The 288,358-nt window shown below is 37.1% G+C and overlaps 1 protein-coding gene across 1 annotated transcript; it reads right to left on the reverse strand.

The window, feature by feature from the left end:
• Positions 1-3,969: 3,969 nt before the first annotated feature.
• SEMA5A (semaphorin 5A) lies at positions 3,970-220,189 on the reverse strand (the record flags this gene model as incomplete). Its single annotated transcript, XM_079533089.1, has 21 exons — positions 3,970-4,089; positions 5,453-5,664; positions 7,884-7,931; positions 11,436-11,591; positions 16,521-16,691; positions 25,134-25,352; positions 31,300-31,525; positions 66,360-66,507; positions 74,517-74,660; positions 76,373-76,554; positions 82,359-82,476; positions 91,521-91,728; positions 112,821-113,025; positions 116,648-116,783; positions 120,109-120,394; positions 132,391-132,604; positions 133,747-133,845; positions 140,033-140,095; positions 184,470-184,515; positions 196,430-196,529; positions 220,060-220,189. The coding sequence occupies 21 exons, from the start codon at positions 220,187-220,189 to the stop codon at positions 3,970-3,972; spliced, it is 3,231 nt and encodes a 1,076-aa protein (XP_079389215.1).
• Positions 220,190-288,358: the final 68,169 nt, after the last annotated feature.

The raw sequence follows: 288,358 nt of genomic DNA on the forward strand, positions 1-288,358 counted from the left end.
TGGTTTGAACAGTTATATCTTCAGATGCTCTGAGAACTTTCTTCACTTAACGTAAGTGCTTTGGTGGCTCTTGATTTGTACACTGCATGGTATTTTTCCAGAGGTTATAGTGGGATTCTGATAAAGCTAACTGAATTCAAAGTTCTACACCCATCTGAGACTTTAATCAGTACTGCTTAATAGCCTGGAAATCAAAGCCATTTAAACCCCACTCTCTCTTCCTCTCTTAAGAAAACCCTAATTCCAGTTAGAAATCTCCTGATTAGTTTTGGCCTAACCACACTGCTCCAACAGCAGGCGACTGCAAATGGCTGACAAAGCTTCCACCTGAAGTAATTTAAGTGGCCGTAAAGGTCATCAGACTCAAATCAAATCTGCAAGCACAGGAGTCCATTTTCTAAGCAATTGAAGAATGTGCTCTATGCATCAGACACTAAGTCCAAAACATGTACTGCAGCACAGTTCTAACTTGGAATACCTAATAATAGTATTTACCATGTAGGATCAGACTACTAGTCCTGCTTCCTCCTCACCTCATCTGGCAGTGCTACACAGAAAAGAAAATTACAGATTTACTCAGAGGATTGCGATCTCCCTACTCAAATGTTTGTGTTCAAACCAGAACATTTTACAAGTTATGCAATCAGTGTAAAAATGGCTTAGTAATATTAATTACCAACATTAGAGGTGATATTTATTTATCCAGAAAAGGTCACTTTATCCATGTGAAAAGACATGGGGTATTTTAAAGGAGTTGCTTTTCCCTTTCCAAGAACAGAACAATGCTATAAGAATCAAATTCTTCCCTCGTACAAGTCTGAGATCTCAGACTTGTCAGCTTAAATAAGTTTGGCATGCAAGTATCCACTTTGTTCCATTTTTTACAAAACAGCATTAGAGCCTTCATGTGGAAATCTGCTTTCCACCAAAGTGTGTAGCCTATTTTCTAAAAATATGTTAAATGAAGTAAATTGAAATTTAATAGAAACCTCACTTTGCTCTATATAGTAGACGAGGATGTATTAAAAACCATGTAGGCAACTGTGCAGAACTCAGAAGGTGAAAATACTGATGAAGTTGGCCCACCCCTGGGGTCCTCTAAAAATGACCTAAGACACAAAAGTCTAATGGCTTTACAACCTGTTCTCTCAGAGTCTAGATTGATGAGGAGACCTTGCAATCATATTTTTCTCATTGAAGTGATTTAAAATTTTCATTTAAATGCTGCATTTACCCTGGAGGAATGTGAAAATCAGACTTTAAATTGCTTTAGGTAGAATTCTGAATATACCTCTGCATGAGATTTAAAATAATGTAACTTAAGAAGCTAAATGACAAAAAAATTTTTAGAAGGAACACTTTTCTGTCAAGTTGGCGTGATTTTTAGATTACATTACATCGGAGTTGGTCAGAGATCTGAATGTCTGAAGAACTCCTCTGGGAGACGGAAGTGTGAGCAGACCGAGCATCTGCTACATGCACTTCTACCTATGATTATGCAGTCTTAACCTAGATTATTATCATTGCATATATAACACATCTAACATACTTATCTATTCATGAAAGGAATGGAAGACAAATCACTGTAAAGATAAGCGTGCCTTAATCTACTAAAGATTTTTTAATCTTATTTCAGATAGATTTTATTAAAAAGGTTAAAATAAAAATACATACATCAAATATTTTTTAAGATATTGGATTCATAACTAATAGTCTAAATACAAAATCCACAAGCCAGACTAATGTGCTCTTAGTACAGGGGCAGAGAAGAAGAGTTGTGCATGCGTGTATGTGCATGTGCTTCTTCTTTTTGAAATTGGCAGCAATATAGATCTTACTTTTAAAATGTAGTGAAATGTAAAAATTTATCTTTTGGCATGAACAGATTGATGCCAATACTGGACACGCTTGTGTTTTGGAGAGCCTTTCCCCATCTGTTTGTTTCATGAAATATTCTTGCAGAGAAAATTTCCCCTTACTCAAAGGCAGTCCAGTAATTTCTTCATGGAAAATCAAATCTAATGAACTATAAAACAATAATAAAATACGGAAAATGGGTGTTATCAACCCTTCTAAAGATAAACGAGTGCAATGGTGGGAGAACTTTCTTTTAACAACGGGGAGAATGATTCATCTGGAGAAAAAAGGCAGCTCATCCCAATTATTTTTATAGATGGTAAATGTGTGTTCATTTTACAGTACAGCTTTTCAAAGACCACTCGCTTTGCATTTTCTCATTTTATGCAGAACAGAGATAGGAAGCATATTGCTACATTCAGACCTATCCACATTCAAGAATGTTGCTCATTGACATGGATACATATGGTGTGGCTGGACCACCAAGGTGGTGCTTAAGTGCAGTCTCACAGTCTCGATGTTCTGGGTACTTTGTGCAGTTTGTGTTTTTTTTGCACGCAATTCTTAATCATTTTAATCTGCACATTTTCTTCTCTGTCTGCCTACTGTAGCATATCCTAATGATCAAGGGCTCTGAATAAGGAATGGAAATATTTCCACTCTACCTCTCTGCATACCTTCCTGGCATTCTGGTAGGATATCTTTGCATCTAGTATGCCCAAGAAAGCCATTAGTCCTTAATGTTTGTTTTAAAGTTCTTCTCACAAGCTTCTGAGAATAGCAAATGCTGTCTTGCTGCTAAGAATTTTGGAAAATCTGGCCCAAACCCCTGCCCTTTTAATTTCTACATCTGGAATTTCAGCTTGAAAAATGACATTGTCATGAATGTGAGTGAAGACAGACAGAACAAAGAAAAAACGGTATAAAAATCCTTTGTGTTTCTTCACCTACCACTACAAGAGGAACTAAAACTGATAATTTAAAACTCAAATGAGATTTTAAATATTTACATCAATGATGTCCAACAAGATACTCACTTAAAACACCATAAGAAGGTTCCTTTAGGGGCTGGTTAGTATGGGCCAAACGCGACAATAAGATGAGACTATGCTTTGCAAATACATCTGCATTTTCTGATGATGCTTTGTTTTGTCAAAGATGTGCATATAAAATAAAAGCTGGATAGAGGAAAGCAGCTCTACAGATTATGCCAATGTGCCACCAGTGCTTGAGACAGCACACAAATGGTGGTGCAGATGCATCATCCCATACCTGGCCTGACTGTAGGCCACCACCACCCTGGCAGTTGAGCAGGCCTTCCCATTTGCATTTCCCATTTGCCCTCCTGTCTTGGCCTCCCAGCAGGACGTGCCCTTCTACCACCCTCATAATTCAGCCAAACAGTGTGAAGGCTTTCTCTGACCAAGCTTGGCTCACATGCGGAAACCATCTACCCTGAAGCTCTCCAGTTTCATTACAAGATCATATCCGTCAGTACAACTTGAGTCTCCTCCCTCTGAACAGCTGAACTATAGCTTGAGTGATCTGCAGCCCTGGAAGATCAGCCCTACAGAGCCTAGTGCTGCTGCAGAGCATTGCTAAGCCACCATGCTTCTTCTCGCTGTTCTTCTCAACACCCTGCAAGATGTCTGTGGTGATGTGAGCCTCAGGAGGCTGCAGAGAGGGCTCTGTGGCTAACAGCTCCCTTGTCAGACCCCATGGAAATAAAGGACAATGCCTAAAAAGAAAATTGCATTTGTACTCCGGGAGCAGTTTTAAGGGGTACCAGGAATTGCTCAGTCCCTTGTCAGAGAAATCTGACTGAATGCTTATGAAACAGCGAAGCAACATGTTCCTCATGAGCGGTTCAGCAACACCAAGGGGCTACAGCTGCGCCCGACACCAAAGGCCAACAACCTTTCACTCCGCAGAGAAAACAGCATGTCACAAACAGGTGTTCTGGGCATTTGGCAGCAATGGGACATTGACGGCTTGGATCGTGCTTGAAATGTCTCTGAACTTCATCTCTGAAGCCTCAATCACATGAGCAGTCATGTAGCACAGGCCTTGGGGATTGGGGAGTTACAGGAGGCCAGAAAATACACAAGCCCATTAGTATTCATCATAATTATTGAAATCTGTAAAATAAGTATTAGAGTAAGTCTTTGCAGTGAGATGTGGATTGAAGTATTTGTTTCTCTCCTCCAGAATCAGGTTGTTTTTGTTAAATGCCTGGGGAAAAATAAGAAAGAAAAGAAGAAAATGAGAGGATTAGAATGAAAGGAGCCCCTACATGCTATTTCACTCAGACAATTTTTGCGGCAAACGTTCATGAAATGTCAGTCAGTCAAAAAAGCATTTAGAAGTATCTACTTGCATTTGCATAATCATGCTTGTAGAGAAAACAATTCTACTATAAAAAAGTAATAGACATTTCCCCCAATATTATAACTTTTTTTTTGATAAAGAATTCTTTCTAATCATACATATTCAGCAATTATTAGAATTATTCTCTCATCATACTTTCACTGAATAAGAATTATTTTCTTTTTACTATGTTAATCACTTGATTTTCCAAGGCAACATAGAGAAAAAATTTCTGGAAGTATTAGAAGTGCATCTCATTTTTTTTTTAAAGTGATTTTTCAAGATTTTTCAAGATTTTGCTGCCCAGTAACAATCCAGAGAGTTATTTAGGAGGATTTGAAAAAGCCTTAACATATAACCCTACATATAAACTGATTTCACTGATCACAACATCTGGACTTTTCTTGAATTTTTAAGACAATTTCTTAAAATATCTTTAATTAGAAATAAAAATGCAGAAATTAAAAATGAGATTTTCTGGGTAGGATTTAAGAAATATAATCATTTATAAAAAGCTTCACAGCTGCATTAATAAATTGTAGAAGATACCGTGCTAAGTACTTCCAGAATGCTCATGCTTCCTTAAGTCAGTGGATCTAAACAGCAGAGTTTTTCTATAAGGTCATAAAAAAAGGCATTTGGAAGCAAAGGTCTTATGATATAGATACCATGCCAGATTCTCATCTAATGTAAATCAATACTACTCATTCATCAAATATTTGAGGTATGAATACTAGCTGAAAGTCTGGCCCACTATGTATTAACTGGATACATCTCCTGTATAAAGACGTAGTGCAGGAAGATCAATAGTGCTCTTGATGCCACATCATTGGCACTAGAGGATTATCTTCAATATATATTATGATGATTGTCAATAGCTATATTTACTTCTTCAGCAAGCAACTGTGGAACACAATGAAGAAAAAAAAAACATACAAGAACAATAACCTTGAGTAGTCGCCTGGAATCTTACAGGAAAAGTTGCTGCTGTATAAATTCTGCCTACACACAAATCTAGACAGCTACGTAATAGGGATTGACAAAGGAAAGAATCCGTAATTACAACATTTTAAGTGGAATCTATCTTCATCATTAACAATCAGCACAATTTGAGTGCAAATGCCAGTGCAGAAAACTAGCAATTAAAATTTTTCAGACACAGAATAACAGAATAACGGTTGTAAGGATTATATGATGTACAATAGAGAGCTCCCAGCCCACTTCTCACCTTGATGGCTTCTACAGAATCATACTTGTCGAGTTTGTTGATATGGTTGGTGATGCTGGTATTTAGAGGAGCTGGTGACACTGGATGGATGACAGTTGCATCATGGGACTGTTGTTGATATCGTTGGCAATAAGTGTAAATAAGCAGAGTAAGAAGGCAACCAAGTATTGAGCTACTTAATCCCACAGCGATCATGTGAAACATGTTGAACTCTGCATAGTAGACAGAAGAAAACAATCTTATTGCAAGGTAATAGCAATAAAAGCTTAAGTTTGAGGAAGCAGATAGAAAAGTACTCGATTCAAATAATGATAAGGGAAATTTCATGTGTTTCCCACAAACATCTTTGCAATGGTTTATCGCTACAGTAGCAAATTCATTGTACTTCCCTGAAGGGATCATTAAGAGAATCATACATATCCATAAATCTCTGTAAGTGTTAAGACTGGGATTTCTGAAAAATGCTTAGTCAAGGTGAAAACCCAAGCAACAGAAGAATGAATTGCTTTTTTTAAATGTTTGAAAAATCCAGCTAATTTTCTTTCTGCATACTCTATGGCAAAACATTTTTATATATAAATTATGTATATAATGGACATGGCTTATTTCCAATGAACGACATTATCATTTCCTCTGTTTGCTCTTCTGGTTCTTTGTCATATATGTAGTGACTTGAGGCAGAACAAATAAAATCTTATTATCTTTAGATTGCAGACCTGCTTCCCTTAAAATGTTTTCAGTATACCCCTTATTTGGTGTCTGTCCCTGACATTGTGGCATACTCCTTTCAAATCCCCTTCCTTGTTGGTTCGCACTGTTTCTGCATCTTTGATACACAGCCAATTTAGTCCCTTCCCCAGCCTTCAGAATTTTTTCTCTGTGCAAGGGGGAAATGAGGGAAAAACAGTAGAACTTCAGGGGAGAACGTCCTGGAGAAGAGAAAGAAAGTCTTTAAAGATCAGCATGCTGTTTAACCATAGCAGCCAGAGTGTGCTGCCAGAATATAGTACTGTTCACCCAGGCCTTCCCTGTCCGCTCTGCCCTTCAAAGATACTGTGGGATCACAATATGGGAAACCCACCCTACCTACAGCTCAGAAATAAAAACATAGAGAAGGCTCACTGCTGCATGAAACTTTAGAAGAAAATCTAAAACACAAGTGCCCCCTATTGTTACTGGGCAGAGATATTGGGTCAGATGTGGCACAAGTAAGATTAGCTGGAAATAAATTACAGTGCTTTTCACTGTCATTTCCAACTGGAGATGTGTTTTTTGATTAAAAAAGAAACAATTTTGAAATTTCATCTTAACATTACTATAAGTTTGTTTGTGGCAGTGCACATGAAGCTGATTTTAAATTGAAATATTGGCACTAGTCTAAAAGTCATTAGATCTTTTTCATTGTAAAACAGAGAAGTAGGCCAGCATGTGGGTCCTTTTTTTGGCAAATCCCTAAGGTAGAATCTTTACGTGCCTACTGGGAACAAAGGAACACAATCTAATATTTAGGTGACTACGTTGACTGCCCCAATATGTAAATTATTACTGAAATATCCTTCTACACTTGTGTCAGGGTTTCCCATTGTTTTAGAACTTAGCGGAATGTTTTCAGAGTTCCATTGCTGATTAAGAAAAAATCAAATTGCATTACCCAGACTCCCATAACACACTGCCATGCACACTAGTGCTTCTGCATAACCCTTGTGTTTTCATTGTCCCTTACTAGGTTAAAAATACATCTTATCTATGCATGGAAGAATATTAAAACTGGCCACAGCTACTACCCTGACAACACAGACTAAGTGTGATAGCTCAGCACACAAAAAAAGGATCATTTTTCTTTTTCTTCTTCTCACTTAGTTTTTTTTTTTTTCCTCAGCAATTTAGTTTTCTCTTTCAAGATTTGTTTTGCTAGCATCAGGCTTTCTGGGATGGAAAATTTTTTTTTACTCTTTAGTTATGTCTTTGGCAGCAAAGCTGAATATGAGTCCCAGATAGTCTGAGCTATTAAAGCGGTTAGCAGGCTGGCTCTCTGCTATTCATTTGGAGCCCAAAAGAGAAAGTATTACATGAAATTACTGTTCTGCAAAAGATGCAGCAACTTTACAAATTTCGACCTAATGAAAACTAGCTTAAAATGGGAACTTCTTTTTGGGACAAGAAGGGTGAGTGACATAAAGGAACAGGAGAAAAGTAAAAAAAGAAGTCCAATAATACATACTCTCATCTCAAAGGTCAGAAATGACATTTGGGTATTCAGTGAGCAATCCTGTAGTAACTATGTCCCTATCACCTCTATTTCTGGACCAAGTGTAAATAATGAGAACGTGGCATTTAGAAGTTGGAATAAAACTAGTGCAATATGTGAAACAAGTAGAAAAATGAGTTAATATTTCAGCATTTAATACACAGATAGAATTGAAAAGCTTACCGCCACATCGTTTTTCTTCTATGCTGCTGGATCGTGCCACTGATATTTCTAGAAAAACAAATACACTGCTTATTCCGTTGAGGAAAAAAAATAACAGAGATCTATTAATTTGATTGATACAGTAAGGCTTTAAGAAACACATTCTGCTACATTCACTCCAAATCCAAAGTCAAAAAGACTTTGACTATGATATTGAGGAACTGAGAAAAAAGTTCCCTGACATCTTCAGATTCTTTAGTTCATCAAGCAAAAGAAGTAGCATATTTTTAATTCCTGATTCGGAGCATTCCTTGAATTGAAAAGATGAAGTGTAGATTAAAACATTCTTTGTGGAGTTAAACTACATTGATAAAATATTGAACTTCTAAATAGTGCATTTAATGAGGATTTCATTATCTTGTGTTCAAATAGGCTCATTATTTCTAGAAGTCACATCTAGCACAAATGTGAAAAGAGGGAATTTGCAAATGTGCAAAAATTTTACTGCCAATTTTATGAGTCTCAATTGCAAAATAATCAAATGTGATTCCATCCAGTGTCCTTATCATTTTGTCTTTGGAAGCATTCTGAATAAATATTGAATAAAAATGGGTTGGCAACCAAGTTTTCCCACTTTTTACTTCAAGGACGATGGATTTGGTGAAAGGAAGTTGTCCTGCTTTAGAAACCTCTCTGTCATGTGATCATGCAGATATGGGTCAGGCAGGAAACATAACTGGATTTAAGATATGTTTTTAAATCCCTTGTCAAAGACTACTTAAGAAACAAAGAAGCTATAGGATATAAGGGAGAGGATAGAAAATAGAGTAGTTCTTACAATGGAGAAAAGTTACCTACCACTTCTGCAGCAATATGACACATGAATCAGAATGTAGATCAGTGTAGAGTAGAAAACAATTCTAGCTTCACATACAAAATTATAGTTGTGAGCTGACCATTACCACCCATGAGTGAGTTCAGATTGTTTCATGAAATATCAGCTTAGTGTTCAGAAGCAATCAAAAAGGCAAACAAAATACTAGGTACAGCCAAGTAAAGCAGGAAATTAGAATTATGGGTCTCTACAAATCCACGTGCTGTCCACAATCCGAGCACAGCATGCAACTCTGTTTTTCCCATCTCAGAATGCCTTTAGTAGCAGTAGAAACAGTTGACAGAAGGGTGGCAATGATGACCACTGAAATGCAATTGCTTCTGCTTGAGGAGTAATAAAGTATGCTCTCCACCTTGCCACCACACAATGATCCAATATGCAATATATGTGAGAAACCCAGTTAACTTTTTGGAGACAAAATTATTTCAAGGCATCAAACAGACCAATCACATCAGGTTTAAAAACTCTCCTGAAATGAAGATAGTTGAAGACTGGTAAACTACAAGGAGACAGGAGGGGAATGATATATTCTTGTTCTGTTTCACTTCTTTCCTAGACATTATAGCTACCGCTGAAGTCAGGAACTGGCAAGATGGACTTCTGCTCTGAATTTGTGTGGCCATTCTGATATTCTTCTGTGAATATTAAAAATGCTTGATAATGGAAAGGACTGATAAACGAGACAGACATAATGACATCTTCAGGAATGCATGGAAAGTGAGTTTCTCAATTTTCTGTTCAATTCTGTTAAAGCAAGTTTAAAATTTGAATCTGTTCAGATTCAGAACAGTGAAAGAAGCCCTTGTAGTATGATTCTGGGGAAAAAAGATTAGAAACGCTAAGGCAGGCCTGATGGAAAAAGAGGAGAGAAGCAAATACTATATTAATGGTTCTGATTTTAAAATTAATCTCTTCTCCAGCTGGAGGTTTCTGCCAAAAGATACTTCAGCTTATTATGAGATGTGAAACAAAGTGTTATGACTTCCACATACCTAACATAACACAGGCTTCTACTAAAGTGGATCACAATTTTTTTAAATTTTTTTACCTTTTTACGCCTGTTATATCAACATTCTTTTCAAAAGTAATAAACCTGACAGAGCAGTATTCTCACAGCTAGTTAAAGGCTGGTAATGTACTCTGTCTGGTCAGGGCTATTGATTCACAATCCAACCAAAAAGCAGAAAAAAAATGCCAGAAATCCATAAGGCTCCGTAAAACGATGTTGATAACGATTAACTCTGAAAACATAGTAGCAGCAGTGACAAGGAGCAGCCATTTTTGCACTATGCCAGAATCATTCTGTATGTGTACGTTTCGTAGAGCAGAGTTAAGGTAAGCAGATGAGGAGGAAACAACGTGAGGGTAGATATGCCAGTCTAATAGCTGGGAGAGGACTGAGGAGAATTAGAAAAGGAAACAGAAGTTAGGAGAGCGAGAACTCTGAGTATAAGGATCTTGAGAAGCGAAAGCAAGATGTGAGGTCCCAAGAAAGCAAGCAAGCATGCATAAGGTGAATGTAAAGGCCACGACTTCATCCCCTGGGTAATTTGAGGGGGAATGGAAAAAAAAACAACAGAGTGCTTGAGAAGAGATGGCTACTTATTTGTCTGACATCCTTCACTTCACATACTCTGAAAATGCGTATTTCCCAAAACAATATGTAGAGCTTATGCGGGATTAAGTGGGGGATTCACGAAAACGAAAATTAACTGAGCTGCTTCAAGACGATGAGAAAAAGGGGAAAACAAAATGTGGGAGGTTTTGCTTTCACACTGACATTTTTCACATTGGTTTTGGAAGGAAAAAATAGCATTTGTGAGTTAAAGAATATATTCCTCAAGTTTATGCATCAGCCATTAGTAATGTTTACATTTGTTTACTTCTTTATAACATTGTAATACATTACATAGTCAAACAGAAAAGGTTGCTGCACTGAATAAACAAAATGACATCACAAACAATACATGAAAACATAAATTTCCGTTCATGAATAGACTGCTGACTTCATTATGTACTCAGATAGATGACTGTAAACGTGACCATCCATATTGTTGTGATTTAAATCACTGCTATGATTAATTCATTTTTTAAGAGTATGTTTGTAAGTTTCAATAAATGCTATAGAATAAAAACCGACATGATTGCCCATGGTCATAGGGGAGTTAAGTACCTGAGACACAGCAAGCAGCATGCAACTTTCTAAGTTGTTACTCACTGAAGGGATTTCACGAAATGATCTCTGGATTAACTACCCCAGCACCCACTCTTGCATGCACAAATCACAAAACCTAGAGAAACATTTCTCTAGCAACCCCCAAAGTTTAAAGAACACCTTAAAATGAAAAGCAAACCAGTTCTTCAAAATATCTGTACTCATTCCTGTACTTTGTTAACAAATAGGATGTAAAGACCTGCAGAATGGTGAGACAATGAATAACAGCAATGCTCGGTGGTGACAATAAAGACAGCTCAACATCATATAGTGGCGTGAGGCAGATTTTCATGAGAACACCAGGTCCAGCAACGTAAGCCCTACACTATAGACCTGCTCACTCTTCGGATGAAAAAAGGCAAATTCTTTTCTTCTACAAAGTTCTGTGTAGGGACAGTGTTATGCTTTGTTCTTGAAAAGCTGGGAAATTTCATTTATCCTTCCAGAAGAACACAGATCTTACCTGGTATAAAGTTGGAGTCAAAAGCACAGGCTCGGCTCTCTGTGGTGTTACCCATGCACTGGCTGCCCACTGGAAACAAAAGAATGCACTGACGAACACGGAGCTGCATGCCAGATGAGTCGCACTCGGACCACTCCGACCACTCTGACCAGCTGTCTGCAATGGGCATAAAGGGACACACACACACTGTTGCAATTAAATGCTTTGAGTGCACCAAAATATCTCATCTTCCTGAATAACAACAGAGAGCCTGGTCTCCAGCTCATACAAACGATCACAGGATAGCTCATGTAATACCATAAAGCAAAGCCTGTTTGGACATGCTGGAAAACATCTCCAAAATACAGTTTGATGGTAAAATTGTCACCTAAGTATTATGGTTTTGGCTTCTGCCACTGTCTTTGTGTGTGGAAGGGAGAAGCCTTAAGGATTCTGCAGTGACCCCAGAGGAGGGACTGAAAGAGTTATTCTTGTGGGGCCTATTTCAGTCTTCAGGGTGGATGATGACTGCCTTTTTGTGTACCTCACAAGTAGCAATGATAAGTACAGAGGTATATATTCCAGGTCTGAAAAGGTTGTTTACTTAAATGGCAAAATAGAAGTACCTTGCTTTTTTTTTTCTTTGTTTTTTGTTTCTTTGTTTTAATTTCAGGATCATTGCCTTGCTGTAGATAGAAGAGATCTCATAAATTATTTGCAGCCTCAGCTTTGCGTAAAAGTCGTAAGAATGGAAAAGAAAAGGCGGACTGAAGAGGTGTGTAATCTGAAGCTGATTTTCACCTCTAACGTGGCAAGGTTTACTCAGTTGTCTTGTCTTCTTCCTACAGTTTTAGCTGGCATTTGCAACAAGGTTAAATCCAAGTAGTACCTAAAAGATCTCTGGGTAAAGAAGCCAGCCCAGAATGATGAGGCCACCAGTCCATGAAATCATAAATCTCTCCTATGCATAACTACATCATTACTTCTAAATGCTCAATTCTTTATCCATTATTTGCATGTGTGAGTTAGAAGTTCAAGAAGTTCAAAATATTTTCTGTTCTTACAGCATCTGTGAATACTTTACACATAAAATACTGCTTTATTCAATACATTACAGACATCCTTGCAACTGATTACACATAGAGACAAGCAGCCTATAAAACAGTAAGGATCAATAGTACAGCACTTCCTCTCATATTTGTGCGACTGCATTTAGATAAATTAAAAGAAAAAGAAAATGTGGTGATACAGCTTTCAAAATGAAGCATGAGAAAACAATTCATTTTGCAGACACAAAACTGCTGTGTTTTTACTGCACACTTTTATATTTTCAGTCAGATTTGCAATTAACCTTCCATATCCTTAAAAAAATCTTTGGTATCAAGGTTCAGAAAATCTCAATTTTCTACAAGTTTTCTTTTGCCAAAAAAATCCTATTTCAAATGCCAATAAATCTTTTCTTTTTTCATAACCTAAGAAACATTATAAATAATTTCCATATACATTTCTGCGTGGGTTGGTGGTTTCTAGACACCAAGTAGCATTATACTAAACATGTCACTCCAGCAGCAAATGCTATCAAAGGTATTACCAGATCTGCTCTAGCAGCAATTACTGGCCTTATGATCTTCACCACAGCAAAATGGCTGTGCAGGAATGCAAGAGTCTGCCCAAACTTGACAAGGGGTGTAGCACTGGGGTCATTTTTGTACCAATATGAAATAAGAACAGTAAAAAAAATGTGAAATGTACAGTATGCACATGAGGCAAAGGCCATTCCCTCATATAATTGCTTTCAAAATCTATGGCAAATTTTCAGTGAGACTGAAATAAAGTAATAAGAATCACAGTAATTTGAGATATATGCTTTGAACTCCGAAATTTTACTGCTTTATAAAAATTTTCACTTTCCTGAACCAAACTGAAACCAACGTCCTTCACCCACTATCTATTCCAAATCTTGAGTAACAGTCAGTCAAAAACAAGATGAAGAGATTATTTATAAACATTTGAAAACTGTCATTTCTAGAAAAATGTCACTAGAAAATAAATGCAAGAGAAATAGCTACAATAATAGCACAATGAACACTCTAGTTATGACCTTTAAAAGATGCCTTAAGGATCCCAATACAAATATATGATATTTGTCTTGAAAAATAAAATAATCAACTGCTTTCTGTGTATTTTTTAAAACCCAATAGAGTGTTTCACTTTCTTTAAGTTTGACGAAGTATGCATTTCTATTCAACTTCAGGACATGCAGTGCCTGGGAAAGGAAATCAACTGAAAGTGTGGTTCAGCACAGGTAATAAGATCTATACATTCATATTCATGGGGCCTATGTCTTCAGTTATACAACCTCATCGTATAAGTCAAAAACATTGCCATGAAATCTAGGAGTCGTCAGTAAACCAAAGATAGAAACTGGCACTGACGCCAGTTCCTTGAAGCTATTTATTTCCTTTTACTATTGCCTATAATCCATTAAACAACTGTAAATGAAAACAAACTCTCCTACTGTGTTTTCACTCTTTATCTGCTCTTCTGCAATTTTACTCTCTTCTTCTGACTTACGTTTCACTAAAAATTCAGGTTCCTTTAGTATAGTTCAAAAAGCAGAGTTAAGGAAAAGGTCATGATCCATAATATTATACAACCACCAGGAGTGCTGAGACATTTCATTTACCAGGTACTTTGCAGTGATCTAAAAATATGAAGTCTCTGCCCCTTAACATCCAAAGATGAAGTATTTATTTTACAAAGAGCATTAAAGCTTGCTTTCCATTTTATACAAAAAAAAGTCTTAAACAAAGGTTAATATAAAGCATTATGTACTTGAAAGACCTTGTAATATGCATGCTATTGAATATGCAATCTCAGCAATCTGATTGATGTGAACATTTAGTATTATAACAAAGGCACTTATTTAGGATAGCGCTATTAGAAGTCTACCAATCGGTTGCAAGAACCACTTCAAATATTACAATATTTTAGCTCATTCAGAACCAGAAGATGATAATTTAAATTGTAATTCTTGTGTAATTTTCAAACAAGGAAGGAAGAGATGGTCTCCTGTAGTATATTATTTAGAATCATAGAATCCTTAGAGTTGGAAGGGACTTCTGAGGGCCATCTAGTCTAAATCCCCAGCAGTGAACAGGGACAACTACAGCTGGATCAGGTTGCCCAGGGCCTGATCTATCCTCGCCTTGAAGGTCTTCAGGGATAGGGCATCAACCACACTAAGTAACCTGTTTCAGTGCCTCACTACCCTCACTATAAAAGATTTTTTCCTTATAGATATAAGGAACTTATACCCACCTTCCCTTATGACCCATATAAGGAACTTAAACCCACCTTCTCTGAGCTTGAAGCCATTTCCCCTTGTTCTATCACCACAGACCTTGCTAAAGAGTCTGTCCCCTTCTTTCCTGTAGCTCCTTTTTAGATTCTGAAAGGCCACTATCAGGGCACCTTGCAGCCTTCTCTTCTCCAGGCTGAACAGCCTCAGCTCTCTCTGCCTGTCCTCATAGGAGAGGTGTTCCATTCCATGGATCATTTTCGTGGTTCTTCTCTGACATGCTCCAACAGATCTGTATCTCTCCTGCACTCCAAATCTGGATGCTGTACTCCAGATGAGGTGTCACCAGCGCAGTGTAGAGGGGCAGGATCACCTCCCTCACCCTGCTGGCCACATCTTTTGATGCAGCCCAGCATACAGTTGGCTTTCTGAGCTGTGAGAGCACATTTCTGGCTCATGTTCAGCTTCCCATTCAACAGTACCCTCAGGTCTCTTTTGGCAGGAGCTGTTCTCAATCCTTTAATCCCCCAATTTGTATTGGTAATGAGGGTTGCCTCACCCCAGGAGCAAGACCTTGCACTTGGATTTGTTGAACCTCATGAGGTTCACTGGTCCACTGCTCAAGCCTGTCTAGATCCCTCTAAATGGCATCTGCTCCCTCAGCTGTGTCAACCACACCCACAGCTTGGGGTGATCAGCTGTGGGAAACTTATTGAGGGCGCACTTGACCTCACTGTCACTGCTGAGGATATTAGAGTATTGGGAGTATTGGCCCCAGCACTGACCTCTGAGGAGCACCACTTATCACCAATCTCTATCTAGACACTGAGCCATTAACCACCTCTCTCCGGACTCAATCCTGTGGCCAGTTCTCTGTCCTTCAAACAGTCTACCCACCAAATCCATATCTTTCCAATTTGGAGAGAAGGACGTTGTGGGGTACCATGTCAAAGGCCTTACTGAAGTCAAGACAGATGACATTAGTGGCTCTTCCCTTGTCCACTATTGCAGTGACACCATCATAAAAGGCCACCATGTTGGTCAAATATAATTTGCTCTTGGTGAAGCTATTCTGGTTCTCCCCTGTCACCTCCCTGTCTTCTATGCGCCTTAGCATAGCTTCCAGGAGGATCTATTCTATGATCTTCTCCAGCACAGAGGTGAGACTGACAAGTCGGTAGCCACCAGGCTCATCTCTTTTACCCTTTTTAAAAATGGGTATGATGTTTCCTTTTTTTCCAGTCACCAGAGATTTCACCTAATTGCTACGACTTTTGAAATACCATAGAGTCTCTTGGTAACCACATCAGCCAATTTCCTTAGGACTCCGGGATGCATCTCATTGGGACCCATAGACTTGCGGATGTTCAGTTTCCTCCAGTGGTCAAGAGCCTGATTTTCGCTTAAAGTGGGAGGGATGTTGATTTCCCAATCCCCTCCTATCAAACCAAATGTCTGAGGGCTGTGCAGTGAGCAGTTATCAGAGAAGATGGAGGCAAAAAAAGAGTTAAGTACCTCAGCATTCTCCTCATCAGTTGTTACCAGCCTGCTTGTGTCACTCAATAGGAGGGGTATGCCTTCCTGGACGTTTCTTTTCTGATTGAGGTACTTATAGAAGCCTTTCATGTTCTTTTTGGCATACCTACATTTAATTTACTGTGAACATAGCATGTAAAAGCTGACTGTGCACTTAATAAAGGAGAGAAAAGATTTGCTCCTAAATAATAGATCAAGGAACACTATGTTACTCAACTATAAATGATGTGCTGTGGCATACATAAGCTGCCTGTGCTTATTTGCTGTACCTGGACACGGCTGCGTGTTGCAGAGGGCTTCTTCAGTGTGCAGGCCAAGACAAATATCTCCTCCGTATGCTGGTGCAGGATTGGTGCAGGAGCGGGTTCTCATGTAATGTCCTCCTCCACACGTTGCTGAGCACTTTGACCAAGACGACCAGCAAGACCAGCCTCCATCCACTGCAAAGACACAAAATATGATATTATGCAATATTATTATTATATTATATAATCCAGTCTGTCCTTTTCATGTTTTGTGAATCTAATTTCTAGCTAATGAATTAGTGGACATTTTTAGTTCCTACTGAATGTAAGCCAATGAAGTGAATCCATATTGTATCATGATACCATATCACAAAATGACTAAATTCACATATTTAAAAATCCAGCGGTATACTGGGAAGTCTAACGTTATTACTCATTCACATAATACGCCTTCAGAGAGTAGCATAATAGTTCTAAGGTAAAACTAATTTCATTTTTTCCTTCAAAAAAGAAGACTGCAGAATCCAGATTTTCTTTCATAACCCAAGTAAGACTTGTTTAGCTGTACAATCCATTTCAGTTGATCAAACAGTTTTAGGGTTTGATGGGCCGCTACAGTATTTCTATAGCTCTAGCACAGATAGCAGTGGCAGAATGATGCCAGTAGTTTCAAAAAGCAACAGAAGAATGTCAAAAAGGAGTTGCTGCTTTAAATTTCAAAGACATGTTTTTGGAAACATTTTAAAAATAATAAAATCCATTAATATTTACTGATTTAGGTATATCAAATTCTTCTTCATCTACAGACACAGTTTTCAAAAGGTTAGGCTGGATGTCATAGAAGCCCCATTGCTGTCTGAGAAGACAACTTTCAAAACATAGTCACTGGACAAGTCTTAATTAAAGTTGACCTAATTGCCTTCACCAAACTTTGTCCAGCCACTGTCCTTAAAGTTGTTGTTCCAGGATGTATTTCTGTTACTTATAGCCATATTTGGCCCATTTGCCAAAGTCTTTCTATCTGTAGTCGCATGACAAAGTCACACATACATTTTCCTTTGCAAATAGCATCAGTATTTTCTTTACCTCTCTTTTAATTTTTGGAAAAAAGAAGAAAAATAAACTTCCAAAATATTCACATCTTGCAAAAATGAATTTCTTTTCAAACTACTATAAGAAGGTTTAGATTTGCCTTCTTATTATTAAGTAAGGAATTTATTTGACATGTCTCCACCCAATCAAAGGAAACACACTGTGTGTAATTTAACTGACATAAATAGAAGAAACCTTATGTGTAGCAATGGCAATTTACAAGTAAAGTATTTTTTATTACAGGACCCTGAAGTGCACATAGCATTTGCATTTGTTTCCTTCCATCACTCAGAGCAGCAGTTGGCATTTTACCAAAGGAGAGAAAAATTTAATATTGACCTCTTTTAAGGATACAAAGTAAGCACACATTTTTTGTTCACAATTTTTGCAGTGTACTCATTTAGGACATTCCTGGTAAGACTTGATTTTGTGCTTCATTGAAAGATTGCTACTAGAGTCTTCAAGACACTTATAAAACATTTCGCAGGGACTAGTTTTTATTCTTTCCATTCAGTTAATCAAAGAGCTTTTTAAGGATTAAAATCATTTTCACTGGTTTATTGAAAAGCTATTTCATAATTATCTTCTACAAGCACAGAGGAAGTTCCAAATCTAATCTTAAGATACAGAGAGTGTAAAATGTTAAAAAAAGACTCAGTTTGATTGCACTGTATACCAGAAATGCAGCTGGTGAGTCAGACACAATGATTTCCAAGCAAAGACTGCAAAATAGACTAAAACGAGCTAGGAGAATGTAGTCATTTTGATATTGAAACATATATGCGCATTTGTGAACTTAAGTTCAGATACAGCAAACCCTCAGGTTTTCATGTGCTATCAAACTAATTCACTAGTGCATACCTAAGACTGTTAGCATCCTAACCCTGTAAACAAAGTTGTTGAATATAAATCACTTTATTCTCTCAATCAATCAAGAAAGGAAAGAGATGGCACTCTCTCTGTGAGTAAAAGTAAAAACTCTTGCAAGTAATGTATCTAGTCTCTGGCTGGTCAGACTGGATTTGGGAAATCTGGGGCTATAATGCAGAGAGCATTATTTTTATTATTAAGGAATTCAATGACTGCTACATTTTTTCTTCCAGGATATTTTCATAAGCCAAATAATCTAGCTATAGAGATGTATGAGAGAGTTTTAAGCTACCTATAATGTATAAATACCACATCTCAGTAGAGTGCCTGACTTATTTTCTCACTCATATATCTTTTTTCGCCTGTGATAACTCTGGTAATGTGGTATTATGCAAGCTCATCCTAACCAAGCTGCAGGTTATTAGTCCTCGGTGCTGTTGAAATATACTGTGCAATTGTTTAACAATTTCAAGACAAGACATGATATCTTTTAATCAGAACTTGCCCTCTTTTCTTTTTTTTTTTTTTTTAAATAATGCCAAATAAAAGAAGAAGCTGTTATCCAGCAACTCATTTCATAAGATATCAAGCTTTATCTTTCCAGATATTCCTTCTTTTATTCTTTTTTTTTTTTAATTTTTAAACTTAAAATGATCCTCTACTAGCTCAAATAAACAATCAGATGGATTCCCACTGCACTGTATAGAGCTTTACGAAATCAAATGTCAGACACAAGTTGCCTACATAGAAGATAAATTGTCTGCAAACATTCCCTATCTTGTCCAGTATAATAGAGGCAGTGATCCCCAACATTTTCTACATAATTTTCAAGAGCAAGAATGAAAATTACAAAATGTGCATGCATTTGAAACTGCTGCCTGTTGTCTATCCGTAGGTGAACAATAATAAAGATACTAATGTGACATCCAGGAATGTCACCACGCTCCACAGCTATGGTGGTCCAGCTACACCACAAGCCTCGGGATGTAACGGGAGAAGCAAGACTGAGGAAGATGGAAAAGAGCAGACACAATATAGCAGAGAATGTTAATCATGGTTAAGCTGGACAGTGTAATTACAACTGCTTTTCTTAGCAACTACTTACTGACAGTTTACCCTCCTAAATTTCTAAGCCTTTCAAGGACTATCATAACTACCTCTTTTGTTTGTCTTCAGGACTTGTCTTTCTCAGCAACAGAGGATGATAAAGCATCATCCTTGCTAAATAAGATCAAAGGGATGGGTATTTAGTTCTTCAGTTTTTACAAGACTTAAATAGAGTTCTGTGGTTTCTTTCATCTTTTGTTAAAGTCGCTTAGCAACACAGCACCATTTGGTTTTTTTTTCCCTTTTGTCATGGAGTCTTTAATGTTATTTTTGCTTCTTATAGGAGGAAAAATACACAGCTGCAAGGAAAGTTCCAGCCACTGCAGTCACTACACACACTTACAAAGCAGATTGTGGAGCTGTTGGACTAAAGAAAGTAGTTAAAGAAGTTCCACAATAAAAGACACAAACTGTCTGCATTTCCTGACAATTACTGAGGTTGGTCCCTCTTAGAAATGGGCCTCTTCAGCTAGCAGGGAGCTCTAAACAATGTTGTTTTTTCCTTTAAGTAAGAACTTTTTTTCCTACTGACTGTGTCGTGGTTAATAAATATTTCTTCACTATAATGAAAAGAAGTCGGGGGAGGAGGTTGTTCCAGGGAAAAACAGTGTATAGAAACATGACCTCTTGGGGACATGATAAAAAATTCACATTACTGGAGAACTTCCAAGAGACTATTAAACTGGATATCCTGCTATGCACTCGGGTTTTATAAGAATGACAAAGGAAGTGGAGATGACACAATGGCCTCACCTTCTTTCAAGAGAGCACAAATAGGATTGCAGGCTTGTTCATATACTGTCTGGTTTAATTTCAAATTTAAATAGCCAATAACATTATTCTTTAGGGTTTGTGGTTAAGGTTTATAACATTTTATGTTCATCTTTTTGAAAGCACAACAAAAGAGAATAAATAAAGCTGAGAAAGGTCAATCTTTTCTATGAAGGAATATAAATATAGGCGCAGTACTTTCCACTGAAATGCAAGTGACGTGTTTCACAACAGCTGAGTGAAAAATAAATATAGGGACACTGGCTGCTGTGCAGTTAACAGACCTAACAGAGTACTGCTCCCATCCAGGCACCCAGAGATCATCCCATTCCATATCACCCAGTCTTTTTCCTGTGAGATACAGCTGCGTGTGTTTTACTGTGGAAAAGAGAAATTCTGACATCAAAGTTTGCAAAGACAAAGTCTTGATTCTGCGATGCTAGTTACCTTTCATTCATAAAAGCAGAGCTGGATGAAACAGTCTTTTTAATGCAGGGCAAAACACAGAAGACAAACTAATGCTTCTAGGAAAGGCATAACAACAACAAAACCCAAGGATCAAATTGGGTTTAAGCCTGCAGCTGAGACTTGTAGGTTAGAAGAACTGTGGTTGCTTCCAAACAGCAGTTCTTTCCACAGTGGAAACAGAAGCTTAGAGAGATCAGAGTGTATGGCAAGATAGGCATTAGCAGCCTCAGAGACAAGCTTTATTGCCACAGGACTAATTTTTTTCCTGTGGTTTAGGAATTTACTGTGGTGCACTTTTGCCTGTTTCTTTAAATAAGCCTTTGTTTCCTCGTGGCCTATTTGTAGGTTTAAAAAAGGGAAAAAATAATTAAAGCAATAAAGAAGAAAAAAGCAGTGATCAATAATTGGCTAGGGGATGCATATGTACCTTAGGTGGTATTTCAGGAAGTCATATATGTATGAAACTATTTTATTAGCACATTTACAGATGCATGAATTACATGAATGCTTGCAGTTAATTTATTCAGTAATTCTCAAACAGAACATCATCTCTAAAACAAACTAAAACTGCTGTGATAACAAAGGTAAACTGTTGAAATCCCAAATTACTGGCAAGGAGGTCAGAGTTCCAAATCACAGACAATAAACATCCTTTTCCTTGATCCACCAATATGATTTTAGTAGTAGAGGGAATAAAACTCCCTCAAAGAGCTCAGATGGCATGTCTTTACACTCCTTATTAATGGCACTTTGGTCTCTATGTGCAAAAGAAGGAAAGAGAAGGCAGCAAGAAGCAAAGAAAAACAAAGATGAAGAAAAAAATTATTTTTTCCTACAATAATAAGTGGACACATATGTAATGTTGTGAGCTACACAAAGACAAAATGTCTTACATTAGTTATTATTTCCAGGAAAATATGTAATTTAGTTAATAAATTCCTGTAATGTTTGTAAATCTGCTGAATTTACCATGTAAAAAATGTTCTTCGTCACCCATTTCTCTTCATGATGTGAATATCTTACAAACAGTGAAGATTAACAAAATCCTAATATGCGTGAGTATAGTTTCCTTCTTTCTATAGTGACCACATATCAGTAATAAAAAGAAAGCAGAAATACATTCACGGTTTCTTTCTATAGTTATTGAGACTGTTCTTTGCTTGCCAGCTCAACTCGATTCAGCATATCTCTGAGCCCTAAAAAAGGAGATGAGGCACAGGGCCAAAACACAATTTGCTAGTGCAAGTTTTCCTGCCTCTCAAAACTGGCTGCTTGGAAACTAACTAGTACAAATAGGCCTTACTATACACTAACTTACAGATTATTTCCACAGCTTATTTCAGACCAATCTAGTTAGTTGAAGCCAAAATTGTATGAGGGAACATTCTAAAACTTGCACAATGTAGACAAATTGTATTCCTGGGCTTGGGTACAATTAATTTCTGGTAAATTTCTGGCACTGTTCAATTTACCATTATATATTTAGCCTTTGAGTACGATCAACAAAAACTGATCTGCCCAGTAACTCCTAACAATCCACACTTCAGCACGTATTATTTCCCTGGCTACAAACTGGGAGAAACTTAATAGTATTTTCTTTCTTCCCTCAAGAACAATTTAGGAGTGAGTTGAGTTGCTGAAGGCAGCTTCTAGTTGGCTTCAGTATTTTTTTTTTTTTTTTTTAGAGTTATAGGATCCTGTTGCACATCTAATAATAAATTGTTGGCTATTATTATGTATATTTAAAATTGTGCTACAGGACACTTAACTAGACAAGAGAGCCCTGTGCACTTTGTGACTGCTCCATGGGCTTTTTCATTGTGTTAGTCCTCCAGAATGTCACTGACCCAACTTAAATGATTTAGGTGCATGAAGTCCTACTAAGCAGGACTTAAACATTATTCAGTATACCTCTCTATCACTCATCTTTTTCATCAATTCTCATTTTAAGCATTTCATCCTGTCTGTAATAAGCAAAATAGGTAGAAAAATAGAACCTAAGCCAGAATTTACAGGAATGCTTCTTTTTGACAGCCAATTCGCTCCTTCCTACTATCTTATATATTTCTGAGCAGTTAATGACTGGATTATAAATAAATAGATGGGTTCTATTAAGGAACACATGAAGTGGTCCTTACCTTGAAGGAACTCATGTTCCTTTCACAGTATCAAATTCTTCTGTATTGCACTTGAATTTCTATTAGTATGGCCAGTTCTCTAGCATCATGGTCAGAACAAAATTCCTTCATGTTCCTTTTCTGTCTGCATCTCTTTACTGCACAGACAAGACTGAATCATGCAGAGTTCTTATTTTATTCCTCTGTGACAAGAGAGGCACGACATATCTACTCTCGCTCAGTCCCTGCATCTCTAGCTATAGCCTACTGAATGTGAGAAATTAATACCATGATGAGATCTGAATCCACATCAATCTTTCCCATGATCATCAGCAAGGACTGTATGATCAAAGCCTAAAAAGAATGTTTTAGAAACTTGCATAGATAGCTTGGGTAAGAATACTTTATATATTAGTCCTGAATACAGGCATCCAGGAAATAAGAACTAGTCACCTAGGGCAATGGTTAATAAGTTAAAAAGAGATCCACCAACAAGTTTTTCTGCTGCCTGATTTCTTCTGTGCCCCTTCTGTGGAGTCTGCCAGGTTTGTATGCACAGGCTGGATGAAAGGCTCTTCACCTATGTATTGTTTATTTCTTGACTTGTTGAGGTTACATGATGTGCCATAGCAGATATTCATGTTTACCAGAATTTATTTTTATCAATACAGTTTTCCAATTAAAAAAATCACCTTCTACAAATTAATAAACAAGTATGAGTTATGAACAAGCCTTATTCAGCAATCATTTTTTTTCTTCCAAGTCATCTGGAAAAATTATGTCTGCCACTTAGAACGTTTTGCCTTCAAATTTATCTGAGACCTAACTGAGGCCCTTATATTTCTTTTTAATTATAGATAACAACTTCATTGTTGAGGACCTTCATGATTCCTTGTAGGCTATCATACATCTAAATACTTCATTCAAGCTGTGCATTTTTGTTCAAATCTTCTTTGCACTAAAAGTACAAATGAAATTTGTCTCTGAAGAAATAAACTAAATACAAGGACATCCCTTCTTCCTTCAGAAAGGCAGAGTTACACATAATTAATCAATTACAGATGTAGGAAAGTTTATTTCTAAATTTTTGTATTGATAAGGGGAAAACAAGACCTTCTCACTCATTATCCTTCTTTCTCTCTATAACTTTCTGTACCTGGAATTGCTTCCTCCTATTCAAATTACACTTTCTTATCTTCATATATTCTCAACTATGTTCTTCTTTCTTTCTTTTCCCCACAAAAGCCTTTGAATTTGGATGTCTGTTTTATAACAGTTGGGAGGTCACTAGAACCAAAATGCCTTTTTCTTTGTAAATCTCTGAGATACACAAATGATTTATAACCCCAAGTAGTTTCTTGAAAACATGTATTGCACTTGCAGTCCTTTTTACAGAATTATAAAAAAAACTTCAGTGAAGGAGAATCTCAAAATTCCTTGAATAATCCAAGGCCTGATTGAGATACCAGCAATTATGGTGACCAGTGCTGAACTCTATTTGCTGGAGGCTCTATTCTCAAAAGCCAACAATCTCAAAATTCTAGCAATCACTGTAATGAAAATGGTATTTTTGAATTTAAGACTATACCAGCATTCCCATAATGAATTTCTTCTCTTAAAAGATTACTTATTGAAATTATGCTTTTACAGTCAAAGTCTCAAAAGTGAAAGATGACATAGATGTTAATATTGTTAATGGTAAACTGACATTACTGGGGAATCTTACTCAAATTCACTTTAATATAACTATTTTTGGGGGTTCTATTGGGTATGAAGACATTACTGAGCAAACTTGTGAAAATCTCTTGCCAGAGGCAAATAAAAATAATTTCCTGAAAAGCAACAGAAGAAAAAGACTTCTCCACATGGAATTTATCCATCAGTCATGTCTTAGATAAGAATTCACCTTATTTAAAGATATTCCCGCATTGTAAAATACAGTGGGTTTTACTTTCATAGGCAGTTACCATGAATGTGCATCCTAAAAGAGAACATAATCACTGAAATTTCCATGTAAACTTTTGGCAAGCTAAACTGGACTGAACTAATTAGTTTCCTCAGAAATAAAATAGGCTTACAGATAAACTATTTGTGCCATAATTTACTTAAAACAAAACCTGATTTAACCATCTGAAACAAATAAACAACCAAAATCACGCCACGAAGAAAAGTTATATTTTCAAATACTTCTCTTGTTCTAGTTGACTCTTACCTGGACAAGGCAAAATGTTGCATTCCTGGTACTCTAGAGATGGACCAAGGCAAGGAAGGCCACCATACTTGGGCTCAGGATTGCTGCAGACCCGTTTGCGATTCCTTATACCCCTACTGCAGTCACGACTACACTGAGACCATGCAGACCATGGTGACCAGGCACCATTGATGGTGTGAGCAGAATATCGTCCAGAACGCAAGAAATCTCCTGATAATCCTAATAAAGGTAGAAAAATAACACAGAATTAAAAGAGTAACTCATCTCAAACCATCTTATCTTTCTCATGTTTACTTGTATAACTAGGAATTTCTCATCCTTTAATCTTAAAAATCAACCCTAGGTTCATCTAGCTTAGATATTAGGAGGAAGTTTTTCACTCAGAGGGTGGTGATACATTAGAGCAGGTTACCCAAGGAGGTTGTGGATGTCCTGTCCCTGGATGCATTCAAGGCCAGGCAGGATATGGTTCTGGGCAGTCTGGTCTAGTGGTTGGCAACCCTGCATGTAGCAGGGGGACTGAAACTAGATAATCTTTGAAGCCCTTTTCAACCCAGGCTGTTCTGTGATTGTATGATTCAATGTTCTAAAGAATTTCTTCCCCTGTAGAAATTTCATAATCACTTACTTGCACAGAACTGCAGTGAAGACCTGAATCCAGCTCCTAACTACTATTGCCTCTGTTTTAGAGCAACAGGCTGGCACAGAAGACAGAACTGAACTGCCTGTGGCAACTCACTGAGCTACACTGAGCTACTTCTGGTCTGACTGCTGAGCTTTGCCCACTTCCTCCATCCAGCCAGTCCCACTAGCATTTGCTGTACTAAGAGGTTCATGGGTCTTCTGGAAAGCAGTGCATGATCTCGGTCAGAAACATAGATTTTAAACAGTATACAGATATAAGTGTACAAAGACTAGTGAAACTGCTGCTCTGTGGAGAAAAACGTTTTGTCAGTTCACAAAACATTTTTTTCCCATGTGTTTTAATTCACATACAAACCATAGAAATTAACATTTTGGAGACATACACGATAAAATACTTCCCAGTGAACATAATTGTCTGGAAAGTGGAAAACAAATTTTCTAAGATATTTTAATACTAAGAAAAGTCATTAGATTATATGGGATGGAAACAGAACTCCATTATTTATTAATAAAAGGGAATACACAGCATTGTATTCACAGGATATGACCAATATCACAGAATCACAGAATTGTAGAGGTTGGAAGGGACCTCCAGAGATCATCGAGTATGCTTGGATATAGCCCCAAATGAAATTGTTCTAATAAGGTGCAGTTAACTGGTGTTTTTGTCAATTGCAGGCTTGATCCTGCACAGAAAGAGACTCCTTCAGCTATACTCGGAACACTGGACTCACTCGAGCTGTAGAATTGTTGCTAAGCATCACCAATAAGCATCTCTGGGATTTTCTACTGTGCCAAAGCAGTTCATTTTCCCCATTGCTGGCAACAGTGGAGATTCTATGATCAGTGGACCACTAACTGGTGCTTTTATTATAAGCACTTATTTCACAGAAGTGAAACAACTATGCCCCATTCCTACCAGTGCAAAAGGCATTACTAAGTTCTGCCCTGTAAAGTACATTCACAATCAGCTCAAAATGGATAAGTTTTGCATAGTCTTCTTCAACACTTGATAACAATTGGCAGTATTGGAATGATACATAAATATATGTAATAAGCAACTGTTGACATTAGTTAAAAAACAACAACAACAAAAGATGAGCAATATAAAATGACTAAAAATGGATAAAACCTTTCAGTGATTATAGAGGGTAACAATTTCTCTCCTGCTGAGTCAGATTCTATTACACAAAGATATTAAAAGCAGCATTTCAGGAAACATGACACAGATTCAAATCCAAAATGAGAGCAAGTAGAGAGAAACAGTGCAGGAATAATGAACACAGGCCAGCTATCTATAAAAGATAAACAACCCCATCTCCATTAAAAAAAAAAATCAACAAAAAAAAAAACCACAAAAACTTTGTATCACTGAAATGTCCAGACTAAACACACAATGAGCTGCGAGAATAAAATGATAGTATTTTTTCAATATCAGGACTTCAAATGAGGGTTGTTGGGGTTTCAGCTATTACATTAACAGCAGCATAAACAATGGCAGAGGTGTTCTTATTCAGACTAGGTTGCCTGTTATTTTCTTCATAAAACACTGCAGCATGTACCACTTCATACCATTACTAGTATATTCTGAAGACATTTTCAGGGTAGATGTATATTTTTCAGACCCACAGAGAATATGCAAATTTATTTGGCATAATTATATCAAATTTATTGCAATTTAGACTGGGAGGTGAGAGAGAGAGAGGGATCATCTACTCTGATGAAATTTAGCTCTGAAGCAGAAGAATATTCTAACAAATCTTTTCAGTATGTGATTTGGTCTGCAGTGAGTGTTACCATGTGTTTTCCTCTTTACAACGCATTTTTCTACAGATTTACAGTAGTATATATAGTAACCATATAGGGGTTTTAGAACTTTCTCTTCTGACAGAAAATGCACACTAAAAATTACCTTTATGACACTAATGACATTAAAAATAACAAGATCAATTTAACTTCTGGAAATACTCTACTACATATTATTTGAATGACCTTATGACCTTCCACAATGGCGTTCCTAGGTTTGTAGATAAAGGGAGAACAGCAGATGCTAATTATCTCAACTTAAGTAAGAACTTTGACACTTTTCCCTATAGCATCCTCACAGACAAGTCTACAGAATATGGGCGTGATAAGTGGACAGTGATGTAGACTGAAAACTATCTGAACAGTCATGCTAATAGGTTTGTGATCACCAGCACAAAGACCAGGTGGAGGCAAATCAGTAGTGTTGTATGCGACGGCTCAATACCAGATCCAACTCTCTTTAACTTCTTTGGTGACCTGGACAATGGGCCAAAGGGCACACTCAGCAACTTTGGTAATGATACAAAACTGGGTGGAATGGCTGATACATCAGATGGTTATACTGCATCTCCATTGGGCAGTGAGAAACCTCATGAAGTTCAACAAGGGGAAATGGAAAGTCTTGCGTTGCACCAGTGCACCAGAAAGCACTGAAGCTGACCAGCTGGAAAGTAGCTCTGCAGAGAAAGGGCTGAGTGTGCTGGTGGGCAGCAAAAGGAGCCAGTAACGGGGTCTTGTGGCAAAGAGGGCCAACAGTAGCTAGGGCTGCATTAGGAAGAGAGTTGCCAGGTTAAAGAAGGTGATACTTCTATACTCAGCACCCTAAAGAGAAGGTAACTTCTGTCCACTTTATCATGCACTTATCTTCAGATGGATCCCTCATTCTTCAGTTGCTAGCTGTATTTGCAGTCTAGAATGGAATCTACAGTTAGATGAAATAAATTCAATGTGGAAAAATCAAGTAACCTCATACCTTGTGAAATTTTTAACCCTAGAATAAATGCTTAAGTTTTCAATACTATTGATAGTGTTTTTGTACTGAGAACAAAACAAAACAAGACAAAACTGTGCAGAGCATAAATTAGTATATTTAACAGATATTTAATATACTTCACAAGCACACACTGAAACCTGAAGTGAGGCAATTTTTTAGACTGTTTTAATGCTGGACTGTATAGACATTTTCCTTAAGCCATGCAAATATGTGTGAAACTTCTAGTGGTTTATTTCTAATACCTGTCTGCCCTCTATATGTGACAACTATATGAAAACCCAAAGGCAAAGAACAAACAGCATTTATTTCTTAATCAAACTTGTCAGAAAAGCATGAATACAGGATGCAAATGCCATGCTTGGTTGATTTAGACAGAAGTCTTACAACATTCAGGAAGAGTCCATATGCCAGGTATCCCTGGCAAGAAGTTCTACCTCTATGCTCACACTCCAAAGAAAATTTGCTTTGCTAGCATCTGATGGTGAAACATAATTCCATTTAATGTGGTATTTCTACAGTTATGCAGCAGGAGATTATAGGCAATAAGAAAAATTCTAATTAATGGCTCTCTGCACATAACAGAGAACTCATCTTTGTAGAACAAAACTTTGGTAATAAGGTATGCAAGCATGCTGTGTATTAATCTTTCCACAGAAGCCAGCAAATTGGTATAGCTCAACTTAAAGATAACTAAAGCAGTGTTTAAAAGAATCTGGGATATGGTCATATCTGATGATGCTTCCTTGCTATATTTCCAGATGTCGTGAAAGCATCTGCCAAAATTAATGGGCTCCCACTCCCATGAGATCCTTCTGTTCCTAAAGTGATAGCTGTTTTACAGAAATCTCATTCACATGTCTTCTTCCCATGAAATCAAGGATCACTAGAGGGGCACTGTGTTGCCTCAGACCCAAACCTGGGAGCAGGGAAATGTCACTGGATTCTGTGCTTTAGAGGCAGTCAGTAAATTTTATCACAGTCATAATACATGTCCCCTGCAAATATTTCACTCCATACTGTTCTGATAATCATAATCAGAAAGTGCCTAACCAAGCAGGTTCAAAATAAGATGTGGCTAAAGGAGCCATAATGCCATTCCTTTTCTCCAGAAGCATATTGGTTAATGTAGCCACTTTGAAAGTCAGATGGTTGGGCTTGATCTTTCATTACAGAACAATTAAAGATTCACTGGCTGAAAAAGTCAAAGAATGAGCATGAATTAATGATGAACTTGTGAGGGAGCTCATTAGGAAGAAAGGACAGATGTATTCTAGCTCCTGCCCTGATGACAACTCAATATTAAGTATTTAAATATTCAAAAGTATTAACATTAATCAGCAAAGAACCTTCTCTCTGATGATGTTACTGTGCAACAGGATCATTCCCTGCCATAGTTTTGGCTGGGATAGAGGGGATAGAGGTTTTTTTTGTTTTGTTTTGGTTTGTGTTTTTTTTTTTTTTGCAGAGGCTTGTAGGCTTGTATGGTACTGTGTTTTGGATTTTTTGATGAAAAAATACATTGATCCAAGGATTAATAATTTCCAAATGAATCAAAGCAGCAGCTGCAGCAAAATGCAAATTAAGTGACAGTATCAGTACATTCAGGAGTCTGACATTCAGAAGTGAAAAAAATCTTCAAGCTAGTCAGGCTAAGAAGGCATTTGACCCCACACTTCTGGTTTCTTGCTCTCCTCCTGAAAGCTGTATTTAACAAAATGAAGGCTGTCTGAAAATAATACTGAGAATCAGAAAGCCGAAAGACTCAGCAACTATTCTGTTTGTGGCCTCAGATAAAACAAATGCTTCCATTTGTAACTTTTTTTCAGCTGAACCAGGTATTGCAGATACAAAAAGGCCACATATGTGGAAAGCAGATGTATTAACTATAATTTTAAATATCAATATTTCCTTCTGTAACTATAATATTTAGAAAGAAATGCTGACATATAATTATATAAGAAAATGAAATCAAAGACTGTCATTTAATGAAACACATTAATAAACCTACAGTGCCTGTTCAATTTCTATATATATGTAATTATTTATATAAATATATATACACAATATTTATTCTAAACTACATGCTGCTGGCAGACATAAAACAGTTCCAACTCAGAGGCAACTAGATTTGAAAAGAGTTTTGCAGGAGTTCAGTTTTCCATCTCAGATATAAAGGAACTTTAAACTGCTGGCAATAGTATAACATAAACTTTTAGAACAGAAATTATCCACTTCATAAATTCCTTATTATTTCTTATTTAGTTAAACACCTGTGAGAAGTCTAACACATTACTTTAGCAGTAGCGAGCAAAAAGTTATTCTCAGCATTAATACTATTCATTCTAGGTAAACATTTATCAAATACTTATTAAATATTGCACAAACTCTTCCCCAGCAAAATGCCAGGGCAGTATAAGGAAGTGAGAGAACACTCCAAGCATTAAGCTACCTTGTAATTACCTGTGGATTGCTGCAAAATATTAAAATAAACTAAAAAAATTCATAGTTAGTGGTAAAATAAACTTGATTATTATGAAAAATGAATCTGCATCTGGAAAAATACAAGCTACATTCACTGCTGTTGATACTGTGTCCTCCTTTTCATTATCAATTCTGTTACACAAAACACCAGTCAGCAAAAACTCCTGCTTGGTGCTGAAAATGGAATAGCAGACACCTCACTAACATGAAGCACTGTGCAGCCACTCTATCTTTGCTTACCATCTGTCGAGCACCCGCTGGTGCCGTCGCTGGAACAATACCGCATTTCAATCCTTTGCCTTCCCACCTCCAGCAAATTTGGGTCAGGCAAGCGCGCTTTGCAGGTGTATCGGAATCGTTGTTCGTAGTGACCACCATTGTCTGAAATATTAACTGGAGTCCAAGGTGTCCAAGGAGTTGTCTTTTTTAACTCTGGACAGGCATTGGTGTTACAAGGTTGATATTCCTGAAAGAAAATGGTCATGAATTAGACATGACTTAAAAAAATAAAAATGATCTTGTAACAAATGAAAGTCAACTAACAAAAAAAGTCTCTGATGTTTTTCCACTGTAACTAATGGCAGTGTTCATCAATGGAATTTTAAATCAAATCTCAAAAGGAAGTATTTTATTCTCTTTCCTGCCAATCACAGAATTACACCGACAGAAGATAAAATATACCTGTACAAATTAGTTATGTAAGATCTCTGTCAAATCTATTAGATCTACAAAAACAGTAAGCTAAAAAATGAGAGTATTCTTTATAAACCAATTGCCCAAATAAGATGTAGCCGATATGCTAACGCATTTAAGAGGAATTATCATCAATTGCAAGTAAAAAGAATCCAAACTGGTAAAAATGTAGTGGAATATAAATAAGCAAACCACTATCCACATTGTGCATTACTTTCATATTACAAAGGAAAAATTGACAAAATGTGTCTCCCTTTGGTGCATATTTTATCCACAACTCCTAGCACTGCTAAACCTATCAGCAGAATAAAATTCTGTGTAAGCTGATGTGCACCAAAGGGAGCAGATCTTACATAAGAAACAAACACAGTTTCTAATATTCTTGAACCTCATGACATACACACTTTTAGGAGGTTTGTCAAAATCTGTTGCTTGAAAAGTAATGCCTCCTATTTATTTCCATGGAAATTACAACACAAACACAGAGCATGATATTTGGTAGAGAAAATTCTCAGATGGGAAACACTAGTTTTCAATGTAGTCACCATTCATTGCCAGCCTTTTTGCTGGCAATGAAGTAGAACCTGCCTGGCACACTCAAAGGTGGACCTCCTGTTTCACAGCTGCTATGGCAGCTGTTACTAGGAAAATGTTGCACACGCAGTCCACCTTTCATTGGTCTAAACAGACCAAAGTCAGATGATGCCAAATCTGGACTATATGGTGGGTGTGATAGGACAGGCCAGCCAAGATTGGCAGTGTGCTCCATGGTACCCAGACTAGTATGGGGCCAGGAGTTATGCTGCAAGAGAAAGGTTGTCTTCTTTTCTGGGCTGGCTCTGGAAGTTCGAGCCTTCAGCTTAGCCAGTGATGTGATGTAGCAGCTAGAGCTGATGTTTTGTCCAGGTTCCAGGAAATCCAGAAGGATCACTCTTTTCATATCCCAAAAGACAGCACACATAACTTCACTCGCTAAAGGCTGAGCTTTTTCTTCTATGAGGAATTCACGTCCTCACTCTATGGACTGCTGTTTTCGCTCCAGATGATAGTGGAGATACTATCATCTCATCACTAGCAATCACAGAATTGCTCATGTTGGAAATGATCTTCAAGATTATCAAGTTAACCCTCAGTGACAGGATCCAGGAAACTGTTATCTTCAGCCTCTTTATGGCTTCAACAGATCCTGAAAAACTTGCATACGGTGTTCATTCCGTTCCTGGGTGAGCACGTGAGGGACTCAGTTGGCGCAAACTTTGTGATATTCCAATGCTTCCATCACTTTTTCCAATGAATCAAAGCTAATATCCAGACCAAACAGCCCCCCTTGCTGTAAACCACCAATTTGTACAGACAAGCTGATCGAGACACTTGATTACTTTTTGTAGTGTGACAGCTTTGCATGGCCATCCAGAACATGGCTTATGTTTCATGTAGCTGTCACCATGGCTGAAATGCATCACTCATCACCTCACTGTGCTCACATCCACTGTTTGGTCTCCATAAATGTTCAGCAGGTGTCGATGGGTGCCATTTTTTTTGCATGGAGAAATTCAATGACAGGTCTTTGCTTCATCCGCGCTTCCATGTCATATGATAGTCTGTCAGAGTCTCCCTCTGCTGTCATTTGTCACACAGCAACAAAATGCAACAGGATATTGGTCAGAAGGTTGAACTTCTACTACCATACCATGAACACCCACCTCTGATGTTGTGAGCCAACATCATAGAATAGGAAGCAGTCCTACTCCACCCTATTTCAGAACAGTCCTCTTCTGTTGCTATTTCAGATTTAAAATAAAATTGTTTGCCTGAAAGTTTTTGATTTTTCCATCTATAATAGTTGGAATAAGAATTACTCCTCAGAAACTCCTACCCCACTAAGGCATCAAGGCCTTGGAGCACTAAGCACAGCATTCAAGACTACCATGTTACAAGGCAAGGAGGACCTTTATTTTGCGACAACTTCATGGTTTCATAGTTTTGTAGTACTTCAGGCAAGAAAGCATTCTTAGATTGTCACCATTAAAAATCAGCTAAATATTCCAGCTTATGTCCAAAATCTTCTTCAGAATGCTTCTGTTCAATCCTTGAGGCTGTACAAAGTCCCTTCCCAGCTTAAGGCCTAATGAATAATGTGTATTTAACATATCATGCATATTTTTGCCTTAATGCAACAACTGAGAACAGAACATGTAGGACTGGTCTCCTTATAGCACGTGAACTGTAAAAAAAGAAAACAACTAATAAAGCAAACAGATCCCAGAACAGCCAATACCACTCAGCTTGCCATCCTAGCTGCCTATTCACCTCCATCAGCCATGTTACTGTGCAGATTTAGTGATGGTGACTTGCTCACTTTCTCTAATTTTTAAAGCTGTTTAGCACTGATGAGTCTATCACCTTCCCATATCAGCTGTTCCACTATTTAGTAAGCCTCAGAGATAACTCGCAAGTTAATTCAAGACTGCATTTTCTCCTTAATTAAAGGGAGAAAGGAACAGCAAAGGACACCATTAATTTTGCTCTGCCTTTATCTGCCTAATAATACTGAAAGTGTTCCTTTTCTTGTACCTACAAACATATTTTTCACGCCAACGTACCTGTACATAATAAAGAACTGAAGTGAAATTCTTAAAGCTTTGTAAGGTTAAAACCCCAATCTGAGGTTCTGTGCAACCTTATGTCTCATTTTGGAGCTCTTTCCTTATACCTCTTAAGACTGGGCACCAAAACCTGAACTGTCACTCCAGAAGCAGTCTTATCAGGACAGTAAGTAGAGGCAGGAGCAAAACTGTTCCACATGCGAGTCTGACTTTAATGCATACATTATTATATTAGAGCTTTTTTTTTTTTCCCCACAGTGTTGTACAAAGAGCTTAAGTAGACCCAATTATCTTTGATAACCTGTCCTTCTCTAAATCACAGCTTTACAATTTCACGTAGTTTCCTATCCTGCACAAAAAGATGGTGTTTGGCAGTACTAAAATATGTTTTATTACCTTCTGCAATTATCTAGCATGTTATATACTACCTCAAGAATCTTTGTTATGATCAAGCTTTACTGGAGGTGTCTTATATCACTGTCTAGACTGCTGATAAAAATGTTAAGTACTATTGACCCAAGAGATGATTCCAGACAGATCCTGCTAGAAAGATCCCTAGTCATTTACATCTGTCCATTAACACTAAATTTTTCAATTTGTCAGGGAGCCAGTTTTTACTTCATTTAATATTTGCCATATATTTCGGTTTTCCTAATCAAAGTATCTCCTGTTGTGAAGGCAAATACCTTGGAAAAGTTCACTGACAACTTAGAAATGCTGTATTATGTTCAAATATCCTGAAATTCAAGCTTTTGATCTGGTATCACATAAGCAAGAACAATTCCATCAGTACAGTAGATTCTGCAAGGTTAGTTTCAATATAGTAATTTCATAGTGCTCTAAAATTTTCAGTTTTTTGTTTGCTGTTGATTTTTGTATTGATACCTTTCAATAAAAAAATAAAGTTTATAGAAATGATTAAGTCTTTCTGAAATTGACACAGTGTAGACAGGTGAGCCATAAAAACAACGTGAAATAGGCAAGTAAACACCTCTCAGTTAAAAGTAATCAGTAGAGAACACAGTTCGTTTAGTGCCAACGTTCTGAATGCTGCCAATGCATTTCTAGATGCCCTCTGTACAGCCTCTTTTCTCAAAATTTTCAATAATTTTCTATTCTAACTTCTACCCACACCATGAGTTTGATTTTATTCATGTCCTTATGAAACCAGACTAAATTCTTCCTATATTCGAACTTTTGCTCTTTAAATAAAAAACGGAATTGAGATGGAGCTTTCTATCTCTACCTGTATTACACATTATGAGAGGTTCTTCTTACAGGCTCTTATTCCTTTGATGCAAATAGTATGTCTATGTTGAAAACACTTCTTTTGTTCATTGCTGTTTTTCCTTTTCACCTGTTCACGCGAGAGACATGGCAGCTTAAATCAACATTAAAAGCCCATTCAAATACACTCAGCCCAACAGTTAATTTTTATGATATGTTTTAATACATAGCATTAATTCTCAAATATTCTTTTGGGACAACTGAACAGTCTATTAGTTAAAAATGCTTATAAAACTTTTGCTCTTTGTTCCATCTTGCCAAACTTCAGTTTTCCTGTTCCAAATATTCATTTCTTTTTTCACAAGATAAAACACTAATAGAAAAGAATGTTTCTGATTTACATGTTGAATGGCCACCAGGGACAAGATAGGGCTGTAAGATAAAACAACCTGGTTCTTAAAGCAAATACCTTAGCTATACCTTACTTTATTACCATTTTTCTGTTGGAATACTATATCAAAAACATGAACTGAAAGAACAGAAACCCCATTAAATTCTCATCTATAGACAAAACATCTTCTACATTTCACATTGTACATTTCACAGCAAAACTTAAAAATGAAAACCTAAAAAAAACTGCTAAGATTGTCATTGTGTTTTCATCATACAAAAACTAATCTATTTCCTAGTTTATAGGCAATGCTTCAGCTTCAGTTTACATCAGTGGGAAAAGCTCTATTGATTTCAGTGGATCCAGGTCTTCAGAGACTATCACTGCATGCAGAAAGAATCCTGTATTGTTGTAAAGTAGGGGGAGGCAAATTGTTTTCATAATAAATTTTTTAAAGTATTTTGATAAATAGAAGGAGGAAAATCATTTTACCCTACGCAGAAGAAATATGCATCTTCTGAAGGGAACAAATTTCTTTTTTTGGCTGCAAATAGTGACTGACTACAATCTTTTGCTTCTATTTTATATATTTTAATCAGAAGAATTGGAAGTTTTTCCATTGATGGAAAGGGAAATTGAAAATGAATTTAAAGCTGGATTTGTAACTAGTAAAGTCATCACACTAGGAGAATTCAGTACTCACATCCTTCCTATTTTCAATATTGACTTCATTTTGCTAAGGAAAGTTCTTGCAATCATAATTTCCTCATAAAACAACTAAACTTAATACAAAAACCTGAGGTACTTATGCTCTAACTATCAGATTTTTGAGTGAAGAAAGTCACCACTTTCCCTTTTTTTCTTTTGCATTTGTTAAATTCTGTACTTGACTGCTACATTTTATGTCAAACTAGTCAAGTTTTTACAAAGAAAATTTTCATGAAAATGAAAATCAATCATGAGCAGCTCAACTGAATGTCTCAATGGAGACATAGCTGGTAGGAGCATCTTCAGCTCCATATCTGCCATGAAACTGCTCAGCTGCATTGAGGAATTGCCATTTCCATTTTTAACTCTTGCTGCTTGGATGCTTATGTTCACATTGGCAGCGGGAAACCATTTAGAGTGATAAAAGTTCATTTAAGTGATAACAGTCCATTTTAAAGCATGATATTTTAAATTAACTCATACTCAAAATAAAACTACAATGGCTGGAGAAAAAATGTTTCTTTATTCTGATAGATACCTCAAGACAATATGGAAAGTGGCATAGTTGTTAATTTGGATTCTTTCAAACCTAACACATTTATGCACCTGCATTACAATTAACCATCCTATCCAAATGCACGTAGTAAATGAAATTGTTATGTGATAAAGAACAGGGTACATTTTTTAATGCATATACCTTTTTTATTTTTTTTTCCCCAAAGAACTGAGCACATCAAGAATTTGTACAAATTTTTGCACACTGCTTGTGGAGAAATGAAAAGTAGTAAAGCCCCTGTAAATCCAGAACAGCAAGCCTGCCCGCTGACAGCTTAATTTGTACCAATCTTACAAGTGTCCCTGATGCAATCCCAGTGCTACTTCTGCACAGCACATGAAGCACAGTCTGCTATCAAAGCACGCCTCCTGTCCTCTCCATACCTTTCTAACACTTGCATGGGACATGCCACTAAAAATCAAAGATACTGAAGAGGTCATTTAGACCTCTGCAAAGCCTGCAGAAAGGAAATATAAGATATAACTGAGATTTAATGACAATAAATAATGAAGGTTATAAGGCTGAAGGGCTTGACCATGTATAAATGATTGCATGGATTAGTGAAACTGATTCAAAAGAGATTTCAGTTAAGCAGGCACTGTATTGCTATGTAGTGAAGGTCCTCACTGCAGTAAGAAAGAAATGACCTCCAAATGTGAGTGACAACATGACAAGTAGATGGTGAAATGTAAATATCATTAAAGGTAAATGATGCGTAACTTGCACATGAATCAAAATGAGTCTTTCTAGCATTTGAATCAGTGCTCAGAAGTAGTGAGCAAACATCAGCTTTGAAAGGCATACTTATACATCTACGAAGACAGAAAATTCAACGTTATCTTTACAATTAAGAAAGCACAATTTGCAAGTTGAAAAGTATCAGGAAAGGAACGTAGCCTCCTGCAAGCTGCGGTGTTGCTTACCTGACAATCAGTACTTAACAACTGGAGAGAAGGGAATTGTTCAAAATTCCATTTGAGGGAGCTTGCTCAGCTTATTTAGTGCAATGAAAAAGCTGCAGCTTAGTGCATTAGCACTCTGCTGGGCCATACAAACAATCTGTACGCGTGGCTTTATCCATTACAAATGCAAATACGGAAGAAGGTGGATTAAATTAGACAGATAAGGGGCGACTTACCATGCTGTAATAACTCTATTGTTTGCAATTAGCTTCACACAGACTTACTGAGAAGCTTAATGTTGTCACATGGGCCCTGCAATTCCTGAAAAAAAAATCTCTCATGTTGCTGAAATAGTTATTAACTTGAAACATAATTTTTTAATTGCTGGAAAGCATGGCTATCCAAATATTTATTAACTGGAAGTAAGAAAGTTAGACCATAATAAAAAAAGCACCACCAAAAAGTTGATAACACCTCACTTACAGAGACCGCTGTTTTGCAAAAAGTGCAAATCTGTTATCTTAAATAAATTACCTTGATTTCTGTTCTATGGAGTAGCTTCTCCTTCCTGCAGCCCTCTCAAAAGATAATGCAAGTTCTGCCCTTGTTCTAAAATGAAATCCTATACAAGAATCTAGATTATCTAAAGTGGAAGTAAATTGGGAAATTTAATATAGTTTTCACAGGCTTCACTACGTTGTGACCTGCAAAGAATTGGACCCTGAAATCCCAGTTTCTTGGATTCATCCATTTCTATCTAGTCAATGTGACTTTTCCTGAATTTAGCAATGGGAAATATCTGCAAACAAATATTATTTTGCTTTGTCTGCTCCCATGGAACAAGAACTCCACAGGTTGCTAAATGTGTAATTGTGAAACAAGAAGAGGAGAAAAAAGTAAAAGCTGCAGAACCTGTAATCATGAGATTGAGGATTAAGCAGCAAGATGTACTCCTACAGGGGGAAATGGCTCCTGCCCTTCATAGGGCGATTTCAAATTGAGCACAGTGATAGAGTAGCTCTAGAAATAAATAAATAAGTAAAGCAGAAAAAAAATTGTATTTTTCGATCCACATTATTTAGAACCAAGTTTTTAAGATTCTTATTCATTTGTTCATAGACATTTATTATATGATTAGTACAGCAGAAGTTACTGCTTATACCCTCCTATGGGCAATCATTATTTTTATTTCCTGCAACTACACAATCTTTAGGTTCAGTTGAAATTTCCTATTTTAAGCTGGAGGCAAAAATTCACCTACCAGTAACTGATACATCAAAACAGATTTGAGAACATGAAATTATTAACTTCCTCTGAATTCAAACAGATCTCAAACTGCAGCTTCTCTCAATTATCTGCTGTTTTCTTTTATTCTTCCCCCCCCTCCTCTCCCCTTTAAAGATTTATAAAGTGTTTCATACAAAAAATGGAATCAAAATTTGAGAGCTAATGTTAGAAAGAGTTGAAGTCTGGTTTTACTCTGCTTACTTTCATATTCTTACTTTATCTTTCATTCCAAATAATTATTTAAATGGTATATAAATTGCTAGAAAAAAAATCCTATAATGTCACCACTCCTGAGGTAACACTACAAATGTTAGAGCAGCTGCTAAATTACAAATGCTGTGAACTTTGGCTCAGAGTTGCAAGCCAAAACCCAGGAGCCGCAGCAAAACCCAGAACTGCTTGTTGAAATGAATTAAACTGTGCAAATATTTAAATCCACCAAAATTGGATTCTGTCACACAAATGAAACACTGGAAGATTTTGATCATCTACACCTTATCACGAAGGCAGCAGAAAATGAATTTTCAGCACTTTTGAAAATGAAGCTACTTAGTAGGTAAACTGAATATGGACTTGGAAGCCTGTAGAAGGTATAATTTTAGCAAAGTATGGCTACCAGATCTCTCTCCAGCACTTGATGGATTGTTTTTATCTCCAGAAACTCCAGATATTATCAATATCCAATTAGGAGTTAAGACAAGAAATATACATCGGTGTGCCTATGAACATCCATGTCTTTGTAGCTCAAAGGCCAACGCCACTCTTCTATAAATGAGTAAAAGGGAAAACACAAACATAAACCGCTCATTCTCCTTTCAAGCAAAATTATTCTCTTTCTAGATGATGATGGAATACAACAGCACCTGTGGAAAATGGTTAGAGCAGGTAGGTTTAAAAAATATATATGCTATAAATCTCATTTTCAGGCCTTGACCCAGGCAAACTGAAGCAAACAGTAGCATAACTGAACTTAAAGTGCACTTAAGTGCAATTTAATACTTTATCACACTGCAGATACCTGCCTCTCCCCAGGGCAGAAGCTGCAACAAAGCTGCCAGAAGTGATGTCTGTCATTGCCTCTGCAGCCAAATGTACAAACACAAACCCATCTTCAGTCATAGCTTGTAATCACTTGGACAGGGAAGCACAGCAACTGTGATGCAGACACGTTTGCTTCTGTCAACTGGGAAAGTGTGACCTCTAGCAAAGGGGGGCAGCTGAACCGTGAGCTGCTTGAATTGCACCCACACCTGCCAGAGCCGCTGGCTACCTGAGCAAAAAGTAAGAAAGGAGAAGGCAATCCAGATGACAGCATAACATTTTACAGGTTGCTTGGTGGAAAAAAAAGAAACACAGGTACGCATATATGAAAAATGTCTCTAATTGTGATAATAAATGTAAGCTTGGACTACCTACAACATTCACAAGTTCGTACTTTCCTGGTCAGTAATTGCAATCACACAGACAAACAAACAATTCTCCATCCTTCTCTTTCATTTTACCAGTGTTGCAGAATCTATATCCTTAATGTCAGATACATATCTTCTACTTTCATGCAGATGTTTCAGATCCCCTGCGGCTCCTCAAAAAGCAACACGTATCCCTGTTTGTCCCTGTTTAGTCAAATATGAATCTGGCCCTTGATTTCCCCAGTGCAGATTGCAATAAAACCCTGTGCCAGCAGGCACACACAGACAGCAGCAATCTGTCCTGGGCAGAGCATGGGACCCCACCTCCCAGGGATGCATGCAAAGCACATCTCCACCTTCTGTGAGACTTACACGCTATGATGGATTTCCTCTGGAAAGAAACCAGGACTCTGAAAAGACAGGGATGCGCAGAAACCAAGCAACAGTGTATGAACTGAGCGGGCATGCATTTTTTGCAGGCATGTCAGCACTGAATCTCTTGTTGATTTATATAACTGCCTCATGCTTTCCGTTTAATTTGCAGAAATCTAAGAATCACCGCCTAAATCAAGCCCTTTTGCACAACAATCTATTTTTAGCTTATTTAATATTTTCAGTTTTATGTAGAGTTTGTTTACAAAGCGCTTAATTTGTCCATGTTGTATTTTTGGAACTCTGCGGTTGCAAATAAAATACTTCTTTTGATCTACAGCCAATTCCTGGTAAGACAGATGTTTCCAAAAAAGAAACACAACCCAACAACCCAGTACTAATTGGTTGTTGACTTCATACTATTCTGTTTCCAGTATGAGGAAGTAAAAGGCAAGAATAGCTGTGTGCTTCCTTTGCATCTCCTCACATATGAGCTGTTGTACTGCTGGCATCACCCTACCATAAGCCAGATGAGGCTTTAATTGACAGTCTGTATGTTTCTGGTCAGAATATAGCATAGCCTGTGCTCTGCTGCTCTGGGGAAATTACTTAGGTGAGGACTGAAGCTGTTTTATTTTACACCTTGTCTGAAGTCTCAGAAAAAAGGCTGAGCTCTCTGCAGGGGAAAGGTGGCATTGCTAAAGGCAATCCACCGAGAAGGTTAATCAAGAAAACAAAAGGAGGAAGTGATTATAGATTGTACAAACATAGGAATGAAAACACTGTGGCAATGAAAATAAACAGAGTAGTATGGCTCCCCAGTAAAATTAAATCAAAGTGTGCTTCAGATAGAGCATTGTATGGGTTTCAGCATACTGACTGCATAACAGCAATATTCTCTCTTCACAAAAAACTCATGGGAGATCTTAAAGAAAAACATAACCGCTTAATGCACACACAGGATTCTTCACTTCTCCTCATTCTCAGTGATGCTCATCTCAAGCCTTGACCCAAAACAAATTCCCAATTTCTATCTCAAAAATCACCTAAATTCATTTATGAGGAATTAAAAAAAATAAAATAAAATAAAAATGAGAAAGGATTGATTTACACTATAGTGATCAAACTGGGGGAAAAAAACCTCAATGAATGTCACATACAGAAATTCTTCAACAGACTAGAAAGGAGGCACAAATAGATACAAGTTATGAGAGCTGGCTTAAATGCCAAAGACTAAACGATTTAACAGTGATGGATAGCTTCAGGATAATGAAGCTGCAGACTACTACTGAGTAGTAGTGTTGTGTTTGTTTATTAAAGCAGTATGTAGACCCACATTAAATTACTGGAAAAGCAAGGACATTTTATGCCTTTTTCTGTAATTCCTAGCAATGTGGAGAGGACTGACTGCCAGTAACAGTGTAAACATGGCTGGAATACACAAATCAAACTCTCAAGACTGAATTTTCGGTCAGAATGAGCACTCTGAATATAAACTGTAGACTTTGCAACACGGGTTTTGTTAGACATCTCAGTAAGCATACCATCAACTCTTTGGCATTTTCAAGCCAATGACATTAGTAACTGAAAAGAAAAAGTGTTAGCTAGCCTGCAAGTTGTTTTTTTTTTTTTTTATAGGAAAATAATAAGTATTTTATATTCACATTGTGCTCCTAAGTTAGGAATGTCAGGCCTTTCACATAGAGTTCTGGCTTATCATACAGAGCCCTGAATACAGTTTGCTGGGCACAGCACTGGAACTAGTCTATGTAAGACCTTCATGCTGTGCAGTGAATGGAAAGAGATGGAAATTCACCCATGAAATTCCATTTAGGGAAGGATGCAAAAGGCAGCTCCACATTGTCCTTTCGGAAAATTGTAGCAACGTACTGTTGTCTATTTGTTTTCCTCAGAAAAGCTAGTTAGAGATGCTTTGTTTTTCCGCTGATATAAGATCCACAGTCAAATTCTTCGTCATAATGCAAAGTTCAGAGAAAGAAATCTTTCTTGCACATACCTAGCAACAAGGTAATGCCAATAGAAGCAGTAATGGTAGAAAGCAGGAGAATATCAAGGCAATTGTCTAGAGTGAGTAGGATGGGTAACCTGCTTTGTTTTTTTTCCCATAAGAATCTTAATAGAAGAATTCTGAAGGGGGAAAAAGATTAACCTGAAGATTCATGTGTTTGGCAAGAGTTTGAGGATAAAAGTGTAAAGACAGAAGCAGCCTGCAGGATCTCAGGCAGATGGAAGAACAGAGATGACAGAATGTCATTTTCAATAAATTCTTTGAAACACAGAAGAAAATTATCACCAGCCTTAAAGGGAAGACTCAAATGCTTTCTTTTTTATTTCATTTTTTTTTTTTTTTTAAATGCCAACTAATTTATCTATTTATAGTGTTGCAGTTTTTAAAAGACATACAAAATGGTTCTAAAGCTTTTATTTTTTCAGTTTGGTAATTAAAAAATGCATGTAATGTGGAACTTGGTTTTGGTCACAGTGTAGAAACTCTTAAAATATTTTTCTCCTCAGCAAGACTTAAGCATTTTAGTAAACACTTATTAGCAATGATGAAGTACAGAAGGTGAAACCTGTATCATGTGCAGATAATTCTTGGTTATAAAAGCAATCACTGAATGACCTACAAGCTCTGTGTGTTAATGGTTTCAAATATAATATGAAATCTAACAGAAGTATTATTGTACCAGTAGAGAGGCATAAGAACAATACCAAAAGGATTTCAGCAAGGAGAAATAATACATGTAAGTTTACTAGACATTCAAAAGTGTAAAAAAAAAAAAAAAAAAAAAAAAAGCACAGAAAAAAAAAGCACATCAACATGCTACTTTCTTATTCTTAAGATCTAGTATTGCTTAGATGCATTATCTCAGTACAGATGTTTTGACACAAAACCCCCTTTAGTGTGGTGAGGTTTTGTGATTGTTGTTTCTTTTGTTTTTGCGTTTAACTTTTCATACAAACAAAATAATTTTGTAATTGTTTTTCCACCTAAGATTGCATCAGTGTCTCTCCAGATTTGGATGAGTCTGCGGGAAGTCATAGCTTTGAAGCTGCTCTTCCTTGAACTGCAGCTGATTCAGGCAAGACATTTCTAAAGTTATGAAATTGCTTTTTTAAAGCCATATGACAAAGAAAAATGCTAATATGACTACATTATGGGATGACAAGAGTCTCTGATTTGAAAATTGGAAAGTTCATTACCTTCTTGCTTTGGAAGAATCTGTGGTGGGTGAATAATTGTTTTATTTCTGGAGTCCTTGCTTAAAAACCAAAAGAACTACAATCTGACACAGCACGGCTTTATCATACTCAAGAGGGAACAGACATTTCATTTTGTGCATGGAAACGTTTCAAAGAGCTTTTAGGTAACACTTGGCCCCAGGAGCTATAATCATATGCCTGTTCACATCTCAAACATGAATTATGGAAAATGCAACTTATTTTTTTATAGGATTCAATGATATTAAACCTCAAAGAAATGAAATCACACAGTATTTCAAGTCAAATGAGAACGCCTTCAGATACTTCACATTCCCATCATTCCTTTTAGCAGTTTAGCCTCAGAAAACACGTTGTAACATGAGAGAAAGCTGAGATACAGAGCAAATCTTGTGCTATGATAGTAACAGATTTGATAATTACTCACATCTTAATGTTGTATATTTATTATACATGCTTGTGTGAAAAAGTCTCCAGTTTTCTATTTTTTCCTACCAAGAACAGGAAGGACAAGCGGGTGCAGAGATTGGATGCATTTCTAACAAAACAAAGCAGCTCTTCGCTGGGGGTCACACAGATTTTCCACAGAGGCCAAGTTAGGAATTCTTTTAATGAGGTCCCATGTGTCCCTTTTATACACTGGAGATTATTCATTTAAAAAAAAAAATTATGCACAGGAGTTTAAGAGAAGCAGTAAGAAGGAGAGCAGTGTATTTCAACTGTATTTTAATAGAGTGATAAACATAAGAATCTAGCTTAGGGGAGTTTTTGGTTAGAACACCATGTTAAGATGATGCAGTCTTATCAATACAGTGTATTTTATTTCTGGTAAAAGAAAAAGTAGATGTGCACCTGTGTCTGTAATCAAACACAGTGAGATAGGAAATCTATGATGACTGTATTTGATCAGGGGACTAATCTACTCAACAATTAAATAAGAACCACAGAATAGTCAGGGTTGGAAGGGAACTTAAAGACCATCTGGTTTCAACCCCCTGCTGCAGGCAGGGTTGCCACCAAGTAGACCAGGTGTGGCATCCACAGCTTCTTTGGACAAACTGCTCTAGTACAGTCCACTTCCTCTTCATGAGGTATTTCCTCTTACATACAGTCTGAATCTACTGTCTCAGTTTAAAATAATTTCCCCTTGTCCTTTTACTGCACTCCCTGATAAAGAGTCTCTCCAGCAACCACTCTTCTCCTACAAGGACCAAAAATAGCATATGTATCTTTATTTGCCTGTGGGACAAACATCAAGAATGAGAAGCTCATAACATAAGTGTTTAATTTATTCAAGTGGAAATGAAGTGTACCGCATACATTCCAGAAGCAGGGGACTATTTCAAACCAAGGTCCTATCACAATCACTATTTGAAATAGGATTTCTGAAATGGTGTTGTAAACACTGAGGAAATCATAATATTTAATTGAAATTAACTCATTACATTGAAAATCCGGTGTGTTTTGTTTTCTTTTCCCCTGAACAAAATGCACAATCTAGCATTCCAGCATAATCCATTTGAAATCTAGTTACTAGTTAATCACTAGCTTGTTTCCTAGCTTTGTAACTCAATAAATATGAAGCCACCATTATTTGTAACAGGCCACAGGATTTAACAACTTTGGCTTACCGACCTGTTGGGCTTTTTCTGTGCATTTCTTGGTCTGCCTGGAGATTCATTTTTTTGTATGCAATAACAGTTATCTAATGACAAGATCTCTACTATCTACTTTGCATTAAATGCTCATGAGTTTTGTATAATTGCATAATGTCTACAGTAATATATGTTTTGTAACTAATAGGTATTCATAACAGGTAGTTACAGTGGCAGGATGAACTAAACTCTGTAATAAAATGGCACAGAGGATCATCAGAAGCTTGGAAAGAACAGGCCCAGGACAAGAATTTGCAGCCCAGAGGCTGATAGCAGCAACTCACCAATGCTTAATTACTGGTCATTAAAGAATGCAACCTTCAGGGCAAGGCAAGCCTAGTTACTCCTGCCAAACTTTAGAAATAGCAAAGATAGCAAGAAGCAAGATAACATGGAACAAGCATCCAATGTAAGTTAAACGCAATATATAAAGTAAACTCAGATTCAATATGGGCTTGCAGAGTAACAAGTAATAAGCAAAGTATAAAGCCTGTCAGCAAGCACCAGAATGATCCCAGCTAGATACTAAAGTCTATCAACATTACACTTCTTTTAAAGAACTTGAGTACTAACCTGCTGCCATTTATCCATCTACAGACTGAAACTGGCGTCCTTAACACCTACAGGGGCAGCGGAGGGCAACAGAGAAAGGGAAAGAGACTAAACAAGTTCGTATATATCTTGTTTGTATATAATTTAAAGTATTTGTTTTGGCTGCTTTGATTTATGAATATTAAGAGTGCAATCAGATGAACAATAAGTTATTGGCTTTCCATGAGCGGTGCACTCCTTTTTGCCTGTCACAGGATCATGAATGCAACAAACTGGTGGTGGTTCAAACAACCTATTCTCTTCTGTTCAGTTACTATATTACGATATTCTAAAAATAACAATAAAATGAGCCAATAACAACAACAACAAAAAAAAACAAACAAGCAAACCCCACACTGTGTGTACTGCTGAAATTTCATGGTAAGAGATGTTAGTAAAAATGTTCTTTCAGTACTATTTTATAATGTACAGTCTTTTCTATTTTCCTGTTTATAAATTTTTCATTTTCCTCCCTCAGCACGTAGTATAACAGTTGTCTTGCTGTGAAAATAACATTTTCCTCTTGTAGCTGCTTTCTGAATTTTATTTCTTTTTGTCTTACACTGATAGTATCAAATGGTTTTGAATTTTTGAGGATATGAATACTTCATAATCAACTGCGAGTAACTTTAAATCCCATTGCATAAAGCCACACTCTACTATGATGTTGCTCAGCTTTCTGACTATGATTTGCCAGCTTTCTGACTAGATCTTAATTTTTCTCCGCAGAGCTTTTTGTAACATTTAGACCAGGTCAGAAGTGCTTAACAGATGTGAAACATCAGATATTAATCACACTTGCTTGAAAAAAGACTTGAAGAATGTCCCCAAGCAAAAAACTAAGTTCAGAGCACCTTTTAATGAGTATTTTATCCTCCTTGTTATCCAATTTTGATATTATCATCAGTGCAGGAGGGCACCTCTATCAAGGCATTATTTTCACTGTTGGCCCAGAATTAACTCTATCCTTACACCATAGAACCTCTTCCCCCTTGTCTGCTTTACAAATGCAACGACACTGCCAGAGCAATAAAATATGGGCTTGTAAGAACTAGGAAGATAAGCAGTTTAAATTATAAGAAACTCAAGTGTAAGTAAGAAAGGCCCCCGTGATAAGTCTTGTATTTGTGAAGCATTCATTGGCGCCCTTTCACAAAGTTCCTTTATGTAGGCAATGGTACACATCATTTTAAAGTGGGAAAGTTCAGCAATCAGTCTGGATGTTCTGGACCTCAGCCTTTTTGTGCCCCCATTCCTAAATTGTAAGATGGGAACTAAGGAACTTTTCAACGTCATAGGATATATATATTTATTTTTAAAATTTCAGCTGTTCACTTGAAACAGTGCTTTGGCTTTCTGATGAAAATTAGGATCCTTTATGCCTGAAATAAACATAGAGACATAAAGATGCTGACACAAATGCTTTGATAAATAAATAAAGTTACAAAATATTAAATGTTTCTTAAAAGTATTAATTGATGCACTGATGCTTAAATTTTTACACAGATGTAGTTTGCTTTCTTATCAGTAAATTAATTAAAAGCATTTGCTGATATTTGGTCTAAAAATTAACACTTTTATGAATAAGCATAAGAAACTTCCAATAACATTTTGTGAAGCACTACTAACATTGGGTTTTTTCCTTCATTTTTTAAGAACAGAATTCACTCTTTCTGAAGGTCACCACAGTGAAATACTTTCCGAGTACAATGAGAGACATATTACCATTACCTGAATGTTAATCGCCATGGATAACTCAAAAGAAAAAATAAACATTAAAAAAAAAAAAAAAAAAAAAGTTAAAACATTGGTACACGAGGTCTCTCATGAAATACTATATAGTTAAGTTTTAAATTTGCATGGATCACATTTATACTGTTATTGTCCTTAGAACAAGTATTGGAATCCTTAGTTTGAAACTTCACAGAAGAGAGCTACTCAAAAAGATCAGATTTTGTTTCTCAGTATTTGAATACGTTTATTAAAGTCTGAGACTGCTGTAAATCAGAGAATGCACCTGACCTCACCGCCAATGTAATTAATGAAAATATTAAAGAGTATCAGTCCCAGCACTGATCTCCCCGTGAAACAGCATTCATCGCTGATCTCCATCCAGACATTCAGCCATTAAACACACCACCACTCTCTAGACTTGATCCTGCAGCCTAGTACAGATTAAACTACATCAGATGCTATCATTTGTTTCATCTGCTTCCTCTTTACCAGAACACATTCTCCAGGCTTATTTTTTATTTCCAAGTCACTACAAAAAAAAGCAATTTTAAAATGCATTGAGAATTTCTTCCCTTAAATCTAATTTTTTTCAAAAATAATTGAATCTTTGAACGTGCACTGCTTTCACTTAGACACAGCTTAAGGGCAAAAAAATGGGAATATCATAATTCAGAGAACAAGAAAATGCTCTTTCAGTAAAACAGGGGTTACAGTTTGTAATAATTAGAAAGATTAGCACAGATAGGATGGTGCTACAATTGGAAAGATTGAAGCAGATGAGAGGGTATTACTAAAGGAAAGGTGCTCACCCATCTCCAAAGATCTAGGCTTGCAGGAAGAACTCATCAAGGGAGGGATCTCCAACCAGAGATCCTTTCCCGCTGCCAGCCAGCCCTTAAATGGGGTCTTAGAGAAGTGCAGCCAGGCTCCACCCCTTCTGGTCACACAGCTGAATTGCCTTCACCTGTGCTCCCATGGCTGACCTGGTCCTTTCCCCAGGTGATCAATCAGTGGTTCAGTCTGTGACTCCACAGTTCCCATACACAGTTAATGTTACTTAGTTGGTGATCTGAAAATAATGTCATTGTTGTTGAATAAGTTTTTTGAAATAAACCTTTAAGTTTTCTGATTTATATTTTTGTTTCCTTGTTTTGGTCTAATATGCATACGCAACCTGGAATGTTGCCATTATGATTCAAAATCGTGTTATGCAAGGCTTCTGGTTATAGTTGGGCTGTACAGGACTTTCAGTAACTGAAATGCAAGTTCTATTTGCAGTAATTCATAGCAGTCTTTTTTACTTTGCTACTTTTGATGAATTAAATGATCCCAAGCTCATGCAATGATGAACACTGTTCAAAAATAACAGAAGAACAATACCATAAACTAAGCAACTAACTGATGCAGGTAAAGTCATTCTTTCTATAAATCACCTTTCTACTACAAAATGGCTTTCAAGAACACAAGATGAATGTGAATTCTCTAAGGAAGATCCTGACTTCAGCATGAGTTATAGGGATATTCTATTCAGTCAAGTTAAAGCTTAAAAATTCTTTTAAACATTCGACAATCAGTTTTGTGGCCTCTTCTTCAGTCTCCTTTACCTCTGGCAGCCATCCAGGCAAACCTGGATTAAGCTAATCCCCAGCATTTAGGTCTCTCCATATGGCTCTGCTCTCAGTTCTCCCTGAAAGCTCAGAATATGCTCAACTATCAGGTACTTCCTGAGAATATACACAGTTAAGAAATATATATTTTCAAATGTGCATTTAAAACCAAGAATATGTCACAGATTTATCTGCATTTATATGGATATATAACTTGCCTGTCTAGCTTCAATAGTAACAGAAAGTTGGACTCCACCATTAGATTTGAATTGAAAAGTTTTAGAGGTGGTCTTTAAAGGCCAGTCTGCTTTTATGAGGTTAAAAAAAAAGTCTTCTGACATAGTATAAACTCTACAGAGTTAAACTTTTAAGGGTTTTCTACCACAGCATAACTGTACCACTTCCTCATCTGCATTTCAAAATTCACATCCAGAAAACCCTGAACACTAAGCTTAACTACATTTAAAAATATACGGACATATGGTTTGTTAACTTTAATTAATGGAATCAAAAAAGCATGCATTCATTTATGAAAAAAAGGCCTTTCTTCATGAACTTGTATAATCTCTCCACCACTTTAAAAAAACCAACAAACAAACCACAGAGCACTTAAATTCTTTCCAAGGAAAATGTAGGGAAGGAATCAATTGGAACAGCTTTGTATTCAAAATCATCTGTGAAGCATCAAAGTTATGTTTGTTGGCATCTGTGCTCCAGCTGTGGGGTTTGGAGCTTTTTATTTTTTTAATCACATTCCTTATTCCAATGAGTAAATACTTGATTTTGTGCACTTACAGAGTTGGAAAGTGAATTCACTGGGGATTCTTCATACTACCACAGCCTCTAATGGCATCTAACTAAAAGAATATGGCAACTTGAAATCTTCATGGGACATCTATTTAACTGATCTTTGTAAGTGAAAATTGTACAGTATGAAGTTGGAATTGAAAAAAAAAAAAAAAAAGTCTTGGTTATACTCATTAAACTGTGTAGAGAGAAAAAGATGTCAGTCAACAAACAAAAGCCCCTAACATCCAAATAATAAAAAAGTTATCTGATGATTATGTTAACTACTTCTTTGATTGCTAGGATTCCATTTATGAGCAAGTCCTTATCTTTACTAAAGAGCAGTCAGAAATACAAAGTCAGAGGCCAGATATCCCTTAAATCAAAGGAAAACTATGTTGCCTTTTGGATTAGGCCCTGTTTTAGAAGAGACAAACAAACACTAAAACACTTTATGACTCCATATGGAGTATAATATCATTCTGAAGAACGACAAAAACTAAAAGGTTTATTTGCTTCATTGCTTTAAAAAAATATGGGCTCTGAGTTCTCATGCTTGACCTTCTTTTAGCCAGCATAAGCTTATCAGGCCAGAAATGTAGTTGGAGCTTTTGGTTTTATGTGTTTTTGAAGTGTAATATAATTATTGCCCAGTTTAGAGGTTCCAAAATGTCTCCCCACAAGAATACGCTGCCTTTGACAATGCAGTTTAGGTTCCTGCTTTAAGTGTCCATGCTTAAGAAATACAAATACTGTGAAAAAAACACATTATTTTGGACAACTAGCTCTTCCCAGATGAACAAAAAAAGATTTTATCTTTGCTGCTTTCTGCTTAAGAGATTCTACTCAATAAAAATATTAAGGGACTAGTTCCTGACTTTTTCTGTGTAGTACAGAAGAACTAAGAAGACAGCTGCGAGTTCGGTACATCTACTGATGAGGGACCTGAACCAAGGTCATGAACTAGTGCGACAGGGCCATCATAGGCACTGCATTAAAGCAGAGAGCAAATATTTACTGTCTATGAAAAAAATCTCAGAAAGCACAAAAAAAACCAGCAGAGCTAAATAGCAGGGAAACAAAGGTCTTTAAAAGTATGAAGTCACTCTTCAAAAAGCTTCATTTGTGTACAAATGAAAAATGAACGCAAAGAATATTGAAATCTGCACATTCTATGTAAAAACTCAATTAGAGAGGCCAGAAAAGAATTTAAGGAGGAACTTGAAAAGTCATAAAAGATAAAATTCAATGCTATTGGAAATATATTAAGAACAGAAAAATTGCTAAAGAATCTATGAGCCCTATATGTTATAAAAGCATACAAAGGGCATTTCGAAAAGGCAAGATCACAACAAAGATTATTCATAATTTTTATATGTTGAAGATGTTATGGAATCAACACACACACCAAAAAAAAAGAAACAAAAATATCACTGAAGAATATAATTAAGGAAACAGTAGTAACTAAACTAGTGGCACAAAGTCTTTTGCTTAGAAGTCCCTTCTCAGCTGAGGCCAGGAAGGTGATCAATGTGGCATCATTTTTGAAAGACCGCAGAAAAGATCAAGAGAACTGTAAAAGAACAAGAATGACAACTTGATTTGGCAAATTATGGGAAATTATAATAAACCATGAAATTAGTGGACATATGGACAAATATAGAATAGAATCTTTTGAGTTGGAAGGAACCCTTAATGGTCATCTAGTCCAACTCCCCTACAGTGAACAGAGACATCTATGGCTAAATCAGAATGCTCATAAACCCATCCAGCCTGACCTTGAATGCCTCTAGGGATGGGGCATCCATCAGATCGCTGGGTAACCTGTTCCAGTGCCTCACCACCCATGTTATAAAAAACTGATTCCTTATACCCAATCCATGTTTCCTCTCTTTTAGTTTGGAAACATTTGCCTTGTCCTGTCACCACACACCCTGCTAAAGAGTACGTCCCCTTCTTTCTTACAGCCCCCACTGAGATACTGGAAGGCTGCTATCAGGTCTCCCCCAAGCCTTCTCTTCTCCAGTCCCATCTCTCTCAGCCTGTCCTCATAGGGGAGGTATTCTATCCCTTGGATCATCTACTGGAGAACAAAATGAAATGATACACACTGCTTTTTATGGAAGGAAGTCATGAACTTATCAATCCAAAGGAGTCAGTTAATATAGACAAAGGAGGTAAGATGATACAGTGCTCTGAGATTTCCAGAAGAAATTTCACAGTGCTTCTCAAAGCCTCTTAAGGAAACATAGCAGTCACAAGCTAAGAGAAACTTGATTATCTTTTCATGGATAATAAACTGGTTGAAAGATAGGAAAAGGAAGAGAGGGATACGTGGTCAGTTTTCCCCAGGGAAGCTGTCTACTAAGTATCTACTACACAGCTGTCTGTGTTGGGACCTGTGTGGTTAAAAATATTCAACAGCACTGGAAGCACTTTAGTACCTGAAATGCCATCTACTTTCAGGCATATTGTAGTGAAAAGGAGAAAGTACATAATTAATGAAGTACATATGCTGTATCAGTTTTGTAGTGTAGGCAAAATGCAGCTCTAAAAAGTAAACATGTCAAGAAATATCCCCCCAAACAGTGAATAGTGCCTACCTTATCAAACACAGAAGATTGACAATTCATCTTTATCTCTCCTTATCTGAGTAGCTTTTGCAAAGTCCTTCTATGACTTTGGCAAAGACAAATATATATTTTTTAAGTCTTGCACTTTTGTGATTTAATTTTCCTTTCTTCTCCACAGTTTGCTCCATTTGCCTCTCACAACACAGGAAATTGTGCTTGTACCAACTATTCTTCCAATAGAACTTATAGTAACATAATTTATTCTTTTCTTGACATCTTGGAATGTCAAGAATATCATGGAAGACAGACGTGACTTTACGTTATACTACTTCAGTTATATCAAATTTTATTAAAACTACGTGGTAAATAAAATGTCAGTCTTTCTGGAAAATGAAAGAGGTGCAAGATTTTTCCTACTAATGACTCTCAAAATTATGTTTGCATGACCTACAGCCAGTTTTTTGATGGATTAATTCCTATAATCCAACACTCGGTTTTTCCTTGCATTCTATGTCTTGCATCATTTTCATACTCCACTGCAAATTGCTAATGCTAGATTTCACTGTATGTCCAATATTCCTCTTAGCTCTCCACTGCAGAAGCAGATTATATGCACTGATATTAATTCTTTTTGTAAATACTTTAAATCCTTTTTAACAAAATATTCATTCTGCCAACCCATTTCACACAAAGGCTTCAATATGTGAACAGGGATTCTGGATCAGCTTTTCAAGAAGGAATAGGACACAAATTAACTGTTTTTAATAGAGAGCTTAGTGAATTTGTGAAGAGGGTTATTTGTGAAGAGGGCTCTTACATTAATGAATATGCTATATCTCTAGTTTTGTGAGCAATATCCTGAAAACTTGAAACTTCTGACTGAATGTCTTTCATACTTCAATCAGAGTGAATACATTTCATTTCATATTAAAAAAGGATTATGTGTTTTCTACATAGAGCAATAATAAGCAGTTACACCCTCTGGACTTCAGCTGGCCTGTGTCATCCAAGCCTGTCAAAAGACTTAACTGAGTCAGGCAAGGCTGAGAGTAGATTGGCCAACTGTGGTGCTTTTTTTTTTACATAGTTTGTATTGTCTGCTATGGGATCTGAATAAGATCAGTGATGGGAAACGAAAAATTTCCTATCAAGAAGTACATCCGCACTATTATTACATTACCAGAACAGCATAAGAGCAGAGCCACACATCAGATCTCCCATGATGCACATTTGGGCATTATACAAAGTCCTCACATGCACTAACATACAAATTGCCTTTAATGAAGAATCTCAGAATCTGCCACTGCTTTCATGAAAGGATCTTCGTGTACAAAAAAACCCAACATAAACCAATCAACAAAACTGTGTTGTTATTTGTAAGTAAAAGAGCAATCGCACAGAAGAGTCTTGTGATGAGTATGGCAAGGGGGGTTGTACTATATGATCTTTAAAGATCCCTGCCAAGCCAAACCGTTTTATGGCTCTGTGTTGGCTATGCAGCAGTCTTGTGCTTGACCTGGCATCCAGCAAATCCAGCTTGCACAATGGCCAAAACAGTTGTACTACCACAGGATCTAGGGAGAGATTTACGTTTTCCTTGTCCTGTCAAATCATGAAGAAAATGAGTGGCTCAAGATGACACAGCCTGCTTTTGACACATTAGCTCTTGTGCAGCCTCCAAGCTGTCATGATGTGGAAGAAATACTCAGTCACCTGCACAGCAAAATGGACTGCACAAATTGTAGTCTGGGTTAAGGACCAGGATGAAGTTGTTTAGGATCTCTAGTACTGCAGAACTAATCAAAATTTTGAGATTAACAGCCAAACTATAATTCGCAAGTTCTCTCATGCATCCTGGAGGGAATCAACAGTGTCATAAACTGTTACTAACTGAAGATCTAGCCAATTTTCCATTTTAAATGTTAGAAAGTTGTTAACAGAGCCAACACATCAACTCTAAGGTTTCTTTTTCATTTTTCCTTGAGTAGACTATGTCAAAATCCAAAGAGATGAAAGTGAATCAGTCCCTTGTTCTGAATCAACTAGTTGAAAAATAAAGTTATAATCTGAAAAATAAAGTTTCATCCTTTCTCTCTCTCTCTCAAAAAAAAAAAAAAAAAAAAAAGAAAAAAAGAAGAAAAAAAAAAGGCAAACAAGAATTGCATTTTGGGACTGACCTTCTTCTGGACCACTACCAATCTGCAGAGGAGTTTCACCAATTTCAAAGGAAACATAGATCAACTTCTTAATCTTTACAGGGTCATAAACACCTCTCTGTTCTCTCTCATGTTAGAAATCACTGTGAGTAACAAAGTTAAAGATTCTTGTACCATAAACTGAAAGAGCTGTTCTCATGTCTTCAAATCCATTCACCTTTCAGATGTTCAAATGATGTAATAAGTACTGCCTTGTGAAAAAAAATCTTCCCCTGAATCTGCAGGATTAATCATTTTACTTTCTGCTGCACTACTCAGGCATAAAAATATATGCTATGTGATGCTGCTTGTAGTACCATTATGGGTACTGCTTGTGAGATTGTGAAACTTTATCCTGTCCATTAAGCTGTACAGACAGATCAGTATATATACTTGCAGAAGAGCTCACTGTCTATATGAACTTAGATTTTCAGACATGAAGGATACAATCTCATCTACTGGGGTATTTGGGCCTAAATATAGTTTCAGTATGCTACAGTAGATTCAGAGTCACAACATTCTGAAGATACAGAAGAAGTTATGAATAGGCACAAGGAACATTTTTGCTTTTTTCTAAGGTTAGTATGTTTGTTCAGGATGAATATCAGAGGCTTTGAATAACTTAATACCTTGCATGTGCTTGGTATAGTTTTAGCACAGAAACCTTCTAAGCCAACAACTGAACACGAAAAGGATAAGGGAATAAATCCATGAAAACAAAAACTGGTACTTTTATTAACTCTATCAGTAAATATTCCCAGTATCATATAAAATGATGCCTCAATCTGATACAATCTTGATCAGAATAGAGCTGTCAATATGTGAATGCACTTCTTGGTGTATTAAGTAAGTTCACACTGTAGCATTTTAACTACAGAAGGCTAAGGCTAAAAGAACCAAAATAAATTAGAGGAACTTTTTTTTTTTTTATACACTGTCTCAATACTCCCTTAAAAAAGAACATTGGAAATGCCATTCTTGATCAGACGCATTGTTTCTACTGTCATAGGGCAGCACGGAAGTGGAATGCTCGAAGCAAAGTTGGACTCTTCATGTGCAGAAAAAGATTTAAAATTTTAAAATGTGATTTAATATGCTATTTTTCTTCAAATCTACTGTAAATGTAGTACATCCTGATATTACGCCCACTGTTGTTTAGGGTTTTTCGATTCTTAAGATTTAAGCCTCAAAAATTTCTTGCAACAAGTTGCATCATGTAACAATGCCCTAAATAGAAATTAATAGCCTTAACTGGCTTCACATTTCCCTAAAATTCACCATATTACAGTATTGAAATCCCTGTATTTGCTCTCCAGACTTGCCATTACTTTACATATTAGTACTTCATACATGAGAACCCTGTAAATTCTAATTTATCAAAATCCCAGCCTTTGGCTTTCTCTGGGATGTTTTCTAGGCCCAAGATCACTTCTACCACTTTTCCTTAAGAAAAGTAACTGTTGTTACAGAACAGATTTATATAACAGTTCTATTGAACCTCCAGTACATTTTAAAATGGCTGTCATGCACTCTTTTCCCCCCTTTTTGATTGCAATTGCACACTGACCTAAAGTGAGCTATCTGGAGTAAAACAATGGTTTTTGCATGCTTACAAAGACATAGCTTTGTGATAGAGGAGACTTCTAAAATCTGTAGATGAAATAATAACTTGATCCAATCACTTCAGACTTCAATCCAAAGGAGTCAGATACGTTCAGCTTCAAAATAAGCTTCACTTTGAAGACAAGTCAACAGCAGCTATGGAGAAAACAGCATGACCTCCAATCTGATTTCAACTAGCTCCAGTCTGGACAGTTATAGTCCTCCATTCCAGGATTAGTTTATGGAAATCTCTAGAGTACCCTTTTTTGTGTACTGGAAATACCTTGCTAAAGCTTCCTAAATGCTGAAATCAAATCTGTATTTTCCATAGCCACATATTTTTTTCTGGCTTTTAGTATTGTAAACATCCCATGCACAAGGGTTATTCTCTGGGCTTTTTCTTCAGTATATTTCAAGGTGACAGCAGAAGTTTTGTTTAAACTGCATTAATTCGGAATTATTATACAACTCATTTCTTTACTCTTACTTCAGCCCTCAGAGATATCTAACAACTCCAGTGTAACATGCAAATCCAGCTTTGTGCTGATGATGACGACTTTCAATTTCAGGACACCTGCAAATGTAATCCAAATTTATCTGCTAATATTACTAAGAAAACAAATAATTACAATCTGTCCCAAGTTTGTTCCTTTAAGAGATAAACAGTAATCTCTAATTAATCTGACATTTCTTCTGCCATGACAACCTATGTCCAGCTGGATACACCTTTTAGCTTCTACACCTGCTTGCTAGCAGTATATCACTTCAATGATCATCCTTCTTTGTAACACAACAAATCTGAAACCATATATATTGTAGCTGATGCATATTGATTGTAAAAAAAAAAAAAACAAACAACCAAACCACAAAACAGTTATCCTCTTGGAGAATAATGTTAGTAAAATATGCAGTGCTCTACGTTAGTATTATTGTAAGGAATTGATCTCCGCTTTTCATTCTACATCTTAATTCTTTTATTCTCTGAAGCTATTTGGTAATTTGAAAACCACAGATGAAGTGAAATAGCCTCTCTCCACCTGCAACACCATTTTCTTCTTTCTGAATGTAGATACATTTTTTCTATGGGCTTTGTTATCCTTTTCTTTCTTAAACAAGCAAAGAAATAGAATTAAACAAACAAACAAACAAATAAACATATTAAATACAGCTCTAGTCTTTCCAGTACTCCAATATGGGGTTATTTTGTTCTTCTTTCTTCACTGTAAATAACACGACATAGAAATCGATATTGCACTCAGTTTACTACATATAAATTGCTGCATTTCTATAGCACAGTAATTAGTATGACTGATGCTAATATTTTGAATTTTATCCAGGTGTTTATAGTAATCAAGAAAAGTTATTCTGTATAACCACACTGTCTGCATAGTTCTTATCACCTCCTTATTGTCTTTGTGGCACTTGATACTGATTGCAACTGAAGAAAGGACGCTCAGTGGAGTTAAGGCAGTACTCTGACACGGTACAGAAAATACCAGATGTGCTACTAGATTGCTATCTGGTGTGCACTGCTCTTGTGACTGCTAGACAGAGGATAGGAAGAAACTTTCTCCTTGCAGATATTGGTAGAAACACAGTCACACCTGTTGTTCTTTTTTGGTCTTAAATTTCCTCAAAATTCATTTCAGTTGCCACATATCTTCCCCTTTGCCTGAGACTGCTGAAATCTATTTATTTATTTATTTTGCAGTCCTCTCTGCTATGTCAGTTTTCATTTCATGGAAATACTTTCTACATATCAAAGAAAACTATAGTTATGGAACTAGTAAGTAGTTCCATAAGCACTGGAACTAATGACACTTGATTTCCTGCAAGTTTACCTTTCAGGACTTGGAAACTTTTCCTTGAGAGCCTCATTTCCTCTCCCCATATCTTCTGTCATTAGGCTTTAGTGGTCCTACAGTTGAAATTAAGAGACATGCAGTGGCTAACATGCACACTCACTATCACATGATGCAACCTGGTACACATATGGGACTCAGTGGTGGCCCTGCCTCTGAAGGTGGGAATGAATTTAATTTTTTGTCCTATAATGAATATTTTTCATGCAACTTTTTGCAATTTCATATTGTAACATAAGATGACTCTCCAAATCAAACAGTTACTTACTTACGGATAGAGGAGTTCTCACTGAACAGACCGCAATACGGTCTTGTAAGCCTTATTCCTTGATGAAACTAAGCTAAAACCATGTCACCTACCTTTTGACTTTTAGCCTGTAATGACGGAGTTTTGGGACACTTCCCAGAGATAACTGAATGTTTGTAGCTCCATAGTAATGAAAAATCTCAGGCTGGATGAAGCATGAGTCACCAGAAATTATCCTCAAGCTTCAGAATTACTTATTAATTCATTCTATCAGCATCTATAGTGCAGCACAAAACCTCAGCACCCAATGTCCCTTATTCCTTAATAACTGTATTTTTCTTTCCTATTCATATTCACAAATGAGCTTACCTAAGGGGAAACTGAACTTTATTTCTTGTAACGCTGAGCCTTTGGAGTGCTGTGCAGAGATTGAAGGAGCTTTCAAACACTTTTGCCTTGTGTGGTTATCAGACACACTAATGATCACAATTCAAACAGAGCCTGTAATAGCCAGGTGCAATGCATTACATCTAAGTTACAATAACAAAAACTGTACCTTCATCATGGGAGCTGCTGAAAAAAAGATAGCAATAATTATTACAGGACACAGGCTTTTAGGAAACAGAAATTCCGGATGTACTAAATAAGGCCTCCTTTCACTGATCAATAAGAGTCTCCATGTGGATGAAAGAACCTGGCTATTACCCGACTTTCAGGAATGCACAGACCATTCCCTACATCCAAAGCCTTGAGAAGGCTTACGCTCTGTTACATTATGATTTGTTTCCTATGGCACTTTAAATGAGACTTGGCCTTCTGAATCCAACATACATCATCTATATCACAGACACTCATTGGTTCAAGGGCAAAGCTCTTGAATGTGAGAACACTCATAAAGGACAACAGATCTAACTAGGTTTGAAAAAGAAATCTAAAATCAATTAGAATTGTTCCATAAAAGAAAATATCACAGGTGAGTAAGAAAGAAGACTCTGAAAGATTTTGTCATGGATGCAGGACAGAACTGCAGACATTGCCTATCATCATAGTTTGTACCAAACTGGATGCATTGCGTTAATACTGAATTAAGTGGAGTTTTGACAGTTTTTCAGAGATGAAAAAATTTTCAGCTTTAAATAGCTTCTAAAGTTACATGTGTCTCAAAAAAGAGATGCTTTATGCTGCTTTACTTTAAGCAAGAAAGTAAACAATGTGAATTTTAGCCTCATCAAACAGCAAAATGACTGTTGGAAATGTAGTTAAAGGCTATTTCGAATGCCTCACATTTGGATATATGTAGGGTGCTCTGAAACTAATGATCCCTATTTATTTCCGTGGAAACTACAACAGATGAAAAGAATGGCACAATTTGATAGAACAAGTTCTCAGCTACAAAACAACTGTTTTTCAACAGTTACCATGATTAGTATGCATTTTTGCCAGCTATGAACAAGAGCTTGCATGCTGCACTCACAAAAATCTGGACCAGTGGAGGTGACCAGCAGCCTCTGCCACCACTGCTGAAATGCACCATCCACCACCTCACCATGCTCACGTTGGTCTCCAGAAATGTTCATCAAGCATCAGTGAATGTCAGTGGGTGCACGTTTTTCCATATGGAAGAATTCCATATTTTGTTCATCCACACCTTTTTGTCAGATTGTCCCTCTGGTGCCATCTGTTACATGGCAACAGAATATAATGGAATATTATCAGGAATATTCAACTGCCATAACACCAACATCTGTTTCTGACTTCCTGGGTCAACATCATAAAATAAGAGGCATTACTATCGGAGCAGCCCTTGTGCATACACATCTTTTCATCAGCTTCTGTTTACTTTAAGTATGCATGGCTGATAATTCTCTTAACTGACATAGTTGGGCTTCTCAACTACCACAACTCTATGTGTCTGTGTTTTCCAAACATATATCTTGTGATTTCTTTGTGTTTTGCTTTTCCCCCTTATAATTACTCTACACTGCTTATAATTGCAATCGTATTTACATCATCAGAAGAAAGTAAGTTGTTCTTTGCTAAACATTTAAGACATATAAGAAGCAGCTAATGCTCACTGAAGTTTGCATAATAGACAGAAAAAGAATGAACACAAAATTGCCAAATGCCATAGAAAAAGAATAATCTTTGTGCTTCATACTTGTGAGAGTGTATTTTTCCGGTTTTGCAATAGAACATGAATTATTTGTCTTCAGTCTGAGAGGTCAAAGAGAGACTTTAAAAACAACAACAACAACAAAAAAAACCATTAAAAAGCATAATAAAAATCTTTTCTGTTTTTGTGAGACTGGGTATTTGGAGTTTATTTTGGGATATAGAAAATATTTTAAAGGCAGTTTGGTGCCCTTTCTGGTGGACAAAGTACTTCTGAAAACCTTCCATCTTCAAATTCTCTTTAAAAACTTAATGAAAGAAAACATTTCTGACATTTGCTTTTCCAAGACATCTTTTTTCTTCTTGTGTCATAACTGAAACTTTAGAACCAGAGAGTTTTTCTTCCCCAAGTTTTGTTTGTCTGGAACATTAAAATAATAATAAAAATATAATAATAAAAATATAATAATAATAATAATAATAATAATGATTTAAAAGATATGAATGCAACACTAGCAAATTTGTCTAAAAAATAAATGAAATTCTGTCATTCCTTTATTTCACAGAAACCTCTAACATGCTTTGTTTTACTGTATGGAATCATTAGTTACCAGACTTCCATTACAACAATAAAATTAATGCATGCTTTAGCATAACTGAAATGACAAGTACACATAAAGTATGTCACCCAAGTTGATCCTCAGATTAGATTTCTTATTCCAATAATTCTCAAAGCAAGTTATTTTTAATACTGACCTGGGGCCAATTCAAGTGAGATTATGCTACTCACAGGAAAAGAAGCTTTTTCTGAAACAAACGTACAATTTACCCGAGTATGCTGTAAAATCTAAAGAGATTTGTCCTCTGAGTCACATTAATTCAGTCCACAGAATTCCATGGTGCTTTCTCTAGCACGTGTATCACCTGAATACATTAGAGTAATACTTGTTTTCTCATCTACTTTATTATCCTATTACCCAATTCTGGCTGCTCTTAAATTTGGCCATGACAGCCTTTTCTCTTATTAGACAATTTCCAGCATTTTGTACTGACCTTGATTAACATAAAAATCTTGATGCAATCTTTGTGGCTCCATATTTTGATTTCAAGCTTCATTTGACCTTTAGGATTCTCTGTGGTCTTGTTCTCTGATACTATAAAAAGTTATGGTCTATATTCAGTGTAAACGCTTTTGATCCTGAGTCTTTGGTCAGCTATTTTCACGTACTAAGTAAACCTCAGAGAGAGATGCATCTTGAATACATCATCATGCTTTTCTATCTTTGGATTATTTGTTCATGATTATTTTATAAGATGCTAAGTTTGCAATAGCTGCAAGGAACTTTATCAAGTTCTAACAAAAGATATCCAATTGTCTTGGTTCATTTCTGCTATAAGAGATAAAGCCAAGGAACCAGCTGATGAGAAACATGCATAAAGCAAAACACAAGCAGTAGCCACCTGCTGTGCTATTACAGGCTAACAGTAATACAACAAAGCTGAAAGGGAGGAAAATGCTGAGTAAAAATTATGTGGTAGAAATCTGTGGACACAGACAGTAGCCATGGATATGGAAAAAGCAGCAAAATGAGAACAGCTAAATAGATTACGGCTGGCTGTACTGCAGATGCACAGACTGGTTTCACATTGGAAAACAGAAGACGTACGTACTCCTGCAACATAAAATCTGGTCTCCTGATAGTGCTGGCAAACAAGCTGTAGGCTTTCTTTTTTAAGGAAACAGTATTTCCTTTTGACTCCTGCCCTGCCACTGAAAAACTATTCTAAAACGAAGAATCATCATAGTTGAGTCCCAAGACAGCATTTAGTCCTCCCTACACCTCTGATGCATCATAAATTTCATTTCAAGATGAAATGAAATCTAATGTTGTTATTATCATCTTAAATGATATGCTCTCATCTACATGCTTCTTTCCTGCTTTTTATGAATATGAGTCTTGACTATACAGACAGCAGGCTCTGAGCAATACAGCTGCAGAAGATATATGACAACCCATGCTATTTGAGAACTCATACTTAATGAAAGAAAATAAGAAACCAGGAGTGCTTTCTTTTATATTAGAGCTATCACCTGATCACTGAAAAGAACTGGGTATTTTAAGTCCTTGGTTCTATTTTCACATATGCCTTTAATTCACATGGTGAAATCCTGGCTCATAGCATCACTGTTATAGAACCATATAGTAGAATCACAGAATGGCCTGGGTTGAAAAGGACCTCAAGTATCATCTAGTTTCAACCCCTCTGCCATGGGCAGGGTCACCAACCACTGGACCAGGCTGCGCAGAGCCACATCCAGCCTGGCCTTGAATGTCTCCAAGGGTGGGGCATCCACAACCTCCTTGGGCAACCTGTTCCACTGTGTCACCACCCTCTTTTACTCCAGATCTGATAGATATCCAGTAAGCACTGTACAAAACTACTATCACTTTCACTGTCTTTCTGAGGTTACTTAGGGTTCCAAGTTCTGAGATACTGAAAAAAAAAAAGGGGGGGGGTTTAAAAACAAATGGAACTCAGAAAATATCTTTCACCACTTAAGTTTGTAGCCTTATTACATCTTTCACCAAATAAGTGTGTAGCATTATTACACCTATTAAAGATGTGAAATTGGTAATAAGAGGGCAAGATAATTTCTACTTTATTAACTATGGTAGAAACCCATAATTTTACTTCTTTCAGAGGACACATACTATTACCAAACAAAATGGTTGAAGTAAAAGAAACTAATGAATAAATAGGTTTTAATTTTAGTGCTCTTATTAGAATTTTATTAAAATGAATATTTGATTAACTGAACAATTATAAAAAAAGTCATAAAAATATTTCAGATTGCTTTTTCCTACATTAATGAAAAAAAGCAACTTCTTAGGAATAATAAAGAAATAATGAAGTAGTTCTCAAGATTCATCTATCCACAAAGTCCTACAACAGCTACAAAACCTTTGACTCAAGACAGGCTTACTTCCAGGTCCGAATTCACTGAGACTTAAACAAAAGACAGATTTGACAAGCAGAATTCCTTGTCTCACAAAAACATCAGGACCTATCAAGGGCTTCTACTTGAGGTTGGTTTCCATTGGTACCTAAGTCATACGGACTGCTTTTCTGAACAACTGAACATCCACAAATGCACTGGTAACTGTTTTGTTACACCAAACATGTAAACTATTAATCCTAGTAACAATGATCTCAAATCAGTGATAATTATAACATTTTTACAAGATTTTATATTTTCTTTGTGCAATTTCTGAAGAAAATCAGTAACATATTTTTCATTACAGTCCATGAGAAAATTGCGTGCGGAACAAAATAATTCTTTCTTGCATGCGAACTAAGATGGGATAAACAGGGATGACTGACACAGAATACTTTCAAACTGTGTTCTTTTATTTGTTATCCATTAAGGTTTAGCAACAGATCTAATCCATATGTTTGATTTTTTTGTGAACATCAGGGAGAGACAAATATTTTTTGAAAAATACGTAGAAGTTATTAGGTTGATTCTTATAGTTTAGCTAAAACACATGAGCAAACCTGCTGAATGTTTTCAATCTATTGAAAATTCAATTTTTACACCAGGATGAATATTAAAGAGAGAACAAACTCTGGGAAAATACACACAAAAAATATTTGAAAGGTTTAATACTGAATTACTGCCAGGCTAACAAGTTGTCCATGACAAACCTCAGAATTAACTGACACTTTGAAATTAAAGCACACAAAAATTGGTTTAATATATGGGAAAAAAAATCTTTCTTTTCCGTATTTAGATTTCTGGAACAAAGTTCAGTACATATTTCTCAGCGTGCAACATTAGATCTGGCTACAAAACACTACAACTTTAAACAGAACTGCCAGCTTCTGTCTAAGCTGTGCCTGTTTTCAGTCACTGGGGAGATTAACAATACCTTCTGTCATTCAGCAGCAGAATCCATCTTCTTCAGTTTCAACCACTTCAAATTTTCACCCAGGTTATGCTTTCTACATAATATTCTCTTCACTGACAATCCATTACTGGAATTCAATTTAGATGCAACATGAAATAGCACCACAAGGTTCATCTTCTGATATTCACCTATATATGCTAAGATTTTCCTTCAGCTTCTAATGGTCCAGCAACAAAATCCCTTCCTTTACCTTTGACAGTATTATCCATTCAGCAACATCCACACCAAGGTTATTTTCCAGCTGTACTGCAGTGAATATGCCACCCTGCTCACTGTGTATTGCTGCTGGTTTCCCTTACCCATTCTCTCCTACATACCGCCTCATCATCTTCAAGAAAGCAATGTTCCATTTTGATGTGCTCATTTCATGAAATGTAATACCTATGCTCATTCAGATATAAGAAGAAAACCCTATACACTTTTCCATATGTTTGTCTTCATAAATGGGTCAACCACAATATATTTCTATCCATTCATAATTGTCCTACAGTAGCCTTGAAACTTGGCAGCTGTTAGGCTACTGTCATGCTAAGATCACCGTCACTACTCGAGTTTACTTCAGCACTTGCTGGTGGTTTCATGTAATTTGTATTCACTTCCTGTCTTATTACTTCTTTAGATTTTAAACTTATCCCTTCTGTACTGCACAGGACATGTGATACCAGAATCTTGGGTTCATACCAAGAGTTCCTATATACTCTGGTGATAAAAATAAAAAATGCTATATACCTGCCAAGGACACAGCCCTTATCCGCACCAATCTTGCCTCAGGAAGCCCATATTCTAGATGATATTGTATAAAAACTGAATGATATATATTTCTCTGATAAATTTCAAAACATTTGAGCAACACAGGGACAAATTCTAGTGACAGAGACATCTAGAGACAGAGACATTCTAGTGACTCATGTTAGAGCTACAGTGTATGGGCACACACACATCTGCTGAAGAACAAGCTGAGATTTACTTACCACACTGCAGCCAGGACAGTCAGGACCATTTTCACAAGTCCTACGCCGAGCCTGAATCCCCCCTCCGCATTGAGCCGTGCAGCGTTCCCATGGACCCCAGCCTGTCCAAAACACATGAGGGGGGCACAACAAATGCTCATTGCAGTACCTGTGAGAGAAGGCAAACAAGGCAAAGAATCTGTTTAGTACCAAGACAACACCTTTTCCAAGTTGCTCATTTGATTATTCAGATAGATGTTTTCACTAGGAAATATTTTATATAACGAGTCCCTCTCCATTCATGAAACATTGAGCTAACAATTGTCACACTGCACAGAGTTTAAACATTTGTTGAAGCATTTGTTTACTCTATTCAGTGCCTTTATGCAATCTGTGTGAAACAAGCATGCCACTGCACTGTGAGCACATAAGCAATATTTGCAACTACTTTAATAATAACAGATGTGTCTCTGTGTCCAGAGAAGTGAGTCAACCAAATGAAAGGCAACCGTTTATGCAGGCAGTATTTTATCTGACTAGACAAGCAATGATTAGGACTCATTTCTCTCCTCTTCATAGAGCACTAAACTTCCTTTTGTTTTCTACTGGGTCTCTGCTTTTACGGGTAAAATAAAATCTGAAACACTGACTCTAGGCATACAGAACTATGCTGTTTTGATAGTGTTATTACTTTAGCTTTTAAAGGGTTTTAAAAAAAGGGTTTTTAAAAAAGGGTTTAAAAGGCTTTTAGCTACTATGATCCTTGAAGGATTTTCCAGTGGGCTATAAACTGATTTAGTTTAGAGGGATACCAGATATTCAAGAGAAGGAGGAACATTTAACTATGGAGCTTTGTTACTATAACCAGACGTTCAGATAATACCAACTATCTCAAGTTTTAGTGACTTAAAAAAACAAAACCCTAAAATTCTGCTTATTTATTTATTTATTTATTTATTTTACTCGTGTTGCTAGAGTATAGGTAGAGTATTCCATGTGCTGCTTGGTAAAGACTCTCTGTGTATGACCAAGGGATTTAGGATACCAGAAAGCATGCGTAGGTTTCTAACATGGGCCAAGGTCATAGAGTCATAGTATCATCAATATTGAAAAAGATCTCCAAGATTATCAAGTCCAAATTTTAGGTCTTATCTGAAATGAAGTAAAGCCTTGACAGTGTTCAGAAAACAGCTGATCCCCAAAGTGTTCAAGTCTTGTGGATGCCACTGTATCGCTCTTGTTGCTACTGCTTCTGATTGTCTTGAATGAACAAATCCATCATTACAATATATCCTCATTTCTTACACCAGCTATTCCATATACACTGTTCTCTTACCTTTAGTCATATTGCTCTCTCCTGCCATGAAAACTGTACTTAATACTTCAGTAATTCACTTTCTACATAAAGGGAAACAATGACAGCATAAACTGTTGTCATTTTCAACAAGAATAACCATAGCAACAATTTTTTTTATAGAAAGCCCTAGGATTCTCAAGCTCTAATTCTCCATTGCCAAAGAATTTGCATGTTCAGAATTCTGTAGGAAAAAAAACCAAAAACAACAAAACAAAAAAATACTGTTGTCTATTTTATATATATATTTGTATATATATATACACACCAGTAGGTTTATCCCAAACGCTGGAGTTAATCACTCAAAATTTGTCTACAGGTCTGAGAAACCCCACTAAAATTTAAAAGGTTGGGAATGGGATAAATGGGGTAGGGATGTTTAGTTTTGTCTTTCTGTATTATTAAATTAACTACTAACAGCTCGTATTGACCCTGTCTATTCTTCTCCAGAAAACTGAGGAAAAACAAAAAAACCTCAGTGCTTATGAATCTGCTATCTCAGAAATCTTCTACATATGATTTGGGTAAATTTTTTTTCAATCTTTGTTTCAATCTTTCGTTTTCTCCTATATGTTCATTATTTGCAATTTTCAGTTTATGTCACCCAAGTTGATCCTCAGATTAGATTTCTTATTCTAATAATGTTCATTATTAAATGATCATTATTTGCAATTTACAGTTCTCATTATGCTATTCATTCCTAAAGATGCAGATGAATGTTCTGTGACTGGATATTCCTCCCCCGAAACTCAGATAGCTGCACGTATATCATCACATGCACTCATTTATGGGAATATTTGTGATAGCTCATCTCTTGATCATTTGTTGAGAATGTGTACCCAATTAAGTATACATGCAACATCACCATTTATTCATTCAAATGAGTACATATTTTGCATAATTTAATTAGTTTTTAATGGAGATGTGTTAAATTAATTTGGGATACACAAACAGGATTAAGCAAGTCCGCCATGAAATGTACAATTACTGATATTCAGCCACACAAAAATTGAGACTAAGGGTGGGATTCATCTCACCATAAAATAGACACATGCTATGTAGCTCTCTAGAAATGAAGTAGCAATTATTTTAAAAGTAGTAATCATTTTAAAAACATGATTTATGGCACTGTAATGTAAAGGTCACAGAAATACAGTACTCGGTGTATTGATTTCTCTCCACTAACTGTAACGGCTGTGTGGGAGATGAATATCTATGCTTCCACACAGTCAATGGAAATTTTGTTGATACAAACTACAGAGCTAGAATGATTCATTTGATCAAATTTAGGAATATAAACTAGAATGAAACAAATTACTCTGTTCTCCACTACTCGTATTGACTAGATTTCCACAGACCATAGATGAAGCACAGCATAAACACATTGAAGGCACTTGAAGTCAGGTATGACAGATCTCACTTAAATGAGATTCCTGACACTATGCAGTGACTCCTGTAATGCCATTGTGCTGTACCACCTGCTCTCAAGTGGGAGACAGAAATTAAGTCTAACAAATGACACAGTAAACAGCTCAAAAGCCAGCAGTTCTGCTAACCAAAGCTACTTAAGTATGCAGCTGAAAGTACAAAATGAAACTGAAAAAAGCCCTAACGTGCCCATACAACTACTTAACTTCAATTCATGAAAAAGAAATAAAATCAACAGAATTGATTGTTAATTTTACATTTTTTTCAGAAAAGGAAAAAAAAAAAACAACACTTCAAGCAAACAAACAATGAAACCACAGTGTACAAGTTAAATTTACTTTCCTTTTAGAAAGCCAACCTCTAAAAACATCAGGTATGCTTTCAAAATTAGAGACATCCCTGCAATTGAACTTTGAGCACTGTCCTACAGCAAGAAGCTTTGAGCCAAGCTTCATTTTATTTCTTTTTGGCTGCATTTCAAGTCACTCAGTAACCCTTTTTCCCTTTTGCTCTTTCTTCCCCTCTTAATTTTGTTCTCAGGACCCACAGGGCTAACATTTTAAAGTAATTCAACAAAAGATCTGTGAAACCACTGCCCTCTCCCCTAATCCCATCTCTAACTGCAATGAGGTCAGAAGGAAGAACAGCCTAGAGAAATGTGAGTTTTGTATAGTGACCTTTCCCATTTTCTCTTAGAGTGAAACCAAGTTTTAATTTTCTAATAAATGAACTGTCATAATGGGGGGAAAAAGAGCATCCCCTGTCTAGATATGCCCAGAACCATTAGGTACTAGAGTAACTTGTGATTTTTACTCCAGATAATTCTCGTAAAATTTGAATTTATTTCAATATTTTGACCCAGTGTCAAATTGCCACAGTGTCAGATTGCCATGCATCACTGACTAAAACAGGTTAACTATACAATAGTTATGTGCTTTTTTTTTATTCAATCAATAAATTCTATTTAGACACATAATAATTCTTAATTTTGAACAGTATCATGTTATTACGTATTTAAGAAAAACAAACTAATCACAATCATTGTCATACACAATACTGTTACATGGTGGGTACTCCCAGTTACAAGCTGCTCACTTAACAGGAAGTATGGACTGTGCTGAAATTGATGGGAATGCTTTAATTGAAGGCAGATATATGACACATGCACATGCCTTTCTGGAAGGAGATTGTTGAATCAACAGAAATCCCCTCCCAGGAGGCTGCTGAAGGCAGTGGAAGCTGAGGCATGTGCTCTCAGGGAATTCTGTGGAGGAGGAGTGAACGGAGAAACTGAGAAGCATGGGAGCAGACACTTCCCAGTAGGAAGAGCAACCATGGGGGCAGTGGAAAGCCCAAGACCTCTTGTGTTTGATTTGCTCTGCTAAAGGAGATCAAACTTGTTTGTACTGCTGTACAGAAATACGTAGAACTATAGTCAAGAAACAATTGACACTCAGTTATTCCTCCTTCTGAAAACAAGTCTGAGAGATCTGACTATTGGCTAACGATTGTGTTCAAAGAAAAAGGTGACTGCTTCTAATCTTGCACATAAGAAAGCTGCATTTTCAAACGTTTACTCCTTAACTGAAACTAATCCATTTTTCTAATCCTGATTTGTGTTGCTTTTTTCTTTTTTCCTTTGTAATGGAAGAAGACTACGCTCACTAAAAGCAATGGATTCTCATTCTAATATCTCTCATTTCTGCAGAGAGAGACCAAAGGACTTAATGAGTCTGTACCTACTGCGTCTTCCTCACAGAGGAAAAATATTTTCACTCAATTACAAAGTCAAGAAAGGACACTACAGACCTTATAAACTAAAATCTTGAGAATTTTCCAGTAGCTTCAGTGAATATTCCACACACAGAAAAAGAACAACAAAACGAAAGAAATTTTTAAGATCCTAGTGAATTCATCTGAACGTCTTCAATGTTGATTCTTAAATACAACATTATCTTATCTGTTAAAATCCTATTTTTACTCCCTCTCCATATTCTGTCCAAACACAGCAGCTGAACTTCTGACCTATTTCTACAAGGTGAATTGGCTTTCTAATCTAAGTATTTGCTGCTATCTTTTAACTGTTTTCTACTCCTTCACCCTTAAGCAACAGAACTAGCAACAACTTAACCTATTTGCAGAATTTAAAATTGGTAAATATTTCCACTGATTTCAAGGGAAAGATCAGCAAACACAGATCTGTCTGATATATTAGGTATTGTAGGATCTCAACTTTCATGAGGTAAAACAAGCATAGCCTAGACAAATATTTACTGCTTAATGCATGAACAAATATTATAAAACTGAATATTCATTCACGTCAGTAGGAGAATTAACCTCAACAATGCACTGCCTTTTCTGTGTTTCGTTTTTATGGAATTCTGTGCTGGATTTCTGCTGGGAACTGTGTTTGTTGAAAAGCAGTTGCAAAGTTTGCCATAATATCAGTTGTGGAAACTGAATCTCATATTTAAGCTCCTTGAACATGTGAAGGTGGCATGAATATGTACTTTAACAAAGACGAAAGCACAAAATTTGTAAACCACCTAATACTAATTTTTACTAAGTCCACACATTTATTCACTTTACTCGTGGGTTGAAGCCCCTAAGAAAGTAAAATGTTAGGCTGCTTATAAACATTCATTAATTTCCATGAGAAAATCAGAGAGGCTGCCAATTGGTACATCCTAGATGCCAAAAACAAACTGAACATTTCTTATGAACTACCAAACCTGGAGTATTTTCTCAGTCTGCCTAAATGTTTTGGACCCAGTTCTCAAGTACTCAGCATCCATGCAGCGCAGAGGCACTAGAGGCAAGCAGCAAATTAAGACTATTATCAATACTGGTACTCCATCGCCTTCAGCTCAAAAAACAGCTTCTCCACAAGATGTTAGAACCTCGAAGGCATCAAAAAGCCTTAATGGCCCCAGTCAACCTCACCTGAGGCCTCTGTCTACACCTAACAAGCCCAGGAGTTATATTGTCTCAACAGCTCCTCCAGCACTATTGGAGGAGTACTTTGCTCATTCCCTAGCCCAACGTGGAGCTCCCTTCTTCAGACCTCAACACATGGACTGATTTCTGGCTCTGGCACTACAGACCTGCCTGGTAACCACCAGATGTGGCCTGTGGTTTGGATTCGCATCTCAGACCTGCCTCAGCACCATGACATCACCCATAATCTAGAAACTGGCCTCCATCTCCAGGTTTGCTGTGGGTGGTGGGATGGATTCTGGCTGGGAAGTTTCCCAGGACTCTGCTTTTTACAGCTTTGAAGACTGATCCAAGTGCTTGGCTTGACACTGTCATAATCATGAGAAACAAGCATTTTAGGGACCCTTGTTCCTCTGGAAAAGTTGCTTTAGAAATGATATAACAGAATGTCCTAACATAACAAACCTTCTTAAAATAAAATACGTATAAAAGTATCAGCATACTGAAGCATCATGGATAGCCTAAACAAAATCAGAGTCAAGGCAGGAAAGTTAGCTGTGAGCAAACTAGTGAATGAAAGAAGGGCGGATATGGTGATGCAGGGCTGGTGAGTGGGAAGAGTTTCAAGGAGAAAATAAACAGTGACAGAGGAACTGTGAGAGAAAAAGGCACCCTGTGGGACATCCAAGATTACTGCTGAACTACATGACAGGGAAAGGACAAGTAAATCTCAGACTACAAAAGCAGAGCAACGGTAAGATCTCTATTTCTTTAGAACAACAACACACCAAATTTTAGCCCATCGGAGTTATTATTTAACTCATCTGAAGTATCACTTCCCATTTTGTAACTGCGTTTTTAATGCATTCAAGCCATTGTTTTAATACTGGACATTTATTTTATAATCAGATAATTATTGTATCTTTCTGTATTTCTCTGAAACACCTGATTGGACTTTTATTCAGTGCAAAAATTAGATGAACAGTGACTACTAACACTCATGTCCATCAGCAAAAAGTCTATTCAAATTAAACTCTTTTCTTCTGCACTCACTCTTATTGTGTCCTGCTCTGGACTGAACACTCAGTTCAAGAAAATCTGTTATTCATGCTGGGACAAAGCCACATAACAGCAGACGTAATTTTACATTTGGTGAACAGCTTTTAGGTTCAGCAACCTTTTTTCAGAAAGCAATTTCCAAAACAACGAAATGCTCTCCTCTGTGATGAAATGGTAAATATTCATGGTTTTGAAAAAGCAAGTGTTCACGTGTTCTACAATACTGGCCTTTTACATTCAGAATTAGAAAGACCAGGCCCCTGATCTTCTGTTAATACATAAATGTGTGATGCAATTTCACTTCACTGCAATCTCTTCATCTTCAGCAATGCCAGAACCGGTGCTTAATTAAATCTCCCCTACTGAAACTCACCGTAGAGGTTACTGAATCTGACTTTGATCTAACATCAGTATAGGATACAAAACCATACCTTCTCCCTTGGTTATGTGAAAGTATTTTACAAAAACACTGAAGTAAGTTGCAACTGCATACTGAGGGCAAATGTATCTACATACATCTATTGGAATGGATGTCTAGAGTACTCCAAACTCTTACGCCAGCACCAGTATTCTGACTTCTGTGCTTTTTGACATGCCTCAGGAAACATGATAATAAACGCATCTAAGAGTTGTAGATTATCTGAACTCTAGTTTGATTTAAATAAATATTTAATTTCTGTTAAAATTACTAGCATATAAATTGCAAGTTAGAGACTTCAGAGGAGGGCATGTGTAATGCAACCAGAGGCCTGAACTTCACATTCTGAGCTATTACACAGTGCTCAGTCTGGTAAAAAAGCAGCTAGATAGGGAAATCAATGTTTAAGCTGACTTGATCCGCTCAGGGGTTAACATACATGCAAACAAGTTAAAAAAAACCCCAACATCTGAAAGCTTAGTAAAAGATATTTGAGTCCAGGTGTATTGTATTTATTGAATATGAGACAGAGCCCTTGAAACTTCCCTTCATGTTATATAGAAGCTTAATTCATTTAAGACACAAAACATGAACTCATGGCATCAGTAACATACTGCTGTGACCTTCCTATATTTCGCTCTGAATTTCAGGTCTTGAGCCCAGGCAAGTTACAATTTAAACATACTGCAATCAATTTTCCAGGAGAATCAATTTTCAGGGTCTTAAGGGACAGCAGGTTCAGCACAATTCTCTGGCACTAGGAGCTCAGCTGGCTCAGAAGGGATGCAGCTAAGTGAAAGATGAAAGAACTGCTGCAGCCCCACATCCTTCCTAATGGGAATACTGCTATTGTGCAGCACATGGAGTTCAGGAGAAGGAAAGAAGAGGAAAAGAAACATCAGGCAGGTAAAGGAGAAAATGTCCTATGGATTACAGCTGAGCAGAACTAATTAAAGCAGATGTTAGAGAAAAGATAACTTACCTCTCCTCACGATTCTGTCCCACACAGACACGTCCTCCATGGCGAGGGGTTGGATTGCTGCAGGAGCGCTGACGCACTTGAAAGCCTATTCCACAAGTGGTACTACAAGGTGACCAAGAAGTCCATGGTGTCCAGCCTCCATTTCTGGTAGAATAAAAAGCTCAGGCTCTGTCATCTGTTATACATAGCGAATGGCTGATTAGGTGCGACTGACAGCAGAATCTGACTCATTAATATTTCCGTAGTTATCACTGATACTGCATCGTGTTCCATTTCTTAAAGGATATTAAACTAAAATAAAAGTGCTCTCATTCTTCCATATTCCTTGCTTTGTGATCAGCAGCTGTTGCAAGGACCTCATTACACAAGAAGTAAACAAAGTCCAAAGACATAATAGAACTACAGACCATCCTGGGTTGGAAGGAACACACAAGGATCATCAAGTACAACTCTTGGCTCTACACAGCATCAATCAAAAGTCTATTTAGGTGCTTTCAGTCACTTTGTTTTGGATAAACCTGATCTGCAAATTTCTGTATAAAAGATCTGAATATAAATTTTAATTACATATTTTTCCAATTTTTACTTGTAAGTTTTTTGGTTTTTTTTTTGAAAACTAAATCCCGTATTAAATATGACACAAACTTCTTCCAGTAATTTATCACAAGTTTAAATTGATCTTGATTTATTGTTATTAAAATGGATAAAGAGTTGATAATAAAGTTTTAAAATAGCATTTGAAAAAAAAAAAATCAGACCTTTCTAAAATGGACAATAAGAAAGATCTCAGTCAGTAGAATGTCTTGCTGAAATGGTAAAATAACAAAATCTCTGACTTTCCATGAACTCTGGGAATCAATTATTAATATGTTAATGTGTTAACAGAAGTAAGATGTCCAAATAGTAGCGTAATACAGCCAGTGCCGGTATGCGAAACAAGTTCCAAATTGTGTTCTCAATTTCAGAGAGAATTCAGCTCAGAATTCCACAGAATATTTTTCCACCATTCTCCTGATGTTAAATACTATATTGTACTTCTAATAATTCCCCTAAAATTTACTATGTCCACTAACAGAGCAGGCAACTATCTTTTGTAGAAGGGTAATCAGTTTTATTCACTACCATGATGTGAAAAACAAAAAGGCAGAGACAAGAACCTGAAAGAATCACTAAAAATAAGCAGAAGGGACCAGTTTATTTTTCATCTTGCAACTAAAGTATGTAAAATGTTTTAAAGATGAAGCCTAAATGCAATTCAGAGTATGCAGTGTTCTGAGTCTCTTTGAAATTATCTATCACTGTATTTTTTATGACAGTGGCTATGTGCGTGAGAAAGAAAGATTGGCTAAGAAGTGACATACAGGCTGGCAACAGATCCAAATGTCATGATGCTATCAAAAAGATATAATGAAAACATCTTTTCCAAGTCAGATGGGGGAATACAATGGTGATATGAAGCCAAAAAAAGAAGAGAAAAAAGTAAACAGTTCTGACTTTAAAAAAAAAAAAAAAAAGTTTTATGACTTACAGAACTGAACAGAACTGAGAAAAATATCATACTTCGGCTATTACATAATATTGATTTTTTTTTCTCTTAGCTTTTGTAAAAATTAACTGAGGACAATACAATTTAGTACACTGCATTTGAAATCACTGCTTGCCATTTCACTCATTCTCTCTGCCACAGTGTTTGAGAGAGACTTTTCTAATGCTTCATTTGCTCTGGTCTTTGCTATGAGCTGCTTCAAGCACAGAACAGGATCAGTGGATTGCAGATGAGATTTGAAAGGGTAGGTTAAATTCTGCTTAAGTTACAAACTTTTAGCAACATAAGTGATAGAACCTGAAATTGTTACCTGGAACAGTTGGCAATTTCCATGGTTGGTCCTTCACATAGCCACCCTCCGCACTGAGGAGCTGGACTGTCACACACACGGGTCCTGCAGAGGCAGGAGCCAATGCTGGCACCATCCGTGTGGCTGCACGGTTTCCACTGTGACCATGTTCCAAAATGTCCATCCACCGTCAGATTCCTTGTCTAGGAACAAACACAACAGAAAGACCAACCTGAGGCCTGACAGCTGCTTTGTACAGCCTCTTAATTCAGAAGTACATGGAGGTAAAGCTTTCAGTCACAAACAATAAAAGCCTCTACTGGAGAGGTATAGCTTCCAGACAGTACACTTCCCTTGTAATTTCTACAGCTATAGGATTCCTACCACCTCCTACTGATCTTGGTCACTGGATGTCACCATGTAGCAAAAACAATAATTACAACTAAGTGTTCCCTTTCATAACCCTGCTTGCCTACTGTTATTCAATAAAAAATGTATCTTACTTTCTCGACTATCTTCTGCTGACAGCGTTTCCTATTTCCTAAAATTTGCCTATGATTAGGAACCTGGATACTGACTGTAAAACAACATGTGAAAGAATTCTTATGGAAACCTGAGTCTGGATCAGAAGAGGCAGCAGAGGATAACAGCCTAGGGTAAGAAAAACAGCTGAATTAACCACAAATTCCCATGATGAGTATCTTTATTCGACAAAGTTTTTGTGATGCGTATGTTTCATTGCACCACTTGAAAAAGGTTAAATGTGCTTTTAAATATGACTTTCTCTAAACATTAGAAGTAATTATGTTAATCTATCATAAAAACATTTTTAAAAAGCCTAAGTGCACCTTAGTCTACATGACAAACCAGTTTTTTCCCTCAAAAAGAAAAGTTTTTTCCCCTGTAATTTATACAGCTATAGGTTTCCTACCACCTCCTACTTATCTTGGATGAATGATGAATTCATCTCCATTTACAAATCTAGGCTTTGTACCATTAATTCTTTTAGCAAAATGTTAATCTTTACTAATTCATGATCATAAGTAGAAATGATGGCAACATTATCACTTAAATGCTAATGGATTTGCCATGTTTAATTGCTATAATTTCGCTTTAGGTTAAAAAAAAGTAACCATAACTCATTATTTCAAAGTTCTGCTGACACCTGCTTAACAAAAATAACTCACTGACCTTTGCTCATACTGAATATACAATACAAAATACTTATCAATAAGTGACAAGTAAGCTCAATCTCTCTTACACCACTGCTTTCATCAGCAGTTTGTAAACCAGCAGTGAGAATTCCCCAACACAATTAATCTCAGAGATATGAAAATATATTTCCTGTTTTCTATTCCTATGCTTTGCCAAAGAATGTTTACTGTTTCACTTACAATTACAAACTAAACCTGCAGTTGTCTACAGTTATTATCATTAACATGAAAATGTAGGGAAAGGATTCATTAAAATTGGATGAAAGTTTGATCTCACAAGCAAATACTGATAGCAGGTCTCTCCATAAGTAATGCCTCCTATTTATTTTCCATGGAAATCAGAACAGATACAAAGAGCACAATAAGTCTATTTGGTAGAGCAAATTCTCAACTACAAAAAACTATTTTTCAACCAAGTCGCCACCACTAGCGATGCATTTTTACCAGAAGAGCCTGCATGCAGCACTTGTAAAAATGAATCAGCAAAGGTGACCCAATGTTTCACAGCTGTTATAATAGTGTAATTACTAGGAAAATGCTGCCCACACAATCCATCTATCATTGATCCAAACAAATGGAGGTCAGAAAGTGTCAAATTCAGACCATATAGTGGGTGTGATAGAAGAGTCCAGTCAAGATTGACAACGAGCTCCAAGGTCTTCAAGTTGTAAGTTGTATGAGGTCTCGAGTTGCTGTGTTGAAAAAAAAAAAAGGGTTGTCTTCTTGTCTTCTTGCTGGCCTGACTCTGGAAGTTTAAAGCTTCAGCTTCATCAGTGTCATGATGTAATGGTTGGAGTTGATGTTTTCTACGGGTTCCAGGAAGTCTAGAAGGATCACCCATATCACTTTTCCTACTGAGAGCTGCGTTTCAAACCTTTTCTTCAACAGGGGAATTCATATGTCGCCACTCCATGGATTGCTGTTCTTATTCTGGCTTGTAGTGGTGATAGCACATCTTGTCACCAGTAATGATGTGATCCAGGATATTGTCACCTTCAGCCTTGTATTGATTCAGTAGGTCCTGTCAAGCTCCCATGTGGTGTTCTTTCTTTGCCTGTGTGAGCATTTGTGGGACTCACTTAGCACAAAATTTGTGACACTCCAACATTGCCACCATTATTTCCAACACACTGAAACTGATACAGAGCACTGTATAGAGTCCTCTGGTTGCAATATGCTGATTTGTGTGGACGAGCTGATTGAGACACTCTTCATGTCATGGTATAACAACTGTGTATGGCCATCCAGAATGTGGCTTGTCTTTCACTTCCCTGTCGCCACTGCTGAAACATTATCCACCACCTCACTGTGCTCACATCCACTGTTTGGTCTCCAGAAAAGTTTACCAAGGGTTGTTCAATATCGATTTTTTCCACATGGAGGAATTCATTGACAAAATTTTGCTTCAGAGGCACTTCCATATTAGATGGCATTTTGTCAGACTGCCCACCTGCTGTTATCTGTCACATGGCAACACAATGTAATGGAATATTGGCAGGGAGGTTCAACTTCTAGTGCCATACCACCAGCAGCTACCTCTAATGTCATAAGCCAGAAAAATAAAAAAAAGAGGTGTTACTTTCAGAGCAGCCCTCAGGGAAGCAAAACATAGATCATGGACGTTCTTAACCCTTACTAGAATTCATACAAGACCACTGCTCGTTAACCTTTCACAATCTTACATGGTGAAAGTTATAACCAAACAGACAATTATAGCTGTATTTTCCTGTCATGGATATGCTCTGCTTTCCCTCTATATCATTCTCTATTTGTCACCCTTTCCTTTCTATAACTACCACTACATCTTCCATTCTAATTCCCCCCATATATCCATTTTGGTATAGAGCCTCTCCGTACCCATCTTGTCTCCCCATTTTGCGCCTCTGTACCCTGAGGAAAGGTCACATCTTTAGTGACCTCACCCTTAAATCTGTCACACACTCTATGGTTTGAAGCAATATTGTGTACGATTTGGTGACTGTGGAGTATTTCCTGAAACTGCTAATGCAGTCAGGAATGTTCCCATACATGTACTGTTTTTTCCACATGCACTGTTTGCCAGAGCTGTGAAAATGAAGCCATTTCACGTTGTGTATATGAATAAAATAAAATCAAATCAAAATCAAAATTATTATTTCTTTTTACTTTGACTGTAAAAGCTCTCTGATGATGTCAGCCTATTTTTAGTGATGGATCGCAAGAATTACCATTGGAAAATATTTTGGCAAAACAAGTAACAAGATTCTTCTTTACTATAGAAGTTAGATGAACATTAGATGAACTATTCGATGAATAATAGCAATATCTGACCAACTGGAAAAAGCTCAAAGCAGATATGTGTGCCATAGCATTAATTACTATCTATACGCACTCACAATTGGTGTACTCATGCCAAAAATACCCTCTTGAGTATAATAAATCAAAATCAGACAACTAAAATAACTATACTTCTCACAAATGATCTTCAAATCTAGAGACACAATACCACAGATGCTAAGCTACTTCTCTTAGACCTCTCCCTGCTCTATGAAATGCCAATAAATATTAATTACAGCTTGACTTGTATATCCTGTGAAGAAAGCATGTAAAAATTCACTGAAAATAAGTATTTGAAAGCAATGAACAAAACTGTAATAAGTTTAGTTTGCCAGAATATAGTGTTATTTCAAAGGGAAGCATGTAGTTCTCAAATTTGCTCAATACAGTGTTATTTGCAGTTCAAGAATTTAAGACATTACATGTGGTCAAACAATTATGAATTTCAATGATCAGCTCTAAAAATTTCCTTTTCATATGCAATCTCAATCTGGTCATCTCCAAAATTCCTTTTGAGCCTGGGTGAATCTTTTAATCTCTGATACACAGAGTAAATCTCAGACCTCTGGACAGATATCTGAGCAATTTTTTGGTGCTCCCCTCTTTGACTAGAGTAGTCAGATACTATGCAAGTGTAATACAACAGATATTAAATGTTTTTCTGGTTGAATGGGACAGAATTGTATTCTTTTTTTTTAAACTACTCATCCCACCCCTTCCACCTCCTCAGGGCCTCACATTTTATATTCCTTGAAGAATATAAGGGCCAATGCCAGAATTCAAAGACTAAGCAGCATCAGATTTCTCCTGCATAGGCCAACCAACTAGCCCATTCCAGTAATCTTTCCTAATACAGCAACACTACTATACCACGAACTAATCCTCCATATAATCACATTTACTCTGAAGGATTACTGCAGGGAGATCTGAGATACTCCATGCACCTTGATCTGAATATACTTTGTATCACATCTAGTTACTTGCCAAACAAGGAAGCAAGGACTGGATTCATGGCTAAATTCAAAGCTTCTGTAAAACAATGGCCATATGTAAATTACCAAGTGGAATGCACATGAATTGAAAATCTGGAAAATAAAACAGCTGGTATTGAAGACGTACACCATCCATATTTTATGGGGCCTACTTTGGACTGATTCTAGCTGGATCAAATGGATAAAACTGGATTAAATGGTCAGTAGTAGCTGGCTTAATTTCTGGCTTAATTTCATCTAAAAATAATGTAATGCACTGCTTTACAATGTGAGTTAAAGAACAGTTCCTAATGTGAACTGAAAAGCCAATGCAGATGAATTCAACGTGATTTCTTTTTTATTAGACCACCTAGAGCGTAGATGCATAGATTCAAGCAAAATGCTTGAAAAATTACTCTTTAATGTCAAACACAGGCAATTAGAAAACGAGTTAGTTCTCAAGGATCTCAAAATCAGTGTTGTGACTTATTTCTACAAGATGGCTACAAAAAAAAAAAAAAAGTAGAGATCGCAAGTGGAAGGTGGAAGAACTTCACCGAGCAGTGTAGATGCTACAGTGAGCTTCTAAGGCACAAAGAGAATAGGGCATGGGTGCCATATAAGCACAAACTCAGATACATGAGCTCCAGTGGCAAGTGGGGACAAATTCAGGAAGTCCTTACTACTGATAAAAGCTGGATTGAGTCCTAAAGACTCTCTCTTCACAGGCAGAAGGCAAAGAAAAAGTAAAGAGCACAGTAATACAAGGAAGATCTATCTTAATCCTCTTTTTTTTTGTTTTTTTTTGTAAACATGAATATTTAAACAGCACTAAAACCATATTAAAAAAGAGACATCTAAAAGTACTTTGTTGTTATTCATTTTATATTCAATTCAATCAACGTATTTTTAAGAGAAGTGTTAAGCCATTATAAATATTAACACAAAGTTTATAACAACTATCACTCCTGTTCTTTATGTGCATGAGACTTAACTTTCCCAGCCCATCTCTCCAATTCACTGATATTGAAACAAGTTACATGGCCTTTTATAGCAATTATCGCATTAATGATAAAAGACTGTGACACTAGCAGTTAAATATTGTAGAAGTAGAAAAGAAGAAAGATCCTCAAAATGTGTACCACTAAACTTAGTGATTAAAAGATCTTGCAGAATTAATGACCATCTCTAACCTTAGTGAATATATGCTTTCAAAATGGGAATGCAGACATCACAGGAAAAAAAAAATGACTGTCCTCTGGAAAAAAAAAACAAAAAAAAAACAAAAAAAACAACAACTACAAATCATTTGATCTTATTAGTATAAATAATTTGATAAGAATTTGAAAAGAAACTAAATATCTTGTTCAAGTCTAATGGGAAGGCCAGTGGAAAATGATATTAAGTGCAGTATTGTGAGCTTGAGAAATCTTATGGCAGCTCACTTCCATGAGATGCACGTGGAATCAAAAGTTTTAAGAGATAAAAGAATGTATTTGAACTTACTGGACACACAGTAATGCTTTGCTCCCACTGACTCATGCTCAGACTTTCTTCCAGAGTTGTGCATTTCTTCATCACCATGTCCCAGCCACAGTAAGGATCCTGGGATCCAATGCATGCACTGTGAATGAAAACCAGTAAGAAAACATGAGCACTCATCCTTGTCTATATTTGCCAAAGATCCCTGAATGACTACATGGCATCTCTTCATATGCCTTAGACCCAAAACCCTGAAACTGATCTCTATTATGGCGTTGAACAGATAAAATGATTAAATAGAGAAAAAATAATTTAAAGGCCAACACAAAGCTAGTATTTCTTTCAAGTTGAAACTGATTTTCTGACACCAGGCACAGTATCTAGACAAGAAATATTGCATTGTACTTAATTGCTACAGTTACAGCAATTCATAAAAATCACGTTGTTTGCTCCAAGTAAGGAAGATTTCAGAAGTTACAGTTCATAAGCTTTCCCATCAGTTTTAGAATTACAGTTATCATCACTGATAGAAATCAAATGACGTCTGCTCCTCGAAAACAAATCAGAAAATTATCTGTTTTATATTTATTTGTTTGTTTGTTTATGTAACTCCCTGTTATATATATATATATATATATATATATATATATATATATATATATATATATATATATATATATAAGCTGTGCAGATGACAGAACACTGGCACAAGTTGCCCAGACAGGCTGTGGTGTCTTTTCCTTGGAGATTTCCAAAATTCGCCTGGACATGGACCTGTGCCTCCTGCTCTGAGTGTCCCTGCTGGAGAATGGGTTGGAACAGTTGGACGCAGAATTCCCTGCCAGCCTCAGCAGTTCTAAGGTTCTGCCTTCCCAGATTCTGTGCTTTCTTCCAATAAAATACTGATAAAAGACTGATTTATTAATATCCTCACATGCTATTCTATAATGATATTATAGAGAATTCTTAGTGCTTATAAATTTTACTGAATTAGTTCCTACAGTACACGTGTCAATAAGGATAATACTATGTGGCTAGATGGTTCCCATTTGCAAAATGGGCCTAGAGTAAGAGACAAAATAGGAGAAGCTCCTTAGGTGCCTCAGGCTGCACGTTTCCAGCCAGCTATCTAGAAAGAGAGGGGAACAACTGATGCAAATTACAAAGAGTTTTGAGTGCCTTGACTGTTCAGTATTGGCAAGACAAGATGTTCAACTTATCTCCTGTATTGTAATGAGCATTTCTGATGAAGTATGTTTCCTGAAAGAAGAATGTAAAACAAAGATTAAGGCTGGGATAACTCACAGTTAGGAACATTAGCTGTGCTATTTCTCAAAGTAGAATTGCTCACTTTTCCAACTTCACTCTTCCTTTATGTAAAGTGTAATATTCCTAAATGCATTTTTTTATTTATTAAGTTAAACATTTAAAAAGCTAGTATTCTTTCACATAGAACTACACTTACTCTTCCTGGTAGTAAAAAGGATTGAGATCCACAGATCAGAACAGAATCCTCCTCCTGCCTGAAGTCATGGTGTCAATAACACCATTAGTTAATAGGGAGCACCCACTAGAAAGGACTAAGACACACTCTTGCTCAACATCTACCTTATAACAGTACATGCACACTGACACTTCACAGTATTCAGGTTCTTAAATGAACGCTTTTTGGACAGAATGGTGGGGATGGCCTCAGCCACAGGGCTTTCTGTTTAGCACTGCTGTCTTCCTGCAGCCTCTGAGCAACTTACATCACCCTGGTGTTCCTCTCCCATAGCACCCAGAAGATCCTTCTCCCACTCTGCTCTCAGATCTCATTCCTCTTTTGCATTTGTTTCCACATTCGCCTCTACCACTCAGGGGCAGATTGACTTCAAAGCCACTCAGTTTGAGGCCCCAGAAATGGAAGACTCAGACTCCTATCCAGGAATCCTGCCCATCATTCACACCATTGTATCAAAAATAATGGACTCCAAACTTCAAGTTGTTTCCTGTAAAACTTCAAAGAAATGAAAATGTCCCATAAAAAGGTTATAGAGTACTAAGAGCTGCAAACAATTCTCATGAGGAAACAACTGGTGTGCAACAGAGATTGCTGTAAGCTGAAATACACAATGAGCTGGCTTGACTACCTAGCAGTCCAGTATGTGGTATATTTACAGAATCACAGAATTGCAAGGATTGGAAAGGAACACAAGAGATCACTGAGGTTTCCTCAAATGACAATAGGTCACGCAGGTAGGCACCCAGACAGTTCATGAATGCTGTTCCAGTTCTCCTTACTGTAAAGACATTCTTACGCAGGTTTGAATGGGACTTCCTATTTCAAACTTTTAGGTTATTGCTCTTTGTCCTATCACTACACGCAACTGAGAAGAGCCTGACCTCATACATTGCCTCTCACCTTCATTTGGATGTTTATAAACATGTATCATATTGCTCCTCAGTCTTCTTTTCTCCAGGCTAAGGTCTCTCAGCCTTTGCTCATAAGGGAGGTTCTCCAGGCCCTTAATCATCTTTGTGTCCCTCCATTGGACTCTCCTCGGGAGATCCCTGTCTTTTTTGAACTGGGGAGCCCAAAAGTGGGCACAGTTTTCCAAATGTGGTCTCACCAAAGCAGAGTAAAGGGGGAGGATCATCTCCCTTGACCTACTGGCCAAGACTTTTTTAATGCACCCCAGGATACCGTTGGCCTTCTTCACTGCAAGGGCAAACTGCTGGCTCATGGCCAATCTGTTGTCCAACAAAACACCTAGGTTTTTCTCTGCAGAGTTCTTCTTCTGCAGGTCAGCCCTTAACTTGCACTGATGCATGCATTTATTCCTCCCCAGGTGTAGGACTCTACACTTGTTCTTGTTAAACTTCATCAGGTTCCTCCCTGCCCAACTCTCGTGTCTGTCCAGGCCTTGTTGAATGGTAGCACAACCTTCTGGTGTGTCAGTCTTTCCTCCCATCTTTGTATCATCAGTAAACTTGCTGAGGGACTCTATCCCTTCATCCAGGCTGTTGATGAAAATGCTGAACAAGACCAGACCCAGCACCAACTCCTGGAGAACACTGCTAGTTACAGGCCTCGATGTTAAGACCATTTTAAAATAAAAAACCTTCCAGACTTGCTCTTTCTAAAAAAAAAAAAAAAAAAAAAAGAAAATACACACGCAAACAAAGAAACCCAGTCTATTTAACTTCTGTTCTCAGAGAATGCACTTGCCAAGTATCAAGTGATTAGTGAAATGGTCTCATGAAATGTGAGTTGCTTTAAGCATGTCAGGTGATTTTTAAGAAAAATATAACAGTAATAGTACTGAACTAAAGACTCCTCACACTTTTAAAGCAAAGAAAAAGCATGAATTACATCATGACGTACAAAAACCACATGCCTGCTTTAAATTTTTATTTCTAATATTACTGCTTTAAAATAATATCCTTCTAATAAAATCTGAATTGCAAATGCTTAGTTTTATCCATACGGTTTTTTTTACAATTTCACAGGCTAAAAGGAAAAGACACGTTCCTTTTCCCTCATCTGGCTGCTATTATTAATATATTGTGAACAGCCTGCAAATTCTACCTGTTAATCAAAATTTCTTCTTGTTGCCAAAAATAATGTGTACTTACAATATAAGAAATACATGCATCAATCTTACACTTCAAAGTGTTGTGACAAAAATCTCAGCTGCAGCAAAATGTAAATGCCCAATTTGTCTCTGATGCATTTTGTGGGCCAGACAGATAAAGACACTTTCTGCAAAACCTTTAGTTTTCAGAAAGACTAAAACATAGGTCAAACTCACATCTGCAGAGCTCAAATTGTTTCCCTCTCCAGTGGAAGACCAACATTCCATTTTGAGTGAGGAAGATTTTCAGCTGATCCTTATCTCACTGTTCTTCTGATCCTACCAGTGTTTTTATAAGTTCACACCAACTGAAGGTAACTTTGTAGTGTATCAGATACCAGAAAAAAGACTTTGAATATATATTTTAAAAAGTGTGCATATCATCTAGTCTCACAGAAGATTATACCTTATCCAAGTCTGAGAAATATATAAGCACTTTCATTCTCAATATTACTTTGGATTCACCAGTTCAAAGTTGAATCTCAGAACTAACTTGAGGCCTAATGCAGTAGCTTGTTTCTCTGACTTAAACTGAAATAAGACTTTTATATTTTGAAATAAGAAATTTTGAAATAGCCAAAGATAACTATACTGGATTTAGTATTTCAAAACAGCAGGTTCAATTCCATGTGGAGGCCTCTACTCTTCTAGACGTATTAGCATCTAGTAATAGCTTGCAGCACTTTATTGGTTCTATCTTGTATAATATTATTATATAGGAACAATTATTCTACAACATAAGGATAGTGACAGTGTCTTGTCACAGTGAAAACAGGTTCTCAGTGAGTGTGAGAATACTGCTGGAGAAGCAACACAATCTCCAAGACAAAACACAGGAATGTAGAAGTGTTCTGAAGACTGAATCCAATAATCTTGTTGGACTTCTAGGAACGAAATAAATCACAATCAAATTTGCATTAACTTTTATAGCTTGCCAGTTAATCCACTATGTCTTTTAGTACTTAGCTGCTAGTTATCTTTTGCATATGTACAAACTGCTTAGCTGATGGTTAACCAAGAAGGCAAAATACACGTGACAGACTACAATGGAGAGAGCAAAGTCATGGTCACAGTAGAATAGCCTTGATAATATTGATTAGCATAACAATCGTGTGACCCCAGCAATGTTTTAAGCATCTAATGCGAAAGTGAATACTTAACTGTGCCTTTTTACACTAGAGAAGTCACTATCTCTGAAGATTTCAGAGGTTGGTATTTTTTTATTTATGCATAACTTTAAAGAAAGTTTAGATTTCAAGTCTTTTATGTGCATGAAACCTATCTTCCATCAAGAATAACAACCTTGATCCTTGCTCAGCAAGACTTTGCAGAACATCAGGCTGATGCAACCTTTCATTGCTCCTACTTTTAGACCTGATGCACTGAAAACTCTAGTACAAATTGTAATGTTGACTGATTTGCCTCAGAGATTACCATCATCTGAGGCTGCTTTTGAAGGCTGCAGATGCCAATAAATAAAGTTGACTGGCTCTTTGTTTCAGGGTATAAAGTTTTTCCCCTTATTATGCATCTTATTCCTTACTACAGATTCAATGGGATTTCAAAGTAAATATCAAACACTGCAATTTCAGTGATTTTAATAGTTATCTGTTCATTATAATCATTCTATTTAACTCATATTATAGTTAATTAGAGGTAGTTATGCCTAATTAGCAGGAATACAAAATTCAGTTGGATTTTATGCTTGACCTACTCAGCTCGGAAGAATTACAGGGAGCTGCAAAAATTCTTAGAGCAAATATTATCTCCAGCAAATAACTCTGCTGATCTTCATCACATTTTGTTGAATATGTGAATTGCAATAGCCAAGTGACAATAAAGTGGTCATATATGAAGGATTTACTCCTTCCAAAGGCTGCACAAAAGTGAACTCCAGAAAAAAAAATCAGATTTAGTCTCCAAATGTAAAACAACATTTTTCAAGGGTCATTACTAATAGTGACTGTGGCAATAGAAACCTACTGGAAGCAGGCAGCAGAGCAGTGAACTGGTAGAATAGGTCTGTCCTTGACCAAAGGACAGTATCTATCAGGGCAGCACCATGTAGCTGAGAAGTATGGAAGCATCAACTAGAATATTAATTACAATTATGTGCTGGAGGAATAAATTTACATGGATATATGAATTAGCTAAATATGTACAGCATATCAGAGCAGTAACTAAGCAAACATAATAAACTGTGTATAAAGCAACAACAATATGCTTTAGAAGCATGAAGATAAAACAAGGAATAACGAGATTAAAAGCAAGAAACAGACAATCACAAGGAAATTATCTCAACATTGATATAATAGCTTGTGGAACTGATCTGCATTGTCTGAAAGACTTTGCAACAAGCCCAAACAAAAACATTAGGAAAGTTCAGACCATAAGCACTCTACGTCAATAGATGCAAAAAGACAGCACAGATAAGCAAGCACGTCTTCAGTCTTTTGGTATTTTAAGGGTTTTATTTATACACAAGCATGGTCTACTTCTCAAAAATTATGTGAAGTAGGTATTAAAGACTGCACATGCCCTTGATCTGTGGAAGAAACTCTAAGCTGTTATTGATGGATGTTCAGCATATAGCCTTGGTGCAGATACACATCTCCATGTGTGATAAATGCGAATATAAAAAATTAAAAATAAAAAAAAAAAGTCCCAAGGCATTTTTCTGGGGTTTTCTCTCTTTTCCCATTGCTATAGCGTAATAGTTGGCAACACATAACAAGGATATGAATATTAAAACATCCACCAAGGCAGTGACTATGTTTGAGATGTTTTATTAACTAGTGAAATTTATGGCCCCAGGTATAGTACCTTCACTCTTTCCACATGCACAAAAAAAAGGCAGCCTTGAAATGCTCCAGCATGACAAGCTGGGAAAAGCCTAGTAAAGTCATGAGTAAATGATAGGTGAAAGAAAGATTAAGTCTGCACTATCTAAATGATCTGAGTCCCCGTGATGGATGATAAAATGATGTCTCACTTCATCTAGATCACAGCTTTCTCCTTTCTCACTGAACAGAACTGGAATTGCTGGTGAGCTTTTACCAGGAAGACAGCGCAGATGACAATCCACTTGGTGCAATGAATATTTAATTATTCCAAGCAGAGTGATTTAACTACAAAAGAGATAATTGAAAAACCCCACAAGGAATAATTTTATCTCCTCTGAGTAAGTCATTCCAATGGAAGATGAGGATTCACATTCCTCAGGGCAGAGCAATAAACTTTCATTTGAGCAGGATTTGAGACATTTAACTACTGTTCTACTCAGTAAAATGGGAATAGTACCACACTTCTTTTTCTTTTTTCTTTCTTTTTTTTTTTTAAAGCTCTTAAACCTCCAGTCAATTAATCTCCACTGCTCAAACATGAAAAGGAATGCCTTGCCTCCAGCTGTGAATGGGGTTTATGACTTGAGGCAGCAGTTCTTCCTACTGAGGGCAGCAGCATATTTTTGCCCTGTAGTTGGGGTAGCCTGGAGCACTTCAGGATAGAAGACGATAGAAGCACATATACCAGGGATCTTGCAAGGCTTCCACACAGACAACTGGTACTCACAACCCTGACTTTCAGAGTTCACACCTCACTAATAATGCATGTACAGAAAACGGCTCCAGCCTTCAAACATTTCAAGAGGCACTGCAGGTTTCATGTGAACACGGAGCACGCAGAATTTTTGAGTTGTGTTTATCACTGCCACCATGAGTACACAGTCTCAAAGAAAACACAGGATACCAGCCTGGTCTCCCTTGCTGAAACAAACACATATGCTTATGAAAACATATGCAATATCTTGTACAAGCAAAATAGCATAATCTTGTTATATGAAAGAAGACAGAGAAATACAAGAATGTATGATTAGATCTTTTTTCCTTCTCCAGACAGACAGACATGCATGCACAGAGGCCCCCCCCTTTTCTAATACACAAGGGCTGCTCTGAAATTAACGCCTCCTATTTTAGTATGTTGACCCACAAATTAGAAGGAACGTTGGTGGTACGGCAGTAGAGGCTGAACTCTCCCACCAGTGTCACATTTTGTTGCTGCTCAACAGACGGGAGCAGAGGGGCAATTTGACAAAATAGTGCCTGACACAGAAGTGCGGATATCGTGGAGCTGAATTCCTCCATGAAGAAAAGACATAGCACCTACTGACATTCACTTATGCTGAACATTTATGGAGATCAAACAGTGGATGTGAGCACAGCGAGGTGGTGGGTAGTGTGTTTCAACAAGCAACAGTGGGTCACCTCTGCTGGTGCACATTTGCTGGTGCAAAAACAAGCGCAGCATGCAGGCTCTTGTTCATTGCGGATGAAAACACACAGCTAATAGTGACTGTGTTGAAAAATAGTGTTTTGCAGCTGACAATTTGTTCTATCAGACAGTGTTACTGTGCTCTTCATATCTGTTATAGTTTCCATGGAAATAAATAGAAGGCATTACTTTCAGACTGACCTATGCCAAAGTCCTTCACTTAAGAAGGAAACAGAAACATATTCTGTTAAAACTGGCTAAATCGAAGGTAAAACTTGGTCCTATTTTGGCTGCTAAATTAAGCTAAAGCTTGAGGTACAGACTTGCCTGAAAATTTTTCTTAAAGTGAGCTTTGCAGGACTTCCAATGGAGCTTTCAGTATTATTTTACTAGAAAACACCTAAAATATTTTATATAGGACAACATAGCCAGAAAGGGCTTGTAATGAACTGTAATAAGGAGAGCACTCCCCTGGTATGTGCCGACTTTTCCTTCAGTCTTATTGTCAAATCAGCAGTCTTTCAGTAGCCTGCTGCATGACATCAACTCACATGTTGTGATGGGAAATTTTTTTTCCCTGTCACTGAGCTCTACACACAGATCCTGTGGTTACCTCCTCACTGTGACCGATGCATATGCCCTCTTAAAGCTAGAAAGTTCTCCACCTGTAGTCACTATCTTTCATGGAAGGTATAATCTCTGTCTGGTACACAAATAGCATCTTCTATGATCCTGAACACAGCAGCTAAGGAAGGCAATTGGAAGACTTTTTATCTCCTTTAATAAACAAGCTTTTCAAAGGAACATATATTAAACAAGCTGAAAGCCAAGCAAGCTATAAAACAACCAAATAAATCTGTCACAATTCTCAAATGATCATCATAGTGGTTCAGAGCCTCTCTGACATAAAACAGAACAATTGTTCTGATTTACTGGAACCAACTGGAACCACATTTACATCAAAGGAAAAACATAAATAATCGGATGAAATTAACATTCAGGAATCTTTTGCAACCCAAGAGTACTTTTAGGTAATATACAGAAAACGTTGCATGCTGAGCTTCAAATTCCTTAACTGCCATAATATTGAGTTTAAAATCAAGTGGTAATTTCCAGAAGTTAATTTCCTTGTTTGATCAAAGAGAAGACGTCCCCAGAGACAGTTCTGATAAATGGAGCACATAAAAAGTCATAGCTCTAAGAGGTAATTAATTTGGATTCCTACATACAGTCACTTTTCCTTCCCATTTTCTTGCAACCCACAAGCATTTTTCTCTGATCAAATCAAGCTAGTTGTTACCTGAATGTTTTGTAAAACAGACATCTCTTCAGGGGGACTTTAATCACATGCTCCTGAAGGCCCACAAACAGGACACTCTGGCTATGCAGGATCTGAAGACTCCTGATGGGCTCCCGCTGACTCTTTGGCAGGAGTTCAATTTCCTCAAGCAGGCAGCTGCTTGAAGTTTGGTTCATTGGGGCAAGTACTTTCTTAATAGTGCCATAGTCTGCAGAAGAAAGAAGAAAATGAGTTACTAAAAATCATACTAGTGATTCTATTTGTTATCATTTGATGGATGAATCTTTATTCCATGCAGGATGTTTTCTATAGAGGCTCAAAATCTGCATTTTTCACTGTATTTCCTAAACAGCTTACAGTACAATGAAAAGAACATGAAAACAACTATTACATTCTCTGTGTAGTGTAAGACAGTAACAAATAATTTCATCAGTGCAGGACAGACTTTCCACCAGAAGTCCCTTGAAAAACAAGTGTTCAAAGTTTGGCTATTATACATGCACATTCACAAAACACATTCAAAGCAAGAGCTTCTGATTTCTATTTACCAGATTGTAGTACACTATCATTTGAAAGCAGCTTACAAAAAAATAAACTCTTATCATTGCCCCCAGACTATTTTAAGACTGAGTATTTTAAAACTATTGTTTTTTATCATTTGCTCTTCACTCTTATTGTGATTTCTTGTCAAAGGCAGCTAAGTATCACGGGCCAGCATCAGATCACTGATGAGATTTCTGATTCATTCATGCAAAGTTTATAAGGAATTTAAAAATATCAAAGAACATTTGTTCTGAACACCAAGGACCATGTTCTTACACTGATAAATATTTTAGCTAGTGCCCTGACTAAAAATTATGCAATCTTTTACGTGCCAGCAATACTAAACATTAAAGATCCAGCAGAGAGTAAGTCTTATTCACTTAGGGTCTCTAAAGAACAAAATGGTTTATGTGAGTAGATAACACCTGCAAGACAAATGTTCAGGATGCTCTGTTCTGCAACCCATAAATAAGGATTTTGCCACAAGCGGCAGAAGGCAAGAGGCAAGGCAGACAGATGGCGGCAGAAGGCCTAAGGATGGACCTGGCCCTGACTTGGTGGCAACAGGACACGGCAGTGACAGCTACAGCCCCCTGCCTCCTGGCAGGACAGGCAGACAGCCCTGCTAGGAACAGTGGGGAAGGCAGCCTGAAGAGCCCATGTGGGGCCTGGCACATGGGAGGGAACCACTAGCACACAGACTTAAGAAAATGCAAAAGGCTAGCCTACAGTAGACTCCAAAACTAAAGAGGAGTTGGAGAAACCAAGGTGGCATTTACCAGTAAAATCATCCATTCCTGATGAAAACTGAAGTTAATCCTAAGAACTGCAGGAGTACTGGAAAGGGGAGTACAACACAAAATAGCAGAGGGAGTTTGGATAAAGATTATGTCTAAAATTTTAACCATATTGTTAATGAATCTTTAATAATTGGATAATATGGATGAATTTTATTAGGAAGTCAAGACTAATTACACTCACAACTAATGTTTAGTTCAGTATATAAAATGCATTGCTTCCATAGCAAGATTTGGAGTGTAAAATCATAACTGCCTGTTTAAGTCTTCTGATTAACTTCTCAATTTTGAGTAAAAATCATTTCATGTAAGCATTTAAGTTTCTTTCTAATACTGGTATAAATAAGCTTGTAGGGATTCACTGAATGTAAGAATTTGTTTAAAAAAACCTACAACACAAAAAATACCTCCCATTAAATAACAGAACAGTTTGTGCTGGACGGGACCTTAAATACAATCTCATTCCAACTCCCTGCCATGGCCAGGACTCCATCCAACCTGGCCACGAACACCTCCAGGGTTGGGGCATCCACAGGTTCTCTGGGCAGCCTGTGCCATTGCCACACCACCCTCTGAGTAAAAAGTTTTCTCCTATAATCTAAAATAAATCCCTCCTCTTCTATGAAAAAATAAAAATAAAATTCTAGTTTTGATCATCAGAGAATTGTAAAACGGCTTCAGTTTGAAGGGAACTCAAGGATCACCAAGTTCCAACTCCCCTGCTGCAGGCAGCGTTGCCAACTGCTAGATCAAGTACTAGATCTCATTGCCCAGGGTGCCATCTAACCTGGCCTTAAACACCTCCAGCAACAGGTAATTCACAACTTCTCTGGGTAACCCGTTCCAGAACCTCACCACTCTCTGTAAAAAAATTCCCTCGACATCTAATCTAAATCTCCCTTTTGTTTAAAACCATCCTCCCTTGTCCTGTCACGATCCACTCATGTAAAAAGTTGATTTCCCTCAGGTTTATAAGCTCCCTTTAAATACTGGAAGGCTGCAATGAAGTCTCCCTGCAGCCTTCTCTTTTCCATGCTGAACAAGCCCAGTTCCTTCAGCATATCACTTTTTTTTTTTCTACACATCCTAAAGGAGAGACATATTAACAAAATAATAAAACCACTGCCAAAAATCAGGTTTGCCTCACAACTGAGAGACTACCAGTGCAACCAAACAGTTTAACAAGCTTTGCTTCTGTTGATGTTTGTTGGATGAACATTCAAATATAATTACAAGTTTCAAGGTCAAAATGCAATCTGAGAACTATCCATAAAAAAAAGCCAAAATAGAATCAGTTACTGTGTTAGTCATCAAGTGAAATGCATAAGAGTTTTTGTAGCACAATAACTGGAAAAAATGTAGTAAGAGGAAGAAAAGAAATGAGATCTTTTTAGACATGTGAATGAGTTGGTATCACTTCATAGATCAGTTAGTACAACTCTGTCACTTGTCTAACTGGCAGTTAACAGGTTCAGCATGACTTGTGATACATTGCACTTGGCCTGCCACCTTTTTCATGAGTTGTGTCAAAAATCAACTCAGCATTCAGTATATACTTCTTATGCAGTCTGATGCTCCCTCCTGCTTCAGTGCCAGGCTTGGCACTTAAGGCCAAGTCACTTGATGACACCTCCCCAAAGACAAAAGAGGGGAAAAACAAAACAACAACAAAGAAGAACAACAACAAAAAACACCACAGCACTGGAGAGTTCCTTCTCCCATTGATCTTGAATTTAGCAGTGCAGAACTTTGATAAGAGAATATCATAAAAATCAAATATTTTGTGTTTTTCTCCTCAGCAACTTTGCTTGCAGAAAGGCAATTCATTTTTAAGTTCAGATCTGTGGCTCAGAGAACATGATTATAGCAGCACACTAGCCTAAAACCAAATGAAATATTCTTACTTTTGAGAATTGCAGCACCAATAACTTCCCCACCACAGCTGTGATTGCTCTTTCCTTTTTATCTAGGTGTAATGTGCCCGTTCCTGCCATTTGCTTCTGCTTTCTTTCAGCAACTGCAAAATCATTCATGTACCATTTGTCTTCTAATAGATTCAGTACTCATACAGAAGTGATGAAAGTCCTAATTTTCTAGATTTCAAGAGAAGGAGCAGTGTCAGAGATCCCACAGATTATTTCGAAGAAACAATCCACTCCAGCAGTAATCTGAGTCATATGTCTATTCAGAAAAAAAGGAATAAAATCTTATTTATCTCTGCCTCAGAGGACTTTCCTACTTCTGATCTTCTAAAATCTATCTCTTAAGTTCCTCTGCCTATGTCTCTGATTTTGCATGGACCATCTAGAAGCCCGAAACAGGGTGATTATCTGTTTCTATTCTGCAACTTTGAGTGAGACACAGATTCCCTGGATTGGCAGCTGTGTTGATCATATTATGGTTCCTAGGGAGGGAATATAGCTATCAATCTCCCCAAACCATTTAAACATGTAAACACTTGCTATCACAGCTAACAAAGCCTGGTACACAGGCATTCTTATCCCGGCATAAAATAATCTGTTACACCAGTACTTTCAAAAGCACTTTCAAAAGTCAGTTACTTTGCTCCAGCATTTTCAGTTCTATGACAGCGTGCAATATTTTGTGTCTATCCTATACCACAGATAGCAGGTTTCCTAAAGAAGTTGCAACAGCTCCATCCTCAAACGTATTGTCTGTTCAGCCATTTTCACACCACAGTTGAAATAAGAAATGAAGACAGAAGTAGGGATAGAAATGGTTGTTGAACATAGCTTTGGGGCATGGAGATTTTCAGACCTGTCAAAATCTTTCAAGCAAATCTTTCTTTACAATCACAATAACTGACCACTTCTACCCAGAAATAACTAAGAAGAATAGTAAACACAGACCTCCCTAATGGATGAGACTTTTTTGCCACACAAACTGTGAAAGTATCAATTTCATCACAGATGTCAACACTGACTCCAACTCCAATTTAAGAATCCTAATGAATGACATCTTCAGATCCTGAAAATAAGCAAGACATGCTGGAATAAATCCAGACACCTGTCAGCCTTAGTTTAAGGATGACTGAGTGTACAGAGGAGTAGCGAAAGATAATTCTATTGGACACAAAGCGTAAATAACATGCTATGTTAACTTGTACTGTAATACTTCTTAAGAGATCTGCAAAATCAGCAACTGCATTTTAGAAATCTAATCAGTGTAAGAGAAGATGAAGAGGAAAGAAATATGATGTAATGCATAGGAGACTATGAAGAACTGGATGGAAAACCTGTTCTTGTAGAGAACAAGTTTGGAGGCTATAGTGTCACACAATCACAGAATTGTAAGTGTTGGAAGGGTCCTCTGGAGATCATCTAGTCCAACCCTCCTGATAAAGTAGGTTCCCTACTGTGGGTCACACAGGAAGGTGTTCAGGTGGGCCTTGAGTATCTCCAGAGGAAACTCCACAGCCTCTCTAGGCACCCTGTCCCAGTGCTCTCTCGCCTCATAATAAAGAAGTTCTTCCACAAGTTTGTATGGAACTTGCTGTGTTCTAGCTTTTGCCTGTTGCCACTTATTCCGTCCCTGAACACTACTAAAAAGAGCCTGACCCCAAAATTCATTTAGAACAAAAATGACAGTGGAACAAAATCGAAGAAGTATGATCTCTAAAAGTTTAAACTGTAAAAGGCATAAAGCTCAGGCAGCAATGGACAGCACTGCAAGAGCATGCCTGAAATCATATCAATGGTGACACCTTCAAAGGATAGTATAATATGAACACACAAAACAAATGGAAAATGCTACAAACTAATAAACTTGTGATTTCTGGACTCTCCTGACAGAAGTAAATGCACTGAAAGAGGCTGGAGCAACTTCTTTCTGGAGAAGAATAAATACTTATATGAGCAGTTATCATTATAAAAGTAAAATGTTCTACCTATCTATAACTTAAGAGAGGGCAGTCAACACAAGACCAAAAATGGAAATGAAAGCTATTTTCTGTATTTATGCCACATTCATAACTGAATAAGGTACAATCAGTGCAAGAAATACACTTCACTCTCATGATACATACAAAAGCAGTATAATTTACACATTTTAAAAATCTGTCAACATAATAATCTTTTTTTGTTTGTTTTAAACTGAAGTTTAAAATCACTTGAAGCATATTTAAGAGAGTATATTTTAAGCATAGTTGAAATGAATGCAAATAACATATAACTTCAAGTAGTGTAATTTGAAATGCATTTCAGAAAATTATATTTATCAACTACTTTGATTTTGTTTATTGTAGAATGCTTTTGCGTTCCATTTTACTATTCAAATTATTTTTCTAGTGGGAAAATAAAAATATTCAGACAGTGTTAGGACTGTTGAAATGAAAGAAAAAAGGTCTGTGAATGCTCCATTTCTTTTAAATAGTATTCATATGAGCAAACACATGAACTGTGTTTGTGTTCATTGTGTATTCGTATTACTTGAACATCACAGAAACATAGAAACAAACAGAACGTTTTAAGGCTGTCTTCAAGGTAGAGGTCTTTCAGAAGAAAAAGCTGAGATAATAAATGTAAAATTGATGTAAGTATCACATAATAGTACAGAACCAAAGAAAGCACAAGGCTTCTGCAAAAAAAAAAAAAAAAAAAAAAAAATTAAATTAAATTAAATATATTTATATATCAGAGTTATTTTCTTTCACCATTGGATTCAAAGAAAGCAAAGCAGAACATGCACTTTTTTAATTGCAGAAATGTATTCCAAAGACAGGAAGTATTAGGTTGCATAATGCTCAACACAGAAAAAAGAGACAGGAACAGCTAATGCCTAAAACAGCTGGTTTTGCTGGAAGGGAAAAGCCCAGGCCTTAGGATTAATCAGTCTGTGTGAAATCAAAAAAAGATGCATATGGTACACAGAATATGAGAGCATTCAAAGCCTGCTTTTTTTTTGCTGTTTCTAAAAATAACTTTAAAATTACTTAAATTATCAGTAGAACATAGATAACTAAAACCTTCATTATAATCTGTTTTCCCACATGGGGGCATATGGGGAAGAGGTACAATTTGATTTAAAGTATGGGTATATTTGAAGATAAGAGCACATAATCATTCTCTGTTACTGAAAGTATCTTTCACCTCCAAATTTCTGATGTATGCATGAGTACTTGAATTACAGGAACAGGATTTATCACAATGTAGGCTAAAGCACGTATGAAAGACTGAACTTAAATCCTTCCACTTTAAAAATTAAAAATGTTATTGGCAAATTTATTGGCTCTACGTTGATACAGAAAACAAAAAGAATACAGTTTGATTTTAAATTTCCTCACTTAATTTGCTGAATAGTACTGAAAATGTCATATTTTTAAATGTTTCTTATTTACTTCTCATCCTAACTTCAGATGAAAAAAAGTAAACTTCAAACACTGAATATGGAACTCCTTTGCCTTATCAAGACACAAATTTCACCCATGTTTTAACAATCTGGTCAGAGTGATTTATTTTTCTCTATTTTTAAAATATTGATTGATATTATGAAGTATGTATGGCAATATGTTTATAGAATACTCAGTGAATCTAAAATAGAGATTAAAGATGTGAAGATGTTCTGCTTTGAGTCTTAATAGAAAATAAAAACTGTGATAGGCAAAATAAGAAGTTTAACATTAAAGTACTGTGATTGCCTTGCTATTGGAACTCATCAGGATGATGATAAGTTGATAGTGGATATTAACAGAAATGTGTGCATTAAAAATTTAATTCATTACAGAATCAATTAGCTAACTATATAACAAAAGCTTCTAAGATATGAAGTATTTGGAAACACACAAAATGGAAGAATTTTGTTGCAATTCCCTATGAAACATTGTAAGCTGTTCTCTACTCTTAATATGGAAATTTGTTTTTAAGCACTAGATTGGCTAAATGGAATGTTGGTTATTCTCTGCACCATAATTTACTTGCAGAAAAGCTTAACTTAGGTTTCCTTAATCCATCACATCATCACAAGAGACTAACTTCTGTTGGAGAAAACGTTATGCAAACAATCTAGAAAGCACATAAATCACTGTGCTTGGACATCTAATTAAGTTTCAGTAAATTTAATTAACTTAAGTGACAGTAATCCATGTGATAGGCTTGGTCCTATAAAAGCTAGTATGAATACCATTAAAAATCTCCTGGAACAAAAGTGAATACTGAGTAGTTTGTGTTACTTGTAGAATATACACACAAACCATTGAGAATCACAGAATCACAGAATCGTAGGGGGTTGGAGATCATCAAGTCCAATCCTCCTGCTGAAACAGGTTCCCTACATACAGTAGGTCACACAGGAGAGCATATGGAAAACAGCAAAAAATAAGTTTGCAGTTTTTGGCCCCATAGGAAATACACAGAAAACCAAGTCCTTTCAAGTTCTGGGCCTACTCCAGAAACAAATGCAAAGGCTGGTATGCATGTTGCATGTATACATGTATATATACACACACAATTTCAGAATTTAAATCCAATCATTCTCTTCATCATGCCACATTTCAAATGGCTTTGGATTTCAGAGTTTATTTACACATTTTTGCTAGAGTAATAATAATCTATATATACTTGGTAGCATTAGAGCACAACATTTTAGGTTGTAAGAGCTTTCAGGAAAATTACAGGCACAAACGTTGTTCTGTTGATTTCTTAAGAATAAAGAGTTAACAAAAATTAGCAGGGAAGCAAAGATTCTCAAATTCGAGGAATAGCACTTTCCATAAATAATCAATCAAAATTGTCAATTTCCTCTTACACACAACTCATAACCTTCCAATCGTACAGTCAGTTGTCCATTCTCGAGACAACTAGAGAGAAAAAAAGAAGTGTAAAAATTGTATATATATATATCATTCTAATATATTTTAGTAAAAAGCTACATTATACATTATATAAAAAGAATTCTATCACACATTATTTAATGTGTAATAGTTCCAAAGAACAAATCCTCTAGCTTAGTATACGAGTTAGGAAATAGGAAAAGTTTGGCTTTGTCTTTGAAGAGAATTTTTGAAGCAGCAAAAGTAAAATGAAGACTATGTTAAAATGTTCTTCACTGGATAAAAACTCTCTTTTTACTACAATCAGATTTTTGTATTTATGTTTGTTGGCTTTTATTTTGTTTTAGTTCTTAGATGTAACAACAGCAGGTATGGAAGAATCTAGAAAAAACGAGCAGACAATATTTTAGATTTATCTTCTTTGTTCCTCCTTCTTATTCTCACTATGCTGTTACGTTTCAAATAAATATTGATGCACTTCCTCACAACTGGCAATTAATTTGATTTAAAGCTGAAATGAGATACATAGTTAATAATGCCTGTCAATGAAGAACTTCAATGGTCCACTTCACGTCCCAGTCTTTATGTGGGAGAGGCAATTTAATTCATTTCCCAGCTATTTAGAAGCTGAAAGGTACAATTTAAGTCAGAACCTATTTGAATACCTTCTGAAATGATTAATAAGAGAAGCTTCTTAATGTGCTAGTGGCTATTCCAAGATAAATTCACTTGTACCTCTGTAACTACAGTAGTTTCTGATGACTCTACGTCAAGATTTAAAATGAATTTATGAAGGGAATATTTATGTACTATCCTTTCTACATAGGATATAGAATAACTGCCTCAATGACTCTTTTGATTAAAAAGCACTGATCTAGATACAAGTTATTCCAAAGTCAGGAACTTTGTTCAAACAAAGCCATGTGTTTGGAAGGAGATAAAGAATGTGCAATTAATGACAACCACTGCCCTAGAATTAAATGAAGACAAAATAATATACATACAACACACATTCTAGAAAACTGTAAGGTTACATGATTACTGAAGCTCAGTCTCCTACCTAAACATACTATATGAATTTACTTTCAATCTTCAAATACAGCACATTTGGAAGGTAACTATCAAAGGAAATCAGGACATATTTTCTTTACTATTTTCCAGAGAAAGCTTTTTAAACATAATGCATTCTTTAGAACACCTCTATTCCCTGCAGACTTAATTTCCATGTATTATAATGTATCAAAAACATCATTGAATTTGCAGTTGAATCAGCAAAAGCTTCTTCCATTAATCACGGTGCAAAGTGTTAAACATTTGCTTTTATACAGGAAACTTCCACCACTCCTCAAAGTACAACAGAATGTAAATTGGTGTTATTAAGGTTTCTGCTAGAGGTGTTGCCTGTGATTCAAAAATGTATTACATTTTAGAAAATAATATAATTTATGTAACATCTTCTGGTGGCCATTTCATGTCTCCTGTCAAACTGGAATTTAAATGCAGCTCCAGTAAAACTCATTCAAAATTTTCCACATAAATAGACAATTTGCATTCTAATGAGAATTTCAGATCTATTTGAGACTAAAATGTAAAGCAACTATAAGCTAAACCAAAGCAGCATGCATTTTTGAACAACTGCATCTACATGCTTGAAGTCATTAACCGCTAAAACTTAATTCTTTTTCTGCTTCCCCTTGGTCCTTTTAGAAGCTCAAGCAGGAACCCATAACAAGCAAGAAAACACCTGTCAGACCTCCACATCATTTAGGTCTGTTTCCTGCATATGGAAAAAGAATATCAAACCAAATCATCCCTTTTCTCATCTTGCTAGAGCTCATACACACTTGTGACAAATTTTTATCCTCTCTAATACTAAAACAGATGTTCTACCTTGTATGAAAAAAAGAAACTAAGTACTTTCAATGATCTCAAAATGTATGTATTTTTCATGAACCAAGTTCATTGTCACACCTTCATTTACTATTGCTGTTTCATTTTCAGTCTTACAAGAGATGTTCAGCTTGACAAAGATGTGACAGAGATAAGATGCAAGTTTGTAAAACTTTGTCTGATTTAGAGGAGCTGAAACCATCTATAACAGATCATGTACTCAGTTTACTCAAAAGTAAAACATGAGTTTAGAATACTTATAAGAAAAACTATTGCAGGTATAGGTCCTTTGCAGGCTACCGTGGATGCAAATCCAATTACTAACTAAGATTTCAGTCTATCTGCTGCATTACTTTTATTTATACAACATAAAGCATTAGCTATTCTAAAACTTTATGAAGCAGTAACTTTTCATGATCTTTTACTTGCAAGATCATTTTATTAATTTTCAATGATAAAAGTGTCACTAAAGAAAATGTTCTTATGGATTAATTTGGAGAACTCGTGAATTCTGGGTTTAACTGGTAGCTTTCTTTCTCTTAAGTCTTCATGTGTGAAATTGGTATTCAGAACAGTAACACTACCTAAAAGGAAAAAAAATGAACACTTGAAATTTCATTTTTCTGTAAAACCATTTTATTCAACTATAAAGAGCTCACTGCAAATATTTTAACAAGTACCTTTTCCCACTGAAGATTTCAAACCTCTTTTGTTATATTGTTTTCCTCCATATTGACCTGATTTGCTGACAAAATCAAAACCAGCGACACACATTCATCTCATCATTCTCCTTCGACGTACAGAAGATAGCTGAACTAAAATAGAAAAGTTTCAGCTGCAGCTAAGAAAAATCATGAAGTCTCTAAGAGTTGTGTTACCATGCATCAGTGAGAAAGAGTATCGAAGTGCTAGGAACAGGAGGGAGAGAGATAAGCAATATATACTGAGCATATGAAAAGCACTTCTCCTTTACCGTCAGAAGCTTCTGATGTGATTTTAAGCTGTGCAAGAAAAAGGTGCCTTTCATATCCTTAAGGAGTTTCAGGGAGCACTTTCTGCTTATTTAAAAAGGCATCAGAAAAACATTTTAATAGTCCTTACATTGGTGAATGAAAGCAGTGAATCACTTCTGCAGATGAATTCTGGACCTATTTGGCTTGTAGGATGTAGTGCTCCTCTTGGGCCAGATGAACCATGCATCTGCCTGCAGATGAAACCACCAGCAGGAGGCCTCATCCCCACCCACGGCAGCCTATTCTCTTCTAGATTAAGAATTCAACAAGGAGACAGAACAGATGACTTTGAACTCCAAGAATAATTAAACCTCAGCTCTTCATACCCCATATGAGTGGTGCTGTCACCAGGATCACAGGATTTTCTCTGTCATGTTGCCATGTTCACTAAACTTGAAAATCGTAGGGAAACGTAACAGGTTAGCTCAAAGCACAGCTACTCAATCATGTCCCTATACCATGTATCACTGTTTATATCTCCTCAAGAAACATTCAAATGTGAGCATTCTAACACATAGCAATACTAACAAAGATACTAACATTGGTTTAAGAAATACTGTTCCTGTAGAGAGGATCTGATTCAAACAACAGCATAACACAAGGCTTTAAAGTGCTGGGGAACAGAAAGCTGGCAAAACATGATTGAGAACAATTTCAGGTTTAGCTCTAATGCCCTGTATTCCCTCTCCTCCGTGGAAACATCAGCAAATCTCAAGTATACAGTACAGAGCAGAAGCACAATTCATGACAACACCAAGAATAAAGTCATTGATCATACCAAGTGATCATGTCATTCCACATTTGCATTTAATTTATACAAACTCTGTCTATAAAAATTACCCAGTAATGCAAGATTTACATGACAAATGAAGACAGCATCCTCACAGGGCCAGGACAATCTCACATGAAGCTGGCATGCAAAAAGACACATTTTTCCGGCTCAGAAAAGCAATGCCAGGTTCAAAATGAAATAGAAAAAATACCAAGACTATGCTGGTGCATCAAGCCTGCAGCCAAAATAAAATTTACATTGTTATTGCCTTTGATCATAATTACTATATTTGAATCAAACAGATCCTGCCTATATGCACATTAACTTATGTGCAGCACATTATTCCTTTGGGATGTACTTCAGGTTGTTCTTAAAGCGTACCTAGTTTGTGTGTCCAGACAAAATCAAATCGGGACCAACCAGGCTAGAGTTGAGGTACAGGATTTTTCTTAGGTGGTTGAAGTATGATTGGCAACAGTTTTTTGCTCACAGATATAAAAACATTTTACTCCTTAAAGCCAGTTAGATTACAGCCAAATAGATCCAATATCAACAGTTGAGAAGTGAATAACATATACTAGAGAAGGTCCATTTGACAATATGCTGTGTTGACAGCCATTCTTGTTTTCACTATCCAACTTTACTTTTACTAAAAATGACACAAAACTTGAAGCCCCAAGAAAAAGATGGCAGAAGCCATACATACTCTATTGGTTCTGAATGAGAAACATTACACCTGCCAAGAGATGTCTAGCTTTGTTATGCTGGATTCTGAAAAGAAAAAGAAATATAGGGCTGCTATCGAATAAAGTAATTCAAAATGAAAATTAAAAAATAATAAATTAATAAATAATTAAACAAATAAACAAAGTCTATGTTAAATTCCCAGGAGCTTCTTCTCAGGAACAGAAAGCATTCTAGTTTAGGAGAGACCTGCTAAAATATTTAATCAGTAGGCAGGACTGGACTTATCAGATAGTAAAGATAAGTCTCACTAAAGAAATGTGTAACCTCTTGCTAAAATAGTAGAAGAGACAATAAACATAGTTATTAGTTGCAAGATGAAATGGTTGTTATGATTTAAGGCTTACTATCTGACACAGAGCAGCAATGAAGAATGTCACGCTACACACAAAAGATAAAATTACTATGGAATACAGACTCTGGATCATCGCCAGCCTTCTAAAGTTGAGATGTGTTAACTCTGATTGGAGCTGGCTGGACAGGGAGTGCTTACTGCTCCTATTACTTTTTATTGCTTTCCCATTGTGCCACCATAATAATAAATATCTTGTACTACCCAAAACATGCTATGAATATGATAGTTTTCCCACTGAATAAATTTTCGAGTGCCCAGATCAAAGAAGCATTTACGTGCACAAGTGGAGAAAATTGTTTCTCAGATAATTGCTCACTATAAACCTTGCCTAATTGCTTAACTGAGTTGTATGTGGCTGCTTTCACCGAAGCACCAGAAAGACAACTAACTGCTGTACAAATCCAGAAGCATCATAAACTTGGCTGACTACAGTGAGTCAAGGATTCTCCTCTACTCAAACACATTTACAGTTTGCATGGTGCCTGTATGTCTCTGATCACAGTGGAGCCAAGTTCAGTACAAATCTTGTATGACATACATGGAATGTCAGCAGCATTTTCAGCATAAAGGACAGCTTTTGTTCAGAAACAGTGAAGGGAAGACTGATGCTGCCACACATTTGTTAATAATAGAATGTAAATTAGGAAGTAAATGGAGAAAAGATAGCAACAAATTTGGAATTAGAGACGTGAACCGAGAACCTCTACCCAGAAGATTTTCTCTAAAACATTAAAGCAGTAATAGCCATGGTATACACCATAAATAGTCATATTATAATCTTTTTATAACAGCTTAGGAACTGGGACATTGTCCATAATTAAAAATCAGCTTTTTAAACCCTGACAAGTGATCTACCACTACATTTGTTGTGTTCATTCTGTTCTTTTTGAAGCTGTGCAGCTATAGAATCAAATTTCCAAGATTCGTGAGGTAAGAAAAATAAAAAATAAAGATTCTGTTAACCCTTAATGAGTGACTTGATACAGTAAAATGCAGACATTGCGTAGTCTACCTTTTTGTGAACCTGTCTGCAAAATTACAAGACACATCATAGAAAAGCCACAATTCTGGGAATAACTTATCTATATCTTATGATCACTCTTCAGTATCATGGAACAAAGAGAGATATGTATTTATTCAGAAATTCTTTACCTTAGGAAAATTAGCCAGGTAGTATGACTGGGGCTGAGTAAATGTAAAAACAAACAACAAAAAGTCCTAGTTGACTGCTAGTGACAGCGTTGGTATTTGCTTAGTTGAAACATTTGGATTCATTCAGTTTTACTTTGAAAAGTGCAGCAGAATGAAGAAGCTCACAAATGTGAGAAGAAGTTCAGTAGAATATCCCATCTAATTGCTTTACTCAAAGCGCACACTGAATACCATACATATAACATCATCATACTTGTGATCCTGCATTCCCTTCTTTTAAGGGTAAAAGAGGAGTCTTATGTTCGAACATTTTTGATTAAATTTCAGCCTTCTTTGGCTGTCAATGGTTCATTTAGTCACTCTTAGTCATGTCCACCTTAAATGTAAGGCTTTCTCAAAGTAAAAAGCCTTGCAGAATACTCTACACATATTTACAATGCTTAGTAATGTGTCAAGTTGCCTAAGCCTTTCTGAAACGTTGTACAGAGCCAAGCCCCTTCCTCCTCACATTTCTCAGTAAGGATCCTGATCACTAACTACATACTCATGCAAGAGTTGGTTAAAGGCTGAACCTCCCTGGGATAAGAACCAAACCAGCCCCTGTAGCAGCCTAGTCCAGAAGCAATTCTGACTTCCAGTGGCAGCACTGAGGTGCCCACACTATGTGTTCTTCAGACATTTATTTACAGTCTACACCTAATGGAGCTGGGCAATCATTAAAACAAACTGATAACCTGTGAGTAGAAGAAAGGGCTGCTCCTATTTAAATTTGTCCCATGGGAACAGAATACAAATGTCATCTATTTGCAGCAAGTAATTCATGAATGTGCTGTCAAAAATACAAACAATCTGAGCAAACACAAGCAACAAACTAATCAAAATCATGACCTATTTATGAGTTGATATAATAAGAAAAACTGACTACAAATAAGTGGTGGGTAATTTGTTCTCACATATAAGTTGCTGTCAATGAATAATTTAACCAATTCTAGTTACAGTCTTCTACTTATTAAGAAACCTCCTTACGTCTTACTGGAGCTGGCAGAATGATAGATGTCTACAAAGAGTGAAAAAGCCAAGGGAAATCAGTACTCCTGAACATCTGTAATGTGAGGTTTGATTCTATAGAGCCTGACAGTATCATTTGTAGCCTAGACTTCAAGCATGGTCATTCCAACATTGTTACATTTAAAGCCACTTTGCCCTGTATGGCTGACACAATACGAAAGGCAGAAGTGAATCAATTTTTCTGTGTTTAAATTACCTAGTAAAACAGCTATGCTTTGCACTACCCTTCTTTCTTTTTATTCTATGTGGAAAATAATATAAATATTCTGGGAAGAGCACATTATAAGTGTTCTTGGTAATAACATCTGCATAAATCCCAGCCTAAACGTTATCAGACTCAGAGCCATAACAATGCAATATTTTTTCAAGCTTTGCAGTAAAATGGAAAAAAATCTTCCTGGAAAGATTAATAACACAAACAAGGTATTAATTCAGATAGAGTTTTCCTTCATCAGTATTAACATTCATTGTAAAAGGAGCATAGAATAAGGTTATTTATTTGATGTTTTACTGCTCAATTTCTTAAATAGTGTTCAAGACCATCATGTTACTGTTATGAGTGGTGTCTTCCAAGATACACCATTTCTAGATGGCGGAGAAACTGATGGCTGTCTATGTTTCAATCCTCTTAAAATGATAATGCAAAAGGCCAAACAGGTAAGTTACAGAGAAGTAGTTTTGGAAATGTTGCAGTGGAACTTTACAACCGGGTAAAAGCATATCATGTCATTGTCTAGGAAAGTCAGAAGAAACACAGTAACTGTGGTTTTTATTACAACAGATGAGAAGGAGTTTTAACACTCTCTGATTATTGCCTGCTGCAGTGCATATGCCCCATTATCCATCTGCACTCTGATTTCTCCTGCTGCTCTGTTTTCAAACTAGAAAGTATTAATATATACAAATAGCCCACTACACTTTCACACTTGAATTGTTACTCAAATTACAACTACTTGATCATCATTATTATTGCATTTATACTGTAGTTTCTAGGCTAAAAAGATGCTTCTCAAACTCAGAGAAAATGTCTATAGCGTCTTTCAACGCAAACTATCTGCAGATTACTTCTCAATCTCAACACACCTGAAATAAAACACTCAGAAACACCACCAATTGGAAAAAAAATTAAGCTCTGTTCCTCTCTTCACCATGTCTGAAATTTATATAATCATATATCTTTGCTTGTAATTTTAAGGTTCATAGCTTCACACTTACCATATACATTATGACACAGTGCACACTAAATATGAAAGCATACTTTGGTCAGAACCTGTAGTCTGCCAGGAAAATTGCTATACTTCATGCAAAAATTTTAAGCAGAAATACACACATATTGAGTCATGGAATGGGATGTTCCCTAACAGATTATGTGGTACATTCCTAAAAATTCCTAAAAAAAAAAAAAAGAAAAGAAAAAAAAAAGACAGTATTGTAAGCAGGAGAATCAAATCTTGCAATAATCACCTAGTAAGTCACAACAAAGACATACAAATTGTTCTGACAGCATTTCCAAAACGAGCGTCATTAATCATTTCATGAGATAAGGACTAATTTCTGTTAAATCTACAACATCAGCAAGGGCAATAACAAAAAAATATGTTACATTTGTGTAGGTTTACCACCTGTTATTCCCCCACTGAAGACAAATGTATGAAACATCCATTTGTATTATAAAAAAAAAACTTTTGAAATTTCTTTATGAAAGGTCTCCACATTTTCATAATTACTGCTGTATGTGGTTCACCAGGGTTGCCTTTTATCATTACTCTCTGCAATACTATGTACAATTTGAAGTCTAAAGAGGGGTAAACAATACCACCTTCCAGAACTTCTTGTACAACTTCTGTTCTAAACTATTCCAGTCATCTTTAAACTTCAAAATAACCCTGTCCTTATGGCATAAAAATTCAGGCTTAGTTCAGTGAACACGCCATTCTTTAGAGATATGCAGCACAGCCAACAGTAAATATTTCTTCACATTTCATTAGGTCTTTGTAAGGTCGCCACACCTTAATTTTATCAGTGCTAAACTATGAATTACCATATTCAAGATCTACCAATGGGCACATATGATTTCTGTACAGGAAACAGAGGGCATATCTTCTGCACACTCAGCAACCTTCAGAGAAAACACAGACATTTTTCCACAGTTTTTTTATTTATTTATTTTTTTCCTGTAGTGCCAATATGCTTTATAAAGATTTTGCTCTCATTTCAGTACCCTGTTCTCTGAAAAATGCTTTGGAGACCTTTGTATTTTGGCAAAGTTTTAATCATGGGACACTTAGGCATGCAAATTGAAAGGAAAAAATAAAATGGAGAAAGAAAAAGAAGGGAGAAAAGAGCCAAACACAAACTGTGATACACAGAATAACACTTTGCTTTAAGCTTCTTCCAATTAGGAAGGAGGCAAAGTTTTTTAAACTTAAATTGTTGTCAGAATATTGCTCATTCACTACTCTGCTTTACTTTTAGTCTGGTATGAGAGATGAGTGCTAGTTCAGAACTTCCCTTTGCACACTGTCCTTGATTTTCCTTTCTGAACCACTGAAAAATGTTCCAGGAGTTTCTGCCTGACTAAAGCTAGCAGCACTATGCTTGTTCTAAGTAAAAGAGAATGTGCAAGAATTGATCTATCCCTTCTTCCTCTGTTAGAAGTCAGTGCAGTAGAAGATTAAGATGTGTTTCCAAAGCAGTAGAATATATTTTTGATACCAGCAGTAGATGTTAAATCCCAGCACATCAAAATCTTCAGCAGAATGATGACTTGGCAGAGGTTTAAGAAATGAAGACTGTTGACGCAGAAGATTAATGCATTTGTATGCTTACTTACAGTTTCTTCTCTTGTAATATTATCCCTATTTACGGCTTAATGAAACTAGATTACACTGTTAATACTGTCAAGGTTATTATCCTCTGTAATATTTGTATTCTGATAAGGTGGATGGGCAGGTGAACGTGAGATGGAGGAAGAAAATTTTCTCTTAACTAGTGCCCATCTGATTCAAAGAGGGAAATTTTTGCATTGATTAACAAAGACAGCAGAATGTTCATTTGTATTCATACCAATCTATATGTTTACCTTTCCACTGAATCAGCTTCGTGAATTTTGAAAGACAATTTTGTAAGAATGTTGTGATGAATTATAATTACAAAAGTTATGCAGAATACATCTCACATAGTATAGGTTGGATCCATCCTGCCTCATGCTAGTAGGTATAAACTCCCTATTGCTAGCATCCTGGTGTTGCATGAATTTCCCTTTTGGCACCAAGTAGTTCAATTTAGCCCAAACAATTTGATACCATGGTAGTTGAAAAAGAACAATTCAGGTTGGAAGGGATAGCATCAGGCTTAAGTCCAACCTCCTGGTCAAAAAAGAGCTAGTTATAAAAAGAACTGGTTTGCTGCATGGTCTTGAAAACCTACCAACATTGAGGCCTTGCACCTCTGTTGTGGCAACCCCCACTATCAATACAAGCTGAGCATTGAGTCCTGCCAAAAAGAACTTGAGAGTACTGGTGGCTGGCAAACAGGACATGAGCCAACAGCGTTCCCTTGCAGACCAGAAAGCCAGCTGTATCCTGGACTGCATCAAAAGAAGCATGGCCAGCAGGGCGAGGGAGGTGATCCTGCCACTCTACTCCACGCTGGTGATGCCTCGCCTGGAGTACTGCCTCCACATGTGGAGTCCTCAGTACAGGAGAGACATGGACCTGTTAGAACATGTCCAAAGCAAAGCCACAGAAATAATCCAAGGAATGGGACACCACTCCACAAGGACAGGCTGAGAGAGAGCTGGGGCTGTTCTGAGAAGAAAAGGCTCTGGGGTGACCTGATAGCGGCCTCTCAGTATCTAAAGGGAGGTTATAAGAAATAAGGGGAAAGGGTCTTGAGCAGAGTCTACTATAATAGAAGAGGAAATGGTTTCAAACTAAAAGAAGGAAGATTGAGATTGGCTATAAGGAAGAAGATTTTTACAGTGAGGGTGTTGAGACACTGAAATAGCTGCCCAGAGATGTGGAGGATGTCCTGCCAAGTAGACATCTGAGGTCTGGCTGGGGGGCCACTGAGCAACCTGATCTAGCTGTACTGTCCTTGTTCATTGAAGGGAAGATGATGTAGATGAAGTGAGTATTAATGCTCACTGGAAAATAAAGCCTTGTTCCTATGCTTAATTGAGGGGGCACACAGAAGGAATACGAACACAAATCACTACCACTGGGCGAATTCAAAACGAAACAGAATTCATTCTGTCAATAAAACTTTCATAGCATTATATAGTTAGTATGTTTGTTCATCTTACAGTTTCTGATATTCATACAACATACACTTTCTGATTACATCAAAGCATGTACTAGTGCCAGACTAAAGATTCAGCTACCAGAGTATCCTATTTCCATGACTGACTGAAAACAGTGGAACAGAGAAGAATGAGACTCTAGGGTACTTATATATAACAAGGAACATACAAGCACTGTCTTCTTAGCAGAAGCAAAGATGCATAAAAAAAACCTAGAAGTTTTATTGAACACAATTTATTAATGAACCATGAAACTTGAAAGTTTAGATCTTCACTTACTGAAAAAGACACAGAAGAAAACACAGTGAGGAAATCTGAAAACTGAAGTCCATCAGAATTATGACAAATTATTTCATACTCAATGTTGCCATTATAATGTAAATATCCTACAATGCACTGATAAATATAAAACCAATGAAGTACATGTTTCTGTAATTCCGTTTCTGTCAGGAGACTGCTACAATACAAACAGCATTTAGAAGAAGCATGATCTCACTTAAAATGCTATGCTTTACCAACCAGCAAGTTGTTTTGACTACAACTGGACAAATCCAAACAAAGTTTTAGCCTATTGAAAGCTTTCATATTAATGCCCAACTTTCACAAAGTAATATGGAAAAAAACTTTACCTAATAGGATAATTAGACAAGAAACACTGCCTCATAAAAATGAACTACATTATTCTAAAATTTCTTCAGTCTAAAAAGATGCAATAATCTCTGAAAAGCATGGTATCCTGTTTTCAGGGGAAAATTAAATCATATATCGAACCACAATGCGAATTCTTCTTAGGCTCTTGATAAGTTACAAGTTACAGATACACAATTTTCATCAGTAAGTCATGATTTAAGTGATTCAAATGATTGATCCAGTTTCTACTGAACTGATGACAAATTTGAAATTCACTTCATTGATTGCAGGATCAAATAACTTGCTGCTTGCAATCTTTTTTCTCCTGTTGATTAACTGAGCCCTTCTTTAAATTTTCCATATTTAGTGCCTACTCACTACAAAATCAAAAATGCACACTACCATTCCTTAGATGAGCTATCCCCAACTAAGTATTTGAGAAGTAAGTTTTTTGTCTTGAGGCTGTAAACATGTTGCTTTAATCTAATATTTCCATCTCAGGGACATCCTTGTTTGGCAAAAACAGTTTAACAGCTTCAGTGTTTTTCAGAAGCTTAAATGAATTTTTGAATCTAGAAAGTAATACTTCTAACCAAGACAATTTTAGATGTAAGACTATTTTTCTTTCATTGCTAGAGATTAGATGAGTTATCTATAAATGGAAAAACAATAACACAGAGTGCAGAATTGCTTAGGAATGGATAACTTAAATGTGTAACAAAAAGGAAAGATAATAAAATATTTTTGAGCAGAAGAGTCAGAAATAGCAATAGTAGTAATTGCATTTACTATTTGAGTTCCTTCTACCTCAAAGGATTTTAAAACAACATATGAACCTTGAGTGAGAATGTACCCTGAATTACATGCAAAGGATGAAAGAGAAACTTGTAAATTCATGTTTGTGGAATTTCCAGCCATTCATTTTCTTGATAGCATGTAGACATTATGCCTTCAAAGGAGAATAGAAAACACAGACCAACATCTGAATTCAAAATATAATATAAAGAAAGATGCTGCAAACTGCTGGACTGTTCTGCTTGTAAAATATAGAAGGCAGAGTTAATGCTGTCCCCCCCCCCCCAAAAAAAAAATCACAAAAAAAACCCAAAACAAAACAACAACAAAAACCACACAAAACCACCAACCTATTCAAGGTGCTATACATATTCCAAAACTGATTTGCAGACCATGAAAACTTCAGAGACCTCAAACTTCTGCAGTTGTTACAGTAACACAAAGTTCATACCTGTGGCAAGATAAATGATATGGAAGAGCATGTCCTTGCCCTGCACAACATCCACAACCACATGAGAAAATCGGCTGTTGTCTTCCATGAAGTACGGAATTGGAATAACTGGTTGGACGACCTCATGCATTAAGAAGAATTTTTGAGCATCCTGAAGATTTCTCTCAGTTAGGTTCACATACAAACCCTGGTCCACGGTGCCACACTGAAAACACAAAATAACATTACCATATGCCTCAACAGAATCAAAACTCTCCGAATTACAGCACAAGAATATAAATACTAAAACCGTATCATAGATATACTTCTTAATTCCACATTAAGGTCATTTTCTGGTGTTGATCAGTGTGTCCACACAATGGCTGAGGAAGCTCCACCTCCCTGAGACAGTACTAAGGGTATTCCCTAAATCCAAACAAGATGAAAGGGCATCAGAATGAGCACAGGTGTGCTGTAGGAATATTTGGTTCTAACTTACATTCGCAGAGAAGGAAAGAGAAAAGCTGTCATCAAAAATTTCAGACTATTTTTCTTCAGAACTTACACAGACACAATGCTAAAGGCATTACAAATTTTCATATGAAATCCCATGGCCTACCACAGGCAGTCTGATAGAAATCCCAACACACAGCTTTATGTACAGTTCTATAAACTTCTTCAGACTCTGCATTTAGCCAAAAATGGACCATGCAGAGCTCTCACTATAAATCAAACTACAAATGTTATCCATTGCCAAGATACTTTTTCTTTGAAATTGATCACATATATCAGGAACCTGTACTAATTTTTGAGTGCAGAAAAAAAGTCCAAGCATAAATAAGCAAAGCAAAGTAAGCAATAATTGATTTTAACATCTTTCTGTTTAGGTCTTCAGTTAACTGAGGACAGGAGATAGATGCTGAGCCCATGTGAGTATGCAAACATTTCCATGTTCATTTAAATATTATTGCATCAGAAAAGTAAAACATTACTTCAGTATATTTATCAAATATTGATGTGAAAGAGATATTCTAGTCATATCTTTTACTCTGTTCTACTATGTCATAAATGGTACTATGAATTGCAGCATGAACTAAATAAAACTGTCTGCAAAATTATACCAGTTATTTTTTTATCATTGACATGTTATCAATCTGAAATTAAGCAATCACTCCAAATACACAACCTTAAAAAAAAAAAAAAAAAAAAAAAAAAAAAAAAAAATTTAAATCAGTAATTCCTTAATGAGAAAACCTATGATGAGGCAAGACAGTTAACCAACAGGAAAAAATTTTCTTTTTTTTTTTTTTTTTTTTTTTTTTTTTTTTGCTTTGTGAGTACCCTGCATGTCAGGCCAGTGAAAAAATTAAGCAACTGTGCCAAAGAAGAACTTCTCTGAGTATATCAAGCTAGAAAGATTCCAGCTAGAATGCTCACAGTACACTGTCATTGGTCTTACAATGGAAAATGTCCTGTGTAAAGAGAAAATGAGCTCTGGAGAGAAACAGCGTTTTTAAGACTGGGACTTCAGTGGTATTCCAATCTGGAAAATATTAAATTAATATAACCCAGCCTTGGAAATACAATGTCTGATGTAACTATCACCACCCAGAAGTAGTCTTCCTTCACAATCACATGCTTCTCTTTCTTAATGCTGAGCAGCTGAATGCTCTGAGGATAAATCAAATTCAGAGACTACGCAAACAGAAATTCAGGTATTTTACTATAACCATGCTACAAAAGAAAAGAACTCATTTTGGGAAAGAAAATCAGTCATTCAGCCAATGTACATATCCACTCTCCATGCAATACGTATTCTAGAGTACTGTAAAGTCACAAAAATGGTTACATCCAGCTCTGTGCATTAGACTAGCTTCTGGTATATGTCAGCACTGTGCTTACAGAGCCAGAAATCTGACAGAAAGTTCAACTGAATAAAAGATAGCACCAGTGAAAAAACAGAAGTTTGGCATCACTAATGATACCTAGAGATCAGTTAACACGAATTGGCTTCAATACTGCGTTTTAAAAGGCCATGTTACAGCTCTTAAAAGTAGCGCCGGCCTGCAAAACTGTTCTGTGAGATCTTATACAACCACTGCTGCTCTTCTTGTAAATTTGATAAAGAAAGTACCAGCCATATTAAAATCAGCCAGACTACCCAAGCAAGGAATTTCAGCACCTCTGTGCCTGGACTGGGAGCGAGAGATGAGCACTGGCAGTACAGTACAGTCTCAAACTGTTTTTAACATCACTGTTAGACAGCCAGCTTCTTTGGTGTATATCATTCTGTATGGGATGCACCCACAATAATTACTAACGCATTAGTAAAGGTTTGAAAGGCAGAGATGAATGACTTGCACTGGAGTTGCACTTAGAAAGAAGGTAAGACGTTTACAAACAAGCCTTTCTTCAGAATTCCTCTTCCAAAAGTTCAGCCTTACTTAGACCCTCTTAAAGTCAGTACTATAACAACATAAATGTTTCTGCAAAATGCAAAAAGTTATGAACATATATAGCTTGCTTCTGCAATATGGCTTAATTAAATGGTGTTTTGCCACTTGACAATAGCACCAAATTCAAAGTAACAAGGCTCTGTCCTGTAATTCAGAGCACATTTAGTTCCTTATTTTCCTCTGTTTGCATAAATCAGGAAATAGCTAAAACTACCTGTAGTCCCTGGTGGGTGGTTCTGTTTTATGCCTACAAAGATCTCATGGCCCTTAACAAGAAGGTGGGGAAGGTTGTTAAAGAAGCAGCGTTGAACTCCTGAAATCGTAGACTGAGAATAGTGGAGAGGCCTACGGAGCAGCAGGCCATCCCGTGCAGCCCATGGAAACCACACAGAGCAGAGGCAGTGAGTGACCATGGAGGATCAAGCGGCAGAGATGAAATGTTATGAACTGACCACAGCCCCAACTGCCTGTTCCTCTGGCCTGCTCAGGAGAAGGAGGTTGAAGAGGGTGGATGGGGAAAGGTGGTTTTAATTTGCTTTCAGTTTCTCATGGCTCTTGTCTGTTAGTAGTTGGCATTAAATTAAGATGCTCTCCCAATTCTGACTTTGTTTAGCCTGTGATGGTAATCGGTGAGTGATCTCCTTGTCCTTGTCTTAATCCATGAACTTTTCATCATCATACATTCCTCTCTCTGTTTCATTGAAGAAAGGGAGTGAGAGAGCAGCTGTGTGGTGCTTATCTACCTACCAGGACTAAGTCACAACAAATGGCTATGTGCTTACCATAAGTATTCCATTATTTTTGTTAAAAATTTCCAGTGATTGACTCTCCTTGAACTAATTCATTGTATACTGTCAGCCAACCACAGATTATTACAAGACCCGAGGCTGATAAATTCAAATGAGGAGGACACAATTTCACAAATTATTTTACTCAAACTCCTCATGGGGAAATATATGTAACACGGACTACTCTTCTTTTTTTTTCTTTTCTTTTTTTTTCTGTCAAATACTGTTTCCTTTCCTGATTGTAATAGCACGCACATAGTGCAAAAGAAAATAGCAATCTGATTATATTTGAGATAGAGATTAATGTTGCCTTGACAGATAGCTGTGTTTTGTTATGACAGAAGATTGAAGTAAAGACTTTTTTTCCTCCTACTCTTGAAAGAACATCACTTTTCAACCCAAATTATTTTGTGAAAAGGCAAAATTAACAATGCTGAAATTGGGGGGAACTCTTAAGCTTTCTTCATTTTTTAAAATTTATTTTTAGTTTTAAAGACTTGTGCTGTAATGTACTGGAAAACTGGTCTTAGTAACTATGAACTACACAACATTCTGAAAAACAAGAACAACAACAACATACATATCATCTTTCTCATATCTGTACCTGAAAGTTTGGATTAGGATTGGGATATGGAAGCCAAGCAGAGCGAGAGTTTTCCTGGTACTTGAAAGGTCCATTAAATGCCTGAGTTATGGCACTCAAGTTGAAAACACAAACTGCTGAGGCTGCTATGCTGTTCCTGTGAAAGAAATATAAATATTAACTTGGATAATAACATTACAAACTCAATTTGCTGAAAAATAAATAATTCCTTTTATTGATGCTTCAATCCTTCAAGTAATTAACAAAATGGATATGATCAACAAGGAGAAGGTATCTCAAGATAAAGATACACGACACGCTTACAATGGACTTAAATTTTTGGTCACCTTTGCCAATTAGCTCATGGGAGAGGGAGAGGGAGAAACTCAGAACTCTCTAGTATAGTATAGAAAGGCCAGACTATTCCCACATATAATCACGTGTATCAAGGACATCATTCTTCTAGTTTCCATGTACAGGATACAATTATTCTTAGGGTCCATTAACGTTTCTTCTGGGCAGTACAAAGAATCAAGGATTTTCAGCTTATGTTATTTTTCTGGACCCTGTGGAACCCCTGTGTAAAACACCTGAACAAAAGTTCCATCTTCTAAATGATGTTTTACTGAAAAAAATAAAATAAAATAAAATAAATTTTAAAAAATTGAAATTCCAGAAACACATCAAGGGAAAACAACTTGGCCTTCATGCTTTCTAGATCTCATGTTACAAGAATAGACAGCAGCCAGGCTATAAATACAGTTTTCTGTTCTTCTCTTGGATATATGGTAGACAATAAAGTAATTTTGCATACTGTAAACAGTATAAGTCAGTGACTTAGAGAGGTCTTAACCTGAAAAACTTTTCCACAATTTGAGATAAGGGCATAGTTAATAAAGGTAGCGGCAATAGTATATATTTGTACTGCAGGTAAAACTGCTAAAAATTGATCCACATCACATTCTTCTTATTTATTCATTTATTAAAACTATTTCTGTGTTTTACACAAGCCTACTATAAAAATTCCAAAATGACGGGAAGAAAAAATAGCCCCAGGCAATCAATTCTTAACAGAACTTTTCAAAACTGAAAAAAAAAGAGATATTGATTTAACAGCAGGATGAAAGACGAGTTTTCTTATTTATGCTCGTCACGCTTATTTCAAAGAATCTCCAAATCATAAAGTTTCAGGCTAACAATTTCTGCAGAATCAGTTATCAGCAGATTTGATAATATTCTAGATATATAAATTATCATTAATAGCAGCTAACAAATACTATAACAATACAGAATCTTCTCGAATTTTCTAAGTCTTTAAAAGTCACCAGATTGATGATTGTACATTTTCAAATGGTGTGAAAGAAACAAAACCAGCTTCATTATGAAGCAAGAGTTGCAATGGACTTAACAGCCACCCATAAATTGTGTAGTTTTTGCTAAGACTCACAATACTTATTGATGGAAATGCTTCAGGTCATCCCCCACAGAATGATTCACAACATATATGCAAAAAATAAGCATTAGTGTACAATAAAATCATTGCAATTCTGAAGCTGCTGAGATTGAAGAATGCTTAATGTAGTTTGGTAGTATCTGAGCCTACATCTACAGAAGGAATATGGTGGTCTCCCTCATGGGAAACTCCAGTGCTTCTTCATCATCAGCTTTTAGGGCTGAAATCACATGGGTTGTGCAGATATCTGTTAGACACATGCAACTTGGGGAAGTAATCAAAATTCCAAAAAGATTACCACAATATTCAAAATTTTATGTATAATATTTGATGACAGAAACAAATACATTTTGAATGGGAAAATAACAACAACAAAAAAAATATCAGTTGTAATTAATTTCTCTTTGAATAGTACGCCCCTATTGGACAAGGTAGAATGCTAAACTATTAAGGAAAAAAGAACTAGCAGCAAAGTTTCAAATGCTGCCTGCTTTCACGTAGCAAAGGTAGTCTTACACTTACAGATTCCTTCTCAAAGATTATGGCAGCTCTGACCATTTTACGCAACATCAGAGCAAGTGGAATTTGTAGCACAGGAAACAATCAATAGTCATTCTGAGATAAGCTTCCATGGCCAAAGCCTTGAGGATTTTCTGGAACAGAATTCTTCTGAACTGGCTTTTCATGGTAACTAGTAAAAAAAGACTAAACAGCACCAAATTTTTATTTTCCTATTCCTAATAATCCCAACATCTCTTCTATTCTCTTTTTAAAAGAAGAATTTGCTTCAGTACATTTCTGCAGTCTAAGAACAGAGTTTAAATTACCATTTGAGTCAGGAAATGTCACAGCCTAATGCAAGCTGCCCCTCACAAACCATGCTCACAGCCTGAGCTGAAAGGGAAAGGGTATGAAAGTCTGTAAGACATCTTTGATATGCCAACATCAGGCTGTACCAAAAGTATGAGAAATGAACTAAGGCCCAAATTCATGCTCACTGCAATCAACTAAGGTATCATAACTTGCTGGCATTCATTTGTGACTGCTGCTAACCAGGTAATGTACATTTATAGGAAGTAGGTAGGTATTTGAGTATTTAGAAAGGAGCACTGATAAATGCCCAATTTTAAAATTCTAAAATTCTAGGAAGAAATGACCTACGCAGCAAGAAGATGCAAGTGGGCAAAAAAATCTGAAACCAAAACATCAACCTTGTTCACACAGGTGAACACTGAGTTGTGCAGCCTCAACTCAAGGGCTATTCGCACTTAGCAACAAGCAAACACTATTTATCACATTTTAAGTAACTGCACATTTCTAAGGCGAAGTTCTCTTTCTTTCTTAAAAGTTAAACTACTCTGACTTCAGAGCTGAGAGTCTAGAAAGCTTTTATGTAATTCACAATATTTAATTTACAGACTAAACAATACCATTTCAAATTTTGTCTTGTTGATATAATGGGTCCAGTTGAAATTAAATTAAAATTTTGGTTTGATTCTAAAGCTCAAATAAGAGTATGTGAAGACTGATTTCTAAAATTTAAGAGAATCTCTCTGTATTTGTTTGGGTCAAGTGAACACTTATTGACATGGTAAACTTACATCATGTCAATTTTATGATAATGTGAAATTATAATTACAAAATATATTTATTTCATAAATACGTAATGTATTTACGCTCAGAAAATAATGTGTAAAGAAAAAGTGTTTGTAAGAATGAATGAAACAGCCTTAAAACGTACAAAAAAGATGACAGAATAGCCTTAAGATATATGAATAGGACAACATAATAGTCTTATAACACAACTGCCTCCATGAGGTAACGAAATATTAAGAATTGTACCCTCCTTCCATACACCTTCAGCAATTCCTATGGGATGCATTTGGTGCTGAGATCTGTCCACAAGACTAGGCAAACAGTAGTTTGAAATTACTGTATTCACTTGGCAAATACAGAACAGAGAACAGCCCAGAAGCTTTACTTTTTATTTTTGTAAGTAGCAAAAAAATATATCATGGAATTTACTTACACATTAGTGGTAAAAATCCCATAGATCAAGTCCAATTCTGGCAGGAAGAACGTGCTCTGCAGTTCGTTATAGTAAAATGGAATTTCTCCAGGACGAGAGCAGTTCAGCCGAGCTTTCATGAAGGTAGTCCAGGTATCCTCCAGCACAAATTTGCCACCAATATCATTTTTGCAGACTCGAGCAGCACGAGAGAAGACTGTTTTGCCACAGTCATGTTCAACTGCATTCTCTCGGAAGAAGAAGTAGGTGAAATTCCCAATGTCATAAGATGACACAAAATTGGGTTCTGAAAATAACAAAATAAAATATTATTTACTGTCTACCAGTGATAGATGCAGTCATATGGACATGAAAGTTTATCTTCAAACATTACTTTTCAAAAAACATACTTTTTATTGGCCTTGTGGGGAACTAGCTGTTTCATGGCCCTTTAACATGGGCTAAATGGGCTCTCTGCTCTGGGTGCCTGTGGCATGCAACTGTGCTGGGCAGACTTGGCCCAGGTCACTGTTGTCTACCTTCAAGAACATCATCAAATTTTTCCTCTCCACGATGCTGACAGGATGTATTCTTACTGTGTAACTACTTCAATCTTTCATGTTAAACTCTGTTTTTTCTTTGCCACCATGCCACTCTAGATTACCAGAATAATGGATGGTTACTAAGTGTGACTAAGAATATATTCAGTGGCTTTAATGGGAAGAAAGAATTCTAAATGACAGCATTCAATGGTAAGGTAACAACACCTCAGTTCTATCTCATTTAAAAATTTTCTAAGTAGATAAAAGGGGTATATATGATATAAGGAGCTAATAGTGATACAAATCAGAGAATAAAAAACATATAAAGAAACAAACTAGGAAACAACGTATGATTATAGTTATTGAAAGGAAAGAAAGAGTAGATACCAAAGACAATAACCTTATACCCCATTTTCCATAACTATTACTAGGACTGACAAGACTGCATGAGTTTAAGAGAGATTGACAACTTGATGAGTTCTTGTAAGAAAGACATGTTAGATACATGGATTTTGTGGAGAAGAATCACAGAATCGTAGGGGTTGGAAGGGACCTCCAGAGATCATGGAGTCCAACCCCCCTGCCAAAGCAGGTTCCCTACACCAGGTCACACAGGTAGGCATCCAGGCAGGTCTTGAACATCTCCAGAGAAGGAGACTCCACCACCTCCCTGGGCAGCCTGTTCCAGTGCTCCGTCACCCTCACTGTAAAGAAACTCTTGCACACATTTGTGTGGAACTTCCTATGTTCCAGTTTCTGGCCGTTTCCCCTTGTCTTGTCTACTCATGCTGCTGAAAGGAGTCTGGCCTCACCACTCTGCCCCCCACACCTTATTTATAGACCTGGATCAGGTCCCCTCTCAGTCTTCTCTTCCCAAGGCTGAACAGACCCAGTTCACTCAGCCTTTCCTCATAGGAGAGATGCTCCAGGCCCTTCACCATCTTTGTGGCCCTCCGCTGGACTCTTTCCAAGAGAACCCTGTCTTTTTTGTTCTGGGGAGCCCAGAACTGGATGCAGTACTCCAGATGAGGCCTTACCAGGGCACAGTAGAGGGGGAGGATCACCTCCCTCGACCTGCTGGCCACGCTTTTTTTAATGCATCCCAGAATGCCATTGGCCCTTTTGGCCACAAGGGCACACTGCTGGCTCATGGCCAACCCGTCGTCCACCAGGACACCCAGGTCCCTCTCTGCAGAGCTCCTCTCCAGCAGGTCATCCCCCAACCTGTACCAGTGCATGCAATTATTCCTCCCTAGATGCAAGACTTGCTTTTGTTAAACCTTATCTGGTTTCTTACTGCCCAGCTCTCTCTCTGTCTGTCCAAAAGAGCACCCCTTGCACATGGAATCATTACAAAAAAACCTGGTGCCTCCAAGAAACAAGTAAAAATTTTGGTTTTGTTACTAATTTTATTCTAAAGTGGAAAACAAAGCACAAAACAATCTGTATTTAAAAACATCCACTGTAATGCAAAACTCCAAAAAAGTTTAATAGGTGGACATTTGACTAACTGCCTTACCGTATTGAAAAAAGCTGCTGTGATTGAATCTTGGCATTTTACAGGAACACTGCTAACTTGTCAAAGCTTTGAGTGGAAGGAAAGGAAGGAAGAAGGGCAGGAAAGCTGGCATTTTGAACACTTCTCCAAAGACAGCTCAGCTCCCAGGTTACACAGACTCCTGTCCTGTCTGAGAGTCTCCAAGGCTTTTTGTCAGCAACGGTCAACAGCTTCCTAGATATCTGAAGCTGAGTAGACATTTGAAACTCTCCCACTCATACTCAAAACTTTTACTTATGATCCTATAAAGCACTTTCTTGAGATTTGTCTATAACACAACACATTTTCCCAAGACTCAGCTCTGCATATTGAGCACAAACATATTTGGGCAGAATTTGTCAGTAACAAAAAGATTCTACTTATTGGGCAAATGTATCCATTCAATCTGCATAGAGGAACATCCTGTACAACTGCTAAACACAGAAGCCCTGCCTCACAGTCAGGTCTGATTATGATGCTTCGCAAGGGAGGTCCAATAGCCTAAAAAATGTCTTTGCATTGGCAGAAGAAGATCTTACCATAGGGCCAAAACATTATGGGAAACACTCCCAGTTAGAATAATTAATTACTGACAAAATGTTTATAACCTGTAGGAATAAAATTGATATGAAATGCATTCAGAATGTTTTTAAGATTCATGAAAAACCCACATAAATCTTGCACAAAACTATTTTAAATATGCACTGATAATCATAGCTCTTGTATAAACAAAAACTAGTATTCGTATTCCAAAGATTAAAAATTGAGAAATACCCTATAATCTGCAAACACCTGTGCATATACTGTACTGATTAGGAAGTAATGAAAATATGACCTGCACTTGAAAGTTGTAAAAACTATTATCTCAGAGCTACCTCAGGGAATTCTGTGAATCTGGAGGGATTATCATGTCAGGCTTTTTTTTTTTTTTTAATTTAATTTTCTCTTTGGAAAAAAATGAACTGAATCACTTCAAAGCTTGAAAGGAAAAATGACATTCCTGTCTAGGAAAATTTAGTTTATAAGTTTCCCAATATTGTGCTGTGAACTGCTATTTGTTGACATGGAGGACTTGTTATAAAGGTTTTTAATACAGGAGAGGAAATTACTTTTATTTCCTGCTGAACTTGCAGGAGCAAATTTCCATTTGTTCTGGAAGAGTAAATGCATTTCTTCTATGAATGATAACAAGTGCATAGCATTCTGGTATGTCACTGGATACAGATAATAGGGATCAACATGAGACTGTCAATCTGTAATAAAGTCATGACTATTGTAAATGATCTTTACAGTTTATACATACATATATATATATATTTATATATGTGTGTGTGTGTGTGGATATAACATATAACTTATGGATGTGTGAGACTTAGTAGATGTTCCCAAACTAAAAAGAATCAACAGAATTGGAAAAGCAAGAAAAAGAGTTTATCAAAACGGCATGACAAGGTTTGCCAATGTACAACATGGAACAACACTACACAGATACGTGAGTCCAGGTACTGTAACACTTCAGTGCCAGTTATTGCTGCCTCGGGGCAAACACTGATGCAGCATGCTGTTTCTGAAGCTTGCTTGCACAGTGCAGTGTCCAGGAATCTCTGTAACTTCCTTCTTAAACTAGCAAGACTCTGTCAAAGAAAGGAATTTTGCCCATAGACTCTTGTAAGTTATCACAAAAAGATGACCAAACCACACAAAGTCAACATAGCGCTTCAGTCAGAAATAATGTTTTTCCAAAGGTTGAGGACAAACCTACACAGTCTCTGTTTTTAATAAAAAGGCACTTACTAAGAAGAGGCAATGTTTCCCGTTAGATTATTTTCCCTATCAACCCACCTATGGATCTCAGAGACCAAAGAGACCAAGTCTATACTCACTGTCTTCAAGCTGATGCTTCCTAACATTGCAGACTTCTGGTGTATGGCCTAGCTATGGCTCTGACATGGAGTGCATGTTGACGCTGAGCCCTGGAGAACAGCATCCTTACAGCACAAAAGCAGAGGTGTGCTTCACACCTGGGAAGGCAGCAGGAGGTCATTGAGTTAGGGGCTCTGGAGGGAAACCCTAAATGAAGTGCCTCTTGGCAAGAGCATCTAAAGCAAACTTCTCCCTGAGTCATGTCCAGGTTTTCAACAGGAAAAAGCAGCTGGAGTGGTCTAAAACAAGGCTAGGAAACAGGTCAACAATCAAGCAATATGTATGATATTGTATGATCAGGGATAAGTATTATTTCCTGGTCTTGGTAAGAAAGAGTTATGATTTCCACTGAATAGCCCTATGAGAAATGACCACTAACATTTCAAGTGAGTTGCGTTCAGAGACGCAGTCAAAAGAGAACTGAGCTCCAGAAATCTGAAAAGAAATCTGAATTTAGAAGTTTGATACATCCAACTGCAGTTATAAGTATATATGCAGTTATAACTATATATATATATACATATAACTCCAAGCACATGCACATACACATGCATAGGTAATATTCAAAATCCTAAAAATCTAAATTCTGGTCTAGTGCTGAATGACATCCATCTTCACTAGATCAACAAATCAAACTCTCATACTGTTGGTCTCAAGAGATCCATTTGGCCTCTAATGATTCACTTAATCCAAATATTTATATTCAGCAATATAATTAATAGCATTAAATTCTAGAAACATGCATTCAGTGGTACTTTTTATGGTGGGTTTGGGTTCCTTGTTTTGTTTGTTTTAGTTTTGTTGGTTGCTAGTTTGCTTTTTGTTTTGTTTTTCTTAATAAGGTTCAATTTACCACTAAAAATGATCTAAAAAAATGGAGATAACAGCAAGAATTTAAGCTCCAAATGTGCTAGTCTTTTTTTTTTCTTTCACCTTACTAACGTAATTAATGAAGCACATTTCTAATTTGCATTTTGCCGTCTCAGTACTTCTTTTGTAATTACATTAATTTAGTATAACTCTCTGCAGCTGTTGGAAAACTCTAGAGATCCTGTATTAGTCTGACCCAGGCATTGCTTCTCAAGAATGTTTAAGGACAAATCTTAATCCTAGAGTAAATTTTTCCTACAGTGTTAAACTCCTTCAAAGTAATACATAACTTGTAGTCATCATAATTATAAGCTCACTAGATGAAATGGAAAACGTTAAGTATCTGAATAAAACTGGTGGAAATCACTGCTTATTAGCAGTCACAATCATCTAGGAGACATGCTTAAAATGATAGCCTGTTGTACTCCCAGCTTATTTGGACTACTTTTTTCTCCTCAATGCCTCAATTCTCCATGTTTTTCTTTAATACTCTTTCTTTAGTTCAGTTGGACGTTTTATGGGCACAGAAGACCAAGGACTACAAAATATAGTGAAAACATGTCTGTCAGACAGTTTTTTTTCCCAATCTTCCCAATCTTTTTCTTCCCAAATCTTCTAAATTGTTGATAGTTTTTATAATAAAGTCCAGTGTAATCACAAAAGTGGATGCAGACATTAGATACGATATTCTCTAATAATTTCTGAAATATAGTTATCTGTTTCCTCAAAAATAGTTCTCACATATTACATTACAAAAGTCCTTCTATTATCTGTTGTTTATTCAAAATAAACCTGTTCATTTTCAAGGTAAAGTGTTTCTACAGCATAGTATTTTGTAATTTGTAATTATCTCATTTTCTTGATGCAAATTAATTGGTTGCAAACTTAGTGATAGAAATCATTCTTTACTATGATCTAGTACCTACTTAAGTCCTTGAGAGTCCAATCTAGATTTCAGTATACTTTTGGTTGCCCGCATTCATTGGATAGGTACCCTGAATAACAGGATACTGGGAAAGTGAGACAAAATACAGATCACTACCTAAATTCTCTCAGAACCTGTAGAGGTTTGGGCTTTATGGATCTATCAGTAAAATGCAGAAGTTTGAATGCTTACTTAAAATGCCAATCATTTTGCTATTTCTCCACTTTTTAAATTCTTTCCTATTTTATACTTCTTTCCCGTGATTTGGTTTTGCAGGAAAGGTGTCAATCAAAGGTCTTTCCTTGCTGATTTGTACTTAAGGGCTTATTCCAGTGCTTAACAACCCTTTCTGTAAAGAAGTTTTTCCTGATATCCAACGTAAGTCTCTTCTTGTTCAACTTAAGACTATTTCCCCTCATCCTGTCATCCGTCACCAGTGAGAAGAGACCAGCCCTGCTCTTGCTGCAATCACCTTTCAGGTATTTAAAGAGAGCAATAATGTCTCCCCTCAGCTTCCTCTTCCCCAGACTAAACAGCCCCAGCTCCCTCAGTTGCTCCTCATACGGCATACTATCCAAGCCCTAGGTTGAATAAGAAGTACAAAAGCACCTCTGTGGGAAGTATTACCTGAGCGAGGAAGTGCTATGAAAGTGCCTTGTAGAAACTTAGTCTGGCCTAGGACAAAGGAGGTCAGGGGAGGTGTCTCCATCCTGCGTCAGCTTGCTACTCCCCTATTTTATCACTGCCATCTGGGGGAAGATATGCAGCTTTGAAAGGACAAACAAAGCGCAACTACTCAAATTTTGCCTCTGGTGGCAGCTCCAGTGGAGAATCCTAAGGATGTGCTTCAAAACCAATAGATATTTCCATTCTATTTTAGGATAATGGCAAAAAGAAAGATACACACAAAGGATCAGAACCAACTGTATATGTCACAGAACCAAGGAAAAGTCGTTATTTATCTTCTTGCAAAATAAGCAACAAACGGTAGCATATGTCTTGAATATTTTCAATCTGGTCTCCTGTCTGAAAGTTAAAGACCAAGCTGCACGAATCAACTGGATTTGAGTTACATAAAATATTGCATAATAAGAAAAGCTGTTTCAGGTAATTACAAGGCTTTTCACTATAAACAAAAAGCAACCTTGAATTATTGTACCCATTTCCATTAATGCTCTGAAGCAAAAGTGAAAGGATTATTTTTGTTCTTAGCTCATAATATCTTTCCACATATCCTTCTAGTACCAAGAATTATAATAATAGTGCACAAACAATGCAGAGGATGGAGTCAAACATTAAACCCCTGTAGCCAGCAATCTGCAATAATTTTGCTTTTGCTATTACTTGTGAAGACTAAATTAAGACTAAATTAAGAATAGGTTAGGAAGCTTTCTATTAAGCAAAACATTTTAAAAATATATCTTAGAAGAACTATTTTCAGAGTATCTAATAACCAAGCAGTAAGAGGGAAAAGTGATAATATTGTGTCAGCAGACCAGAACAACCCAAACATTGCTATGTTCTTCTCAGCTGGAAAGGCTTATAATCTGTGCAGTATTTCATTTTTTTCTCCTTTGGGGCCACATCTGATACTAGAACTCATTTTAATCATCTATAGTCTGCCCACTGATCAAGTGGCTAGGTATTTAGCACAAGTTTTTATTTACTCAACATGTTCCAAAGTTTATATCATAATATGTTTAGGAAAAAGAAAATAACTACAGTGTATTTCAAGACAGTTAGAGACCCAAACAGTCTGAATATGCAAGTTTAAGCCAAGGCGACTGGCAAAAGATGAAATCAAATGTCCCACTGTTCTGATCTATGATTTAACAATGGAAAGGATTGGGTTATCATAAGCTTCCTTAGTCTGTTTTGCCCTTTTGTGGGCAAGGGGAAGGAAGGAGACACTGTAGACTAAAGTTTCACAATGGAGCATCAAATCAACCTTCACTGATTTGAGGAGGTGAAATGGGAGTAGAACTACCTTTACTAATTATAAATGTTGTACTACAAGAAAAGCAATGGAGGCTTTTCATTGTTAATCTAAACCCACTGAAGTTTGTGGACTTCAAGTATAACTCTTCCATTTACTCTATACTCCAGACCAAATGATGATGAATTTTACCCCTACTGCGCTTTGTAGATGAACCCTAAGGCTGAGCTCAATTAGAAGCACTCCGTAACAGTAAGTTCTGGATATGATTTAAAAACCATGTTATGCTGTGATTTTAAATAGACTCAAGTAAACAGCATGTGAGCAGTGAATCAAGCTGTCCTTTTTTTCCTTAATGAAAGATCTAATGTATTTTCTATCATTTAACCATATCCGAAGCAATTACTAAGGTAGACTATTCCTTTCATGAAACATTACTATAAAATGGTCTAGAAACACACTGCTCTTTACTGACCTGAACAATGGGTTGAATCTCAAGGCCTCACTGATTGCTTTGTTTCAGAGAAGAAATTAATGGAAGAACTGTCTGCTTCAGACATAATGCTCAATGTGTGCTGTTTGTCCTCAAGTTATTTTTCTCAAGCACAGAAGTACTTGAATACAGACTTAGAGAGAAAGAGATATGAAAGTAGGCAGCAGAACATGTCTTAAAGAATAAAATGCAGGTAAGCAGCCTTTCTAACTTCTTCAATTGTTTGCCCTCTCTATACATGTACACGTGAGTACTTTCAAGTACTACTTTTTTTTTTGTCTACATGGGAAGACAAAGCCAAAATCATGAGAGGAAGGGGTGGTTTCTCCGTTCAGAACTCCCATATTAACTGTCTTGCAGCGAGCTGGGTACCAGATGGAGATAGTACTAGTTTGTTGCATTTGCCACTTGCATTTAATGTCTATAGAGCATCAGGAAGACAAACATGTTCTGTGTGCAGAGCATTAATTTATTTTTGTGGAAAATAAAGGCATTCCTGAGGTGAAAAATTGCAACTGGTGAACATATTCGGGCATAATCAAGAGCTGAATATGTTGTTCCTCTTAATTTTAGAAGACAGCAAATTCAAAAACTGCCTCCAGATGTTTCTTTCCTCTTTCACTGAAGAAGACAAGAGTGTTTACAGACTAAAATTTTCCAGAAAATGAAAAACATTTAGGAATTGGGCAGATATCTAACATTTGGTCAAGTGCTCTGCCTGCTATTTGAAATTGACAGTACAGACAAAACTCAGTTTACTCAAATTTCAGACTTCTGGCAGTAGTGCCTGTCATATTGCTCTCTATCATTTTTGAAAGGACTTGGAGAATGGGAGAGGTCCACGAAGACTGGAGGAAAATCAGAGTCACATCAGTCTTCAAAAAGGACATGAAGGAGTTATAGGCTGGTTAGCCTCACCTCCATCTTTAGGAAGGAGACGGAAAAACTTGTTCTGAGTGCCATCTCCAAGCAACTGGAAGAAAAGAAGTTCATTAGGAGTAGTCAACATGGATTCACAAAGGCTACCAAACTGGTAGCCTGGGAGAGCAGAGGATTCTGTGTACCTAGACTTCAGCAAAGCTTTTGACCGTCTCTCACAGCATCCTTGTAATGAAGCTCAGAAACTAAGACAGTGAGGTAGACTGAGAACTGGCTGACTTGCACAGCTCAGAGGCTAGTTATCAACAGTGCAGAGATTCTGGTTAGAGGCCTGTAGCTAGCAGTGTTCCCCAGGGATCAGTACTGGGTCCTGTCTTGCTCAATATCTTCATTAGTGACCAAGATGAAGGGACAGAGTGCATTCCCAGCACATTTACTGATGACACAAATCTGGAAGGAGTGGCTGAAACTTCAGAAGGTTCTGCTGCCATTCAGCAAGACTGAGCAGGCAGGAGAGTTGGGTGGAGAGGAACCTGATCAGCAGAAAGAAGTGTAGAGTCCTATACACTACAACTAAGAAAGAAGAATAACTGCATGCATCAGTACAGGCTGGCCTGACAGAAAGGAACTCTGCAGAGAAGGGCGTAGGTGTGATGTTCGACAACAGTTTGGCCATGAGCAAGCAGTGAGCGCTTGCTGCACGGTAGGCCCCCAACAAAGGAAAGATATGGAGTTTTTGGAGAAGGTCCAGAGGAGGGCCACAAAGATGATCAGAGGGCTGGAACACCTCTCGTATGAAGACAGGCAGAAAGAATTAGGCTTGTTCAGCGTGGAAAAGAGAATGTGGCAGGGAGACCTCATTGTGGCTTTCCAGTATTTAAGGGGAGTTTACAAACATGGGGGAAATCAACGTTTTACAAGAGTAGGCAGTGATAGGAAAAGGGGAAGTGGTTTCTAACTAAAGGAAAGCAGATTTAGATTTGATTTCGGGGGAAGTTTTTTACTGAGTGGTGAGGTGCTGGAACATGTCCAAAGAGGTTATGGATGCCCTCTGCCCCAAAGGTGTTTAAGGCCAGGTTGGATGGGGCCCTGGGCAATCTGATCAGGTACTTGATCCAGCAGTTGGCAACTCTGTTTATGCCAGGGGCGTTGGAACTTAATGATCCTTGGTTTCCCTTCCAAACCAAGCCATTCTGTGATTCTCTGATTCTTTAGAGTACTCTTATCACATACAGAGATAGCTTGAAATGTTCCAATTCAATATGTATAGTAGCAAATCTAAGTGAGAAGAAGCATCACACTCTGAAGGAAGCATGGATGTAACAGAAAAATATATTTTGGCTTGGAAATTTAAAGCTATATGTGCACACAAGCACAACCTAAAAAGGCTGAATTTGACTAAGTGTCAGCTAATACTGCTGAACAAGTTTTGACCATGAAGCTTCCATTCCAGTTGATAAAACTGCCTAACTTTTCTTACAGGATTATTTATGTTACTTTCTCACTGAAAGCATCAAATCCTTCATTTCAATTCAAGTGCTGAAAACCTAATGCAGTTTTTTGACACTGTGTCACACATGCATGGGCAAATTGACATAAAAGCAGATGAATCTGAAACTCTTAGCTGCCCCACAAGACATTTCCCCTCCACACCTCTTTATGTAAGAAACCGAGATGCTTCCAGCCTTTTATTGGATTTGCTTGAATTGGCTCCAATTACAAAACTAATCTTGTTCTTTCTCCCCAAAGATAAACTCATACTTTCCTGACAACTTAATTCAAAACAGTTTTGAAGCAGAAGAATGAATTATAAAAGAATGCATAGGTATGGCTGAAGCTTTTAATAGGCAAAATGTAAATAGAGAGAATCTGATTAATTGGAACAGTTTTCATGGGAAGTGATGGGAATTTTACTGTGCCCTTTGGCATAAAACATCCAGTTAAAGTGAAAAGTCAGTGTGAAGAATGTTTTGCCTTTGACAGAAGCATCCAGGTGTGGCACAGCAATTAGCTTCAGTATCATGGCTGTGTGGACAAATGCTGCCTGAACAGAGATACCTGTACAACGAGTTCATTTTTCATCTCAGATTTCTTTTACACTGCTATAATTCTTTTATGTTTTATGCAGTTCGATCTTCTTTTGTTAATTAATACTTTAGCACTGTCTGAACTTCAGAAAATGTCACAAATTTCTCCAAGCTACCTCTGACGGCTTCTTAGTACAAGGAAAAAAGATCAAGTAAACAAGTACAATTCAGCATTCAGTTTATATGAAGACTGAAATATATAACTAAAGTAGTCTGATACTTGGCTGCAGCATAATGTTCTAAAAGTGGAAAGGTTTATATATGTAATTAAATTTGAACATGAGAATAATTTCACCATAACAAGTAATGCACTGTGGGTTACTGTTGGTTACTGTCGTGTCACTTATGCGACTGATGGCAAGTTAAGCATCAGGAGTTATATGGGTTTTTTTTTCTTTTTATTGTGAAAAACCATGGGCAAAATATAAATTACATACTTTAAAATTTTAAGTTAAGCAATGGTTTCCACTTTAGAAGAATCTGCATATAGTTTAGTAATACACACATTAATTGCCAAGGGAGATGTTCTTGATCTCAGGAATACTAGTTTAAATTTCCTCTCATCTGAAAATCCTCATTCAGTGGTGAACATCTTTGATACAGGAATCACTGCTACAATATTATTTTTATGATTTATGTTGCACATACAATAAGAAGTTTCAAAATCAGCTATAATAAGCATCAAAAATTTCAGTTTACCACCTAAGCAGCTTGAAAACACATCTATTTATGCTTGTTAAGGCTGGGACTTGCAGAGAAAGCTAGGGAAATTCAGTCCATTCTAAACTGTTTTCTGCCTTCAGTTTTTAAAGGACTCAACAGAGCAATGTCCAAGGCAAGCCACAGCCCTTGGCCATCGCAGCTTTGCCATTTAAGCTCACTTGAGATATAAAGTACAGCTCATCCCTATGCCTGCAAACACAAATTAATATTTAAGTGCATATCTCAAACAGCTATATTAATTACATGCTATAATAACTATACTAGTATATTAAAAATTGTATTATGCAAAATAATTTTAAAATGAGAAGTGCATTACTCTCAAAACATCCAAATTCTCACGGATCAGGAGAACATGGGTTAAAAAGTAGATAAGTCTCATGGTACTCACCATTCAGCCACTTGGAGTTGTACTGTGCAGTGCGGAGAGGAGGAAGGGCTCCCAGACTGCGATAAATGGCAGGATCCCTTCCTGGAAAATCCATGGCTGTAGCAGCATACAATTCCCCACTGGAAGTGAGAAGTGCAGTGGAGTTGTGCTGGGGACTATAAGGACAACGAGCCATGCCACTGATTTGATCATGTATCTCTGTCAAGTTATTTAACTGTAAAACAGTAAGAAAAAGGGATTAAAATGACCTGAAAATTATCATCTCTGCCATGCTGTATCAATCTGAGCAAACTGTTATCGTAAACATGAATTAGCTGTTTTTCTATTGCACAACACTAATGAGTTAGCCTGTACATCCACCTGAAGATGTCTCATATAGATTTCACTGTAATATTGTTTGACCTTGCTTGTTCACCTTTGGAGGGCAAAGCATGCAAATTAACAATTAGCCATCATTCCTAAAACATTGGTATTACATTAGGAGCAACTAAAAAATATATCTATATATAGATTGTTGTTATGAAAAACAGATCTGATTGTCAGATTCATCTAAAGTATTCACACATTCTAAAGTATTTCAAAGGAAAAAAACCACACATGAAAATTAGATTTTGTAAAAAATGAGCTGCCTAGTTCAATAGACATCTTTCTGACTTAGTAGCCCTAATACTTCGAACCATAAATCAAAGTGTGATTCTAAGTTATTTGAGAATAAAGGTACAATAAGTTTAAAAATAATAAATGTGTCAAGGAGTTTTTGATGACTGTTTTTCTTTATGTTTGAAAGCCTCTCCCCACCTGAAATATATAGCCCACTTAGTCCAACCTGTGACATTTTGTTTTTTTTTATATGACTATTATTGATTCTTTATGGACTCTTCTTCTTTGACACACAAATTACAGTTTTGTTGCTGTGCGTGTAGTTTTTTGCGTTTTTTTGTCCCAGAAACAGGATGATTTCTCAACAAAGATTTCTCACTCTCACCAGTCAGAAATCACTAGCGCAGATACTCGTCTTCTTCATAAATACGCATGCGCAGTATGAAGCTACTAAATTGTATTTTATAACTAAACCTGTTGACAACAACCAAATTTGACAGAATGGCGGAAATCTTAGAAATATTTAAGACTCGTGAAATTTGGCATGTGGGAGGAACTGAGCTGCTCAGGAACAGACTCCAAAAAGAGATTATCAGTTAACTCTCCTCTTTTCCCTGACACTAACCAAATCAGCTTTTACCTACCAGCTCACTAACCAATTCACAAACAGCCTGAAATCAACAACTTGCTGTGCTTACTAACCAGAAGTGTCAGAGCATGGGCTCGAGTTTATGGGACAGAATATTTAATTCATACCGTCCGATTCGTGCAAATAGGAGTGAAAGCATTGGTTCCACAGGTAAAGAGATGGTTGCCTCCAACCAGAAGCACTCGAATATAGTTCTGGCATTCCTCCTGCCATATAGGAAAAAAAAGAATAAATTCAGTGTTTATGCATACTCAGTGTGTTAGCAATCGTCAATATAAATGTTCTAATGACAACATAACATAGACATCCACCAATCTTTGTGAAAGGATCCTAACAGTATCACAGTAAGGTTCTTCAATATCAAAGACTTCTGAGTGTGCAGGAAGTCAGGATTAAAAACAGGTTGCCAATAAGAACAGTATGTTCTAAGTATATAAATAAAATTATTGAGATGTCCAGACACAGATTTGTCACTCTTAGCTACATAATTTGTATGGTATGTTTTATTGCATCTGCATTTTGGTTAATTTGAAGTTTCTCATGGTAACATCTAAAAAATTTTCTCTCTCTTTTTTTTTTTATACATTAGAATGTATGAAGGCTCTAAGAAGATAGAAAGCAACAGCAATTTCTAATGTTTATTCAGAAAGAGCAATACTAAGCAACTCCTGAAGTTGAATGTACGAAGGATTCAAATATTATTTCTGCAGAAATGTTCCTATCTATTAAAACAATGAAAATCAACAACAACAAGATGTTTACAGAATCCTTCTGTTTGAGCACTTGGCTAAAATGCTTTCTAGCATTCATTCAAAGAAATAGATACTAAGGGAAATCATGTAAGTATATCCCTGTAATGGCAATGGGGCAGAAGTCTCATTATCTGGCCCATGGTTATATTAAACATATTGCCTGTTTATCTTACAAACTTTTACCCTGATAGAAAAGAAATATGAAACACAGACTGAGCAAGCACAAAATCAACTGTGAAGCAAGATGGCAAAAATACTTCTAAATTCTCGGAAAAGAATGCTTAGAATTTATTACCTGCACTTTTCCTCATACAAAATAAAAATGAAACAAAACAGAAAATCCCAAAAATGCACATACATAAGAAATTGCATCCATCTCTCATGAAAATGTAGCTCTCAGAACCTTCTCTTTGAGCCTTAAATGTAATTGTAATTGTCAAATATTTTAAAACTAAGATAAAATTTCCAGCAGATACAAAATCAGTGTCTCTGTCTTAAATTTACCAAGATCATCATCTTAATATCCTTTCAAGCAAACAGAAGCTGATATGCCAGAATCATATAACAGAGTCTGAAATTGCAGTTAAGTCTTTTTTAAAAAAGCAATTATTTCACTTCTGGGCAGTTTCCTTGATGTCCAGGAAATTTCATATAAATAAACACAGTATTTTTTTCTTTGGACTGCTTCCATCCTGCCCTTTCTGCAAGCCCTGGAATGTAAGTGTAGGAAAAATAAGTGGGTTCTGACATTAGAACCAATCCAACCTCTCCTCTTCATATTCTAGAGCTCCCTGAAATACTGCCAAATTACTTGCATGCTCATCACCCACTCCTTCTGTTCAAAAATAATGCTATTTTTTTAAACTCTGACATTCCTGGGATTCACAAGATTCTTCTCTTTAATGTTCCCAAGTCTCGTACTAACTTCGTAACAATCCACAGTGCAACAGCACAAATAAGATATCTCAATCTATTTTTTGCTGGCTACGTAGTACAATAAAATCAACGCTGAAAAAAAAGACTTCTTTAATTGGCTATTTTATTCATACAGCAAATTGAAAATAATGCAGTGAAAAAAAAAAGTTATGAATAAAACAATCACCACTCAAAAGCACATAGAGAAGGGACTCTTATTTAGCCAGTTCAATTGCTCAGAGTAACCTTTACAGCTCAAGGTTTCATTTTTAGATCTGCCAAAAAAAGATACGTATTAGAGAACACAAACGATTTTAAAACCAAAAGTCTATATAGCTTCATCCTACATTTCTTGATGTCTTTGTCAAGTATTCTCTTACTATCCCATAAGATTATCTTTCAGAGAAAGAAGCCATTTAGCATGTACTGTCTACTTTTGTATCAGCACCCCTGAAACAAACCACAGCTATTTTAAAGAATTCAGTGGCAAAGGAGGTCAGGTTACTATTTAATACTAGTCTGACAGTTCGAGGATGACCAGGCTGTAGTCACTTATCCATTCTCAGAATTTTAAATCCACTAGTGTTTATAGTTTTAATACTTCTACAGTAAGTTCAGAAGCTAATACACACAGCTGTTGTAATATTAAACAAGCAACGAGTAAGATATTTTATTTTTTTTGTTTTATTTATTGATTTTTTTTTACATTTTGCCCTTTTATCTTTTTTTATTGTGTGTTCTTATCAAAAGTACCATTCAAAAGTGATGAATTGATCCTCTTCGCTATGGCATTTTTTCACTTAAATGCTATTGCGTGATGGTTACAAGGACATTGGTTTGTTTGGCTCGCTCCAGGAGTTATTTTAAGCAACTGCTTAAATTGGTGGATAAATGTACAAAGTTTCAGTAACAAACATCAGACTACAAAAGTCAAGTGTGCATTACAATGTCAGATGTGATGGATGTCCCTATATATTTTCCTCCCCATCTCTTTCCCGTCATTGGCTCCTAAAGCATAAGCCTCAGAACAACAACTACTGCTAGGGGCAAAAATTCCACGCACCTTCTTTCTCAATAACAAGAACAAAGTTCATTTAACTAATTATTATCTCAAAACTGCTAGAGTTGCTTTAGGGTTCAAAGCTGGCTTCTGATTTCAGAGCACACTATCAGCAAACTGACTTTTATCTTTGTTGCCTGAACTTATTGCCCCCATAGTGGTCTGTGGTCAGCACAGCTTCAAGAAAAACAAGGATCTGAATGAAAAATTACTCACAGCCATCCTTGTTATCCTCATCCCTCCCTTACCACAGTCTGGGCTGGCCATATTTATTTTGTCTCTAGTCTTTCCTATCCTTTTCTGCAGTCACACGTCTCTGCCCTGAAATCTGAAGTCGTTCTCACAAGTTTCATGGAAACAAAACACACCCAGAAGCTCCCCAGCTGGGGCTGGATCTATTTATACAGCAACAATCAAAGAAGCAGCAACTGGAATTGTCTCCTAGGGGAAGAAGTGCAATTCATTGTAGTAATGGACCGAATTTCTCCTGGTCCGATAGTTCCTTTTTTGGGTTGTTTTTTTTTTCGGTTTTGTTTTGTTTTTCCCAGTGAAGGCTTGAAGGCTGCTGTGGTTTGACCAGGAAGAGAAGTGTGCCACAAATCAGATGTTCTCCTCGTTTGTATGCATACGTTCTCCTAATACAAAGAGTGTGGCTCTTAAGTATATTCTCTTTTATGAACTTCTCTTAGTCTTGGGCATAAGGCCTAATACAAACATCATCAGGTTATCCTTTCTCTGGCCTTGAGTTTATTCATTGGTTTTAACCTCAAACATACCAGTGAAAGTAAGAGACTTGAAAAGTTCAAAGAAAAAGACCACAGTAAATAAATAGACAGATAGATAGATAGATAGATGATTGATTCTTTTAAAAGCCCGATCATGACAATAAGCAAAGAATTATTTCTTTCCAGGACTACCTTTGGTTGTAATGAAATCTAAGAACTGCACTTATCTTCTAGATGGTAAAACAGGAAAGAGGTTACAGACCCAAATCAAACAATGTATCTTTATTCAGATAGTAATGATACTAAGGAACAATCATAGAAGCAAATAATGGGTTGAGATTGAAGAGACCTTAAAGATTATCTAGTTTCAGCCCCACTACTGGGGGCAGGAACATCTTATACTAGATCAGGTTGCCCAAACACTTTACAGCTGAATACTGTGTTCACTGTACAGTGTTACATATGCTGTTCTAATAAGAACTGTAGGGTGTTCAAGTGGCCTTGAATGCCTTTAGGGATGGGACATCCACAACCTTCTAGACAACCTGTTCCAGTGTGTCACCACCCTCTAGAATCTCTGAGTAAAGAACTTCTTCGCTATATCTAATCTTTCCTGTAAGCCCACTTACTGAAATTTTGGAGGCCTTTATTAGAATAGCAGTGAAGGCATAACTTCAAATCACTTATAGAATAGTGTGATGAGCATGAATGAAAATCTGGATGAATGCACTACACTTAAGTACATTCCATAAGTGCTGAGTGCTTCTCTGAGTAAAAATTATTTAATAGCATGCTTCAGCAATGTTGAACTGAGTGTGCGTATCAAACCACAAGCAGTTCTGTCAACGCGGAATTCAAAGTACACTACTACATCCTTAAATTTACCATTACTTTCATCCATCATGTTAGATTACAGTCACTGCAGACACTGCGACTTTCAGAGCTGAATGCTATTTTCATTGTTTTAAATTCCAAAAATCACTGTGAAACAGAGGTATAAACTTTTAGTAATACACTGTATTCCTACTGTGATAGTTTCTACTCTGTGCGCACTTTGATCAGTGCTGTCTGTCATACTATATTGTCACTTGGGCGTGTTCTCTACCTTCAGTATCGTCACCTGAAAGGTAAGGTTGAAGGCTTGAGGGACACATTACATGAGAAAACACAAAAATTCTATGTAGAAACAGCAATTTACAGAATGAAATATTTGCCTAAAATATGAAATCCCGAAAGTTCCTTCTTTTCTCTCCACAAGCTAACAAGTAAGCAGTATACTCATCTATCATCTATTTCTGCCATGAAAGCCTTCATACAAGTTAGAAATTTTTAATTAAAATCACGCCTGTTCTTTTTCTTTAGCTATTAATAACTGTCACACAGACCTAGTAAAGCTCACACATTAGTGGCTAGTTATCAGCAACTCCTAAATACATGTTTCTAAGACTGGGATGAGAAAAAAAAAAGGGAAAGGAGAATAATAAAAAAGGCAATACCATCTCTTATGCCTTTTCTCAATGTTATAAACTCATATCTACAGTGAAAGATGATCTTTTGTAAAGACAATAATCTTCCATGCATGAAGATTTATACTGCATATTCCCTATACCTGCTTTTTTATTTCCTGGCAATTCTTTTTCTATCCTCATGGTATAGCATAGCCACGGTCCAATTGTGAGACAATTTTTCTTCTTTAAATTCAAGTGAAAATGGATAGGTTAAGGCTACAATGCAACATTATTTTCCAAAACTTACTAAAAAAAAAGCTGGAAAAGAAATCTTTCGCTTGATGGGAGAAGTTAATGGTCATATGTTAGCATTCAGACTATGCAGAAGAAGAGACCCATTCTTTACTTGAAAGCTATGAACATTTGGAATACGTTCTTCAAGCTTGTGGGATTTGGATTTTTTGTTTTGTTCTGCTTCTTTATGACTTTTGCCAATGAATCTCCATAGGCTGATATGTTCTACTGAGTGTGAATGCTGAAAACAAGCATATTCTTCTGTTTTTATTGCTCTTGATGTACTTCTGTGTTTTTCCCTTACATTTTAACTCACTTGCCACCATCATTTCCAATGCACTGAAGCCACTATTCAGCTCTGCACATTCCCTCGTTGTAATCTGCCAATTCATGTGGATAAACTCATTGAGACACTCTTCATTTTGTGATGTGACAGTTGTTCAAAGAGCATGGCTTGTCTTTGACATCACTGTTGCTACTGCTGAAACACACCACCCACTGCCTCACTGTGCTCACATCCACTGTTTGTTCTCCACAAACACTCAGCAAGTGTTGATGAATGTCAGTGGGTGTGATTTTTCCACATGGAGAAATTCAATGACACACCTTTGGTTCATCTGCATGTCCACGTCAGACACCATTTTGTCAGATTGCCCCTCTGCTGCCATCTGTCACATGGCAACAACATGGAATGGAATATTGTCGGAAAGATTCAACCACTACTGCAATATGACCAATATGTGCCTGTGGTATCATAGGCCAAATTAATAAAATAGGAGTAGGTATTTATTAATAAATATTAGTATTTATTAATAAAATAAAGTAGGTAAAATAGGCCCACATAAACTGAGGACTTTACAAAGAACATAGAGAGTTATTTGAGATTCATGGCACTGAGTACGATGTGAAAATACAGCTCATTACACATGATGGATGGTGGAGTCAATGCAATGAATAGTTAGAAACTCAGTTGTTTTTATCATTTCATCACAACACCACGTGACTGTACCTCTCACTCCACACCTTCCTAAATTGTTCTTTATTCCTTTCCTCATATATCAGAGTCATACTGTTTTTCTAGAACTCTCTTCGGAAAGAAATGGCAGACATTACAACTACATAAGGTAAGTATTTATACACTGAATTATACCTGCTATTAAATTACGAATTTTGTTAAAGCAGAACTGTCTCATGCTTACCTTTGATTTCCCTTTACTGTAACAGGCTCTTTTAGTAGCTTCATCACATTGCCATTCCACTGCCTGTAACCAATAGATTTTAGTTAGAAATGCAAGGAACACAGAAATATATAACTCAGCTACCTAAGCCCATGCTTGAGATACATGCTTCAGGTACACTGACAATTAACCATGAGTGGTTCTAGCCACAGTTAATCGCCTTATAAGCTTTTTCTCCTTAGAAATATATTTCTGCTTTTAGTGGGTTTTGAGTTTTTTAATCCAAAGTGAAACTGGCTGTCCCCATGATTCACCATACCTACAGCTATAGCAGAAATAACCACAATCATATTTGATGCTGTTTAGCTCCTTTTGTATCAGTCTTACTCAGCTAAGCAAAGAGAAGGGGTGACTCTTCCTCCTCAGCAGAGGTAGGTGGCATCACACTGAGGTCAGCTCTGCTGTGAGACCTTTTGTGTCAGAAAGGGTGCCCTGCTGCTGGTTTTGCAGATTTTCTCTCAAGCATGAAATGGGTATTTTATTTTCTCAAGGTGTGACTGCAGCAGTAATTGGAGAAGCTAGAAGTTCAATTGAAGGAAAAGAGCAACAAGCAAGCATCCACAGGACAACAGTGAAATGGAGCACTGCAAAGCAGAAGTGATTTATCCTCATTTTTGAACCTTCTGCTTCAACAAACTCATGCCAGGAATGTAAGTCTAAGATGCATTATGGCACTTTCACTGCCTGAGTTAATTCCAATTATTTCCATATTTAACATTCAACAGCTATGACTTACAAACTCTACTGTTCAGTGGAGCAGATCCTGGGCTTGCTGTGTATGTGCTAATACATGCACACATTTGAATGCCTGTGTATGCTGTGCAGAGTGCATTTTAAATCTCTCTGCTTGCTTTCACATCAACAGCGCACATCCACCTGTTCTCTTAATAAAAATGTCACAAAGCATTTTACATTTGACCAGGAAGAAATGTGATTACTAACTAAACACTGCTGCTTAATTGTTGAAACCACAGTTTTTTCAGTTTTATTTACCAGAAAATAATGGAAGATAATTTATTCAGACTTAATATAAGCAATCTTTTGTACCTGTCTTTCAATGGAGACAATATTGACAAAAAGTACACTCTACAATTAATACAAATTAATAGGATGAAAGTCTATTTAAACAAAGGGGAAATATGCCTTCATGGTAGACTATGCAGTACTTTTTCATTTGCTTTTCAACAAGCCCAATAATTATCTTCTTTTTTTGTTTCAGAAAAGAAAGACTTGTAAAACTTGTGATTACTTCTCTTCTTCAGCTCCACGCCTTCCTATTTAAAGCACTTACTTTTGCAGATAAATGACCACAGCATATTAGAGAATACATTGAAAACTTCTGGAAAACCCCACTTGTGAATGATGACTCTAGCATTTATAATGAATTGTATCTTATACTATGTAAGATTAAAAAAAAAAAAAAAAGAGCAGTAATGACTTGACTTTTTTGATTGTAATGATATAATGACAAAATGACATTTTGATATAATGTCAACCCCGCAATAAAAGATTGCTCTTGGACGAGCAGCAAGCGTTAAGTTCTTCAACCCAATAGGACACAGTAAATTTGCATGTTCCACAGCACTAAAAACAAGTATCTGATAGTTAATTCATTATCTCTAAACAGCACAGAAAGTTGAAATTCCTTGAGAAATGCAAGAGTTACCAGTAGCAGGTCAAGACGGAAAGACTTAGTGGAATACAGTTGCTTAAAAATAACTTCTGAAGGAATACTCTTGCCAAAACTGAACTGAGAAGAATATGCTAAGCATGAACAGCAGGAAGAAAGAAGACAGAAAAATTGGATTCAAGACAAAATGTTTATCAATAAATCAATTTTTACTGGCAAAATATCTAGCTTTCAGTTGGCTAAGACTGTGGTAAAAGACTAATTTGAAGGCAAAAGATGTGAAATGTGAAAATTATGCTACATCATAAATCAAGAAAATTAAGTACACCTCTCAGGCACTGAAATGTTTTGGAAAAGACACTCAAGAGCCAAAAAGGGACAGTTCTTCAAATTTTCTGTGAAATCTGAGAAAAGTATACAAGGTACCTGTGAACAGGCCACAAAACCACTAATATCATTATTGGCATAACTGAAAGAAAAATTTCTTTTCTGCCATCCATGGGATGCATAGATTTAAATAAGGGAACTAAATATTACAATACTAAATTATATATATCAGTAAAATAGTTAACAGCAAATGCAGGAACCCAAACAGAATAAACTATATAACTATATACAAATACATACAATTCCTAACTGAATGGGAAACTTTATGCAAAAACTTTCTTCAAGACAATATATTTCAAAACAGTAATACTGTCTGAACAATAGGATCATAGAATTGTAGGATATCATCACCTTTTCACACTCTGAAGGCACTCTTAAACTTCACCTAGTTCAACTCCCCTACAATGAACACCTACAGCTAGATCAGGTTCCTCAGAACCACACCCATCCATCTCCAAGGACAGGGCAGCCACCACCTTTCTGGGCATCTTGTCCAGCACCTCACAACCCTTAATGAATTTTCCTTATATCCAATAAGGATATAAAGAAATCTAAATCTCCCTTCTTTTACTTTGAAACTTACCTCTCTGAATGGGATCCCATTCCTCGGGCGTGATGACTGCACCACACAGCTTAGTGTCATCTGCAAACTTCCTGGGTGCACTCCATCCCACTTTTGATGTTACTGATGAAAATATTAAAGAGCACCAGTCCCAGCACTGACCCCTGTGGGACTCCACTTATCACCAATCTGCATCGGACATTGAAGTATTGGCCACTACTCTCTAGGTACAATCTTGTAACCAGTTCCTTCTCCATCAAACAGTCCACTCATCAAATCATTATCTTTCAAACTGGAAGAGAACTATGTTAGGAGAGACTGTGTTAAAGGCTTTATTTAATTCCATCAGTGGCTCTTCCCTTGTCCACTGATGCAGTTATGCCAACATAAAAAGTGACAAGGTTGGTCAGGCAGGACCTGCCCTTCGGGAAGCCATGCTGCCTTTTCCATATCACCTCCCTTTCTTCCATTTGCCTTGACATAGCTTCCAGGAGCATCTGCTCCATGGTATTCCCCAGCACTGAGATGAAGAAGTAACTAAGTATAGACACACTAGTGACAAAGCCATCGCTAACATCAGGTATACTTCATAGTAACTTCATAGTAACTCCGAGTTTCACTGCTAGAGGAGACAATAAGAGGGCAGGCTGCAAATCAAGTGCATTACAAAGGCACTCAAAGAAGGCTGGATAGTTCAGAGTCTTATAGGTTTGTCCCCAAGATTCTTGAATATTTTCAAAAATACATACGTATGCCCTATTACAGATTAAATGAAAAGAGCATGTGTAGGCCAACATTTATACATACATACACATATATATACGGATATAAAAGCTATATATAAAAATTATATATACATATGTATATAAATATACATGAAAGAAGTATTTCTTTTAAATGTTCAGGAAATCTGGGGAAGTTTCTCACTAAATGGAAATTCAATTATTCAACAAAGCCTATAGTAATATAAAGTGGGAAGACTGGTGGAAATTTGTGAAGTTAAATGTCATTTCAATGTGGAAGAAAAACAACAGGAGAGAAACGTGCCCTGAATCTTTAAAACATAAAGATGAAACAAAATGTCCCAACGGAATAACATTGTGATTTTTTTCAGTTGAAGATAAAGACTTTAAATTCTGAAAGAGTAGACTGACACATACAGATTGTTGTATTTTAGAGAACAAGCGCAAAACCAGGTTTACTTAGAAATGTTACTGTTATCCATTGCTTGTATCAAAATGACATCTTCTGCTTGGCATCATTTGCTAATATTTTCACAGCATTCGGATAAGTGGTGCAGAGAATAAGATATGCATACCATGATTACTATTTGATCCCCTATCACAACTTAAATACTTAAATTTTATCCTGTTGGGAGGTATTCTTTTTTACGTCTTAAGAAATTGTTCCAATTTTCATACAGTAAAATACAACATCCTGTGTTCTGTGTATTCTTTTTAATTAATATTATAATTCTACTTAGCAGGTAACAAAATGCACTGAACCAAATTATAGACATTCAAACTTTTCTTTGCTCTGGGGAAGGAGAGTACAAAGATTTGAATTTTAATACTGAAGAAACTAAAGATGATAGCACATTTTCATGAGAAACATATGTACAAAGGTTAAAGGGTAGCTCATAAGCTCAAACACATTCAAACATAAGGAGGATAGATTTAGGTTGGATATAAGGAAAAAATCTTTCACAGTGAGGTTGGTGAGGCACTAGTACAGGTTGCCCAGAGATGTGGTGGATGTCCCATCCTTGAAGACATTCAAGTTCAGGCTGGAAGAGGTTCTGAGCACCCTGATCTAGCTGTAGGTGTCCCTGTTCACTGCAGGGGAGTTGGACTAGATGACCTGTAAAGTCCCTTCCAACACTAAGGATTTCATGATTCTATGATTCTAACACATTCTTCTGCCCCTGATAGGATGGTGAGGCAATTACACCTGGATGGTTCTATGAACCCTGCTATCAAATACATGCTTTCAAGTGCCTCCACAAATTTAATGTCTCCTGCAATCTAGTAGATAGAAATCCGACAGTCACCAGTAGAGCTGTTTGAAGAGCTTGCTGTGAGATTTTTAGCCCTGCCAAACTCAGACTGTGTGACCACTCTTAAAGACTGAACTTGACAAAGTTTCATCAGATGAGGAAGTCACAGTTGATTGTCATATGGATTGCTTTCTTCATTTAAAAAAAACACACAAAGCACAAAGCTCCAAATATATTTGGCATAAAATCAGACTGAGCAGAAACATGGCTTTGGTGCGCACTTTAAGTCTAAATTTGAACACAACTGTAAAACTAATGGCAGGTGTCTTTTTGTATCAAAATTTTGGACATAACGCCAAAATCTTCAGATGAGTTCTCTCCTAACATTTTCAAAGGCAGTGGGAGAGGAGAAATTCCAGATAGAGAACTAATTCCAACTCAAGTTTTATCTATGTAAAGTAATTATTATCTTGAAAAATGAAGAAAAATATACATGCAGCACACATCAATCTTAAGTTAAAAGTTTTAGTATTAAAAATAATCATATTCTTTAGAACAACAAATGTATTTCAATAATTTCTCCGCTTGAGTGAATGACAGACTTGTTTAAGTCAAACAATCATATTTTCAAAGGACAAACCAAATAAATTTAAAGAAATTAGCTTCAAGAGAAATCAAAGTGATTTATTTGAATAGCTTAGAAGAATACTAAAACAGCATTAAAGAAAACAACGAAATAGTGAATAATAAGTTTCCTTCCCAGTTAATAACTAATTTTCAATTTGTTTTCTTTGTATCCAACATACAACAACTTCCTAAGCTCTCTAGCAAGAAATTAAGTCATAGAATCATAGAGCATCCCAAGCTGGAAGGGACCTATAGGGAACATCAAATCCAACTCCTTTCCAACTTAAATTATTCTACAATTTCCCAGAAAACAAACAAAAAACATAAAAGGAAAAAAATCCAAAAGGATAAGAAATTAATTCTAATGAATCCACTTCTACAAATATAGTAAATGCAAAAAGGAAATTTGAAAAGTATGAATACAATCAAAACAAGGACTGGTCACTTTGAATGCATGAGGTGAAGTATCTATTAGATATATTTATAAATCATAAATAACCATATGGCTTTCACCTTCGTTAGTGGAAGATGCATACACAGATCTCCACGAATAACTATATTCATATAACTACATAGATATACATAACATATACACGTATACAGGTGCACACACACTTAGCTATACAGCTGAAGTTTTTCATAGCGTAGAAATAAAATGTGCTGTTATATTTCATAGTGAAAGAAGTTAATTAGTCAAGAACCAAAAAATGAACAGAACAGTATTCCAGACAGATGGTCCAGCACTTCTTAGGCAGATGGCTCTGCTAATTAGATACTGGCAAAAATAACATTAAAGAAGATGGTTTAATTATGCGACGCCAAAAAATAACAACTACATGAGATTTCCTTTTTTCTTTTTCACTATCTGTTTGCTTTCATCTCTTATATCATGTATTTAAACAATACTTTGGGGAGTTGCGTTATAATGGCAATAATCATAACAGTATATGTCAACAAACATGAGTAATATTGCCTTATTGTTTGCATCAGTCCAGCAATGGAATGGCTTCAAAAAGCTGTGATTTGTTTGGCAAGTGTGTCTTGCAGCCTGCATAATTATATCTCAATGAACATGGTTGCTAGAGTCCAAAAGCTGAGTTTAAAGAGGCCATAAAGTGTCAGAATAGTAAATGCTAAGAGAGAATGTAGCCACAGAGGAGTATACCAACAAGACATTTAGCAGCAAATTAGCAACCGCAGTGTTAGAAGTGGTTTTGATAGTCACCAGAAATTTTAAGGCATGCTTTGGTATAATGACATCCCTGCTTCCAGCAAATATGAAAAGCCACTTACAAAAGATTTATACCTCCCCATACTTCAGGCAAACCATTCTCCTTGCTTTCCACAGAACCATGACCTCATCCTTGCAGCCATTACTGCTGGAGCTCTCTGTCTTGCCAACCTGATAAACAATCAGCTTTTGAGAGTGGCCATCCACTGTGGAAATGCTAGGGGAATGTATTAAAAAGGGGCTTCTCTTCAGCACAGATCTCCCTTTTGGCTCATCATAAAAGAAAAACTATTCTATATGGACTACAGGCAGCCTGGTTAGGCTCTCCTATCAAGTGATAGGCCAGCAGCTCAAACAAGAACAACACTGTATGGACAAATTTACTAATTGATGACATTTGTTGAAGTATCTTGCCACCAGATACCAAACGCAACAGCCAATTCTCCTGGAAATAATAATACTCCTGTTTTCATTTGTTCAGCTTTTACTGCTCATCCACAGTTAGAAAATTATGGTTTCTTAAAAAGTGAAGAGTGCGAAATAGATGAAAATAAATGTCCAATTATGCTAGAATTTTCTAGGGTTTGGTTTTAAATAAAAATTGAACTCCCATGACAGATATATAATTTCATGTTTAAACCACATAATATATGAAACTTTATATGGCTTCAAGAACAAAGCTGATGTCAACTGAATTTTCTTTCAAATATAACTGCCCAAAATATATAAAAAAAGTGAGGAGAAACATAAATATTTAAGCCAAAGTTTTAATTACCTTATTTTTTTGACTATGGAAATAAATAGCTGCTGAAAATTTTGTCAGAATTGATACAATAGAATTTAGAGTTACTAAGACTTTCAGAAACTCATAGTGGGATGGCTACTGTGTTAACTTTAATCACACTAGCCTCTGCGCAAGATTCGACTTCTACTAAATGTCACCCAGCCACCCGTCTGTGCTTCCCTGTTTGTGTTCCGCAAAGACTTCTAAATGTCACAAAATGTTCTTTGGGTTTACACTTAACAGAAAAAGGTTTATAGAGGAAATTGCAGTTCCGAAACTGAAGTCAGCAACTCAGAACTTGAATATACTCAGAACCAATCGTTTTAGTCCTGCTTCCTGAGAGTTACTTATAAAAAGGCATTGTACTGTGACTTTCAAAGTTTTGAATGTTCCAGGTTGGCATTTTGAGGCTTTTATTTTTTTTATGGACATTTAAAAATTGAATGCTGGATTGTGCTGAAGGGGTAAAACAACAAAATGTTCTTGCATTTCCAGTCTTGGCAGCCACTCAGCAGGTAGAAATGAAATTTTGTACCATATTTTTAATGTACATTCTGAAAATATACTAAATATAGTAAATTTAATATATTGAATAAATTATATGTGAACCTTTTAAGATTAACATCTGTGTTAGCATATTAAGTTTTAAAGCTCTCCCTGCTTTTTGGCAAATAAAATTGATTTCAGTAGGCTTCAAGACCTTTTGAAAGCAATGTTTCATTTTTTTTCAAATTGTGTTGTAAACTTTTAAGTGCTGATCAGAAATGTCAGGATTCTCTTTATTTCAGGAAAGGGAAAGATATTTCAGTGCAATTTCATACTCCCTAGCCCCTGGGTTAAATGCCACAATAAATGGGAAAAAAAGTCCCCTAGCACAGGAATTTCAGAAAAGGAAGACTTCAGTACAGACCTTGAATACAGGAACACATTGTTTTCTTGAGCATCTGTTCATTGCTGCAGATGGCAAAGGAGAAGGAGGTGCTGCTAAGTGTGCCATCTTGCCCCATGCTAACCTGCTGTTCATGTCATGCTGGCGTGGGATGAGGGATAAAGAAGTATGCCAGCAAGCAACCTCCGAGAGTCAAGGAAGTTAGGATACTTCAGAAGACTGTGCAAACCAAAATCCTTCCTGAAATAATTTCTCAGAGGCACAGCCAACACAATATATCTTGTCCCTGGGATGTCAAAGACAGCTGGATTATAGCTTCTAGATATGAGTTTACAACAGCAAGCAGATGAACCTGAGAGATATGGTGGAGGATGAAATTTATAACACCTTGTAAGTGACATTTTTTTGAAATGGCTGAACATCATACCACATAACTGAGACTACAAAAAAGAAATCTTTGTATTTTATATGTATGCATATAGGTTTTTTTTTTCATTGTGTCTCATTATAAAGAATAAAAGTTCTATCATGATTTTTATTTCTCGTTTATTTATTCAGATAGTTTTGCCATTGGGCTTTACTAATGAAAGACTCCATTTTTTAGTATCAGTATTCATCTACATTTCTATTATTCAAATTCACAATAACTCTTACTTACAATAATAAAAATATCTTGAATAATTAGCCTAAAAACAGCATCTTAGTAAAAAGACAAACTTAAAGAATGAATGTACGTCCATACAGTGTGCAGTCAAACAGGAGTAAGAACATTTTAGACAGATGAAAGCAGAAAGAAAGATTAATGCTGAGAAGCAGTAAAAGAAAGGTAAGAAGAACCAGATCACACAGAGTGTGCGATGACAAGTCGGTAAAGAAACAAATGGTTCAACAGATAAGCGTTGCATACATGAGATTTTCTACATCCTTCTATTTAAATGAATAGCCTAGCAAGCTGATTGTGGAAAAACAGTATACAGATACACAAAATATTTAAAAAATAGTTGGGGCAAAACAGAACACAAAAAGAAAAACATCATGAAATTTCCAAGGAGTTGGCAGTTGACCATTCACTCAAAGAAAGAAGAAACTAACTTTCATTTGGTTATGCTTAAAGCAATTGGATTGAATTAGACAAAACAAAACAAAAAAAAGATAATCTGAGAGACACAACATTGCAAGAATATGGGGAAGAATAAAAAGTAAAACAGGCATATAACTGAGTCTTTAATATACATATTGTAAACTGTGGAGAAATACACACCAAAAAAAAATAGACTGAGAAAAATTCTCATTAAACACAAAGAAAAAAGATGCTTATTACAACAGGAAAGCTTGAATCTAGAGCTACTAGGAAAATCACTAGAGTGTAGCTGCATTGTTAAATTATACAGAAAGGAAGGCTGAGGAAGACAAGCTACAGAGTACCAGGACCAGAACGTATCTGCTCAGAATATGAAAAGGTCTTCAAGAGAGCATCATGTAATCCAATTGCAGAAAAAGAGTAAATAGAAAAGTAGGACTGCAATGCAACTTAAAATCACAGCTCCATCATGATGATTTGGGATAACAGTGAGGCTATGAAAAAGGCTGAATTTTTCTCCTTTTTTGCAAGAAGTGAACAGTCTGGAGAAACATCGATGCATGGGGCTTTTCACCTCCAGTTTATGTGTTAAACCTCATTCAAGACATTAACCAATGAAAGTTTGGGACATTGGGTAACTTGGTATTAGCTGTAGGAAATGAGTGGATCATTTCAAATTTCTAGAAGACTAGCCTTCATACCAAAATGAGCAGTAACTGGCCATTTATGCAGAAGGAACTGAACATACACTTAGAAAAAAAAGGAGAGAGTCATGTTACAGATAAAAGTGCCTCATTCCATATTCACAAGAAATCTCAGAAAAGCAGGCAGTCCCTGAAATATCTTAACAATTTCTCTATTTCTTTCCCTCAAGCTGTCCTCACATATATTTCAGCACAGGACACATGTAGGATTCAACTCTTAAACTCAGACTAAGAATCCCAACCACCAAGTTCCAAAGATAAAAGGGGTAAGTTTTGTGCCACTTTCATACTTGCAAGTAGAGAGTACATCACTGGCAAAACATTCTAGAGTTGGAGAATTTTATTTGACTTAGTTTATTGCCAACCACCACAAAACTCAGTCCATCAAAGTCCCTCTGGTGGGAAAGTAGGACATTTAGCAGGCTTTCAGTTTCCAGTGTATAATTTCCACAGTCAGTTTAATAGTCAAAAATAACAATTAGAAATTAGAATCACTACTTCCTAGTCATATTTAAAAAAAAATAAACTGATAAGTCATATTTCATAGCAAAATTAAATTCTCAGAGATTATAAAGTTATTTTAAAACCTAATAAATTTGTTATAAATTGTCATGTGCACATCTGTAGAAAACACTACACGTAACCTGTTATCTGACAGACCGAGAAATCACCTATAAAAATAGATTAACCATGTATTAAATAGTCTATTAATCATTAAGTAGATTACTATAAAGTATTTACATAGTGAAACTTAGTAAACAAATGATAAATATTCAGTGAATGTCGTTGTTGGTCAGTTATTATTTGCTGTGCACTGAAACCAACACTACAACAGGTGAACACCTGAAGGTTTTGCAAGGGTTTTCATTCAGATATCAAGTTGGAGCAAGGAAAAATAATCAAAATCTCTGTGATGTGATGTCTGATGCTCGAGACTGAGAATTCTGCAGTTGTTATTACTTGCAGGATCTATTAGCATCAGAGGACCACAAAAAAAGCAAGAGAAAATAGTTCATTAAAAACGGATGCATAGCTAAATGCATCACATTCTGGGAAAAGCTTCAGTGAAGAGTTCATAGATTATTCAGTGATGACAGAAATTTGGAAGAGTTTCTACCAGCACTCCTTTGCAGTTCTTCAAGTAGAAAGCAAACAAATATTTGTTAAAAAAGAAACCATCTCACATCTCCAGTGAGATCCATGTCTGCACTTTTCACAACACGATTGATTGCCTTTGCTGGCACTTTTCTCCAAGTCGTATAGGGGAAAGTCACCATGTACCATGTGTCACTATTTGTTTCACATGATCTCAACATGTGAAACAAAACCACTGGTATCACAGATTACACAGAACCTGGATGAGCAACTCTTGTATCCATAAAATAAATTGGAAGAGATTCAGATTCTCAAAACTAATAACAGAAAGCTCAAATTTCAGTTTACTTCAAGAAAGTTAAGCTGAAGGAGCCCTTAAGTATCAAGAAAAGTATCTTCTAAATTCCACTGACATACACAAACTTTAGTAACCATCCCACACAGGGAGCCTAATAGCAGAAATTTATTTCAGAACTAGCTGTGTAATAGCTCATCCTCCTGCAGACTCTTTTCCATTTTTATAGGTTTAGAAAGCCACTGATTGCTACATTGGCAGAATACTGTACTTTTGTATTTTTCACCAAGAAGCTAAAAGCTCAGTGGATGTAACTGTAAAAGTGTGATCAATAAAGCTTATTCAACAGGATACCCAGTGCAACCATTAATAAGGCAGCTATGTGGCTTTTTTTTTTTTTTACTTTGTGCAGATGCCATCGACCTTCCTCCATCAAATTATAGCTTATTAGCAATTCATCTCCTAATGGGTACAATAAAACTCATGGCTTTCTAACCCTGGTGTATATTGGATACCAGATCAGCATTTGAAGAAAAAAGTAACAAAAACTCATTCTTACTACTAAGAATTATTTCTTTAAAATTTGCCTGTGCTTATCCTGCTGAAGCGAGTCCTTTGAACTCAGTGCTCCAAATTCCAAAGCTTTTGTTATAGCAAAACACTTTCAAATTAAAAGTTTTGTCTAAGAACAGAAGAAAGGACAGAAATTGTAAACATTCTCTAAATTCATGAAAGAAAAGGGACAACTTCTGTACAGTGGCTTATAATAGCAACCCCCTTAAGTATATGCCTGGAATATTAAAGAACATTAACATTAGATCAGAATCCAATTCATTCATATAACTTTTACTATGAACAGAAAAATGAATTTAAAACACAGACAGCTCTACACTATGTGAAACTACAAAGCTGCAGAGTGACAAAGCTCCTACATCTCCAAATTAATTTGCTATTTTAAGCCCAGCATTTTGTATATCAAAACAAAATGTCAGTATAATACTTATATCCATAAAAAAATAAAAAATAAATAAGTTTAACAGAAGAAAAGCCACTGGATTTGTATCTGCTTTAAAGTGCATGGTGGATACATATTATTGTAAAACAATTTAATGACATAAACATAGTCTGCCTGTCTCCTTGTAGATTCTCTAACCTCTCCAGGCAGAGAAGTTTCTTTTTTTTTTTTTCAGTGAAGCCTACTAAACATTTCTCAGTTCTTTTACCCAAGATCAAGAAACACAAGAACTCATAAAGAGCCCAAGACTCATGGAAAAAAAATACATCTACAGATTATTCTTACATTCTGAATACTGAATGCTTCTGAATCCATGAGTTGAGGGAGAAGCAGAAGGCTTAAAGATAGTAAGGATTTTAAGAAGAAAAGAAATTGATTTAAAATGACCGCAATGCAAGGCTGTCACCTCCTGGGGGTGCATTATTTGTGGCCTAAACTCAGACAGAACCAAACAAAAATTTCCTGTAATAAATTTCTTTGGAAATACACTTCAACTCTGAGCTTACTACTGCTTCCCAGCATACAGACCCTTCTACTTCCCGAGATCTTCAAGGACAGGATGACACCCTACCTAAAGTTACATATGGGACTGGGGTCTGCATCTATGTAAAAAGAAAGTGACAAATGTCCATACTTTACAATATACCAAAAGTAAAACTGTCCTACAATAAAAGGAGCAGGTACATCAATTAATCTTGCTTGATCTGTGTGACAAAAGGAAACTAAGTGATCCTCATTTATAAACAAGGCTAGAGACATGCTTTTGGCCTGCATATTAAATGTGATCGAGGACCAACGTGACCAATTGCTCAAGCAGAAGAATTTACATCAGTAACATAGGTCCTGTCTCACTGCCTCATCTTTTAAAGGACAGTGCCCATTGAATTTCTCAAACAAATTAAAACAATTAATCATTCCATAGCCACATTCTTAAAAACAGCAGAAATCCAGGTGAATCAGACATTGCACTAAATAATTCAACTGGTAAAAAAACAAACAAATAAATAAATAAATAAAGTCTGAGTTCCCTAACATCTATCCTTTAAAGTCATTCTCACTGCTTCTGAAAAAAGTTAGAAGTGCACACCCACCTAGTACACTGAAGACCATTGCCCTTTACCTCTCTTGAGAATAACACAAATGTTTCACATCAGTTTGCTGTTGGAGTGGCCGACTGTGCTTGGAGGAACTGGCTCAAAACTGGAAATCAGAAACTGGTCAATGTGTTGAGGCTACGCTGGCCTCGGAAAATGCCCATGATTTGCAGCTACATGCATATCTGTGTTTCTGTGCAAATATTTGAATTATGCAATCTAGAAATTGTATGAAGCAGTAGAAACAGATGCCTATTTGATGACATTCTTCTGTATTTAAATAATGCCAGGTTGATGTTCTGCACTTCCATATCATGGAAAAGCTGCAGAAGATATTCATATTCTAATAGACCCAGTACCACTGAGAGGCCTTGAAAAATAAGTCCCTTATCTGCTAGTCCTCACGCAGACTCTCAGTCTTCTGTTAATCATGGTGCTTTGAATGCAGATAATTTTGACATTAATTTTAATCCATGAGTTACTGGAGAGAAAGAAGGACAGAGAGATAAATGTGTATATATTAAAGCCATGCTCAGTTATTGTGATGGCTTGATCTTGGCTGACTGCCAATGCCCATTCAGTGTTTCTTTTATAAATTTAATTTATTGCCCATTAAAAATAGAGTAGAATAGTGAGAAATAAAGTGGCAGGGCCATTGGAACTTGCTGGATCTGGCTGTATACAGAACAGGATAGCCCCTGCCTTGCCTCCTGCGGCAGCCCCACAGCACCTTACCACTGAAGTGCCACTGAAATTTGCTGTGGTTCAGTTACCTCTCCTGACACCGGAAGTTGCTTTGAACTCTAAAATGTTCAGATTTCTGATAATGTTTGCATTATCAGTAAGTAAGGAAGTAACTGAAAAATGTCAAGAATCCTCAAAATCTGCCTGGGACAACATGTTTTTTTTGTAAGAAGAATCTCTCCCAAGAAGTTAAGGGAGATGGTGACTTCACTTACCAGCACTGCTGGGAGTGTTTACCACCAATTAATGACCGAACACAGTACACATATGGTGCTGAAATAAACCCTGAGGCTCCTGAGATCAGAGAGCTGCAGCCTCTACTTTATAAACAGAGGAGGTAGAAGCACACAGCAGCGCTGAGGACTGTACAAAACCAAGGCTGGTAGCAGAAGCCATGGATTACATGGAATTACACATGGAATTGTGCAACTACCTTCATTGATGATGCTATACAATTGCTCAGAGAAAAACAGTGTCCCTCTCAGAGCTGCTTTAATTCAAAACAGCTTTGACTGAATACTTTCATACTTTCTTTGGTTTTTAATCATTGTTCCAAAATATATGCATTTTTCTATTCTTACAGAATATACTGGATTACACTGAAAGTGATAAAGATCCAAAAGATCCATCAACATTGTACTTTTTATGACTAAATGATAGGGCTAAGATAATTTATTAAAATAATCTTCTACTAATGCTTCTTCTTCATATTTTTCTCAAACTTTCACCATTTGGATGGAAACTCTGCTTAAGAGCAAAATGTAGCCAAAGAAGTTATTTGTAAGAATTAGAGTAAAGAAAAAATACATTATTTCAATTGTTTTAGTAAATTTTTTTCTGTCTCTTTCTTCTTTCGTGTAAAGCATCACAAAGTAGTGTGAAAGATGATCACCACTGAGGTGAAAGTAATGTAAAATAGTCAGCTTCTTTTTGAGAAGTCTGATTAGGCATCTGACTGGAAGAAAAACTACTAATTTTACAGAGTTATTAGCAAATTAGTAGCAAAAATTCAGCTCACATGCATTCATAACCTTAATTCTGTTCTGGATTTTTTTTAGTCTTTCGTATGTTTTCCTATTAAATAACATACCAGTAACTTCATAGAAATAGTTGATGTTCTCAGGAAAGAAAATTCAATTGTTTAGGATGAATTCTGTTTCATCAAAAATAAAGCCTTTGGCAAGAATATTATGATTCTTAAAAGAAACAGTGCTCCTATTAGCGCTATTATAAATATAACAATATCTATAATAGTAATACCAAAGCAAATAAGTAAACAAGAGAAGGAGAAAAGAGTACCTCAAAATGAGATGGGCATATGCTTCATTTTAGAACCCTGATTTGCTTCCTTTCCACTGGGAACTAACTACTAGAACAGAAAACTTCAAGCACAGCTGTATTAACAGAATATGAAAGTAACAAAACAAAAGGTAATGTAAAGTAAAAGCTATTGTACCAGTATATAAAAATAGGAGTAGGAAGAGGAAGAAACAAGTCCTTAGCATGGGGCCAAGTTTTTAGGTCTAGAGCCAAGTGTCAGGTCCTGAATTTTGGTCACAACAACCCTAGGCAACCCCAGAGACTTGGGGAGCAGTGGCTGGAAAGCTGATGGAAAGGAACTTTGGTCTACTAATGGACAGTTGGCTGAATATGAGCCAGCAGTGTGCACGGGTGGCCAAGAAGGCCAACGGCATCCTGGCTTGTATCAGGAATGGTGTGGTGAGCAGGACTAGGGAAGTCATCCAGCCCCTGTACTCAGCATTGGTGAGGCCTCTCCTCAAGTATTGCATTCAATTTTGGGCACCTCAGTACAGAAAGGACATAGAGGTGCTGGAGCAGGTCCAAAGAAGGGCTTGGAGAATATGCCCTACAAAGAGAGACTGGGGTTGCTTAGTATGGGGAAGAGAAGGCTGAGAGGAGACCTTATTGTTCTCTTCAATTACCTGAAAGGTGATTACAGTGAGAGCAGAGCTGGTCTCTTCTCACAGGTGACAGGAGGAGAGGAAATGGCCTTAAGTTGTACCAGGGGAAGTTTATGTTGGATATCAGAAAAAACTTACTTACAGAAGGGGTTGTTAAGCACTGGAATAGGCTCCCCAGGGAGGTGGTTGGGTCACCGTTCCTGGATTTGTTTAAAAACCCTTCAGATGTGGTGCTCAGGGACATGATTTAGTGGAGGGTTGTTAGAGTTAGGGTAGTATATCAGGTTGCAGTTGGACTTGATGATCTTTAAGGTCTTTTTCAACCTGAGCAATTCTATGATTTTGTCTTTGCTAGTTTTCATATTCTCATACTTCATTTTCCCAAATCCACTGCCCACAAATGGCTACACTAGACTAATGGCAGTCAGGAATTATTTCTCTATTCGTTAAGTAAATTTCTTAATTCCAGACATACATGTGAGCTCCTCTATAGAGGAATTAACTCACTAAACCAGCACACTTTAACTAACTAGTCCTGTAACCCACTGAATGCTTCCTAGTACTCCCATTAGCCACTTCTAGTAAACAGCAGTCATAGCATCAATAAATACAAATTTCTCACAGTAAATGGACAGAGTAATGAATATGCAATAAACACTTTTAGTCTCAATCTAAATTACATACAAAAGCACGTTGGATACTGTGTTAGCAGAAAGTTATTTTGTAACACACTTTATTTTTCTGGTATAGATGTAGCTTGTCATGCCTTACTGTTGAAAGAATGCTAGCTTTCCAAATGGGATAAGCCAAGGCAGAATCTATCACTGGCTGTTCTTGTTTTAATGAAAAGAGATTGGTATCTAAAGAATCCTGTGGGGATAATGCAGATATGATGCAAAGCAGAGCACAGATAACAACACTGACATACTCTGAATATACACAATGCAAGCTTGCAAATCCCTCCCACTGTCACTACCACAGTAACAGCTCTTATGAAATTTTCAACTGTTTGGGAAGACTCTCCACAAATGTACGTCTGTTCATATTCAACTCCAAAGTGAAACATGCACTTGTATAAATTAAAACCATGGAACATGCCAAAAAATGTAATGGTTTGCCTGCTTTCTGTTCAAAGAAGGCAGATGTATTGTGCTGCTCTTGGAGTATGGAGGAAAACTCTTTCATATCTTAACACAACAGGTCAACAGAACTTTAATTTCTGTCCCTGATTTATGCATTTCATACACACTCCTACACTGAAACCCTGCGAGTGGAAGCAGGACTGGCTGCATCCCACACAGGCACCAGCTAATAGCGCTGGGAGTCACACTGCATAAATACACTACTTCTCTGAAAGGGAAGGCTATCTGAACACGATACATGATTACACACCCCAGTAAGTATAGAGGACAAGTGTCTTATGGCCTTTTTTGAGAGTTACATACTGCAGTTGTGTGGCAGCCTCAACTACAGTGAGACAGAAAAGTTCATCATAAGTGTCTACAACAGGGACAGCGAGAACACTGAACTGTTGAAGAACTAGATAAAGAGATGCAGGCATCTGTTGAGATGGCCTTCAGTGACACTGCAGGACCGTAAGACAGAGAAACCTCAGTGATATGTGAACGACTGACTGAGTAGAAGGGGAAAAAAGTTATCCAGCAGCAACAGCAGAGGAAAATGGTCCCATGTTAGATTCCTGTCCCTGTGCCAGTACATGGGATTAGGAAAGCCATTAACAACAAGAAAGGAAGAAGTGAGGTATGGCGGTGATTTGTTTACTGGATGCTGCACAAGGAAAGCTGAGACAGGTTTAGGCAGTGGCATAGATCATGCCAAACATCACCTGCAAAGTTTTTCATGGCAAGAAAAACAAAGTTACTTATGGGAAAGAAAGAACAGAAAGGGAAAAAGAAAAGTGAAAACCTCTCTCCAGTGGCTAGATAAGAAGTAACTGGAGGACTTGGATGACCAGTACAGCATGTATTGCTCCCAGACAAACATTTTGAGGGATGCTATGAGGTCAGAAAATGTAGAGCAATAGCAGGCCACAGCTACTTCAGACAGTTAGAGTATTCAAGATGAAATTTTTAGACAAAAATCAAAATTTTCACAAAGAAATTCAAAATTAGACCCACGAGTCAAAAAGCAACTCATAATTTAGTCCAGGATAGTATGCAGAAATAGCAACCACAATGTACTTAGATTCACCATCACTGAAGGAGAAAGTAAAGACTCAAATCCACTACAGCACACTCCATAACAGGGAACTTAAGTTTGAACAAGTTTGATAGAAAGGAGTTAAAAGGGGCAGCAAAGAGTAAAAGATTTGCAGGTAGCATTCAGGAGTACCCAGACAGAGACACTGGAAGAATACTACCTACCAGAAAAGACACAAGGAAAAGAGAAAAAGTAAATTTGGCATAAATTAACAGTAGGGCATTTAGCTAATAAAAGAATTGTTCAGTAGTCCTGGCTAACCAGAAATGTCCCAGCAGACTAAAAACTGGTAAATGTGACACTCATCTTTAAAAAGGGCTGGAAAGATTATCCTGGTAGCTACAGACCTACAGTCTCACCTTGGTGCCAGGGAAGGTTACAGAATGCATAATCTCGGGAGCCATCATGCACCAGTTAAAGGTCTACCAGGGGATCAGACCCAGTCAGCATGGGTTTACTAATGGTAGACCCTGTCTGACAAATGTAATTTCATTCTATGACAAGGTGACCTGCTTAATGGATGAACGTAAGGCTGTTGATGTTGTCTCCCTGGACTTCAGTAAAGCCTTCGGATACTGTCCCCCATAGCATTCTTGTGGAGAAGCTGGCTGCCCACGGTTTGGATGGGTGTACGTTCCACTGGGTGAAACATAGGCTGGACGGCCAGGCCCAAAGAGCTGTGGTCAATGGAATTAAATCCAGTTGGTGGCCAGTCAAGAGTGGTGTCCTCCAGGGCTCGGTACTGAGGCCACTTCTATTTAACGTCTTTATTAACAATCTCAATGAGGGAATTGAGTGCACCCTCAGTAGGTTTGCAGGCAACACCAAGTTGAGAGGGAGTGCTGATCTGCCAGAAGGGAAAAAGACACTTCAGAGGGACCTGGATAGATTGGATAGATGGGCCAAGGTAAACTGTTTGAGTTTCAATAGGGACACATGTCGGGTCCTGCATTTTGGTCACAACAACCTCAGGCAACTCTACAAGCTTGGGGAGGAGTGGCTGGAAAGCTGCCTGATAGAAAGGGACCTTGGTGTACTGATGGACTGTCAGCTGAATATGGGCGTGCAATGTGCCCAGGTGGCCAAGAAGGCTGGAATACAAGAACATGAATAAAGACAAAGTAAGGATTAATGATATCCAGATGACACATTCTGCTTGCATTTCCAACAGCTACTGGACAAGTTTCCTCACCAAATGGACTTTAAGAACCTCTTCAAGAAACTGGGCAGAGTACAAGACAGAAGGTTCTCTCAAGAATAATAAAGAATCTGAAAAGTAGGTAAGGCAAGCACATGGTCAGTTTTCAGGAGGAGGCCAGCATTTGAGTCCCACAGAAATTTATTGTAGAATTCATAATGCTCAACATATCCACAAATGATGCAGAAAAGAGAATGTACAGTCAAGTGATAACATTTGCTAATGATGAGAAGTTATTCAGTTTAGTAGAGGGGCAAACCTTACAAATCCAAATGGCTAACTATCTGTAGAGAATTTCATTTGCAGTTTTAATAAATACAGTGTTGCATACAAGGAAGAAGAACCTTAAATAATGAAATTACTTCATGTATTCAGCAATGGGCTGTTCAGGAATGAGATCTTGATTTACAGTAACAACAAAGATGGAAGTTACAACAAATTATGAGCAGCATGGAGCATAAGGAAATATCACTGTACCACAGAAAAATCCATATACCCCTCTTGTTTTGAATAGCGTGTTCTGATCTAATACAGCCCTCAATTTCAATTTTGAAAGCAGAGCTAGGAAATGTGCAGGGAAAGGTGACAAAAGACCTCCATCTTTTTGTGGTTTCTCTCCAAGGAAGGATTAACTAGACTGATCTCTCAGCCTAGAAAAATGACATGTGAGGAGAAAGATAATAGACAGTTACAAAATCATGAAAAAGTTGCACAGGGAATGTTGTTCACAATGTTTAAATAGTGAATCCAAAGAGTATTCACTGCATTTTGAATACTAAAGATATTTAAAGAGATTTTTAAAAGTTTTTCATTCGCATGTTGCTACAGAATTCTTTTCAAAAGGAAAACTGAAGGTACAGAAAGTGGGCATAAGTTAAATGTCACAGGGTGAAGCCAACATCACTCAGCTAAGGGAGCTCTTGACAAAATCTGTCTTAAATGCATTAGATGAATCAATGTAGGTCACTCAGAAAAGTAATGTCTTCTACTTATTTCCACGAAAATCAAAACAGATACAAAGAGCACAAAGAACACTATATAATTGAGCAAATTCTAAGCTACAAAACACCATTTTTCAACACAGTCACCATCATTAGGTATGTATTTCACCAGCCGTGAACAAGAATCTGCATGCCACATTAGTAAAAGCCTGTACCAGTGATCCACTGGTACTGTCACCACTGCTGAAACGTACCACCCATCACCTCTATGTGCTCACATCTGCTGTTTGGTGTCAATAAACATTCAGCAAGCATGCATGAATGTCAATGAGTGCCATTTTTTCTTCATGGAGAAATTCAGTGACACACCTTTGCTTCATCTGTACTTCTAGTTCAGACATCATTTTTCAGACTTTCCCTTTGCTGCCATCTGTCACACAGCAATAAAATGTAATGGAATATTGGCAGGAATGTTCAGATTCTACTGCTATACTACCATCATCTGCCTCTGATGTTGCAGGACTACAGCATGAAATAGGAAGCTTTACTTCCAGAGCAACTTTCTATTTATGTGCTACAAAAACAAATCAAACACAGGTAATTATAGTTGTTTAATTATCGTTAAAATTTCTGCCACTGAGTGGTGTAATTCTGTTCTCACGTTTTACCCACTTTGAAGCTTCCCTGTGTCAGCCAAAAAACTGACCGGATAAAAATAAAAAAACGAAAAAAAACAAAGGAATCCAACAAATGCCCCTCATCTCAGTAAGCTTCTAGAATTCAAATACTTGAGAAAGTTTTCTGAGAAAGTATCATTACTTGATTAAGATTTGCTTGGGCATCTGCTGTGGGTGGAAGACAAGACTGTAGACGAGATTTGGTCTGACCTGATGACAGGTGTCCATATAAACTTCTAATTACAACTCCAGGAAGAGTTACATCACTCATTATCTGCCCTAATTGAATTTATTGCAATAAATTTTCATTAACATTATTGATTCTGATGCCTTTTAAAAATAAGTTCAGCAAACACAATAAAGTTGAATAGCTCACACTGACTCTCCTCCTCTCATAGGTTATATATTTCATAAGCTTTGCATGTGGAAGTGAATAGATGTTTTTATTTTGTCTACAAGCTTTGGATAACCAAATTCATGTTAATAACTGCATATCTAAGGAACTCGCTACACGCGTGTTGTCATTGCAGGCTGCTTGTACCAAAGAAACTAAAAAAAGATAAAGAGAGAAATCATGCCCCAACTAAAAATATTTGTCAGCATGAAATCCACGTGACCTAAACCAATGACTAGCTTCATTAAAATGTCAGCTACAACTGACACAAATTAACTGACTTTAACATCTGGATAAGTGGGTGCTGTTTAAAGCTGTACCTATTTTATAAACAGCTAAGAAACACCATTTGATTTGTGAAGCACTTTTCCAGTGACTAACAATCTGCTCTACCCAGGCAGGTTACAAGTCAGAGTTCATAATGATATTACCTGTGTCTGAATTTGTCTTACTACCTATGTAGCCCCCATTTCTGATTTGTTCTTGCAAGAGAAGATTTCTACAGAAATCTCCCTTGCATGAAGTTTTGCATATTCTGCACATTCCCTTTTACAAATTGCCTTCTGTACAGAGGGAAGAACGTCCAGCAATCTTTCTGTGTCCTGACTTATAAATACGGTGCTTATGTCTTGTTGCCTGGCTACACTCCATGTCTGTGCATGCCTCATGCAGTAAACACATTTTTCCTACCTTGCACTGGTCTTTTTTTTAGTTTGCCAGTGTTGTTAGAAGTCAGTTAAATGAGACACACATCCACTGTTGTGCAGAGGTGCTAGGAGCAGGTTGTTGTTCATAGCAGAGAGAGGCCGAGGGTAGGATATCTTGGATGCTACTTCACAAGGAGAATAAGAAAATATAACACCACAAGAAGAGATAGGACTTTCCTACGTGTCTCAGAAACCTGGGACCCCTATAAAGGCTGGTTCTATCAGCAAACTGAGATATAAAGGAGGGAGTGAGTACCAGGGCCTTTTCCATACCCTTTGTGATCAGTTACCCCATCCCATTCAGCACCACTCTGCTAGTCATCTGCCCCTTCTTCCAGCCCTACACTTCCTTTTTATGGCTAAGTTCAGGTAGGAAATGCTTGCTGATCCATGCGCTTCCACACACACTCATTTCTACCCACCATATACATTTTTGCTGATCATAGTCAAAAGCCAAATATACTACTTTTCATTTCCATTTGGTTCTTGAATGCCTCGGCCTTGCATTGAAGTGCTAGCCACATGCTTCCACTGACACGGCACCAGTCCAGGAATTGCATCACTGTTGTCTATGTTTAAGTCTTACCCTCATTTCAGCTTGCAAACAGGCTCACCATCTCATGGAACTAGCTGTGGGCTGACCAGCAGGAGCACCATTCTGCCTGTACAGGGATGTTCTTCTTGGTGACATGGACACCAGAGTCAGAGCTTTGAATATCTTGCAAGGACTACCAAAAACAGTGTTTCACCCTTCAAAGTACCCACTGAATGAAAAGGACAGGATTTGGGAGTAAGGTGCATTTTGAAGAAAAAAAAAAAAATTAAATTTTTTTTAGTAAATACAAACTCAGAAAGTAGAGGGAATCAAGGCATGAAGAAGTCCCACAGAGAAACAGGAGAGAGCACATAGAAATCCAAACAAAATAAATCCATAATTTGATACTTTCAGAGCTTGCCCTATATGGCTACCATCTTTGAGCCAATCTAGGCACAGTTCTATATACCAATTTTGTCATGAAAGCTTGCATACTGACTCTACCACTGGACTTCCTGCTTCTCTCCCTGTTCTGAACAAACCATTCCTACTTGCCAGCACAATGCTGCAATGGCAGCACAGCAGGTCACAGGCAGAGCTGGATATTTCAGTTTGTCTGCCAAAGTAAATACACAAAATTATCTCATTGATTCTTCTAAATAATTAAATATCAAATGAATGTTTAATTCAATTCAAAACATTTCAATTATTTCAGGGATGGGTTTTTGAAACTGCTTTCTTTCTTAATATAAATCAAAGTCTAAACAAAACCAAATAGATGGGGAAGAAAATCTGAAAAGTCTTCATCTGAGAAATATTAAAATACTCTGCAATTTTGTCAAATTATCACAGATTCCCCTATGGTGGCTGCAATACCTCACTAAGATTGAACAGAATTCAGTTTTTCATCTCCATTATTTTTATCTATCCTCAAAAATGATCTGGCAGCAGTCTGTCAGTCAGTCAGTTCTGAACCTAACACTTTCTTTTGATAATTTGTCTTCAGGTTTCAACAGTATCTTCCCTAGTCTGAAAGCCCTGAGGTCATAACATTCGAGTAATTTTAAACTGAACTCTGTAGTTTTCTTTTATGAGCACAGAACTTCTTTATGAACATGGTACTTAGGGCCAACTGCCTCAGGTAAAAGAGGAAAAAAAAATAAAGGAAAAAAACAAGAAGTATAAAACTATATCCAGAGACATCAGATTAAAAATAAAGGGAACGTTTATGAAAATATCCTGTCAGTCTCCAGTGAGACTGCGGACAATTTATCATTTTCAAGGTTAGGCTCTGGAATTCAGGGACCCTACTGAAAATTTTGAAGATATTCCAGTCTAAAAATAGACAAACAAGGGAGAGACTACAGACTGCTCAAGGCAGCTGGAATAGACAAGAAAGGAGAGACAAGATTAAGAAACCATTGAGAAATTCCAATTAATCTGCAACTGGAAACTAACTGGAGAAAAGGGTACAAATAGTTACAGAGAAAGACTGAGGTTATGATTAGAACTGATGCATAAATAAATGCCTTTAGTTGTTTTTAGCCTTTAATTGTTTTTAACAGTACTTCCATATGTTTTAGGCTTGGGCTTAAACAAACATTTTACTTTGGAGACTGTTCTTATGCACAGTCTCAGTCATCTTATCACTCTTCCATTCAGGACAAAGGTTTACAGAGTGCCAAGCACAGGTTGGACTTTCTTTGGCCCCGCAAGCAAACGTGAGCATGAAAGACACTGCACCTGTCACTGATGGAACGTCCCAGGGATGCTGAAAGAGATACACAGCACAGTTTTGCTTTGTGGTTATAACAGTGGTTGGGAAAAGCTTACTAGTTTTAGATCATTAAGTCTCCATTTTCATTCTATAACAATATTACTCCAAACCACATTATTAACAATGTCATCATAAAGTGAGATAATAAAATGACATGAAAATGGACCATTACTTGCCCAAATAAGTATCAAACTAAATAGTATATAGCTTTGGCTTTCAATTCTAAAGTTTTACAGTTGGAAGAACTACACTTGATGAGTTTTTCCCATGTGAATAGTCATAACAACAAATAATAATAAAAAGAAAGCCTATCTCTCTTACTCTGCTCATCCATAGCTTTTCACATCTGACACAGTGATCCATTATCCAAGCCACGCATGAGTACTCATTTTGACTGCAATAGTTCCAGACTTCCAGCTGGAAGATGCAATCCCAAATTTGAAATATAGACAAGTTACTCAGATTTAGTTTAGTCTATACTAGATAAAATGGTATTTTGATTTTGAATTACTTATTTTTTTACTTTGGCAGTGGAATTCTTGTTTCAGCCAAGTTATCCTTTTCTTTCCATTTGAGATGTCGAGATACTGCAAACTAGGATGCAGACTTAAAAAGAGGAACATGCTGTTCTGATATAGACAGTATTTCTCACAAGGACTACACTGCACTGAGCTTATTATCAGCCAGAAGACAGCCAACCCTTAAAATAAAAGGAATAGGGCTGCACTGAGGTCAACAGCAGTCAGAGCTCCACTCAGCAGCCCAGGTGTAGGACAAAGACCAATGCAGATCAAGTTTTGCCAGTGAAAAGGACTGAAGAGCTGTCCAAGCACAAGCTGCAACAGTGTTTTTTGTTTTGTTGGTTTTTTTACCATAAAAATTCCTAGGTGGCTATCCAGCCTCTGTGCTAGTCATTCAACATAAAATCAAGATTTTATATGGTGTAAAATTAAGACAAAATACAGCCCCTTGCATTAGTGAACACTGTTCAAATTGTATTGTTGAGAGATTATGTTCAAGAACCGCAGCATGAGGAGTTGATGGTAACGCATGCTGAAAATGTGGGAAGGGGATATAAATTACATACTTGTCATGGAAATGAGAGTGATGGCTGTCAATCCTTTTTCTTTAACATTTTCAAAAAAATCATTTGAGTCATTGTTCCTCAATTCTGTATTTAGAAAACGGCTCAGCATAAATATATTTTTTCCACTATAAGGTGTGTATTGTATTTTGAAAACATCCAAAATCAAGCAGCTCCATAATTTGTAACTCACATGAGGAAAAGCACCATGGTGACAGGTGACAGGACAAGGGGAAATGGCCACAAGTTGTGCCAGGGGAAGTTTAGGTTGGATATCAGGATAAACTTCTTTACAAAAAGAGTTGTTAAGCACTGGAATGGGCCCCCAGGGAGGTGGTTGAGCCACCATCTCTCAATGTGTTTAAAAACTGTTTGGATGTGGTGCTCAGGAACATAATTTAGGGGAGAGTTGTTAAGAGTTAGGGTAGTATGATTGGGTTGCAGTTGTTCCTGATGATCCTGAAGGTCTTTTCCAACTTGAGCAATTCTATGATTCTATGACACAGAAAGTGTTACTTAGTTTAACAGTGCCATTTGGGACACTCACAGTAAGGTCCAGTACCCACATCAACACTTCCTTACAAAACTGTCCAGCACCGTCAACACAGTAAAGGCTTTACTTCTGCTAATCTAGGAACTATATTTAGACTTGCTTTTGTTTTCTTATTATTGCTATTTCCTTATCACTTTTCTTGAGAGAGCAAAATACTTCAAAATATTCTGCTTGACCAACCTTGTGGTCTTGAATGATGGCATAACTGCAACAGTGGACAACAGAAGAGCCACTGATGTCATCTATATGGACTTCAAGCAAGGCCTCTGACACAGTTCCCCATAACATCCTTCTCTATAAATTGAAAAGAAAAAAAAGATTTGACAGGTGGACTGTTCAATGGACGAGCAATTGGTCGCCAGATCATACCCACAGAATGATGGTCAACATCTGGATAAAGATCAGTAACAAGTGGCATCCCACAGAGGTCAGTACTGGGACAATAACATCAACAGTAGAATCAAGTGCACCCTCAGCAAGTTTGCGAAGGACACCAAGCTATATAGTACAGTTGACATGCCCAAGGGATAGGCTGCCATTCAGACACACCTAGACAGATCCAAGCAGTGGGCCCTTGAACACTGTTAGCTGCATCCCGGGCTGCATCAAAAGAAGCATAGTCAGCAGGACAAAGGAGGTGATTCTGACCCTCTGACCTGCACTGGTAAGACTGATGCATCTAGATGTGGAGTCCTCAGTACAAGACAGATACGGACTTGTTGGAGTCTGTCCAGATGAGGACCACAAAAATGATCCAAAAGATGGAATACCTCCCTTGTAAGGATAGACTGAGAGAACTGGGGCTCCTCAGTCTGCAGAAGAGAAGGCTCCAGGGTGACCTAAGAGTGGTCTTTCTGTATCTACATGGAGCCTCTAAGAAAGGGTCTATTAAGATAGGACAAACAGAAGTGATGTCAAACTGAAAGGAGGGAAATTTAGATTGGGTATTAGGATAAACTTTTTTTTTTTTTTTTTTTTTTTTTTTTTTTTTTTTTACCAATAACAGTAAAGAAGCACAGGAACAGGTTACCCAGAGAGGTGTGGTGGAAGCCCTGTCCCTGCAGACATTTGAGGTGAGGCTGGATGGGGCTCTTAGCACCTGATGTAGCTGTAGGTGCTCCTGTTCATTGCAGGGAAGTTGGGCTAGATGACCTTTAAAGGTCCTTCTAGCTCAAGATTCTTTGATTCTATGAATTAAATTCTGCAACTTCAAAGGGAAGTTTTCCACCTTCATTTTAAAGGAAGAAAAGGAGAAAACAGATTTATAGAGCAATAGAATAGATATTCACCAGAAATAAGTGTTTGAAAAGGAACTAGCCATTTTAATATGATTTTTCAGTCCAACTGCTTCCAGAGACTCATATACAAAACGCACAGAGAAAGAAGAGCCTTGAATGAGATAACAGTTTAAGAGGAAAAGTGATAGTAGGGGGTTGGAATCTTCCTAGTAAAGAAAAACCACTGTTACTTATTCTCCTTTAGTCTCCAAAACATCCACACCTTTAACCTTTTCAGGCTGTGCTGTAATCTCTAGTAGCGGTACTTGAAAAGAGCAGCTGAATGGCAGGGGAGTTCTGCCATACTTTCCCAGCTGATGCATCCATCTCCATGAATTACACACTTATATTTCACAAATGCAGACTTCCTTTATCTTAAAGTTCAAGTTTAAAATACTCAGTGTTCTTAAAATGTTTTGGATTTTTCTGTTCTTTTTATTTTTTCTTTAACAGCGAGTACATGAATTAGCATCCCATTTTTTACCATTTTTTGTTGTTATTCTTTCTAATTGCTTTTCTTCTGGGGATGGTTAGAAGGGTGAGTTAATGTGTGATAATAAGCTGGTCATTCAAAGAGGTCATTCAAAATCTCCTCTCCATTCCCAGCTCTGCACCAGGATGAGAGCTGTGGCTCCAGAAACCTTTTAAAGAAATCACACTAAGTGCTCCCCTTCACTTCAAATTGACGTCACTCTTGGCCATGAATTCCTGCCTTTTCCTCTGTAACATCACCTTCACATGACCCTACAATGAGCTGATTACATCAACTAAAATGGCCCAAATCCATTTTATATTTTTTCCCACATGCACAGCTGAAGCTGAGGAAGGTAGGAATGCTGACATCCCCAGTTACATCTGACTGCGTTGTCAGGGAACGACAACCTGCATGGCTTGGTCATTTGAGAATTTATCAGCCTGATACTATAATAATTCCTGTTACCTATTATAAGTTTTATTTACTGATTCTTTTAAAGTCATTTTAAAGTGGTCCTTAAAAGGAAGTTATTAGACCTGAAAAAACTATGAGGCTCAGATGGACGGAGATGAAATAAAGCTATACCAGCACATCCTTTCTTTCACTTTCCTGTCACTGAACAGACTCCTCTATATTTAAGTATTTAAACAAACTTAAACTGACCAACTCATCATGCCTAGCAATTCCTACTACATGCAACAGATAAGTATGAAGCATTCAAGATTTCAACTGCTACTCTGTCAACATCTAGTATTTTAAAATTCTGTTTATGAATCTGAAAATGATAAATGGTAAGGCAAAGCCTTCCAAGATTAGCCTGTTCTTTATTCGTTTTTCTGTCAGCAGAATAGCCAGATTTCTTCTTGCAGAAGATCTGAAGTCACCTTTGAAATAAATGTGAATATTCTGCAAGTCAGGATTACATACCCAAATCTTATGTATATCATGAAAGACTAAGAAGGACTGAAAAAGATTAGTACACTTCTATGCCCTCATGTTAACCTTTCATATGTTGCAAATTATTTTAATGAACAGCGGAAAGAAGAGAAGGCAGTGATGTGTGGTGAGCTCCTACAAGGTTATCCAGCTGCTGAATAAAAAGTTTAACATTTGAGTATTATTATCACCATTACTCTGATCTTTACCATCCACACTGTACGGGTATTGCAATTTTCAAAGAAGGGAACAGAGAATTTGTCTCTAGACTTTAACTAACATTCAGGGAGCCATAAATTCCCCATTTTATTGAACTTAAAAAGGTATTTGGGACATAACATTTTGCGACTGAAGCCTTCAGAATTTAAACTTCAAACCAAGCTGTTGTTCCCCTCTATTGTAAAGAGCTTGTGCAGTTGATAATGGAACTTGTTGCACTTGTGAGCCATCATTCTATAAAATAAATGGCCTAGAAACTGAGCAGAAGTATTTCACAAGCAACCTTGAAAAAAATAATGCATGTCCCTCTGCAACTGTCCAGTACACATAGAAAGCTGAGCTAGTGAAGACAGACATGTAACAAACACGGTATTATATAAATCTATGGAAAGTTTGCTGATGTTACCACATGCTGGAAAACATGTATTACATGCAAGTTTTGCTCTTTTCCCATCTAATTCTCTCTTCCCCCTGTAAGTAGAAAGCAGGCAAAGGTTCACAGGTTTATTGCAGCTTTTCTGATACCTACTGGTCCACGCTCTGCTCGTGGTCCCCAACTCTCATGCAAACTCTTGTTTCAAAATGTATTTTACTGGAAATGCAGTCATATGTATTTAATGGTAAGACACCGTTTTAGTGTACGGAATGAAATTCTGCATAGTGACATTATCATGTCGTCAATCCAATCATTACACAAACTATTTCTCTTCTCCATAATGATCTACTAATGTTGAACCTCAAGATGGTAAAATGATACTGAAAAATCTCTTGAAAGAATAGAAAGTGCTGAAAATTTCCTCCACTCACTGCCTAGATATTAAAGCACATCAAGAAAGAACTACCTGTTCCACTTAAAAGCTGCAGCCCAGCACAGATCCCCATTCAGATCCCCACCTGGTCTAGAGATCCACTATGTTTCCATTCTTCCTACTCCAGACATTCCTGTACATTTGACACCACCATGAAAGAGCAACTCAGCTCTGCTTTTTCCATGTATATCGCTAGCAGTAATCATCAGTTTCCCAATCAGACAGCCTATTTTCATAAGCTATTTTTGCAGGGTTCTCTAAGGATCACTAAGTATGAGATCGATGTAACAGATGCTGGTGCTAACATGAAGGCACAAAAAGGGAAGAATATTGTCCTAGATGAAGTCTGCTCAGATTGCACTTTTGCTTGCTTTTCTGTACAAGAACTTTGCAGAATGGTCACGCTGAATAAGGAACAGAAAACACAAATTCCAGTAGGAAAAGGGTCTCACAACCTGAATTTCCATGGCAGTACGTTAACATCATACTCAGCAATTATAGTATCTATGAACATTCACATAATAATTACAGTATTCAACAGGCATTTTAAAGCAGTGTCTATACCACAGACAGGTGAGATAAAGGATACTCCACATTCTTTAATTAACAAACATCTGCTTCTCCAATCCCATGGTATCCGGAAACCTGGCTCTCAGTCTGTGCAGAAGATCACACTTCTACAGCAACACTCCATCACTGCACCCACTCGTCACAGTGAAGCACCTCTGATAATACCACAAATCTGCATGACCACTACAGCACATCTAGCACTTAACCACTGCAGCAGGAAGGTAGCAGAGCAGCATTACCCAAAGCCCTCTGCACATTCAGCCATCAGTTATTCAAAACAAACTACAAACTACATGAGAGACCTGAGGAGTTACAAAACTTTAGCTATGTCACACGAATGTCAGCATAACAAATGCTGGCCAGCACTAGGAACCTGGGGAACTTCTGACCCCAGATAGATACAAACACATCCATTTCTCCAAAACCTTTTCAAACTTTTCCTACAACTTTACTAGAAAAAAAACTTCTTGGAGTGGCAATTACATATCCCCTAAATTAAAAGGGGGAAAAAAAAAAACCACTCAACTCTACTGAATCCTACATTTCAGGAAACACAGTTAATCTACAGAAGAACCAGGTCCAAATCCATGCTGTGAAAGATGACAGATGACAAAAGCAGATACAAGCCAGTCTCTTACACTCAAAGGCAGTATGCTAGCTGTTAGACTATTAACTCAGTTTTACCTTCCAGCTCTCACTCGCCTCTTTGAGATCATCCACTTCACAGAGACAATTAAAAATATTTCTCAAAGATATGACAAACTACCTCTGAATGAAATAGAAAAATAGTTAAGCTCTTCTAGTATTCTAATCCACTATATATTTTTTTCAGGTGTATATGATTTTATCTCAGAGCCATGGGCATGTATAGGAATAAGACTGCCTTCCAATTAAGTTCTCTTATATTACTTTTTCTTTTTTAAAAAAGTAACGTACATTTTTAAAGTAACATTTTGCTTTTGGTTTGTGGCCCCCAAATAAATTCCTCTTTAGATAGTTTTAATGCTTCTGAGAGTGAAGTTGTATAAGTCTGCTACATCCCAACCTGCACAAGAAGAGTAGGTAATCTTACAAGCTGTGCTAAGAAAATACACTATACAAGAAAACCTGTGTTTTTCCTATAGGAGGAGCAATTTGGGAATCACTTGGTTCAGATGCTCTTTGTTTCATTTTTCCCTCTCCTACTCTCAGTAGCAAAGGTGTTTTTATTTGAAGCACTCCATTTCACTGCCTGCCACAGCCTTCTATCATCTGAGAAGCCAGCTAGGGGTAACTGTATTGCGCTGTCTGTTCCCAGCTTAAAGGTACAACACACTGCTCTAGCCATGGGCTCAGGAAAGGTAAATAACTTCAGATAGCTTCCAAGCTTTGCCCAGCTCTCAGCAGAGATGTTTCAGCCGGGAAGCTTGAATGACTGCATCCAGCCATTTGCAAATCTTTGTAGAGACATGCATCTGGAGAGTCTCAACCACCTGTGCTTTAAGAATTTTGGCTGAAAATTATGCATGTCAGCCCAGTAAACACAGCAGTAGCTGTTCTCCTGCACATAGTCTCCAGCATGCTCTAGCACTCTGTGAGAGCCTTCTCTGCCATGGCAGCAGGTATGTTGGCTGGCTTCTAGAAACGTCCTCACTTCGTGGCCATTTTGTGACCATATTTAAATGCCTCATTTAGTGCAATTCAGCCAGACCACAAATTCTTCTTGAAGAAACTACCAGTTTTAATCCTTTTTTCTTCTCAGATTTTATCATCCAAAGCTCTGTTTTCTAGCTTAGGCTGACTAGAGCTCTAGCATCTATTTTACGCTGATTTGCTGCACAAACCAGAAAATCTGTGCTTTTTTTTTTTTTTTTTTGTTTTTTTTTTTTTTGTTTTTTTTTTTTTTCAGAAAAGAAGTTACCTCCAGCTTTCTGGTGCTTTTCCCTCAGCTGGATATTTAGCAGCAGCAAGGAGCTTATGTGTGGCTGATTCTCTCAGCAAGGATGCCAAGATCCTTTCTGTTATTTTCTGCATTGCACATATACCTGCCGTTCTGGAAAAGTCTGGTAAAAATTGCATCTTCTTCACAGATAAAAACAAATTATATTCTTTACTTATCTCTTATGCTAAATTAGGAACCTTCCCTTGTACGATCAGCCTTACTTTACCTGTAAAATGCATTTGCTATAGCATGACCGTGATCTCAGGCTAAAAGATGCTTTTCTTTTCCAATACGCAAAGGTAATTAGCAGAGACTTTCCACAGCACCACACTCTCCACGAGCTTTGTACCTCACATCAGTAGTAAATTGCATTTACAGTGCCTCAGTCTGATTGGTTTCACTCACAGTAATTCACCTTTTTTTTTCCTCCATTCCATCCTGCTCATTCTTCTCCAAAGCTTGCAAGTCAAAGGGAGAATTCACCCTTTAGAAAGCAGTTTCTTGTCATGTTATACTTTATTTGATCAGGAATGTTAATAAATATTATTTCTGAAAATGTGGGGAAGTAATTGCTCATTTTTTCCTTATTCCTTCATGTTAACATGTACATTCATTAAATGCAATGATACCGTAACAACATATTTTATATGTAACTTTGTAGAAATAATTTCTCTTACTCCACCCCATCCCCTGCTTCTTGTTATACGTCTAGGCTGCAGATGGAACAGAAAAAAAAAAAATCACTAAAACTGTAAATTTTAGTGAAATAATATTCTTTACATAGCATACTTGCTTTTTTTCAGAATAATTTGGTTATGATTTTTCATGCATCAGCTATAAAGTTTCAGCTTCCCTGCTCAGCCTTCCTAATGGATAGCTGGAGCATTACAAGAGTATACCAGCTGAATCTGACTTAAAGAGAAACATGACAGCAGTAGTTCTTAAATGATGAATTTATTTTAAAATAATGTTTAAAAAAGTACATTAGAAACACCTACTCAGATGTTTTTACCTGATGTGTATAAGCATACCCTCGTGTAAATATATGGCAATACTGTCATGATGATGTCAGGAAGAAACAAGATGCATTTGAATCTATCTGACAACAAGCTTGTTTCAAGAAATAAGGAATATATTTAGCCTGATTTCAGAAGTTGTATATTACAAATATTATTTCAACTGTAAAATAGCCATACACGTTAGCACGTGAAATTCTTCATAGAAGACTTTGTGAATATAAATCATTTTACTTCATTTTCTTGTGCTGCGTAGCACAGTATTCTATTTTACAAGCAAAACTGCTGACAGTCGTGCAAGAAAAGGGCTGTAGAATCACACCTAGAGCAGTTTTCATAAATATACAATGACCTATTTTTGATCTTGTCTGAACTTATAGTGTCACTGTTTCTTCAGACCTGTCCTGGCATATTATAAAAACTTCAGTACGAAAACCTAGCCTCATTAAAGTAAAAAAAAAAAAAAAAATGTAGTTGCAAAATGTTTTCTGTGCATTCAACAGTATAAAACACAAATACAAATACAGATACTTTCTTGATTTCTTTGCTTCTTGATTTGTTTTAATTTTGTTCAGTGGCCATGTATTTAGGGAAAACAGTATGCAAAATTCTGCTGGAATAACTAAACCAGCCATGCATTTATGGGGCAGAAAGAACAGCACTGAAGAAAGCTTCCATTTCATCAGTGGAAATTACTGTGTGCAGGAGTCCGAGCATTCACGCAGACTAGTCACTACAGTTCCAATTTGCACAGTCTCTCCTCTCACAAGCTCCTGTTTTCAACTTATAGCAACAGGGTGGGAAGAAGTAAGGAACAGTTTGACCCTTCAACTGATCATTTCTTTGTAATGAGTACAAGGAGCGACAGAACTTTGCCCAGAACTCTCGAAACATCTAGGCAAAGGTCTAGAGCTTCTGGGCCTAAGGCTATAATCCTTTCAAATGGGATTTCCAATGACAAATATCCTGAAAGCAATGGCACATACAAATACTGCACAGCTACTGCATTTTCCACTTCAGCTATCGTAAAGATGAATGCATTATCTAATTCATATTTAAGTATAATAAACAGAAACTAATGTAAAATGCAAGTACCAAACCGAGCATTTCATTCAAATTGTCAATTTTTAAAGCTCCAAAAGTAAAATAAATAAATTTATAAATATATTTATATATGTAAACCTTGTGTTTCAAAGTGATTCATTCAGGTTTCATTTAGAGACTAAGATTAAGAAACTGAATCACGTTCCATAAAAAAAAAAATGGTCAATACCACAAGAATTATTTATCTAATTAATATAAATATAAAGGGTGTTCCTTCTGCACCGGTTACTGAACAATTCTACAATATCCACTATTTTCATAACATTACTTTGCCAAGGTATCCACATAAATATGGAATTCTGATATTTTTCTCAGGACTCTTATTTGCCTTTTAGCAAATATAAGTGAATCAGTCAATTAAAACAATAAGCAAAGCAATACATAAGCAAGTTTGGAGTTGTCTATTTTTGGTTATTGCAAGGTTAGCTGTCCGCAGGGAAAAGTACTAATGGGTTTCAATCAAGGAAGTCATTTTCATAATTGAAAATATAGACAAACAGCAGGTATAAATATTAATCTCTAATCAAATTCCTTTATGATTAACTCATTTACCTTTGAATCATATTCTTGTCATTGCTTATTTCAAGCTAAATTCCCATAAACATCAAGATAGATGAACCATCCCAAACACAGATTCTATGTTTTTCTACAGCTTTACAATAATCCTGTTTGATATTTTGTTCACTTGATTGACAAATCAATACCCCAACAGCCATCACATCACTGAATTATTTTATAGATCTGAGAAGAAAATAAATCATTTTTCAGGCACTAGAACAAATGTGAAAACCAGAAGAATTGGCTAGAGAAGCTGGTATTAAAATCATGTGAGGGAACAAAAGTAAAAAAAGCAGATGGATCTCAAGTGAGCCTATAACAAGGAAAATTACTGAAAAGATCAGCCAATGTTCAATCCGCAATGAAGCCTTGCTTAAGAATGCTCATTAGTAGTCACACAATCTTTTAATTTCATACTGATATTTCACTTTAGAGAGCATGATAGAAAGAGTTTATTTTAAATTTTAGATGCAGTTCACTTACTGTGAAATCTTGCCGCATATGGCAAACATATAAAATCCCTATTGTCATATTCCATACAGATGTCTAATTCAAAAATGGAGTGGCATTTGTGCTTCCTGTACTGTCAGCATTCTTCCCCAGCAGGGTTAGACAGCTGGAGATGCAGATGTTGATGGATCCCGTTCTTCAGTATACAGCTGCCCCCATGATCTGGCAGACAGCCTGAGCACCTGACCCCAAGGCTCCGAGTTCCTCTGGGGGGCAGATGAGCAGGAACACTGTCATGGGGCAGAACCCACTGACCAAATGTAACTCCTAAATGCTCACTGTACTGAGTTGTCCTCAAAAGGCAATGATCTTACAAAAAAAAAAAATAATAATAGAATAACAAATCACAGCTATGAGAAATAATGTAGTTGTGTATGATGTCAGCACATCGTTCAAACAAGGAATATTTTCAGTGTGGCTGCCTTGAAATAAATCCAAAATAAGACCTGAACCAGTGATTTAATACAGAAATCTCACATATATGTCTAACCCCAGATACTTCAAAGCACATCTAACTTTACTAAATAAAATTATTAACATATTTTGACATGATTTATAGCTCACAGACATGACAACAGAAGTATCATATTGTACCATCTGGAACGAGTAAAACAATACATGTCAAAAGAGATAAGAATACCTACTAAAACTGGGGAAGGGAAAAGGTAGTAGAAAAACCAGGACAGTCAAAATAAAGGCAACTTATTTCCCAAAAGACTGGATAAACTTATCAGAATAAAACTTGAAGCTACTTTAACTATTATTCTTAGTTCAGAACAGGAGTACCTCCTTATGCTTCATCTAAACAGCATCTCTGAAACATTTAGGAGCAACAATCCTCATCTTAAATTGAGCTCAACAGTGCTTACCAGGCAAGCACTGTCCCTCTGTGTCCTCAGTCATTTATGAGAGCACCCCTACAAGCTTCCTACACTTGCTCAGGCTTCTCTCCAACCACTGTTCTCCTTGTAAGATCCTCAAGACCTTTCCTTTCCCTTTGATTCTTTATATATTTCAGAATTCTGATTTTTTTTTTTTTTAATAAAAAAATAAAATCTAGCAAAGATCTAGTTTCATAAATCTAAAAAAAATATCCAACACTACCCTAGGGACCAGGGGAACAGAACTTTTTGCCAGTTCTTTCCATAATTCAGCAGCTGGGTACATCCTTTAACAGCACTGTGGCAAAAGTTCCCTAGAGCTCAGTGCATCTTAAAGTTTTATCTCCCACATCAAGTGGACCCAAGGCTACTGAGCCATTTTCTCTCAATCTCAGTTCAAGTGTTTTTAATTTCATAGGTCAACAAGCAGTGTCAGGGTACAATATGGACCACACAGTGTCCTCAGATGACATATTGATGTTACGCAAAGAGGTGTAAGCTGAAATCTTTGCCAACACTTAAAATTACCCAATAGAATCTATGTCCATTACTCTGGTAGAATTGTTTAATCAATCTCTGCAGTACTGGAAAACGCAATCCTCTTTGTATCCCAGAAGACCTGTCTTTAAGCTTACTCCTAAGACATAGATGGTATACAAGTTGTGGCTGCACTCACATTAGTTATCATAGGTCAGGACAGACAACAAACATACATATCACTGTCTATAACCAAAACCTAATAATCATATTTGCAGATCCTGTATTACAGATAGAATGGGGACATGTCTTTCAAAGCATATTCCAAATATTTTCTAAATTGTTAAACACTGCAGCACCACTGAAGCCTTTGATCAGGAACTGCTTGTAGCCAACTCTCCACTCAGGCAAGACAACAACAGATTGAAGACAATCTGCTTTCATTCTCCATATTTTCTGCTTTCATTTTCTGTACAGTCAGTCATTTTTGCATTTATTTAATACAGACATCACAGACATTGGAAAAGGCTACTTCTCAAGGAGAGCCCATGTTTCCCTGCCGTAAGCACTGACTTGTGGTGTGTGACTTGTCACACTGCTTTATTCCAGAATCAGCTGAAGCATGCCATGGTCTTATATACAGACTAGATATTTCGAAAGCAGAAGCTTGGTTTCCCTTCAAACATGATACTTCGTGATTACTCTTCTGCAGATGCATTAGTTTGCTCATGCTCAAGAAAAAACACAGGTACCAGCTTCTTAAAAAAAGGCATTTCCACAATTACTTCTGGGGTATGTAACAGTCTGGTTGCACACCACACATACCAGGAAAATTTAGCAGTCGATCACTCAAAAAGAGATAAATTATATCACTATAAAATCCTCATCAGCAATTTCTTGAATATCTGCAGTGAAACAAATGCACATACCTTTTGAAATCATCTCTATTTCTCATGAGAACAAATGCACTTATATTTTATATCCAGGTGATTCAGGCTTTCCCTCTATCTCAGAAACAAAACAAGTGTTTGTTATCTAAAAAAAATGAGGAAGTTTGCTCCAGTGGTAGTGAAAAATTTCAGTACCTATTTGTCTTTGCTGCAAAATCAGAAGAGAAAATTACAGTAAGCACACAAGATATGCTGCCTAATATGCAAAGGTAGGAAACTAAAACCCTAAGCTTCTGCAGCTAGATGGATGTTTTCAGATTCATTTGCCTGGAAATAAACTTGTGCTTGTATTTTAATACTGATCCAAAACAATGACAGATACAGCAAATAAATGACAAAGCCTTTGCCTGGCTTTCTTCTTCATACTCACATGCACAGATAAAGACAAGGCAGTTGCAAAGACCTGCCAATTTGCCAATATTTTGCCTCACTTGGACTCATTCTAAACTTAGATGACACATTTCAGCAGTAGTGAAGGGCATATGAAATTACAAGTTCTGGAAACAAAAAACTCCATGCTACTTAGAAGCCAATTTTAAATGATTAACGGAGATGAGCAGAAGAGAAGTCATACATCAACTGTCTTCCTCAAATGCACCCTGTATAGTTTTGTGGTGGGATCTGCAGAACATCACAAAGGAAAAAAAACACAATCAAATACATATGTAACTAGTCTAATGTAGGCAAAAAATCCCATGTATAGAAAGACTATTCACAATGAATATTGAAAGAGAACATGCCCAAATGCAACCAAAGACAGATTTAGAAAATTTGCCATCGTATGTGTTAACATGCAGGGGTATCTATGAACACTATTTTAGCAGCTTTCCCCCCCTAAAGGAAATGAAATACACGTCATTCCCTAAAGGAAATGAAATGCCTGCTAGTAGCTCATTTCCCCACAGATACACTATTGAGAGAAGATAAGAATACATGCAATCTAACATATTTCATCTAGTTTGAGGAAACCCCTGTAAACTACATGTAGAAGAGGTCAGTGGGTTACAGATTGGACACGTGAAATTATGGCATTCATCTTTAGCTTCCAATAAAGTTGCAAGTTTAATCAGAAAAATACAGTTCTGTGTGTAGACAACAATACAAAATGAGAACACTAATAATATCACACATAAAGAAATGCTCACCTCAGTCCCCTATGAAAAAGTTTTATGAATACTAGTTGTTTCTTTTGCTTTCAAGACCTCCAGGAATAATTTGCAGAAGTCTTACCAGCACCAAAAGTAATTCTAACCTATCTGCTATGGTTATCCATTTTTCATTCACATGACTCAGATGCACATATGAAGAGCCCAAGCATAAATAATGTTTTGGTGGATGATGCAAGCAATTGTTATTTTCTAATTGATACTACAACTGGCATAAATATTTTATCTTTTTATAAAAATATCATAGATTGTCTAAAAAATTAAAAAGTATTAGAAGTATTAAGTATTAAAAATTTTCATGTATATTTTCAACATATACAACAGTTCAACTCAGTATTCTGCCTATCATTCAGCCATTAATGACACATAAAGCTGAAATATCATTTGTAGGAAGTATTTCAGATGTACTTGAAACATGCAAACACCAGTAAGCATCTCCTTTGTATTAGCCATTCTCCAAAGCAACTCTTATTCCTGGCAATTTGTAAATCCCATCTTGCCTTTACTTACCTGAAAGTCTCATTAGCAGTTAATAAATAAATAAATAAAATCAGCTTTATGCTCTTACATTTAAAGTTAAATGAAAACCTCAAAAAAAAAAAACTTCTTAGCTTAGAATTTGGTGCTTTTGCAACAAACTGGGAAACAAAATTGCCTTTAAAAATGGACTTAGAGGTGTCTGGGTTTTCAACAGAAAAATGTACAGACTCAACATGAGGATAAAATCTCAGGAGAGTTACATAACTACAGAAGCAAGTGGAAGGGGTAATTTTCAAAGTGGTAACAGCCTCCACAGCTAGAAGATTAAAGTGAAAGGTGAGATGAAATTCTTAATGTATTTACAGGACACATCCATATAAAGATGCCACAATTGTTATAAAAGATTATATAAGCCAGCTTGTATCAGCATACATTTTTCCTTCATCCATAAAATAAACTTTACAAATGTATCAGCAAACTATTTGAGGATTAGGAAAGGAGGTGCAAAAATCTTTGAATTTAGAATCACTCTTTTCCAAGATTAAAAAAAAACTTCAAAAACTACATTTGTTACAGTCAACTTCTACATATTGCCAAAGTCCCACTATTAATTCTGATACTGTCTAGATATCATAATTTAAAATACTTTTTTTTCTTCCTGAGTTATTTACTGTAGGACTACTATTTTGACTTCTGATTTTGTATTTTAAGAAATATGTGAGAGTTCTCAGAAAATTCAGCTTTCACCTTAGGCAATGTTTTTTTTTAGGCAATTTTTTACTGTTACTTTAGGTGAGTGATAAAAAAAAAAAACCTCAAATGAAAACTACATAGATTCAGGCTTTCAATAATAGAAGAAAGCCTACATGGTTACTATGCTGAACCGAGATGTATAAAATATTTGTCATTCTACAACTGTAGCCCAATGAGGGCTTCTTTCCTAATCCATAATCACCATTCACACATTGTTCTGACAGTCAGCTTTGAACAAATTGACTTCTAGGCTTCTCCAGCAAGAGCTTTAAAGGGCTTTCACTCTTTGTATTCTTCTTTATTCTCCCACACAGAGAAAACTGCTGAGACACATCAAATACCAGTTTGTTATAGACACTATCGTATTGAACTTGCTTACTCAAACAGGCTTTTTCTATAAAGTACAGAAAACAGAATCATGGCATGTTGGATGACATCTTTGATGCATCCACAATGGGCAACAATGGCTCGTTATCTTGTGTTAGATACACATCCTGTCTGAGGCAATCTATTAACATTTTAACTCTCACTTTTACAAGGGATTAACTTTCACTAAAGAAATGAAAACAGAAACCTTTCAATGAATGAACTCTGTTATGCATTTCTATTATGAGAATTTAAAATTCAAACATCTATTTTTCTTTTTAAAAAGGTTATCTATCATTCATAAACTATTTCCCAGGTACCCAATTTAAAAAAAAAAAAAAAAGCAGCATCTGTATATATTTGATACATATTTGCTTTTTTTTTTCTCTCCCACAACTGTATAAACACAGATTCATTATTGTACTCCATTCACTTCTTGAAAGATTTCCCATTACACAGTTGTTTCTGATAAAAATGCAATGTCTGATCAAATTACAAAATAATATCTTACCTGAAAAAACTCTTTCAAGGATACATATAATGAAAATTGTAAAGATGACATACATAGATGGACTTGGGTGGACTGTTCGACAGACAAAGAACTGATTGTGAGATCGTACCCAGAGAGTGGTGGTGAACGGCTCATCATCCAGATTGGAGATCAGTGGTGAGTAGTGTCAGTACTGGAACTAATGCTTTTTAACATCTTCATCAGTAACATAGATGTGGGATCAAGTGCACCCTCAGCAAGTTTGCAGATGACACAAAGATGTGTGGTCTGGCCAACAAGCCCAAGGGATGGAATTCCATTCAGAGAGACAGACAGGCTTAAGCATTAGGCCTGGGAGAATATCATGAGGTTCAAGAAAGCCAAGTGCAAGGTATTGCACCTGGATTATGGGCAACCATGACTATCAGTACAAGCTGGGAGATTTAAAGAAAGAACACAGCCCTGTTAAAAAGGACTGGGGGGAACTGGTGGACAGGAAGTTGGATATGAGCCAGCAATGTGCCCTCACAGCCCAGAAAGCCAATTATGACAAACTCCAGTGGCTACTTAAGCGTAACAGATGGGTAAAAATTATTTATATTAAAAAAAAAAATAAAATGAAGTGTATCAATGATCAAGATTAATTTATAACCATTCCCTTTCTTTCCTGAAACATGCTATAAGAAAGATTAAACTGATGAATCAAGACAAAGCAAAGCAGAAATATAAACAAAATAAAGAGTTTCAGAAGTTTAATTGAAAACTGAAAAAAAAATGCAAATTGTAACAAAGATCCTCACTTTTTTGCTGGAAGTACCTGCTGCACATGAGGAACAGCCAGCAATTTTCCTCATCCTTCATACATACAGTAATGAGAATAAAGTTCAAGCAATGTTTTAAAATAATTAAACAACAAGTGTACAGGTTACAGTGTTTCCAGACCTTTCATATTTTTATTATTCTACACTGAAAATACTGTACAACTAGCACTTCACCATGCACCTTTTCTTCCAGATGTGAAAATAACTAATTAGCCTGTGAAACATCTGCATGTTTTCAGAAAGGCTTCTTCATGCATCATAATCAAATAAGCAACATAAACAGAAAAATTAAACCGTTTTTATGCATTAGACAACTTTGTGAAGAAAAAATGCTGCAAGAACAACTCTGTCAGTTCATAAAGTGTCAAAGCATTCAATCATTCAGCAAACAAATGCTTACTAGCCATAAGATTTTAATGAATAAAACCACAGCATGCCTTACTTCTCCTGCAAAATTCCATCATTCTGTTACTCAAGGATTTCATATCATTTTAACCATTTCTCATTGTTTCCCTACCTCTTTCAACCACAACAGAGTTTAAAGTTTAAAAGATTTGGAACTTCAAATGCTGCATTTGGTAACATCCTCTAATCCTATAGCCATTCTGTAGAGATGTAAAAGACTCAGGTTCCACTTTAAAACATTTATTTACTACGAGTGACTGAGAACACATATACCCTAAGGTTTCAGAAATTGAGGCTTACTTCTGTTCTTCTTTGGGCAAATCCTATGACACCTGTGGATGACAGCATTCACAAACTAGGATTCTGTACTTTTCTAGAGTATACGAAATGTTTGTAAACTTCTATGAATCATTTGGTAAATACAGTTTTGGATTTAGGTGTTTCAAGTTCATAGTTGATAAAATCTGGTGAATCCTGAACTTTCCCATGGAAGGTTATGCTTATTTTAACTAACAGTGCTTTCACACTTTCTAGTGTGAGACTTTCAGAGATTGCCTATCTTAGCTTTCTCCAAAAATACTATGGCTAGTTGTGGAATCATACTTGGAATTGTAGGACTTCCTACAATTAATCCCCACTGATGGTGGAAGTGGTAATCACGGTGCTGATCTGGAGGGAGGTACCTGAAGGGACTTACTTTTGTTACTGCATGATCAATGACAACCTTCCTACTTTCCCTGGAGGACTGCAGGATGACCTAAATGTAATACACATTATTCCTGCTCTACTTGCATCAAAACAAAGGCTTCAGATATCTCTCAGCTCACTTAGAGCTGCCATAACAGACACATTTCCCAGCCTGGAAGAATCCGAGGAAATACATCTTCTGATGTATTGTATGTAGGACAGCCCTAGAACACACTAACAGGCACAAATGGAAAGCATAGGGGAAGAAAAGGAAGAGGTTTGTGAAGGACAAGTATGGAAGAGTCATAATGATAATACAAAAACAGGAAGAAAATTTAGAAACATGGAATAGGGATAGAAAATATGCTAGTAAGAAAAAATACTGGCATACTTTGTTTTTTAGAAATGTAATCCGAAACTGTTGTAGGAAAAAACAAACCAATGATGTTACAGCATTAACAGGCTTCTGTACATTCAGACGACAAAAACTTAGTAGTCCAGCAGAAAATCAACATCAGGGTTTCTGTCCTAGTATGAAATCACCATGGGGGTGATGTTTGAATAAGCAGTTACACGTTTCTGTAGAGTACAGATTTCTCCCACTGTAGTGACCTGAGTCTATTGATACTTACCCTAACAGAGGAAAGCTAGGTTAAACACTGAAAGAAAAAACCAACGAAGCCAAAGCAAGGAACACCACTCAGAAGATTGAGAGAAGATGAGATAGCAGATATGTGATAAATTCAGCATGGAAGTTTCATAAAGAAATAAACTGATCAGGAATTATCACTTGGCTTTGACACCTAAGTGCCTCTTAAAAGCTTTTAGTTTCTAGTTCCAAGCTTCAACAAGTTTTAAACAGCAGATAGCTGCCTTTTATACAAAACTTGGATTCTATTATCTTTGTTCACATTATATTACTTCATTGAAAATCTGCTGTTTAATTTACCTAATTTTTCTACAGTAAGTATGAAAGAAGCTTTTAGTTTATCATTATTTTAAAAACACATTTCATCCTTAATAATAATACATTCTGCAGACAGAACCTTTAACAAAGTCCACAATCCAAACTTAGAATATTTTCCTAAGAGAAATAATCCTTTTTTCCAGTTTCTTTTTTTTTTTTTTTTTTTTTTTTTTTTTTTTTTTTAAATAGATCCATGCTAACAAAAATCCCAGCAGAAAGTAAAGCAACATCAGGTCTGTATGGCCTGGGACAAACACTAATCTAGAATTAAAATGGATTATATGACTTATATAATACAGCAAAGAGGACAAAAATAGCTGAATATTTGTCTGTGGCTAAAAGCTTATGAATATATCGCAATTATGTGCTCTAAAACATTCGCCTAACCTATATAAGACAAAGAAAACACTTAACATACCTGTATTAGAGAGAGATCCTCGAGTTGCAACCTGAAGAGGTAGTTTCTAGAGTTCAAAAATAAAAGAAAAAAATAGATAAAAATTTCATTAAATTGTTACTAGCATTTAAAAAAGGGTATAATTAATGAATATTAAAGAAAGAAAAAATGAAAACATGACTGGGACTCAGGATTATTAAGTCTTTGATGGACTGTCATCAAAACACTGCGCTTTGGCTAAAGATTTATGGCAATCTCCATAACTGATTTTCAGCTTAAAACTATATATGAAGTGGATATTTACACTGCACATATGGATTTCTGGACCATACAGTCCAGTCCTCCATTAGAATTAACTGGATGAAACACAGTTCTTCAGCAGATTCATATTACCAGCATTAATTGTCTAAACAAGAATAAAACAGCATGTAGGTTAGATCTATTTCTCTTAGCAAAACAGGAACCTTAGCTCAGCCACAGATATGTACAGTTTGAAGCAAAGGAACCCATTACAACAAAATCTCTACATAAACCACAAAATCTTATTTTTCATGCTATTTAGAGCCATTCTGCCTTTTCCAAAGTGACTATAGAGTAATCCTTTTAAGGAAAAAAAATTTAAAAAAAATAAATTTTTGAAAATAGAAAATGTAAACATGACTAATTTTTGTTTATTCACAACAAATGTGTAAGATTATTTTAACAGGTTTCAAAAAATTCATTTGAACAAAGTGAACAAAAATAGATAGTAAAGCAACAATTCAATTTAAACTTTGAATTTAAATATTTGCAACAATCGCAAAGGATCAGCAATATTACACTCTGAAATGGGTAGAAGTATAATTTAAATTGAAATCTGGACATGTTTTTTGACATAACAATTCTGATTCTTTCCAAACAGGCATGAGATATTTCTAATGGGCACAGACATTGAGGACCTGTATTTTAAATGAGCCTTAGAAAAAGCAGCCTACGCCTAAACGACTCAAAATGTTATTTATTAAATCACATATCTGTGAAACACAACTGCTATCCCAGTCAGCTCTGTTTGTTGCCGGCAGTTCGCATGCATCTATATTTATGTATTGAGTCGTATGTGGTCACATATACACATATGGTCTTCTTAAATTGTGTGTGTATAGCAAACAAGGGAAATCAACTCTCCCTTTAAAAAAATTTATATATATATATATATATATAATATTATATTATATATAAATATATATTTTATATATATATAAAAATATTACTACAATGCCCGTGTTTGAGTCACAAAGAGACTTGAAAACAAAGAAAAGGGTACAGTGTTTACATAGAGAGCTTCATCCTCAAGAGCAAATTAACTTTAAAGACTTCCATTGAAAGTCAGGAAATGATGCATATAGTTTTCTAAACCATCTGTACTATCTCTGTAAAGACAAAAATTACCTTTATATTTTTATCTTGTTCAGATATAGTTAACAAGGAACATGCATATACTAAGATGGGTTCATACCTCATTGCATATATGGAATTGCTTCCATCAACCACCATTGATCGTGCTTCTTTCACTAGATATCAAAGCTAAGAAACCTGCTGCTTCATCGCTGTTGCAAATCTTTCTTTCATTTACAGGAGAAGGACAACTTTTTTTCTTCCAGAGAAGTTGAACTGCATCCACAGCAGGTATAAATTGTTTTCTTAACTCAGTGGTATCAGAATCACATCTCACTCTACAAATAAATGGATTCGCTGTTCTAGGATATATGAGCACAGTCTCATCTCACACTTCTATTTTTCAGGTCAGTACTTCCATACAGTGTCATGTCAGCTCCTATGGGTACTTCGTCTTGAGGTAGCTACTGAATCTTTATAACTGATGTGGCATCACAGAACAATGATTGAGGAATATTGTATTAATAATGATGAATTTCTATGGTGTTTCAATATGACATCATTTCAACTTATTAAAAAGTGATCCAAATTGGAAAATAAATAAATAAATAAATAAAAATGCAGTCCTAGTGAAAAAGGAGGGCTGAAAGTCATTGTGTTCATAAGAAAATGACATTTATGCCCCATGCAGTAGAGCACAATACTTCTCCCAGTAATACACCCAGCAAAATTACAAATATTGATCCAGTAAGTGTTTGAAAGAATAAAATATCCATGTTCGTGTGAATGAATCAAGAGCCAGAGCTAATTACTGTACATTTCCACATTTTCCAACTATATGTGGCTGCCAACAACCTATTACATTTCTCAGTTTAGTAAAACCAGTTAAAATAAAAAGAAGGAAATCAAAGTGCAGTAAATTGCAAAAGCATTAAAACTTGTAACATGAAGGCAGATTGGGCAAATGGATAGCACAGAGTGAATGTTACAACATTAATAAAGTGAGGACAATTAGCAAATTAGCACTTGGTTTGCAATCAAAACTATTCCTACAAAAACATCACAGAATCACAGAATCACAGAATCACAGAATCACAGAATCACAGAATCACAGAATCAAGAATCACAGAATCACAGAATCACAGAATCACAGAATCACAGAATCACAGAATCACAGAACTGTAGGGGTTGGAAGGGACCTCCAGAGATCATCGAGTCCAACCCCCCTGCCAAAGCAGGTTCCCTACACCAGGTCGCACAGGTAGGCATCCAGGCAGGTCTTGAACATCTCCAGAGAAGGAGACTCCACCACCTCCCTGGGCAGCCTGTTCCAGTGCTCCGTCACCCTCACTGTAAAGAAGTTCTTGCGCATGTTTGTGCGGAACTTCCTATGCTGCAGTTTCCAGCCGTTTCCCCTTGTCCTGTCTCCACTCACCACTGAAAACAGTCTGGCCTCGCCATTCTGCCCCCCACACCTTAGATATTTATAGACCTGGATCAGGTCCCCTCTCAGTCTTCTCTTCCCAAGGCTGAACAGACCCAGTTCACTCAGCCTTTCCTCATAGGAGAGATGCTCCAGGCCCTTCACCATCTTCGTGGCCCTCCGCTGGACTCTTTCCAAGAGATCCTTGTCTTTTTTGTACTGGGGAGCCCAGAACTGGACGCAGTACTCCAGATGAGGCCTCACCAGGGCAGAGTAGAGGGGGAGGATCACCTCCCTCAACCTGCTGGACACGCTCTTTTTAATGCACCCCAGTAAGCCATTGGCCTTTTTGGCCACAAGGGCACACTGCTGGCTCATGGCCAACCTGTCATCCACCAGGACACCCAGGTCCCTTTCCACAGAGCTCCCCTCCAGCAGGTCATCCCCCAACCTGTACTGGTGCATGCAATTATTCCTCCCCAACATCTCCACCTCTGTAAAATTACTAAGTCTATATTTACCGCTATACATATAACAGTTTAACATATGAGAACTCATTAGAAAGGGTTATATCTGAGAAAAATCTAAATAAATAAATGTAAGAGTAAAAAAAACACACTGAAAATATGGTACTAATAACTTTGCCAGCCCAAAGGAAAAGCCAGCGCTAACTTTCTTGCTATATGCAATCATTAGGCCTCTCATGAGACAGGTCACAGTGATTATTTAGAGATGTTAAGTTTATGCCTGGGATTGATATTTTCTAATCTGTTTTGATTCACTGTGCTGCATATATACTTCAAAGGCAACAATGGACGTAAAATAAAACTGTTCAAGCGCATTTCTGAAACACAGCTATAGACCTTTTAGCATGTAGGTCCGTCTCTTGTCCAAGTATGGTGGTAATAAAAGTAAGACCAATACAACTTCACATGTTGGAATTCAACTGATTTTACATTGTCTGTAATTGGTAAATTTGTTTCCATTTTGCATTTAATGAATGAAGAAAATGAAAATGTTACATAAATCTGCAAGGAGAAAGACACTGTAATGAGAAAAAACCCATAACTGCAAGAAAATGTGCGATCCTATATTACTTTAGACCCTCAACAGACAAACTTGCTTTACATTCTCAGTACTGAACAACTTTCCTGGTTGCGCTACCAAGCAGAATTGGTTAATCATGAGGCTGCTTAAACACAATAACAAAGACATCAACTGGCACCAGTGGGAACCTGAATGAAGCACTACAAAAAGCAATCACTAGTCCCCATGTACTTCAATTTATTGCAGTGAATGCATCCTGCACGACTTCAAGTAAAAGGATAAAATTTATCTGCTACGTGTTTCATGTTCCAAGTCCATGTCAAAATCAACTGAAAACCCATCCACTACGGAGCGTAAAGAGTGTTAACAATGGTTGTGAAACATAGTACTTTCCTCTTTCAGTGAAACAGCAAGGCATAAAATTTGAACAATAAATACTGTTGTATTAAGCACAGATGTAAATTAAAAGAACATTAAGGTGGCACACACCCCTTAGGAGAATGTACTGTAGGCTCAATTTTTGAAAAAAGCAAAAAAAAAAAAAAAAAAGAAAAAAAAAAACACCACACAAGCACCCATATTCCTCTGCAATTGAGAGCTCAAGTCAGAAACTCAAGGCACGACCAAACAGATATGACCAAATCTCCTGGAAATAAAACAGCAAAAAATTCTTTCCTGTGGACATTTGAAGAAATTATTTCACATGAAGGAACAAAATTTAGCATAATTTACTGGAAGGAAAAAAAAAAAAAAAAAAAAAAAAATCAAGACTACAGTATAAGCTCCCTCAATTAAATATTAAGCAAAAGTCAAAAGTCATTATTTCATAATTGAAAAAGGGAAGCTTTGGGTGAAAGCCAATTCCAGTTCTTCAGTGCAATAAAAGTAGCATTTGGAACTAAATCAATCAGTGGAAAGTAGATAACCTATATCATAAACTTACCATGTAGGTAATTGACTTGGTTTATTAACATATAGAAAAAAAAAAAAAACCAGCATGAAAGAGTTAAGAATAACATCTCAGAAATAAAAAGAAATCTATATTAAATGACAACAGTAAAATCACAAAAACGAAAAGTAAAGTTAAGTTTTATCAATATTCAAAAGGACAAAGGAAGGGTGAGGTTACCATAGACTGACCAGTGGGCACTCAGCTTTGCAAAGAGAATTGGCATAAATTAGGAAAAAATGGTATTATAAACTAAATCAACCCAGTCAACAAGGAGCTTAACAAATCTGATTTATTTCTATGATGATTACTTGTCAGGATTAACAAGTCTTATAATAGACACCTCCCTGTTACTCTACACACAGCCTCAACAGAGCATGCCTTACAGAGGACCAATAACAGTCAGGCATCGCTTCGAGATATTTCATGCCAACTGCTTCTCCAGAAAAAGAAGGAAGGTACCAAGTGCAACTCTGGAGCTCACTTTCCTTCTGAAGTCCCCTCAGGCCATGTCAAACATATTACAGTCTTCTTCTGTCAGCTCAAGCTTCCTTCATACAGCACCTGGGCTCCCAAAGCTGGAAGTGATCACAGAGTATCTGTCACCTGTGCATCTCTTATGCCTTTAGATCACAGCTTTTCTGGTTATTATTCTTTAAATACATACAACTTTGTGAGCTTACTAGTTTTGTTTGAAATATCATTATTATTATCAAAAACATTAATCAGGTATGTCATAACGGTAGACCAAGTCTTTAATACTCTTGTGTTGCGACACTTCAAGTATATGCCTTCTATTTTTATGTTTTAGATGATACAACATACAGTATACAGCAGCCTACCACATAAATAGTCATGAATGTTTTCTGTGGTCTTTCACTATTTGAATCTTTAATATCTTAAAGTCTCACTGCTGCTTTCTAGGACTTTTATATCATGGTATCAGATTCTTAGGCAGCAGCTCCCTGCCCTTCATTCCAGTGCCGTAAAAGTACGCAGAAGGGGGTAAGGTCAGAAAGCATAATCTGTCAGTAAGGTTGAACTACAACAGCTGGATTGAAGACCATTAAAGAAGGAGTAGATAAATGGCATGAGAATATAGTCTAACTGGGAAGGAAAGGAAGGCACGAATTGGTATATCCCATAGCAAGGGTTGTACTACAATTAGCACAGATCAAGCATGTACACATAAAGAGAATTACTTCAATTAAAGACAGGAATCTTCAGAACACCTTTCTTTTGATACTATTTCTGAAGATGGTTTACACTGAAATAACATGGTCTCTGCTAAAAAATCTTCATTTACACCTGCCATATTTCCTTTTGTCTTGTCCTAGGTCAACCTCTAGAGCTCTTCTAATGCTGCATCATGTTCGTACAGTAAATAAAATGGCAAAACATTGAAACAGCACAAGAAAACAAATAGTTTTTGCAGGGTTAGAGAAATGTCTAGTCTTACTAGTCTTACTTTGCAATCAAGTTATCAGCAGACCTGGATGAAAAAGTGTCATAGTGGAGAAAGACATGAACAGGAGAAGGACAAAGCATTAGCTTTTAAAAATATTTAAAAAATCCATTTACAAAGGTATAAAAGGGAGACAAGGGGAGAAAGACCCTCCTTTTTCAGTAGGATGACAATTTCTCTTAGATTTAACATTAAACCATACCTTAAATTAGATCTAATCAATCAGTGGAAGGACAGACATTGATTACTCTGAACAAAGTGTTAAATGAGCAATAAAACCCAGATGGATGTTCAAAGCATGCAGCAGCTAATTCCTGGTGCCTATATTCTCCCAGTATGCTCAAAGCATCTCATTAACAACAGACTCAGATTCTCCTGCTGGGAGCAGACAACAGTAAGAAGTGAACCTGTACAGTTATTTATTCCTTTATTAGAGATCTGTAAACCACTGTTAATGAATCCCTTAATTTGCCTTTCTGTTATTGTGGCAAGTAGTAGTAATGGTTCAAATTAACGTTCCCAAACACACATCTAATTAAGTGAAAAGGCATACTGTTATAGTCCTTCATCAGCAGGATAAGGAGTGACTGAGGCAATAAGCCACCTCAAGTAAGTGATAAACCTCAAAGCAAGTTTAATTAACTTGAAGGAGAACATACAGGAGAAAGCCACTGCTGTTAAAAAGCTCTGCTAAAAAAAAAAGAAAAAAAAGAAAAAAAAAAAAGAAAAGAAGAAAAGAAATCTACTTATATATTATTCTATTAAAAAAAAAAAAGTTGGATAATAGCTTTAGAACCCATTTTTTATAAGCAAACAAAAGAATTTAAAGTAAAACTAGTAAAGTTTAGTATAAAAAATAGTAAAAACTAGCCAAATTTGAATTGTAAAAACTTTAATAGTGCACTTCATGAATAGCCTCCAGTCAGGCTCTTACCAACCCACAGTTTTAAGCAGAAGATGCTTGGGAAGAAGAGGGTTACTTTACTCTCACTTTAAACAAATAACCTTCTTTTGGTATAACCTGGTACAATTTGAATAAAACAATTTTGGATTAAGAAAAACTAACAACAAAAAAAGAACAGATGGAAAGAAAATGCAACTATTTCAAACCCAGGATTTCTCCTTTGAACTATGGGTTTGAGACCAGATTCTAGTTAACTGTTTAACAAGATGCCTGGAAGAATTTTAACACTTTCAGATTTATAATAACTAGAATTGTTAAGTGTTTACTGTGTTGTCAGGGAATGAAAGAAGGCAATGCACAATTTGTCAAGACAATTCTGACACTGCTGCATCCTCCCCCTGAGAAGGTCTTCCCCCATTTATTTGAGCTTTCCAGGGGGGAAACAAAAAAAAAACACCACAGGAGATGGAGCAAAGTCTGTATAAAAAAAAGAAAGCAAGTGGGGAACTTCATGATCTCCCTGCTTTCTAGCTTCCCAAAATATAGGATTAATTATCATATTTGATTATATTTGACTATATTATATTATTAAGTAGGTCCACTAAATAGCACACAGATAAATGTACACCTGAATATTTTATTAGGATTTATCAGAATAAGATAAACAAATGGCCTTTCATTTCCTTGAGCTCAGTGATGACCTAATGTCCTAAAAGTAATCCTTCGCTGATGCCACTTAATTATAAAAAAAAAAAAAGTGTTTTGATATATGTTTTGTTTTTTGAAGAAAACAAATGAGTTTGTTTCAGATGTTTCAGATTTTCAGAGAACTCATTTACTTTGTCTGTCAGGTCATACATGATGTAACGAACAATTTCTGCGGCAAAGCTTAGAGATAGGGTAATTTAGCTATACTCCCATAAAACTCAACATCAAAAGCCAACAGCCACCCTATAATGTACTAACAGTTGTTTTGCATCCATACAAGTGCACAGAGTCTCTTGTTAAACTATTTTATTTCATTTCACTTAAATGTATAATCTCATCCAATTTAACACATACCTATTAGAAGAAACAGTTCATTTTACACTAAATCTAGATCCAATTGACATAATACTGAAAAAATCTGTCATATTCTCCACATGCTAATTTTAAAACCTAGCAACCAGAATAGAAATAATTCTTCTTCCCCTAATTCAGCTTCAGAAATTGAAGTTTAATCTTTGCCTGTCCTCACCACGTGCTTTGGGCTGCTTTATCAATGTCAGGTAATACAGCTTCTCCCTCTATCTCTACACGTCTGTCTCCACCTCCTCCAACCCCATTCCTCCTATTTCTCAAAGCTAACTAAATTAAATTTTCTACACAGGCAAGTTGTGGGAAAAGGTCCCAAGCAATCAAAGCAATGGAAGGTTGTTACTGAGATCCAGGTTAATTCATCCATCATTTTAGAAGACACTCCTCTCCCTCTGAAACCCTCGCCAACAGTGCACATATATCTCAGTTTGCACAGCAGGTTGACAGAAGACACAATTATAGGGTTTTAAAAGAAAAGTACTACACATTTGTGCTTCAGATTCAATACGTTATTAAGCAAACGTGTTACACTGGAAGGCGGTTAATGATTGTCAACTCTTTGACATGCAGACAAGTGCAAGCCTACACTAAACACTAGCTCTGCTAGTGTTCTTTTAACATTAAAACAGAAGGTATAATTGAACATTTACTGAACAGCAGTATTCAGAAACTAAAGCAGTAACTACTAAAACAAGTTGGACTTCATGATAGGAAAAGCATTTAAGTGTGACCTAGGAGGTCAAGACACCTCCCACGGTTGAAGTACAAGATTTGTGAGAAACTTGAGAGGTGATTAACAAAAATTGACTGCAGTTACTTTATTCTATTGCATTCAGAGAAACATAACTATGCACACTCTAGAAATAAGCCAGACTGAGCCAAAAAGAACCTTTACTCAGATTGATAATTTCTCTCTAGAATGGGGGTAGAGGAATGGGGGAAATGGGGCAGCTGTTCCAAGTTGTAGGCAATACCGTAGCACAAGGAAAATCCTAGTGCTAGGGTGGGTGGGATGATTAAAATGGAAGTGTCAGCTAGCATTGGTCCACTTCAGATAGTTTTCAGAGATCTCTATGGGTAGTGCAAGGAAAGTGAAATGAGCCTAAGATACTCCTAATTAATCAACTCAAAACCTGCAGGAGAACTGAACATTTCACAAAACAAAATGGCAGCCAGAGATGTCTCCTGAGAATGGGAAGATAGCTGTGTCCAGGAGAAAAAATTAAGTTTTTTTGCAAAACAGCTGCAGAACATCCACAGACAACCAGATGATCACCTTTATTTCCCAGAATGAGTAGGCAAGACTAATTTCAGCAATAAAGGATTGCAAATAGCCGTCCGGCTAACTGCCTGCTATGGAAAATACTCTTCCTTCCATATATTTAGAGATCTCTATCTCAACAATAGCTATTTTTCTTCTGTTCATACTGGTAAAATGTGACAAAACTCATTGTTTCTTGACTAAATTACCCATGGCCAACTTCAAATAATTTGGTTTACTGCCAACACTACTGTACAGTTAATACAGCTATTTCCTCCACTAGATGTACCCACTGATGGATTTACAGGCAGTCACTGCGCACAGGCTCAGCCTTTTCTCCCAACACTGATTCCAGTTTTCTTCTGGCAGCTCTTCCCTACATCTCTTGTAAGCATATACAAGCAGAATTATATACACTATTACAGTTTAATTCTCTCAAGAATCTTGTGCAATAGTATCAATCTTTCTCTGTCACTAGCGGAGACAGTTTTTAATGACTCATAGGATCATATCTGCCTTTTTTGCTTAGCCTCCAAAGAGAATCCAGTGTGTATCTCAGCTGGGATCCTCTCCATCTTGCTCATTACATTAAAGAAGTCATAAACCTCTATGGAGGCTATAGAATATGGAAGATAGAAGAGGTCTGGGCTGTGAAAATCATTCTTAATCAGCTCAACTAAAGCAGAAGCCTAGGGGAATAAGCATGACCCCTCAGTTTTTTTTGGACGCTTGAGAAATAATTTGTAATGGAAGTACTTCTCCTGACAATGTAAATCAACTAATATATTAATGCAAGTTTATTTGTATCTTTGCCACGTGCTGCACTACTACTAAATGACTGGGTAACATATTAAAAGATTACAGACTATCATTTTCACCACTAAAACAGGAAATTTTAATTGGCCTAATCTTAGTGAAATTTCATTTGATGTAGTTACTAGTTTTTGAATACAAAAGTGCTAGTACAAGAACACAAGATAATAAAAAACTTATAATTTCTTGGAATAACTCAAGACAAACGATTCTGTAAATGATATTGCACAGGAAATGAGAAATTAACAGTGCATTCTTCTCACTGTCTTTTATTAGAGCACATTTGCAGCTTAGGACAGAAAATTTCTCACTGCTTTTAGGACATGTAAAGCCGATAAAGTACATGAGGAAGAAACTTGAACTAAAATTTATCCACAGGCCTTAGCACAAATATAATAATGTTAATGCTCTATTCAGATGACTTAGAGTGAAGCATAGATACAAACAGTGCTTCAAGGAAAAACTCTGGGAACTCATCACTCAACAGATAAAGTTACACACACGCACTCAGAAATTTATTTCCTCTTCTCAAATTTTGCGAAAATTCACATTTGTAACATCCTTGGAACCATTTGTGACTACAACTGGCTGCAAGCATCACTCCTGAAAAGGAGCCGGAAGCTCTAGATCACATTCTCATGGAGTGGATTCACTCTACACAATCAGGAGGACTCCACGTAAAAGGTACATAATCAGTAACACCAACTCTTGCAGTTATGAGCCTGCAGCACCCCAGCAATACCTTGCTCATCAACTGAATCTGTGACCCCACAACATAGAATGTCATCATACAGTATAGCAAGTGCTTCAAGAATAGTACAATATGTGTGCTAGACACAGAAAGGTTCACCTCTTGCAGGAACAAAAGTTTCTTGCAGTGCATTATACTGCTCTTTCTGGTTCAAGCTCATTTTCAATTAGGAAACAAATTGGGAAACAAATATACTCCAATGCTAAATCTAACAAAAAAATTACATGACTAGAACTTCAAACATTTTGTACGGTAAAACATATTCAAAAGGAAGACTTATTATTTAAGTCAGTTGGTTAAGATCTTTTGCCAATGAAAATGTTTTACTATACTTTGGATGCTAAGAGAAAAAAAAAAAAGGTGTATAAGGACTGACAGTGCTTCCAATGCTGACAGCTAGAACAGCATCATTATTTATCACAGCTTGCAAAGTACCATTCTTACTGTGTAGAAATGATGATTATCACTGACTTCAACACTAATTCTGCAGTCTTCAGCAGATTGTAATTGGCACTGCACTGAATAATTATTAGAATCACCCATGCAAGAAGAGCGATATTGTGTAGCCAAATCATTACAAGTTTTTTGTTATACTAACTTCTGTCACAGTTTCATACAATATCTGCCTTGTTTTACTGCATGCATCCAAAGTTTGCATCCAAAGTTTGAGAGTACCCCAGGATATCCCTCTTAAAAAGGATAAAAGAGTAAGACACTGTGCACTCTCCAATAGCAGGCATTCCATCTTTTAACTTGGGCCAGGAATAAGTGAAATAAACTAACAGTGTTTAGCTGAGTGAGTGTGGAAAGGAAGAGAGTCATACAAGAGAAACTTGATGTCAGAATTTGGCTCAGTATTACTTATCAAATAATAAAATCAAATCTGATGCAACATGAAAAGAAAATACATTTCTCACCTTGCTCCAGCAATAAGCTCTTTTTGTCCTGGATCAAATGTTAATTGTGAGAAGTCTACAGCATCTTCTGCTCTGAACACGTGTAACCAAGGGGCAATTTCTAAAACAATGAAGAAGAAATATATTTGTTATTGTAAATATCATAGTTACAGTACATCAGGTCCATTTGCAGATATTGTGAGGCTGTGAGTTCTCACTATGGTCTGCTGAAGAAATATAGAATATTTCCACCACCTTGCCATATAATCTTCACTACAGACTTATAAAATATATCAGGCATTTTTATAACTTGTCTTCCTCAGACCAATGCACTACTACATAAAACACAGGGCAGAAAAGAGGGCAAGCTGCTGAAAATCAACAACAAGCTGTATCTGCATTTCCTATTTTCAAAATTAAACACACATAAATAACCAACTCAGTAACCAGTAGAACACCAGCTCTTTATATATTTGTACTGCTATTATTCTTGCATCCATATCACTAGTTCGACACAGGAGTGTGTTAATATCACCACAGAAATGACAAACTTTGTTCTGGAAACATAGTAAGATTCACTTATTTTTATGTAGACATACTGAGAATATAAATGGTTCTTTAAAGAAAGTGTAGTTGCAAAGAAGTACAACCCTCAGAAGTTTCTCTTAATTTTCACAATATCAAAAGGCTATTTTTAAACATTTTTCTGCAAATCAGTCACATGGAATGTATACAAGAGTAGAAGAAATCTACTTGCATATGACACAATGACCTGCTGAACCATCTATTTAAGGACTATAGTTACACAAAAGTCAATAAAAAGACCAAGGCTGAGCACATGGTCACGCCATTTGGAATACAGTCAACACCAACCCCCCCGAGAATACTACAGCATTGTCATTTTTGGAACTGATATCCCCAGCTGCAGTTCAGGTTATCAACCCCATTATAAACTTTCTTCTTAACTCACATGGATATTTTTACTTTTGCAAAAGACTGGATTGAAACAATCCATGTCTTCTTCCTGTTTCTGGATGATTTGTTCTTAATTTAAATATTGAAGTTTTAGCACAGGTAGGTCATCCATGCCTACAGAGAGAGCCCAGGAGAAAAACATTGTTCTGTGCCCAAATTCTCAGCCATTCTCAGCCATTGCAGAGAATCACTGAACATACTGTGCAGAAGCTGCAGCATCATATATTTGGAAAAAAAAAAAAAAAACAGATGGAACCACACAGTAGAATCACTTGGGTGTCAGAAAACTAACTTCTGCATTTTTAATGACAGCCTGTATGCATCTGGGAAATTACCAGCCTGTAATGTCAGTTTGTACGCGTTCTGCAGAATTTGTAGCTGTTTCCATCTGTGCTGGATAGGTTATCCAATCAGGTCATTGGAGGGGATAGGGCCACTTATTAAACAAATACGTACAGCTGCCACCAGCTACCACTACAGATGCCGTGTACAGAACCTAGGAGGATTCAGCAGGGAAAAGAATATATATATACACGTTAACACATTATAGGCCTGTATAGCTGTATATGCTATATATATACACTATATATATATATGCTATATGTATTTATCTATTTATGCTTACACCTTAGAAGGCTGCACAGGAAAGCCCAAAACAGGCATTTCCTAACTTTTGGATACTTGACTTTGCAACCTCAACTATTCAGTGATGCCTTCTGTATGAAATGATCAATACCAAAGTTGTAAAAAGTCAAGAAATCAGGTAGGACATAGATAAAGAAATAGAGATGCAAGTCTTTAAGAAGCTCACTTACTCAGAGCTTTAAAACCAGGCCAGAGGGCAGAGGATGCACCAAAGCTGGAAGAACAACCCTAGGACACGAGTTAATGGCAGAAGTCTCCCAAGGAGACCAAGAAGCAATTCTCTTCCACTTGTCCTGTTGTCTCAGTACGGTAAAATAAAACTTCAAAGTACAGCAAGGAGGTGATCAACATCATTTCCAGGTTTGGAGCAGGGAGGGCAGAGGTCAGGCAGTGCAAGGCAAGTCAAGGTGAGGGAGCGAGAAGAGAATTTAGGAAATCTCACTGAAATCTGGTTCCCCTCTGCTCCTGCAAACAATAAATCATTTTATCCTTTCTTTGTTGCATTCAGCGTCATTCTTGCTTGAGGGATTAAGGTCAGGAAGATCAGATGGCAGCAAGAATTACTTTCTTTTCATCAAAAACTCTAAAACCATGTCTTGTTTGCCACAGTAGCATCATGTGTTGCATAGGAGCAAACTTTTATGGGAGAAAACTACACCTCTGTGATATTTTTGCACAGGAAAGCAAGCAAATAACAACAAAAATAGAATCAAAGCCCTTTTAAGTGGGAAACAAAAGCTTATTGGTAGAATACTGCTTCAAGTCACATTGTAAAGAATTGATGCAACTGTATCACAGAAGAAAATTACCCATACATCAAAATCTAGTTGAAAACCCACAGGTGAAATTCTTTCCATTCTTTCACGAATTCTCCTTAAAGTAAGAATTGTATAAGAATCTATTAAACATCCATAAAATAATTTTCTTAGAATTGAAAACCCATTATAAAGTAATAATTTCATTTTTGAATTGTTTTCATAAGATGCAACATGACATGTTTTCCAAAATAACACAGCTATATATTTTGTATACTACAACAAATAAAGAATGCGTAAGTTAATTAAAAGCTGTCTGTTGATATGACCAAGCTATGCTGCGTGCTGATCACAGGTGACAAGTTACAGCAATCCCACTCCTTCCCAGTTCTCACCAATCCCAAGTTTTCCCTCCTCTTCCCCCAACTGTATGTCATGTGCAACAGTTAAATATGCAGTCCTTCTCTGAATCCTCTCTTCTCACACCTAATATTTAAAAAAATTATTCTGACACATCTTCAATCTATCTTCTCCCCATCTTCTCCTCTTTTAACGGTGAATGTGCACATCTACTTTTCCACATAGTTCTCAGGCTTAAGCCTGTCCATGGAAGAGTAATGCATTGTATGCTACTGTCATACCATCAGTATCTGCCCCTGAGTTCATGGGCCAACAGAGTAAGATAGGAGGCACATTCGGAGCTGCCCTTGTGGTACTAAATTTGCAAGTCTTATAATTCAAAAATGTTCCCAAAAGAAAATTGATCTTTTCCCATGAAATTAAAAGATAAATGTGGAAAGAGTCAAGAGATTTTGAGGAACCTACAGCTCTTTCACAAGCTGTGAACTGCAGTGGGTTTCCCTGGATCTTTCAGGGTTTTGTTCTTTCTTTAGTAGCTTAGATTTAATAGGAAGCAAAGTGTGCCATGGTTCATAAACACATGGAACAAAAAATGCACTGTAGTTCCCTCTGCTCGTAGAACAGTCAAGGGAGTCTTCTAACAGGAGGTTAACAATCAAAGCTAGGCAGGAGGGTGTTAGATAATCATACAAATAACGGAAGTACAGAAATGTGCCTCATTTTTACTTTAATATTAGTGTCTGTTCAACAGGCCCTGGCTTGTCTGGTGTACATTGCTGTGAACTAGCCACAGGCTGCTGAGCTCTGCAGTTCTTTGTAAATGAAACGGTCAAGTTTTCTCTAACCTAAGTTTCACTGTTCACCCCACCAAAATTGAGTTACGGCAACTAAAAAATAATTTGAAAAATGACAAATAAGGGAGGAAGAGGTATATTTAGAAATGAATTCAGAAGGGATATTTAATGGAAAATAGTGAAATTGAAAGATGAGACCTCCAGTCTCACTAGAAAATTAACATAGATATTAAGAAAAATTAATAGTGTTCATGATGTACACATACGCCTCTTCAAACCATGGTGTCCTTTTGGGTAAATAAGAAGCACAAAATTAAACATCTGTGCAGAATCACTTTTTGAAGATATTCTGTTAGCAAAATAATAATTGAACTACTGTGAAAATGAGATTTGCAATATTAACAGAGGTCTCTGGGTGGCATCAGTAGTACAAAATCACTAATCTTATCATAAGAAAATTAAAATCTGCTACTGAATGCTGAAGTTGTTTTCTAATTAAACATATCTAATCTAAGTATGGTACATTAATCCTCATCTTCCTGAGATTGCATATTGATTTTAGCCTATCTTAGATTTCACCTCCCCGTTATATCTATTTGTACCAAATCTCTATTCTCCTGAAAGTCAGTGGGACATGTCAGAAGCTCCTCCATGATATCCCATGCCGTTCTGCTGCCAGCCTCCCTTCACCCCAGGGGGATCCACCAGCAGAGTTACCAGAGATGGCAAGAGGCCATCTACCTGCTCATTCCACAACATGCTCTGGCTTGGGGTTTCTTTGTGGCACTGCACTTTTTAGGGACCAACAAGGCACACTGGGAAACTTTCTGCTGTGACATTTCCAGAATCCATCAACGCTAACTATTTTAGGACAAAGGCTGAGAAAAACAAGAAATTCTTCAGTAATCCCTGTGCAGCATCGGTATCAATTTCAGCATGATTGTTATGCCCTCATTTTAAGCTTCCCATTATTACCTACTTCAATGAATAATGAATTCATTCAAAACAACTTCAAGAAAATAAGCATCTCTCTGTGCTAGGGTAAAAAAAAATAGAGAAGAAAAATGGCATGCTGAAACCTGTTGCATCTTTTGTAACTCACTGCTGTTTACACATTTTTTCTTACATTTCCAATCATTGCTCTTTTTAAGCTCTTCCATCATATCATCCTCACAGTAATGAATTAAACACACTCTTATCTTGCTGGTAAGTCATCAGCTCATTGCACATGAAAGTACCACAACTCAAGTGAATAATGGAAATAAGTGCAAATACTATTCCACAGGTGCCAAAAGAACAAGACATTTCAGGCAAAGAATGGCTGTACTCCGTCCAAAACCACTCATACTTCATACCTACTGATCCAAAAGGGGCTTTAGTGTGTCAACAACACAACTTACTTTCCTAGGGTTTATTCAAGGTACGTGTTACTCAGCACTCACTACAATGACTTCCAGATTTAAATAACTTTTAAACTTTAAGGTTTAAAAAAAAATCTGTAATTAGCTAGAAGAAAGTTCCTATATTTACACACATATCATACACAAGTGTTTATTTCCTCAGATGAGCTTCTGAAAACAAAGCTATGTACAGACTTCTCTCCATCAGGCACCATGGCTTTCCTGCAGGTCAATGAAGTGGAGAGGAAGCCAGGCAAGACCTGAGAAAATGGCTGTGTATCCTCCTCAAGCTATGGAGACCCAAAGCTCCATAACAGCTAATTCATTCCACTTGGGTTGCACAGTGTTCCAACTATACATAGTGAACACTTAAATTGTTTAAACCCATACAAATACAAGGAATTCTTTACATAACTTTAAAGCTATCCTTTACATATTTGTACATCATATACATTACTTCATAACATTTAGTCATTCTTCACATATTTTTACTTATTTTAGAGCAAATTCTTCTTCTATCTATACTAGTCTAGCACTGTTGCAAAACAGGTCAGTATGAGGTTTCTCTGATGGGTTTTCTTAGTGCTGGATATAGTCACAATGAAAACATCATTAAAGCTAGCCCCTGCTCATCTTACAACTGTAGTAAGCACAGTAAATATTTTCCTATTTCTATTACAAAGCAAAGACTTGTTCTAGGAGTTAGAAGTAATAAGCAATACGCTAATTATACACTTAATAATTATAATATATATAATAATATAATTATTATACATCTCCAATTCTGAGCACAAATATCTGCCCTGTTACTTGCCATACTTCTGTAAGCTGGAAGAATGAATGGTAGAAGCTGAATGCTTTAAACATAGCAGTCTACTGCAAAGCAGAGAACACCTGCCTGTTATAGACTGCTTTTCCAAAACCTTTAATTCTAGACATATGTTTTCTATATGCAATGGCATCCTTAGCTTTAGATCCTGACTGCTAAGGCAAGTTGTCTTGCACAACTGTATCAGTAAAACAACCATGTCTTGCCCATGCTTCTACAGAAAATGGAGCCATGATTCGGGAAGAACCTTCAGGGAGATGATGTAGAGTCCTGCCTCCTGGACTGCACATGCAGACTCCCCATAGGATGCAAAGCCATAAGCACTCAATATAGATACAAATTCAGGTCAAAGCTCTGGACAATCATTAGCCCTTTCTACAGGATTTACAGTGCTATCCTTTACCATGCATTTCATTGCATTTCATAGTCAAATTAAGTATTAATGCATCTTACAGTAGCAGAGTTTAAAGACAGTACTTAAAAACATTGTGTTGTAGTACCAGAGTTGAAGTTGCGCACTTCCTTGCTACTTCCACATAACTTACCCGACTTTTAGATAGCAAGCACATATGTATTCCACCCACAATGAAGAATTACATTCAAGGAAGGTGGCTCTTGTTCCTTTTCTTAGATCTTTAGTATGCTAGTAGGAGAAACTACTGCATTACAAATATTAGGTAAATAGAAAGAAAAAAAAAAAAAAAACAAAAAAAAAACTATTTATCATTTAAACTTACAGAAAGAACACATAAAAAGATCTTTTTTTTTCCTGAAAAATATCCAAAAGCCAAGCCCATCCCCATGTCCCAGTGAAATTCCTGATCCACCTGTTACTTAGATTTGAACATGCTTGCCATATCCTTGTGTATATGGTCCAAATATCCAGATGTTAAATTTAAGGAAGGTGATGAATGTAACAGACCATACAGCGTTTGCTACCAGGCAGCTCTTCTAGTCTAAATGGAATACACCGAAAGCACACTAAATGCAGCATAGGCAGAGAAAAGCAAAGAAAAAAAAAAAAAGGTATCACCAGGCACCAGTTCCTCTGTAAAGTGAAAGGCTTAGGACAGACAGGCCTACTATACATACTTAGTACTGTTTTCAGTGAGAAAGTCACTCCATGTAGACACCCATCAAAAAGAGTACATTTATGTTAGGGCTGTTTTTAGTAATTGTTTTTAGTAATACAAATTTAACAGTATGCAGACATCATAACTGGGAACCAAAAGAAAATATATTTATAGTAGCTAATCCAAAATCGCTACAAACACTGAGAACACTTTTTACGTTAATAATAGACTGGGGGCAGTGAGTCCCTTGCACAGCTGCCCAGAGAAACTGTGGATGCCCCATCCCTAGAGGTGCTCAAGGCCAGGTTGGATGGGGCCCTGGGCAGCCTGAGCTAGTGTGGAGCAGCATTTCCACAGCAGGGCATTGCGACTAGACGGGCTTTAAGGTCTCTTCCAACCCATGCCATTCTGTGATTCTATGATGGAAAAATAACAGTCATTCTGTTGATTAAATAGTGAAAAACTGTGAGGTTTCTAGAATAAGGATGTAGGATGAAATAAGAAAATATGATTTCTGCACACCAATGGATGAAATAAAAACAATTGCATAAGCAAGTTTAGCTAATGCAATACAAGTCTTTATAAAAGAAAAGACGGAGTTGCTATTTTGCCCATCAAGATTAAATCAGCAACCACAAACTACAGATATTTCTCTTTTAAGTCTTACTATGCTACATTTTGTTCCCCTTGTGAAAACATGTCAGACCTCCATCTATAGTTCAGAGCTCAACTTTGCTTATAGGGGAAAAAAAAGAAAGCCAACTTCAAAACTATGCCTTCTTTTCACAACCCACCATTCTGGAGATCTCTTTAGATCATGAGCAAAGCAGCTACCTTTTTTCTATCATCCAACAAACACAACATATCATGGTCCTGGAGCCTCACCTAGAAGCTCTGCCAGCTCCTCTGCACTTTAAAATATATGTAATAAGATAGATCCTAAGGCTAAAAATGCTCTTGATGTTATCCTGTAAGTTCACCAGTTGCTCACTGGGCCCCCAGTTTTTAAACAACTATTATCAGCTTCATAACAATTTTGGACATAACACAGCAGGGCTATGAGTGGTTCATTTATTATTAAATTGGGATTTAAAAAAAAAAAAAAAAGTGTATTAAAGTATCTGTTTCTACACTTAAAATAAGCCATATGTTACACGGAACAGTGAACTAGAACTTCTTTCTTACACTTCCTTTCTACCCAGCTCCCCATTTCTTCTACTACTGTTCTTGTTATTCCCTAAGTCATGACCTCAGCTGCTGGCTCACAGGGCAAGGGAGATACAGCCACAGCAAATGCCCTGCCCTGGTTCCCTGACCTGCTTTCACAGCCCACACTTCTAACCTCCAAAGTCCCAAGGTGCTTCTGTTCAAGAAACATTTAGATGTTGCACTAAGGGATGTGGTTTAGTAGGGAAATACTGGTGGTGGATGTTTGGACCGAATGACTTTGAAGGTCTTTTCCAACTTTGGTGGTTCTATGATTCTAAGGTCTACAATCTAGCCTGCATTCCTGTTTTCTTTGCATGGACAAACCTTCGCCAGCTAGAAATACATACTTCTGCATTCTTATGTGCGTGCAGATGTCTATTACTGGGATAATTAAAGGGAATTTGGGTTCTGACTGTCTGTGCCCCCAAGGAAGAGACAGTAACATCTGCTACAATGACTACTTATTTCTTATTTTTCTGAACAAGGATTTTGAATTGTTTATGTTTCATTGTTCAAACACACGCACGTTGCATACAAACACAAGTTATAAGGGAAAAAAAGACTTAACTCCCACCTAGATGAAAGCAGTTTCAGTGCCACAAGCACAGTTTTTACACACTTCAGATCACTTTAGAGATCTGTAGAAATTAAATAGTGACAAGGCATCAGCCATGATATCCAATTAGAGCTTTTTGTTGTTAAGTTTTTGTTTGTTTTCCCCTTTTTTTTCCCCCCCTCTCTCTTGTACACAGAAACGAGAAAACCAGAAGGGGAAAAACAACAATAAAACCTACTTAGCAAAGTTTCACTAGCTAGCAGGAAGAACTCTCATTAACCACACTCTCCTCATTTGTAAGGAAAAAAACCCTTGACTTACACATAGAGCATCTGATGTTATAATGTTTTTAAATTACACAGTATAAGTCATCTTAGGATAGCATTGTAGTTAGAAATAATAACTAGGTAAGTTTCAGATCTGTTTGAAACTGTGTTTAAAAAACTTTCAGTTGCCCAATCTTCAGCGCTGTATTTTCAACAAATGTTAAGTGACTTACAGACTGTTGCTCAAACCTGAAGTTGAAATATGGATTTCCAAATCCTAGTCCACTTTAAAGCAAAAAGCCTACTCATCTTCACTAACTGCCCAAACTAGGAGCCATAGAAATATCACAACGCAGACTACCATTAAAAAACAAAAGTTATGAAAAAAGGATATGGGTAGAGTCAAAACTAAAGGGTCTGGGAGCTTAGTTCTGGGTTTTTCTCCACGATGTGTTGGAATACAACACCAACTCACATTTGTCTACTTGAACATTGCATTCCACTGTCATTCTTTTTCCATTTTGTCACTGCACACATCTGTTCTCACCATTTTGCAGTGAAATACTCCAAAGTATCACAATGAATAACACCACCTTGATATACTTGAAGCTTGACTACAAGCTTCAGGCCACTGACATAGAAACACAGCAGGGACAGCAGTCTCTGTCTAGATTCTCTGCCATCTCAGCTTTTAGGACACTGCTGTCCTCACAGTAATCGTTACAAATTTTTGATTTTATGATGCTGTCAGCAGGAGATTTAGAAACCACCCCCCTTTTTGAATAGTATGTATATCTGGACACACGACAAACAGTAGCTCAAGGACAGCATTAGAGAAAACAAATGCAACAAAAAGAACTTCCACAGAGAGGCACCTGCAGAACCACAAGATCACTGTCAGCCGTCATGTTTGTAAGGGCAACTGAGGAGCCATCTCCATGGCAGTTCACAGCTAGGACGATTCTTGTGTATTACAGTAAATTGCTTAGCATATTATTCGAGAAGAGTTTAAACAGGTAGTAGAGAGATCTGAGGGATCACTGGAGGCTATCAAAGCCAGTTTACTCTAGCAGACTACAAGTGTTGGAATGGTGTACTGGTTGTGAAACTTCAACCCAAGAACATCACGTGTAAATACACACACTCAGGCCAGGAAAATAAATTGTGTACAAACTGCATTTAAAAAAGCAGTGATTGTTAAGACTAAAGGTGACCAGAAGTCTGTCATCAAATGAGAGGTAGATTTGAATAGAAGTGGGTAATGTTCAGAGTACCAAGAAACTATGCAGCACAGAATAATAATACAGTATTAATTAAAGGTGCTAGCACAAAGATACAGAGTTTCAGAAAGTTTTCAGGACATTTTCTAGGCCAACACTACCGTAGCTAGAATACAGTAAGATTAAGTTCATATACAAGAAGAGAAAGAGGGAAGCTTGGGGGACAGCATGGAAACTAATTTATAGAAGACTTTGGTAGAAGGCATAGAGAAGGAGAACACACTGGGGAAAAAAGAAAACAAATGCAGGAGGTGTCAAATAGAGAGACAACCTCAGCAAAACATAAGCATTATTATCCTGCACCAGATGCACATTCCTTCTGCTTGTATATCCTGTTCACATCAGCTGTTAGTTCAAGAAAGCCTGGGAAAAAAAAGGCATAAGGAATCTGCTGTACACAGCAGTGGTATTTTCAAGTCTTAACATTATGGCTCAATCTAAGGCACAAAAATGAGAAATGGCCTAAATCTGAAACATATAATTTAAGAGCAGAAAACCAGGAGAAGTTTCAGAAAGCTAATCAAACCAAAAGGCTTGAAAAATAATTAAGTAAATAAATAAAAATGAGAAGGGCGTGAGAAACCTCTGTAGAATTCCCAGGAGAGAGAAAAAAAAAACTTCAGTGAAGGAGGTTGAAGCAAAGGAAACTTTTTCCCACTCTGCACTGTAAACCACCTTGCACGTATGCTAACCCACACTTCAGAGTAGGGAATCATTCAGCAGCTCAGATGCAGATGAGTACATTGTCAAAACATGGAGTTTTTCTGAGCTGTGAAAACAATGCCACCCATCTCAGCTGTTTTCACATGTGGAAATAATACTAGTTGCATCAGACCTTCCCCACACCAGTGAGAGATTTGTTCCTCACTGGGGCACTTCTGCTAGTCAGCACTCCAAGCTGACAGTAGCCCACGTTCTCCTCAGTAAGCACAGCTCCCCCTTCCAGTTACCAGCTCCAGCACCCATTGCTGTCCCTGCCTGCCTTCCCCTTCCTGTAGAGGGGCTTAACTTTTCACATTTAGCAATTCAAATATGGCTGTGGCACCCAGCCATAGAATTTACCTTGAAGGAAACCATGTTGTACAATCATAGGAAATGAGTATCTGGTCTTAATGAGGAGTTTCACAAAGAAACCTGCACAAGTTTTATTTATTTACTGTAACGAAGATAAGCATAGGCCAGTTGCCTGTAGATAGTTAAAACAGTACCATGTTACTTTTCTGGACAACACCTGTTTCAATTAGCAAGACTATTTCTCAAAATGAATGTGCTGCAATGACACCTAAGGTGGCATATTACAATGCTAAACTTTTTTTTTTTTTTTATTGCAATGCTTAACACAATTCCTTGATTCTATCAATTCTGCCCTAGACAACACCTCTTAAAGTATTTTCAGGCCTGAAGATATTTTATGCAGGGGGGAAAAAAGAAAAAAAAAAAAAAAAAAAAAAGGATATATGGTAACACAGAGAGCAAAGGAGACAAAGTCTGATGCTAATCTCAGTATGAACTTGGACTTGGGACTTCAAATTGGAACACACACCCCAGCTGCTCCAAGACAACAATAAGGAAAAAAAAATAATAAAAAAAAAGACCTCAAACAAACAAACAAAAAAAAAAACACCTCCACAAATTTTCTGCTAAAGAACACTGTCAGATTGCAGGTACTTGACATTATTAAGTATTTCAGTCATCGTACTGTAAGAGCTAACTGTACAATCATCTCCTCCTAAAGAACATTTTCTTAGTGTTTTCTTAGTGTAACACTGGACACACTACAAGGCAGTGCTACCATTCAACAAGATCTGGACAGATGGGAGCATTGGGCAGAGAGGAACCTGATGTGGTTGTGGTTTAACAAGAGCAATTCTAGCATCTGGGGAGAAATAATCACATGCATCAGTGCAGGTGAGGGGCTGACCTGCTGGAGATGAGCTCTGCAGAGAAGGATCTGGGTGTCCTGCTGTACAACAGGTTAGCCATAAGCCAGCAGTGTGCCCTTGTGGCCAAGAAGGCCCAAAGTATCCTGGGGTGCATTCAAAAGAAAGTTCCCCCCTCTTTCCCCCCTCCAGTCTGCCCTGATGAGACCACATTTGAAAAACTGTGTCCACTCTCCAGTTTAAAAAAGACAGGGACTCCCCAGGAGGAGTCCACTGTAGGGCCACAAAGATGATAAATGGACTGGGACATCTTCCTTATGAGGAGAGACTGAGTAACCTGGCTCTGTTCAGCCTGGGGAAAAGAATAAGAGAGGAACTGATAAATGTTTATAAATACCTAAAGGGAAGTGGGAGACAAATGGATGAGGCCAGGCTTTTCTCAGTGCTACATAGCAAAAGGACAATGAATAATGGCCTAAAACTTGAATATAAGAAGTTCCATACAAACATGCAGAAGAACTTTATAGTAATGGTGATGGAGCACTGGAACAGGTCACCTAGGGAGGATGTGAATTCTTCTATGGACATACTCAAGACCTGTCCAGACTCCTACCTGTGCAACCTATTGTAGGGTACCTGCTTTGTCAGTGGGGTTGATCTCTTGAGATCCCTTCCAACCTCTGCAAATCTTTGATAACAAAACTTGGAGTACTATTAGTAGAAAGATAAGCTTATGACAGGTCAGAGTACTGTATCACCCGAATATGATAAACTGCCATGTTACAAGTGAATATCTACCATGCAAACAAAATCAGCTGTTCAGCATCCTCCAGGCCTGTCAATAGCAACTGAAAGGTGCCACAGAATTGAGGCAGGAAAGAAAGCATGTGAAAAAAAAAAAAATCACCTTAAAATACTGACTGCTAAATGTTTAAGAGTTTAGTAATTCTTTTTCTTTTTTTCTCCTCCTTCTCCTCCAAAGAAAAAAAAAAGAAAACAAATAAAAATATGTATGGACAATGAAAAGGTGCACATGAATGGGCCACACAAAGACCAGCTAAAAAGGGCTGATTCCCAGCTCCTCACCTGTGTGATGCTAACCAGCCACACACATGCTCTCCTTCAGTAAACCCTAGTAGCTCTCTAGTCACAAAGCACTGAAGACCCTGAAGAAGAAGGGGAACAAAATTCACCTGAATCAAAGTGGACATTATGCACTGAGAACTTAATCCTTTGGCAAAGCCTAGTTTACTCTGTGCTAGTTGATTTAGAAACAACGGGTACGCTTTTGTTAAGGCCTTTCTCAATCAGTAGAATCAATAGAATGATCAACAGAATCTTCACACTGACAGCATCAATTAAAGAGATAGAATATTCCTTTAACGTTTTTTGAAAAAAAATATTATGTAGTGGAAAAAAAAATTAATCAGAACAATATTGTTTTTCAATTTCTCTTTAAACACACCAAAGCTTGTGAAAGATTATACAACTTTAGCTACTCAGCATCTTTATTTCTTGATTGTCCACATGTTTCTTAAATACATTTCAGTTTGGAATCTATCTTCTACAGTCTTTCTGTAAAAATGCCCACATCCACTAAAAATTTGTATCATTTGAAAAAACAAAAACAAAAACAACACAAACACCACAACAGAAAACAGATTAATTCTATCTGTAAGCTCTTCTATCAGTAGTGGCAGGAGCTTCTCATTCTGATGCTTTGCTTACAGCCAGGAAATTTCACATGCTCTAAACAACCACACTTAGAGAAAATCAGTCATGGAAAAGCTATGCAAAGGCTAGAAGGACATGTTTGTACAGCTGATGAGCCATTTCATTCATTGCTAAAGTTATTAACATTCTAAGATGGCCCAGCACTTGACTTGAATGCTTACGAGAACCAAAGGAATTGAAATTTGACACTTGCTTTAAAGAATGATCACTTCTACAAAGAAAAATAAGTTATCTAGTATCTAATTATCTTTCCTTCAAGAGCTTCCCTATCATACTGTGTTTCCTTATGGAATTGGATAACGAAGATGCAGGCTGATTGAGACAAAGAGTAAAGGGACAGTACCTTTCAATCTTGAATTCTATCATTTTTTTTAATTAACTGTAATCAGTTGAAAGTTGCCATTCCCTAGTGGGTGCTTAGTCTCCTGTACAAAAATAAAAGCAGACGATTTTGTTAAGGAAAAAAAAAATTATGGAGAAGGTATTATTTTCTTCCTTGAAAGTGTCTGGTTATTGAAAGGATAGCACAAGCAATCTCATAGCCCTGTCATCTGGACAAACCAAAGTTGTAATATTAGCTAGCCATTAGCTTCTCTTCACTGATAAGGTTTCTTTAAATAAAGAAAAACCTAAAGGAAGATAAAGGATGGAAAGCAACACACTTCAATCCCATTGCTGAGTCTGGCAGGAGGTCTTTAAAGATTATTTTTGAATAGCAGTGGAAAAAGAAGAAAAGAGCAATAAAAACCAAGCAGCTTAAGTAGATTATTATTAGTTTAAACAGTAGCTTGCAAAAAGATTAGGGGAAAGAGATGAGAGTACAAACAAAAACAAGTTCATACAGCATGTACTTTTTTTATTCAGCCCACAAGTTATTTCCTCTTGGCGCATGTTAAGCATATGTGCTCCATACAGAAACCACATGACAAAACAAGCAAAGATGTACTGAATCTATATTACTTAGACAAATACCAACTGAGGGAATTCTGTGGTGGTTAGACAATAAGGTTAAGAAAATATATTTCTTAGGATTCACGAACCAAGAAATCAGAAAATAACTGTGCTAGTTTTCTTTTCTGGTTAACCTCAAGTAGAAATGAAGGGTTTACTTTCATTTCTTTTAAGGACTGAGACATGTTATTTTTAAGCAAGTTTATTTAACAGATAAGTTCTTTACAGCCCACCATGTATTCAAAATATCACTAAACACAGCTTCTAAAATTGTCAATTGTTTTGGTTTGGTTTTTTTTGTTTTTTTTTGCTGAGACAGCACAATCTTAAATTTTGATTACTTTAGAGAAGAATAAAAAAATGAAACTTGCCCTAGAGCAGATGATCTCAGTTATACTCTGAGCATCAATTAAGTTCAAATTCACAACTGTAAATTGATGCCTATAAAAAAAGAACCTAAGAAACTAGACTTTATGCAAGTGGATGACAGGGCAGTAGATGTTTATAACCTCAAACCTGAAACCAGTATTAGGTCAGTTTTCTCCTGCTTATACTTCTCCTAATAAATATAAATGAGATCTATATTCTAAAATTGCTAAAATATGTCACAAGTCCATCAGCTAGCCAGCATTTCATGCCAGTGTCACTCTACATATATATGCGTGAGTATTAAAAAAAGAGATGGCAGTGTGAAGCTGTAAGCCTGAATATTCCTCCAAGACAAGCCACAATGGAACAGGTCACTGCATCCCTTGATCTAGCAGTAGAGAAGTCTTCAATCAAGGGTTTTGCATGGTTTGCACAAAATACACTGTGCTAAATCATTCTACTCATTTAAATTGCATGAGATAACACAGCTAAGTTTGCCTGAAACAAAAGGATGGCTACCTGAGAGGAGCAGGCAAGCTCTCGGGTAGGTCCCTTTAGGTCTATCTAGAGGACTCTACCAACAGCACAAGCCTCCAGTGGACTGTGCAAGATTGGGCAGGTCAGAGAGTTTTCAAGTTCCACAAATATATTGGCAAGGGGAAATGCCACTGCAACTACTTTTGTACTTAAAAAAAAAAACATATATCTGCAGTAAATTACCTTCATCTTACACAGCTTCTCTAGAATGTTTGGCTAAGTTCTTTGAAAACTATGGAAATATTTAGACAAGCTTTAAACTTCTCAACTGGTTTGCTTTGTTTTCTGAATAAGAACAGCTCAACTTTGACAAAGACATCGATCTTCACAGGCATTTTATTTTTCTAAATATTATTTGCAAACAGTTTACTTCTCACTGTCCTTACCTACAGGAAGTCTTGTTTCATAGCCTTCTCTAATTATTCAGGTTAAACACATTCATTTAGTATATTGAGAGGAAAAGAAACAGTAAGAAAATGTCGGCTATCAATAAAATCAAGTATACTTTATAAAAATTAATGTTTCATAACTGTGTGCACATAAAAGCATATCCAGATAAAAATTAATAAGAATTACAACTGTACAGCTCTATCTTTAAAGATTAGCTTATTTTATGCTTTTTTCTGTCTAAACACTTCAAGTTATTTCAAACATAAACATACATATTTACACACACTATAAACATATACACAGATAAATAATCTTGAGCACTGGATCTCTATGTCCGTTGTACAACCTGCATTTTGTTTCCTTGCCTTCAAACCTACAAGATGCACTACAGGATTTAAGCTTCTTACCTCTAATTTATTTCCAAAGTTTATGCTAACATACGTGATGAATCTTCAGCGCATACATGTAACATGAGCAAGCAGAATCAAGTTAAAAAAACAAATTACAACAGATTAGTGCACATTTGCACATCTAGAGGCAAACTCCTTGGAGAAAAAGAGATTTAAAAGAGGGACTATGCATTATTACAGGTACTCTCAAGAGTGCATAACACACTGAACTGCAAACTACTGAGATGATTCTGTCAGTCCATCCCAATTTTTATTTACAGACCTGCTTTTATCTGATCCCTATAAAAACCGCAACTAACTTTAAGAAACAAGAAAAGGAACTTCCAGCTTCCAAGTGAAACACAAATTGCTTTATTCAACTCCAGGAAAGCCCTATGCATTCACAACATTAATTATGCAGATAAATAAATTACACTATGATTACTACTACAATTTATGAGACAAATACAATGGAGGAGTGTTTGGGGTCATGTCAAAAGTCATTTGCATGTGCATATGCAAGTTGTCTTCCCTTTCCTCTGCCTGGCACATTACTTGAGTAAAGGTTCTCAACTGGTGTGCGTAATTCTTGCCAGTTAATATGAGATGATACATCACAGGCTTTCAGCTAAAAATATTTAGCTGAGAAAATCAATTATAGAAGTTGCACATGCCTCTACAGAAAAGGTAGCTTGACAGGATCATCACCTAAGTGTTTTTTGATGGGCAGTAGAAAAAGAAAGCAGGCTCTTGCAAGAGATGTAGTCCCTATCTATATTTTACCATGACAACTCCCTAGGACTACTTTTTCTTTCTATTGTTTTTTTTGCAGTTGCTCATCCATACACACTACAGTAAATTCTCACTCCATTAGTTTTATTTAATAGTTCATACTCCACCTACCATGCTTCTCAAATATGTAGAATGTTATGGGGCAGTGTGTCAAAGGCCTTACTGAAGTTCAGATAGATGATATCAGTGGCTCTTCCCGTGTCCAGTGACACAGTTATGCCATCATAAAAAGTGACAAAATTCATCAAGCAGGATCTGTTCTTGGTGAAGACATGCTTGTTACCCCATATCACCTCCTTCTCTTCCACGTGCCCTAGCATAGCTTCCAGGAGGATCTGTTCCATGATCTTCCCTGGTACTGAGGTGACGCTGACAGGGCAGTAGTTCCTTACCTTTTTTCCAGTCATCAGGGACACCTGACCACCACAACTTTTTAAACATTATTGAGAGAGGCTTGGTTAGTATACATCAGCCAATTCTCTCAGGATTCTGGGATGTTTGTTATGGGGGCCCATAGACTTATAGATGGATACTCATGTTCCTCAGGTAGTTGTGCTTCTAATCTTCACTTACAGCAGGAGATACATTGCTCCCTGAGTTCCCATCTTTGATCCTGCAGGATTCATTCACGACACAGTTCTCTCATACATACATCTTCATCATAACTTGATACTCCACGTATTTCATTCCTTACGTACATTTTCAAAGACAAACCTCTCTTACTCATATTTTCTCTTGGTTTCTCATCTGTTTTGCTTAACTAGCAGCCCTGTAATTACTAGTCAACTGTTGCGTGCCTGCACTAGTAATGTTACCCAGTTATTATATACAGTATAACACATTGCACGTACATTTCTACATATAATTTCAAAGATTTACTGATTACTCCCTTCAGATTATTTTGCTAAGTATGAGCTACAGCTTATCAGAATATTTTAAGTGAAAGAAACTTTTGTCATGAGTTCAAAGTTTAGATGCATCACAGATATGTACTGATTAATGATATGTGTGTGCATATATATATTTTTTTTATATATATATATATATATTTTTTTTTTTTTTTTTAATTTTATTTTTTTTTTTTTTACAACAAAGGTCAGTAGTCTAGCATGGAAAAATATTACCAAATCTCATACGAGCAATCTGAAAATAAATGTTCCCACATAGCAGCATTCTCCACATCTATTTACAGCAAGACAGAAAACTGTTCAGTACACTAATGATGGCTACTTCGTAAGATGCAACTGAAACAAGAGAACAAAGCACACCTCTGTCTCCAACAAACCTTAGAACAGATAACTCAAAACTGAAAGAATTCACTAGAAATCAAGTAGACACTATAGTAGTCTAAAAGGCAGGATAAACCTAAATTCAAGCTGCTCACGGATAGAATCAGGCTCAGATCAATGCATTTTTAATCAACCTTTAGCATGTGGCACTGGTAACAAATCTAAATTATTTGCCTTCATAGTTGCATACACAAAACATGTAAATGAAACAATCATTTAGTTTGTTAAATTAAGTGAAGTGCCAGAATTTTAATTGCGCTTCTTTGATTTACAACTTTGTGTATGTATGTTAAGATAAAATACAAAATTATCATATAATTTTTAAATCTAAATTACACACACTATTTGAACACTAAGAAAACCTGCATTTCAAACTAAATCAGATTACTTAGTCTATCAATGAGAGATAAACATCCCCCATTCACATTAGACAGATAATTTGCAATTCCAGTTTAAAAAAATATGACAAATTTAGTTCACTCCTCAACATACTGGAGAAAAGAAAAGCTAACATCATTACTCTTATACCATTAAAACACTAGAACAACAAAAAAGACTTTCAGAACAGAACTTTATATAAAGAGTGGAAACAAATCTTGTCAATTAAATTTCAATAAATCCTAATTCATCAAAACAAAAAAAACGTTTTCTCTTACTGAAACAAAGAATGCAATAGGTAATATAAAACATCTCAATCCTTGCATCTTCACAGCTACACACTATTTGCAATTTGTTTTAAATTATAACATTAATGTAAAATAATTTAAATTAAAAATATAAAAGACAATCATAAAAGTTATTAAATATCCAACGTTTTTATAGACTACATTCTCTAAGTGTTCTTCACTTTGTTTCAATTATTCCTCAGCAGTTCATCCCAACACCTCAGAAGATAACTACTGGCTTGGCTACATAGGCAGTTCAGAGTAGAGCTCCAGTGCAAAAACACAATACCTACGAGGTGGAAGCAGGGACAAAGTGATCAAGGAGGAATTTAGAAACACTGCATGGGCATGTAAGAATCAAGTTAATCAAAGTTCAAGAGCAGTTAAAACTTGCAAAGAATGTCAAGTCAACAAAAAGAGCTTCTAACTGCTACAACAACAACCAAATACCAAACAGGAAAAATGTGAGTCTCGCTGAACTGGGCAGGTGACCTAGTGCCAGCAGACACAGATTAGGCTGAGATACTCAACACCTCTTCAGTTTCAGTCTTCACCAACAAGGTCTCACAGGCCTTCGTATTTAGCAAAAGAGTTGAAGAACTATCAGTAATAAATGCAACCTGAACCAGGGATAACTTGCAAGATCTAAGCCCATAAAAATCGAAGACGACAAGCTGCATCTATGACCAATGAGATAACCTGCCACTCTTCATCTCTGAAAAGAGACAGAAAGTAACAGAGAGAAAGAAGCAGCGAATAAAACATGAGAACCACAGGACAGCCAGTCTTTCTTCAATTCCAGAGAAAGGTCACTCAGTCTCCACAGAATACTCTTTCATGGAAAGATGGAGAAGATGGTGACAATGAATAGTCACCATGGATTTGCCAAAGCAATGTCAACTCCTGGCCAACCTGATTGCCTTCTATAATAAAATGACTAGTTTCGATAATGAGGTGAGAGCAGTGGATGCAATTTATCTCAACCCTTCCAGCATTGTCTCAATGCAAGATAGGATGTGATAGCCTGTCTCTACAGATGGGCAATGAGGTGGATAAAAAAATGCCGGTTGGATGATCAGGTCTGGAGAGTAAGTGTTTAAGGATGCTTTCTCCACCAAGACGCTGATAACAAGTGAAGATCTGACTGATCAAAGACTGATCCTGGGTCCTACTCTGTTTAGCAGACATTTTAATCAACAACAAAGGGGAGGCAAGGCAAGAGGTGATACATTATTGAGTTTACAGATAACTCCAAATTCACTGATAAGGGCTGTCATCCAAAGGGACCAAAGTGGGCTGGAGAAAAAGGCCAAGAGCAACATCAAGAAATTCAGCAAGTACACAGGCAAGGGCCTGCGCTTGGGAAGGAGCAACCCCTCAACACAGACTGGGAAGGAATTGCCTGGCTGGGGAGTAGCTGAAAAGACCAAAGCATCTTGGCAGACGTGAAAGAGCCAGAACCATGCCTGTGTAGAAAAGAAGGCCAACAGCACCCCAAGCTTTATTAACAAGAGCATAGCCTGTTCAGTGAGATAGAACCAAGGAAAGAGATCACAGAATCAGTAAAAACATCTAAAATGTTGCATCCCATTTATGACCTCACAATACATGCAGAGTGCTGATAAACTGAAACAATTTGTGTGTCCTGTTGGAGAGCCAACAAGATGGCCAAGGGTTTGAACATGACTTCCATAGTTTGGCTACTAGGTCATAGTTTGCCTGCTGCACAATGGCTTCCAACTCTTCTTGTTTGTTGCCCATGCTGCGTGCATTAGTGTAGACGCACCTCAGCTGAGCCCCTCGCCTCTCACCTAATCCCACTACCACTTCCCCAGGCTGCTCTCTAGCAGGCCTGGCTTTATCCCCCTCCCCCTTCCTATCTAGTTTAAAGCCCTCTCTACAAGTCCCGCCAGCTCCTGGGCAAGTATCCATCTCCCTTTTGGAGACAAGCAATTCCCATCAGTAGACCTCAGGCCAGATGCCGAGTAGACCACCCCATGATCAAAGAATCCAAAATTTTTACGCTTGCACCAGCCTCTCAGCCATGCATTTATAAGATGGCTTTTCCTGGTCATCTCAGCGTTCATCCCTGTCACCAAGGGAATGCTGGCAAACACTGCTTGTATGCCCGCTCCATCAACTAACTTCCCCAGTCTCCTAAAATCATTTTTTATAATCCTCAGGCTTCTAACAGGGATCTCATCACTGCCGGCCTGAACTATCAATAGAGGATAATAATCAGAGGGGCGGATAAGGCTGGGGAGTTTTCTAGAAATATCCCTGACCCGGGCTGCAGGAAGGCAGCACACCTCCCTACAGGTAGGGTCAGGAGGTGATAGCCGAGCCGCTTTCCATCATCTGTCAGCGCTCCTTGTTGACTGGTGAGGTCCCAGATGACTGGAGGCTTGCCAATGTGACTCCCATTTATAAGAAAGGTCGTAAGGAGGATCCGGGGAACTACAGGCCTGTCAGCCTGACCTCGGTGCCAGGGAAGGTTATGGAGCAGATCGTCTTGAGGGAGATCATGCGGCATGTGCAGGGTGACCGGGGGATCAGGCCTAGCCAGCATGGGTTCATGAAGGGCAGGTCCTGTTTGACCAACCTGATCTCCTTCTATGATCTAGTGACCCATCTGGTGGATGAAGGAAAGGCTGTTGATGTGGTCTACCTAGACTTCAGCAAAGCCTTTGACACTGTCTCCCACAGCATTCTCCTGCAGAAGCTGGCAGTCAGAGGCTTGGATGGGTACACTCTTGGCTGGGTAAGGAGCTGGCTGGAGGGCCGGGCTCAGAGAGTGGTGGTGAATGGAGTCAAATCCAGCTGGCGACCGGTCGTGAGTGGTGTTCCGCAGGGGTCGGTGCTGGGGCCTGTCCTCTTCAATATCTTTATAGATGACCTCGATGAGGGCATCGAGTGCACCCTCAGTAAATTCGCAGATGACACCAAATTGGCTGGAAGCGTGGATCTGCCTGGGGGTAGCGACGCCCTACAGAGGGATCTGGACAGGCTGGAGAGCTGGGCTGGAGCCAATGGGATGAGTTTCAACAAGGACAAATGCCGGGTCCTGCACTTCGGCCACAACAACCCCAGGCGACGCTACAGGCTTGGGGCGGTGTGGCTGGAGGACTGCGTAGAGGAAACGGACCTGGGGGTATTGATTGATGCTCGGCTGAACATGAGCCGACAGTGTGCCCAGGTGGCCAAGAAGGCCAATGGCATCCTGGCTTGCATCAGAAACAGTGTTGCAAGCAGGAGCAGAGAGGTGATTGTTCCCCTATATTCAGCACTCATCAGGCCGCACCTCGAGTACTGTGTCCAGTTTTGGGCCCCTCACTGCAAGAAAGATATTGAGGCCCTGGAGCGTGTTCAAAGAAGGGCAACGAAGCTGGTGAGGGGTCTGGAGCACAGGCCATATGAGGAGAGGCTGAAGGAGCTGGGAATGTTCAGCCTGGAGAAGAGGAGGCTCAGGGGAGACCTCATTGCTCTCTATAACTTCCTGAAGGGAGGTTGTAGTGAGCTGGGGGTCGGCCTCTTCTCTCGTGTCATTAGTGATAGGACCAGGGGGAATGGTTTCAAGCTACGCCAGGGGAAATTCAGGCTGGACATGAGGAAGTATTACTTTTCAGAAAGGGTGGTCAGGCACTGGAATGGACTGCCCAGGGAGGTGGTGGAATCACCGACCCTGGGGGTGTTCAAGGAAAGACTGGATGTTGCGTTGAGGGACATGGTTTAGTAGGAGCTATTGGGAATAGGTGAACGGTTGGACTGGGTGATCTTTTAGGTCTTTTCCAACCTTAGTGATTCTATGATTCTATGATTCTATGATTCCAGTACACTCAGTGTGAACTGGGCTTTGTCTAGCTTAGAGAAGGCCTTGAGGGAGACCTCGTGGTGGCTTCCAGTACCTGCAGATACTTAACAAGAAGATGGAACCAGGATCTTCACAGTGGTGCATGATGGAGGATGTCCTGGTATATAGTTAATTTTCTTCATAGTGACTGCTTTTTTGCTAAGTCTTGGAGTTAGGAGAAAAACAGAGTTGATAACACATTGACCAATGTTTTAGCTCTTGCTGAATAGTGCTTACACTAAGTCAAGGACTTCTCAGCTTCTCATACATGACCTCCTCTAACCTGAGCTACATACTCTATGATCTTAGCTCTATTTTAATCAGAGAAGAAAATGAGTCACCCACTGTCAACTGACACATTCAGCAGCAAATTGCAAACAAACTTTTCGAACTTAGTTGTATTCATCCTGTGTTGAATACAGTCCAGGTAATTTTATTTTTTTTTTAAAAAAAAAAACAGCACTGAATGCACTTTTCTTTCATAACATGGTACATTACAAACAGAAGTTTTCAGGAATTAAAAGATTACACATTCCTTAGCATAATTATATATATATATACACACATATAAAATTATGCTAATTTTAATAAGAGAATAATTTTGTATGTATATATATAATTTTTTCTAGAAAGAAGAAAGGACATATTGCTCTTACTCCTTACCCTTGTATGCAATAACCGGGTGCACAGCTTTGTGACAGTGAATATCTTCTGCATCTGGCTCCAGTATTCCCAATACTCCAAATCCTGCCAACAGTAGTACAAGAAGGCAGCTTCTTTTCATGGTGGTCATGCTGTCCTCCATAGCATTCACTTCTTTTAACTAGACACTCTTCTCGCACTCATGGGGGAAAAACACCTAGAGAATTCAGAGAAATTTACTCAAGCACAAGAGTAAATACAACAGAGAAGTTAAACAATTCTTTGTGTTGTTTGGTTTTTTTTTTTAAAATAGCAACAAAATCACTAATGAAATCCTTTTCTCTCTTTTTAGGATTTGACTCTCTGATAGCATGCAATCACAACTGTTCCTATAAATCCTTTATAAAGCCATCATCCCTAAATAGTTTAGTAATATTAATTTCCTTCATCAACCGGAAGCATTCAAAAATTGTTACTTATTACCTCCCTACCCTCCTGGAAAGGTTTCATTTTGTATTTGGGCTATGGGAAAATAATGAGTGTTTTTTTTGTTGTTTTATTTAGATATAACAAATGAAATGGTACTTTGTGAAATAAAATCCATCCCATAACTGGGACTATTTTATAAGACATAAAGCAAGCTCTTGTTAAAAATAACCTGTTCAGAGTAATTGTTAAACCCATTTTTCCTCAGCTACCTTCTCATAGATAATGAAAACTGAGCACATGCTTGGGAAAAACAAAAACAAAAAACACACACACTAAGATATGCACTGGTAAGGCTTTCACCAGCTCTCAGAAAGCGGAGTTGCAGACATGCCATTTCTGCCCAACCACAACAACATGAAGACATGTTCTTGTAGAACTGGCCTTCAATCCTCTCAAACATGCAACTTGCCTGACACTTGAGGCATCCCTGTAGGCTACTCTCTGAGAAGGAAACAAAACCCAAGGCTGCTCTGTGCAGCCACCACTGTTCCCAGTTCTACAGTAACATTAGGTAGAATAAAGTGTCCAACGTATCACACTTGCTATTATGCTCCAAAAATCTTGTAAGAGGGTCAGTTTTAATTTGTTTTTTTTTTTTGCTTGTATTTAAAAAAAAAAAAAAGTCATGTTACATCAAGAGATCAGAAGTTATAGCAGGTTGATTCTGTCTGCATTTATAAATGGCTTTTTCATGGGCTTCATGGAATGAATAGAATCACGTTTAAGCTTCCCTATCACCATTTTAACTCCATAAAATAGAAAAGGCTCAGAAAACATCAGCTGTTTTCTTGTTCATTTTGTCTGCTCCCCCTCACTCCTTTCTCACAATGGAGAGTGATTTGATTCCTTACAAGTAGGAAGGAGAAAATAAATTGTTTTTTCAAATTACTGACTGGTCTGCAGAAACAACTGCCCTGGAACATGTATTTTTTGTTTATCCATACAGTGTGTACAGCATAGCACAAATACAGCAGGACAAGGTTGACCTCAATGCTCTGACAAGGTACTTTTGCTTTACAGAAGAGAGGTTGCTAGTTCTGACATTGGCCTAATCTCTGGCCATTTGCTGAGAATGATGAACAGGTTGCTCACTGTATATTCTAATGCTGAAGACTCCTTTCTAATAACCAAAATAATGGTTTTAATTCACAACAAGAATAAAATTAAGTCTAATTTCCGTTATATTTTTAAATGGCCAATACTTTTATAACAACAGAATTGTTGTTATATATTCATTGTGCCAGTATTATCTGAAATCCCACTCAATTCCTTCAGCTTTACCACAACAATCCAAGTGATAACAATCTAATGATGTGACTCAAAACACTTTTGCCACCAGTAGCTTTACCAAGTCCCAAAGGCTTGCCTGATGATAGCACACTTTTTTAAGGCATTATTGACTTTTAGAAGAGGAAGACAAGAGATTCAAGACAGCTCCATAATGGCAGAAATGTCATTCTGCAAATTAATGAAGCCATTCAGGAAAAAAATGATCAGTAAAATTGAATCCTAAAACATGAGCTCGTTGACTTTTAGTGTGTTATTTAATAAGATGGAAATTTTCTATTTGTCTAAATATCCTAAAGGTTGAAATAAAGTATTTCAAACAAATAGATACTTCATAATAAGCCTAGTGTTTTAAAAGCTGTGCTCAGAAAGCAGAATGGTCAGTAAACATTGCTTTCTAATACACTGGAACCGCTGTCATAAGATAAACTGTGCTTCTCTTACTACTTTATTTTACTGCCTTAAAAATCCTTCCAGCCAAGACCTGGACCCATCCAATCCCCGTGAATTTAAAGCAAAATAATTAGATCACAGACATAATACATCTGAGCGCTATGTGAATTTAATAGTAGATAACAGCTTTTATGCTAAATTTGCTTGCATTTCACAGGAAAAAAAAGTGAGAGGGATGTTTCTAGCCTGTTAAATACAGATTCCTATTTTTTGAAGTCATATATCTTACAATACCACATTCCAGTGTGAATCTGTTCCTATGAATTGCTTGTGGCTCACAGCAGGCAATACCTGCCTATAGAAATTTTGTGCACTCACATATAAAGGGGCATCAAACTCCTGTTTCAGTGTTTTGGTAGTTCATTTTCTGGAAGGATGACATTTCAAGCATTATGCACCATTCGGATCCAAATTCAACCAGTTTATGCAGGTTATATCATAGCTAATGGATATTACTAACTTACAGATAGCACCAGTATATTACTACCAGGTGGTTCTAATTCAAGTTCCTGTAAGATTATGTATACGTATTTAGGAAGGAAAATGAGGGACAGATACCACATCACAGGTTTTCAGAAGCTGTTTTTCTTGTTCATAGTTCAGCAGCAGCTATTCCAACAATTCTAGCAATGTGGTACTTTTATATTAAAGAAACAAATTTTCTTTCCTTTAATTCACAAAGCCCCATAAATATATGAATACAAAACTGAAATATATTAAACAAGTGAAAATAGAAAGCTCAGCCTTCTCTGGCTCTCTGGCTGTAAATGCTGTATACCTGTACAGTCATGTTATAGAAAAATTTTAGGGCAAAAACTTTTTTTCTAGCCATGCTGTACTCCTTCTCTCACTATATGCTTTTCATACTGTGAGGATGGAGGCAGGAAACACTCCCTCTTCTCTCAAACAGAATATCCAAAGACAAGTTTAGCCTGTGCAGGAGACACAAAGAAAGTGAATGCAGTTCTGATAATATATCTCAGAGATAAACAGTAAAATTTAAGTTTCTTTCTAGCTCAACTACTATCTTTTTAAGTTAATTAAATGTACTAATCCATTAATTCAATTTCATTTAATTAAATGCATTCATTAATACATTTAAAGTAATAAATTCAAATCAAATACATTGTGGGTAGCTGCAAGTAGATGCTTACTTGCAACTCAGAAGAGTTTCAGCAACCCTAGCCAGACAAAAGAACAGTAAAGCAAGCTGGAACCAGATGGAAATTTTATCACCAGGTCTCTCACAAGAAAAGGATGAGTTTTATGCAAGCTGAGTAACTGGGAGGAATAGAAACTCACTAACCACTTCACTACTGTATGGTATGGACAAAGGGAGAAAGGAAAAGGACTCTAGAAACCACAAGCTACACTAACACGCAGCAAGAGTAAACAAAAATTTAAAAAGTAAAAAAAATAAATAATACACCTCTCAGCATGTATGAACAGCATGTATAGACATCTTAGAAAAGCCTTCAAAAACCAGTTCTTTTCCACAGATTTTGCAGGAATTAGATTGCTCCCTTTTGCTCATCCTGCAGTAATGGCCTCCAAACAAGCTCCATCTCTCATCTTCAGATCCTGCTTGCAGGAGCATGCTGGTATAGGCAATACCTGAACTCAATGCCTGTGCAGCACTGAAACAATGCAATATATTCAGAAGTCTTAGAGCAGACAAAGGACTGGCCCTTTCTCCTTAATATTGTTATACCAAGAGCTGGCACTTGACACAGGGCATTGGATCAACACCAGCTGAATGTTAAACACAAAACTTTCAGGCTATTTTTCTCCATGTCTGCACAATGTCTATAGGCAAATCTCTCTCAACAGTGAAATGGTACAGTCAGCATTCTTCAGAACTGATCAGGAATAGCCACTCTGACCACTTTTTAAACTACTGCTATACATTTGGGAATTGGCAAATTAGACGTATTATACAGTTTTTCTAGCATGGCTTTTTACATTAGACTTCTGACAAATTAAATTTTACAAGTTTCTACAAGACATGGGGATGTAAAAAGAAAAATGCGGAATTAGAAAATTCAATATATTATTCTATTTCTATATGGAAGGGGTTTTGTGCACTCTTTCCCTCATCTACTTTTCTGGACCATGTTTGACAAGAAGAAATGTAAGGTTTATTAGGTAAGTGTATTATCATTTACCAAAGTACTATTTAGTTTATCCATAAGGTACTTTTGAGAAGGAAAAAATAATTCAAGATCTTTATTGGTTGAGCCAACAAAAGATATCTATTGCTAAAGAGAAAAGCTAAGCATGGAAGGCCTGTATCAGCTACAGTAGTTCCATGCAGATTCATTAGAGATTGTTCACTCCAAGCACTAAATTCATCTATTTAGGATGCCAATATTTCTAGATTTAAAAACAAAACAAAAATTCCAGTCTACCTCTGAATTATAAACTGAGTTTTACTTTATTAGGCTAAAACAAGCTGCCGTATAAGAAACAGAATTGCCATGCAGTGCCAATATTGGCAACAATGCTTTCAAATAATTATCTATATTGACTCTCTGTCAGCTTAACAGCAATTTCAGTGCATGACAAAGTAAACTTAAGTCAGTGTAAGTATGGAAACAGAGTATGGTTAAAAGATGCTAGTTTCAGTTTACACGCAGTGCCTGCTATTGGAGACACTGCTCATGTAACTTTCTTTGGGAAATCTATTTCACTTTCCCTGCCTGCTTTGCTACACTTCTGGCACTGCAAAACAGATAAAATTTGATAGAATTATACAAACTGCACTGGACAACGTACACCTTGTGCATAAGCATGAACCAGAAATAAAAGTACTTAGCTAATTGCAGACTACATTACATCACACTATTGCATTAGAATAGCATTATGAATTCAAATAAATACCTTGTTCTGCATTATTACTGCACACTTTAAAATATTTAGCAATAATTATTTCATCTTCAATCATATCAGTACTGCTACAAATATCAAGTTTGTCTACTGTACTGGTAGTGGGACATCTTTACAACTTATTTGAAAAATAGAACATTACTGCAAGTAATGCAGCTAAAAGAGGGAACTGCTGTTTTCTTTTTAATAAGAAAATCTTCCCATAGTTGTGCATTGTTAGTAAACATTCATAAAAATCCTGAAATTATATCAGCAGCTGCATGGCCATAAAACTGGAATTTGTGAACAACCCTAGGATGTCACTCTGCCATTTTTCTGTGATGGCTTGATTTCATAAGCCAAACTCCTCAAATTCATATAAGCCATTTGAGAGGAGAATCGCTAGAAAAAGGAATACATAAAAAAACTATATCATCTAACAAGTGCATTTTAAAGGGGGAAGAATAGCTGTAAGGGGCACAGAAAAGGAAAATGGTTCCCTAAAACCAGAACTTAGCAGTCAGACAATATTACTTGTGTTCAAGTTGAATATTAGGAAAAACTCCTTCTCAGAAAGAGCAGTGAGGCAGTGGCACAGGCTGCTCAGGGAGGTGATGGAGTCACCATCCCTGGAGGTGTTCAAGAAGCATGTGGATGTGGCACTGAGGGACGTGGTTAGTGTGAAATAGGTAGCTGGTTGGTAGTTGGACTGGATGATCTTAGAAATCTTTTCTAACCTTAATGATTCTATGTTTCTATATGGGGTGGCTAAAATAAATAAATAAATAAATCTAGCTTAATTTTCAGAAGATGTCTATGTTCTCAATTGCCAGCACTGGCAACAGCACAGGTGAAATACACAAGTGAGAAGGGCTAGAGGCAGTTAGAGGCACCAAGGGGCCACATCAGCCTGGATTAACAGTGTTCCACTCTGTTCCAGTAAAAAATGCCTGTGTCTTTACTACATACGAGTTAAATTTCATGTGTTTCACAAATCAGCTGTGTTTTTTTTTTTTAAAGAAATCTCTCCTAAAATTACATTGATACAATTTGAAAATTCATTTAAATCTTGTTTATAAAATATAGTTACTACTGTGATTAATTCTGTGTTCCTGTCAAATCCACAAATAAAAGCTATGCCTCCTTATGTTATCACTTTAAGACAAACCCCCTATTCTAAACAGCTTTAGAAATGTGTGCATCACTCAGATACTCGATTAGATTAGAGCAATAGCTCAAAGATAACCTCATTAAACACCAAAATGAAACTGGAGGCTCCAAACCTTCAATGCAGAAGTTGAAGCATTTGTCATCCTGTTTCATCACCAGATCCAGTAACGCAGACTGTTTGCTATGCAACAGACCAGGTCCTTCTAATTTGTATTCTCATAAAGTGAGACTCAGTTTCAACTAACAAACTGATTATCAAATAGCTTCAACTTTTTTTTTATTTTTTTTTTCTTAATGTCACCACTCATTTCTGCAGTGGTATGAATTTTAAGATCCGCAAGAGGCAGTTACCTATCAGCTGTCATTGACTAACACAGTTAAAAATAAAAAATAAAAATCAATCCTTAAACTCATAGCGACATTCTGCCAAAAACCTGCTAATGTCTGTTGCTTATGGTGACAGCAAAAGAATATTCTGTCACATAAGCTAGTTCTCCAGGGCTGCTCAAGAAGATGCAATATTTGTGATATCCATGAAGGTAGCTTTCAAAAGATGAATAAAGTTTTTGTGATGCTTCAGATCTCATCCATCACACTATGGTCATGACTGCCTCATCAGTGGGCAGAGTGCTTGTGAATGGCAGCACCCATATCACCAGCCAACCCAGCAGGTCCAGAACAGGATCACAAAGATAAGAATAAAAGTAGTTATACTAGTACAGTGTCAGCCAAAATTAGATTAAAACCCCACATTTCGGGGAGTTTATTTTTCCTCCCCAGCCCCTGCTCTGTTAAAAAACCCTTAGCTCCCCAGCATTTTTGGGATCCTCTCAAGACCCAGATCCCAACCGTTAGTTTCCTTCCCTTTACAGCCAGTCCATCATTGTGGTCACACAGTGCAGCCTCCCCAACACATTGCTAGGGATGTTCACTGAGCTGGGATTTTCTGTCTGGCAACTAGAAATCAGTCTGAGGAGACAGATGGAGAGATCCTAAGGGATAACACAGACCTTTCTTTAAAAAAAGTAATTTTGTAGGAAAACAAAAAATAGTAATCACTGCTTGAAAATAAAAGTCTAAGCAGTGGAGAAAAATTGGAAGGAGAAACAGAGGAAGTTTAGCAGCCAAAGGGAAAAAAATGAGGTGAGAGAAATGAACCAGAAGAGGGCAGAAGCAACAGGCAGTGCAAGAAAACGACACAGAGGGGACAACCCGTAGCGATTCACAGATCCATTGACACACCCTTGCTCTTCTTCGCCTTTCTAACTATACCAACATCGCCTGCTCCTTTTTCAGTTGATACTCTTATTGGAAAACTATATGCCTTTTCTTAGAGCCCAAGAGATAGCCAATACTATCAACACAGCATAAAACACATGCTGATCTACAAGAAGAAAGGGGAAAAATCTTACACATAGCTGTACAGTACTCACAGGTACAGTGAGCAATAGCAGTTCAGTAGACAGTCTTTGCCCCAGTATTCGGATGAATTTAAAAATGACAGAGCTTTGCAGAGGGACTGAGCACTGACAAAGGCCACGTGTGGGCTGGGATCCTTGCAGCCCAGCTTTGTGTCCAAGCACTCTGCAAAGATCTGAGCGTGTACTGCATGACATTCATAGGCTTCATTTTACTAACTTTTATTGCTGTGTGGTACATACAAGTCAGTAGTTACACATTATTCATAAAATCTAGCAAAAAGTGAATACGTCTGACTGCAAAGCAGAGAAAAATGCATTGCATAGCCTTTTTCAGATCGCATACTTCAGTGCATAAGCCTTGACTGCAAGATGAAATAGCACCCAGATACCCAGTCCATTGCATTTTTTCTTTATATTCCCTCACTAATCTATTAGGAAGCCCTACAGTATGGAAAGATATCCGTCTCCTGGTTACAACTGAGTCAACAAAGGCCTCAGTATCAACAGACTCCTCCAGGCATAAAATGGACCTTCTCACAACTGCCATCCTTCACAAAACACAATATAAAATTAAGCTTCAGAAGTTTTTATTATTTTAGCCAGCAAGGCTGTTAGTGACCCTTATACAAATGCTTTCTAAATATCTCTGACATTTTCCTGAATGATAAAATAAAATACAGACCAAAGAATTTAAAGAAGCATATACTTTCAGAGACCTGGTAATACTGACCCAGAATGATGCTCTATACCTCATTGAACAAAAATTAATTTTGAAAAATCTTATTTAGCCATTAAACTTGAATGCAATAAAAAGATGTCAGTCCACTACACTGAAAAGTTATTACTAAGAAAAACAAGTGACCAGAAAATTATTTTTAACATTTATTTTTAACTTATTTACTAGAAAACTCAGCCTCAGTTCAAGTCATTGCTTTTCCTTCATTTTAGGCTACATAATTATGTTTATTTCACAAAACTAAACACTTTAGAGAAGGGCAGAACATGCCTTGCTTTAAAGGGAAACACTTCAATGGCAACATTTCTTGAACAGTCTTCAAACTCCTATTCTTCCCAGAAGTGACACAACTGTTAACTTACTCATCGTAATAACGTGGTAAAAAGGCATCCACCCTCCCTGTAAGGGAGCCACAGAAAAAGTCAATTGTCAAGTTTCTCTACCGGGAATCAGTGATGTATACTAAACCACAGCTCTAACCGCAAGTAAAGCTGTGATTATTATTCTGCATTACCAGTGAACTGATACTTCATTTTATATAAAATGTCATCACATTAAAAAACTTCTTGCTTGTAATCTGGCCATGTGTCTTGCATTCTACCGTGATCTTTACCAAGATGCAAGTTTGATGCAAGAGACAGTATAGTTTAGGATGCTTTGTCATTCTTCATGACGCTGTAAACCATCTTGTGTTGGGAACTAAAAAAATGCAGGTGTAAAACCATGACTTGAGTGAACAAAAATGTTGTAATTGATGACTGGGCAGAATTGCATGCAATGGAGCAGCAGAAGACAATGGACTTAAATAACCATGTGAAAACATTTGGCTAGAATGAGAATATATTTTCAGTCAATAGGAGAATAAGGAAGGTAAAGGCTGGAGTTGGGTGAAAATTCACATGTGATCTTGAAGTTTGTGAAATGTGGCTTTGAAAATATGGTAATAGGAGAGTATTGCAAGTTTAGCTCTTTAATCCTAGATAAACTGGGAAGAGACAACACAGATTTGAGTAGTGTTTGTTAAATAATTAAGACAGAAGATCATCACATCACATTATCATTGTAGCCATCTGGAAATGTATTTTTGTATCTAAAAACTGCAGGAAAAGTGTCAATTTGTACATGGATGTAAGCAAAAACAGAAGTGAGACAGTAATAAAGCAACTTCAAATAGTTGTGGTTTTGGGGGGGTTCTGTTTGTTGTTGTTTTTTTTTAGTTTAATATCTAACTGAAAACTATAGAATGTAAAGTCTAAAAGTTAATAAATAAATATCTACTGTTTTGTAAATCACTGTACAGAAGTGCTTGATAGTACTTAAAATTATCTTCCCTAAGGACTAATGTTTTGAAAAGCATTATGTTAAATCACAAATATAAAGGACAAAACTGTACTGCTAAAACAGAACTATCAGAGGATATTCTGCACATTAACACTAGGCAAACTTCCAAAATAAAGATTGTGTTCAAGTAGTTACTACTTAGAAGTACTGCTGGAGAAGCACCGGAACGTCATGAAACTACTGCTTCAGTCAAATAATTCAGGCAAATTTATTCTTCTGCTGGGTTTGGTCCTGCATTTTTTTTGGTACAATTTCATAAAGCAATGGCTTTTAAAAATTTCAGCAAATTCATGGTGGCCATAGCTTTGACAACTGAGATTCAGAGGAAGGAAAGCACCTGCTGAATCCACTCACTACTGCACACAGGCATTTGCAAATGCATTTCAGATTCCCACCTCCTCGTAAGTCCTTCTAGCCAACTATTTCTCCCCACTAATAACCAACAGTGTCTCTGCTTACATCAACACCTTTAGAAACAGTAAGGTTTATCACACTGATACAAAGGAAATAGGAAAGTCATACCTCTGATTCCACATCACTGTTAAGGAACACTTCTGTTCCCATCTCCTTATTTATATGTAGTTTTTTAATCAAGTCAAGCCCTCAAAACACCTATTCATCTCACCGAGTTTCTGGTTACAACTTCAGTTCTTGGATAGGTAATAGAGATAGTACCCTGAGGAGAACATTTGAGTGAACTAAACCATGTAGTGTCTCTGCAACAATTACAGAAAAAGCCTATGGTAAGCAGGCAACTATCCCGCTTTTCTTGTTTACCACTGCAAAGATAATGATTTAAGCTTTTTTCTGCTTCAGTAAAAATTTTCCCACACATTTATGTCAATGTCTTATGCAAATTAAAGAAGTTTAATGTTTATTCCAATCCTATGATTAACATAGAAGCAATACTGTTTAAACCAAATCATCTATTTTATTTTTCCATACTATATTTCTTTAGTCAGAGGATAGTGAGGGCACAGCATAGACTGCCAGGAGGAGTAATGGATGCCCCATCCCTAGAGATGCTCAAGGCCAGGTTGGATGGGGCTTGGACAGCTGAGCTGGTGGGTGGCAGCCCTGCCCACAGCAGACGTTGGAGTTGGATGGAGTAAAGGTCCTTTCCAACCCAAGCCATTCCATGATTCACTAATTCCCATGATACTCTTCCACACCAGATTTTGTATTTAGATCTCTGGTTCAAATGAGAACTGCAGCAGGAAAAACATAAAAATCTCTTATATCACATCCAGTTGTGCTAATATTCAGAATATTTGAAGACATCACACAAACCTCTTTTTTTAATTAGTAACATTAAATATGTGACTAAGAATTCTATCTTTTGAAGATATCTATCAGAAGCATATAAACCCTCATAAAACTACCAGAAACCAAGAACAACCAATTTGAAAGGAAAATATTGGCCCAGTTGTATTTTCCTAAACTATCGTCTATCTTTTGTTAATTTTTCACTACGTCTCCCAAGATCAGAGATATATCTTCTACCTCCTGAGAAGAATCAAGTTCATAATTTTTTTCCTAAAATAAATGAGGTGAAATTAAAAGTAATTAATTCCTATAAGATTTTGGCTGTAGAATGGTCTTTTAAGATCAACCAAAGTAAAAGATGAAAGGTAAAGTTCAAAATTAATACAATGTTTACACTGAAAATCCCACATAAAACTGTCTCATAGATGCTAGGAACATCTCTGAGCACACCTGAGCTTCCTAGCAATGCAATCTTGTTTACTTTTGCTAGATAGGGCAAGATAGAAAAAAAAATCCTTCTAAGGAGAGAAAAAAAGTAGTTTATTTTCTTCCTCCAACACAATTTTAAAAAATTTAAGTTACATTTTGTTTAAAAGTAGTAAAAATTGATACAACAGAAATTACATACTAGCTAGTGAATGCACCTGATGAAGCTGTCAAACAACAAATACGGATAAGTTAAATAACCTCGGGTTACCTGAGGAACATTTCCTGACGTATTTGTTCCAATACACAGAAGCCACTCGGGAGTCTCCTTCAGAACACAAACTGTGCTGCTCTGTGCATTTATATCTTTGAAAATATATATATATAAATTACACATATACAACAGCTTTTCTGAGTATACTTCTTCAAAAGTGCCTTTTTAAAGTTCATTTGTATTTCCAAAGTTTTACCTAATTGTTAACAGTGACTCTTTTTAGTCATTTGTATTTAAGAGCTTTCAGAAAATAAGGAAAAAAATCCATTCCACAAAGTTATTGCACAAAGTAACAATGTTGTGAAAATCCAGTTTGTCTGGTGACATCTTCCCCAATGGTTTCTCAGCAGCTGACAGTTTCCATCAGTCAAGGACCAAATTACATAAAGCGTCACTGATGTCTTCATCATATCCAAAATCACTTTAGACTTCTGTAGCTTTGGATACATCATTTTTCATTTATCACTTTGGAATCTTATAAGCATAAAGTATGCACAGACTGCATATTTTGAAAAACTCATAGCCTCTTTCTTTTGAGGAATCTAAGATTCAAAGAGTTAAAGACTTTGTCAAAAGTCACCTTGAGCTCACAAACAGAAGCGATAGGATGCTTCCATATTCTCCATGATTTTCTAAAAATAAAAGCTTTTTCCTGCTTTCTTAGATAGTTTTGTGGCATATAAGTTTTTCCTAGCACTCACACAGGTGCCTAAATGGGATGGTTCCCATATATCCCTATGTTTTATGAGACACAGTTCACCCACAGGTTTGAAAAACTAGTTTAAAAACCTTTGAAAGCTCTGTCCCCACTGCAACAGTTCTCCACTACACTGTCAGGCAAGGCTGGATGACCTTCAGTCAGGAACACCCTTAGCTACTGTTGCTTAAGGCCACCATGATCTGCTTCCAAAAGCCATAAGGTATAACCAGGACCCCTCTTTGTTACGTTCATTAAAACAATGCACCTCCTATAACACAGACCTTCCACTTCACTCTTCCTCTCACCCTCTACTGCAGTCCAGCTTCTTTCTTCCCTGCCCTCCATACACCACAGAGGCAATGCAACATCCTGCTTCCCCTAAGCCATCCAGAGCCAAACCATTCCTGAGCTGGCTGCTGGCTAACCCAGGCTATCACCATCATCATAATCTCATACAAGCTGTGCCAGGATCCCTCTCACTCCTCAGCAGCAGGGAGGATAGCACATATTTGAGTTCACTCCTGTATTTTACCCTGAGCTGCAGAGCCACCAACTAATGCACAAACAAGCCAGACCAACCACTTTTCCTCAATTTCTTAGGCATTCATCAAAGATTTGGCATGCTACATTGGATGCAAGTGGTTACTGATAAAGGTGAGTTAAAACACAAGAATAAAAGTCTCTGCATGACTGTAAGTAATGCTGAGTATTCCAGCAAAAATAAAAAAGAATGAATTTACTCCCCTTAGAAATCAAGACATATTGATATTTCTGTCCCTCAACTTTATGAACCACTGCAAGCCTCAGCACCTCTCCTTTCTGATCCATCCAAAACCTTTTTTGTTGAATATTCACAAGAGGATACTCATTAAGGAGAAAAAAAAAAAAAAAAAAAAGAAAGAAAAAAGAAAAAGAAAATGCTCAAATATCTTTCTTGTATTTGTTTTTATTTCTTTCCTCAGAACTCCAGGGGTACTAAGTATGCTTTCTTATTTCCTTCTACTCCTTACCACTTCTACTCCTTCTGCTCTTCTGTAAGCCTGTTGCAGTTATATTTCTTCTCCCTTATTTACCAGCTCTCTGCTTTGATGACGTTTGCACATTACTTTACAAAGACGTAATGTTAAAGTTGCTTACAGAACAGTTCCTGCATAAAGCTCTAGGAGGAATACCAAGTCAAGGAAAATGACTGTGAAAACAAGCAAATAACTTGCAAATACCCTGTCAAAGACACAAGGAAATACAAAAGTACAATAAAATATCTCAGGAATAAAGTCCAGCTAAAACCTGCCCTTTGGCTGAAGGTGTGGTGTTAAGGAATAATTCAGACAGAGCAGAAAAGTGACAGTTTACACAGTGATGTAATAAGACGCAAGCATCATAGGCATGCCCCCTCTTTGCTATGAGAATGGTCTATGGAATGAAATTGTTGGAACTCAAAATAAAAAGTCTAGAAAGAAAATGTCAAGGATGCAAGATATTTCCACCAAGAGCCTTGTGTAATAATGAGATGCGAAGTTTGACCTAAAAAGGGACTGAGAGGAAAATAGACTGGACACAACAGAGAAAACAAAGACACTTGCTGATATTGTGTGTATTTGGACAGGGAAAAAAAAATAGAAATTTAATCAGCGTTATGAGATGCATAACTCAAAGACAGACATGATTTGAATGCCATTCAACTTCTCAATGAATAATAACATAAGTTACCTAGTATGGTGCACTTGTTATGCTCTACCTGAGCATGCTTCACCACTGAGGATGTGATTGGCATACTACTCCCAAAAGCATTATTTGAAAGCAAAAACTTCCCCACATCCTTTCTCTTACCAAGCCAATTCTCTCCTCAGTTACACTCCCCCACCATGAGGTAGTAACAGAATGACCTCATGAAGAGCCTGCATTGCTGAAGTGATACACACCTTGATACATTCTATTTCTTAAATTGTTAACATAAGATGTCATTTTATTATTTACTTGTTTAGTCACTACAGCCATATCAAGCTCAACAACTAACCAGTATGACTTGGGATAAACACATTTTCTGCATGGAAAATCCAGTATGGACTTTACAGTCCTTTTCTCTTTAAATACGAGCCTATGTTTACACTGTAACAAATATACAATAAGATACGAAAGCAAATTGAAACACGGTTCTCACTGTGCAAAAATCTTTGCATACCTTCAGTGCTCCATAAATAACTCAAGCAGAGGTCATCTCAGCAGGTTAATCATGAGTCATATTGCCACAATATATAGTTTGTACAACTAGGCTGTGTTATCTAGTCCACTGATAAACATGGTTTTCAATTTCCAGGGCTGTCAATCTTACATGTTTTCCAGCAGTGGTTTCCAACATATTCTAGAAAAATGCAACCTGAAGGTGAGCGAAAAGTAAGTTCAGCCACTTTCAATGTTGTCATGCAGAAGGGCTTCCAGAGAAAATGGATTATGCAAAAAATTCTCACGTGCAGTAAAATAATGTAACAGAAACCACAAACAAAAAGAAAGAAAAAAAACACTGAATCTGTATCAGCAGAGATACAATGGTCAAACGGTCTCAAATGCTCTCAAAACAGTGCCCTTTTCTACAAATTGTCTTGATATTTTCAACAACCAAGATAAAGGAAAGCAACCCATGAGGCTTCAGGCAATTGAAAGATTTATGGCATACTTAAAAGTCACATCTCAATTGCAAAAAGAAGCATGACTGGTGGAGGTACAGTTATGCCAGCACAGAAAAGACAGCCCTTATTGTTCCTTAGATTTTTGTTAAGGGTGAAAATTAAACAGACAGATTAAAATTACACATCAAAGACTATTTCATTTCACATCAGGTATTAGAAACAACTCCTAGCCACCATTAACTCTGGAGACTTGACAGCAGATTTTAGTGGGAAGAGGCTCATTCTCTGTGGCAAGAAGCAAAGAGTCTTTCCATTGGACACAATGACCTCATTCATCCCTGTCTGATCCTCCTTCACCTACTATGCAGAGAGTATGGCCCAATTCATCAGCAACAAAGCTGTTCACAGCTCAGTGGTCTGTAATTATGTTACATATCAGGCACAGAGCTTCTGAAAGAGAATGAAGCTCCTTCATTCCACCCGGAAATTTCTGTTGTTGTTTCGAAGCAATCCACATTACTTGTAACATAAGAAACATCCAACAACTTGACAGGCTGAGGGAGTTGGGCTTGTTCAGCCTGGAGAAGAGAAGGCTGCGGGGCAACCTCATTGCAGCCTATCAATACCTGAAGGGAACCTACACCCAGGAGGGGAGTAAACTCTTCATAAGGGCTGACAATAGCAGGACTAGGGGAAATGGATCCAAGTTGAAGGAGGGAAGATTTAGGTTGGATGTTAGGGGGAAGTTCTTTACGAGGAGAGTGGTTAGGCCCTGGAACGGGCTGCCCAGGGAGGTTGTGGATGCCCCGTCCTTGGACGTGTTCAAGGCCAGGTTGGACGGGGTCCTGGGCAACCTGATCTAAATGTGTATGTTTGGTGGCCCTGCTAGGCAGGGGGGTTGGAACTACATGATCCTTGAGGTCCCTTCCAACCCGGGTGATTCTGTGATTCTGTGTGATTCTGTGATTCTGTGAACTACAACCACAAACAAGCCTTTCATTTTTATGCTTCATTTGTTGCAATGCGCCAAGCATGGTCACAAAGGGAAACCTCCCATTACCACACACACAGCACCACAAGGAAGGTACAAGAAGAGGTAGAAGGGACATGAGGAAAGACTTCCCCTTACCTGGATGAGCTCAAAGAATTAGATGATTTGGGAAACATCCGAGTTAAGTAATACTTCTAATTGGTGATGGCCTACACTATATTCCTCTTTCTTTTTTGGTCTTATACTCTGATTCTCATCCGTTTGCTCAAAATCACACCCTTGGTATCCTCTTTTCCTGCACATTACTTCATTTTTATTTCAAGTATCCTTGGAAAATTTCCTGGAGGAAGTACAGATACTGCTGTAGCAAATTTCTCTTTATTACTGACATGGATCCATCCACCTGAAGTCCAAACCACTGACTGAAAAGGAGAGACATTGATTCTTTCATTCCCAGCAGCTGCTTCCTTCTAAGATCCTAAAATCCAGTTTTGTTAATTTTTAATAACTTTCTTCAGTACTTTCTCATACTTATCTCTCATCATTTAATACCTTCAATTAAATGTCATCATTATCCAGTAATCTTCTCCCTTGACCTTCTCTCTTTACCAGCTGCATCATTTTTGGCCATTTCAACTGCTACCATTTTGCAACTCCACCACTTTTGTCCCATTGACTGTCGTAATAGAACTCCAACATTTTGTCTCTCACATTAATTTGTGTTCACAGAAGTATCTCTGAGTTTAGCACTCTCTTCTCACTTTTTATAACCTAATCTTTTCCATTTTATCTTACTCATCTCTCCCTTCAAATTCCACCACCTCTACCCAGAAGCAAGTTACACTAGTGCTTATATACTAGTATGAGGGCTTTTTTTTTCTACTAACTCTCTTTTTGACAGGCAGTAACGATTGTATAGGGAATGCAGTTAGAAAAGTGAGATTTTTGACGAGGCACTGAACCCTCAATGAAACATCTTGAACATATTAAACTAATCGAATGATAATTTATCAAGTGCCAACATAAGCATTCATTTTACAGTGAGGAAAAGTCCCTACGTTCAGCATAAGACCTCAAATTACATAACAGCTCAGTATTTTTAAAAGCAGTTCTACCAAGAGTTCTATTCTGGGACTGCACCCTGTAACCTTACTATTTACGAAAGAGTGCATCAGAATTGTCACAGTAGACCAGACTGGATGTTTTGCCCACAAGGAATTACCATACTCATTCAGACTAAATATCCAGCCTGACCCACTGGCTTGCCTCTGGAAGCAGCCAAGAGCAGCAGTGAAAAACAGAGCAATTATGCAGAAATATGCTCCTCCGCCCCCAAAACACGTACTGCACAGCTTTTTACAATTTTCAGATGATTAACTACTCAGCCTAGAGCTAGCACCTTTGCATGCATTTTTTTTTTTCCTCCCTTTTTCAACTTTGTTCAGCAGCTCATTATACCCATGCAGTATGTACACCTTCCTGTTGCAAGGAAACCCAGAAATAACCTACACAATGTGATTGCAAAGAAAAATGTCTTCCCTTGCTTTGAAAGGACTCCTTGCCTTTTTCAGCTGATAACTCTTCTGATACAAAAATAAGGCACAAGGAGTCTTCATTTCCCACCCACACACCTTACAGCTCTTAAAATTTTATAGAAATGTACCATTATTACCATCTGGCCAAAACCTCACTTTCCACTGGGAGGCTCTCACCTAGTCTCCCAGTCGTTCTTGCACTGAAGCTGTTCCATGCCTCTGTCACCTCTCTTCATTCTTTATGTCCTTTTTTTCTGAATCCTTTCCTATTTTACTCCTCTCTTACTGTGATGTGAGACTAAAATGGTGCACTGTATTTCAGAGCTAAACACACTATATATTTAGAATGGCCTGATGATATTTTGATCACTAGCCTTTCAGAGCTACTTCTGACAACTTACGTTTTCTTTGTGACTGATTATTCTTTCATTAAAATACTGTGTCTAATCACAAGATCTCATTCTTGATGTGCGAAGGTCAGCACAAAACATTTTACCATTATTGCTCTGAATTAAGTCTCCCATTTTAATGGCCACTCAATTCTATAAGTTTCTTTTGTAGTTTTTTATTCCACTCACTTATTACCTTTTTTGTCTTGAATAAGGCAACATCTGAAACAAATGTCATCATCGTCCTTCAACTTCTTTTGAAGCCACTTAGGAATGTAACAATCCTCCCAGGCACCCACAGAGATTTGTGTGGAAATTCACTGGTGTCACCAAATGTTGTAAGAAATAACCACGTTTTGTCCTGTGTCTTGATTCCAATCATTAAACCAGTTATTTACAAAGTTGTCAGCCCTACCCTCTAACCTGTGCCTATCTTATTGCTTCAAAGATTTATAGTAAGGACTTTGAATGACTTTTCAAAATGTAAGTACAACAATACATCACAATCTTTTTCATCTACATTCTTGTTAAGTCCTCCAGAAGACCACAGCATTTTAGTAAGGCTTCAAATAATGAAAACAATGATTGAAAAGGATTTTTGGGAGTCATCCAGTTCAACATACTACTAAAAGTCACAGTAGATCATATAAGCTATGGCTTTGTCCAGCTGATACTTGAAAACCTCCATGAGGAGCGACCCAAAACCCATCCCATGTAGCTCATAAGGAAATGGATTTTCCCAAAACGTCCAGTGTTCTAATCTGTAACCTAAGCATGCTAACTCTCCCCTCCCACTGCTACATAGTTTACTACTACTAAGAACATTAGTTCTATCATCTTTGTGGGCACCCTTTCAAGTAACTGAAGGCTAATATCAGCCTGTCTCTTCATCACACTCCTGTTCACAGAAATCAATGCTTTCGATGTATCATTATCATGTTTATCCAGAGTCCTTCCTAACACATCCACTAAACCATTACTTGAGTTAATTCACTCAGTTTAAACAAAAGACTTACCAGTTTAGAGGTTCCTAGATTCCAAATGAATGCTTTCTAAAATGTGACATCAAATTAGGCATCTTCATATCCTCAGCTGCTGAGACACATTAAAGCTAGATGCTGCACATCACACTCTAGCTGGTCTATTTCATTTTTCAGTTCCTTAAAAACTTGGCGAGTTATACGAGAACACACAATTGTTTCCACTTCTCCCACAAATGTTTTCAGTTGAGAGCAGCAGCCTCAACTGAAACCATCCCGTAACAACAGTTCCAAAACAGGAACTATCCCACACAGTTCAGTGGAGAGCACATGCATACACACAATAATTATGTAGTTTTCTGACATGGCTTTTTACTGTACCATTCATTTCCTGCTGTCTCTATGTGTAGGACCCACAAACTCTTAACTGGCTTCCTTCTACTGAATTACTTTGGAAAAAAAAAAAAGCACTTATTAATTCAATGTTTACCTTTACAAGGCAGTTTTTGTTTTGTTTCCTGTTCTTTTCGTTCTTTTTTCCTTTTTTTCCTCCTATTTTCCTCCTTTGAACACAGCCTTACCTTTAATAAAGATGTCCTCTTGCTTTTAATAGTCTCTTTTACCTTGTCATTTAGCTATACAGACTCCTTTTTCCTACGTCTTTTTAAAGCCAATGGTAAACATTTGTGCATAGCCTCCAAAATAGCATCTTGAAATACTGTCTCTGCCACCTACAAATGTTTTAGTCTTACAGTTACTCTTTCATTCTTTTTCTTTAAATAAACATTCTTATTTTCAGCTTCTCTTTTCAAAGATGAGCATAATTAAACGGAGGAAGAGAATGAAGGAGAACTGCAGGTTCTGTTTGTCTTCAATTCCTCCCATTTCTATTTTTCCTACTTCCTTTCTTAGTTTAGATATAGAGAAAGTCTACCTTTTCTACAAAGCTGTCTCTCATTTTTTTTCCAGATAGCATCTTACAATCTTATCTCTCCATGATATCAGCATCTACTCACTGAACCAAATGCAGTCTCTCACCTACCTTTCAGTCACCATCCCTCTTCAGTCATCTACCGTCTCTATTTTGTGTTTGTGCAGCACCTAGCAGAGGAGTCCTGGGTCTACTTCATAGACTCCTAGGAAATGATTAAAAAAAAAAAAAAAAAAAGTATTGAAGAGACAGCTCATCAGCAATTCTCAGACATTTAAAGCAGTAATAAAACACCTGCCTTTCAAGACAAAAGTTAGAAATGAAGCACTGAACTGCAGTGGTGAACCAAACAATGAGTCAGGAAAAACAGAATTATTATTTTAAGTAATCGGCAGCTTAGCTAACTATAAGAATCAGAAAAGAAGAATACTTGTCAAAGAATTAACCAAATCCCTGAGATTTTGTAAACTAAACTAAAATAAAATAATTTGTTTAGTAGTATTTTAAGAAGAACAAAAAGTTTACTTCTTATGTGCATGAGAGTGCTGAAGTGGGAGGAATGTTGCATTGCCTCCTACGCTACTGACCTTAACCAGGCCAGGACCAAATAACTGCACTTATACACCAATAAGATGGACAGCAAAATGGAGTTTATTACACGCGAACTCTAGCTTATATACCCTATGTGCTTCGTCTACGCCCCTAAAGCATGTGCCACACATCAATCATAGAGCTGGGGAGGTCCTGCCGCATCACATCCCGAGGGGGGGTTCACAGTCGCCTACTGCAGAGGAAATAAACCCTGTTGTAAAAATCATCCTTGGTGTTTTAAGTACTGATAAACAAGCCTCAAATGCAGGCTGAAATCTGGGCCTAAGTGAAATTCATGACAAAATCTAGGTGGACAAAACTTCACCATTTTTTCACCTTTCCATAAACTAGAAGGTTCACAAGAAAAACATGGTTATTATTTCATATCTCAAAACAGTGCAAAATACACAGGACAGAAGTGATCACAATGCATCTCTCTCTGTTAACCCACCATAAACGTGAAGATAATACGCTCTCAACAACTCAACAAAAAGGTACTTCAGAAGTAAGAAACAGTAACAGGCCACCTAATTCAAGCGCTCATTTCTTTGCTTGAATGTGTACAGAACAAATACACCAGCAGAAGTTCACCCTTGAACCTAATCAAAGAACCGAGGCAAGAAGGAATCATTGTTCTGCTGTTTACTCACTTATATAGAAACCAGACTTGATGATTGAAGGTGCTTGCAATTCTTTTTCCCCTTACTTTTTTTAGCCTATCAAAGTCTCCAAGAAGTTTGCTGAATGCATGGGCAATACAGCCTAAAAAGCATTGTATAACGAGGAAATACCACATGTGCAGGATGATCTGGATTCATGGTTACAGTGCCCAAATTTCTCACCAACACCCTGTTCCTGATCATCAAGAACTTGAAATCTTCATTATTTACATATTTGCTTCTAAATTAAGAATGTATATCATACACGCACCCACAGACACCTCTCCATGAGATTCTGTGACTTTCAACTCTGCTTTAGAAGCTACCAACAGGAAATTTGGATACTGTGTCCTCAGTATAGGGAACAACTGAAGCTAAAGATGGAAGGTCATTTTGAATTTCAAAGTCCAAGGTGATAGGCGAAACTTACACATTTAAGAAGACATTGCATCACCGTTTTCTTTGCCTCCCACTTTTCTGAAAGACAAGGACAAATTTAAATCTTGGAAGGGGACCAAGTTCTACTCTCTATATTGCTATGTACCAGAGAATGCTTGAACCTTTCAGCCCAGCTACCTGCCATCCATGCACATTGATGACAAAGTGCTCAAAGACATTCAGCCTGTCAAGTAATTAATTATAACAGTTACCATACAGTAAGCTGTACAGACAACTACAAGCATCACATCTCTAAGATGCAGTGTGCTCATGATTTATGCATGCACTGGCTACACCAGAATGAGAAGCTGAATTATTACGCTTTGAAACATTACAAAGAAGGCTATATACCTCAATTTTTCTAAACAAATCTGACAATACTAGTGCTTTCTATACACACTTAAACTCATCACTGTCTCCCTACAACTCATCTCATGGTTTATATTTCTACATAAAAATCTCAGATTTTATTTTAGCAAAATAAAAGCTTTAGCAACAATATTTTTATCCTTAAGAATTACTTAGACAAAACTGGAAAGTAGAGTTTGAATTCATCCCAGTGAGTTAGGGAAAATACACACATGGAGAATGAAACTATTGAAGTTTGGATTTCTACAGCTTTGTGTTTTGTTTCCTTAAAACATTTTAATATAGTAACCATGCTGGGCACTCTCACTGGGCAAGGTACGATACATACTGTGGGTAGGATAACACAGCAATTAACAGCAATTAAAATTAATACCCAAGGTAACTTCTGAACTAGCCTGAACAGCAGCCTATACCAAACCAACACCTGATAGGAGTAGTAAAATGAAGTCAAAACTAGAAGGCTGATCAGAAAAGAAAAAAAACAATACCACAACAATTCATTTATTTGGGCATATTTAGGAATATTTTATATTACTTTAGCGTCATTTGCTAAAGATAGACCAAGGTGACAATGCTCTCTGCCTCCCACCTTTTCCCTTCAAAAGGACTTTTGAAACCTCTAGGGAGAAGGTTTATTTCCTCCCACTTCAGCACTCTCATGCACACTAAAAGTAAACTTTTTGTTCTGCTTAAAATTCTACTAAACAAATTAGATCTATTTCTTCTTCTTTTCTGTTTTTTTTTTTTTGTTTGTTTGTTTGGCTAACAGGCAGCAAGAGAAAAATAACAACAAAGCAGAATACCAAATTGGGGAGGGGTAGGGAAGAAGGTATACAAATATCTGCCCTTCTCTACCCCTCCTCCAAAATTTGCCTGCATTATGCAGATAGATTCTACTTCCAGGAGAGAACGTTTAGAACATCTGCTAAACACAATCCTATGCTCCTTCTACAAAATCAAACAATTCTCCTTATAATGCAGGCCAGATAATATTACCACTTATCTCTCCCTTTTTCCCTTTTCATGCTGAAAAAGTCCTCAGATAAAAAAAGATCTCATTAAATCAGATTATTTGTTGGACTGAAGAACTGGCATGGAAAGATGGCAATTATTAAGCTGAAGTCCAGGAATAAGGACCATGAAATAAATAGGAATATTCTTTTTCTGGTGCTGCATTTTGTTTATAGGTATTCCAATTCACAATATTCTTCTGAGCAAAATAAGGACAAAATAAACATAGGATTTTTTTTCGAGGAAAAAAAAAACAAAAAACAAAAATGAACGAAACTCAGATTTCTACAGATGCAGATGTTTGAAACTTCACAGATGCAAGCCGCACAAACACACACACCCCAAGGATATAGGCATCCATGGACACATTCCAGAGCAGAAAATGAACACAGGGAGTACTGTAACTGCTATTCTATAATGCACAGTGCCGTGAAATGTCCAGGCCTGCACAGAAATGATTCTGGTTCAACAGAAATCACATCTGGACAAAGGAAGAGCATCACCAGTACTTCTTAAAAAGAACTTTCGGCTTGCTGGAACAAAAGCTCCAAGTTATTAAGAAACTTGAATGCCCACACACGTGCATACAATCTCACGCGCAAATCACATAAGCAACAGATCTGACTCATCCATAATTTGTCAGGCTTAACTTGCGTGCATAGTAAATCCAACATCATCAGAACATGAGACACTCACAGCCCACACGGAGATCATCTCTGGTGAAAAGGAGGAAAAAAAAGGGATCCCATAAAGCAGAATTACTGCACGCTGCAACTCATACCAAGACTCAAAACTAAAAGCCCTGGTCATATTTTGCACATTGATATGCATACTACCGGTCACCCTACCTCTTTTCCAGTTTTTTTTCAAAAGGAAGGTCTCGACAAAGACTCCATAATTCCATAAGCTGGATTATTAATTAATAATTACTAATTCCATAAGTTACCCACAGCTTTAACTCCAGTTAAAGTAGCTCTTTATTCTCTATCAGGCCAAAACAAGAACCAATGAAGAAACTGGAGAGCCGAGACAGGAAATGTACTGTTGACAGGGATAACATCGATCAGAATACATGAAGTCACCAGTCAGCCACAATCCTCTGGCTGAAAATTATAAAACAGAATGACACATTTATTTGGCTTTTCAGGGATTTGACTAATTATAGTCTTTTAAAACATGCTGAACTTGCCCTACTTTCGCTCTTTAACTCCACCTAGGTCAAAGTGACAAGACATGTTAGTGCAAATTTAACCTTTTAACAAACCGCTACAGATTTACAGCCCAGTAATCAGTGCTTAGTTCCTGCCAAAAACCACCACTATTCCCAAAATAGTCATTTTTAAAGTATAATGCATTATTAAGAATGTTGACAGAACGAATAAAATTACCTACTTTAAAATAGTGGAGATGGATAAAAACAATAATAAAGAAGAAATTATTGCTTCCACTGAAGTCATATTTTTCATGAAGACATTGAAGAAGGGGAGAAAAGATGGCCTTTATCCAACTTTGTGCAAATTACGCAACTGAGTACTTTTATTTCAAATAAATGGGCTTTGATACAACGCTGGCCTCCTTGACTTTGAGAGCAAAACATCTTATGCAAATGCTTGCTCTTGTAGAGTGAATCCCTTCTCTTTTTTTTTTTTTTTTTTTCTTCAAGCCTTTAACATATGAGACATGTCAAATGTTCTTTCGACACTGGCATTTGCTATCTAGATGCCTAGGAAACACTCAGCTGGATTCCTGAATCTGAAACTAATTGGAATGATAACCCAGACAGAATTTTCTAGTTCTGGGATGCCAACAACAGTAGCATCTTTTGAGCCAGAGTTAGCACTGACAGCAGAAGAAATTGAGAGTTACCTGACCAGAGAAACTCACTATGCAATGAAACTCAATGGCCAAAATTGTTAAACTCTGAAGGACACTGTGATCAAGATTTGAAGGGGACGTTGGGTTGTTTTATGAGACTTAGATATATATAGTTTACATACATAAAATATCAAAAGAAGGAAACTGTGCAACAATCTTCTCGAGAAACTCATTCCTCCTCAAAACACATTACTGTAGTGCTCTTACCTCTTCTGCAACTTGTACCTGCAAGAAAATAGCTTCAACTTTACTGCACCCAGACTCATAAAAGATGAACTGCCCATGAAATGGGCCTCTTCTAGAAGTCTGCCAAGAAGTTTCATGTCCTAAGTGATTATCCAACATAAGTCTCACACTCAAAGCTGATACTACCCATACAAATCTTATATGGCATACAATGAGTTTCAAGCTCCTCAGTATCCATGCCAATTTAGGAAAAAGTAAATTAGATATATCCTATAATTATGCAATTAGCCAGCATAAAACCAAATGCTTGATCCCTTTTTTCAGAACGCAGATACTTTCCCAACACTAAAGAGGTCAAGTTAGCTAAGAAAGTTACAACTAAAAGTAAGAATCTTACTTTATCTTTTAAGTTTGAACTCAAGCATCTTTAGACATGAAAACATTAAATAATATATTTCATTTTATCTGACATTTTGCAAATGTCAGTGATCTTGACCAGAGGAGCTGTGGGTTCCACATCCCTGGACACGCTCAAGGCCAGGTTGGATGGGGCCCTGGGCAGCCTGACCCAGTCGGTGGCAGCTTGGTCCACAACAGCAGGTTGGGGCTGGCTGGGCTATGAGTTGCCTAGGATCCAAGCCATGTTATGGTTCTCTGAAATTAGTTTTAAAATAAATAAATAAATAAAAATCCATTCTTTAGAGTAAAAAAGAAATTCATAACCCTCAGGAAAAGGTATACCTGCTTTTGATTTGCTAGTTTGAACAATGTTTTCTGTGCTGCTGGATACCAGCTGGTGTATTTCTTGTAGCATACTTAATTCAGAGACATCTACTTGCTAGTGAACCAAGGATGAAGCTTGGGCTTGTGAGACCTGAATTTTATTCCTGGAAAAACAACTAAATTGCAATGCAACCTTGAGAACCTTACTCCATCCCTGATTTATTGTTTCAAAATACAAATATGACTTTTAGCATATTCTAGTTTCGTCAAATAAAATGCAAGCTTTTACACATTTTAGCGAGCTGTACTGTGAAAACTGTAGCTGCCATCACAACTGAACTCCTGAGTACAGTGACAACTACAGAAAAGCTTTGTAGCTTCATTCTCCTGGTCAGAGCCCAGCTGCCTTCTGGAGAAGCAGCACTGAACAGATTCACGTAGGTAATGCAGATGCCAAATAATAACGAGAACACTAATCCTGAACATTGGAGCTGCTGATAATGCTGATTGCCTAACAACATAGAAAGCATCACACTCACTATTGCCTTCAGCATGCAATGCTACAGATTAATATATATATATATGTATGTGGTCTAGGAGAAACCAAGATGATAGTCTGAAGAAGAAAATAACTCGGTGCATATAGCTGGAGGTTATGAAGAAAGCATCTGCTAATATGCAGCAGGCTCCCATAATTGTGCAGCTGAAGTAATATTACCCCAACAAAATACCATTAAAATGTGCAGTGTTTAACAACTCTGCCAATTTTCATGCATGTCAGTTTATTCCACAAGCTGGCTTATCCACTTTTAAGTGCTCCAAAATGATTTAAAGAAATTATATCCAATAAATTTTAAAGGTAGGAGACCATACTAAATCCTGGTTAAGTCAATTAATTTTAATAGTGACATATCAGGAAGAAAAAAAAAAAAAATGGATTCACAGTCTGCTTTTCCCAGCAAGAGGAGAGTTCATGAAATACTACCGAGATTTTGTTCTTTTGTGAACATATCAACAAGCTTCAGATAATTTCAATTCCAGCCCTATACGTAGGGTCATTTGTGATATAAAAATAAGCAATAAAGTTGCATATTTTTAATCTGCAGTGCTTTTGTATTCTGCCTTTTTTTTTTTTTTTTGCATACGTTCTTCTCCTTCAGCGATAGATGCTCTCTATTCTATGATCTCAGCACGCACGAGACAAAGACTAAACTTAACATCTATCATCAGAGCCAGAAAACACAGCACAGTCCATCTGCTACCATAAACCTCAAACAGAGATGCTCCCTCCTTTCCCCAGCAAGCTTCCTAGTTTGTCTATTCTCTCTGCAGCAAGAAGTTAGTATGATATGGTTTGGTTTTTTTCCTCCTCTAGGTGGCTATAGCAAGAATATGGTGGCGGTGATCTGGAGGTATTCCAAGACTTCTCTGAAATATTCTTCCCCAGGGCCAAATGTTTTCTCCATCAGCCACGAAGGCATTCAGTGCTTTGGCATTCTTCTCTCAGCCTCTCCCTCCCTTTGCCACCCAACACGCATGCACACTCCCATCTCCCTGGCTGCTTGCAGTGCTGAAGCAATTACAAATGCCTCAGGCGAAACAAAGACACAGAGGTAAACACTTTAGTCCTGGGCATCATCCCAGTGAGGACACACAATAATTTTCAAGCTCCTCCTCAACAGATATTTGTATGCGTGTGTGTGTGTGTGTGTGTGTGTGTGTGTGTTTAGTGCTAAAAAAATTAAGGAAAGAGGAACGTTTAATGTACAAGTAGGATCACTATCAAGAATGTTTTTCTTCATAAAGTGTTATTTAAAAGAAAATACCTACAATAGTCTGCAGTGCATTAAGCTTAAAACGGCAGCAGACCCCAGATTTACCCTGATTTGCGCCCCCAACTTCCATCCTTTCACAGCCCTTCAATGCCCTCTGCCCAATACCTTCACTCTTTGCAGAACTTGCAGCTTCCTTCAAGTGATATATTACCTTCACTTTTAAGTTTGGTTTGGGGCTTGGTTTTTTTTTTTTTGGTTGATTTTTTGGTGGTTTTTTTTGAAAGGTTATGCCACTCAGAGTAGTGTGGCAAATGCAGAATCCGTTACATACTGCTACAACATGGTGACCCAAGGCAGCAGAAAAAGAATACCTGGATTTGACTGTGCTTCCTTACTTCAAATCTGCTTCAGATACCTGTTGACAGTAAGAATTCAACATAACAGAGAGTAAGAGGTTTTGATAGCTAGAACTGGGGATGATCTAGGGTTTTCATACTCAAGAGGTGGTAAGAATTTACACAGAAGATTATGCAGAATCCTTAAGAACATTTATCCTGGAAGGTGTTTGTGTTTGTTTAAACACAAAGTTAAGTTTATCTGCTATCAGTTCTAACTCCCTTTGACAACTCACCATGTAGCAGTTCTAACTCCCTTTGACAACTCACCATGTAGCAGTTCTAACTCCCTTTGACAACTCACCATGTAGCACCATTTAAATGTTAATTTATAAATTAATATTAAAGAAAAAACAAACAGTAATTGCTAACTGCTCAAGAGACAACTTCTATTACAGATGTATGCATTCAACAATTCAAATTGCAACAGAGATGATCTTGCTTGGTAGGACAGATGATAGGATGTATGTCCTTTCTGTAAGCACTTGTCAGATTCCATTCTTTCTAATCACTTGTAGCTATATAAGAAGAAAAAATTGCTTGATTCAGAACATCTGCACTAAAGTAAGTTCCTCAAGTTTCCCTAGAACAAGTGCAGGAAATAAATAGCACAAACAAGGAGAAAAAATAAAAGAACTGTGATATGAAAATCCCAATGTTATGGCTGATGCTCCCTTCAGAGTTACAAATAAGTCCGCTGGAAAAGTTAGCATGTTCCAAAATCCCCATTCTCCTTCAAAGGTAGAAGAGCTTGGAACAATGCAATAAAGAGAAAAGAAACATACACTACAGATAAATATGTGAGATAATTATGCTTCGTCTAAGAATGATGTTCAACATTACCACTGACTGAATACATACATCAAGCATACAAAAGCAGGTGCCCACATTGCACTTGTCAGTGCTTTTACCCATGCCTCACCTCAATTTATTCTCTAACTTTCTACATCAAGCTTTGAATTTTCTCCAAAACAAATGAAGTTGGCTCTCAAATGCATTGTGCTGGAGGCAGTATTGATACATAGTGACTACAAATGAAAATTAGACCACACAGAAGGGTATATTAAATTATTCCAGAAAAAAAAAAAAAAAAAAAAAAACACCAATGTTAAAGTGAGACTTTTACAGAGTATCATTAAAGCAATAGGGTAAAAAAAAAAATTGCATACCATTATAAAAATCATTGTACTAGTTTGCATTCATCTCAGATGAGATGAAACTTAACAAACATGAAAATATCAGGAAGTGGGAAGACACGTTTAAACTCCCAGTCCACTTGAAATTTCTGCTTTACCTGTGCTGTGTACTAAATGTGCATATAAATATTGCTTGTGGCTCCAAAGCAAATGCAGCTGCATTTTAAGAATATGTTGAGGTTTTCCTTCTCCCTCCCCCACCATGATTTTCTTACTTTGATCCTGTCAAGAAAAAGGTTTCATAGCAAAGCCCTCATCTTCACAAAAAAAACAAGGAATATCTGACACATCGTTCACTTGAAGGGAGTGGTTTATACGTCAAGTATCTGAAATATTTTATAATTTAGATAACAAGGGGTAGATTTCATAGCCCCCTTAAGACCTTCCCCTACAGTTGCATTCTTATTCTCTCATCCAGAAACCTGATTAGCTATATGACATTAAACAGCCCCTTTTAAATTACATATTAACAAATACCTCTTGCCACAACACAGAGCTATGTCTGCTCCTTTTTGTTCATGGTACCTTCACTTCCTTGGAATGAGGATCTACACACTTTATTTGCCATCATGGCAACACACAGTCACAGTCCAGATGTGTGCATCACGTTTCTCATCCTTCAGGTCCCAAAGTTTCTTTCCCAAGGAATTTACATTGAACACACTGATTAAACAGAATTCTAACTCACTCTTCCCCTTGCTTTAAAAAGGCTGAAGGATTTAACCAAAGGGGAAAAAGATACTTGTCAATACATAAGTGTCCTACAGAGAGCCTCAGCATATCAGAGCACTCAGCAGTGTTTTCAATGGAAACCGTAGAAACCTTTGCTTTGTTCTGTCTTGTCTTAAAACTATGTACTTGTTCAAACTAGTCTCTGAATTGTGCTGTGCTGTTAATAGAAAAATCCTCCCTCCTTAAAAAGACAACATCAACATTTATGTTGGCATACGTTCTCCTTCCCCTCCCCATACCCCCCCTCCTTCTGCCCCCCTCTCCCCCCCCACACACATTCATGTTCTCTTTCTTATGCCCCATACCTTTCTCAGGGATGGAATGAAAACCAAAACCAGTTTATCTGTTAGCATTTGTCACCAATCAAAATAAAGCCAAATCATTAAAATAAAATAAATCAACCCAAGATGCCTTTTGTCTTTGTTTGTATTCATATCTACACATTTCTAGGCACAGTAATCTTTGGATGGTTCCTTTCATCAAGATTCAAGACAAAGTCCTCAGGTGTATTAGACCTGGGGAATTTCTCTCTCAAAAACCACATATACCCCTAAGTCACTTAAAATCATCTATGAATACATAAAAGTGTTCCTCATACAGCTTCAACTTCTGTTACGGTGCCTCCTCATTCCCTGCAATATCCTCACAAGGACACAGTTTTGTGTATCACTACTGTGAAATACTGGGAAAGAGTGAAAAATTTTCTCTGTTCCCCTGTTGGAACCTCTTTTCCTCTAGAAGTGCTACAGATCTCATGCATTCTGCTTACAGTCTCAAAGTAGGTAAAGCAAAGAGTTGATCAGGCAGCTCGTATGCCTCAGAAAACACAACTTAAAATTTCTGCTGGCATAGAAAACAGTGCAGGCAAAAGAAACAAGTACTCTATTTTTACGTTATTGTGCAATAATATTTACTTGCTATGATGGGCTGGCAATGTATTTCAGAACTGCTACCATGGAGTTCATAGGCACAAAACACAAAGCAGAGGCTACATTGTAGTGGCTTAGAAATAACTTTCCTTCCAATCCGCTAAACAGCAGAGCCTTTCATCTCAGAAAAGAATATTAACAATACAAGACAGAAATAAACACTTTTTGATATGCTGGCATTAGGTCTACAGGCTACCTTACATTTTCACAGTGTGCAAGAGTCAACTGTTTTTGTACTGGGTAGTTAAGGAAATACCTCATTTTCATACATAAGTATTGCATAGCCTTTAACACCAAAGTAGATCCCGTCTGAGAAGCAGGCATTAAGGCAAAGGAGAAAATCCTGATTTATTAACTAAAGATGATTTAGTATTATTTAGAATTTCCAATTCATTAACTAAGGAAAATAAAAACTAATACTGAAATGGAAAGAGTAAAACAGGTCAAGTGGAAGATTAACAAACAGTACAAAATATTCTGCTCTTGTTTACACATCTGTACATGCATACAACTGCAGTAGAGCTGTTTGCCTTTTCCTGCTGTCCCAACCCATGCTTCATTCCTGCATCTTGGGAATATTCCTATAACATAAGAGCCATTAACAGACAACTGATAGCTTAAATATTTGCTGGTTAAGTCATGCTCATTATGGGTTGTCTATCTTTTTTTCTTTGCATAATATAGTATTTCATAAGATTTCTAACGAAAGGTATCACTGGGATTTGAGACATTTGTTATTTTTTAAAGGGTCAGAGATTTACTCACAGTTTGTAAATTCAATGAGCTGTCTCAATAAAAGCCCGAGTTACACTAATAAGTGAAAGTTAAAAAAGGATAGTTGTACTCATTGCAGTCTTTTCTCCATAGACCAGAATCCTACTGAGTGACAATATTAGAAATGCCAAAATATGTATTTTGACAGCAGTATGGCAAAATGAACAAGCTTATTGTCCAAGCACCTCATCTGAGCAGCAAGATGCAAAATCTATAAAAACAATTAATATAGTGTTCAACAGCATATCTGATTCTGATTCCCCAAAATGCATAGGCGAAATCTAGTGGACAAATTCATAATGAAGACCTACATTAGTTGTCCACCTAGTATGGCCAACTGCATTAGACTTGGTTATCAACCTGTTTTCTGCCCAACAGACTACATCAGAGCTTTATTAATACTCTCTTGATTATCTTCATCTGATAAAGTTTTAAAGAAAAGACGGAAGAAGTCAGAATAACAGCATAACAATTCCTCCATTTTTAGAATGTTCTTCATAGATATTGCCTCAGAAGGATGACCACCTTCATTTGCTCCAGAAAAACCAAGGGGAGCCATTTGTTTTCTTTCAGTTTATTTTTCACAGACATTATTTCTGTGCAGTCCACTTCCTTAGAGGAAAAAAAAATGGATACAGAGCTGGATGTTAAAGAAACAGAAGCCATGGTAAAAATTTCATTCAAGTCACTATCAGCATTCCTGCTGCTCTCCACAAAATAAAAGAAAAAAAAAACAACAAAAACTATCAAGCCTGGAATTCATTCAAGTCCAGCTTCAGCCTTTCAATACCTATAATTATTTCCAAAGGACTAATGAGAAAACCAGATCTCTATCTCATAAGAACCACTGTCACCCAGAAAGCAGATGCTTGGTGCTATGCTGCAGGTCAAGTTAGTTCCTACGGACTAGGAGAGGCAAAGAGAGAAGTGGAGTTAATTAATTCAACATTTCCAATAATTTCATCCTACAATAGAAGAACATTTATATGCTCAGCCCTTTTTCTCAGGCAGTCTTATTTTTAAGCCATCTATTTCATTGAAAAGCTCTATTTGTATAGCAATAATACAATAACGCCCCTTGAAGAACTTGAGACAAGGAATGGGGGAGAACTATCTATTGCTTAAGATCTGCTCTGGAGGAATTTTGATATCTTGCTCTGTTTGGACAAATTGCATTACTTACATTCCTTACCTACCCATTGAAATGAGGTTTCCTTACTTAGCCAAGGCTGACTTACCTGAAGATATGGGTTAGCTCTTGTTTACAAGGCAATAATTATAACTGATCTTCAAAAATGCTGCCCAAGTTGCAAAATCCTTAATCTTTATTGAAATACTGGTTGGTCTACTTCAATAGACAATCAGACAGTTTACCAACACCTATGCTCAAGGATTCGCTGCAAGAATGATTCCACTGAAATGTATTATAAGCACTGGAATTTCTGAACCTTGGGCATATGACAAAAAGCAGCAAATCAGCATCTCTGAAATTTAATGCATAATCATTCACAATAAATCACCTTCTAAACAAAATGGTTCTAGCAAAAACTTGATTCACAGACCAATCTTAAAAGGCTTTTCAACATCTTATTGCAGCCTTTTAATGTTCTAATTTTAATAATGCAATAATTTGATCTTTATCTTGGGGCATCATTTTAAGATCTAATTTCAAAGAATAACAAAAACAAACATAAGCTGTCCCCTGGAGTTCTCAAACACTTCTCTGAATAGCAAAGTAGGTCAAATTAAACTTCAAATATCTCAGTAACTCTGAAATTCCTCTTAAATACATCATCTCTCACTTTGGAAGGCAAAGTGAACATCCTCCAACAGAAGTTTATTCTAATAAAAAAGGCTACAATATGCATTAAAATAACAAACAAAGGCAAAATGTTAGAGAACCTTAGCTTTCTGAAGTACAGGGACCTATGCTGCATTGGTGCCCACGCTTCTGCCACAGATGTCTCCAGAGACATGTGACATCCTTGCCTAGGATGCAGCTGGGATGCTGCCCTTCAGAAGCTCAAAAGCCTGACATGCCAAGACACAATGTCATCTTGCAGGACAGCTGCCTTTTCTGGAACTTGTGTTCCTCAACCGAGCAAATCAAAGCCTGTTATTTATGCAGGACTAAATGCCACACAACCCACTATTAACACCGCCATCAATAAACAGCCTCTCTTCATACAAGAGTGGAAAAACATGAAAGCAGCACCCATGACTCAATGCAATCTGCAAATTGAAGATAAGAGCAGAGGGACAACAGAATCAGCAGCAACAAAAAGGAACAGCATTCAAGGTGTTAACCAGAACAGATAACACTGTCTGTTAATTACAAGAAGTATTGTAGAGAGGCACAGAGATGGCCACAATCTCTGTAAAAAGCACAAAAAATCCTTCTCAAAAAAAAAAAAAAAAAAAATTAAATCTACAAGAATGATAAAGCATTAGGAATTATCTCATGGGATTAATCGCGTCACCATCAAGATATTTAAACTAATCCATTCTCACTGTGCCAGACACAAATTACAGTTTACTGAGATCCGATTACAAAAAGCAGCTGTTGCATCAAAAAATGTGATAAACAACAGTGTAATGACAAGGACCAGCAAGAGCTCTATATTCAGTGCACATAATGTCCTCAGCTTGTAGTTCTCAGACAGTCCACGCAGAGCAAGGACAGCACTAGGGAGAATGCCAGCAATGACACTCATGAATTCTTTTAGAGAGGAATTTAGCACACGTTATGCCATTCAACTACATATGATGATAAAGCTTCTTGAGCTTGATGCATTTGAAGCACGTCATTTATGCTCAGCCACCGTTTAAACTAAAACCTAGATGCACCTTATGAACCCTTATTTTAAATCAGCTGCAGCCATCAGTATAATATTACAGCAGCTGCAAAAGAAGTTGTTCTTTTCCCAATATAAACATAAGCTTTTCAATTTGGGTTTTGAAAAAGCTAAGCTCTCCTGCAAAGTGGCAGAAAATAGCAACTGCTTGATAGTTAAAAGCCTTCCCTGAGCAATGGCCACAGTTTGAAACAGTCCTATTCTTCACCAGATGGAGAAGGATCAGCAGAAGCTGCTGGAACCAAACCAAAAACTTACCCTGAAAAGTAAGACAAAACATCAGTTTAAAGAGGTTTCTTTTTTACTCTTCGTGTAGATTATAACAACAGAACTTTTCACTTTCACCTTTTTTTTTTTTTTTTTTTTGGCATACAGCAAAGGTTCTTAAAAGCAATGGGCATAAATGTTATTACTACTAAATGACAAAAACCTCATAGTTAAAACCGCATTGAAAGTGTTGAAAATTTTACCCCAAGTCCCTTTGTAAAATAATCAGCATTTTACTTCTTGGAAAAAACTTCATGAGAATAGAAACTGATTTCCTAAAGGTCTGTAATTCCTGCAGACATAGTTGTCTAGCAGTCCAAGAATTTTTTCTACTTCGCATTTTTTTGTGCATTTTTGTTTGCTCTTAACTTAAAAGTATTCTCCTCATTCTGAATTATAACTTCAGTTTCATTCTGAGTTATAACTTCTTAACTCGGCAGTCAGTTTTGTAAGTATCCTTCTCCTGTTCCTCTCCTTGTGGTGAGGTTCCTTCTCACCTCACCACAACAGGTGAGAATAATAAGCAACTTACTTCCCTAAGTCAGGGCAGCTGTCAAGGTCGCACACTGCTTTAACTTGCTGTAGGCTCTTGCAGATTAAAGCCCTGGACAGACATCAGTGCAAGGAACGCTACCTGTGGGCGTTCTCTCATGCCCGAGTAGTGGGAAAGCAGCCAAAACTCAAGACCTTTTATCCAGTGTATCCTTTTATCCACACTTTTTTTTTTTTTAAAGCCTGCTCCTTCATATCCATCCACATAAAAACATGCTTAAAAAGGGAAACTTCAAGTGAAATTACTGCAACACCCCTCACTGACCTTAAAACACGTAGAGAAAACCTGCTCATATCAATTCACACACAGCTGTGAACAAGCCTAGTACATTTTTTTTAGTTGACACCATTTCCATACTTCTCCTGAAGGTTTCAACTGTGCTTAAGCAAATAAATAATCACCCACTGATGTTTCAAGGTCTATGTGACTATTTTCTCCCCAAAACAATTGCTAGCTTTACCTCCCAGCTTCATTTGCAGCAAACTAACTTATCACCAGGCCTTCCTCCCACTCAGTTGCTGCTCAGAGATGCTGCATGTCAGCACCTACAAACCCCTTCGCTGTACTCCTCTTCCTCCCACACTATTTCACTCAAGCCTTAAAAAAAAAAAAAAGCACCACTATATATAATAAAAGACAAAGTTGCTCCACCCTTCATGGTTAGCAGAACAGTTAGATTCTACTACAGATCCTCAATATTAAAGATTCCCTTTTTGTCCTATACTTAGAAGGCACAAAAATAAAAGTCAGGGACCACTTCATATGATAATTAACTTTTTGAATTAAAACATTCAATAATAAAATCTCCATACAGTATTTATAGTGAGCCTATTCAAACAGAAAATGAACAATTTTCTGGGTAATGGGTATGTTTCAAAGCAATGAAATGAGGGGTAAGCAGCCTATATATGCAAGTAATACAATGTAAGTAATGTATATCAGAATGAGAGCCACTAGAAAATGGCAGGCTGACCTCAACTATCAGCACATAACCCAGGAAATACTGGAGAATATAAAAACTCAATATTCCTTAACATAAACAAAAATAATAGGTTATCTCTGAAGAAATGAAGTGGTTGAAGATAAAAAGATGAGTCAAAAAAAATCATCATTAATACATTGTTGGAATGCAGATTAAAAGCTGTACTAACTGCTTAAAACTTAATTTGCATGTGGCAAGAAAACACAACAAAATTAACAGGATAAAAAGAAATATAATGGTTTTGCACACTTGCCAGAGCACGTCCTCCTATGTTTAAATCCCCAGTAGGTTAGCCTAAATCTTTAGAAAGGGAAACTATCTACAAGCAATAGAAGATGAAGACTTAAGACATTTCTTCATATAAAGAACTTTTTTTTTTTTTTCCAATATAAATCAAAAATGCCTGTAAGCAGGAAACAAGATTTACCTTATTGTTTCCTATTCATGCTGATATTACCTCACGGTGATTAAAGACCATCTCGACCATAACAAAAATTATGTGGTTCCATATTAAGTACTCACTGAAGAGAAACTTCACCCATGTCCCAAATGCTTTCTAAAATTTCACAAAAACATTCACATCTATATTCAGCTCTTAGTACTTCAGTCATCTTATTGATTTCAAGAAGCTCAGTATGATATTCTATCTAATGTAATATTAAGTAATAGCAGGTCCCAACGTAAAGCTGGAGGGCAAAGTGATCAATACAGTAGTCAGTTAAAAAACAAACATTACTTTAGATTGCATGAGTTCTTATAAATAATTGATATCTAAGTATTATAGTTTAATAAACTACATATATATAATACGTTTAAAAGTGTTGCTCATGAATGCCATCGACAAAATCATATAATTACTAAGGTCGGAAAAGCCTGCTAAGAACATCTAGTCAGACCATCAACCCAACACCCATGGCCACTAACCCACATCCAACAAATACTGGAGGTGGACGACATGGCCCAGTTACTGCAGAAGGGCCAACTCCAGGCAGGAGCAGCCACTGGAGACAGACGTGCACCATAGGCAGAACCCAGAGCCAGCATGCAGCCTGCACAGGTTGCTGGCTCCCCACAAAGGCCTGTCAGAAAGTCCTCACAGCACAATCCCTCTAAGTACCGTGAAAGAAAGAATCAAAGAAACACAGCGAGGCTTCAAAGTTTGCAAGACTGTTTGAGAAATCATATACTTTTTACATAAAAATATAATCTGCTGTCTCTAAACAACCACATGCATCTGTTTGCTAATGCAGTAAGAGACTTCCTTCACTTAAATCTTTCTCCTGATGAACCAATTAATGGTTCTCACTGCTTGCCTTTATTAGCTTCCCTCCTAACTCTGCCCACACAGTGAAACAGATTTTATATCAACATCCATATATTTGTTACATATTCAAAACATACAATATACCTTGTACTACAGAGGCAGCAAAGAGAAACAAATAAACACTTGAGATATCACATAAACTATGTTAACATACTGCAAAAAGAGTTTGTCTCTGTCTTCAGGTGCCTTAAATATATATATATATTTTTATATATATATATATTTATATATAAATATATATATATTTATATATAATATATAAATATATATTATAAATAACAACATATATATATAAATGTTAGATATGTATTAGATTAATGCTTATGAGAATATATTCCATGGCATTTCCAGTTTCAATTTTATTTCTTTTTCTAAGACAGCATCTTCATAACTTTATATATACTACTACTTTTTTGCTTTTAAGCTATGACATATCTGCACAAACTCCTCCTGTACTTTTTAAGGTGGTGCGTTACCATCTCACACAAGAAGTCACAGATGGTTTGCTATTCTAACTGTGTAGCAGACAGATAGAAACAAACATCACATTGGGATTGCTTTACTATGTGCTAGCACAGCAAAGTTTCCAGTACAATGGCTACTTGAAAGGTTACAAAGGAGAAGATATTACATGGAAACAACTTGCATTTCCTATGCATTAAACTTAGGCAAGTTTATATTTAAAAAAAAAAAAAAAAAAGAGAGAGAGAGAAGTGTTCTGCTCATCATTTATGTATGTGAAACATTTTTCTCTATGAAACTGCCTTGGAGATCTCCTACTGAACTGTCCCATTTTAGCTTGCATTATGGAGAACAGGAGCAACAGACATGCCTTTATAAGGCACAGAGCCAAAGTGAGCGATACCTTACAATTTGTGTAATTACAGAAAACAAATTGCTGAGCTGAACGTCTATTTCTATTTCCACTTATAAAAGTCTGTCTCACCAGAAATAACTACATACTCAGATTTTGGTTTCATGAAAAGGGACAGGTATCTTCACTTGGCTTCTAACACAAAGAAGCATTCCATGACTCACTCAGTGCAAGCGTATCGTACCTCTAATTCCTTACATATACTGTTGTTTGGTTTGTTGTTGTTGTTTTTTTATTTATTTAATGTGCTGAAATAAATTGATATTGAGACCAGAATGAAGTCAAGTAAGAATCTGTGGCTTCAGCATTCATTACTGGACGACGATGTTCTCAGACTAACAGTTTGCATTTTGGATGGTCCAGTCTGGAGCTGGAAGTTGGACTTGATGTTCCTTACGAGTCCCTTCTAACTCAGGATACCCTTCAATTCTGTGATTATCATCATTTAATTGGAACAGTACCCTTAGAAAACTTCTACTAATGCAGAACTATTTTAAAATACAAAACTTCACGTTTTTTCTTTTCAGTTAACACAAACCATGACTACTTATAAATGCTTATAAAAAACACAAAGCACCAGCTTTAGTATTACAAACTGCTATTTACAATGGCCATGATAACAGCATGATGTTTTTACTACTACTACTAGTCAGTCAAAAATGTCATTTGCCCCAGTTCTTCTAATAGGGTAATTGTGGACTTGAGTACAGAAGTAGAGAAAAGCAAATAGCCAAGAAAGAATAGAAGCGTCTTCAGAATGCACATTCAAGTCAGCAATAACAAAGGACACAATAACAAATAACACATTAGCAAAGGAAATCCCACTTTATAGAAACCTGTACTCCTGTGGTATAAGTAACACTGCGGAAAGAACTCTTCCTCAAATGTGACAACATTTAGAACCCACATACAGGTTATAGGGAAAATAAGATCAGTTATTTCTCATAGAGCTTATCATCACATTTCACTAGCAGTTCCAGAGACATTGATACAGCATCTTGATGACACTAGTACCCTGACTTACCATAACAAAACAAAGTTCATTTCCCTTTTTAAGGGTCAATGGCTTTTTTTTTTTCTGATTCTGTAATTCATCAAAACACTTCAGAATTTGACAACTACTACAGTGCCAGACAATCCAAGGGTAACTTCAGATCATTCTGAAAAGCAAATTAAACACTAACATTTAATTATAATTGAAATTGATCTGTAGTGCACATGAAATTAACAGGCTTTGCAGGAGTATTTTCTAGAGTTAGTCTTACAGGCTCACAGCTAGACTATTCCAAAATGATGATCTTGGCATTTCACAGTATCTACTTTTTACCAGTACTCCTGATACTAGAGCTCATAGAACTTTCCTAATTTTATTTTTCTTCTGTTTCCTATGTTGAACAGATATCAACTGCTTTAGAAACCCAACAGGCTTCATTTTAGCATTTCCTAGGTTGTAACTTTTCACAGCCGTAAGATAGTCATCATTCTACATTCTCCTGCTCCTCCAATATCTTTATTTTCCAAAGCATCAAAGCAGACTTAAAACAAACTTAGCTCATCCTCGTGTTCACATTCACTGATATCAGAGTGGTTCAACCATCACATATGTGTCTGCACACAATAGACAAGTAGATGCTTTTCTAGCCAAGTTCTCACACAAGCACCCTTTTTACTCTAGAAAGGGAACAAGCTCCAATATTTACCTGAAAATATGACTCAGCCAGTTAAAGCTGCTCAGAAATTCACTGCAAACATAAAATTGATTATATCTGACTTTTTATTGAATAGCAAGGATAAAGAACAACAGATAACACTGGTCTCATTGATTCTTACCTTCCATAATTCTTCATTAAGCTTTTAAGTTTTTATAATGAGCTTCACAGCATTATTCCCCTTTGAGCTTTAGTGTTACGAAGGCATTGTGTAATTAGTCTAAAATATACGTTACAAAACTCTTTAATTGGACTCTATATTCTTAACACTCTATCAGAGCAAACACCTTTCTTCTGAACTGAAATTTCAGAAAAAAAACTAGGATAAGTTAGGAAAAAAAAAAAGCCATTGCATGTCACCAAGGACCACATAACTTAAAAGATGTACATACAGCATTAACTACATGCTGTTAAAGCTGGACAGAAGCAAGGATGTAAAAGACAATTATCACCAAATAGCAGTAAACTACTTTCATCTGTCTCATGATTTCCAGCTGACAAATCTGGGAAACTATCAAAGTGCTAGTGACGTACTGATGTACTAAGGGCATCTGCACATCCCTCAACTAAGTTAATAGGTTGATTTTCATTCAGTCCTCCTAACTTGCAGTTTGGTTTGGCCAGAAACATACTGGCCTGGAGAACAGGGTGTTTACATAGAATCATAGAATCAGAATCACCAAGGTTGGAAAAGACATTCAAGACCATCCAGTCCAACTGTCCACATACCACTGATATTTCCCCAGTAAACCATGTCCTTCAGTACAACATCTAAACATTTCTTGAACACTTCCATGGACAGTGACTTCACCACCTCTTTGCACAGCCTATTCTAGCATGTAACCACTCTTTCAGAGAAGAAATTTTTCCTATTTAATATCAAACCTGAATGTCCCCTGGCACAATTTGAGGCCATTACTTCTAGTCCTCTTGCTAGTTACATGGAAGAGGCTGACCCCTGCATCACCATAACTTCCTTACAGGTCTCCCCTCAGACTTCTCTTCCTCAGACTAAATAATACTAGTTCTATCAGCTTCTCCTCATAAGACTTGTGCTCCAGGTCCCTCATTAGCTTTACTGCCCTTCTCTGAACATGTTCCAGGGCCTTAATGTCTTTCCCACAGTGTGGATCCCAAAACTGAACTCAGTACTTGAGGTGCAGCCTCCCCTGCTGAGTAGAGAGAGATGATCACTTCCCCGCTCCTGCCTGCCATACTGTTTTTGATACAAGTCAGAACCATTGGCATTCTTGGCACTTGGGCATACTGCTGGCTCATGTTCAGCTGAGCACTGACCAACACCCCAAGGTCCATTTCTTCCACAGTCTTCCAGTCACTCTGCCCTAACCTTGTAGAATTGCCTGGGGTTATTTTGGCCATACCGCAGAACCCAGCATTTGGCCTTGTTGAACTTCATCCCAGTGGCCAGTAATTCAACCTGTCCATATCCCTCTCAGGGCCCTTCCTACCCCCAGGCAGATTGACAATTTCTGCCAATTTAGTGTCATTTTTAAACTTACTGAGGATGCACTCAGTGCCCTCACTCAGTGCCTCATCCAGGTCAAGCACTAAAGAACTGCTATTTCAAGGATTGGTTCATAGCATAAACGTAATTTTTCAGGTACTGGGAGGAGCCAGCAGAGCATGGCCAAGAGTCAGCTGAGAAATTAAAGAGGAAAATCAACAACAAGATAGTCCCAGTAGGGTTGGCATGTCAATGGCCACAATAAGGAAATCCTGACTTTCCATTTAACTTCTGAGTCTGACTTTTGGAAGTGATGTACATGATTAGGCAATATCTCCGGAACAGAAAATACTAGACTTGGGGTATACTTATAAAAACCTCATTACAAAGTTATGAAAAGTTTCAGTGCAGAATAATTTACTGGATTTATTAACAAATCTTAGCTTATTGCGGAAAGAATGCTGGATTTCTGCAGCTCTGATCAAAATATTAGAACTTTCTGGTTGTAGGATTATTAGTCAAAATAAATAAATACAAATTGTTATGCATTTAATAGTAGGCAATAAACCCAAAGAAGTATACATAATACAATAAAATCTATACAGCTGCCTTCTAGTCTCACTGTAAATATGATCTTCGGATATAAATTCTTCCCAAAAATGTAAGACCAAATATTATACAAAATAGATATTAAAATTGTTATCAACTGCATATCCACATAAAAAGATTGCAAATTGCTAAGAAGTTGACCAGGATAATATGAACAGGCAGCGTGCCATTACTACTTGTTTGAATTTTAAGTTTTCTGTTCAGAAGACTCAGTAGTACTGCTGCTATGACTAATTCATCACACCAATTATTTCAATCTCACTATTTGTTTTAAAAATGCCTACTACCTTATTTCAAAGGATCAAGTTGCAACAAAGTTTTGTTTGTTTTTTTTCCTATGCTAGGCGCCAGCTGGCCAGAACTTAGTACTGATGCTGACTATCCTGCTGTTTTTCAGGAAGGATACATTTTCTCAGCAATAGCCTTGATGTACAGACACAGCAACATGAATGTTTGTATAAACACTTACTATAGTACAGATTTCACCCATTATCCAGCTCCTCATGATAATAAAATTTGTTCTGTGGGGGACCATATTAGCAGAATTTCTTTACATGAACACCAGGATTTGGCTTTTAAAAATCACAGACAGAATCTATTGTTGCATTTGTTTGAAGATTTCTTCTTACCTTTAATGTCAGGATGAGAATATATTAGAGTGGAATCACAAGAAACTCAAATCTCTAACTGCAGTAACTTGGAAATCACTTTGTCAGGTGAATGTAGCCTTGCAATGGCCAAAACCATATAATTAGATCAATGTATACAGTAGTTAAAAACAATTGCAGAATGCTGTATTCTAGGTGGCTCATTTCTGAAGCCATAGAAAGATCACCTAGCAACTCAGACCAGAGTTCAATATGTTAAGTGATTAAAACTACATTTAATTCCAAAATGTTAACTTTTTCTAAGCAACCTTATGCCATTAACAGAAAATAATGGCCACGTACTCTTCTGAGAAATGAGCAAGGCAGTCACCTCCAGCATGAAAACTGCAAATGTACAAAAAGTGACATCGAAACCCCAAACAGATGCATTACTCTTCCTTTCATCTGTAAAGCAATCATCCAGCCTCCAACACCTTCTTGTGGTCACACTATTACCATATAAACATACACAGGAGCAGAAGGGTGACCCTTCTGACTACTCATCCTCAAGGCTGTTTCACGATATACCCATTTCTAAATGATCCCAGGAAATTTCTCTGGAAGATCAGAGACTGCCAGAATGCCAAAGTACTATTACCTCCCTTCCCCTAATGAAGAATCACCCATTCAGGCTGGGGGTACAAAATTTCAGCGGCTAGCAGCTCTCCCTTCGCATTGATGCGTTAACACAGAAGAATTTAGTGAAAGTCTTAAATAATAAACAGCTAAAAATGTTCCACACATCAATATCAGTATCTGTAGGGACTTAGCAGTCCTCAAGTGCCAGGTCAATGGTCCATCCAGCCCAGTGCTGCACCTCCTACAGAGTACTACAAAATGCACCCCAGGAATACTGAAGGTTCAGTCAATTTCTATAAGTCTACTCTCTCCTATTCCTCTAGCACCAAAACTCTTGAATGAAAGATTTTGGAGGGAGTCATCAACAAGTCATCATCAGCCCTGCCCACAGTGGCAGGTTGGAACTAGATAATCTTCCAATCCAAGCTATTCTACAATTCCATTCTATGAGTGTTCTTAGCATCTATTTCTGGATCTGCTGTCCATTAATCTGACAATCTCATTTTGTCCCATCCATCGCCATCTGCCTCCAAAACCTCCCACAGCAGCAAGTGCCAGGAATTCACCATCCTCTCTACCTCATCAAGTTTCAAGTTTCTCTCAGTTCTCATATTGTGGGAACTAGCAAACAACCAGGGAAGTCTCATTGCAGTTTTCCAATAGTTACAGGTAGCTTATAAGCAGGAAGGAGATCAGCTTCTTACATATGTAGTCAGTGATAGAATGAGGATTTAAAACTAAAAGACGGAAAATTTAGATTACATGTCAGGGGAAATTTTTTCACTGAGAGGTTTGTGAGGCACTGGCAAAGGCTGACCAGGAAGGTTGTGGATGCTCCATACTTGGAGGCATTCGAGGCCAGGTTGGATAGGACCCTAAGCCACACTTTTTCAGATATCACACTAAGTCATCGCCATGAAATCGTATCACAGAATCATATACTCATACGAGTTGCAAGTGACATCTGGAGACCATCTAGTCCAACTCCTTACTAAAGCAGGTTCCCCTTCAAAGGCTTGCACAGGAAGGCATCCAGGCAGATCTTGAATATCTCCAAAGGAGAAGACTGCACAAGCTCTCTGGTCAGCCTGTTCCACTGCTCTGTCACCATTATACAGTGCTCCCCTTCACAACAAAGGTTCCAAATACTGTCAGTGTGTTTATCCGCTTTTTTAATCCTACCTCTGCCAAGTTGTTCTCTAAAAGTATTTCTTTCTTTTTGTTTACCCTATCTGGAAATGTTCTTCCTAATCACTTGTACAAAAAGAAAAAATATTTCCCCACTTCAGGAGAGAAGCAAAAATTAAAACCAGCTTCAACCGTATTCAATTCAACCGTACTCCGGATCCATGCTTCAGTGCTTTCTTAATGAACATCATTTTACCAAGTGAATAGATAACGTAAGCTACAAGTTTGCAAAAGTCGTCATTGCAGCAATTTACTACTGATTGGAAAATATTAATAGCCTCAGGCAAATCAATCATTAACTGCTACTGATTTGGAGGGTGAAATAACATTAATAATTCAGTAAAAAACACTTTGAGCAATAAAAGCTTAGGGATATTTATTTAGCCAATTAGATTCTCTTTGGCAGCATCCCTGCTTCTGAATAAACCATATATGTTCTTCAATTAATCATGAGAACTGAAAACTACAAATCTGAAGTCTCTGTTTCCCAGTCAAAGAGATACATAGCACAAGAAGTCCAAAAGATTAAGGGAGAAAACAAGCATAATTTACATTCTCCTTTAGTGGACAAAAGAGAGATGGCACTTGAAGATGTGCTAATTAGCAAAGCTTGGCTACTGGTGCTTAATGATCTATTCCTCATTCACCACTTTCTGAATCCACTGAGAGACAGGTACAAATTGCACCTATAAAAAGTTATAATCCATTAATATGCATATGAGGTGCATCTTGTCATGACTGATGTTTAACAGTCCCCTCTAATATATGGGAGAGGCTGTACAATACAAATGCTTAACCAGATGAATTCAGATACACTGAATTACCATGCTCAGCATTTAACAGCTTTCTTTTATTCAGAAACCTCATCACAACAAGCCATTACCACACCAGCAGCCTAAAGTCCCATTGTTGTTTTTTCCCTGTTTTGGGAATGCTTCAGCTTTGTCCTTCTCCTCCAGGGAGCTGTTATGCATCTCACAATGCATATAAAGCAATTAAGTCTCTATGATAAATTCTAAGTTCCCAACAATGCATTCCAATGCAATTCCCCATTTTGGGTCTCTTCATCAGTGAGTACTCAACTTTCTCTTACTCATTTCACAAAACATACTTACTTGGATTTGCTTATTTATTTGGACAAAAGACAACATTTGGCATTACAAATCAAACATGTTGCTTCTATCTGATAACTGAATTGGCCTTAGCAGATGGGTAAAAGAGAAAAACAAAAAAATAAGGGAACCTGGTCCAGTCACAGTGTTTACTTCCAAAGCTAACAGTGAAGCTGCATCCTTTGAAGTAGGTCTTTTGATATTTAAACAGAGATTTTACTTAAAGAACTGAAGGTGATTTTTTCATTATTATCATTGTTAGTCAATCCAGCAGTAATGCTTAGCATTTTGAGGCACAATCTTTGTAATGATCATTTAAAAAAAGTGAAGATTGTGGATACATTATACAAACTAGGATCTATAAAACTCATTTTTAAGAGAAATTAATGAATGGAAAAGAAACCTAGACCATACATGCACCTGAAATTATAGCATTTTACTACCAAAACAAACGCTGCTCCCCCCAGAACCTTCCAGCAGCCTGATTTGGTGGGTGGCAATCCTGCACAGGGCAGTGGGGTTGGAACCGTATGGGGTTTAAGGCCTCTTTCAGCCAAAACCATTCAGTGATCCTATGAATACTTGCTGGAGACAGAATATAGTTCATCAAACCTGAAATGTCAAAAGATTGAAAGAAGGATTAAATGAAGCTGATAAATTAAACAACCTTCACTTCCAGTATTTCACAAAATAGGGACTTTTGTATATTGTTCTTTCTTATCACCTGTGTAAGGTTCAATTCAAACAGTGAATTCATACTTATTATTTATATAGTAATAATATCATACTTATTATTTATATTATATAGAATTAGGTGAGGATTTTCCAGTTTATACAGAACACGTATTGACTTGACTAAAGGTTCACTAAAGTCAGGTTAAGTAGTTTAGATGTATGTCAAAAGAACTGCTTTCTCCCAAATGCTTAAGCAGTAACATTTTCTTGCAACAAGTATCCCATATTAAGGAGCAGAGCAATGACATATATGAAAATTTAAAATACTACTTCTGTTTTAAATAATTCAGTCTGGTCTTTTATGCAGGAATTACTGAGAATACAAATCCACACCCTAGGTTACCAAACTGCTGGAAGTAGGCAACACATAACTCTGCTAAGGAATGGCTCTAGCTTTCTACACCTATTGATAACAGTGGTGCACTGCAGGGATGCTGCTTCTAGAATTGAGCTTCAGCAGCTGTTCTGCTAAATGATGACCATTCTATCCCGCTGTTTCTTAACAATGCCCAGACCAAGAGTGCATAACTCCTTCGAGCCATAAACGAAACTTTCAAGACACCAATCCCAGATGCCAGCCAACAGTTTCCTACTTTACAATTCAGAAGAACTCCCTCTCACTCTATTTTTTCCTTTTATATAATTCTCTTCTTTCACAGTTGTTCTCACCACCCATTACCTCCAGTTCTGCAGAAATCAGAACACTGTGTAAATAAAAAGGAAGCAGAGAAATAAAAGTACAGTATTAATCTCTCCATGACCCTAGATTCTGAGTCTTTATTTCTCTTTTATTATTATTATTACTACACAAAAAGAATTACTTTGAACAAGGGCTTAAACAAAACACAACTGATGTGACAGTACAGACCTAGAAACATGACCGCCCACAGGTGAAGTAGATTGTTAAGAGAGAAATCAGCTTTAACTGAAGAAACATGATAGTTTTTACCCACGAATTCTGAAAGATCTGTGGTACAAAACCATTGCTGCAACAGCAAAACGTTTTAATAATCAATCCATCAGTACAAATTACAAATACTGTTTTAGTGGAAAACAAAAAAGAAAACAACTAACATCTATTTTAAGTAAAGAAGGAGGGAAGAAAGTGATGCAGACTCAACAAACATTTAGCGCTAAATACATAAAGGTATAGAACAAATTTGAGGTTAATAAAAATATATGGAAAGATACAACTTGCTGGAAAACAAGCATGGATATGGATCTCTTTAAACATAGCAGGAAATATCAGCCAATCCCTACTCCACCATACCACAACACACAGACATATGAATATATTTGTCTCGATACCCAGACAACGTCTGTCAGAACATCATACCCTAAGTCTGTCCACAGAGCCAGTCAGGCACACAGAAAACTACTTTCTTTCAAGATGCCACTTGGCTGATTAACAGAAACATGTCAAAAACTGAGGAAGGACATCAAGAAAAATAAATTAAAATAATCAAGTGTGCGTATGTATGACATTCAAAGGTAAATGCATTTCGTTCCTCAAGAAAATGAGCCAGAAAAATTTTGAGGACGGAGTGGAATTTGTAAGAAGTTTCTATAACCAAGTAAAGCAACTTTGTAGGCTGTATTTCAGAAACAAACTGTCTTGTGTATTCAGAGAAGATTTCTTCAATCTATACGCATTCTATCAATTAACCTGCTTTAATGACTTTACATAGATCTTCACCAAAACCTTTTCAGCAGTTCTCAGTCCCTGTACAACAGCTATATCATGTCCTGAACCGCATTCATCACTCATTTCATACTACCACAGTATCCTTCAGGTTGCAAGGGACTTCAGAAGGGTCCTTGTTCAGTGCTCTGTTGAAAGCAGAGATAACAGAGAATTCACGCCAGGATATTCCAGCTTCATCCAGCCATCTTGGCAGTTTCTAAGAATGGAGACTTCACAGCCTCCCTAGACAACCAGCTCTAGTGCTGAACTATCTACATACAGATTTTTTTTATTTTTTTTTTTTCCTGTTTGGAATTGGAAACTCATGCTTCAGTTTATGACTGTTCTTTCTCACTTCTTCTACCACATATCTGCTGTTAGGTCCCACTGAAGGTCTTGCTCTTCTGCAGGATGAGTGGGTCCAGTAACCTCTTTCTCTTCTTCCCCACGTGCGCCAGTATCCTGACCTTGTTGGCTTTCCACTGAATTCCCTCAAGTTTGTCAACACCATCCTTGTGCTAAAAGTGTTAAAAACAGACGCTGTGGTCTAACAAATGCCAAAAAGAAGGGGAAACAATCACTTCACTCAATCTACTGGCTATATTCCTAAGGGCATAACCCAGGATGTTTTGTTAGACTTCAGCATCACCAGGACAGACATCTGGCTCATGGGTAGACTACTGGCAACACAACCCCAGATCAATGAACTTCAAATGAAGTCATCTTAGCTGTATTGCAATCTTTTCCTAACGACAACTATATATATTTACTTTGATTTTCCGTTTTCCCAGCCACACAAATGCAGCTATGAGCTAGTGTAAACTTTTTAATGAAAAGCATTTTATTAAAAAAAAAAAAAAAAAAAAAAAGACTACTGATTAGGAAAGCAATGGTAACATTCATGTACTGTAACTAGAAAGGAATAAGAAAAAAATCCATCACTTTGAAAAGATGTATGTCAATACAAAAGCAAAATAAAAGCAGCTATGGTAAAGCAAATAAATCAAAAGATTTGCACAGATCACTAGGTCCTTCAAAACTGATCTTTCCACTTTCAGAAAGCAAGGATTTGTTGGACAAGTGAGCTCAGAATTGATGAAACGAAAGCAAGTTGTTATATCAGCACATACAGTCACTTCAAATGACTTAGCATCTCGCAGTTCTAGTCAGAGGCTAGCCTCTACAGCTGCAGAAAGACTTTCAAAACTCATTTTCAGTTTAAATAATCAGCCAATGTCACAGAATAATCAGAAATGTCACTTTTTTTTTTAATGTTTGACAGAAGTTTCTGACGTGACTGTGTATACAGAAATCATTAACCAGCTCCATTTTCTAACTTACATTTGACAAGCTTTGAAGGATCTTAGTTTTCCCACTTCAATTTGCAACAATTTCACTATTCCACATCAATGCACATCAGACATCTGAACAAGCCATTAACAATTTAACAAACATACTAATATATTCTCAAGAGTAACAAATCAAAAACAGCATGATCAACTAAATTATAATGCTCATAGGATTTCCAAGTAATTTCTTACTTCAATTAACCTAGTGTATTTAAATAATCTACTTTAATTAATAAACAAAATATTTTGGCTGAGTTTGAGCATCTTACAGTTCACTGGATCACAACGACTGCTAATTAATCACATAAATAGAATAAGAATTACCCATATGAATCTTGGAACAATTTAGTGTTTTTATGATTTGGGTTACAACATTTATCATAGAAAGAGCATTAACTTCCATCCTCAATGCTAAATATTTGAACTTATGAAGTTCAAACTTCATACCTCTAAAAAATTAACGTCACAAACACACAGCTTTCAAACTACATTTTCAACACCAACCAATAAATTTTAAATAAATCAATTTCAAAAGAGCAAATACTGCTTTTAACAAAGAACGAACTGGTTTTCTGGTTATGGTTTGGTGTGTTTTTTTTTTTTCGTAAGTAGAATTAACCACTTACACCACTCTTTGGAAACATTAAAAATAAATGATTTTTAGAGGTCTGTATTAACAGAACTGCCCCACAAACTCAACGCAAATTTATTTTATACGAATAAAGAATAGTAACATTTACTCCAAGTAACCTTTATGACACTGACACCACAACCCACTGATGACAGACAAAACCAATCCAGCCAGAGGTCAAAGAAAAGTGTCATCGCAGCAGCACTGCTCTTTCCTCCCAAAACCAAAACTCCTCCCAAATAATCTCTGTTCATTTTCTGTTCATGCTAATGCCTATCTGGATTAAAAACTATAGAAAGAGAGAAGTATCTATATGGGTGCCTGTACCTAAATTCACACTGAAACCGTGAGGAAATATTTCCATATCATTTATAATAATGCAGCACACATCTTACATGCAGCTCTAAAATAATTGCACACAAAGTAACACACTGCAGCAGCAACTGGGAGATGCTGGGAAACATTAGCAAAAAGAAAGATTATGTGTACAAGCACAGAATATAATTGTGACAAGTGGTGTTTAAAGTCCTAGCACCACACAACCTTTACAAGGGGCAAGACAACCTTGGGACAACTGGGACAATGTCTTATTTCAGTGCTGGCCACTCCCATACTGCCTTATAGATACAATATCAATACCATATGCATGCAGTATCATAATTGCTATCAATTTTAAATGAAATAAGTCTTTAACTTCCATGAAAGTATGCCTCTGTTTATGTTGCAGGCTCAAGTGCTCTCTGACAAACCAGCTGTCCCAGGAGGATTCCCAAACAAATTGGTAAGAAATTCATAAGAAGCTTAAAAGACATTTTCAGTGACCCAGTATGAAACGATAGTACTTGGCTGCCCAAAAATTTGGGGAATTGTTAACACGCTCTTGAGTCTCTTCAGTGCTGAAACACCTGCTGCCCAGTGCAGAACTGGAGAGAGGAAACACTGAGACCCACCAATCATTTCTGGCACACGGGAGTAAGCAAAAATTGACCCAGCACAAATAACAGTTGAATTTAGCCCTATCTGCATCTCAGGCTAAATATTTCAGTAGAGCTATGCTCCTAAGTGAATTGACTTTACTGTCCTAAATCATCATCTTCTGAGTTAATAATAGATTTCTTCCATTTCTCCGTTACTAAGGAAAGTATTTTCATTAGTAAAGAAGGTTTCATGGAGAAAGGTATTGGGTAATTGGCCATGTAGTTTGAAAAATGTTAGACTATCATTTACGTGTCCAAACTGGTTAAATTAATTGATTAAAGAAGCAGTTAGTCCACAGTAAAAGGAAACCTAAGCAGTTCAGCTAACTCCTCTTGCATACTACAATATCTCACAGGTATAAAAATATACATAAACAGCTGGAATCATTCACAATGAAAAAGTGACAGCTGATCAGATTTTGAAATACAGGACAGAAGGAATAAAGAAAACAAACTAACAAAAACCTCCTGCATAGAGCCTACAAACTAGAAAAGGTTGAGCAAGGAATCTCAAGGTTGTCATTAAATTTAACATTTAAATGTGCAACCTGTATGCTATTAACAGAAGTATATAGTAAAATCACTACCTTAAGTGAGGTGAAAAAACAATGGCACAGGAAAAACAGAGGCTAGAACCAACCAATCAACGAACTAACCAAAGTAACCACAAAAAAAAAATCAGTTGTTTCCCCTCTGCTAAATGATTCAACAGATGATGCAGATCTGTTCTAGCCCAAGGGCTGCTTTAAAATGCACTCTCAGCTGCTGCTAACTGCTATTGCTGGTCATATCAGTACACTGGGATTTTCAGAATAAAACTTCCCTCTCGGCTACTCATTCCCAAAGTTGTACACAAGACAAAGAATGCAGCGGACAACTGCACCAATAAACTCCAGTGAGTTATTTTTGGGGTGCACATTGCAGAGCAGCAACAATAGGGCAAGGTAAGGGAGGCCAAGCCTACTAAGCCATCCAAGATGCACAAGGTGACTCCCAAGCAAGAAGGAACACAGTCTGAAGAAGGATGCAGCAAGAGCACAGCCAATTCAGGATGAGCTTGGGAAACCATACTCAGAAAATACCTTCTCCTTTAACAATGTTCTTACACTGCCAAGCTGAAATGCAGTGACCCAAGGTAAAATCTCCTCATTCACACATATTTGGCCACACATGGAAACCACCAAAATAATGGCAGAGTTGAAACATCAGCACTCTGTAGATATTTCCTAATTTTTACAGTGTACAGTGTATGAAAGAAACAGACAAAACTGATTTCCACTCCCCATCCCTCAACCCACCACAGAATGAGTTCAAATAAATTTATTATGATTTAATGTTATTTGATTAAAATGTAAGACCTTGCCACAGCCATACAATTATCATATTAGAATAATCACATAAAAATTGAATGTTCTAATATTTATTTGTAGGAAAAATTATACGAATTATTCTTGTATCAGTTTCAGTATGCTGGAACATTACAGAATTACAGAATCACAGAATCGTAGGGGTTGGAAGGGACCTCCAGAGATCATCGAGTCCAACCCCCCTGCCAAAGCAGGTTCCCTACACCAGGTCGCACAGGTAGGCATCCAGGCAGGTCTTGAACATCTCCAGAGAAGGAGACTCCACCACCTCCCTGGGCAGCCTGTTCCAGTGCTCCGTCACCTCACTGTAAAGAAGTTCTTGCGCATGTTTGTGCGGAACTTCCTATGCTGCAGTTTCCAGCCATTTCCCCTTGTCCTGTCTCCACTCACCACTGAAAACAGTCTGGCCTCGCCATTCTGCCCCCCACACCTTAGATATTTATAGACCTGGATCAGGTCCCCTCTCAGTCTTCTCTTCCCAAGGCTGAACAGACCCAGTTCACTCAGCCTTTCCTCATAGGAGAGATGCTCCAGGCCCTTCACCATCTTTGTGGCCCTCCGCTGGACTCTTTCCAAGAGATCCTTGTCTTTTTTGTTCTGGGGAGCCCAGAACTGGACGCAGTACTCCAGATGAGGTCTCACCAGGGCACAGTAGAGGGGGAGGATCACCTCCCTCGACCTGCTGGCCACGCTCTTTTTAATGCGCCCCAGGAGGCCATTGGCCCTCTTGGCCACAAGGGCACACTGCTGACTCATGGCCAACCTGTCGTCCACCAGGACGCCCAGGTCCCTTTCCGCAGAGCTCCCCTCCAGCAGCTCATCCCCCAGCCTGTACTGGTGCATGCAATTATTCCTCCCCAGATGCAAGACTCTACACTTGCTTTTGTTAAACCTCTTCCGGTTTTTTTCTGCCCAGCTCTCCAGCCTGTCCAGGTCTTGCTGAATGGCAACACAGCCTTCAGGCGTGTCAGCCAATCCTCCCAACTTCGTATCATCAGCAAACTTGTTGAAGGTGGCCACTATCCCCTCATCAAGGTCATTGATGAAGATGTTGAACAAGACCAGACCCAGCACCAACCCCTGAGGAACACCGCTAGTTACAGGCCTCCAACCGGACTCTGCACCGCCAACGATGACCCCCTGTGCTCTGCAAAATGCGCAAATGGTTTTCATTCAAAACCATTCTAAAACTTGTTCACTATTTCTAAAAAACAATGCAGGAGAGGAATGAGAATGCATGGTTTTGAAACATTTGAAACATTTTCATTTAGGTGATTTGCTCCTGAATGCTTTTTGGGATAGCCACAAATAAAAAAGCAAATAAGCAAACAAACTACCTCAATTGTATAAGCATACTGACTTTATAAAAAATACGTTCCCACTGTTTTCTAAATCATAAGCTCTTGGTAAGTTATAGAAAGTATCATTGGTTATTTTTCCTTCTAAGTATTCAGACAACAATTAAGGAACTAGCAAGTCTTTCATCAGGAGCCAGAACTAATTAATCCTATTTGTATTGCAGAGTTTTCACAGAGAAATCAAGCAGGACCTGCCATAGAAGAAATTTAAAATTATCCCACTAGAAACTTCTTTTTACAAACAGGAAACATGTTTATTCTGTGCAAACTCATAAAAGCCTACTAAGTTTCAGGAGAGTTTACAAACATTAACATGGTCAACATGTAAATCCTTCAAAAAGACCTATGGAACAAGAAATTATCAATTTGATTTTTGTAAGTGACTTCTTCAAACATTTGTCCAGTCCCTTGTCCTTAACAACTCAAAAACTTTTACAGAGAAATTCCGAGACAAGGCTCCACTTCCATTTGAAGCAGCGTAAGACAGCATAACTAAGCTTTGTGTATCAAGCAACAACATAAGCTTTCTTAAGAAGGAGTACACTTGCTTTATCTTCCGTAAGAACTGTCTATAGAAAAGATGAATTATAGAAAAGATGAATACACAATTCAAGAAGAATTATGAGTTACACTGAGTTGATCAGATCAAAACCATTAAACCATGAACACACTTTTAAGTGAAGACTACATATTTTCTTCCTTCCTAATACAGGTTGCAGCAGAACACTGTCATGTTTCATACTGAAACTTGCAAACTGAAGATTGGTTTGGCTGTTCAAAGTTGTGCATTTGTGACAGTCATCTAGTTGGGCTTTCATGTAAACCATCAGTTTAATACTGTCTCTGAAGGTAAAACAAACAAACAAACAAACAAAAAACACTGTTAGTGTATACTAGTTTTACAGTCCCCAAAAGATTTCGGAACCTCTGAAACAATAAATTCAAAACTATCATAACAACAACAGCTGGGCTGATATTTAAGTGTAACTTTTTAAAAGCACATTTCTGTTGCTGTCAGCTATATTTAGGATAAATAACGTCCCTGCATTTCAGGCTATGAGGTTACAATGCCTGCTGCGCAGCTGTTTTATACGGGATCATTCACTAGCTAAGGCCAGGCATTTTGGCACTCAAGTATTAATATTCAGCTTGGCAGATTAGCATAGCCAGAGGCTGTCAGAAAGGATGAGTGGGACGCTGGGAGTGTGAAGTATATAGAAGACGACATCTATGTTTAGGAGGTGGTTAGTTTAATTATCTATGAAATTATTGATCCGGAGCTAGGAAGCAGCTGAGCAAGTGTTTTAGGGAATGCCGTGAGCAGCCAGCTCATAATTAAAAGAATGTTCATGCCTTGAAAGGAAACTGGAAAGTTGACAGTTGAAAAATACACATTAAACAGAATCAGAACAGAAATTTAAACTATTTGTGTCTGTGGGTGCCAGACACATTTCAGATTTTTTTTTTCCATATAGAAAATTTCATGCAACTTCAAATACACTTTTTTTTTTAGAAATAATGTACCACTTTTTCTGTTAAACTTCCTCAAAATAAGTAATGTAATATTTCTACAGAAAAGTGCAGAGCACACCACAAGTTTCTGGTAAATATTTTGGAGCCGCTGAGTGTACACACAAATATTCTATGAACCAGGAAAAGAACAAATTACTATGGCCAGAGAAACAGAACCAATCTAAACCTAACACATCACCAGCAGGGAACTAGAAAATTTAACTCCATTCGATCATAAAATGGCTTGGTTTAGAAAGGGCCTCAAGGATCATCTAGTTTCAGCCCCCTATAAAACAGGTTCTTTCAATTTATTTATTTATTTATTAAGATAAACTCATTTAATCATTGCCTCAGTTCTAACCTCCTCTGAAGCATCACCACTTCTGTCACTGGGTGTAAGTGAAACTATCCCAAGCTCCTGTTAACGTCACCCTTCTGGTCTCTTTATGTAAATGAGTTCAACCTACAAACAATAGAGAAAGCACTTCAGTTTAAGTCATAGAACAAATATAGCCATTCCTCATTACATAAATACTCAGAAATTAAGCTGTAAATGACTCAAAATTTACAAGGTAGATGTAAGACGTGATGAACAGTTTCTTATCTATGAAATGCTATGGCAAAAGTCTCAGGAACACAGCACAAAGCTGCACACCTACACTCCACAAACAGAGGGCAGGGCTTGTTTACACAAGAAAATGCTCAGCCAATTCTGGGACTGCAGCTATTGTGGGACTTACTCAAAAACAGAGCAGCAAAACTGTTCCTTTCTCCTTCTTTGTTTGTTGCTGCAAACCATTTGCCATTGGAAACCTCCTACACAACCTGGTTAGGGCAGCATTTCCCCGAATTTTCTTCTTGGAGCTTATCTGTGCCGCACTGATACCAGTATAGCTCTACTTTGGGAAGCACAGGTATCAATAGCAGCACAGGCATGAACCTGATCACGTGCAAATCTAAACTAGGGGTTAAGCTTAAGTTATCAGTTTCCAACCTACCAGGTCCTGAAATAGATATATAAAAATTAGCCTGGGAATATCTGAGCATGTCAGTCACAATTCACTTGTGCAGCCCCGCACAAGAATGAAGTACCTGCAGAACAAGTATCTGGCACCTCAGAACAACCATGACTTCAAAATGAAATACAACAAAAACCTGTTACAGAGGATCATCTTTATAGACATTTTATGGTGTGTTTTTTTTTTTTCTTAAATTGTATGCTTTTCCACTGGCAGCCAAGTATTATGATTAGAAAAGACAAAATTAAACTTTTTATATAAACAAGCTTTAACATGGATCCTGAGACAGCAGTTACATAACCAAAGCCCAATTTGATTAGTCAGTTCATTTGACATTTCAATTTTTTTTTTAAACCATTTTTACCAACACACTTAATGACAAACATGAGATCTACCTCTTCTACTTTTTAGCCCTATAATGCCAAGTTTATTTGAGGTAAATATTCATGTAATATGACAGCATTCTCAGAAGTATTTTGTGTATCAGGGCGTTATATTGCCTTCTCTAAGAATATATGGAAAAGAAAGGATTTAAACCTCAAAATCTTCCTTCCAGCACCACAAGCATGCTTCAAGACACACCAGATTTGTTTTGTTCATTAGTCACATTCAATCAAGTGTTTCTTGATTCATCTCATTACCAACATATTACATTAATAGATTATTATATTTTACACATATACATATGTCACATTCCCAATCCCCATGCTTCTTATTTCTGGGAACATTTTACTACTACAAATACTTGTCCTCTTAAAGGCTACAGAATGAGAGCAACTTTATGTTAAGGGATAATTTTTGATATGGATTTATTTAAGTGCCACTAAAAGAGACGTGTAGGACTTGTGAATGTGATTAATTCTTTCTTCTCCATTTCCCCTTAGAAATGGCTTTATTCACCACAGATTGTTTCTCTATTATTGGGGAAAAAAAAAAAAAAAAAAAAAAGGAGAAGATTAGAAAACACATATTCGTATTAGAAAACGTCTGAAAAAACCTGTTCTGATTACTGAGAGTTCAACAGTTAAGATTTAAGAATTTGCTTTTATCTTCATATGGTACAAATAAGTAAATATTTAAAAATAATAAATAAATATTTAATTTAAATTATTTAAGTATAAAGAAAAGCACTCAGATCACTTGTATTCTGGGAAGAGAAGAATGGTATTAGTTCTTGATTTCTAAAGGGAATGAAACGACTGGGTAGGTAGCATGGCATTCAACAACCAAGACTTCTCTCTGGTTACATTTTAGCAGTTAATTTAGGTGTCTTACTTGGAAATACATGAAAACAAGTACTGTAAAGTGCATGATGCAGTAGAGAATTCAGTTTCAGCCAGCTGTGTTGAAAAATAGCAAAACTTATCTATGAAACTGAGATTACATACTGCAGATTAGTTCATAAAACAGCAGACATGAATGTTTTACACAGCACAAAACAGAAACAAATTAAAGAAAGAAAGCGATAAGCATCTCAGCCAAGGAAAAAACAATTAGGAAGTAACCACAACCCAATTCTTTCCTTACACCCTCAACCCCTCTGCCCCTGAAGTCATTTACCAGTCTGTGAACGTAGGCAGCCCCCACGCTGGCAGGCTAAGGGTGGGGTGGGAGATGGGAGAAAGCACTGTGGCATCCCTAGTTATTCTTCCAGCCAGCATCACGCTCAGCCAGACAGCAAGGACACAAACATGAAACCTTCACAACTCCCTCATCCCCCACACTCAGAGAGCTCTACAAAAAGTTTTATGAGGAAAGCAGCTGGACTGTCAAGGACAGTTTGCTTCTACCATAAACTCTATTTTCTACCATAAATTCTATTTTAAAGGTCATAATTTCTATTTTAAGATCCTAATTACTACCTACGCATTTTTATTTTCAATGTCCATTTTGGGAAATCTCCATCATCAAAAGTAAAACAAATTCATATGGAGCAAGAATTCCTCAGTATTTTTCACCTATATATATTTAAGTTCTCACAGATTTCAGTGGTCACAAACATTCTAGACGTGTGAAATCTCAGCCCAGTGAACATATAGACAATTCCTATATCCTTGCTCCGTGCCTAAATCCTTGCTAAGAGAAATCAGCTACTGCAATGGAATAAAGACAGCAAAGCATATATAGTATAGTTACAGTACAGCATACCACAAGCAAAGTTATTACAGGTCACCTCCACATTAACAGTGCCTTATCAGTATAACAACTTCACCCCCCCACACAAGAGGCAGTCGCACTATCAAAGTTAAAACACAATCACAGAAGGACTGAGGTTGGCAGAGACCTCTGCTCCAGCAGGGACACCCGAAGTAGGGTACCCCAGGATCACATCCAGCTTCTGAAGATCTAAAAGGAATGAGACTCCACAGCCCCTCTGAGTTTATACTCTGTTATACACTATCAATACCATGAAATTATAAGCAGCACCAGGGAAAGAGAAACAGGTTAGGCACCATTTTAATTATCTAAAGGCTCCTCTTAGGAAAAAACAAAAAACAAACCTAAAACAACTATTGGTAGCAGATCACACCTTACCAACACCTTGGGTTGGAAGTAATCTTAGGAATCATCTAATTCCAGCCCAGAACTACGGCCAGAACTGTCCTAATGCTTGCAAAGGCCAGGAGTGAAAGCAACTGATATCCTATACACCTGCTGAAAGCTGGCAGCTGTTACATTAATTTGATCTACAAGTGGGAAGAGTCCTCAATAATTTATCTGTGATTAGAGAATCACAGCATCATTGGACTATCTTGAATTAGTCTATTAGCCTCAGTCCAGTGTGCCCCTCTCCTCATTTTGAGTACTGAGATCTGTATTCAGATAATGATGCAGATAACCTGACAATCCAATCAGTTATGTAGGTGCCATCTGACATACCACTGTCCTATCCACCCCTATATGTAGGGTGATGCAGGAGATCGCTGCAATGGAAAAGTAACACCTGGCAATTTTTCATTTGCAGAGATAACAAGTTTCTTTTTAGTGAAAGTTACCCAGCTAGAATTGTATAGCACTATTTTAATAGAATCGTAGAATTATTAAAGTTGGAAGAGACCTCCAAGATCAACGAGCCAAATCATCAACCCATCACCACCAACACAATGCCCACTAACCACATCCCTCAGTTCCACATCTACACATTTCTTGAATACCTCCAGGGATGGTGGCTCCACCACCATCCTGGGCAGCCCGTTCCAACACTATGCCACTCTTTCTGAGAAGAAATTGTTCCTAATATCCAACCTGAACCTCTCCTGGTGCAACTTGAGGCCATTCTGTCTCATTCTATCACTAGTAGCGTGGGAGAAGAGGCTGACACCCACTTGCCCACAACCTCTTTTTTCAGGTACTTGTAGCAAGAGATGCCCTTGATCCTCTTCTTCTCCAAACTGAACAATCCCAGATTCCTTCACCAGGAGTGCATTGCCCACTCCATCAGCATCAGTTTTCAATCAAAATCAGCATATATTCAGCCCACTCTTATTTCATGCAATATATATTATACTTTGTAGAGTCATAAGAGCATATAAGGGCTTGGTTAATAAATTGGTACAATAAATTGAACGGTAAAGGTCGTAAGGAAACAAATCAGAAGACAAAGACCAATAGGAAAATATTCAGAAAGTCAAATTCTATCTTTCTAGAAAAACAAAGGAATGACTAAATCAAGCCAGTAAAAATGTTCCCTTACTGAAGAGTTGCATGTTCTATGAAGTTGTGAGAATATTTCTCACAAACTAAGAACACCAACTTCTCAGTGATGGATATGTTGGATTGCAGTTCTAAGCATCAGTGGAAGTGGTAAAGGAGGTTGTTACATTAAAATAAGGATTCTAAAGGATCACATCACAAGGATTAGATATATGGCTTAGACAATATTTTTATTCTCAGCAGACTTATGGAGGAAACTAAGAGGAAATGGAAAACAAAAGGGCTTAAATTTCCTATGCTTTCATCAAAACTTTTTCTCATAGCAAAGATCTATTAAAGAAGGTTGGGGTTTTTCTGCTTTGTGAGTTTGGTTTTTTTAAAAACTTTTGGATGGGTAAGCAACAAATTAAATGTATGTGAAGGAAACAGTTCTTAGTAATATATAAATATATTAATATTTTTATTGTTTGTTTGTTTTTTTCTTTAAGAGGAAAACACTTTTGAGTTTTTCATACTTATTCCTGAATAAAGACACACAGTTTTTCTTAAAGGGAATGTAAATCAAGTTGATTAAGCAGTGAGTTAAAGAAAAGGGACTTTTTTTTTTTAATAGTTTTTAATCAAGACACCATTTCTCTTGAGGGTGAGGGTAAGAGGCTGCAATTGAAGTAGCTGGGAAACATCCTTAGTACGCCCCCATTATAACAGCTCCAAAATTAGTACCTGCTCTTAGAGAAACCTGAAGAATTCTGGCTTCCTCCAAGTGCCCTGATATACCATGGAACAGAGATACAACATCTGAACAGAGTATTTCAGAGGAAGCACGAGCAGTCAAGTTATAGAACATACAGGTGTGCATACACTGTTGATCTTGGTAGATACAAGGAGAACTGTGCCTGTGAAAATGGGATTTCTCTACAGTTAGTCACAGACAAGAGCAACTTCACCTGGCCACACTTGTATTCCCCACAGAGCCCATAGCAAAAGGCTATATTACCTTCAGCAGTTCTTAGCTCAGCCTGCAAACATGGCTCTGCACATCTAAAGCTCTGAAGGCCAAACTGCAACTTAACAACCCTACAGTGACAATAATGTTATGGTACATAAGCATTTTAATGGGATATTCCTCACATTGATTTATGAGGCAAAAATGACCCCGTGGAAGAAAAAAAAAACAGAAGATTCATAGGAAGGAGTGGGTTTTATCTTTTTAAAAGGCAAAGCTTCCTCTGCAGATAAATAAATAGCAGGATGTGGAAAATATATGGGATGTGATGTTCCGTTAGCAGACATCACATCTGTTACTCATATTTTAATATCTCCACTGTCACCCTGAAGCACACCATGTGCAATTAAGAGGAAATTGTGATGCTATTTTTTAAGTAACTCATTGTCAACAGTCATACAGCACTAAGCCATATTCAAATCACTAAATCAGTTCCGCACCAGTTTAAAAAGTTTTGATTAATCCTCAATTCATTGCTTGGCTATTATGATGTGTTATTAAATGCACCCACCACTTTAAGACTCCCTCATTTCATTTGTAATTATAATAAATATTAATTGCACAGGAAGCCAGGAAACAGCTCCAAAACACAAGCACAGTCCCCGGAGATAGAGCTCAGTGGCAGGACACTGTTCTAAGACCACCCTTCAGACAGACTCAGTAGAAATATAAAACTACATTCATGTACTGGTCAAAATGCATATTTGCTTGGACTTTGCTCAATTAAGCAAAGCGATTTATTACAGCACATTTTTCTAAAATCAATTTTATCTTTCAGCATTGTTGCAGAAACTTTTCTAATTAGTTCTGGACACATTTTGAAAAGCAAGGGACAGTGCCTCAAAGTGCACCGACAGCATTGGTCTCCATTATTTTTGCTTCCTAGATGTTGAACAAAGCCAACACATACAGATAACAGAGGGCATACACAAAAAGCTTTGCACTTCTCAAAGAGTGGCTGGCTGCATCTGTGCTCCAGCACCAGCTTCTGCTCATGCAGGGAGGCATATCCAGCAGCCCCCCTTCCTCCCACCCTCCATTTCTATATTAAAGCCCTCCAGAGCAGAAATCACTTCCAAACTCTCCCTGTACCCTGCAACTTGTTCCTAAAAGGCATGGACAATTTGAAGCTGCCTCAGGCTCCGTTCACTGGATTAAAAGAAGCCCAGCAGAGCCTCCTCATTCATAGGCCTGCATCCCCAGCTCCTGCAGAGACAGCAGCTATAGAAGCATTCTATCCCACCTGTTCCCCTCCTCCATAACCAAGCAGATACACCACAGATTCAATCATGATTTTTCATGTACTTCAATAAGAAATTTAAGAAGCGGAATATTAATTCTCATACAAACAGGTAGCACATTGCAGTGAAGCATAACCAGCTTTGTTCTAAAATTATCTTGTGTAAATATTCTGTGTACACCTCCCAGCCAGCCATTTGGAGAGATTTTGGTGTAACTACAGTATACAGCATGGATTCATTTAAAGTCACACCCAACACTTTTGGTAGAAAATTCAGTCACATCTCAAACCCAGCTCCGTGAGAAAATCTCACAGAGAGAAATGCCACACATGCATATGCCAAACCAGTATATAAAAAATGGACGCAAAACAAGACAGCACAAAGGTCAGCATAGGGTACAAATGAATTTATCCATAAGTAGTTCCTCATCACAAGGGAGTACCATCAGATCAACTTGCCGTTTTATTGCATCAGAATATAATGATCATTTTCCCTTAACATTTTTACTTAGCTGTATGCATACAATTAGAAGCCACTAAGGCAACATTACAGAAGTTGATTAAATAGTACTGATAAATATACCCAGGCACTGAAAATTTCATTATCCATAATGTTTGTTAGAATGACCCCCAGCACAGCTTTCATCCAAGGTAAGTGTCACTCATCCCACTGCCTGCCGCACATGCTCCAAGAGCAGCAATAACTGGTGACTATAGCACACAGGCAGCCCACATGCTGCCTACCCCTCTCTCTGAAGGTTGGAAAGTTTCATGGCATTAATGCAGGATGTGTTGCTTAGCTCCAGTGCCAGGCAATTGTCTTGAGCATATTAATTGAAACAAAGATTCAAACTCAAAAGATTGATATTTTGTACAAATCTCCATTTAAAAAAAAAAAGTAAGTAGATGCCTACACTTCCCTTAAAGATAGAGAAGAAAACCCCAATAGAATCTTACACTGCCCAGCTTGTTTCAGGATTTTGACACGATGTACTGCAGCTCTGTTTGCGGCACTGTGACCTGTCCTCCCTCTGGCAATCAGCCATGATATAATGAAGTGACTAGAATCTTTCTATTACTTCAACAAGTGGTTGGACAATATCCTAATTAAATGTTTGCTGCCCATCTATCTTCACACTCCAAAAACTGAGCACACTTCACGTATGAAAAAAAATTTGTTTTGTTCTTCCTCCCTATTTGGTAGATTCCGAAAGATTCCGAAAGAAAGAGAGATAAAAAAGTGTGTACTAGTGTATGTGTGTGCCTATATTCTATGTGAATGAAACTATGGCCAGTTGGTGTGTGTACGTGTGCACGCAGAGCAGCTGACATGAGCTCCCAAACTGCAGATCAGACTTGGCTGCATTGCAAGATCATATGATACAGCACATGCAGATGGAAAAGTCTAATTAGATTTTTTGGAACTTTGTTCTCCTTTAAGCACCTGAATAAAGGAGCCAAAGCTCCAAAAGTGCTCAGCAATAAGTGGATTACATTTTTTGTAGACATTGCTAGATGCTTAGAACTTTCAGGCAAGGCAAAGCAGAGCCAATATGCAATCACTTTCACCATCTGGTGCAACAGCAATTGGCTCAACAGTGAATAATAATTATTACAACAAAATTCAAAACTACAATGCATATATAAACACTGGCTAACACGGCTTCCTCTGTGGACACTATCAATACCTAGCATAAGTTCTAACCACCTAACCATGCAGTTGAGGTTGCAGAAAGCTGCCCATTTCCATAGATCCTCTCAGAATCAGCATTTCACACAAAATAGTACTTCCTCTACCATTAGCCTTTACACAGCCTAAGGCCGACCTGTGCCTATTCAAGTATAGTCATATACCCTTGGAAATAAGAAGGGCACTGAGTCACTGAAAGAAAAAAAAAAAAAAGTTCCAACCAAAAATATCTAAAGGTTATCTTTTCTGGATAAAACTTTTCTTCAACTATCGAGGGCAGAGAAAGACAGGAAGGGAAGACAGGTGTTTCTTTCAACAGCCTTACCAAAGAGAAGGAAGAAGCAAAAAGACTTGCACAGGTACAAACACCAGCCCTTCCCATTTCTCTTATGCCCTGAGAACCACAACTCCACTTGAATACAGCAATTCACTTCCCTGTGCTCAGATTACTCCCAGCAGAACTGAAAAACAGTATCTCCTTATGTAAAAAAGACTAGGCAGCTCAGATGCCTACAGACAAGAAGGTCAACAAAAGCACACAGAGAGATTTGATTGTGCTCTCTTAAATTTACCATTTCAAAATATATAAATCACTTTATTCACTTTTAGCTCACCTTTGGACCAAAACACTATGCCTACATTAGTTCAAAAGCAGACCTGTAAAAGAAATCAGCTGGATTAGTTAAGAATTTAATGTTCATACTATACACATTGTATGTTAAGTGTTTCACTAAGCCCTTTTTCTAATCAAGTCACCTGGTCTGAAAAGCTCTTAATAGATAGATAACATCTTTTTTTTTCTTCTTCATTTTAGTTTTATTAGAAAGAAATCCACTTTCTGTGATTCCAAGCTTCTTCAAATTGCAAGGTAAAATATTAATAATCAAAAGACCTGCTTCAGCTCAGAAGCCCTGGTCTACAACAAGATACAACCAGTGATGCTGCTTTTCATGGAACAGATTCAAAGATCTGAGCTACTGCTATTATTCAGATCAGAATAAATTGCAAACCCCATCACCTCACTTCCTTTTTTTTTTTTTTTTTTTTTTTTTTTACTGTGTTTAAAAATACACATCCTTCCCCTCAGCTTCACGGCTTTCATAACCTGTACGTTCCTATGCCCCTCAGAATAGCCAGTAGAAAGCCCATTAGGATAAGGAACATTACAATTACTTTTACATTTATTTCACAATCAAACCTAGCAACGTTGCAATAATGGCATTCACAATGTGGTCCTAAAACATTTAAAACAGAGGTCACGTTCCAGCCTCAAAATTCATTTGCTGCATGAATATTGGCAAAGTTGACTGAATTTAACATATCTGTTTGGGCCAAGAGTACTTGGAAATCCTCCCATCTTCAGGGGCCTCCCAAACACCTGCAGAAAACAAAAGCAGCTAGGATAGAAAGACTGTAGATATACAGGGAACCCAAATTTCCTTTTCAATTTCTTAAAGAAGAGCTTATTTTCACATATTTAGCACCACAGTCCTTCAACTTTCAAAGCACTTTTTATTTCTTTAACTTTAAAATTAGTTGTGGGAGACAGAGGCCATAAACCGAAGGGACATCCTTTCTCACACTAAACTATTCTGAAGACTATTGTCTGAAACACCATAGTCTTTAGTGACAGAACAAGGAGGGGCTACCTTTTGCTGAATTCCACCTGAGTTTGCAATATGGTCATCCAGCATGGCTGAGCTAAACAAAGAGCCTTCTGCTGCTGGAACTGATGGACCACTCCCCCTCCACTCAAACTTTGTCCACTCTTCAGGCCAACTCTGATGCTTCACAAGCCAGATATGAGCAACAGATGAATTGTCTCTCATCTGTGCAAGTCAACTCACCAGCCAGGCTCAGAGGATGACCAAAAACACACCTAGACCAATGACTGCCCTCCCAACAGCAGGAAGCACACAGCTAATCCTAGGGCATCTTGACTGCATCTTGAGCCAGGCTGGAGAAGGGAAAGTAATATTCATTTCCACACAACCACAAGGAGACCACCTAGAGCCTAACATCTACAATGCTGTCTGACTTCAGAATGTTTTGTGCTGACATAAAATAATTACAGTTCTGCCATCTCATATTTCTTCAATTCTGGGGCACAGGTCTGAGATCTTTTGCTTCCACATTAGTTAAAGTTTGAAAGGTTAAACCTCAGCACCTAAGATTGAATGTTGACTGAGAATTATTGAACTATGTTGCACTGTTCTTTAGTAAACACAGAAAAAATGCTGCCACTTAAAGTGCTTGCTGTTTGGAGTATTATGAATAACTTAAATGGAAACGAGAAAACAAAAATCTATTGACATTCTTCACAGAGACTTTCCATTATTTGTTAGTTACATATTTTGACACCTTGCACTGAACAAGTAACAATTTTTCTCCCATCCTTTCAGATGCTTATCTTCTTTATGTACCACTGTTACAATATTAATAGGAAGTATATCATCTCAGCTCTTTATTACTTAAGGGGAGGAGAAAAAATGACAGACTCAGGCCAAGTTTCAGTCACACAAGTAACATGTAGTAATCTCCACCATCCTTGGCTACCTCCCAGCTCTTGGGCTGATCCTTCATCATCTGCTTGTGAAGACAAAAATGTCCAGAGTGATCTTGAGCGATATCTATTATGTTGATACTTTTTCCCCCATGTCAGCACAACACTTTCACTCCACAGGGTGCAGTGAAATCTTCCCCACACCACAAAATCCCACAATTTGGAAGAACTGTCATTTGCCAGGCACAGGGCCCAGCCCTTGGAACAAATGAGGCCTGTCCAAACTTAGTGATATATTCTGTCTTCCCAACTCCCTGAACCCCAGCTAGCCCATCTATCAAAAGATGAAAGGATGTGAGCTTATTGCTGCTACAGGAAATAAGTAGTATAACCATTAAATGCCACATTTTATCTCAGAAAGTTTCCAGATTTCTTTTTTTTTTTTTTTTTTTTTTTAGTTGAGTTATTCAAAATCATAAACACAGTATATCTGAAAAGAACAGCATAGTCAATTTCAGCTAAGACCTACACTTTCTCCACTTATATCTCTTCTTCAGGCTTAAGTCAAATACTGTTAGTAAGCCACACCCTTCAAAAACAAGAATTAGCCAGACTGGTTACAATACACATTGCAGATAAGTAACTGAAGGAAGTGAGTTTCTAGATCCAGTTGTTCTGGGCAAGACACAAAGAGAGGTCAGGGAGGGGACTCAGATATCATGTCACAGAAGGAAAAAAAAAAAAAAAAAAAAAAAAAAGAAAAATCAGATGATCTGGGTCAGTAAGTCTGAGATTAGCAAGGGAAGAGAGAGGGAAGGACTATGAAGAGACAGGAAGTCAGGAACGAACAGTGGACAGAATAAACTCAACATGGAAAGGCTGTAAAAGTAGAGCAGCCTATCTCGGCAAGAAAAATCAAGGACCTAGATAGGGATGAACAATACTGGGAGATGTTGAAGTATTAAACATTCTTACTGGTATTTATTGGTATCAAACAAAAAACAGCCTGTGATCACAGAGTCGCAGAATGACCTGGGTTGGAAGGGAACTCAAGGATCATCAAGCTCCAACCTCCTGCCACAGGCAGGGCCACCCATCTCCCCATTTAATACTAGACCAGGCTGCCCAGGGACACATCCAACCCGGCCTTGAACACCTCCAGGGACGGGGCATTCACAGCCTGTCTGGGCAGCTGTTCCAGCACCTCACCACTCTCTTGGTAAAGAACTTCCCTCTGACATCCAGCCTAAATCTTCCCTCCTTCAACTTAAAACCATTTCCCTTTGTCCTGCCATTATTTACCCTTGTAAAAAAGTTGGCTCACCTCCTGTTTATAGGCTTTCTTTAGGTACTGAAAGGCTGCAATGAGGTCACTCCACAGCCTTCTCTTCTCCAGGCTGAACAAGCCCACTCCCTCAGCCTGTCTTCGTAGGGGAGGTGCTCCAGCCCCCTGATCATCTTTGTGGTTCTCCCCTGGACCTTCTCCAACAGCTCCCTGTCCTTCTTGTACTGGGTCTCCAGATTTGGACACAGTACTCCAGATAAGGCCACACAAAAACAGAGTAGAGGGGGACAATCACCTCCCTGTCCCTGCTGGCTACCCCTCTTCTGATGGAGCCCAGGATACCATTTGCTTTCTGAGCTGCAAGAGCACACTGTTGGCTCATGTTAAATTTTTCATCCATCAGGACCCCCAGGTCCTTCTCCACAAGGCTATTCTCAAGGACTGCTCCTTCCAGTCTGTATATATGCCTGGGATTTTTCCAGACCACATGCAAAACTTTGCACTTTGCTCATTGGATTCACCTGTGCCCACCTTTCAAGTCTGTTGAGATCCCTCTGAATGGTGTCCCTTCATTCAACTGTATCAACCGCATCACTCAGCTTGGTGTCAATA

The sequence above is a fragment of the Tetrao urogallus genome (genome assembly GCF_951394365.1).
Source record: "Tetrao urogallus genome assembly, chromosome: 3".
In the NCBI taxonomy this organism is placed as follows: domain Eukaryota; kingdom Metazoa; phylum Chordata; class Aves; order Galliformes; family Phasianidae; genus Tetrao; species Tetrao urogallus.